Raw genomic sequence first — 288,358 nt, 5'->3', positions numbered from 1 at the left:
CCAAGGCCATCTGTCTTTGGCCACATGTTAGTTCTTTTCCAATTTACAGTTACCACCTAACAGAAATTTCCAGGCTAAGGGGTTGACTCATAACTGCAGCTGCCCACCTATCCCACAGCCACAGTAACACCAAATCCGAGCCACATCTGTGATGTATATTGCAACTTGCAGCAAGGCCTGGGATCGAACCCATATCCTCAAGGACACTATATGTCAGCTTAACCTCCTGAGCCACCTGCCTCCTGCCTCCGTTTTGTTTGTTTGTTTGTTTGTTTGTCTTTTTGCTCTTTCTTGGGCCGATTCCTCGGCACATGGAGGTTCCCAGGCTAGGGGTCTAATCAGAGCTGTAGCCGCCGGCTTATGCCAGAGCCACAGCAACGCAGGATCCGAGCCGCGTCTGCAACCTACACCACAGCTCACGGCAACGCCGGATTGTTAACCCACTGAGCAAGGGCAGGGACCGAACCCGCAACCTCATGGTTCCTAGTCGGATTCGTTAACCACTGCGCCACGACGGGAACTCCCTGCCTCTGTTTTATAAGGACACTTGTGATTACATGGAGGGCCACCCACATAACCCAAGATAGTTCTTGCCATCTCAAGATTCCTAACTTAATGGTATCTGCAAAGACTCTGTAGGCCACAGAAGCTCATGTTTGGGAGTTTCCAGTGTGGCTCAGTGGTGACGAACCCCACTAATGTCCAAGAGGATGCGGGTTTGATCCCTGGCCTCCCTCAGTGAGTTGGGGATCCGCCGTTGCCATGAGCTGTGCTGTAGGTCACAGACACAGCATCTGGTGTGGTGTAGGGTGGCAGCTGCAGCTCTGATCAGACCCCTAGCCTGAGAACTTGCATATACCTTAGGTGCGGCCTTAAAAAAAAAAAAAAAAAAAAAGGAGTTCCCATCATGGCGCAGCAGAAACAAATCCAACTAGGAACCATGAGTTTGCAGGTTCACTCCCTGGCCTCGCTCAGTGGGTTGGGGATTTGGCGTTGCTGTGAGCTGTGGTGTAGGTCACAGATCTGGTGTGGCTGTGGCTGTGGTGTAGGCAGCAGCTATAGCTCTGATTAGACCCCTAGACTGGGAACCTTCATATGCCACAGGTGCGGCCCTGAAAAAGACAAAAGCCAAAAAAAAAAACCAAAAAACCCTCACATGCACAGTTTCCAGGCCTTTGGACGTGGCTATCTCAGGAGGTCTGTTATTCCATCTCCTATGAGTGTCATGTGCCGAGCACCACTGTAGCAGCTGGGGACGCACGTGTGGGGCGAGCTGACAGAGGTCCCTGCCCTCTGGAACTCATACATCTTAGGGGGAGAGAAGGACACAGAAATAATCCATGTGAGAAATGGGTACATTTAAGGGCAGGTCAGAAGATGAGAAGTGCTATGGAAAGCAGTGTAGAGAGGGGCTGGTAGTTGGTTGCGGGGGGAGGCAGAAAGAACCCGGGTCAGTGTTAGGGGGTCAGTAGGGACCTGCGTGCAAGGGTGTTATCTGAATAGCTTGAGGGAGTCATTCATGCAGACATATCTGGGAGAAGAACGTTCTGGGCAGAGGAAAAGTCAGAGGTAATGAAGCTGTTTCTTTCTGTTTGTGTGTTTCCTTCTAAAATGAGTTTATTTACAATGGAATAGTATTCAGCCATAAAAAGGAATATATATATATATATATATATATATATTCTACAACAGGGATAAGCCTCAAAACCATGATGCTGGAGGAGTTCCTGTCGTGGCGCAGTGGTTAAAGAATCCAACTAAGAACCATGAGGTTGCGGGTTCGATCCCTGCCCTTGCTCAATAGGTTAACGATCCGGCGTTGCTGTGAGCTGTGGTGTAGGTCGCAGACGTGGCTCAGACCCCGCATTGCTGTGGCTCTGGCATAGGCCGGTGGCTACAGCTCCCATTAGACCCCAGCCTGGGAACCTCCATATGTCGCGGGATCGGCCCAAGAAATGGCAAAAAGGCAAAACAAAACAAAACAAACAAACAAACCAAAACCACGATGCTGGAATTCCCTGATGGCCAAGCAATTAAGGATCTGGTGTTGTCACTGCTGTGTCATGGGTTCCATCCCTGGCCTGAGAACTTCCATATGCTGCTGGTGCAGCACAATAAACAACCCACGATGCTAAGTGAAAGAAGCCAGACACAAAGGTCTTGTATTGTGTGATTGCATTTATATGAAATACTCAGAATAAATAAATCCATAGCAACAGAGTAGGTTAGTACGGAATTCCCCTTGTGGCTCAACAGTAACAAACCCGACAAGTATCTATGAGGACAAGGGTTCGATCCCTGGCCTCGCTCAGTGGGGTAAAGGATCCAGCATTGCCGTGGGCTGCGGTGTAGGTTGCAGACCCGGCTAGGATCTGGTGTTGGTGTGGCTGTGGCGTAGGCAGGTGGCTACAGCTCTGATTCATCCCCTAGCCTGGGAACCTCCATATGCCACGGGTGTGGCCCTAAAATAAAAATATTTAGACATGGAGAGATAAGGATGGCAAGAGGAGATCAAATAATAAGAGCTAAAAAAAATTTTTTTAAGTAGGTTAAAAAAAAAAGTAGTTGCTGGGGGGAGGGCAGGAGCAAGTAGAGAGCTCCATGGGTACAGGGTCTCCTGTGGGGGTCCTGAAAACGCTTTGGAACTAGACAGAGGTGAATGTACTGTCACCAAACTGTACACTTTATTTTTATGTATTTATTTTTTTTGGCCACACCTGCAGCATACGGAAGTTCCAGGCCGGGGATTGAACCTGTGCCTCTGCAGCGACCAGAGCTGCTATGGTCAGCTCTTTCCCCCACAGCACCACAGCAGGAACTCCCAAACTGTACACTTTAAAATGATGCATTCTGTTATGTGAATTTTAGCTTAAGGTAAAAAATTTTTTTAAAAAATAAAGGTATTTGAATTAAAAGAGTAAATTGACTTAAAAATGGGAAGTGAACCTGTAAAGAATAGCACGATGCTGAAGTGCCCGTCGTGGCTCAGTGGTTAACAAATCCAACTAAGAACCATGAGATTGCAGGTTTGATCCCTGGCTTTGCTCAGTGGGTTGAGGATCCGGCGTTGCCGTGAGCTGTGGTGTGGGTTGCAGACGTGGCTCGGATCCCACATTGCTGTGGCTCTGGTGCAGGCTGGTGGCTGTGGCTCCGATTTGGACCCCTAGCCTGGGAATCACCATGTGCCGCAGGAGTGGCCCTAGAAAAGGCAAAAAGACAAAAAAAAAAAAAAAGGAATAGCAAGATGCACTGACCCCAGAGGTCAGGATAAGAGAAATTTCAGGGGTGGGGGGCAGTGGGAATGGAGGTGGTCAGAGGTCTATGGAGCCTGGGAAGACCCGTCTGGCAGTGATCTGTTTCTCATGTTCAGTGGAATGCCAGCCTTGGTGTTTGCTCTCCTGTTTTGTTTTGTTTTTTAATTTTTTTAATCATTTATTTATATATAGATTTTTTTTCTACTGTACAGCATGGTGACCCAGTTATACATACATGTATACATTCTTTTTTCTCACATTATGTGTTCCATCATAAGTGACTAGACAGAGTTCCCAGTGCTACATATATATATGCAATGGAATACTACTCAGCCATAAAAAAGAACAAAATAATGCCACTTGCAGCACCATGGATGGAACTAGAGACTCTCATCCTGAGTGAAGTAAGTCAGAAAGAGAAAGACAAATACCACATGATATCACTTATATCTGGAATCTAATATGCGGCACAAAGGAACCTTCCCACAGATGAGAAAATCATGGACTTGGAGAATAGACTTGTGGTTTCCTATTTATTTGTTTGTTTGTTGGGGGTTTTGTTTTGTCTTTTAAGGGCCGAACCCATGCATATGGAAGTTCCCGGGCTAGGGGTCAAATCAGAGCTACAACTGCCAGCCTACACCACAGCCACAGCAATGCGGGATCCTCAACCCACTGAGTGGGACCAGGGATTGAACCTGCCTCCTCATGGATACGAGTCAGGTTCGTTACCACTGTGCCACAATAAGAACTCTGCTCTCCTGTTTCTAAAAACCACGGTTTTCTATGAATACCCCCATAGTGCATGATTTTGTACAATTTAAAAAAAATCTCAGAAAACAAAGAGAATGTTGACTGGGTGGTAACATAGGTATTGCATGGACGTTAGCAGTATCCTAAAAGCAACATGGTGTTCAGGAAATGGCCTCAAGGGCCACATATCTCTCTGTTTCGGTCCTCTCCCTCCTCCACAGAGGCAGCCCCAGGGCTGGACGGTGAGGCAACCCCCTAGGGCAGGTGCCTGGGAAGATCACCAGCAGGCCCAGCTCTGGCCCACACAGCAGCCACCACCTCCCAGCAAGCCGAGGAACTCTTCCAGCTCCTTCTTTCCATGGGCAGGATCAGCCAGGGCAGAGAAAGGGCCTATATCTGCAGGATCCCTGAGACATGGGTTCTAATTGCAGACTGCAGACTAAAGGCGCCTCATTGTGCCCCGATGGAGCTGGAAGGAGCAGGAGGAGGAGGTGGGGCAGAGCTGATTGTTTATAAGCTCCTTCTCTTCCTCCAGGAACATTCCTGGAGCAATCTTCCCAGTTGCGTCTGCTCACATGTCTGGCCAGATGTGTAGGTGTTTGTTTGACCAACCAAGTATACTTGGGAAATGGACAGTTGTCTTTTGTTCTTTTTTTCCCTTTTTTCTTATTTTATTTTAATTTTTGTCTTTTTAGGACCATACCTGCGGCATATGGAGGTTCCCAGGCTAGGGGATGAATCAGAGCTGTAGCCACCTGCCTGTGCCACAGCCACAGCCATGCTGAATCTGAGCCGCATCTGCAACCTACACCACAGCTCACAGCAATGCCAGATCCTTAACCCACTGCGTGAGGCCAGGGACTGAACCTGCCTCCTCATGGATGCTAGTCAGATTCATTTCCGCTGAGCCGATACAAGAACTCCATCTGTTGTTCATTTTAATTAACATTATTAAAAACACAAATTTGTATTCGTATGAAAGTAATAATTATTGTGTTAAGAATCTTATCACAAGGACCGAAAAGCTAACTCACATTGAATTAAGGAAAATTTGACTCACATAACGGGAAATGTGTCTCTGAGCTTCAGGTATGGTTGGATCCAGGAACTTGAAGTGATGAGGTCAGTACTCTCACGTCCCACGTCTCCTCTATGCTTTCCTTCATGTTAGCTCCATTCTCAGACACATTCCTTGTGCAGAGTGGAAGCCCCAGACATGTGTCCCAAACTTTCACACCCCCAAAAGATAGAGAGCTTCTTCTTTACAATTATTCCAAAAAGACCAAAATTATTTAATGGTCTTGCATTGGACATAGTTGAGTTTAGTGTTTTTTCTTGAACGAATCCCTGTGGCCAAAGAGATGAAACACTGAGATTGTCCAGGTCTGTCTTATGTACTTATTTCTGTATTAGGGGAGCAGCCTCCCCACCAAAAAAAAAAAAAAAAAAAAAAAAAAAAAAAAAAAAAAAAAAAACCAAAACAAAACAAAAAACAAAAACTACAGTGAAAGAGAGTAGGGTAAGGGGTGATTGTTCAAGAACCACAAGAGCTGCTGCGCGAAGAAGGAAGAATGGTCAACACAATCGATAGAAACCCACTATGTGGAAGTTCCTGCATGGTACAGGGGGTTAAGTATCTGACTTCAGCAGCTCAGGTCCCTGCGGATGGGTGGGTTCCATCCCTGGCCCGGGGCAGTAGGTTAAGGATTTGGTATTGCTGCAGCGGATTCAATCCCTGGCCCAGGAATTTCTATATGCCGAAGGTGCGGCCACAAAAGAAAAGAAATTAAATTTAAAAGTTTTTTTTTAATTAAAAAAAGGAGGAGTTCCCCTTGTGGCTCAGTGGTTAACGAATCTGACTAGGAACCATGAGGTTGCAGGTTCGATCCCTGGACTTGCTCAGTGGGTTGAGGATCTGGTGTTGCCGTGAGCTGTGGTGTAGGTTGCAGAGAGGCTCAGATCCCGAGTTGCTGTGGCTCTGGCATAGGCTGGTGGCTACAGGTCTGATTCAACCCCTAGCCTGGGAACCTCCACATGCCGTGGGAGCGGCCCTAGAAAAGGCAAAAAGACAAAAAAAAAAAAAGGGAAAAGAACCCCACTACATATTGTAGATCATTGGAAAGCTTCCAAAAAGCACAGGGAAGAGTATAGAGACCAGTCGTTATTCCACCAGGAGAGTCTTCCTCGACAGATCTTCTGGATTATTTTTTCGTGCAGAAGGGAACATAGTCAAGGGCAGAGGGTTCCCGAGCCAGTAACATGACAGTGACACAAACAAGAACATGAGAAAGAGAACACCAAAGAGGGTTTGGTGAGACAGTGAGGCTGGCTGTCCGTGGTTTCCTGACAGCCTCCTACAGCCTGTTGGTCCCCAGGTCCCCACAAAGCTCAGAGCAAATTTCTGCCTCCTCCATCATCTCCGATCACCCATCCGTCCATTGTCAACTCATTCATTCATCCCTGTATTCCCAGATCCAGCTAGCCATCATATCACACACGTATCCATTAATTTTTTTTTCTTTTTTGGTCTTTTCTTTTTTTCTTTAGGGCTGCACCCACCAAATATGGAGGTTCCCAGGCTAGGGGTCCAATCAGAGCTGTAGCTTCTGGTCTACACCGCAGCCACAGCAACGTCAGATCTGAGCCGCATCTTCGACTACACTGCAGCTCATGGCAATGCCGGATCCTCGAGCCATTGAGCAAGGCCAGGGATCAAACCCATGTCCTCACAGATACTAGTCAGGTTTGTTACCACTGAGCCACAACGGGAACGCCCGTTATTTATCTTTTAAGCCTTCTGCTCCTGGGACCTGGTTCAAATCCAAGCCCCAACACTTTTTTTTTTTTTTGCCTTTTCTAGGGCCACTCCCTCAGCATATTGAGGTTCCCAGGATAGGGGTCTAATCAGAGCTGCAGCCACTGGCCTACACCACAGCCACAGCAACTCAGGATCCAAGCCCCATCTGCAACCTACACCACAGCTCATGGCAACGCCGGATCCTTAACCCACTTAGCAAGGCCAGGGATCAAACCCACAACCTCATGGTTCCTAGTTGGATTCATTAACCACTGAGCCACGACGGGAACTCCGCCCCAACAGTTTTTAGAGGTGTGATTGTAGGCCAGTTACTTAATCAATTTGTGCCTCAGTTTCCACATCTGTAAATGAGGGCTAGTAACAGTTTCTACTGCACAAGAATGATGTGGAGGATAAAATGAGATAAGGCAGATACTAAGTGCTTGGCTGGGGGCCTGGCTCACAAAAAAATCCTCATCAGAGTTTCCCACTGTTGGTTTTTTTCTTTTTGTTTTATAACATTAAGTATTGACTACAACCAGACACTAGCCAGGCCGCCTATGGGTAATTGATGGAGCTCAGCTTGGATAAGCACTGCCAAGTACAGCTTCCCCCTATTTGCTGCCTTGAGGCAGATTCTGGCCACAAAGAGCTTTGAGGACACAAGGAGTGGAGAAGAATGTACAGAAGATGTATTAAACCCCAAACTTCTTGATTGTTTAGGGGGAGCTTTTATAGGCAGAATTTGGGGAGAGCCTACACCCCGGCTTCTTGATCCAATTCAATGCTCCGGACCCCTTCAGCCTCCCCTAGATTCCCAGCTTATCAACACACTATTTTTTTTTTTTTTGGTCTTTTTGCCTTTTCTAGGGCCGCTCCCGTGGCATATGAAGGTTCCCAGGCTAGGGGTCCAATCAGAGCTGTAGCCGCCAGCCTACACAAGAGCCACAGCAACACGGGATCCAAGCCACGTCTGCAACCTACACCACAGCTCACAGCAACGCCGGATCCTTAACCCACTGAGCAAGTGCAGGGACCGAACCCGCAACCTCATGGTTCCTAGTCGGATTCGTTAACCACTCTGCCACGACGGGAACTCCTCAACCCTCTTCTTTATCTTCCTTCCATCCTAGACCCCATGTTCACACATCGCCACCACCATCTTCCACTGTCACCCTCACAACCCTGCTCAGTCTACATGGGAGTTTCTCTCTTCCTACTAGTGGACCCACCAGAGGGGACAGTTGTACACGTTTATGACAACAGTGGCTATCCAGCCTGCTAAGCACTTCTCAAACTTTGATGTGCATGTGATTCACTCGGGGATCAACTTTAAAATGCTGATTTCTCAGGTCCGGAGTGAGGTGCGCAATTCTAACCAGCTCCCAGGTGGAGCTGACACTACTGGAGCCACTTGGCACCCACTTGGAGCAGCCAGAGCTTAGCAATCCTTTCCTTCAATGTCTCTCCCACGTCTCGCCAGGGAAGAACCACCTGGGGGCACTTGTCCAAGTCTTCCCTGGTCTGGGTTGGAAGCATGGGGACTCTGATGTTAAAACATTCCAGGTGATTCTTATCTCCCAGATGCTTGGGAAATACGGCCGGGGCACAGTCATTGGGTGGCGTGACGCATTTTGGCTGCCAGACCGTCTTTGTCATCCACAAGCGCCACGCTTTCCCCATCCCTGTCATCTTCAGCAGGTGAGCTGGCCACTAGCTCCCCACTAAACCCACCTCCCCCAGGTGGGTTGGTGTAAGTTCTCCTGCCAAGAAATCTTAGTTACCTGCCCTCTTGTTTTTGTTCCTTTCCCTCTGCCATGGCCCAACCCACCTGCCTTTCTCAGCCACCTTGTTCAATTACAGCTCCTGATCCGCTGGGTCCCCCCACCTGCCTGTGACAACTCTCCTGTCGTAAATCCTGCTCTACTGATCTTCTTCCTTTCACCACTGAGCTTTGTTTTTCGGTCTTGTCTGTCAATATTCTACAATGCTATTATATAAAAAGTGATTTTTTTAGGTCAGTAAACTTTTTTTTTTTTTTGCTTTTTGCTTTTCAGGGCTGCACCTCTGGCATAGGGAAGCTCCCAGGCCAGGAGTCGAATCGGAGCTGCAGCTGCTGGCCTACATCACAGCCACAGCAATGCGAAATCCGAGCTGCATCTGTGACCTACAGCAGAGCTCACAGCAACCCTGGATCCTTAACCCACTGAGCAAGGCCAGGGATGGAACCTGGGTCCTCGAGGGTACTAGTTGGGTTCATTACAGCTGAGCCACCACGGGAACTTCAGTAAACTTGTTTTTAAACTTTTAAAAAGCTTGCTTTATTTTCAAATCATTTTAAATTTACAAGCGAGCCACAAAAATAGTCAAGAGAGTTCTTGCCTTCATCTAGCTTCCACCAATGTTAACATCTTAAAGAACCATGACACATGGGTCGAAACAAGGAAATTGATGTAGGTACAATACTTTAAGGTAAAATATAAACTGTACTTTATTTCACCAGATTTTCCACTAATGTGTATACTTTTAATTATACGAGGCCTACAACTCATCACTCTTAAAAATTAGAAAGTGGGAGTTCCCATCGTGGCTCAGTGGTTAACGAATCCGACAAGGAACCAGGAGTTTGCAGGTTCGATCCCTGGCCTTGCTCAGTGGGTTGAGGATCCGGCGTTGCCGTGAGCTGTGGTGTAGGTCACAGACATGGCTCGGATCCTGAGTTGCTGTGACTCTGGTGTAGGCTGGCGGCTACAGCTCCAATGAGACCCCTGGCCTGGGAACTTCCATATGCCGAGGGAGCGGCCCAAGAAATGGCAAAAAGACAATAAATAAATAAATACATAATATAAAAATTAGAAAGTAGAAGTATAAAAAGAGAAAAAAATTCACGGTCACCAAAACCACCACCCAGACACAATTGCAGCAAATATTTTGTTGTTCTCCTGTGATGCTTTACTCATAGAAATCCATTTTTTTAAAATAAAGCTATGTTCACCCTGACCTGCAATGTGCTTTTCTCACCAGACACTATATTGTAATGGCCTTTCACATTTAGTCATTGTAGCTCCACCTCATAATTTTTATTTTATTAACATTTTTATTTTAATTTTTGTGCAGGCAATATCGCCACAAGGGTCCAAATTCAAACGGTAGAAGAGTATTTTGCAAAAATATGACTCTCCTGCAACTAGAGAGTCTCATACTAAAGGAAGTCAGAAAGAGAAAGATAAATACCATATGATATTACTTCTATGCGGAATCTAAAATCAGGCACAAATGAACCTATCTACAGAACAGAAACAGACTCGCAGACAGAGAGAAGAGATGTGTGGTTGCCAGGGGCAGGGGGCATGGAGTCGGAGTGGAGGTTAGTAGCTAAAAACTATTCTATTCAGATTGGATAAATGATGAGGTCCTGCTGTATAGCACGGGGAACTGTATCCAATCTCCTGGAATTTACCAGGATGGAAAAGAGTATAAAAAGAATATGTATTTTATATATGTATATTTGTATATATATGGAGAATGTATTATATATATTTGTATAAGTGAGTCACTTTGCTATACAGCAGAAATTGGCACAACATCGTAAAACAACGATACTTGAACGAAAAAGTCTTTTTATGGCATTCCCACTGTGGCTCAGAGGGTTAAGGACCCAACGGAGTCTCTGTGAGGATGCAGGTTTGATTCCTGGCCCCGCTCAGTAGGTTAAGGATCTGACATTGCCACAAGCTGTCACATAGGTCGAAGATGCCGTGGCTGTGGCATAGGCCTTAGCTGCAGCTTCCATTGGACCCCTAGCCCAGGAACTTCCATATGCCACAGCTGTGGCCATTAAAAGAAAAGGAAAAAAAAAAGAAAAGAAAAAAGAAAAAAATTGTTTTAAATAACAACAAATATATACATTTGTGTATATAGGCCATCCCCATTTCCTGCTCGCCCAATTCTTTCCTCTCCAAATTATTATTATTTTTATTTGGTCTTTTTTGTCTTTTTAGGGCCACACCTGAAGCATATGGAGGTTCCCAGGCTAGGGGTCCAATCAGAGCTGTTGCCACCGGCCTATGCCAGAGCCACCGCCACGCCAGATCCGAGCCACGTCTGTGTCCCACATCACAGCTCACGGCAATGCCGGATCCTTAACCCACTGAGCAAGGCCAGGGATTGAACCCGCAACCTCATGGTTCCTAGTCGGATTCATTTCCGCTGAGCCACGACAGGAACTCCAGTTCATTCTTTTTTACTCCATTTTATGGATAGACCGCAGTTTGTTGATCCATTGTCAAGCTGATGGACTTTGGGAGTCTCTATTTCAGGGCTCTTTTGAATAAAATTGCTAGGAACACTCAAGGACAACTCTCTTTGGAAATAAAAATTGTCATATTTCTTTAGTAAATCCCTTAAAGTAGAATTCTGAGTCACTGCGAAAGTGTATGTTTATAAGAAACTGCCCATCCATTTTCCATAGCTGTATCATTTTACATTCCCACCAGCAGCATTTGAAAGTTTCAGCAGCTACACATCTTCACCAACACAAGGTGATTCACAGCCCCACTGTGATTGGGTCAGAGCTAGACATGTGACCCAGGCAGGACCAATCAGAATCCCTTGGTGAGTTTGATGTCTGCAAGCTGGGGAAAGATCTCATCTTCTTTGACATGAATGAGCTGTCAAAAAAATATGGACTTGGGGTGGTGAACTTGGTATCGTTCGTCTTTATAATTCCGGCTATATGACTAGGTTTGAATTGGTATCTCACTGTGGGTTTTTTTTTCTTGTTGTCGTTGTTGTTATTTTGTCTTTTTAGGGCCGCATCTGCAGCATATGGAGGTTCCCAGGCTAGGGAACTAATCTGAGATACAGCTGCCAGCCTACACCACAGCCACAGCAATGCCATATCCCAGCTGCATCTGCAACCTGCATCACAGCTCACGGCACCGTCAGATCCTCAACCCACTGAGCGAGGCCAGGAATCGAACCCTCAACCTCATGGTTCCTAATCGGATTCCTTTCCGCTGCGCCACGATGGGAACTCCCTCACTGTGGTTTAAACGGCATTTCCCTAACACTAATGAGTTGTATATCTTTTCCACATGCTTATTTGCTACTCATCTATCTTCTTTGCTACTCATATATTTACTACTCATATATCTTCTTTGTTTAAAGTTTTTAGTTAAACGAAAATGAGGATCACACGTGCAGCAATTCAAAAAGTACCAGAGGAGGAAGTAAATCTCCTTCATATGCTGATAAACTTGTGAAGGTGACAGATGAGGAAAACGAAACACAGGTAGCTTTCCCTGGCTACATAGCGACACAGTGGTGGGCCAGGGAGTTAAACCAAGGCAATCTGGCTCCAAAGCCACCCTTATCCACTTTTACACAAATGAGAGCACCTCCTGATCTATTCTGCCTCCGATCTTTTTCACTTCGCTTATCTTAGATATTGCTCCAGATTAGGACTTACTCTTCTCCCGTATTTGTTTTGCAAACCCCATATATCCCACTGAAATGATATGCCATTATTTATTTGGCAAGTCCTTTATGGATGGATGTTTAGGTTATTTGCAACCTTTGGCTACAACAAATAATGCTGCAGTGAGTATCTTTGTACAAATCTCTCCGTACCCATGTACAAGCGTATCTGTCCAGTGGATTCCTAGAAATGGAATTCCCAGGCCAAAAGGGATTACTATTCTGGAGGGCCTTCTTCCCCACATCCTCTCCAACATTGGGTTAAAATTTCCTTTCTTTCCAATTTGGTAGATTTTTATTAATGCTGCCTCTTCATTATTTTATTGTGCATGTCTTCATTAAGAATGAGGTAGAGCGTATTTTCGTGTCTTTAAAATTCAGCTGCCTTTCCTGTGAATTAAAATTCTCCTCAGGGTTCCCATTGCGGCTCAGCAGGTTAATGTCCATGAGGATAAGGGTGAGATCCCTGGCCTCGCTCGGTGGGTTAAGGATCCAGCATTGGTGCAAGCTTTTGTACCTTCCAAACACCTCAAAAGCCTCTATGGTCAAAACTAGACCTGTTCTCTATGTTCTGTGAGTCTGCTTCTGTTTTGAACATAGGTTCATTTGTGCCATATTTGGGGGGAGAAGGGAAGGAATGGGGTGGATGGGGAATTTGGGGTTGGTAAATGCAAATGATGATATTGAGAATGGATAAGCCATGAGGTCCTACTGTACAGCACAGGAAACTATACCCAGTCTCTTGGGATAGAACAGGATGGAAGATAATATAAGAAAGGGAACGTGTGTATATGGATGACTGGGTCACTTTGCTGTCCAGCAGAAATTGGCTCAACACTATGAATCAACAATCCTCCAAAAATGAGAAATAAAACTGGACTTGGTCTCTTCTCTCCCCAGATCTGTTCACCTCCCCCAAATGTCTACTAGCGGCACCTCCGTCTATGCAGTCCGTCAGGTGAAAACACTTGGAGGTCATTCCACCTTCACTCTCAGATCCAGCAGTCAACACACCCTCAATGTTGGGCAGGCTTAGGAAGAGAGTCCCTGGAGTTCCCATTGTGGCTCACTGGTAACAAACCCGACTGGTATCCATGAGGACACGGGTTCGATCCCTGGCTCTGCTCAGTGGGTTAAGGATCTGGCATTGCCGTACACTGTGGTGTAGGTCGCAGACGCAGCTCAGATCTTGCATTGCTGTGGCTGTGCTGTAGGCCGGCAGCTACAGCTCCGATTCAGTCCCTCATCTGGGAACCTCCATAAACTGCGGGTGTGGCCCTAAAAAGACAAAAGAAAAACAAAAAAGAGAGAGAGAGATTCGCTCCCATGCATTGGACCAGAGCCATAACGCAGACATCAAAATTGTGATAACATAAGGCTTTGTCTATGGTTCTCTCAAACCGCTCTTTGGCCTACATTCTTTGCCACTTGATCCCATGATAACTCTTTTATTGCTAAATCTAGCTGTTTTTGAAGTAACTCCTTTTATCTTTGGATTTTTTTTTTTCCCCTGTGGTGAGGGATGGTGAGTGAGTGACTTTTCTCGAGGCAGCCTTAGGCCTCATTTACAGATGCAGCCTGTCAGGGAAGACCCAGCTGCTCTGCCCTATATCCCAGCCCCAGGAAAGTCTGGGTAAGCACAGGTCCACGCAGGGGCTTTTCAGTTGCTACTGGCTGATTATAACTGGAGCTCGAAGAGAGAGGGAAGGAGCTACCTCCAAACGGGGATGCATGTTTGGCTCCTCCTCTTCCCCCAGATGTGCTGAAAATACAAAAAGCAAGCTTAGGTAACAACAACCATAAAAAAAATTATATTTACATGTTAACTAAATTTACCATGGTGATTATATCACCATATATACAGATATCAAATCATTGTGCTGTAGACCTGAAAATGTCATATGTCAATTATACCTCAACAAACAAATTTTAAACTTTAAATTAAAAAAAAAACAATAACTGTTAAGACTGACGAAACTTACTATCAGTCAAGATCCTATCCCACTGTGTTACACATGTGATCTCATTGAATGCTTTCAATGGTGAGATCCTGTTGCAGCTCAGGGGTAACAAACCTGACTAGTATCCATGAGGACGTGGGTTCGATCCCTGTCCTCACTCACTGGGTTGGGGATCTGGCGCTGCCGTGAGCTGTGGTGTATGTAGGTCACAGACGTGGCTTGGATCTCGTGTTGCTGAGGCTGTGGTGCAGGCCAGCACCTGGAGCTCTGATTCAACTCCTGGCCTGGGAACCTCCATATGCCTTGGGTGCAGCCCTAAAAAGAAAAAGAAAAAGAAAAAAAAAAAAACCCTTGCAATGGCCTACAAAATGGGTACTAGTCGTATTCCCATTTTACAGAAATGAGAACTGAAGTAAATTTCTGGAGTTCCCATCATGGCGCAGTGGAAATGAATCCGACTAGGAACCATGAGGTTGCGGGTTCGATCCCTGGCCTCGCTCAGTGGGTTGAGGATCTGGCGTTACCGTGAGCTGTGGTGTAGGTCACAGATGTGGCACAGATCCCTCTTTGCCATAGCTGTGGTGTAGGCCAGCAGCTGTAGCTCCAATTGGACCCCTAGCCTGGGAACCTCCATATGCCACAGGTGCAGCCCTCAAAAAGACAAAATTTCTTTGACTGCAAAGACCATGGGCTTAAAGGCTTCACCACATAGGGGTTCATTGGCGCAGAACTCTGGCCGTGGAGAAATCAGCCACAGACACACTGAAGTGGCTTAACCCAGCCCTGAAGGGTCTGCCTAGGTCCCAGCCCCGGCTGGCTCCGCGCCTGAGCCTCCCAGGACAAATTCCTGTTGGCAGAAGCTTCCCGCAGCAGGCTGACCTGGGGGCACCAGACCCAGTTAGGAATTTACCTTTACCCTGGGACTTTACCCTGGGACTTCCTTTGCTCCCTGGAGCTGTGACAAAGCCCCACCCACCAGGGTTCCAACATCCTTTCCCATCACCCGCCACCATCTCAGGCCTGCTTCCTTGAATTCTTTCAGTGAATATTAAATAATTTGTGACAGGCACTGAGCAGGAGACAACAGTGTCTCGCAGTGTGCTGCATATATACTTGGCAATCCTTTTTTTTTTTTTTTTTGTCTTTCTGTCTTTTAAAGCCTGCACCCGAGGCATATGGGGAGGATCCCAGGCTAGGGGTTGAATCGGAGCTGTAGCCACCGGCCACAGCCACAGCCACAGCAACACGGATCCGAGCTGCGTCTGCAACCTTACACCACAGCTCACGGCAACGCAGGATCCTTAACCCACTGAGCGAGGCCAGGGATCGAACCCGCAACCTCATGGTTCCTAGTTGGATTCTTTAACCACTGAGCCATGACGGGAACTCCCCATAAATATTTTTTTAAATGAATGAATAGTCCCCGCCCAGTGCTCTCTGGACAACAGTCTATAGGGAGAGACTGATTAGTAAACAGAGGCAGAATCTCATTAAGTGTGAGTTTTTTAACAGGCAGAATAGGAGAATTTCTTCTTCTTTCCTTCTTTTTATAATGTATGAAGACAACAGAACTCTGCACACGTAGTTCAACATGGCTTATCCTCTAGTGTTAAAACAGATTGCTGCTGCTTTTCTGAGCCCTTAAGGGATGGTTGGTATGTGTTCATTTATTTATTTATTCATCTTTTTAGGGCTATAACCACAGCATATGGACATTCTCAGGCTAGGGGTCTAATCGGAGCTACTGCTGCCAGCTTATGCCACAGCCACAGCAACGCCAGATCCGAGCCACCTCTGCAGCCTACACAACAGCTCCCGGCAATGCCAGATCCCCAACCCACTGAGCGAGGCCAGGGATCGAACCCGCGTCCTCATGGATCCTAGTTGGGTTCATTACTCCCGAGTCACAAGGGAAACTCCAGAGTAGGAGGATGTCTAAGACCCCAGGGTGGGGTACCTTGAAGGAACTTCCTGGAACACTTTCTAGAGGAAGTGGGACTTAAGCCAAGGCCTGAGACATGGCTTGGTTAGGGAGGCAGAGGGAGAAGGAGAATAAGAGGAAAAACTACTCACAGAAGGAAAATAGGGAAGGGTGCCTCTTCGAGCAAGCCAGAAGCATTAAGGAATGTCTGCAAGATACACTGGGCTTAAACCAGATTGAGGGTGGGGATGGCCAAGCCATGACTCATTCCAGGCAAGAGAAAAGCCCATTCAAGGGGGAGGTGGAAGGGACAAAATGTCCTCACCATCCCTGCGGGCTCTGAGCACATGGTTGTGGACAACTGTGGACAGCAGGTGGGATGTGTTGCGGGGGTGGAGGAGCAGGTGGTGAGGGGGATGGGGGGGATAGGGAGGAGGAGGTGGGGGGGGAGCAAAACTTGATTCTGCTAAAGTATCCACCAAGCGATGTGCTAGATTAAACAGAGTTGCCCCCAAGCAAAGGTGGGGGCCATCAGGAGATGTGCTAAAGCGTCCACCGCCAGGAGATGTGCTAAAGTGTCCACTGCCAGGAGATGTGCTAAAGTGTCCACCACCAGGCAATGTGCTAGATTAAACAGAGTTACCCCCAAGCAAATGTGGGGGCCACTAGGACATGTGCTAAAGTGTCCACTGCCAGGAGATGTGCTAAAGTGTCCACCACCAGGCGATGTGCTAGATTAAACAGAGTTACCCCCAAGCAAAGGTGGGGGCCACTAGGACATGTGCTAAAGTGTCCACTGCCAGGAGATGTGCTAAAGTGTCCACCACCAGGCGATGTGCTAGATTAAACAGAGTTACCCCCAAGCAAAGGTGGGGGCCACTAGGACATGTGCTAAAGTGTCCACTGCCAGGAGATGTGCTAAAGTGTCCACCACCAGGCGATGTGCTAGATTAAACAGAGTTACCCCCAAGCAAAGGTGGGGGCCACTAGGACATGTGCTAAAGTGTCCACTGCCAGGAGATGTGCTAAAGTGTCCACCACCAGGCGATGTGCTAGATTAAACAGAGTTACCCCCAAGCAAAGGTGGGGGCCACTAGGAAATGTGCTAAAGTGTCCACTGCCAGGAGATGTGCTAGATTAAGCAGAGTAGCCTCCAAGCAAATCCTCTTGTGCCTCTGCCCTGGGCTAAAGCTCCCTCCCCATCGTCACATGTTGCTGACTCTTCAACAGGACAAAGTAAATGTACAGTAAATATAAACTTTCCCCTCCTCTCTTTATCTGGACCAAAAATAGTTAAAGAGATTGTTTCATTCATCTGAACACCCAGTGCTGAAGAAATACACACCTCCTTCTGTAAGAAAGAGCAAATAGAGCATAATGGCTGGACGTATACAGAGATTCAGCAGGTCAAATGGATAGTGGTATGAGGAATTAGAGCAAATGCCCCTAATAAATCACTGTGGCATCCCAGAAGGCAAAATTTAAAGGGAAAAGTTGCTAATTTGTAGACTTACCAACCTTAGAGGCTACTGAATTTCTAAAACAATTCTTATTAAGAAAATAATCCGGAGTTCCCGTCGTGGCGCAGTGGTTAACGAATCCGACTAGGAACCATGAGGTTGCGGGTTCGATCCCTGCCCTTGCTCAGTGGGTTAAGGATCCGGCGTTGCCATGAGCTGTGGTGTAGGTTGCAGACGCGGCTCGGATCCCGCGTTGCTGTGGCTCTGGCATAGGCTGGCAGCCACAGCTCCGATTCGACCCCTAGCCTGGGAACCTCCATATGCTGCGGGAGCGGCCCTAGAAATGGCAAAAAGACAAAAATAAATAAATAAATAAATAAATAAATAAATAAATAAAAAGTGTGAAAAGCCTAAGATAAATTGGAAAAAAAAAAAAAAAAGAAAATAATCCTGGTGGAGTTCCCGTTGTGGCTCAGTGGGTTAAGAACCCGACATAGTGTCCGTGAGGATTCAGGTTTGATCCCTGGCTTTGCTCAGTGGGTTAAGGATCTGGCACTACCAAAAGCTGGAGCAGTAGGTCGCAGATGTGACTTGGATCCAGTGTTGCCGCTGCAGCTCCAGCTCTGATTAGACCCCCAGCCCAGGAACTTCCATAGGCTTCGGGTACAGCCATAAAAAGAAAAAAAAGAAAAAGGAAAAAAATAATCCTGGAACATAAATCTGTTTTGGAGATGAAAACCATATGTATTGAGTTTTAAAAGCCCACGGAGGTGGCGGGGCCTGGGAGATAAGGATTCAGCAATGTCACTGCCATGGCTCTGGTTCCATCCCTGGCCTGGGAACTTCTACATGCCACCAGCGCAGCACCCCCCACCCCCAACCCTCAAAAGGCCACAGGACAGAACAGAAGATTAGATGGTCCATCACATCAAGTCAGCAGATCCAAAGAATACATTGAAAGGTTCTAAAACTGAGAGAGAAAAGATGCAGGAGAAAAAGATAAGCAGATTGGAGAAGAGAGTCAAAGAATAAATATGCATCTAATTGGATCCCCAGAAGAACAGAAAAGAGAAGCGTCAAAGGAATAACAGAAGAAATTATCACGGCATAGGGGAACTATGTGAATTCACAAAGTAAAATAATTCCTTGGTTATCTGGCAAAAATTAATATTTATTTATTTATTGCTTTTTAGGGCTACACCTGCAACATATGGAGGTTCCCAGGCTAGGGGTCTAAGCATAGCTATAGCTGCCGGCCTACACCGCAGCCACAGCAACGCAGGATCCAAGCAGCGTCTGCAACCTGCATACACCACACCTCAGGGTACCAGTGGATCCTTAACCCACTGAGCAAGGCTAGGGATCGAACCCGCATCCTCACGATTCGTTACCACTGTGCCGCAAGGGGAAATCCCTAGTGAAATTTTTTTAACGTTGAACTTCTAGAAAAAGTCCTATAAGAACACAGGCAGCAAAACTAGATTATATACAAGTTAGGTTGCCAGCATATCTCTAAGATCTGGACATTGCAGTAATGCCAGAGAAACGTGTCAGATTGTTGGTGGGAAAGGTTGGGATCCATTTGTATGCAAGGGAAACAGAAAAAGAATCTGGCATGCAAAAGTTTAGACAACCCCACGTACTTTTCCAAAACAAAATTTATTAAGAATGTCTCTAGCCTAAGAAATAATTCCAAATAAAGATCTCAGGGGAAGGAATGGCAAGAAATAAAAACCCTAGGAAAAAAAGAGGTAGGTGATCTGGAGTTTCCATCATGGCTCAGCGGAAATGAATCTGACTCGTAGCCCTGAGGGTGCAGGTTCGATCCCTGGCCTCACCCTGTGATTGAAAGATCCAGTGTTGCCGTGAGCTGTGGTGTAGGTCAGAGATGCGGCTTGGATCCTGCGTGGCTGTGGCTGTGGCTGTGCCATAGGCTGGCAGCTGTAGCTCTGTTTCAACCCCTAACCTGGGAACCTCCACAGCCACAGGTGTGGCCCTAAGAAGACAAAAAAAAAAAAAAAAAAAAAAAAAAGAGGTAAGTGATTTGGATCTAAACCTCTCAGATCCTTTTGATAATAGCAATAATGATTCTAAAACTTTCTTAGTTATCTATTGCCACATACCAAATTACCCCCAAACCGGTGGCATGGTAGCGTTTTTGAATGGGTAGAATGAGTAAAGCAGATTGCCCTCCTCAATGTGGGTGGGCCTCATCTAATCAGGTGAGGAGCTGCCCCAAACAAAAAGGGGTAAGAAGGGAGTGTGTGATTCACTCAAACTATGAAGAGAATAAATATGTATCGTTGTTTAAAGCCATGAAGTTTGGGGATAATTTGCCATATGACAAGAGAAAACTAATACACACATCGTCTTGCATCCTGGGTTCACTCAGGATTGTATTTCTAGCTCTAGCTTCATTGACACATGTAGATAATATTATTTATTTTCAGGGCCACAATCACATGGCAGGCATTCATTCCCTCATTGCGAGGCTTTCTAAGTTGTTTCTGGTTTGTTTGTTTTTTGGGGTTTTGTTTGTTTGTTTGTTCTGTTTGTTTGTTTGCAATTACAGACCATAGCATGATGGGTAAACTTGTCCATACTTCCTTGTATAAAGGCTTTGCAGGCAACAAACCCTAAAATTTTTCTGGAGAGTGTTAATTTGTGCTCCAAAGTAAATATCCCCAGATGGTCTCCCACTTGCAGGGTTTGAGAGTACCACACCCCTGATGCCGCTGAGGGTTTCGCTCTGAAGAACGGAAGGAGTCTTCTTATTCTAATGTTCATTTCCCTGATAACCAGCGACTGTGCCCCGTGGGAGCCTCCAGCTATCTGGCCATCCTCTCCAAGGACCCAAGAAGCAACGTTGAGGCCAAAGTTCTCAGCAATACTGGCCATACCGCTCACCAGATTATTCCTGGGGCTGTTCCTCTCCCAAGGAATTTCCCATAATCCTCCAGGCCCTGAGCAAATTCTTTTCTTTGTCACTGGCCTGATGCAATACCTGAAAACACCTCAGGCGGCCAGCCATTTCCAGGAAGGATGCAGGCTTCAGATCGGGGTCTGGACTAACCCAGTTCCAGGCCTGGGGAGCCCAGCTCCACGGGCCACCTTCCCCTCAGGAAGTGTGACAGCAAGGGGCAGAAGCCAGACAGGCCCTGAGCCAGAGAACAGAGTCTTCCATAATAAGTGCCCAAGAATTCTGCCCTCTGGCGGATGGCCCAATAGGGCACAGGGTGAAAGGGAAGGAGGAGATACCAGCAAGCTTCCCGAGAGAGCTTCAGGGACCTGTCTGAGCCCAGGTACCCCTGCTTATGCCCTGAGGACCTGGCCAGGGGAAACAGGTTCATGGCCTGGGATTAACCTCAGAGTCGGCTGTGCTCACAGCCCCCCGAGGACCAGCCCAGGTCTCAAGCACAGTCTGTCTGCTCTCATGCTTCTCTAGCTACCAAGACGGCCATCCACCATGCTGAGCTGCTTCCCGCAGTGTCAGGGACCCTGCCGGACCACTGTAGGATGGTGCCTGTTTATCAGAATCCATCACTTGCAAAGCACCTGCACAGTTTTCATCACATCCATATGCCACTGCATGATTATTCAACATCTATCCACTACTCTCACTGTAAACACATTGATTATAAAAGAAAACTCTATATCCCTACCTGGCATAAGTTCAAAAAGAGAAGTCAACCAGTACCTCCTACCCTGTGGGTGGAAATGTAAGTTGGTACAACCACTATAGACAACAGTATGGAGGGTCCTCAGAAAACTAAATATAGAACTATCATGTGACCCAGCAATCCCACTCCTGGCCATATCTCCAGGCAAAACTTTCCTTGAAAAAGATACATGCACCCCTATGTTCATTGCAGTGCTATTCACAATAGCCAAGACATGGAAACAACCTAAATGTCCATCAACAGATGAATGGATTAAGAAGATGTGGTATATGTATGCAATGGAATATTACTCAGCCTTAAAAAAGCCAATGCCATTTGCAGCAACATGGATGGAACTAGCGATTCTCAGAGAAGTGGGCCAGAAAGAAAAAGACAAATACCATATGATATCACTTATTTGTAGAATCTAAAATACGGAACAGGAGTTCCCGTCGTGGCACAGTGGTTAACGAATCTGACTAGGAACCATGAGGTTGCGGGTTCGGTCCCTGCCCTTGCTCAGTGGGTTAACGATCCGGCGTTGCCGTGAGCTGTGGTGTAGGTTGCAGACGCGGCTCGGATCCCGCATTGCTGTGGCTCTGGCGTAGGCCGGTGGCTACGGCTCCGATTCAACCCCTAGCCTGGGAACCTCCATATGCCGTGGGAGCGGCCCAAGAAATAGCTAGAAAGACAACAACAACAACAAATAAAATAAAATAAAATAAAATACGGAACAGACGATTCCAGCAAAAAAAAAAAAAAAAAAAAGGGAGTTCCCATTATGACGCAGCAGAAAAAAATCCGACTAGGAACCGTGAAGTTTTGGGTTCAATCCCTGACCATGCTTAGTGGGTTAAGGATCCAGCATTGCCATGAGCGGTGGTGTAGGTCACAGACATGGCTTGGATCCCATGTTGCTATGGCTGTGGTGTAGGCCGGTGGCTACAACTCCGATTGGACCCCTAGCCTGGAAACCTCCATATGCTGCGGGTGCGGCCCTAAAAAGGAAACAAAACAAATTAAAAAAAAAAAAAACAGAAACCGATCATGACCAAGGAGAACAGACTTGGGGTTCCCAGAGGGGAAGGGAGAGGGTGTGGGGTGGACAGGCATTTGGGGGGTTTGGGATGCAAACTGTCATATTTGGAATGGATGGGCAATGGGGCCCTACTGTACAGCACAGAAAACTATGTGGGATTGGCCCACTTTGCTGCACAACAGAAACTGAAGAAACATTATAAGCCAACTAGACTTTAAAAAGAGCAAGAGAGAAGTCAACCACAGAATATAACAAAGATAAATTGTTAGTAAGCTCTATTAAACCCCATCATCTTCATTTTTTGTTAGTTTTTTTCCGCTTCTTCGTTTAAAAAGAGGCTAGCATGGATGACCTAGCTCATACTAAGTGAACTAAGTCAGACAGAATAAGACAAAAATAGGATAGCATTTACAAGTGGAATCTAAAATATGACACAAACGGGATTCCTGTCGTGGCTCAGCGGAAATGAATCTGACTAGTATCCATGAAGATGCAGGTTCCATCCCTGGCCTCACTCAGTGGATTAAAGATCCAGCGTTGCCGTGAGCTGTGGTGGAGGTTGCAGAGGTGGCTCGGATACCCCGTTTCTGCGGCTGTGGCTGTGGCTGTGGTGTAGGCCAGCAGCTACAGCTCCCATTCAACCCCTAGCCTGGGAACCTCCATATGCTGCAGGTGTGGCCCTAAAAAAAAACAAAAAAATAATAAAATTAAATTAAAATAAAACAAAATGAAATAAATTATGACACGAATGAACTTATATACAAAACAGACTCACAGACATAGAAAACAAACTTACCAAAGGCGAAAGGGGGAGTGGGGATGGATAAATTAGGAGTTTGGATTAGCAGATGCAAACTACCATACATAAAATAAACAAACGAGGCCCTACCATAGCACAGGGAACTATATTCAATACCTTGTAATAAACTATAATGGAAAAGAATGTGAAAAAGTATATATACTTATACGAATTTTTCTCAGCAATGCAATATTATTTGATATCTCTAAGCCACTTTGTAAGAGACCAAAAGATTTTTTTCATCAAAATTCATTTTTATCTTCCATCGAAATTGGGTAGTGGCTGTACCAGGCTGTCCCCTTGTGGTCTAATGTGTCTAATCCTTCTAGATAGAAGGCGAGTGGCTGTCACTTTGGAGGACTTCTGAGACTGTAGGGACCCCCTCCATGCTCTTTCTGCTTCCAGCTCACTGAGCTAGTGAAGCCACATGTTGATGGTGACAGAGTCACCATGAGAAGGATGGCATGGAAGAGCAGCTCCACCTCCGAACAGAAATGCAGGAGCAAGAAATGCATTTTTATTTCATTTGTACCATTGCATGTCTGGGTCTTTTTGTTACAGCCACTTAGCCCACTGCAACATTCACCAAAACCTACAACTTTTGCTCTTCATGACATTTCTTTCATGAAGGGAAGAGGTGTATTGCAATAATCAAAGGTTGGATGTGAGATACATCTGGGTTCAAGCTCTGGCCCTACCGCTTACGAGATGCATAAACTCAGGATATTTAGTTAACCTCACCGGGCCTCATACTGTGAAATGGACCAAAACCATACCCAGTGCATAAAGCTTTTGTAAGAATTAAACAAGAGGGAGTTCCCGTGGTGGCGCAGTGGTTAACAAATCTGACTAAGAACCATGAGGTTGCAGGTTCGATCCCTGGCCTTGCTCAGTGGGTTAAGGATACGGCATTGCCGTGAGCTGTGGTGTAGATCACAGATGTGGCTTGGATCCCGAGTTGCTGTGGCTTTGGTGTAGGCCGGTGGCTACAGCTCCAATTTGACCCCTAGCCTGGGAACCTCCATATGCTGCAGAGAGTGGCCCTAGAAAAGGCAAAAAGACCAAAAAAAAAAAGAATTAAACAAGAAACTGTCTCATATTTACTTCATTTCTCAAGCATCCTTTGGTTGTTTTGCATTGTAATGATTCTGAAATCTACGTGTGTCTTTTAATAGATAAATACATTGAATATGGTACTGTCCCCCGCCCCCCCGCGCCTTTTTTTTCAGTCTTCATTTCCTGGAAAGCTGTTGTCATATGAATGGTGTGGGTGGCATCTTAGAAGCAAGGACAAACAGTGGGTAAAGGTCCCAATAAGTTCCCAATAAAAAGTAGCTGTTGTTTTTATTATTATAGCTCCAGCAGATTTCCGGAGTGATTCATGCAACCATTAAACCAGAGGTTGCAAACAGGAGGTCCATTGGCCAAATCTAGCCCAGAGGCACAATGTGATGGGCCCATCGCATCTGAAGGAATTGGCAAAATGTGAAAGCTGAATTCCAAGACTTTCTTTTGGGGGGGGGGGGCTTTTTGCCATTTCTTAGGCCGCTCCCGCAGCATATGGAAGCTCCCAGGCTAGGGGTTGAATTGGAGCTGTAGCCACCGGTCTACGCCAGAGCCACAGCCACAGCCACACGGGATCCGAGCCAAATCTGCAACCTACACCACATCTCAGGGCAACGCCAGATCCTTGACCCTCTGAGCAAGGCCAGGGATCAAACCCGAAACCTCATGGTTCCTAGTCGGATTTGTTAACCACTGCGCCATGACGGGAACTCCCCCAAGACTCTCTTTTTTTACTCTCATACTTGGTGTGGCAGTCACTAGAAAAATATTATGATTATGATTATGATTATTTTTATTATTAACGTGTAACCTACACCCAGAAAAAGAAAAAGCTCACATAGCATAAGTATAAAACATGATGAGGCGTTCCCGTCGTGGCGCAGCAGAAACGAATCTGATTAGGAACCATGAGGTTGAGGGTTCGATCCCTGGCCTCGCTCAGTGGGTGAAGGATCCAGCGTTGCCATGATCTGTGGTGTAGGTCGCAGACGTGGCTCAGATCTGGTGTTGCTGTGGCTCTGGTGTAGGCTGGCAGGTGCAGCTCTGATTCGACCCCTCGCCTGGGAACCTCCATATGCCGCGGGTGCGGCCCTAGAAAAGACAAAAAAATAAAATAAAATAAAACATGATGACTTGTCACAAGCTGCTCGCCACTGTAGGACCTCCACCCGGCATCAGAAAGACAACATCCGCAGAACCCCCTGGTTGTCACAAACACCACCCCCTCCTCCTCGCCCTTCCCCCACCAGGAGGAACCACTCTCTCAACTTTAAACAGCACAGACTGGTTTCTCCTGTTTCTGCATTTTATTTAAATGTAAACACACAGTATATCCTGCATGGCTTCTTTTGCTCCACATTAGGTTGAAAATTCACATAGGTTGTTGTGTGTATTTTTAGGGAGTTCATTAGCATGGCTGATAATACTTCCATGTATGAAGAGACCACAATTTATTTATCTGTTCTACTGCTGCTAGGTACTTGGCAACTTCCAGTTTGGCATTATTGAAAATAGTACCGCTATGAATATTCTAGTACATGTCTCTTTTTTAAATTTTATTTATTTATTTTTGTCTTCTCTAGGGCCGCACCCGCGGTAGATGGAGGTTCCCAGGCGAGGGGTCCAATCGGAGCTGGAGCCACCAGCCTACGCCACAGCCACAGCCATGCCAGATCCGAGCTGTGTTTGCGACCCACACCACAGCTCAACGCAATGCCAGATCCTGAACCCACTGAGCGAGGCCAGGGATCGAACCCGACTCCTCACGGTTCCTAGTCGGATCTGCTAACCACTGAGCCAGGACAGGAACTCCCCCGTGTCTCTTGTTAAATAAATAAATAACCAACCACACACATATGTTTATATGTATATTATTTCTTTTGCTGGGTGTTTGTGCGGAAGGTGGAATTCCTGGGTCTTAGAGTATGCACCAGTCCATCTTTAGAGACCTGAAGCACTTTCCAAAGGGATCGCACCAACTTTCACTCCTACCGATGAGAGTTCCGGTTGCCCCACAGCCTCATCAACACTTGTTAATTGCCATCTTTCCTGTTAGCCATCCAGGCAGAGGTATAATGGGTAACTCATCATGGTTTTAATGGATATTCTCCTGTTGGGACCAATGATGGTGAGTACATTATAAAATGTTTATAGACCATTTGGAGACTCTTTTGTGAAGTTACTGTTTTTCAATGGCTTTTTTCTTCTTTAATGGATTATCTTTCTCTTGTTGATGTGTACATTTTTGTATAGTCTGCATTTATTTTCTTTTCAGCATCTTTTTTCCCCAGTGCTGTTTGTCTTTTCACTCTCTTCATGGAGTTATTTGATGAAATGACAGAAGATTTTTGTGTTTGTGTTTTTGTTTTGTGGTTACTTTTGCTTTTTAGGGCCACACCTGGGGTATATGGAGGTTCCCAGGCTAGGGGTCTAATCGGAGCTGTAGCCGCCGGCCTATACCACAGCCACAGCAACTCGGGATCTGAGCTGCGTCTGTGACCCACACCACAGCTCATGGCAATGCTGCATCTGTAACCCACTGAGTGAGGCCAGGGATCAAACCCACAACCTCTCGTTCCTCGTTGGATTCGCTTCCACTGCGCCATGATGGCAACTCCATTCTGCATTTATTTTCTTTTCAGCATCTTTTTTCCCCAGTGCTGTTTGCCTTTTCACTCTCTTTATGGAGTTATTTGATGAACTGACAGAAGATTTTTGTGTTTTTGTTTTTGTTTTGTTTTTTAGGGGCGTACCTGCGGCATATGGAAGTAACCAGGCTAGAGGTCAAATCAGAGCTGCAGCTGCCAGCCTATGCCACAGCCACAGTAACGAAGGATCTAAGCCAAGTCTGTGACCTACACCACAGTTCACAACAACGCCAGATCCTTAATGTGCTGAGCGCAGCCAGGGATTGGCCCCACATCCTCAGGGATACTAGTCTGATGCGTTTCCACTGAGCCACACAGGAAACTCCCAACAGAGGTTTTTAGTTTTAATAGAGTCCAATTTATCATGTGTGTGTGGTATTTTTTTTATTCTGGCGGATGGTTGCAGTTGTCTGTAAATACCTCTTCCTCATCTTTCCTTTGAAATGTACCTGTCTGAATAATATGCCTTCCCAGACTCCCTTGCAGATAGCATGGCCATACTGAAGCCATGCCCCATAGGGTTAATAGAAGCTGGAGTCTTAACAGAAGACCTTGAGTGTGCCTTACAGAGCAGCAGATAAGGACACAACTTGTTAGAAACGCCTCCGATTGTAACCTGCCTTTACTGATTAAGCCTGCTTTGTTGTGGGTTTTTTTTTTCTTCCCTTTCCCTAATTGCATACCCTCCAAGCTCCAAGTTTCACGTAGCCTAGGTAATATATCACTAGCTTCTTAACCACCCCTATAGATAATGCTTCTGACATGTGGGTCACTATAGAAATAGGGGCTTAAGTTGTTGTCCAGAAATTTAGAGTCCCCTTCTGCCTAATTCAGACTGGCTAAGCCTAGTGGGACCACTGACTCTAAAACTGAGCCTGCATAGAGCACTGACTGTCTCACCCCTTCCTTCCCTCCAGTTTCCCTACTCTTAAGACCACCTGGCTTCTCTATCCCATCAATATCTCAAGCCTAGTGCTTTCCAGGAGGCAGATCTGAGATTTGTTCTCCCATCTCCTCCCTTGGCTCCCTCGTGTATAAATCCTTTCTCTGCTTCAGACTTCGGTGTCTCAGGGTTTGTATGTCAGGCAAGCAAACCTGGAAAAGTTCTGGGGAGTTTTTGCATCCCTCATAAAATGAGTCAGCTGTGACGATCTCTCCCCTACCCTTCATCTTATGCACTGAATGTAAATAGGATGTATGGCGCTGCAGCAGCCATCTTGCAACCATGAGGGAAAGGCCAAAAAAGCATAACAGCATCATTGCCATATCAATGAGCTGCTAAAGCAAAATAAATAATACGCACACACGTACATATATTTATTGATATTTATTTTTCCTTTGCTCTTCTGGATGTCTTGTATATGATATAAATGAACCTGTATTCACTGCTTTCTGTGACTTGTAGCCACATTCATTCCTAACTGATAACAAACCCATCCTCCATCTCCCCCTCGCCTCTGGCAGGCTAATCCCTCTAAAATCCAGCTATTTGCAAGCACTCCCTCGGATCAGATGCCTTCCTTGCATCGTATCCTGGCTTTCAAGGGCATCCGTGGTCAGAGCCTCCATTGCCAGCTCTGTCTTGCATTCATTTCTGGTTCACACAATTCCCTCTGGTCCTCGCTCCCCTTACTCCGTCCTGCTTTTCCTCTCTCCATCCGGAATGCTGAAAGCAACGTCAACAGAGTACTGAGTTCCATATCCAGTTGGGAGGTTGTTCATGGGTAAAGAGACCCCAGAGACATCCCCAGATACGGAAGAACTCAAATATTAAAGTATGACGTACTCATTTGGGAAGAATTGCCCTGAGGATGCAAGGCAGCCAACTGGAAGATGAACCAAGACTAAGAACAAATGCATGGAGCTGGCCTAATATGAAGGTAGTGGTGGTGACTGCTGCATCCCAATGATCAGAGAACTCCATCAAGAGAGAATTAAGGTAACGACCTCATAACCGGAGCTACCAAAAATCAGGTGCAATCATTGTTATGAATATTGAAAGAACCGTCCTTTTAATAACTTTTAAATGACATTCGCCTGGGAATGCCACGTACAGGAGACATCAAAAAATAAACGCTGTTGTCTATCGCCAAAGAGTTCTTACGAAGCCGTAAGAAAAGAATAAACACATTTCTCTGGCCATTCCAGAAGAAGTAAAAAATGACTAAAAAATATGCCCAAGATGTTCAACCTTACTAATGATTAAATACATGCAAGTTAATCATTTTTGTTCTATTTTACCTAATTGGTTGGCAAAGAATACAATTTGGTAATACCAGTGTTTGAGAAGATACTATAAATAGTTCTATAAATGACACAGTATTTTTTTTTCTTTTTTTTTTAAGGGTTGCAACTGCAGCCAGTGGAAATTCCCAGGCTAGGAGCTGAATCCGAGCTGCCGCCACCGGCCATAGTCGCAGCCGCAGCCACAGCCAGATCTGAGCCACGTCTGCACCCTACACCACAGCTCATGGCAACGCCGGATCCTTTAACCCACGGAGTGAGGCCAGGATTCCCTGCATCCTCGTGGATACTCTCGGGTTCTTAACCTGCTGAGTCATTAAGGGAACTCCATACACAGAGCAATCTTTGTGGACCGCTCCTTCACCAGCCCATGCCTACTCAACAGGATTGCATTTTGAAAATGGTCATCACAACCCCCAGCTTTCCCAGAGAGCAGAAAGTGTAGGCTTTCCCACCCCCATTCTTGGCTCTCCAAGGAACCCTTAGACGTTCCATCCCCATGTCACTTGTCACCTGGCTTTGAGTTGCTGCGGCTCAGGACTTTGCCATTCCTTTGGAACCCTCTGTTTTGTGGTCCCCATACCTTTCCAAACACAGATACAGGCTTAACTTTAATCCTGACCTTACCTCCCTTTCAAAGCACAATGAAAGTTGACCCCAACTTAATCGGATGATTGAAGAAAATCAGAAGTTGCCTGACACTGGTCCTCCAAGAAATTGTTCCTGGGAATCTTAAGCCCAACCCGCCCCCTGGGGATTTTCTTCCTTCCTATTCAAGCTCTCCAGTCCTTCTGTTGAATAGAAGACATTTCTCTCTTTTTTTGTCTTTTTAGGGCCACACCCACGGCATATGGAAGTTGCCAGGCTAGAGGTTAAATCAGAGCTGTAGTCACTGGTCTAGGCCACAGTCACAGCAACGCAGGAACCGAGCCGCATCTGTGACCTACACCACAGCTCAGGGCAATGCCAGATCCTCAACCTACTGAGCGAGGCCGAGGATCGAACCTGTGTCTTCATGGATACTAGTTAGATTCGTTTCCACTGAGCCATGATGGGAACTCCCTCTTTTTGAATGATAGTTTTGTCTGAATATACACCCAAGAGTGGGATTGCTGGATCATGTGGCAAGTCTATTTTTAGTTTTTTAAGGAAGCTCCATACTGTTTTTCATCGTGGCTGCACCAACATACATTCCCACCAACAGTGTAGGAGGGCTCCTTTTCTTCACACTTTCCCCATCATTTGTTGTGTGTAGACTTTTAAATGATGGCCATCTGACTGGTGTGAGGTAGAACCTCACTATAGGGTTGTTTTTTTTGTTTGTTTTTTTGGGGTTTTTTTGACCATGCAGCACGTGGAAGTTCCCAGGCCAGGGATCAAATCCGAGCCACAGCAGGGACAAGGGCAAATCCTTTAACCCCTAAGCCCCTGGGGAACTCCACTTCATTATAGTTTTGATTTGCATTTCTCTAGCAGCCAGCAATAATGAGCATCTTTTCATGTGCCTATTGGCCATCTGCATATCTATTTAGATATATCTACTTAGAAATATATAGAGAAATATCTATTTAGTTCGTCTGCCCTATGCTCATACCAGCACTATTCACAATAGCCAAAACATGGAAACAACCTAAATATCCATAAACAGATGAATGGATAAAGATGAAATGGTACATATATACGATGGAATATTATTCAGCCTTTAAAAAGAATGAAATAATGCCATTCGCGAAGACATGGATGGACCTAGAGAGAGAGTCTCATACTAAGTGAAATAAGTCACAAAGAGAAAGACAAATACCATATGATATCATTTATATGTGGAGTCTAAAATAGGACACAAACAAACCTATCTATGAAACAGATAAAGATTCACAGACATAGAGGACAGAATTGTGGTTGCCAAGAGGGACGGGGGTGGGGGCGGCAGGGACTGGGAGTTTGGGGTTAGTAGATGCAGACTATTATATACGGAAGAGATAGACAGCAAAATCTTACCGTATAGCACAGGGGAACTACATTCAGTGTTTTGAGATAAACCACAATTGAAAAGAATATTTAAAAGAATGAGAGATATATATGTAAAACTGAATCACTTTTCTGTACAGTAGAAATGAACATGACATTATACAGCAGCTATACGTTGATAAAAAATGATAGCATAACTAAAATAAAATCAGCAAGGCCAAAAAAAAGAAGGCATTTCTTTTCCTGCTCTGTACAGTTCTCCAAATGTTGGAATTTTTATGAGGATAATGTGTCACTTTATAATCAGAAGAAACACATACCCACATGATAAAACTACGTAAGAAAAAAAAAATCTATCCAGGAATTATAGGTGGATCCAACTAACACCTATAGACAAGATTCTGGTGGCCAGAACAAGGAGTTCAGTGAAGCAAACACCCCTCCTAGAGTACAGCTTGTTCCAGTCTGGGCGTGCCACACTCAATAAATGTTTGTTGAATGAATAAATTAATGTTGATCCCCCCATTTACCTTAGGAGATAAAGTCCAAACTCATTTGAATGGATTCCAGATCTTCATGCCCTGGGCTTAAACGGTCGTCATGTCACTCTAATCACTCGGCTGTATTCCCAGGGCCTTTGCCTGTACCCGCTTGTCCTCACGTCAAGGCTCCCACATCTGAGCAGCCGCTGACATCCCTGTGTTCATAACGCCCCCCTCCTTCCTTGAGCATGAAACCTGCTTACTCTTCATCACACTTCATTTTATGTATTTGTTCTTTTTTTTTTTTTTGTCTTTCTGCCTTTTCTAGGGCCGATCCCGTGGCATATGGAGGTTCCCAGGCAAGGGGTTCAATCGGAGCTGTAGCCACTGGCCTACACCACAGCCACAGCAACCCGGGATCTGAGCCGAGTCTGTGACCTACACCACAGCTCAGGGCAACGCTGGATCCTTCACCCACGAAGCGAGGACAGGGATCGAACGCGCAACCTCATGATCCTTAGTCGGATTCGTTAACCACTGCGCCATGACGGGAACTCCTTTTTCTTTTTATGGATGCGCCTGTGGCCCATGGAGGGGCCCAGGCTAGGGGTTGAATCAGAGCCCCAGCTGAGGCCTATGTCACAGCCACCGCATTGCCAGATCAGAGCCGCATCTGTGACCTATTCCACAGCTTGCAACAATGCCAGATCCTTAACCCACTGAGCGAGGCCAGAGATGGATCCCACATCCTCACAGACACAATGTCAGGTTCTTAATCCGGTCCAGCCACAATGGTAACTCTGTGTCTGTTCTCCTACACATGTAAATCCTGTCTCCCTAAGAAGATAAATCCCAGAAATGGGGGAGGTTCCTCTCCTCCTCCTTCCTGTTTATTCCCTGTAGTCAGAGGTCGATGATGAATAGCTGTCAATTTCTTTTGTTAAGGGCCGCACCCACAGCATATGGACGTTCCCAGGCTAGGGGTCGAATCAGAGCTACAGCCGCCAGCCTATATCACAGCCATAGCAATGCCAGATCCAAGTCTCATCTGTCACCTACACCACCACTCACAGCAATGCCAGGTCCTTAACCCACTGAGTGAGGCCAGGGATCCAACTGGCATACTCATGAATTCGAGTCAAGTTCTTAACTGCTGAGCCACAGTGGGAACTCCCAGCTGTCGATTTCTGAATTCATTATTCCTCTCCTTCTGTTCACTGAGGCATCAACTCTGTCTTAGGCTAGGTTCTCTAGAAGCAGATTGGGGGCCCCCAAGACCAGGATCCATGAGAAAGTGGCTTATTAGGAAGTGTTCCAGGAAAACAGGGTGAGGAAGCAGAGTGGGGAGAGGAAGAAGGTCTGACACAAGGACGGGTCATCGAGCAAAGTCACACAGAGGGTAACGGTGGCTCCAGGCTCCAGGGAGCTCAGAGGACAAGGTGAGACCCCCCCCCCCCCCAGAGTTGTCCCATTAGGACAAAGGCGCTGGACCATTCATCCCTCCCCTCCCCCCACACTTAGTCACTGATTTGAGCTGCCCCCAGGGCATGAAAACTTTTAGGCAGTTCTGACTCTGTAGACTAGAGGGGTGGGGCAGGGAGCAGAAGCAGGTTCTGGCAAGAAACTACTGGCTGCGGGATTGAAAACAGACAGGAGCCTACAGTACACAAAGAGGGTCAAATAAGCAGCCCGTGGGCGGAGCCATCTGCACGTTCCTTTAACAGACATGTACTGAGTATCTATTGCACAGCAGACACTGTGGGGTAATCGTGGAGGGAGAGCCTTAGCCCTAAGGAGGGTCTGGTCCTGAGGTCTTTTTGTTGTTGTTTTGTTTTTTGTCTTTTTAGGGCCACGCCCCCGGCATATGGAGGTTCTCAGGCTAGGGGTCGAATCGGAGCTGTAGCTGCCGACCTACACCACAGCCACAGCAACACAGGATCCGAGCCGCATCTGAGACCTAGACGGCAGCTCACATCAACGCCGGATCCTTAATCCACTGATCGAGGCCGGGGATGGAACCCGCAGTCCTCATGGATACTAGTCGGGTTCTTAACCCACAGAGCCACAATGGGAACTCCACAGTTGCGGCGTCTTAAAGGGGCCAGAGTCACACAGGATTCAGTCCTGTGCAAGTCCAGGAAGAGCAGAGCAGGACTAGATGCAGGTAGGAGCCCAGGAGGGAGATGGATAAATTGCCCAGCTGATTTGCAGGCATGGCTTAGGCTCTTGAAGAATGAGTAAAGGGGAGTTGCCACTGTGGCTCAGCAGAAACAAATTCAACTAGTATCCATGAGGACACAGGTTCAATGCTAGGCCTTGCTCAGTGGGTTAAGGATCTGGCATTGCTGTGAGCTGTGGTGTAGGTCGCAGATGCGGCTCAGATCTGGCATTGCTGTGGCTGTGGCGTAGGCCGGCGGCTACAGCTCCGATTAGACCCCTAGCCTGGGAACTTTCATATGCTGTGGGAGCAGCCCTAAAAAGACAGAAAAAAAAAAAGTTGAATGAGTAAGGGGAAGAGGGTATTCCTAGCAAAAGGAACAGCATGTACAAAGGCAGAGACACAACAGTACGTGTTTGTTTGGCAATGGGGAGTAGTTTGCTGTGGTTGGAACACAGGGTGTGGGAGAAAGGAAGCTAGCTGGAACTGGGGCTGTAAAGAAAGCTAGGTGGGGAAGTCTTTCCACCCTATTAAGGAAACAGTAAAATTTTAAGACAATTCTGGCCTTAATTTCAGAGAGGCGTTTTAAGAAGAGGGCGGTCATATAAACCATATGCTGGACACCAGCTGTTTCATCAGCCCAGCATCCGTGACCTTGACCAGAGCCTCTGTTTCTCTAGCCACCGGGACTGCCCAGGGAGAGACTCATGGCCAATCAGATGAGTGAGCCCGATCTGGAGCTGCACAGGCGGTAGAGGGAGACCTGGGGCAGGTGGAGACCAACACACAGGAAAGAGCCAGGAGAGGGAGACGGAGAGAAGGGTTTCTGAGGGCATTAGCTCAGGACCTCATCCCGCAGGACACATGCCTATCTGCATTCTCTCTGAAGGTGGCTATCAATTCATTTCTATTGGTACCCTTTTTCTAGCTTGAGCCGGTTTGAATCGGGCTTTTGTCGCATTAAGAGGCCCCATTAAGGAGTTCCCTGGTTGGCACAGTGATTTAAGGATGATCTGGCATTGTCACTGCTATGGCGGGGGTTTGATCCCTGGCCTGGGGGAACGTCTGCAGGTCACAGGCATGGCCCAAAAAAAAAAAAAAAAAGGTGCCATTAATACAGAATGTATGTTTCAAAAAACAAACAAATACTAAAAAAAAAAAAAAAACCTTCTGGATATGCAGGGGAAAAAAACTACAGAATAGAGGGAAAAAACTGCATTGTAGCACAAAACTCTAAAACATACTGGACAGTTTGGACTAAGTTGAAAGGAATGCCTGATACAACACATATGCCCTACTCCCGAGCTCCGTATAAAGTGGAATCATTCCCAAAGGGCCCGCCACATCCCTGGGCTTACTGGGAAGAGGGACACACAGAGATGCTTGGGAAAAACAGGAAATGTGCCATTTGATATCTGTTCCTACAACTTTCATGGATAGTATTTGGATGAGAAGAGCAGGTTCCAGCAAAGCTGTTCCGTGTCCCCCAATCTTCCTGGAGGAGGGAGAGTGTAACACACTAGGGGACTTCAGGGGAACGATGCAGCCTGCAGCGTCCTCAGTGCCCCCGGAATTCACGTGGCACAGATCGTTGGGTGCAACTGAATCGGTGGCATCTCTGGAGCATGAGGATGCAGGCCCGATCCTTGGCACAGTGGATTAAGGATGCAGCATTGCCATGGCTAATCCCTGGCCCAGGAACTCCATAGACTGTGGGGTGAATGAAAAAACGGACACTTTGCCATCCAGGTGCCCATGCAGCCATCAACAGCTTTGGAGAATGCTTCCAAGTTGGTATTCAGAGGAAAACATCTAGCCTTAAAAGCTTGTATTAACAAATAAGCTGGTTTAAAAAAAAATGAATCCAACTAGGAACCATGAGGTTGCAGGTTTGATTCCTGGCCTTGCTAGTGGGTTATGGATCCGCCGTTGCTGTGAGCTGTGGTGTAGGTCACAGATCTGGTATTGCTGTGGCTGTGGTGTAGGCTCACAGCTGTAGCTCCGATTCAACTCCTAGCCTGGGAACTTCCATAGGCCAAGAATGCAGCCCTGAAAAGACAAAAGACCAAAAAAAAAAAAAAAACCCAAAACAAAACAAAACAACCCATGCAATTCTAAAATAAATAAACTGTGCATTCAACTCAAGAAATTAAGAAAAATGGAGTTCTCGTGTCGCAGTGGTTTAAAGATCTGACATTGTCACTGCAGAGGCACAGGTTTGATCCCTGGCCTGGGAATGCCCACGTGCTACAGGTGTAGACAAAAAAAAAGGAAACAAAAGAAATTAGGAAAAGTGAAACAAAATAAGTCCAAAGAAATCAGGAGAAAAATGTACAAAACTATAAATGCAGGTTGGGGAAGGGGAAGGAAAAAAAAAGGTAGAATTGGTAAAACCAAGAGCTGCTTATTTGAAAGGACTTGACACTAAAATTATGTGAGTGTGGCTGTTTGTGTGTGTGTCATTATGTTCACAAACTCCCTCTTTCTTTCTTTTTTAGGGCCGCACCCATGGCATATGGAGGTTCCCAGGCTAGGGGGTTAATTGGAGCTGTAGCCACCGGCCTACACCATAGCTCGTGGCAACACCAGATCCTTAACCCACTGAGCAAGGCCAGGAATCGAACCTGCATCCTCATGGATACTAATCGGATTCTTTTCCACTGACCCATGACGAGAACTCCTCCCTCTTTCTTTCTGACCCACTTTTTAAAATCCTGTGTTTTCGTGATTCCCATCTAGTTCTTTCCTCTCCCCATTGTAAGTATACAATGTAATAGGACAATCAAGATAATTATTATTGTAATCAATCTAATTCTGAAATGCTGAAAGGCTGGGAATGGAGGATTACCAGCCTAATGGAATAGAAGTGAAGGCTGAGCAGTTCCCATTGTGACACAGCAGAAACAAATCCAACTAGCATCCATGAGGACCCAAGTTCGATCCCTGGCCTCGCTCAGTGGGTTAAGGATCTGGCGCTGCCGTGAGCTGTGGCGTAGGTCGCAGATGCGGATCAGATCTGGGCGTTGCTGTGGCTGTGGTGTGGGTTGGTGGCTACAGCTCTGACTAGACCGCTAGCCTGGGAACCTCCATATGCCGCGAGTGTGGCCCTAAAAAGAAAAAGAAAAAAGAAGTGAAGACCGAGCTTGGAGGGGTCATTGGAGCCCCTTGAGGTAGCAGTGGATACCTTAGACTTAACATTATGAAAACCTCCTTCCTGCCTCATCAGGATGCTTCAAAAGATGCAGGGAGAGAGGCATAGTGTTTCCAAATGACTGTACCCTGACACAATACACCTCTCAAGCTGGAAGCTCCTCTACGACCAGCCACACGGGCCTCTGGGAATAGTGAGTTTTACAGTGAATGCAGACGAAAATCCAGAAACCACACACACAGCTTTTGGAAAGAGAAAAGGAACATGAACAGTGAAAGGGAGGCGATTAACCCAATTTTTTTAAATTTCACATATTTGGGGCCATTAATGTGAAAGAATTGATGAAAAAGATGAAAATCAATTAGGAGGTCCCGCTGTGGCTCAGCGGGTTAAGAACCAAACTAGTATCCGGGAGGATGCAGGTTCGATCCCTGGCCTCGCTCAGTGGGTTAAGGTGTGGCTGCAAATTGTACTGTAGTTGTGGTATAGGTCACAGACGCGGCTCTGATCCGGTGTTGGCTGTGGCTGCAGCTCCAATTCAAACCCTAGCCTGGGAACTTCCATATGCTGCAGGTGAGGCCCAAAAAGAAAAAAAAAAAAATGAAGGGGAAAAAAAAAAGAAAGAAAACCAGTTAAAGCTACAAAACAGCTCCATTAATTTGGAGGGAAGAGCCATCTTTTCCATGTAGAGTCTTCAGAGCCAGGAACATGTCTTTTCCTGCATCAGAGGTTTTCTTTAGACCCTTCTGTCTAGAGTTACAGTTTTCTTTCTTTCTTTTTTTTTTTTTTTGGTCTTTTTGCCTTTTCTAGGGCCACTCCTGCGGCATATGGAGGTTCTCAGGATAGGGGTCCAATTGGAGCTATAGCCACCAGTCTACACCACAGCCACAGCAAAGCGGGATCCGAGCCATGTCTGCAATCTACACCACAGCTCACGGCAACGCTGGATCCTTAACCCACTCAGCAAGGCCAGGGACCGAACCCGCAACTTCATGGTTCCCAGTCGGAGTCATTAACCACTGGGCCACCATGGGAATTCCTAGAGTTACAGTTTTCTTCAGAAGGGTCTTCCCCAGTTTTTAAGTTTGTTCTGGGATATCTGAGTTTGGATAGTTGAGTGGTGGAAAGGCTCACTCACAGTCACAATTAAAGTCACAAAAGGCCTAGGAATTAGGACTCTAGAAGAGCTAAGACACTTTTGGAAAACAGAATGGGCGCACCGGTTGGCAGGTAGGACACTTACCAACCAGATGTCAAAATCATTATAAAGCTGCAGTTCTCAAAAGTCTGGTATTGCAGCTCTGGAAGGGCCAGCCGTGCAAGGGAACCCTCAAGGACAACAGAGACTACACTACTGATTCAGGCAACCACTGGGGTGAATTGCAAAGACAACATGCTGAGTGATTAAATCCAACCTCAAAAGGTGACTGACTGCAGGATGCCATTTATATGACAAAAGGCAATACCTCTTTGATAGAGAACAGATCAGTTGCCACGTGATGGGTGGGAAGGAGGTGATTATGAAGGGGAGACAAGAAGGCGTGAGTTTTTAAGGGGGATGGAAGTGTACCCCAATTTTGTGCCTCGGTTGTGGTGACGGTTACACAAATATACACGTACGTTAAAATTCCTAGAACTGTACAGCCCCAAAAGGGTAATTTTACTATGTGATGATTTTAAAAATAAAATAAGAGTTCTCTTGTGGTATAGTTTAAAGATTTGGCATTGCCATGGCAGCAACTGGGGTCACTGCTGTGGCTTGGGTTCGATCCCTGACCCAGGAATTTCCACCTGCTATGGGAGCAGCCAAAAATAAATAAAATTGAAAATTAAATTCAAACCCACAATTTATTTATTTTTATTTATTTATTTATTTATTTTTATTTTCCCACTGTACAGCAAGGGGATCAATTTATCCTTACATGTATACATTACAATTACATTTTTTCCCCCATACTTTGTTCTGTTGCAACATGAGTATCTAGACAAAGTTCTATATGCTACTCAGCAGGATCTCCTTGTATATCTGTTCTAAGTTGTGTCTGATAAGCCCAAGCTCCCGATCCCTCCCACTCCCTCCTCCTCCCATCAGGCAGCCACAAGTCTCTTCTCCAAGTCCATGATTTTCTTTTCTGAGGAGATGTTCATTTGTGCTGGATATTAGATTCCAGTTATAAGTGATATCATATGGTATTTGTCTTTGTCTTTCTGGCTCATTTCACTCAGGATGAGAGTCTCTAGTTCCATCCATGTTGCTGCAAATGGCATTATGTCATTCTTTTTTATGGCTGAGTAGTATTCCATTGTGTATATATACCACATCTTCCAAATCCAATCATCTGTCAATGGACATTTGGGTTGTTTCCATGTCCTCAAACCCACAATTTAAAAAGATACATGCACCCCTGTGGTCTTCCCAGCACTATTCGCAGCAGCCAAGAGATGAAAACGACCTAAATGTCCATCAGCAGATGAATGGATTAAGATGATGTGGTACATACGTAAATAGAATTCTACTCAGCCACAAAAAAGAATGAAATAATGGCATTTGCAACAACGTGGATGCAACTAGAGATTCTCATACTAAGCAAAGTAATTCAGAAAGAGAAGAAATTCCTGTTGTGGCTCAGCGGGTTATGAACCTGACTAGTATCCATGAAGATTCAGGTTCAATCCCTGGCCTTGCTTAGTGGGTTAAGGATCTGAGGTTGCCATGAGCTGTGGTGTAGGTCGCAGACTGGGCTCAGATCCCGCATTGCTGTGGCTGTGGTGTAGGCTGGTAGCTGCAACTCCAATTTGACCCCTGGCCTGGGGATTTCCATATGCCGAAGATGCAGCTCAATATGCAAATGAAGGAAGGAAGGAGAAAGAAAGGGATAAATAAATACCGTATGATGTCACTGAGACATGTGGAGTCTAAAATATGTCACAGAGGAACCTATCTACAAAACGGGGACATGGAGGACAGATTTGTGGTTGCCAAGGGGGAGGAGGGAAGGGAGTGGGAGGGATGGGGAGTTTGGGGTTCGTAGATGCAAACTATTCTATTTAGAATGGATAAGCAGTGAGGTCTTCCTGTATAGCACAGGGAACTATACCCAGTGTTTTGGGATAGACCGTGATGGAAGATAATATAAGGTAGGGAATGTATATATAGGTATGACTGGGTCACTTTGCCGTATAGCAGAAATTGGCACAACATTGTAAATCCACTACACGCTCATAAAAAAAAATTTAATAAAAAAATAAAATGAAATGGTGAAGACGATAAATTTTAAGCTATGGGTATCTTACCACAAATTTTTTTAAATTGATAACTGCTCCACATTGATAACCACTGTAAATGGGAGCTAGGTATCTGGGGGAGGGGGGGTCATTAGAGCATTATACGCCTTGTGTAATTTGACATTTTCCACAATAAAACTTTTTTTTTTGTCTTTTTGCTATTTCTTGGGCCGCTCCCACGGCATATGGAGGTTCCCAGGCTAGGGGTCGAATCAGAGCTGTAGCCTCTGGCCTACACCAGAGCCACAGCAACTCCGGATCCAAGCCACGTCGTCTGCAACCTACACCACAGCTCACGGCAACGCCGGATGGTCAACCCACTGAGCGAGGGCAGGGACCGAACCCGCAACCTCATGGTTCCTAGTCAGATTCTTTAACCACTGCGCCATGACGGGAACTTCCCTAAAACATTTTTTAAGTGGTTTTTCAAATCAGTAGCAAAACACGAATAAAAGCATGGAGACATGTGACCTCTTGCTTAAAAAAAAATTAGATCTTACCCATATTTTAAAAGGTCAGTTCGATTTGATGTTTGATGTAAGAAACATAAAAAGATGTAAGTACCAGGGGAAAGTCAGAAGGGTGAGCTCATGACTCGGGCAGGAGGAAAGTCTTGTAAAACATCAAAGGAAGCTCAGACAATGTAAAGGAGGAAAGAGTGGCAAATTTGGTGATATCAACATTCACACTTAGGTGTGGTTAAAAAAAAAAAAGGCAAACCAAACCAAACAAAAAAAACCCATAAAGTTACTAGAAGTGAAACTGTGAACTGGGGGAAATGATTTGTCACAGAAACCCTGAGGCCCCTTCACCCAATTAAGGAAACTGTCTGGCCTAGGAGGACTTTGGGTTTGTTTCCTGTGGTCTAAGGCTTATTTCAAGTCTCTCTCTTTGCTTTTCAAGCTTCCAGTTTAAGAGATAGAACAATTCATGACAGGGATTTTAAAAGAACTCAAAAAAAAAAAAAAAAAGAGTATGGAGTTCCCATCTTGGCGCAGTGGTTAACGAATCTGACTAGGAACCATGAGGTTACGGGTTCCGTCCCTGGCCTAGCTCAGTGGGTTAAAGATCCAGCGTTGCCGTGAGCTGTGGTATAGGTGGCAGATGCGGCTTGGATCTGGCATTGCTGTGGCTGTGGCGTAGGCCGGTGGCTACAGCTCCAATTAGACCCCTATCCTGGGAACCTCCATATGCCTCGGGAGCGGCTCAAGAAAAGGCAAAAAGACAAAAAAAAAAAAACTCAGAGGTAGTGTATAGACAGCAAAGAGAGACACCCTGTTGTCTGTTAATGAAAATGGCCTTGGGTCCAGAAGGACCAAAATGCACATGAGCTGGGGCTTCCCCACTCCACCATCCTGAGCCCCAATTTATCCATCTGTTAATGGGGTACGCAATGGAACCTCCCCATCAGAGGGCTTATTCTTGTGGCTAGCAACATGGTAAGAACTCAGGAAATGGTAGTTATGCCTTAGGTTGTGTGGCAGGTTTCTGGATGGTCTGATGGGAGTTTTTTTCCTTCCACGTGCACATTTGTGTTTCCAAGCATTAGACACTGATAAGGTGTTACTGTGATAATCGAGAAGTTATTGACATTGCGCCTTTTTTTTTGAAGAGGTGACTCAGACGTTTACCTAATCTCTGGAGGAGAGATGAAAGAAGGAAGAAATTGGGATGTTTGGACAAGTCCTCAATCTTTAGGAGGGATGGTCCCTTCCCACATCCTTTTTTCCCTCCACTTTTTACAGCCGAATTTTCGATACGTGATATTTCCCAGGCTAGCGGTCAAATCAGGGTGGCAGCTGTCAGCCTACACCACAGCCACAACAACAGCAACACCAGATCCAAGCCACATCTGTGACCTACGCCACAGCTCACAGCAATGCCAGAAGCTTAGCCCACTGAGCCAGGCCTGGGATCAAAGCCACAACCTCATGGAGACGAGTCAGGGTCTTAACAGGCTGAGCCACCGTGGGAACTCCCCCTTCCCAAATTCTTAAACCCAAATGGATCAGAGGATGATTCTGCGAGGTTGGCTCTGTGTGGGACAAGGACAGATGGACAGGAGATGTCATACAGTGCAGGCTGATACAAGTCAGGATACAGTGGGTACAGAAAGAAGAGACAGTAGATGCAAACGATGACCTGGGTAGCTGCAGAAAGCCTTCCAGAGGTGACATTTGAGTCTGATCTTGAAGAGCGAGGAGGTGTTCCCCAACCGTAGGGGTCGAGGGACCTGGAGAGGAACACATATGAAAATGCACACAGGCACAGAAAGGCATGACTAAGTTGGGGTGAAGCCAGACACCGAAATGATTTTTCCAGGAGTCGGGGAGCTGGCAAGGCTGGAATGGTGGACTGAGGGTTATGAAGGTTTTGAAGGAGTTTTGACTCGTCCTCTCACCAAAGGGACTAGATTAGAGGCGGATGGGCAGAGAGATGATGAGATCAGATGCTCATTTTAGAAAGACAACAACAAAAGAGAGCAAGGATTGGAGCGGAGTACATTTTCACTCATTCAATTGCGTGTATATTTAAGGAGAGCCCCCTGCATTCATTCCTATTGCTCCTATAATGAACTATCACAAAATCAGTGGCTTCGAACAACAGAGATAACTATTTGACAGTTCCGGACATCGGAATTTTGAAATAGGTCTCCAATGGGTCTTAAATGGCAAGAATCAGAGTGTTGGCAGGATGTATTCCTTCTGGTGGGGCTCGAGGAGAATCCACTTCCTTGCCTTTCCAGCATCTAGAGGCTCCAGGCCCCTTCCTCCTGCTTCAAAGCCAGCAGCATCGAGCTGGGTTCTTCTCTTTGCCTCTCCCTCTCTCTCTCTGCCTCTCTCTCCTCCACGAAAGGACCCTTGAAACTACAGTGTGTCCATCCAGAAAAACCAGAAAAACCTCCCCATCTCAAGATCAGCTGATGGGTAGACTTAATTCCACCTGAAACTTGATTTCCCCTTTGCCTTGTAACCTAACATAGGCACAGATTCTGGGGGTTGGGATACAGATGTTTGGGGGAAGGGCTTTTTCTGCCTACCATACTGTCTCTGTATTAGGGGTTTGTTAGGTTCTGGGGTCACAGACAAGGAAGGTGCCTGAACTCATGAAGCTTACATTTGTCTGAAGGAGGGAGACCATTTAGAAATAAGCAAGTACATGTGTGTTTCAAAGATAATTGCAGAGCGCGGTATGTGCTCCGTGTGCACTAACACAGAAACATGAAAAAATGATGATCAGAAAAGGCTCCTTTAGGTGGCATTTAACCTGAGACCTGATGAAAAAGTGCCACTCAGGGGAAGATCCAATTGGACTGTTCCCAGCAAGTGGGAACTGCAAACACAATGACCTTGAGGCACGAGAGGACTGTTGCAGTGGTTCAACAGCCGTCACAGCTGGAGTGATCCCTGAGAAATAGAGTCTGTAGGACTTAGTACCTGGTGAAACATTGACGTTTGGGTTGGAACCCTCTCATATTAGGTATCTAGTCTTACATAACAAATTATCCCAAATCTTAGTGGCTAAAACAACAGGACTTGTTATCTCACACTTGTGGAGGGAGGCGGGGGGGAACACACCTGCAGCACATGGAAGTTCCCAGGCTAGGGGTTGAAACGGAGCTGTACCTGCTGACCTGCACCACAGCCACAGTAACATGGGATCAGAGCCATGTCTGCAAACTACACCATAGCTCACGGCAACGCCAGATCCTTTCAGAGTGTGTTATGTGCTCTGTGTGAACTGAACAGAAATATGAAAAAGGATGACCACAAAGAGCTCCTCTAGGTGACATTGAATCTGAGACCTGGTGAGAAAGTACCCCCTATGGGAAGATCTAATTGGACTGTGCAGGGCCAAGGATCGAACCTGCATCCTCATGGGATACTAGTCGATTTGTTCCTACTGAGCCACAACAGGAAATCCTCTTGCACTTTCTGAGGAACAGGAATCCGGGAGCACCTGCTCTCGTCGGGTGGTGGTGGGGGGCCTCTGGCTCAGGGTCTCTCATGGATGTGGCAGTCAAACTGGTGGCCAGGGCTGCCATCTCTGAAGGCTCGACTGGGGCTGGAGGACCCGTCTCTAAGCTCATTCACCTGGAAGTTGGCAGGAGACTTTGGTTCTTGCCATGTGGTCCTCTCTATAGGTCTGTTCACAGCATGGCTCACTTCAGAGCAAATGATGAGAACAAAAGAGACCGAAAGTGAAAGGAAGCCCTCAAAACAGAAGCCTGGGTCCTTTTAAGCCTATCTCAGCAATGATGTGAGGTTACATTCTGCCCAAGGCAACTAGCCACATGACTGTGTTAGGTTCCTATTGCTCCTGTAACGAGCTGCCATAGCAAGTTCCCCTTGTGGCTCAGCAGTAACAAGCCCAACTAGTATCCATGAGGATGTGGGTTGGATCCCTGGCCTCACTCATTGGGTTAAGGATCTGGCATTGCCAAGACATGGAAACAACAGAGGAGGGGATCAAGAAGATGTTGTATATACACACAATGGAATATTACTCAGCCGTTAAAAGGAACAAAATAACAGCATTTGTAGCAACATGGACGGACCTAGAAATTATCATGCTAAGTGAAGTCAGTCAGACAACAAGACACCAACATCAAATGCCATCACTTACATGTGGAATCTAAAAAAAGGACACAATGAACTTTGCAGAACAGATACTTACGCCCAGACTTTGAAAAACTTACGGTTTCCAAATGAGACAGGTTGGGGGGTAGGGGATGCTCTGGGGGTTTGGGATGGAAATGCTGTACAATTTGGTTATGATGATGATTGTTGTACACCTATAAATGTAATAAAATTCATTATTTAAAAAAAAAAAGGATCTGGCATTGCCATGAGCTGTGGTGTAGGTCGCAGACATGGCTTGGATCCCATGTTTCTGTGGCTGTGGCTTAGGCCGGTGGCTACAGCTCCAATTCGACCCCTAGCTTGGGAACTTCCATGAGCCATGGGTGCAGCCCTAAAAAAAAAAAAAAAAAAAAAAAAAGACAAAAAAATTATTATATACAGTAAGCATCACTTGCAGATGAGTCACTTATTCTAAGAAACCAAATGACATCTATTTTAACAAAAGCAAGTTATATAGTCATTAAGATTTTTGCATTGAAATAGGTGGCAAAAGGATTAAAAAAAAAAAAAAAGACATGGAATCTGCAGAGGCCATTAATCTGCCTACTACACAGGCCAATCCCCATCCATGCAGGAGGCAACCAAGGACAGGAGCGCCAGGAGGCATGGACAACTGGGGGCTTTCCACGACCCCCTGGATTTCCAGCTCGAGCACATCGGTTGAAGAAATGAGAAAGACTATAGCCTGGCCTCAGACACCATTGGAAATTAAAGTTCAACTTGGGGAGTTCCTGTCGTGGCTCAGTGGTTAACGAATCTGATAAGGAACGATGAGGTTTCGGATTCAATCCCTGGCTTCGATCAGTGGATTAAGGATCCAGCATTGTTGTGAGCTGTGGTGTAGGTTGCAGACATGGCTCAGATCCTGCGTGGCTGTGCCTGTGGTGTAGGCTGCTACAGCTCTGATCGGACACTTAGCCTGGGAGTCTCCGTGTGCTGTGGGTGCGGCCCTAGAAAAGACCAAAAAAAAAAAAAAAAAAAAGCTCAACTCAGTTTTCTAGTCATTGGTACCGTCAAGTCACAATGATGTGGCCCCATCTTCTTGTTCGCAGCTGGATCAAGGTCCCCTTTCGGAGGCGGATTTTCATGATGCTGGGAACAGGGGTTGGGAAGTTTCTGTTTTATCAGTTTTCACCACCACCTTGTGATCCTCTTGTGACACCTGGCTTCTTAAAACCAAGGACAACGGGGCAAGCCCTGGTGTGACTTGGCTCTTCCTATTTCCTCTTAATCCCCCCTCTTCTGCCAGAGCAGGTCAATCCGCCCTTTGTCCCAAACAGTGGACAAAACAGAGTATGACGCAGCAAGCAAGTGGGAATTTGAGGCATATCCGATGTTTGGACAACCAGCATGTGAGGGTCAAGGGGACAGGCTCTGGGTGTCTGATTTCTCAACTTCATACCATCCCTGATTTCAAGGAAGAGATCCGCCCACTTGCTAAGAGCCCAAAGCAGTGTTTTCCATGGTTACCCTCCACTGTACTGTAGCGACCAGCTGTATTTTCAGCAGGAGGTTTCTGATTATGCAATAAGCATCCTAGGATGTGAAAACAGGTCAGGCATCAGGCAAGGTCATCTTAAGGTCATTTTCATCGTTAAACTGGTTGCAGACAACTTCTGGGCTGTTTGGTCCACCTCAGGGCCCCTCAGCTATCAAAAAAAAAAAAAAAGTGGTTTTTTTTTTGGTTTTATGTTTTGGTTTTGTTTTTGGCTTTTTAGGGCCACACCCTCAGCATAAGGTAGTTGCCAGGCAAGGGGTTGAATCGGAGCTGTAGCTGCTGGCCCACACCACCGCCACAGCAAAATCTGATCCGAGCCACATATGCGACCTCTACGGCAGCTCATAGCAACGCCAGATCCTTAAGCCAATGAGCGAGGCCAGGGATCAAACCCACATCGTCATGGATCCTAGTCAGGTTGTTACCACTGAGCCACAGCAGGAACTCCCCCGACCCCAAAACTTTAAAAAAAAAAATTAAAGTTTTTTGGGATTTCCTGTGGTGTCTCAGTGGGTTAAGAACCTGAGGGAGTGTTCATGAGGATTCGGGTTCAATTCCTGGCCTCGTTGCCACAAACTGCAGCTAAGATCCAGTGTTATTGTGTGCAGTAGGCCAGCAGCTGCGGTTCCAATTCAACCCCTAGCCCAGGATTTTCCATATGCTGCATGTGGGGCAGTAAAAAGGCAAAAAGAAAAAAAAAAATTCCAGGATTCCTGGAGTGAGAATGGCTTTATATCTCCTTTCTTTCTTTTTTCTCTTTTGTCTTTTTAGGGCCACACCCGCAGCACATGGAGGTTTCCAGGCTAGGCATCTAATCAGAGCTGTAGCCACCGGCCTACACCAGAGCCACAGCAACGTGGGATCTGAGCCACATCTGTGACCTACACCACAGCTCATGGCAACACCGTATCCTTAACCCACTGAGCAAGGCCAGGGATCGAACCCCCAACCTCATGGTTCCTAGTTGGATTCGTTTCCACTGTGCCACGACGGGAACTCCTATATCTCCTTTCAATACCACCCTATGGATCCCAGATTGATAACCAAGACCTGCTGCTTCAGTTTCCTGAACTGCCTCAGAGTCTGTCTTCTCTCCATCCTCCCTGTTACTATCCTGTCCCAAAGGCCACCATCTTGCGCCCCCCTCCCCTGGACTCCAGCAAGACCCTCCAGCTCGTGGCTCCACATCATCTTTGCCCCTTTCCAGGACAATTTTCTCATCGAAGCCTAAAGATCTTTTGAAAACACAAATCTGGTCATTATGCCTCGCCTTAGCCCTCCCCCCAAATGATATAATGCCTTTGCATTCTTCTTTCTCTCTCTCTCTCTCTTTTTTTTTTTTTTTTTTTTGCTTTTTAGGGTTGCACCTTCGGCATATGGAACCTCCCAGACTAGGGGTCAGATTGGAGCTACAGCCTTCAGCCTACATCACAGGCACAGCAACACCAGATCCGAGCCGTGTCTGCGACCTACTCCACAGCTCATGGCAACGCTGGATCCTTAACCCACTGAGCGAGGCCAGAGATCGAACCCGCATCCTCACGGATGCTAGTTGGATTCTTAACCCTCTGAGCCACAATGGGAACTCCATATCTATCTATCTATCTATCATCTACATCTATCCATCTGTGTTATCTGTCACCTCTCTCTCATTCATCTTCTATAGGCTCTATTTCTCTGGAGACATCCAATGGGTTTGAGAATAACCCCTTTATGGGCTGCCTTCCTTTCCCTGTCTCATCTCTCCATTTCCCGCCTCCTCCCCTTCCCAAATAAACTACTTGCACATGGAACCTCTTTTCACACTCGCCTTCTGAAGGCACTCACTCTAAGAACCTTCTTCAATTTCTTAAAGGTTCTACATAGGGTGACCAGGGCGTCCCAGTTCGCCCAGAATCTCCCAGCATTAGCACCAAAAATTCTGTATCCCAGGCAACCACCACCGCCAAACCCTGGTGAACAGTTTCTCCAAGACTGTCCCAGTTTGGGGGTTTTTTAAGCGGCGCCTGTGGCACGTGGAAGTTCCTAGGCTGGAGATCCCACCGGAACTACAGCAGTGACAATGCCGGATCCTTAACCACTAGACAATCAGCGCCCCAATCTTAAAACTGAAAATCTGGTGCCCAGGACCCACCCCGCCCACTCAGTCTTGGGCAGGGGCGGACGGCGTGTCACCACACACGCGGACTCCAGGGGTACATCCTTCGTATGCACTCTTCCCTCTGCCTGGGAACTTTCCTCTGCTTCCCTGGTTAATTTCTGCTGCTCACCTTTTCAGATCTCTCCCATATATCATTTCCTTAAGGAGACCCTCTCGGACCCCGAAAGCCTGGGTCACCTCTCCCTGTCAAATACTCTGAGCACCATGAACCTCTTCCTCGTAGAATTTTTACACTCCCGGGTATAACATGAATGTCTATTTCGTACACTGGGGCAGGCACTCCGGTGGAGGAAGCGGTTCTCAATTCTTTTACACGACGGCCAGTCTGGTGCAGCCACAAGAGGAAACACAGGAGAAGCTTAAGAAAACACAGTTTATTCTATGATGACTCCTAGCACAGGGCCATGTGAGGAAGCTCAGTATGATGGGCAGGCAGAAAGCAGGAGTGACGATAGAGCCTGGCTAGGATATGCTAGCTTCAATAATTTCAGCAGGTGCTTAGCTATGGGGGTGGTCCCTGGCATCTGGCCCTGGGGTGATTAAGACAAGAAATATTGCTTCCTGGGGTGTGGGGGCCAGATAGAACAGAGAGGGCTCTGGATTGGTTAGTTTGCATATCAAAGGCTGAGCCCTTTGCTATCTCTAATTGGCTAGCCCCAGGAAGGGCAGTCTCTTCCCAGCTAGGGTCTTTTTTTTTCCTTTTTAGTCCCCCCCCCTCCCCGGCCCCCATGGCATATGGAAGTTCCCAGGCTAGGGGTTGAATCAGAGCTACAGCTGCCGGCCTACACCACAGCCACAGCAACGCTGGATCCCAACATCTGCAGGCTAAACCACAGCTCACTGGCAATGCCGAATCCCAGCCCACTGAGCAAGGCCAAGGATCGAACCTGCACCCTCATGGATACTAGTCTGATTCGTTTCCATTGCACCACAACAGGAACTCCCCCCAGCTAGATTCTTTTCAAGATGTCAAAGGAGTTCCCACTGTGGCACAGTGTTAAGGACCTAGCATTGTCTCTGCAGAGGCACAGGTTCGATCCTTGGCCCGGGAACTTCCATATGCCTTGGGTTTAGCAAAAAAAAAAAAAAAAAGATGTCAAACATTATAATATACAGAAAATGAAAGATAATAGACAAAGCCTTCTCTATAGCCCAAGGAACTTTATCTGATCACTTGTGCTAGAACACAATGGAAGATAATGTGAAAAAAAGAATGTATATATATATATAACTGGGTCACTTTGCCGCACAACAGAAATTGACAGAATATTGTAAAGCAACTATAATTTAAATTTTTTAAAAAAGAAAATAGACAATGATCTCTGCATTGCATTGGGGGTTATCCACCATGGATTCCTGGCCCACAGTAGGCATGTCAAAGAAATTTATTGAATGAATGAATTTCCAGGACAGCGAAGGTCCATCTCACACACCTTCTTGCCCTTGGCTGTCCGGAGGAGGGTGTCTGTGATCTGGAGGGAGAAACAGAGCAGAACAGAAAACACAGGAAAGATCTCAGGAGGCAGAGGGGAGTTAACTCAGACGCCACTAAAGGAAGAATCATTTTTTCCATGTTTGTTGTTATACAGGTAATACGTTAAAATCAACAAAAGAGTGACTATTAAAATTGCCTGTCATTAAAATACTGGTGAGGAGGTCCCCTCGTGGCGCAGTGGAAATGAATCTGACGTGGATCCATGAGGACGGAAATGAATCTGACGAGGATCCATGAGGATGCAGGTTCGATCCCTGGCCTTGCTCAGTGGGTTAAGGATTCGGTGTTGCCGTGAGCTGTGGCGTAGATCGCAGATGCGGCTCGGATTTGGTGTTGCTGTGGCTGTGGTGTAGGCTGGGAACTTCCAATTCGACCCCTAGCCTGGGAACTTCCATATGACGCAGGTGGGGCCCTAAAAAAGCAAAAAAACAAAACTGGTGAAATCTGAGTCATGCCTGTACCTGAGTTGATGTATTATCATATTATCATTGTAGGTAAGATATTATGGGGGAAGCTGGTCGAAGGGTACATGGGATCTGCCTGTATGAGTCTTAAACTGCTCCAAAATAAAAAGATGTAATTAAAAATTGCTTGGAGTTCCCCTTGTGGCTCAGTGGTTAACAAACCCGACTGGTATCTATGAAGATGCAGGTTCAATCCCTGGCCTTGCTGAGGTGTAGGTTGAAGACGCGGCTCGGATCCTGTGTGGCTGTGGCTGTGGCTGTGGCCTAGGCCAGCAGCTGTAGCTCTGATTCAACCCCCAGCCTGGGACTTCCCATATACTGCTGGTGTAGGGGCGTGGCCTAAAAAGTAAATAAATAAATAAATATTGCTGGTGATACTACCACCCAAAGATAACTGCTATTGACATTTTGTCAGAGCTCCAGTCGTGGCACAATGGAAATAAATCTGACTAGCATCCATGAGGATGCAGGTTCGATCCCTGGCCTTGCTCAGTGGGTTAAGGATCCGGCATTGCTGTGAGCTGTGGTGTAGGTCACAGATGCAGCTTGGCTTTGGCATGACTGTGGCTGTGGTGTAGGCCAGCAGCTACAGCTCCGATTCAACCCCTAGTCTGGGAATCTCTATATGCCATTGCTGTGGCCCTAAAAAGACCCTCCCCCCAAAAAATCGTCATTTTTCCTTCCAGACTCTTTATGCCTATGCATTTATGTTTTGTAAAATCAGCTTCCCGCCTGGCAGAGTCTTCTGAAGTTGATGTGTTTAATATTCAACGTTGTTAATTTTACTTCGTGGAAGGAATAGACAAAAGAACTTCACGCGATCTTTCTGGCAGTAAGTCACCGGTATCTTTTTAAAGTTTACCAGGTGACTGTCACGTATGCCTGGACTGAAGAATCATTGTGTATCTTCCTCCCCTTGGTTGTCCTGCCAAGATCACTGTGATTAAAGGGGTGGGAGGGGTGGGAAGAGTCAATGAGCTCACTCCAGGGAGAGGGGAAAGGGGAGGAGAGAAAGCTTGGAGTTCCCGTTGTGGCTCAACAGGTTAAGGACCCAACGTTGTTTCTGTGAAGATGTGGGTTCGATCCCTGGCCTCACTCAGAGGGTCAAGGATCCAGCATTGCCACAAGCTGCGGCATAGGTCACAGATGCGGCTCAGATCCAGTGTCGCCATGGCTGTGGCGGAGACCTGTAGCTGCAGCTCCGATTTGACCCCTAGCCTGGGAACTTCCATGTGCCATGGGTATGGCTGTAAAAAAGAAGGAAAGAATGAAAGAATGAAAAGAAGAAAGAAAGAAGGAATGAACGAACGAGTGAAAGAAGGAACGAAGGAAAGAAGGAAGGAAGGAAAAAAAGGAAGAAAGAAAGAAAGAATAAAGAAAAGAAAGGGAAGGAAGGAGGGAGGGAGGGAAGAGCGAGCTTGGTTCATCCATGTGAAATGCCAGCATTTAAGGGGTGTGCAGAGGAAAGGGAGCTCACACAGGCATCTGAGAAGACACAGGTACACAGGGACAAAAGAAAAGGAACTCGTGGCCTCATGAAATGCAAGAACAGAAACAAAGACATGAAGGCGTGCGTGGTCCACAGGGTAAAACCTGCAGAGGGGTAAAGAAAATGAAGGATTGAAAACCCTCGAATGTTCTAGAAGGAGCATGAGTACAAAGGGCCTGAGGTAGGAGAGAGATGGTCATGGGCCTTGACAGCACGGATTCGGGCCCAAGTGGCCAGACAACACCAAACAAGGGGACGATGGCAGAGGTGAGGTGGCAGGAGGCTGGGATAGGTGGGGACTTCATCACAGTGTATGAAATGAGGGCAGGGGCGCAGGAGAGTTTTGATCAGAGAAGGGATGTGATATGACTTGGGTTTTAACCGAATCGCTCTGGATTCTGTGCAGAGAAAAGACTGGAGCAGAAAGCGAGGGGTCTGGGGATACGAAGGACAGAAAGAAAAGGCAGTCATCCGGGTGAGAGATGACGGAGAGTGTGACCAGGAGGTGCCGTAGAGATGGTGAATTTTCTAGAAATATATATATGTGTGTATATCTTGTCTTTTGAGGGCCGCACCCACGGCATATGGAGGTTCCCAGGCTGGGGGGGGGTGAATCGGAGGTGCAGCCACTGGCCTACACCAGAGCCACAGCCACACCAGATCCGAGCCGCGTCTGTGACCACAGCTCTCAGCAATACCGGATCCTTAACCCACTGAGCAAGGCCAGGGATCGAACACGCAATCTCATGGTTCCTGGTCAGATTCATTTCCGCTGCACCATGATGGGAACTCCTCTAGAAATATTTTGAGGGTAGTGGTCCACTGGATTAGTTGGGAGGTTGGTGGTGAGGGTAAGACAGAGGAGCAAGACTGTCTCTAGAATATTCTTCAGCCACAAAAAGGAATGAAGTAGTGATGCCTCCTACAACAGGCATGGACCTCAAAACATTTTGTTAGTGAAAGAAATCAGACACAAATGTCCACTTAGGTATGATTTCATTTGTATAAAATACTCAGGATAGGGAGTTCCCTGGTGGCCTAGTGATTAAAGATCATTGTCATTGCCAGGGCTCTGGTCCCTGCTATGGTGCAAAATAGATCCCAAGCCCAGGAAATTTTGCATGCTGCAGGAATAGCCAAGAAAATGAAATAACAGAATAGGTAAATCCAAAGAGACAGAAAGTAGATTAGTAGTTGCCCGGGGTTAGAGGAAGCTGGAGAAAGGGGAGTAAAACAGGTGTGAGTTTTCTTATAGGGTGTTAAAAATATTTTGGGATTTCTCGTTAGCACCGCAGAAACAAATCCGACTAGGAACCATGAGGTTGCAGGTTCGATTCCTGGGTGGGTTAAGGATCCGGCATTGCCATGAGCTGTGGTGTAGGTCTCAGATGTCGCTCGGATCTGGCATTGCTGTGGCATAGGTCAGCAGCTGTAGCTCCAATTAGACCCCTAGCTTGGGAACCTCCATATGCCACCGGTGAGGCCCTAAAAAAAAAAAAAAAAAAGTTGGAATTAGATAAAGATGTTGGTTCCTTGACACTGTGAATGTACTAAATACCACTGAATTGTTCATTCTGAAATGGTTAATTTCCTTTTTTTTTTTTTTAAACTGTACCTGCGGCATATGGAAGTTCCCAGGCTAGGGGTGGACTCAGAGCTGCAGCTGCCAGCCTACACCACAGCCACGGTGACACTGGATCTGAGCCAGATCTTCAACCTATACCGCAGCTTGTGGCAATGCCAGATCCTCGACACTGAGCGAGGCCAGGGATGGAACCCACATCCTCATGGAGACAATGTCAGGTCCTTAGCGCAGCAGAAACTCCTAAAATGGTTAATTTCACATGTGAATTTCACCTCAGTACAAAAAGTTTGAAAAAATGACTCCCATGTCTGAAAACTTGAAAAATGGTGTTGCCCTCCCTGAGATGGTGAGGATTTAGGAGGAGGAGTGTTCAAATTTTGAATGATTATTAATTTGGAGATGCCTTCGAGGATCCAAGAGAGTCTGTCAAGTAGACAGACAGATGTGTGATTGAATTCAGGGAAGATGCTGAAGCTATGTGGGACTCTTCAGCATAGAACTCATCTTTAGACTTGGAATTGGCTGATACCAAGTTCCTGTTTGCTAAAGAAGAAGCCAGAAATAGGAAGTACACTCTTACAGAAAAGTAAACAATTTTATGTACCACGCATCCAAGTTTGTGGCATGAAATTCATATCTTCTGCATTAGAATGGGTTATAGCTCTTTAAACCCATCCAAGCATGACTGATCTGGAGCCAGGCAGGGCTGGGCTCTCTGGCCGGACGGAGGAAGGCTACAGAGATTCAGGCTCTCTTCACGACTTCTATGCAGCACCTGGAAAATAACAGCTGACTTTCTATCTTCAATGACGATTTGTTTGTCATGCCTACTGGCATTGTTTTCATCCTGCTGAGACTTGTCAGTTGCAAAGCCAGAAAGAACACATCTGGTTTGTTAGACCAGCAAAACTTTGCCAAACTAAGGGATGTAGTCTTTAGAGCAACAATCTTCCATTGTTGATGGTTACAGGCAATTAACAACCAATATCTACAAATAAGAGTAACAATGGATAATTAAGCCTGTCTTGTGTGTGTACTCTGCTACGACCTTTGCATTCATCATCTCATTCTGCCTGAGCATTAAGCACTTGAGGTAGGTATCATTATTCTTGTTGTTATGAGCCCCAGTTTTACGTGTACAAACAAGCACAGAGAGGTTAAGTGATTTGCATGAGGTCACACAGCAAGTAAATCATGAAGCAAGAGGAAAACTCAAATACACCCAATTCTAAAGCATTGTGCTTTCAGAGGAATAAAAACAGGAAATGTTAGAATCCTCCCATTCCACCACTCTGCACTCAGTGGCTAGAGATGATATACAGGTCTGGGTCTCCCAAGCCACCATGAGCCTCCTCATCAGACTTAGCACAGGGATGGGCACATAACTGAGGCCCAGAGTTTGCTGAGTAACTGAAGGATTGAATGAATAAACACACAAAAGAATGATTAACATAGGAGTTCCCCCCTGGTAGCTCACTGGGTTAAGGATCTGGCATTGTCTTTGCAGTGGCTCTGGTTACTGCTTTGACAGGGACAGAAGGCAAAAAAAAATTTGATTAGCATGTATCACACTGCATGGTGTGTAGTGATGAATGAACCTGTCTCTCAAGCTAGACTTTGAGCTTCTTGAAGGGACAGCCTCTTTTTCACCTGTGTGGCAATCGAGTGTGGCTGATTGAGGACAATTACAGTGCAGGTTAAAGGCCATGGGCTCCAGGCACGTGTAGGTTTTAAACAATGAATTTGAAAATATGGATAGGGTGAATGAATTTTTAAAAAAATACAAATAAATTTTATACGTGCCTATGGATAATTCAGGAACAGGAAAAAGGAGATCCCGCCATTTGAAACGACATGGATGGACTACAGGATGATATGCAACAGAAAAATAAGCCAGATAGAGAAAAATAAATACTGCATGATCTCACTTTGATGTGGAATCTAAATTAAAAAGAAAAGGTTGACGTTGCAGAAAGAGAGAGTAGAATGGTGGTTACAAGAGAATGAAGGTGTAGGGAAAATGGGAGATGCTGGTCAAAGTACACAGGTTGCAGTTACGTAGGATGCATAAGGCTAGAGACCTATTGTACAGGTATGGTGACTACACTTAACAATATTGTATTGAACCATGGAAATAGGCTGAGAGAGTGGGTTTCAGGTGCATGCCCCACATGGAAGAATGATACGAGAGGTGATAATATGTTGATTAGCTTGATAAGACTTTTTACTATAAAATACGATGCCCGTAAACCTGGTCTTACTGTGATGCTCATTTCAGAGTGTATAAAAATATCCAGGAGTTCCTGCTGTGGTGCAATGGGATCAGTGGCATCTTGGGAACCCTGGGATGCAGGTTCAAGCCCCCGTCCGGCACAGTGATTGAGGATCTGGTGTTGCTGCAGCTGCGGTGGCTCAGATCTGATCCCTGCCTCAGGACCTCCATAGGCTGCTGGGCAGCCAAAAAAGAAAAAAAAAATCCAATCCCTGCTGTACATGAGAAGCAGATATAATACCATATGTTAACTATAACCAAATAAAATGTATCAATGATCTACAAAAACAAAATAAAAGGGCATAGGCTCCAGAGGCAGCTCACCCAGAGGCTCATCAGGCTTCTTCTTCTATGAGACCTTAAACAAGTTATTCACCCTCCCTGTGCTTTGATCTCCTCATCTGGAAAATGGGGAGAATCATAATATCTACACCTTAGAAATATTTATCAATATTAAATAAGCTAAGACTTTGGAAATAATAGGTCCTCAATAAACTCTAGTTATGTGTCTATGGAGCCCCAGAGGAAGAAGTCCCTGGCTGTCCCCTACTGGGGGACAGTTTGTACCCTGAAGCCTAGAATAATAGGTAGACTTTCGGAACATTTATTAGGTTCCAGAGACCTTATAGGCAGTACTGGATTTAATTCTCCCAACAATAATAGGAGTACCATTATCATCCTATTTTCCTGATAGGAAGACTTAAGAAATTAAGTAATATGCCAAGAATCACAAAGCAAGTAAATGCAAATAAAGAAAAGAGTTCCCACTGCAGCTCAGCAGAAATGCATCTGACTAGTATCCATGAGAATGCAGGTTGGATCCCTGGGCCTCCATCTGTGGGGCTCAGTGGTTAAGGATCCGGCACTGCCGTGCGCTCTGGTGTAGGTCACAGATGTGGCTTGGATCCTGCGTTGCTGTGGCTGAGGCATTGCTGTTGCTGTGGTATAGGCTGGTGGTTACAGCTCTAATTAGACCCCTAGCCTGGGGAACTTCCATATGGCACGGGTGTGACCCTAAAAAGACCAAAAAGAAAGAAAGAAAAGGAACCACGGGACTCCCCTGGTGGCTCAGTGGGTTAAAGAGCCAGTGCTGGAGTTCCCATTGTGGCTCACTGGTAACAAACACGGCTAGTATCCATGAGGATTCGGGTTCAATCCCTGCCCCTGCTCAGTGAGTTAAGGATCCAGAGTTGCTGTGAGCTGCAGACATGGCTTGGATCTGGCATTGCTGTGGCTGTGGCATAGCCAGCAGCTGTGGCTCCAATTCAACCCCTAGCCGGGGAACTTCCATGTGCCTTGGGTGCGGCCCTAAAAAAAAAAAAATCTGGTGTTATCACTGCTGGAGCTTGGCTTGTTGCTGTGGTGCAGTTTCAATCCCTGGCCCAGAACTTCTGCATGATGCAGGTACAGCCAAAAAAAAAAAAAAACTGCATTTACAATGCATTACCATTAACTACACTTCGGTAACATTTTAAAGAATGAAGACTTAAAAGAAAGGAACAAGAAAAGGAACCAGTACATGCCCTCTGGTCAGGAGCCAGATCTGTTGGATGAGAAAAACAGAAACCATTCTAGATATTTCCAACAGAGAGTGTTTCATACAAGGAACTGATTACACAAATGAGCCAACAGTTGAGAAGCCAAACAGGAGATGGTGAAGCCACCTTGGCTGAGCCACAGCAGAAGGCTGCTATCACCGCCAGGGCACGGGGAGGAGGTGGTGTCCCTCTCGAGGGCCACGCAGGAGGAGCTAGAACCACAGCAGGAGCTGCCTCGGCCTCTCCAAGAGACACTCTCTGAAGCTGGGAAGAAACCCTGGCCCCTCCCTTTGTCCCGCCATCCAATCGCATGCCAGGGGCTCTCCTACGCCCAGCTTAGGCGGAAACCTGCCAGCCAATGGCAGTGGCAGCTGGGAAATGTAGTTCGCAGAAGAAGGTTGAGGGATGGATCCAAGATCAAATAAGCCAAAGACATGCATGTTTATTTCTTCTGCCTTTGGAACCCCAGCATCTCCGAGTTCTCTTGCGGTGCAGCAGGATAAGGATCTGGTGTTGTCACTGCAGGAGCTCGGGTCGCTGCTGTGGTGCAGGTTTGATCCCTGGCCAGGGAATCTTCCACATGCGTTGGGCATGGCCCCCCCGCAAGAAAAAGAACGAAAAGAAAATGAGACCAGGTCTCCTGGATCCTTAAAAAAAAAAAAAGGAGGAGGAGGAGTCGAAGGAGTCGAAGGAGCAGGAGAGGAAGATGAAGAAGAACAACAACCACCCCAGTATCTATATCATGCTTAGTGCATAGAAGCCGCTTCATAAATAGGAAGGAAAGATGAGAGGGAGGAGAGAGGGCAGGCAGACACCAAAATCCGTGCTCTTAACACAGAGGGAGCCCTCACATGCTGCAGAAGCCAGGCAGCTAATGCAAACGGCTGTCCTGGGGAGCCGTGGGGCTTGGGTCAAGCTGAAGGGTGCACACCCTAACTGAGTAGCCCTACTAAGCTGCAGCCAGTGTCTGCCAGGCAGAAATGCGAGTTCAGTGTTGCCAGATCTGCTGACTTTGGGGGGAAAAAAAACCCTGAAAATCCTGATTTTCACATTAAATCTACCACTTTTTAAATGTTGGCAAAAGAATCAAATCCAGATGCACTTAGGACATCTTGTTGGGCCTGAAAGGAGCTTATCAAAGGCTAGTTACAGCCAAGGTCATGTCAAGAGGACATGGACCCAGCCTCACTGGGCTCCCATTAACCTAAGTTGCATCTTTTTTATTTTATTTCATTTTATTTTATTTTTTGTCTTTTTTGCCATTTTCTTGGGCCGCTCCCGCAGCATATGGAGGTTCCCAGGCTAAGGGTCGAATCGGAGCTGTAGCCACTGGCCTACGCCACAGCCACAGCCACAGCAACTCGGGATCTGAGCCGCGTCTGCAACCTACACCACAGCTCATGGCAACGCCAGATCTTTAACCCACTGAGCAAGGTCAGGGATGAAACCCGCAACATCTTGATTCCTAGTCAGATTTGTTAACCACTGAGCCATGACAGGAATTCCCATCTTTTTTATTTTTTATTTTTGGCCGTGTCCATGGAGTACGGAACTTCTGGGACAGGGATCAAACCCACACCATGGCTGTATCCAGAGCCACAGCAGTGACAACGAGGGATCCTTAACCCGTGGAGCCATGAGGGAACTCCTTTTTTTCTTTTCTTTCCTTTTTTTTAATGTTAGGTCATTTTCAAGCATCAAAAAGAAAGAATGCATGTGTGCTCCTAGGCTGAATCCTGAAACAGAGAAGGGACATTCACGGAAAAACTAGTAAAATCTAAATAAAGTCTGAAGTTAACAGTCATATGTCAATGTTGGTTTCTCACTTGTGCCAAAGGAATCATAGAAATGAAACACATTATCATTACATCCATTATATTACATTACAGGCAAAGTGGATCTTTGCAACTGTCTTTGTACATTTTCTGGAAACCTAAAATGATTCCAAAAAAATTTTTTTAAATAATAAATGCACTTGAATGAAACCCCTCAACTCTATTTTCAACGGTCAGTGAGATCATAATGATACTCAAATAAGAAATAAAAACCAGAGAGAGAAGGAAAAAAAAAAACAGAAAAAAAGATATAGTTTGTCACAATGAGAGGCAGCTATTACACCAACTCCTTACCCTATAAAAGTAATACTTAGAGGGAAATAATTTATTCTGCCCCAGTCAACAAGGGAAAGAAGCTCTTTTTTACAAAAGCGTGCCAGCTCATAGACGTGGAAGGAGGGATGGCATTTGATTTTGCAACCCTGAACGAAATAATTGACTCAGGCAATGATCAGCAATGGATGCTGAAACCACGGTGAAAGATTCAAGGAAGACTGAATGAATATTCGCACGGTGCCAAATCCTCAGCCCACACAGCTGGTTCGATGAGAAGAAATAACTCCACCAATGGAAGTATCGGGTTGTCACCGCCTGAATCAATGGGTCAGACTTCGCTTCACTCATGAGACATCCTGGCATGAGCCTTTTGGTGTGATGCAACACAGGACACTCACACCACCACCTGGGAAGAATGATGGCCAAAACTGGTTCGCTAAAATCCAATCAGACATTTCGATCTTCTAGTTTACAGCAAATGCAGGAGATCAAGGGTGGGTTCAACACACCACAAGGAAGCAATCAGACAAAAGCCAAGAATGTAGGGCATCTCACCAACCAGACCATAAACCTGGTTTCTTCAGTGACCTGGAAAAAAAGGAAAGAGAGGCAGGAGATAGGTAATTCGAGACTTTAGAGACCTCTGAGGTGTGATCAAATGCAACGTGGGGATCTTGACTGGGTTCTGGTTTGAAGCAAATGTGAAAGACACTTTGAGGGTGACTGGGGAAATGTGGACATGGGGGAATTGGATGGCACTATGGATTCATTTTGCTGGATATTATAATGATATTGTGGCAAAGAAACATTTCTTTTTTTTAAAAAGATGCCTACTGGAGAGTTTACGGATGAAATGTCATGCTGACTACAAATATTTTAAAATATTTTTATTTTTTTATTTTTTAGATTTTTATTTTTCTATTATAGTTGATTTACATTGTTCTGTCAATAATTGATACAGCAAAGTGACCTAGTCATCTACATATGTATACAAACACACACACACACATTCTTTTTCTCACATTATCCTCCATCATGTTCCATCACAAGTGACTAGAGAGAGTTCCCTGCGCAATACAGCAGGATCTCATTGCTTATCCGCTCCAAAGGCAATAGTTTGCATCTGTTAACCCCAAACTCCCAGTCCATCCCACACCCTCGCCTTCCCCCTCAGCAACCACAGTCTGTTCTCCAAGTCTGTGTGCTTGTTCCTTTTCTGTAGAAGGTTCATTTGTGCTGTATATTAGATTCCAGATATAAGTGATAGCATATGGTATTTGTCTTTCTCTTTCTGACATAATTCACTTAGTATGAGAGTCTCTAATTCCATCCATGTTGCTGCAAATGGCATTATTTTCTTCTTTTTCATGGCTGAGTAGTATTCCATTGTGTATATATCTTCTTAATCCATTCATCTGTTGATGGACATTTAGGTTGTTTCCATGTCTTGGCTATTGTGAATAGTGCTGTAATTAACATATATTTGCATGTATATTTTTCATTGAAAATTTTGTCCAGATAGATGCCCAGCAGTGGGATTGCTGAGTCATATGGTACTCCTGTATTTAGTTTTCTGAGGTACCACCATACTGTTTTCCATTGTGGTTGTACCAACTTACATTCCCACCAACAGTATAGGAGGGTGCCTGTTTCTCCACACCCTCTCCAGCATCTGTTATTTGTTGACTTGTTCATGACGGCCATTCTGACCTGTGTGAGGTGGTACCTCATTGTAGTTTTGATTTGCATTACTCTGGTAATTAGTGATGTTGAACATTTCTTCATGGGCCTTCATGTTGGCCATCTGTATATCTTTGGAGAAATGGCTATTCAAGTCTTCTGCCCATTTTTCAATTGGGTTGTTGGGTTTTTTTGGTGTTGAGTTGTATAACCTGTATATTTTAGAGATTAAGCCCTTGTCAGTTGCATCATTTGAAACTCTTTTCTCCCATTCTGTAGGTTGTCTTTTCTTTATGGTTTCCTTTGCTGTGCAAAAGATTTTAAGTTTGATTAAAACTTACAGGTCCCATTGGTTTATTTTTGTTTTTATTTCTGTTGCCTTGGGAGACTGACCTAGAAAACGTTATTCAGTTGATGTCAGAGAATGTTTTGCCTATGTTTTCTTCTAGGAGTTTGATGGTGTCTTATCTTATGTTTAAGTCTTTATGCCATGTTGAGTTTATTGTTGTGATGGTGTGAGGGTGTATTATAGTTTCATCGATGTCCATGTGGCTGCCAGTTTTCCCAGCACCACTTACTAAAAAGACCATCCTTTTCCCTTTTTATATTTTTCCCTCCTTTGTCAAAGATTAATTGACCATAGGTGTCACGGTTTATACCTGGGTCCTCTATTCTTTAAAATATTTCAGGAGTTCCCGTCATGGCTCAGTGGTTAACAAATCCGACAAGGAACCGTGAGGTGGCGGGTTCAATCCCTGGCCTTGCTCAGTGGGTTAAGGATCCGGCATTGCCATGAGCTGTGGTGTAGGTTGCAGATGTGGCTCAGATCCCTCATTGCTGTGGCTCTGGTGTAGGCTGGTGGCTACAGCGCCAATTAGACCCCTAGCCTGGGAACTTCCATATGCCGCGGGAGCAGCCCTGGAAATGGCAAAAAGACCAAAAAAATTTAAAAATAAAATATTTCAGCCACAAAAAAAAAAAAAAACAGAGATGAAACAGAAAGGGCCAAGTTCACAACTGTTATATGTAGGAGATGTTCATTATATGATTCTCTCTACTTTTCTGTATGTTTGAAAATATTCTGGGGTTCCCATTGTGGCTCAGCATGTTAAGGACCTGATATAGTCTCCATGAGGATGCAAGTTCGATTCCTGGTCTCGCTCAGTGGGTTAAGGATCCAGTGTTGCCAAAAGCTGCAGCATAGATCTCAGAGGCAGCTTGGATCTGGCATTGCTGTGGCTGTGGCATAGGCCTCAGCTGCCACTCCAATTCGACACCAGACCTGGGAACTTCCATATGCCATAGGTGCAGCCATAAAAAGAAAAAAAAGAGAAAATATTCATAATAAAGAAAAAAAGATATGTAGGTTAAACAAACATTCAGTAATTCCATAAATATTTATTGAGCATCTACTATGTGCCAAGCACTGATCGAGGCATTGGTGCTCTAATCATTGGTTTTTTTTGTTTAAGTCCTTGCCCTCTGGGATGTACATCCAGTTGGAGAAAGAAGACAATCAATGAACCAAACGGGAAAAGTGTAATGTATGACAAGTGCCACAGCGATAAAAAGAGCAAGAAAATGAGGACAAGAAGAATATCTATGTGTGGTAGATTTTGATATTTTGGGGGGGGGGAATGATCAAGAAAGACCTCTCTGAGGGGTTGATGTTTAAGCCAAAACTTAAAGAGAAGTGAGAAAAACAACCCCTGGGATCACTGGTAAAGGAGTGGGAGTTTAAAACAGAGGAAATGGCAAGTGCAAAGGCCTTGAGGTAGGAGCATGTGGGGGTGGGGGTGGGGGTGGGGATTCAAGAAGCATCAAGGAGGTCAGTGTGGGTCACGTGAGGGATCAAGGGGGAGAAAAGTAGGAGATGAGCTCAGAGAGGTAGGAAAAGGGATGGAGAGTTGCAGATGATGGGGAAACTTACAGGCCATTTCAGCTCTTATTCTGAGTGAGATGGAAAGCATTAGATTTTACTCTGTTTTTTAAAAGTGACTGTAATAGGAGTTCCCATCGTGGCACGGTGGAAACGAATCCCATTAGGAACCATGGGGATGTGGGTTCGATCCCTGGCCTCGCTCAGTGGGTTAAGGATCTGATGTTGCCGTGAGCTGTGGTGTAGGTCGCAGAAGCGGCTTGGATCACCCATTGCTGTGGCTGTGATGTAGGCCGGCAGCTACGGCTCCGATTTGACCCCTAGCCTGGGAACCTCCATATGCAGCAGGTGCGGCCCTAAAAGGACAAAAAAAAAAAAAAAAAAAAAAAAAGAGGGTCCTAGTATCTGCCTCACTGGACTATTGTGAGTTAGTTCAGGTAACATATTTAGAGCGGTGGCTGGCATTGGAAGGGCTGCATAAGTGGTGGCTGCTGCTATATTATTGTTGTTGAAATGATTATTGCTACTTGTGTGATTACACTTTAATTTTTGCTGACTCCTCTAAGGCTGCCTGGCCAGTCCTAGGCTTCGGGCCCATGCCAGCTGGTAAGGTTTTCTCTTTTAGCAGATGGAGCCAAATGAAAGTCTCTATTTTCCTTCCCAGCATGAAAGGGTGATTCAGGCCCCTTCAGTAGTAATTACATGAATCCAAAAGTGAATCTGACTCATTAACCACCCAATTGGCTGGGAGAACTTGGTCTTAATTAAATCAAGCCCCTGCTATTCTTTTTTAAAGTGTAGGAGTGCCTGGGAGTTCCCGTTGTGGCTCGGTGGTAATGAACCCAACTAGTATTCATGAGGATGTAGGTTTGAGCCCTGGCTCTGCTCAGTGGGTTAAGGATCTGGGGTTGCCATGAGCTGCGGTGTAGGTCACAGATGTAGTTTCCATCTGGCGTTGCTGTGGCTGTGGTGTAGGCCAGCAGCTGAAGCTCCAATTCAACCTCTAGCCTGGGAACTTTCATATGCTGTAGGGGCAGCCCTAAAAAGACAAAGAAAAAAAATTTAAGTAAATAAATAAATAAAGTGTAGAGGTTCCCTTGTGGCTCCTAACGAACCTGACTAGTATCCATGAGGATGCAGGTACGATCCCTGGCTTTGATCAGTGGGTTAAGGATTCAGCATTGCCCTGACTGTGGTGTAGGTCACAGACAAGGCTCAGATCCTCACAGCGTTGCTGTGGCTGTGGCGTAGGCCGGCAGCTGCATCTCTCATTCTACCCTGAGCCTGGGAACTTCCAGATGTTACACATGTGGCCCTTAAAAGCAAAATACATGCATACATATACATACATGTAATAAAGGCTTTTTAAAGTTTTTAATTACATAAGTGATATATGAATACACTGCTTGAAAAAATCTTTTTAAGATTTTTAAAAAGATTTTTTTAAGTTTTTTTTGTTTGTTTGTTTGTTTTTGTCTTTTTACCTTTTCTAGGTCCGCTTCCACGGCATATGGAGGTTCCCAGGCTAGGGGCCTAATCAGAGCTATAGCCACCAGCCTACGCCAGAGCCACAGCAACACAGGATCCAAACCGCGTCTACAACCTACACCACAGCTCACAGCAACACCAGATCCTTAATCCACGGAGCACGGCCAGGGATCGAACCTGCAACCTCATGGTTCCTCATCGGATTTGTTAACCACTGTGCCACAACGAGAACTCCTGAAGATTTTTTTTTTAAAGATTCCCCTTGACCATCGTCACCTCTGCTTCCTCCTTTTCATTCTAGAGGTAACCACGGTTTACAGTTTGAGAGGCGTCCTTCTAGGACTCACTCACATTAACTTGTATGTGCTCATTAAAATATAGCCTATGGTTTTACGTAGTTTTTATGTACCTAACATTACTTTGCAGGCATTAGCCTGCAACTTGCTTAAATAGCTTCAAAATCCATAATCGCCGGGTGGTCTGAGAAGACTGAGTCCTAAATTCTCTCACACCCCACATCCGATCCCCTAGTTTTCGGAGGATGAAGCCCCTGAAGGAGCCCGCCCCCAACAACAGCAACCACATGTCCTTTGTGGTCCATTGTCAACTAGGCAAGGAGATCAAACACATTTGCAGCAACTGCAGTCGGGGAGAGGATGCCCAGGACGCTGAGGACGTGGAGATGCTGGCAGTGATGCGTTCTGACTCCCTTGTCCCAGGGACACCCCCCCCCCCCCCCCCGCCAATCCGGAGAAGGAGTAAGTTTGCCAACCTGGGAAGGATTTTCAAGCTTGGAAGTGAAGGAAGAAGAAAAGCAAAATGTTCAAACACACGTCTGCAGGCTTGTAGGTGATGATGTCTAGAAGGAACTATCCTGGGAATAAACTCTTTGGATCAGAAGCCAGAAATGGTGTCTGTGAAAACTCCATCCCCTTACATCCTCTTGGAGGACAATAAACAAGGACCCAAGAAGGAAGATCTCCAAAGAAAATCTGGTGGAACCAAGGATAAAGAAGCGTCAGAGATCAGGTGGTGGAGGAATATGAAGACTGTCCCCACCTAGATTTTGTGTCCTCTTGGGTTAAAACATTTTGTCAAAGCAAAAAGGTTTTGATGGCGAGCTTGCCTGGCGAATAGAAAACCGGGGGATTTTTTCACGCTGAGCTAACAATGAGAATATTTTTAGAAAGATACAGCAAGCACTGGGAGGACAGCACAATGTGTTAACATCAGCATTAAAGCAGACTGTGTTGGGTTGCAACGGAAAAAAAAAAAATTTTTTTTTGAAACACACATCCAGAATCTAACCACGTCTCGCCACCTCCAGGGCTCTCACCCTTGTCCCTGCTTCAGCCCTTGCCAACCCAAGGTCCATTCTCAACAATTCATATAAAGTCTTTTTTTTTTCTTTTTTTCTTTTTACAGCCGCACCTGTGGCACATGGAAGTTCCCAGGCTTGGGGTCAAATCAGAGCTGCAGCTACCAGTCTACACCACAGCCTGGGCATCACCAGATCCAAGCCGCATCTGTGAACTACACCACAGCTTGTGGCAACATCAGATCCTGAACTCACTGAGAAAGACTGCAGATGGAACCTGCATCCTCACAGAGACAGTGTCGGGTCCTTAACCCAGTGAACCACAATGGGAACGCCTAAAGTGAGTCTTTTCAATTTTCAGTCAGATATACCCCAAAGAATGGAAATCAGGAACTTGAACAGATATTTGTATATCCATAAGCCCTGTAGCATTATTTACAATAGCCAAAAGGCAGAAATAACCCAAATGTCTCCCAGTGGATAAATGGATAAAAAATATATATACATACTTATATTGGAATATTATTCAGCCTTAAAAAAAGGAAGGAAATTCTGTTGATCAAATGCTATAATATGTATGAGTCTTTCTTTTTTTTTTTTTTCTCCCAACCTAAGCAATTCCTGGGCCGGGGATCAGATCCCAGCCTCAGTTGCCATCTATGCCTTGGTGTGGCAACACCAGATCCTTTAACCCACTGTGCCAGGCCAGGGATTGAAACTGCATCCTGGAGCTGCAGAAATGCCACCTACCCTGTTGTGCCACAGAAGGAACACCCTGAATGAGTCTTGACGACATACAATAAGCCAGACACAAAAGGGCAAATATCGTATGATCTCTCTTAAATGAGGAAGCTAGAGTAAATTCATAGATAGAGACAGACAGTGAATATTGATTACCTGGGGCTTGGAGGCAAGGAGACTAGATCGATCTTTTAAAATTTCTATTTTATTTTATTTTTTTTGTCTTTTTTAGAGCTGCACCCACAGCATATGGAGGTTCCCAGGCCAGGGGTTGAATCAGAGCTACAGCTGCTGGCCTGCACCACAGTCACAGCAACGTCAGATTCAAGCCACATCTGCAACCCTCACCACAACTCACGACAAAGCCAGATCCTTAGCCCACTGAGTGAGGCCAGGGATGGAGCCTATGTCCTGCTGGATGCTCGTCAGACTCAGTTCTGCGGAGCCACAGTGGGAACTCCTAGGCAGTTCAATAAGTACAGAATTTCAGTTTGGGAAGATGAGAAAGTTCTGGAGATGGGTGATGGCACTGGTGTGAATATCTGTAATGTCACAGAACTGTGCACTTTAAAATGGTCAGGACTTCCCGCTGTGGCACAGTGGATTAATGATCTGGATTGTCTCTGTGGAGGCGCCGGTTCGATCCCTGGCCCAGCACAGTGGGTTAAGCATTCAGCGTTGCAGCAGCTGTGGCACAGGTCACAGCTCCAGCTTGGCTCAGATTCAGTCCCTGGCCTGGGAACTTCCATATGCTGCAGGTGCAGCCAGAAAAGGAAAAAATTTAAAAAATAAGCAAAAAAATGAAATGAAATGGTCAAAATGATACCTATTATTATGCATATCTTACAACAATTTTAAAAATATGTTAAAAATTTTTGGTCAGGTTATATCACCCCAGCCCTTAGGAGGTCAAGACCAAAGTCCCTCTACTGGCCTACAAGGCCCTGCCCTGTGTTTTGTGCCCTTTCTGAGCCCCCCTCTTATCCTCCTCTTGTTCACTTCCACTCCAGACACAGACACCCTTACTGCCCTTCAGATATGCCAGGAACGTTCTGCCTCAGGGCCTTTGCACTTGCTGTCTCTCTGTTTGGTACATTCTTCTCCCAGGTATCCTGACATCCTCACCTCTTCTTTTTTTTTTTTTTTTTTTGGTCTTTTTAAGGCTGTGGAAGTTCCCAGGCTAGGGGTCAAATCAGAGCTGTAGGTGCCAGCCTACACCACAGGCATAGCAACTCAGGAACTGAGCCACATCTTCAACTTACACGGCAGCTCACAGCAATGCCGGACCTTAACCCACTGAGCAAGGCCAGAGCTCAAACCCGCAACTTCGTGGATCCTGGTGGGGTTCGTAACCCACTGAGCCTCTCCTTCTTTAGACTGACTCTGCTTTTTTTTTTCTTTTTAAGGGGTGCACTTGCAGAATATGGAGGTTCCAAGCTGCCAGCTGACACCATAGCCACAGCAACTCGGGATCCGATCCACATCTGTGACCTCCACCACAGCTCACGGCAACCCTGGATCCTTAACCCACTGAGCGAGGCCAGGGATCGAACCCGCAACCTCATGGTTCCTAGTCAGATTCATTTCTGCTGCGCCACGACAGGAACTCCTAGACTGACCCTCCTCTGTAAAGTTCAACCTCCACCCCAACCCCTTTGGCCAGCATTCCTTTTCTCCACAGCAGTTATACCATCGAAAAGCGTCTTTGTCTTGTTTATTGTCTGTCTTCTCTCACTAGAATGTAAGCATGTTAGATGCTTTAAGGTGTCCCAGCTGCAAACTGACCCTTCTCATTGTTCCTGGATGAAAATGAAAACCTCAATAGCAAAGGTATGAAGTTTGTTCCCAGATCTTCCTTTTCCTCAGGTCAAAGCCCCAGGAGCTGATTAAATTTTCCCTCTAGGGCAGGAAGGAGAGAAAAATGAAAAGGTATGTGCACCGAGTGCCCGGGTGAGCCCTGAGCGCCAGCCTGGCTGTGCCCTGTGTGATCTGGGCTCTGCGGTTGGATTTCTGGGAACAGAGTGAAAACTGCCAGGCTTGGCAGTGGCTGGAGGCTTTTGTGGCAGACTGGCCAGGTAGAGGGAACAGCTGGGCGTGCTGGGAGCAGAAGCTCCACATTCAAATGTCCGTGGGCATCAACAGGCCGGCAGGCTGGCAGTGGGGCCAAGGGGACCGATGGGACTGGGAAACCACCAGGAACCCGGTGCCACTCAGCTTCAGGTGATAAGACCGAACAGGAATGGAAGCCCTGGTGTCACCATACCTCCTGACTGCTTATTTTCCAGAGAATCAGGAAGTTGATTTTTATGAGCTGTTTTCTCACTTTTAAACATTGGTTCAAACATTTTTTAAATACCACGTGATTTTTACAAAACACATTTGAAAACTGGGTCTCCCCCAGACCTCTACACCCCACTCCAGGGTTCTGTTTACAACTCTGTGGTTTAGCAAAACATTTAAGATCATGGACTTGGGCGGGGGGGGGGGTGGAGGTGGCAGGGGGGCCTTACCTGGTGGTTCAGTGGGTTAAGGATCCAGCATTGTCACTGCTCCGGCTCCAGTCACTGCTGTGGCGTGGGTTCAATCCCTGACCCTGGACCTGCCACATGCCACAGGTGCAGCCAAAAACAAACAAAAGGAGTTCCCACTGTGGCACAATGGATTAAGAATCCAGCATTGCCAGAGCTGCCTGTGGCATAGATCACAGCTTCGGCTCAGATTCCATCTCTGGCCCAGGTGAATGGCTTCAGGTGCCATCAAACAAACAAACAAACAAAGAACAAAGAACATGGACTTTGGTGACAGAGAGACCTGGCTTTGCTGCTATTGGCAGCCAAACCCTCTACCCCTGAGCTCTACCCCCCTGCTTTGCTGCTATTTGGGTGAAATTCCTGGACATCGGCACATCTGTATCTTTCTCTGTAAATGGGAACAAAAATAGAAGCTACCCCATAAGGTTGGAAGAATAAAAGAGACTTCGCAAAGTGCCTGGCAAATAGTGTCACCGTTCAGCAGTAGTTGTAATGGGGGGAGGGGGAGCCAAGGGGGACTGCTAGGGAGAAAGAGGAAGAGCAAAAAAAGGTGTGCGTGGTGTCAGCTGGTGTGTTGTGGTCAGTGACAAAGGAACCCTCGAGCTTGCTGTGGCCTGGGGGAATGAGACTGAAGATCGGGGGACCCACCTTGATCAACGGACCTAGATAAGGATTCAAATTCAACCAACCCAGCCAACCTCCCAGCCGGCATCTAAGGCCTCCAGACCTGCAGGTGGCGCTGTATCTCTAAGATACTCTCTATCTCAAGGGGTGGCATAGATCCCAAGCCGGGGCTTCCCGTTGTGCCCAGAATTGGCCTCTTTGAGGTTAGCTGTAGGACTTTACATCTGGGCTTGTGGTAATTTATCTTCGTTTGGGACCTGATATTCCAGAGGTGGAGATTCTCTAACTGCCTCCTGACTTCTTCCTTTTGTTGGTTGCATTCAATTTTCACCCGCATCATTTAGGAGGCTTTGGTTGCAAGCAACAGCGGCTCCAACTTAAGATAGCTTAGTAGAAAGGAACTGCACAGCCTCGTGTCCAGGGGTAGGAGTAGCTTCACGTATGGCTTCATGTGGGTCAGATGATGAAACTGGGGCCTGTTTCCTCTCTGCCATCTCTCTGGATGGCATTCATTCTTACGCTGCCTGTTCCCATCAGGCAGGACTCCCTAGGAGCTCAAAGAAAAAGTCCTTGTGTAGAGTTTCATTGACTATGGTCAATTGGAGTTGGGTCACGGTCCCTCCTTTGAACCAATCAATATCCCAAGAGGAATATTATGTGTGATTTCTAGGCCAAAGCCCTATCAACCCTCAGTGGGGTGGTGATACTTGAAATCAGCATCCCCAGGATCAAAATATGGACTCGGGGTAAGGAAGCGGGGGTTGACCCCAGAGCTAAATCACCTACAGTTATCTGAAGTTGAATGAAATGGATGCTCAGTGACCCCCCGCAAGGGAAAAAATAATAATAATCACCTTATTGCTTATGAATGTGTTGTTTAAATTGGGATTGTCAAGCACAGCATCCAACACGCTGCCGATCCCTGGGGTGGCTTGGCTGCTCTTGGATCCCTTTTAATAACCCATCATCTCCTAGAATTGCACTAACTTTTTTTTTAATAATGATTTTTATTTTTTCCATTATAGCTGGTTTACAGTGTTCTGTCACTTTTCTACCATATAGCAAGGTGACCCAGTCACGCATACATACATACATTTTTTTTCTCACATTATCATGCTCCATCATAAGACTAGATGTAGTTCTAACTAACATGATAAAAGAAAGCAGGAGTACTGTTCTTCCACAGTAGTCTATAAAAGCCCATTAGACTAGGCTAAATATAATTACAAGAGTCCTTATAAGGAGTTCCTGATGTGGCACAGTGGTTAAAGAACCCGATTAGGAACCATGAGTTTGAGGGTTCGATCCCTGGCCTCACTCAGTGGGTTCAGGATCCAGGGTTGCCATAAGCTGTGGTGTGGGTCGCAGACTCAGCTCGGATCTGGCGTTGCTGTGGCTGTGGCATAGGCCGGCGGCTATAGCTCTGATTAGACCCCTAGCCTGGGAACCTCCATATGCCAAAGGTGCGGCCCTAGAAAAGACAAAAAAAAAAAAAAAAGAGCCCTTATAAGTGGGAGAGGGAGGCAGAAGAGAGAGAATGACGGATGTGGTGTACACAAAAGACTTGGCCCAACATTGCTGGCTTTTAACATAGAGGGAGGGGCCACAAGCCAAGAAATGCAGGCAGTATTTTTTCCTTCTTTTGAAGGCTGCACCTGCGCATATGGAGTTTCCCAGGGTAGGGACTGAATTGGAGCTGCAGCTGCTGGCCCACACCACAGCCACAGCAACTCAGGATCCAGGCCGCATCTGCAATCTACACCGCAGCTTGTAGCCATGCCAGATCCTTCATCCACTGAGTGAGGCCAGGGATCGAACCCGCATTGTCACGGACACTATGTCAGGTTCTTAACCCACTGAGCCACATAGGGAACTCCAAAGGCAGCATGTAGAAACTGGAAAAGACAAGAAGATAGATTTAACTCTAGAGCCTCCGGGAAGAACACAGACCTACCATTTCTTGATTTCAGTGATATGGGATTTCTCACCACCAGAACTGTAAGATAATGCATTTGTGTGTATGAAGCTAGTACCTTTGTGGTAATTTGTTACAGTAGCAAGAGAAAAGGAAAAGTCCCCTATGGATGAGGGGAATGAGAGGTCATTCGGGGGGGTGACAACAGCAAAGGGATGAGAAAAGAGAAGGGATGCCTTTGGGGGTTGCCCTGTGAAATGAAGGTATTGAAATCATAGTCCTTGGGAAGAGGGAAAAAAAGTGAGGATCCGAAAAAGAGGGCCTGGCCATGCCCTGAGGCCGAAGCACAGGTGTCCTGGGTGTCCCCGGGAGGAAGCCGGAGGTCCCAACCGCCAGGTAAGCCCTTTGAATTTCTCATCAGAGATGGGGAGGTCAGAGGATCTGGGAATGACCTTGGAGGAGGTGGCTGAGGTCTAGGGAAGGAGGAGGTCACTGAGAAAGCAAAGATGAGGGTGATAGAATTCAGAGGTCTGGGGAGGGGCAGGGGACTCGGTGGCAGAAGCCTGTTCCTGTGCAAACTCCCCGAAGGCTTCCCCACGCCCAGAGGTCAGTCTGTGCCTGCGGGTGGTGTGGATGTGATGGGCGTGGTTGTACAGGTGTGCACGAGGGGACCAGGTACATCTGGGGGCAGGATGGAGTGTCGAACGTGGCACGTAGGGTCTGGGGGGGGGGAGTTGGCGCCTGTGGGGACAGTGATCTGTCTGGGGAACGCAAGGTTGAGGGGGGGGGGGGTCTGTGTGTACAAATGTGTGGACGTGCAAAGCGATGTGCAAAGGGACGCGCGAGGGGCCCGGGTGGGGGTGCTCGTAGACTTACTTGGATGTGGACGTGGGTACGAGGGAGCGTGCGGGAGCCGAGTTCGTTTCCCAGGAGAGTGAGAAAGAGAGGCCGTGGGGAGCCCGGGCGGGTGCAGTGACCCCGCCGTCGGCGCCGCCAAGCCCCGCCCGCGGCGCTCCCGGGCTTCCCCGCCCCGGCGCCCGCTCCCTCCCCGTCCCTGTCGCCGGGCGCTGGCGGCCCCACGGCCACAGCCTCCTAGCCGCCGCCGCCTCCAGATCGCCGCCGCCGCCGCCGCCACCACCGCCCAGCCGCGCGCATCCCGAGCCGCCCTGGGAAGCAGGTACAACAGCGACGCGGGGCTCGGCGCCTTCCCCCGCCACCTGCCGGCCGCCCCGCCTCAGGTTCCCACCCGAGGGCGCTCGGCGGTGGCGCTGGCGGCGCTGAGGGGACCCGGCTACGGGCGCTGGGGGACCACGGAGGAGGAGGGAAGGGAAGCCCCCCAGGATGCGAGCGAAGGGCCGGGGCGAGGGCGTCGGGGGTCTGAGGCTGCAGAGGGGGCGGCAGCGTCCTGGGCACGGATGGGAGGGGTGAAATGTCGTTCGGGAGGGTGACAACAGCGACACCTGAGAGCGCCGGCTACGGCTAGGCATCGGGACGCACAAGGCTTTGCTGGAATTAGGGCCTTCTTGGTGTTCCCATTTTACGGAGGGGGACAACTGAGGGTCACAGGCCGGAGAAGCTTCTCTAGGCGCCAGGGATGAGTTGCTGAGCCCAGATTTGAACCCCAGGCGTCTGATCCAGAGCCCATCGCTTAGCCTCCCCTCCCAGTACGCCTCTGCGGAACTGGGGGCCCGGGCGGGGGGCGGGGGGTCGCCTATCCACCGACGGTGCCTCTTGCTGGGGTGGAAGCCAGATGCGAAGGCCCTGCTGTCGAACCTCCAGAGCTGTGAATGTCGGCGACAGGGGCCGCTGTGTGCTGGGCAGGGGTGGGACCAGGAATTGCGAGCAGAGCAGAACGTGTGCAGCTGGGGCGGGGCGGTCCCCTCTCCTCCGGGGGGGGGGGGGGGGGCGGAGAGAACCAGAGTTCGTGGGAGGTTTAGGGAGGAGGCAGCAGAGCTTCTGGCACCCACCAGAGGCACACAGCTCCCCCAGGGAGTGAGGGCAGCACAGATGAGGCTGGTGTTTGTCCCCAGCTGCCAAGCCCTCTGAGTCCACGCGGAGCCTGTGTGAACCCATCCTCAGGCTTAAGCATCCTTGTGGCTCCCGCGCATGACCTCTGCCCGGAACCGACCTACCTGCCCACTGAACTGTGTGATTCCAGGAGAAAAACACCAGATCCATCCTCCTTTGTCTATTGCCTTCCAGCCCCTGCCCTCCCTGCCCCCCAGAAGCAACTGCCTTCATCATTTGGGGTGTTTCTCCCCTACTTTTTCCTACACCCGTTCCGTCATATGCATGCGTACCCATAGAAAGTATGTGAGTTTCCTCTTAATTTTGTGGGAGGATAGAAATAATAGAAATGGTATAATCCGCCTACATCATTCTGCAACCGGCTGCCCCCTCCACCCAGGTATCATTTCCTTGAAAGTGACCCGTGTGGCTGCATGTAAATCTAGCTTATTTAATTTGCTACATTGTTTTTCACCAGGGATTTGCCAAGGGCTGGGCATTTAGGTCATAAAAATTAAAGGACAGTTTTCTGTGTCAGCTTCTTCTGTAAACTGACATCTCTGGCTTAAGTAAGATTTCTTCGTGCTTTGTCCTTAACTAACTGCACGGGATCTGAATTTGGGGAAAAGGCCCCTGGTTCTCCATTGCACACGTACACGTGTGCACACCTGCACAAGGCACGCACACTTGCACGGGGGCACGTGTGCACACTTCTATCCCATCTGTCAGGGGACAAGGACAAACACACCCCTCCATCTGTGGTCTCCGCTGAGCCCACAGGCCTGGGATTGAGCCAGGCCACAAGCTTTGCCTGTCCAGGCCCCAGTGGGCAGAATTCCCATAAGGGACCAAGTCCAGGGTTTCCCTCTAGATACCCTGAGAGGACAGAGAAGGAGTTAGGAACTAAGCCTGATGGACTAAAGTTTTGGGGATCCTATGTGTGTACTCCCAAATTTTTGCTGGTCCAAGCTGTGCCGTGAGAGTGTGCTTACCTTAGAATGTGAGCCAAGGAGTTCCCGTTGTGGCTCAGCAGAAATGAACCTGACCAGTATCCATGGGGACCCAAGTTCGATTCCTGGCCTCGCTCAGTGGGTTAAGGATCCAGCGTTGCCATGAGCTGTGGTGTAGGTCACACATGCAGCTTGGATTTGGCATTGCTGTGGCGTAGGCTGGCAGCTACAGCTCTGATTCAACCCCTAGCCCGGGGAATCTCCATATGCCTAAAAAGACCAAAAACAAAAAGAATGTGATCCAAGACCATCAAGAGTTTGGAGGAAGCCTGATAAGAGTCTGTTGGGGGAAATCTGCAAGCAGAGCCGCCTGCGTTGCAATCCCAGCTCCGCCTCTTCCTAGCTTGGGCAATAGTTCCCTTCCCCATCTGAGCCAGAGTTTCACATCGTAACACAGGGATGATGGTAATAGCAACCTCCCAAAACTGTTGAGTGGATCCGTGGGTGATGAAACCAAATGCATACAGCATTGCCAGCACCCGGGAAGCAGGAAGTCTTGCATCCCGGGACAGAGGAGACCCAGAGATGGTTCCTGGGAGGCGGTGCCCCTCAGAGTCACCATCTGAGACCTTGTCCACCTCTCAAGTGCAGGTCACAGAAGCCTGGTGCTGAGTGGGACCAAGCTTGCGATTTCTGCTTGCGAGAGCCAAGCCCAGATCACAGCGGGTCCGGAAGTGTCATGGCACCTACAAAGGACCTACTGGGCTCCTGGCCCTGCGCTAAGATCCAGGAACAAACTGGGCTGAGGTCCCCACCTTTGAGTCACAGGAGACAGCAGAAGTCACAACTCGGATCTGTGTGTAAGCTTCGTGGGGCTTATGCTCCCTGTTAAATATTAGCTTACTCCCCAGATTTTTAAAAGTGAGAGATGTCACTTCATACTTCCTTTCCTTTTTTTTTTTTTTTTTGCTTTGCTTTTTAGGATCCGTACCCATGGCATATAGAAGTGCCCAGGCTAGGGGTCAAATCAGAGCTGTAGCCACCGGCCTACACCACAACCACAGCAAAAGGGATCTGAGCCACGTCTGTGACCTACACCACAGCTCACAGCAGCACCGGATCCTTAACCCACTGAGCGAGGCCAGGGATCAAACCTGCATCTTCATGGATACTGGTCAGGTTCATTTCTGCTAAGCAACAGTGGGAACTCCTGAACTTCGTATTTCCAGATCCTCCTGAGAAAAGAGGATCAGGAGTTCCCATTGTGGCTCAGTGGTTTAAGAACCCGACATAGTGTCCACAAGAATGCGGGTTTGATCCCTGGCCTCTCAGTGGCTTAAGGATCCAGCGTTGCCACAAGCTGCAGGTTAGGTCACAAGGGCAGCTTGGATCAGGTGTGGGCTTGGCTGTGGCGTTCCCTTGGCAGCTGCAGCTCCGATTCGACCCCTAGCCTGGGAACTTCGACATGCCATAGGTGTAGCCAGAAAAAGAAGAGGATCCCAAAAGCCAACCACTCTGGCCCCGACTTTCGACTATCCCCTGGGATGGGGCAGACACCCTCCAGGGTGGCACAGTCCCCACCTGGCCCCCCATGATTCAGAAAGAGCAGCTTAATATAAAAGTTAATAACGCAGATTCCACGGCCAGTTTCTGCATCCTAGCTCAGGCATGGCTTAGTTGTACGGTCTAAAGCAAATCATTTAACATTTTTGTGATTCAAAAATAGGGACAATAAGTAGCACTTCCCTCAAGGGGCCTTTTTAGGCATTAAATGAACCAACAAACCTAAAACTCTTACAGCAGTGCCTGGTGTTTGGAATACACTAAGGGTTGGTGTCACTGATGTTAATGGCAGTGTAAGCTGCCTGGTCTCTGTAACCAAGCTGTACTTGGAGTTGGACGCTTTGTAATATGCTATGGAGGAGTTCCCTGATGGCTCATTAGGTTAAGGAGCTGGCATTGTCACTGCTGCGGTTCGGGTCACTGTGTAGTATGGGTTCAATCAATCCTTGGCCCAGGAACTTCTGCATGGCCAAAAAAAAAAAAAAAAAAAAAAGCTCAGAGTTCCTTTCGTGGCGCAGGGGAAATGAATCCAATTAGGAGGCATGAGGTTGCAGGTTCAATCCCTGGCCTCGCTCAGGGGGTTAAGGATCCTACATTGCTGTGAGCTGTGGTATAGGTCGAAGACATGGCTTGGATCCCGTGTTGCTGTGGCTGTGGCATAGGCCAGCAGCTGTAGCTTCGATTCCACCCCTAGCCTGAGAACCTCCATATGCCGCAGGTGCAGCCCTAAAAAGCAAAAAAAAAAACCCAAAAACCAAAAACCGAAACAAAACAAAAAACATACTGTAGAAACAGAAGTGAAAGAGGAAAGAAGGAAGGAAAGTAACGTCTTCAGCCCCTTCTTCAAAGAAGATGCTGCAGTCCTGGATATTTTTTTCTGCCCAAGGGCAGGAAGAGGACAGGCTTTCAAGGAAAGCAACAAAAAGGAGGGGACTTCTCGAGTGAGTTTCAAAGGGTGAAGAGGAGTTTCTCTGGAGCGATAGAATGAGAAAGGCATTTCCACACGGAAGAAACAGCCTTTCCAAAGCTCTGGGAGCATGACCAGGGGAGGCATATTTAGGAAGTGACAGTAGTCCAGTGTGACTTCAAATACAGGAAGAGGCAGGAAGCCTGGGGAGACAGAAAGGGACCTTGCGATCATGAAGGGGCTCGTGGCAGGAAAGGGGATGGAAGTTTCTTGTGCTCCATCGTGTGCAGGTGCTCTTACAGTCATCATCCCTGTTGTGCCCATAATGTCCCGGGAATCAGGTTTTGTGGTCCCCACTTACCGATGCGTTAGATACAGGCTCAGAGAGGCCACTTGCTCCGGAGCTCCCCTGGGGGCTCAGTGGCAGAGCTGGAATCAGAGCTCAGATCTGTCTGATTCGAAAGCCCATGTACCCTCTCCAAGCCTCCGTTTTCGCCTCGTAAAGTGGAGATAGAGCCAGTGAGACCTACTCCATGGGCTCCACGGGACAATGAGGTGAGGATAAACTCGCAGCCCTCAGCATAGTCCCTGGCACAGGGCAGTTGCTGTTGGCATTTTGATTGAATGAAGCCTATGTTCCCCCAGGCCTCTCACCCTAACTCCCACCCCTGCCGCGCCTGAGATGGGGTCCCCGGAGCGTGAATGTCCTGGGCCAGTGGGTCTCAAGCTGTGGTCCCTGGACCAGAAGCATCAGCACCACCCAGAGCTTTTATCCAAATGCAGATTCTCAGACCCAACCCAGACCTATTCAATCAGAGACTCTGGAGGTGAGCCCAGCAACCTGTCATTGAACAAGCCCTCCAGGAGTTCCCATCGCGGCTCGGCAGTAACAACCCCGACTAGCATCCATGGGGACTTAGGTTCGATCCCTGGCCTTGCCCAGGGCGTTACAGGATTTGTCGTTGCCGTGAGCTGTGGTGTAGGTTGCAGATGTGGCTTAGAGCCCACGTTGCTGTGGCTGTAGGCATAGGCCGGCAGCTGCAGTTCTTATTCAACCTCTAGCCTGGGAATTTCTTTTTTTTTTTTCTTGTTTTATTATTTTAATTTTTTCTCCCTGTACAGCATGGGGACCAAGTTATTCTTACATGTATACATTTTTCCCCCACCCTTTGTTCTGTTGCAATATAAGTATCTAGACATAGTTCTCGATGCTACTCAGCAGGATCTCTTTGTAAATCCATTCCAAGTTGTATCCAATAACCCCAAGCTCCCGATCCCTCCCACTCCCTCCCTCTCTCCCCGGGCAGCCACAAGTCTATTCTCCAAGTCCATGATTTTCTTTTCTGTGGAGATGTTCATTTGTGTTGGATATTAGATTCCAGATATCAGTGATATCATATGGTATTTGTCTTTGTCTTTCTAACTGATTTCACTCAGTATGAGAATCTCTAGTTCCGTCCATATTGCTGCAAATGGCATTATGTCATTCTTTTTTATGGCTGAGTAGTATTCCATCATGTATATATACCACATCTTCCAAATCCAATCCTCTGTTGATGGACATTTGGGCTGTTTCCATGTCCTGGCTATTGTGAATAGTGCTGCAATGAACATGTGGGGGTGCATGTGTCTCTTTTAAGTAGAGTTTTGTCCGGATATATGCCCAAGAGTGGGATTGCGGGGTCATATGGAAGTTCTATGTATAGATTTCTAAGGTATCTCCAAACTGTTCTCCATAGTTAGCCGGGGGGTTTCTACATGCCGTGGGTGCAGCCCTAAACAGACAAAATGACAAAAAACAAAACAAACAAACCAAAAAAGCCCTCCAGGTGGAAGAATGGGTAGATGGTGAGAATTCTGACTAAAGCCAAAGGGGATGTCCTAAAATAAAGGCATATCCCCTTCAGCCTGGGAGGCTGGAAAAAACCACTTCCTTACAGATTAGGAAAATTGCAGAGGGGCCTAGTGTGTTTTTCATTCCTTTTTTTTTTTTTTTGGTCTTTTTACCTTTTCTAGGGCCGCTTCCACGGATATGGAGGTTCCCAGGCGAGGGGTCCAATCAGAGCTGTGGCCGCCAGCCTACTCCAGAGCCACAGCAACTCAGGATCCAAGCCATGTCTGCAACCTACACGACAGCTCACAGCAATGCCAGATCCTTCACCCATGGAGCAAGGCCAGGGATCGTACCCGCAACCTCGTGGTTCCTAGTGGGATTTGTTAACCACTGCACCACAAGGGGAACTCCCTTTTTTTTTTTTTTCCTAATGGCTGCACAGGCAGCATGTGGAAGTTCCCAGGCCAGGGACTTGGATCCGAGCCACAGCTGTGACCTACATCACAGCCCCGGCAACGCCAGATCCTTTAACCCACTGTGCCGGGCCAGGGATCGAACCTACACCTCTGCAGCGACCAAAACCACTGCAGTCAGATTCTTACTGCACTCCAGGGTTTTGATTGTTTATTTATTTATTTATTTATTTATTTATTTATTTTTTGTCTTTTTGTTGTTGTTGTTGCTATTTCTTGGGCCGCTCCCGCGGCATATGGAGGTTCCCAGGCTAGGGGTTGAATCAGAGCTGTAGCCACCGGCCTACGCCAGAGCCACAGCAATGCGGGATCCGAGCCCCGTCTGCAACCTACACCACAGCTCAGGGCAACGCCAGATCGTTAACCCACTGAGCAAGGCCAGGGACCGAACCCGCAACCCCATGGTTCCTAGTCGGATTCGTCAACCACTGCGCCACGACGGGAACTCCTTCCATTTTATTTATTTATTTATTTATTTAGTCTTTTTGTTGTTGTTGTTGTTGTTGTTTGATTGTTTAGAATTCACTCCCCTGCCTAGTTGCACAGCCTCCAGTGGGCCCACCTTGAGGGCCTGGTGCAAGATTTGACCTTTTGGGGAGCTGTTTCCTAGTGCGGGATGCCCTGGGCTGCTGAGGACCCCCCCCCCCCATAAAAGTCTGTGATTGGAGATCCTCTACGCCTGCGTGGCTTTGCAGGCAGCATCTTCTCCCTCAGGGCCTTGAGAACCAGGTTCAAGTCCAGGTTGGGGACAGTCACATTTTGCAAAGTGGGCCCACTCCATATGTCTTCTTCAAAGCACTGATCAGGACTGGGGCTGCAGCCTAATGAGTACAAGCACGGGCCTTGCCTTAAATATCAAAGTTGCTAAGTCTGCCTGCATGAAAATTAATTTTTCCTGGAATCCCCGGATGGCTCAGTGGGTTAAGGATCCCATGCTGCCACGGCTATGGCTCTGGTTGCTGCTGTGGCTCAGGGTTCGATCCCTGGCCTGGGAACTTCTGAATGCCGTAGGAACTATTTTCTGTAGGCCAAAAACAAAGAAGCAAACAGACAAACAAAAATCCACAAGCCCCAGGAGGTCCCGTAGTGGCTCAGCAGAAACAAACCCGACTAATATCGAAGAGGCTATGGGTTCGATCCCTGGCCTTGCCCAGTGGGTTAAGGAGCCGGCATTGCCATGAGCTGTGGTGTAGGTCACAGAAGTGGCTTGGATCCCGTGTTGCTGTGGCTGTGGTGTAGGCTGGCCACTGCAGCTCTGATTGGACCCCTAGCCTGGGAACTTCTACATGCCCCTCACTTTCAGTCCTAAAAACAAACAAAAATCCATAAGCCCAGACATGTCAAACTCGTAAAAATATTCATCACTTTAATGACAGAGAGTTCATTTCATAGAGAGCTTTTAAAGACTTTATAAATTAAAGATCAAATACCAGATCCAAAAAAGGGGTAGAGAATAAAGGATATAGTTTACTGTTTGCATAAAAAGAAATACGAACTGAATTCAGATGAAAAGATGCTCAAGTCTGAAAACAAAAATGCGCAATGAATCCACACCGATTCTGTTTTCCACCTGCCAGCTCACTGGGTAACTCTCCACGTTGGTAGAGACACCAGGATTCTCGAACTCCACCTCTGGGAGCTCGAATTGGGGCACCTTCGGGGGCAGTTAGGAAAATGGTCAGTTTTTAAGACGTCCATCCTCTAGGTCTCTGCCACTTCACCTCTAGGAATGTGTCCAGTGGATAACCTTGCCTTGGGCACCTGACGTTAGAACCAAGGTTGTCAGTGTTGTGTAAGAGCCAAGGATAGCTTACAATAGCCAAGACATGGAAACAACCTAAATGTCCATCGGCAGAGGAGTGGATCCAGAAGATGTGGTACAGAGACACAATGGAATATTACTCAGCCATTAAAAAGAGCGAAATACCAGCATTTTTTGCAGCATGGATGGACCTAGAAACTATCATGCTAAGTGAGGTCAGCCATACAATGGGACACCAACATCCAATGCTTTCACTGACATGTGGAATCTGAAAAAAGGACAGACGGACCTTCTCTGCAGAACAGATGCTGACTCACAGACATTGAAAAACTTACGGTCTCTGGACGAGACAGTTTGGGGGATGGGGGGATGCGCTTGGGCTGTGGGATGAAAATCCTGTGAAATCAGATTGTTATGATCATTATACAACTACAGATGTGATAAATTCATTTGAGTATAATAATAAAAAAAAAAAAGAGCCAAGGATAGCAAATTAGCTAAACATCCATCAGAAGGGGTCTAAGGACTGTGCCTGTCTCAACAGCCACACAGGAGAATACGACGCAGCCACTCAAAAGAAAGCAGCAGCTCTGCATGAATAAATGTGAACCTGGGAGTTCCAGTCCTGGCTCAGTGGTAACAAACCCAACTAGCACCCATGAGAACATGGGTTTGATTCGTGGCCTTGCTCAGTGGGTTAAGGATCTGGCGTTGCCGTGAGCTGTGGTGTAGGTTGCAGATGCAGCTCGGATCCCATGCTGCTGTGGCTGTGGCATAGGCTGGTGGCTACAGCTCTAATTCGACCCCTAGCCTAGCAATTTCCATATGCCGCGGGTATGGCCCTAAAAAGAAAAAAAAAAGTGAATGCGAGATATAAAAGAAGTATATATTTTTCTACTACTTGTGTGTGCTCTTTAACAAGGGACTTGGGAGGGAGTGGGATGGGTGGGGAATTTGGGGTTGGTAGATGCAAACTATTACATTTAGAATAGATATAAGCACAGGGAACTATATCCAGTCTCTTAGGATAGACCATGATGGAAGATAATATGAGAAAAGGAATATATATATATATATATATATATATATATATATAGCACATATATAGCATATATATAGCACGTATATAGCATATATATATATGACTGTCACTTTGATGTACAGAAGAAATTGACAGAACATTGTAAATCAGCTACAATTTAATTTTTAAAATTATTTTTAAAAGGTACTCGGAGTTCCTATTGTGGCTCAGCAGCAACAAACCAGACTAGGATCCATGAGGATGCATGTTGGATCCCTGGCCTCACTCAGTGGGTTAAGGATCCAGCGTTGCCGGGAGCTGCGGTGTAGGTTGCAGACGCGTCTCAGATCTGGCGTGGCTGTGGCTGTGGCGCAGGCCAGAGGCTACATCTCTGATTGGACCCCTCGCCTGGGAACCTCCATATGCCGCAAGCGCGGCAAAGGGACTCAGTGATCCTATATACGTATATATTTGCATACACACATTAGAATCTGGAGGGCGCACTGGCAATCCAGGCTGACTTTGGGGAGGGAAATTGGCAGGGGAGGCTCACTTTTCCTTGCATACACTTTGGGGCTCGTTAGATTTTTTTTTTTTTTTCCCTCGTGCAGTTGTTACATTACAGTCATAAAATCTAGCCACGCTTATCTTCTTTCTCCTTATTTAAAACAAGTGTGACACTAGAGATAAGGTTAATTCCCCAGTGATTGCTACCCAAATGATATGTCTTCCAATAAACAATGAATTCGTTGTGCTGAGTAGCACCTTTATCACAGAAGAATAAATACGGCGTGACTGCACTTGCATGGGGTGTCTAGAACAGGCAAATTCAGAGAGAGAAAGTAGGAGAGGCTACCGGGGACTGGGCGGGGGAACGGGTGATTAGTGTTTAATGGGTACAGAGTTTCATCCTGTTTGAGATGCTGAAAAAGTTCTGGGAGTTCCCGCTGTGGCTTAGTGGTAACAAACCCGACTAGTATCCATGAGGATGCAGGTTTGATCCCTGGCCTCGCTCAGTGGGTGAAGGATCCTGCGTTGCTGTGGCTGTGCCATAGACTGGCTATTGCTCCAGTTTGACCTTTAGCCTGGGAACTTCTCTATGCCTCAGGTGTGGCCCTAAAAGGACAAAAAGAAAAAAAAAAAGAAAAAGTTCCGAAAATGGATAGTAGTGATGGCTACGCAGCCATGTGAATGTCCTGGGTGCCGCGGAAATGTACGCTTAAAAATGGTTGAAATAGGGAGTTCCCGTCGTGGCGCAGTGGGTAACGAGTCCGACTAGGAACACTGAGGTTGCAGGTTTGGTTCCTGCCCTTGCTCAGTGGGTTAAGGATCCGGCGTTGCCTTGAGCTGTGGTGTAGGTGGCAGACACGGCTCAGATCCTGTGTGGCTGTGGCTCTGGCATAGGCCGGCGGCTATAGCTCTGATTCGACTCCTAGCCTGGGAACCTCCACATGCTGCGGGAGTGGCCCTAGAAAAGGCAAAAAGACAAAAAAAAAAGTTGAAATAGCATCCCTTTTGTTCGAGTCTGTTATGGGGGAATTTGCACAGACCCCGTATTAGCAAGTTAGTTTTACAACAATTAGCTGGGTGGGGAAAATGAAAGTGTCATTGCTGGGACGCCAAGACTACTTCAATTTTTGTTTGGGGGAACAGATATTACTCCTTTGATATAAGAAAGAGGCAGGAAAGACTGGGCAGGGGCTGGTGTGGCACCTTGTGAGTCCAGTTATGACATTTCAGGTTCCAGTATTTGTAAGACAACTAGGTTTTAATCAATAAGTCCTAAACAAATGTTAAATTGAAAATATCCTTACCCCCCAAAAGGTTAAAATGGTAATTTTTATAGTGTATATTTTGCCACAATGAAAATATTTAAGGATAGGGAGTTCCCATCATGGCTCAGTGGTTAAGGAATCTGACTAGTATCCACGAGGATGTGGGTTCGATCCCTGGCCTCGATCAGTGGGTTAAGGATCCAGTGTTGCCATGAGCTGCAATGTAGGTCACAGATGGGGCTCGGATCTGGCATGGCTGTGACTGTGGCTGTGGCGTAGGCTGGCAACTGAAGCTCTAATTGGACCCCTACCCTAGGAACCTTCACGTGCCACGGATGCAGCCCTAAAAAAAACAAACAAAAAAAAAATTTAAGGATGACTCAAAAAAAAAAAGTATGGGCTTTGATTTCAGGTTGCTTGGGTTCTAGTCCTTGATTCCTCCACTTCTTAGCTATGTGTGCTTAATCAAGGGTGTGTCCTTTTTTAAAACCTCAGTTTTCCTGCCTGCAAAATGGGGTTGTCACAGAGCGCCTGGCTCACCAGAATCCTGCAAGGATTAAGTGACTTTATCCATACAAAGTGTTCATTCTGCATTTCTGGAAATAGTCTAGGTGGTCAGGTTTAGGAAGATAGGGAGGCTAGGCCACACGACTAGACCAAATTTTCAGACCAGCAGATTCAGGTGGAGTGAATTTATAAATAAGGAGCTTATAAAAGCACCATCTCTATTTTTATATCACTTTGTATTTGCAAAAAAATAATGTATTTCCATAATGTCAAATTACCGAATGCAGAGTTTGACAAAATCCTCTTGGCTGGCGGGACTCTGCCAAAGATGCAGCAGTTCTAAACCTCTGGCCTCTTTACCTACAGAGATTCAAATGCTGGCTCTGTCACTTATTAGCTGTGTGACCTCAAGCAAGTTACTTAACCTCTCTGTGTTTCTGTTTTCTCATCTATAAACTGGAGGTGATAATAATTCTCACCCCATTAGGGATGTTTTGAAGATTAATGTCAAGGGCTTAGAGCAATGCTTGGCCCACAGTAAGTCTCAAGCAAATGTTTTTTGGGGTTTTTTTAAATTAATTAATTATTTTATTTTGCTGTTTTTTTAGGACCGCACCTGCGGCATATGGAGGTTCCCAAGCTAGGGGTTCAAATCAGAGCTGCAGCTGCCAGTCTGTCACAGCCACAGCCACAGCAACACAGGACCTGAGCCGTGTCTATGACCCACACCACAGCTCATGGCAGCGCCGGATCCTTAACCCACTGAGCGAGGCCCGGGATTGAACCCACCACCTCATGGTTCCTAGTCACATTCATTTCCACTGCGCCACGACAGGAACTCCGAGTGCCAAGCAAATGTTAAGAAAATAAATAAACCTGAAATAACCCTGAACATCTTAGCATTTTTGTTTTTAAAAGAGGAACTTGGTTTTTTTACACTAAAGAAATGGCATTAGAGCAGAGATAGAAGTTAGGGAGCCGAGCTGACTCTGGAGGGCTTCTCTAGGGTGGGCTGCAGAGGCCAAGATAAACCCAGCTGAGGGGGGGACAATATGATATGCTCCAAGGAGTTCAGGGATTTTCCCAAGAGGCCCCACGGTGGGAAGCACAGAACCTAGATCCAGCCCCAACTTTCTCCTCCTCCCCGGTGCCTCTCTGATAGGGAGTGTCTTGAGAATCCGGTGGCTGGGGAGTCTGGGGCCCTACGAGAAACAAAGCTCTGGGACAATCCAGGCAGCCTTGCTTCCTCCTGATGTGCCGGGGAGCTCATTCTCATGCCAAGGTCTGGAAGGAGGGCTCGGACCTGGGAAACCCGGCCCACAGTCCTTCAGGAGCCACACCTGAACTGGCTCCATCAAGGATCTTAAGCAAGGGCTAGATGGCAGCCTCCTGCAGATAAGCTGATTCCTGAAATTCCACTGTCACCTCTGTCCCTCCCCCCCCAGGAGGGTCACCTTTGTCTTTTTTTTTTTTTTTTTGCCATTTCTTGGGACGCTCCCGCGGCATGTGGAGGTTCCCAGGCTAGGGGTCGAATCGGAGCTGTAGCCACTGGCAACGCAACTCCAGATCCTTAACCCACTGAGCAAGGCCTGGGATCGAACCCGCAACCTCATGGTTCTTAGTCGGATTCGTTAACACTGAGCCACGACAGGAACTCCACCTTTGTCCTTTATCAGTGGTTTACACCACGGTGAAAAGGAGTCAGATAGAGGCTTTGGTGGGTCTGAGGCTGTGGACCCGAAGGCAGCCTTTAATGGCCTGTTTCAGAGACTGGAGGGATCAGAAAACACTTAGGTGCGCTTGGCCCATGCGAGGTGGTCCTAATAGAATAAGGAGCCATTCACTCAGCCTGAGGAGTGCTGGAGACAGAGCTGCTATGCTCAGAGTATAGCCGCCAAGGTTTAAGTGTTAAAATCCCCCCAGACGCCTTAATTCCTTTATCTGGACGCTTTATGTAACAGTTAAGAGTTTCCGAGTTAGGAGTTCCCGCTGTGGCTCAGCGGAGATGAACCTGACTCATGTCCATGAAATCGCATGTTCGACCCGTGGGCTACACACCATGGGTTAAGGATCAGGCGTTGCCATGAGCTGTGCTGTAGGTCGCAGACGCAGCTCGGATCCGGCGTTGCTGTGGCTGCAGTGTAGGCCTGCAGCTGTAGCTCTGATTCGACCCCTGGCCTGGGAACTTCCATATGCATGGGTGTAGAAGCAAAAAAAAAAAAAAAAGAGTTTGGGCATTAAAGGAGCTGCCATTGATTGGAATTTAGCTCTGTGGGACCCCATGTAAGATACTTAACCTCTGAACCCAAACCGTGGCCTGTGGGGACAGTGGTACCTCCTGCAGGGCCCTAGGTAAGCAGGCACAGCACCTTAGCTCAGTGGCAGGTAATTGACTCCTGTTGACGGACCCCACCCTTCTTACTGCTCTGATTAACTCCAGAAATGCTATTCCAGCCTAGCAAGGGAGGAGGGTGGGGCGGAGGGAGGAGAGTCCTGGACTGAGAAAAACTGAAACCCCTGGAGAATTCAGGGAGAGGTGAAAGATCAGAATCGGCCTGGGTGTGTGTGTCGAGGGAGGGGTGATGCCCAAGTCAGGGTGGACTGGTTGGTTGCAACTTGCTGGCCGGTGGAGCAGGAGCCGGTCTGGGTCTCACGCCTCCCTGACCTCTCTGACACCAGAGGGTAGCCTGGCCACGGGGTGACCCACCCATGGGGCAGAACTTCCCCAGAGAAGAGGAGGAGCGTCTGCAACCTGCACCACACACAGCTTGTGGCAACGCCAGATCCTTAACCCACTGAGAGAGATCAGGGATCGAACCTGCATCCTCATGGACACTGTGAGAGGTTCTTAACCTGCTGAGCCACAGTGGGAACTCCAGCATTGGGGAATATTGAGGGAGTGTTCCCTCAAGGCTGCAACACTAGTTCGGAGGGATTTAAACTTCTAGGGGCCGGGTTTTGCCTGTTTTGTGTACCGCTTCTCTGCTGCAGCCCCAGCTCCCAGGAGATGCTCAATGAGCTTTGGTTGAGTGAGTGAATGACAGATGGTTGGATGGGTGCCAGCGATGGGCTGGACCCTGGAGACACAGAGGTGAGCAAGCCACAACTCTCAATCCCTAGGAGACTCCTCAATGCCCTCCCACCCAACCCTGAGACCCTCACTCCCCCCCGCTTTTTTTTCTCTTTTTCTTTTCAGGACCACATTCACGGCATATGGAGGTTCCCAGGCTAGGGGTCGAATCAGAGCTACGGCTCCCGGCCTACACCACAGCCACAGCAGCGCAGGATCCTTAACCCACTGAGCAAGGCCAGGGATCGAACCTGCCTCCTCATGGTTACATGTTGGGTTCGTTTCCACTGTGCCACGACAGGAAATTCCCTCACTTCCACTCTTGAACTCCCACTGTAGCCCATTGATGGCTGGGCCTGAGATGGGTGTGGCTGTTGGATCTTAGGATCTGGGTGGATTAAAACCCCTGAAACCCCTCCCTGTGGTCAGTTCCAAAAAGCCTCTGTCACTGGAGGAGGTGTGGCCGCTCTGTGTGGGAACGATGCTGTTTTGTTTGACCCATGCATGGGATGCACTGATTTAGTTTCTTTCCACACCAGGTAGGGTTTGTCTGATAAGTGTTGCTGGGGCCCATGTGGGCTTCTTCTCTACAGTCATAATAATAATAATAATAATAACACTAATAGGCAGCATCTGAAAATATACGCCACCTGCCTAACACAGGTCTTACATCATAGAATTCCTTCCTCAACCGTGAAGGTTCCGTCAGACACCCTTCCTCGCTTGACCCTTGGAGAGATTGAGCTCCCTCACTGCGTGATCTCACTGTGTCCCTCCACCAATCCAGTGAAACAGGCGATGTCATGGTCTGCATGTTGGCATATAAGGAAACAGGCTCAGAGAGGTTAAGGAACGTGCCCAAGGTCACACAGAGCTAGCACATAGTGGGGCTGGGATTCGAACTCCAGCAGTCTGACCACAGAGCTCACTTTGCTCTCCCCGCCCTGCCTCTCCTCAGCTCCCAGATGTCATCTGAGAGGTAGGTGTGGAGAAAGGGAAAGTTTTACTCCATTGGAGTTCCCATCGTGGCTCAGTGGTTCATGAATCTGACTAGGAACCACAGGTGGTGGGTTCGATCCCTGGCCTCGCTCAGTGGGTTAAGGATCCAGGGTTGCCATGAGCTATGGTGTAGGTTGCAGACGCAGCTCGGATCCTGCGTGGCTGAGGTGTAGGCCGGCAGTTGTAGCTCCAATTCGACCCCTAGCCTGGGAACCTCCATATGCCGCGGGTGCGGCCCTAGAAAAAGGCAAAAAAAAAAAAAATTTTTACTCTGGGACAATGGCTCTCAAAGCCCTTGGTTCACCAGCAGCCGGGTATTAGTTTGCAGCTGGTCACCCTCCTGGGACCACTCCTGTGTGCCTCTGCGGGTGACATTTCTAATCTCCCCCAGCAGAAGGGGGGCACCCGGAACCCAGCTTGCCTGAGACTGAGATTCTTGGGGCAGTAGCCCCTTCCTGGGCACCAGATTCTCAGCCTCCACCTCTCCCTGAAGCCCTGGGGGATGGCCACCTGGGGGCCCAGGAAGCCCACCGAGGCCAGGTCTCCCGCCCAGGGTCTCCGTTCCAAACCCTGGGCCCAAGGTCCAGGAAAGCCAAGCTGGATTTCAGAGGTTGACAGGAAACAGGAGGGCCCGACAGAGAAAAATGTTCCCCTTTCCTCCCTTTCTTGTCTCTGATTGATGCCTTGCATCTAGTGGTTGAGGAGGGTGTTTCTTTAACAAACTCCAGTGCCGTGGAACCAACTCTAGCCGTCTAGCGCACAGAGACCGCACCTGACACAACACTTCCAGGTGCTTGCTGCAGAACAGGTAAGGTGAGCAGTGTCTTACCTGAACTACCCCATTTGCTCTGCACAATAAGCCCATCAAGTCGGTACTTCATGGGCACCACCATCACCAGCATCCTTCTCATCATTACTCCTCTCATCCTCACCTTCATCTTCATCATCATCACCTCCTGCTCCATCATGACCCTCCCCCCCATCGTCACCACTCTCACCATCCTCATCGCCATCATCATCACCTCCTCCTCCCCATCATCTCCACCACCTCCTCCTCACCACCATTATCCCCACTATCGTCACCATCTCCTTCATCACCGTCCTCACCAACAGCGACATCATGGTCACCCAGGTGGCTTCCCAGACCCAAGACCCAACCTGCAGATAGGGAAACAGACCCAGAGGACGTGACCCATTCATCCCCTAGCAAGATAAGAAGAGCTGGGCTCGAAAGTCTAAAGGAGGCACATCTGACGCCTAGCTCCGACGCTTGAACTGCGTGCCTTTGGACCAGCGAGCTCATCTCTCTCCGCCTCTCCAAGCTCTTGTCCGTAAAAGGGGAAATAATCACACTTCCTGCCTCATATGGTCTTGAGGAGGGTCACATGTAAAGTGCTGGCACAGGGCCTGGCTCAAACCGTAAAAGCAAAACTAACACAGGGGAACACCTGGCAGGGACACAGTAGTTCAGAGGAAAGCCGGGGCATTGGGATGGGAGTTCCCAGCAGCCCTGGATGGCGAGGGGGCAGGTGTTGCCTGGCGTGGGAACGGACACAGGGCAGCCTTGGGAGCAGGACTGGAGAGAGCCCTCGAGGGCCCTTCTATCTTCCCAAGGAGGCAGGGCGTGGAGGGCTGAGGAGCGGCGCTTTCACCTGGAGCAGGGCCAAGGGTTCAGAGCTGAAGCTGCGGTCAGTCCAGTCTGAGAGAGATCAGAGGGTAGGATCCTTTTCCACGCTGGATGCAGGAGGTCCCAGGAAGAGCCAGCCACTCCCTGCTTCGAACCCAAAGCTTCCCCAAAGCTTCCAGCCTAGACCCCCACCATCTATGGAAGTATTGCCTTCTGGGCCTCCTCCCTGTTTGATGAATTATTTCTAAGCAGCCGTAATTGTGGGCACCCAAGGCCAATCCTATGCCAGGCAACCGAGAGCATCTCACCTCTAGCTTCCAGCTCCACAAGCCCAGGGGTGCCATTCACACAGACTACATCATGACTCATGCCCCCCTAAGTTGCGCAGTGCACAACCTGGACAGTCATACAGGGCAGCTCTCCTAGCCTCCTTCTTCCTGGAGTAGGTACCAAATCTATCTTGGGTGCCCCAGGTCTGGCTGCAGCTCAAGGCAGAGACAGTTGCGTGGTGTCTGGATGCCAGTTGAGATGCAGAGAGGCCAGGTTTGCGGCCCCAGGCTTGTCCTTGAGAAGGTTGTATCTGGGCATTGTCTTGACTGGTGATGGTGATGGTGGTGGATTATTGAGAGGCAACATAGCAAAGTGTTGATGAGAGCCGCCTCTGGATTCAGGCAGACATGGGTTCAATTCTGTTCTATTCCTCTCACTCTGTGATTTTAGGAAGATCACCTGACCTTTCTGTGCCTCTGTTTCCTCATCTTTTTGTGGGCTTGTGTGTGTGTGTGTGTGTGTGTGTGTGTGTGTGTCTTTTTAGTGCTGCACCCACAGCATATGGAGGTTCCCAGGCTACGGGTCAAATCGGAGCTGTAGTCGCTAGCCTATGCCATAGCCATAGCAACACAGGATCCAAGCTCATGGCCACACCAGATCCCTCACCCACTGAGCAAGGCCAGGGATCGAACCTGCGTCCTCATGGATGCTAGTCAGATTCGTTTCCACTGAGCCATGATGGGAACTCCTGTTTCCTCATCTTAAACTGGGTATATAATAATACGCATGGGCATACACTAGTCCACTTTCTTTTGGGAAGTAAGAAGGCAATGAGATGATGAAGTAGCTCTAAGCACTGTGCCTACCACCTAGTGAAATGGTCACTGCATCTCAAGGGTCAGTGATATGCCAGCCAGGGAGGGAGGGCTTGGAGCCGGCTGCCCAAAACCTTGCCAGGGTGATGAAGGATCCAGGGTCTCATCTGAGGTCTTTGGCCCATAGCCAGGCCAAGCCAATATTTGATCAGCCCTGGTCAACAAAATTATTGCATAATCAAGTGATGCTAAGGTTTCAGAGGTTGTCAAGGGGAGGTTGTGCAGGTAAATACGAGGAAAAAGAAGGCCTGCAATCCAGGTCTCCATGCCCTCAGCTCATTCCTCCAGCCCAGGAAGTTGACAAACTGTGACCCAAGGGCCGCCTTCGACCCACCACCTGTTTTTGTACCGTTCATAGTGAAGAATGATTTTTTCCGTGGTTGAAAAAAAAAAATCAAGAGAAAAATCATCTTCTGTGACGCATGCAAATGACATAAAGTTCAAAAGTCAGTGTTCATAAAGGAACGATTATCGGGAATGCCCCGGTGGCTCCATGGGTTAAGGATCTGGCTTTGTCACTGCCGTGGCGTGAGTTCGATCCCTGGCCCAGGGAACTTCTGCATGCTGTGGGACAAGGCCAAAAAAAAAAGAGGAGTTCCTGCTGTGGCGCAGTGGGTTAAGGATCTGGTTTCTCTCTGTGAGGCACCAGTTTGCTTCCCAGCTTGGTGCAGTGAGTTAAGGATCTGGTGTTGCTGCAGCTGTGGCATAGGCTGCAGCTGTGGCTCAGATTCCAGCCCTGGCTCAGGAACTTCCCAATGTCACAGGTACAGGACAAAAAAAAAAAATTTTTATTTCATTTTGGTGGGTTTTTTTTGTTTTTTTGTTTTTGTTTTTGTTTTTGTTTTTTTGCTTTTCTAGGGCCGCACCCACGGCATATGGAGGTTCCCAGGCTAGGGGTCAAATCAGAGCTACGGCTGCCAGCCTACACCACAGCCACAGCAACTCAGGATCCGAGCCTCATCCGCGGCCTATACCACAGCTCACAGCAACCCCAGATCCTTAACCCACCGAGTGAGGCCAGGGACTGAACCCGGGTCCTCATGGATACTACCTGGATTTGTTTCCGCTGCACCACCATGGGCACTCCAAAAAAGTTTAAAAAAAAAAAGAAATTATTGAAACACAGCCAAGCTCCATCATCGAAGATTCTCTATGCTGCTCTTAGCCTTCATGGCATCACTGAGTAGCTGCCACAGAGACCTGAAAATCCTCAAGTATCCCCATCTGGTCCTCTCCTGAGAATGTTTGCTGACCCCTTCTCTATCCAGCCTACGGTTCCCAAACTCTGCCGCACATTGGAATTCCCTGGGGGGGAACGTTTTAAAACCTAGCTGCTTGGGTTATGCCCCAGACTACGTAAATCAGACTGGCCGGGAACAGGAGCCAGGTATCGGTATTTTAAAGATCCCCAGGAGGGGAGTTCCCGTCGTGGCACAGTGGTTAACGAATCCGACGAGGAACCATGAAGTTGCGGGTTCAATCCCTGCCCTTGCTCCGTGGATTAAGGATCCAGCGTTGCTGTGAGCTGTAGTATAGGTCACAGACGTGGCTCAGAACCCACGTTGCTGTGGCTGTGGTATAGGCCGGCAGCTGCAGCTCCGATTGGACCCCAAGCCTGGGAACCTCCATGTGCCACAGGTGTGGCCCTAAAAAGCCAAAAAACAGAAAAGTTCTGTAGGAGATTCCATTATGCAACCAAGCTTGGGAACTTCTGTCTCCACCCATCCTTCTTGAGTCCCTACTGTGTGCCTCTTGCCACACCTGAGAGGGCTGCCCCAAGCTCAGAAATCTTGCCCAGAGATGAGGCACCTTTCCTGCCCCAAGGCTCCTATTGCTGGTGCCCCATAGGCCTGATTCTGTGTCACCTGCATGGTAATTTTTAAATCAGGAAATTTCTCTTTGGCATCTGGGTTTCCAGATTCTCTTGAAAAATTAGAAGACCTGGCTAAACTGGGCTCATATTTCTAAATGTCAATAATCAGCAGAGCTGACCTGGCTTCATTTTTTTTTTTTTTAATGGCCGGACCCACTGCATATGGAAATTCCCAGGCCAGGGATTGCATCCGAGCAATGAATCCTTTAAACCACTTCACTGGGCCAGGGATCGAACCTGCTCCTCCATAGTGACCTGAGCTGCTGCAGTCAGATTCTTATCCCACTGCACCACAGCAGGAACTCGCTGGCTCTGTTTTTTTAACATCCCCTACCTAACCCCTGGAAGCATTTGAGTTTGAGACCCCTGATTTAATGGTAAGGAACTCTAGGCCAGCGTGTCCCAAATTTTGACACACACAGGAGTCCCTGGGGTCTTGGTAAATGCAGATTTACCAAGTCAAGCAGGGCCTGAGTATTATGTCTCTGATAAGCTGCTAGATGATGCTGGAACTTGAGTAATAAGGCTATAGGCTGCTGGCCTTGGTTCTCAAACTTAAGCATGGCCTAGAAGAATCTACTGTGTGGCTGTGAAAACCCAGATTTCTTTCTTTCCTTTTTTTTTTTTTTTGGTCTTTTTTTGGCAGTGGGGAAGAGGGCACACATCAGAGGCATATGGAAATTCCTAGGCTAGGGGTTGAAACAGAGCTATAATCACCATCCTACACCACAGGCACAGCCACGTCAGATCCAAGCCTCATCTGTGATCCAAGCAACGCTGGATCCTTAAACCCCTGAGAGAGGCCAAGGATCGAACCTGCATGGATACCAGTCGGGTTCGTTACCACTGAGCCCCAACAGGAACTCCCTACCCAGAGTTTCTGATCCAGGAGGTCTGGCGTGGGGCCTGAGGATTTGCCTTCTTGACAAGTTCCCAGGTGATGTAGCTGGTCTGGAACCAGACTTGAGAATCATTGCTCTAGGCTCTGCGTTTGTTGATTGACCAATTGACTCACAACTAGAGAGGGGGCTCCGAGAGCCCTGGCAGGGAGCAATCTTTATTCCCTCTGAGTTCAGATTCCTTGACACAAGCTGTCACCAAGGAAACCAAGTTTTTATTGGCATCTTCAGTCATTGCCTTTTTGACCAGACCCAAGCAGTTCCCTCAAATTCACACCGACAGTTTAAAGACGTAATTGGGGGAGTTCCGTCGTGGCTGAGCGGTTAATGAACCTGACCAGCATCCATGAGGATTCAGGTTCAATCCCTGGCCTCCATCGGTGGGTTAAGGATCCGGCATTGCCATGAGCTGTGGTGTAGGTCGCAGATGCGGCTCTGATCCCACGTTGCTGTGGCTGTGGCGTAAGCTGGCAGTTGTACCTCCCATTGGACCCCTAGCCGGGGAAACTCCATATGCCATGGATGTGGCCCTAAAAGACAAAAAGATAAAGTCATAATTGGAGCCCAGAAGTGGGAGGGTGTTCTGTCCAGACATTGCGGATCTCCCCCGTTTTCAGAGTGTTCTGATCTGTGTACATCTCAGGATCAAAGACTCCCTCCAAAAAGGTCTCATCTTAGATACCACAGGGAGCCCTGCTCCAGCAGATCTGAGCCCCAGAGATGGGCTCTTGCGTGGGTCCAGGCCTACCGCTCCAGGCCTGAAGCCACAGGGCAGAAGGGGAGAGGCCACACCCACACGTCCTCCAGCTGCTACAGCTTCAGGAACAGGGGCAGGGCCCTCTGGAGAGTCAGGCTGGGCCCTGCGCCATCCGCCACAACTGCCTTGAGCAAGAATGACCCGCCCCGGGCCAGGACCAGTTCCCTGCAGTCCTTGAAATTGAGCGGCCCGGCAGCTAGATCTTGATGGGTGCACTGGAGGAGATGAGAGATTACAGATGGCTCCATTCTCTTGCTGGACCCTGCAGGCAGGGACTCGCTGTCTCATGGGGGCTCTCCATTGGCCAGAAGCCAGAAGTCCCTGCTTGCTGTCCATCCCAGGAAGGGCCTTCAAGGCCCATGTGGCAGGATGGCACATGAGGTTTGGCCGTGGGATCCGGCAGGTGTGCTGGAGAGATGGGGCCAGCCCTTTAAGGACTCCAGCTGTCCCCTGCCCTGCTGGGGGACCTTGGGCAGTGAGTCCTTACAGGACTGACTCTAGAATGAAATGAGAAGATGTGGGCAACGGGATGTGACCGTTCCTGGCCCACCGTAAGGGGCTCAACTCACTGCCGCTGCTCTGATCAGCATACTGACAGCCATTGGAGTTCCCATTGTGGCACAGTGGTTAACGGTTGTGGGTTCGATCCCTGGCCTCACTCAGTGGGTGAAGGATCCGGCATTGCCGTGAGCTGTGGTGTAGGTCACAGAATCGGCTTAGATCCCATGTTGCTGTGGCTGTGGTGTAAGCTGGTGGCCACAGCTCCGATTCGACCCCTAGCCTGGGAACCTCCATATGCCGCGGGAGCAGCTCAAGAAAAGGCAAAAAGACAAAAAAAAAAAGCATACTGACAGACAGTAATTATTCATTATGCTGATTTGGTTATGTAAATGCGTCTCCGTAGCCTCCCTCCAGTCTCTTGCAGCCTGGCCAACAGAAGAGCTTGCTTGTGCTCAAAAAAGCACCTCTTGGGCAGCAACTGTTTTCATTACAGTAGTCCATTTATACTTAAGCGCCTACTGGATGCCACCCCTGACTCGAGGTCAGCAATGTCCCATATAAATATAACACACGTCACACATCTGAACTACAGAAGCAGCGTCAAGTTTTCTAATAGCCCCATTTAAAAAAAGTACAAAGAAAAAAGAAACGGGTGAAATTAACTTGAGAATATATTTTATTGAACCCCTCTATTCAAAACGTTGTCACTTGAACAGGGAGTCGGCATTAAAAGCTATCGGTGAGCTTTTTGATGTCAGCATGCCTTTTGACAGTTTTTAATGGTGGCGAAACACGCCTAACAGAACACTGAACATTTTAACCACTTCTAAGTGCACAGAGCAAGAGCGCCAAGTACCTGCACGCTGTTGCCCAATTCATCTCCAGGACGCTTTCCTCTTGCAAAATATTCATATGGTGTGCCTCTCCTTTTCGTACGATTTCTTTGAAATCCGGGTAGCCTCTCGTGCAGAAAGCACAGCTCTGTTCAATGGTGTTTGCATCGCCCAGTGGTTACTGCAGGTGGCTTGCGGCTCCTGCGCTGGGCAGAGAAGCTCTGCCGTGGGGTGAAGCTGGGAAGAGAGGCCCACGGCGGATGCCCATGGGGAGGTTCCCACCCCCGTGGAGGGAGACAGACAGGACACAAAGAGACCACGTGGTTTCTGAGGGTGCTGGACGTTGTAGAGAGAAGACACAAGGCAGTAGGCTGGAGTGCTCTGGAGAGGGGGCTGCTGGGGGGTCAGAGTGGGCGTCTCTGAGGGGTGGCAGTGGAGCTGAGGCCCACTGGACAAGGAACTCTATGAAGATCTAAGGTGATGGGCCCCACCCCTGACTGTGCATGAGACTTTATGAAGGGGGAAGAATATATAGATACCTCGACCTGGGAAGTCAGAGCTACTGTGCATGAGGCCCTGGTGTGTGTTGGGGTGTTTTGTTTGTTTGTTTTGTTTGTTTGTTTTTAAGAGTTCCGAGTTCCCGTCGTGGCTCAATGGGTAACGAAGCCGACTAGGAACCACGAGGTTGAGGGTTTGATCCCGGGGCCTTGCTCAGTGGGTTAAGGATCCGGCATTGCCGTGAGCTGTGGTGTGTGGGTCACAGACTAGGCTCAGATCCTGCATGGCTGTGGCTGTGATGTAGGCTGCAAGCTGCAGCTCCAATTCGACTCTTAGCCTGGGAACCTCCATATGCCACAGGTGCAGCCCCAGAAAAGAAAAAGCTCACTGAGTGATCCTGATGCCGGGGCAGGAGGGGCTGTGGAAGCTGCTGGAGATGGGTGATTCTGCAGGAGGAGCAGGTGCAAAGGACCTGAGGCAGCATGATCTTGGCAAATTGGAGGAGCAGAAGTGAGAAAGGGAGAGAGGGGAAAGAGATGCCTTTGGAAGGGTGAGCCAGGCCTCCTTGGTTCTCCAGGCCGTGGTCAGGAATTCTGGTTTTATTCTCAGTTGGAAGCTGCCTAAGAAAGCCACCTGAGATGGCTTCTAAAGAATCCATCATTGGGCTCATTGCAGGAAAACCACAAGGTCTTTTTGCCAAAAGCTTCAACATTCACTCTTTGTCTCTGCCTAAGTTAAACATAAACAAACAAAAATTTTAGAGTGCCACTTAACCCCTGGTAGCAAGGAAGGACTTGCGAAAAGCAGGCGGTTAAATATGAGTGTGTTTCCACAGATGGTTATGGCAGCCTTCCTTAGGGGAGAAAAGAATAGAGTTACCTCCGAGCAGAAATCATCCCTGCAGTTCCCGTCGTGGCTCAGCGGTAATGAACCCAAGTGGACGTGGGTTCCATCCCTGGCCTCTCTCAGTGGGTTAAGGATCTGGCGTTGCGGTGAGCTGTGGTGTAGGTCACAGACGTGGTTCGGATCTGGTGTTGCTGTGACTGTGGTGTAGACCGGCAGGTGTAGCTCTGATTGGACCCCTAGCCTGGGAACCTCCATATGCTGTGGGTGTGGCCTTAAAAGGCCAAAAAAAAAAAGAGAGAGAGAGAGAGAAAGGAAGGAAGGAAGGAGAGAAAGAAAGAAAGAAGGAAAGAAAGAGGAAGGAAGAAATCATCCCTACTTGGGGGCAGGGGGTCGGACCATCGTCCCCATCCTAGACTTAGGCAAAGTCCTCCCTCCCAGCCTCCTCTCTCCTCACCCTCTACTCACTTATGTTTACTGGTTCCTTCTGCCTTTACAGCTTTTATTAGTCTGCCAGGGCTGCTAGAACAACCACCACAAACTGGGTGGTTTGTACAACAGAAATTTATTTTGGAGGCTGCATGTCCAAAATCGAGGTATTGCCAAGCTGGTTTCCCAGAAGCCTCTTTCCTTGACTGGCAGATGGCCGCCTTCTCACTTTTCTCTCCGTCTGCCCATCTCGGGTGTCTCTTTGTGTGTACACAGTCCTTTTCTGGAGTTTCCACTGTGGCACTGTGGAAGTGAACCCGACTAGTATCCATGAGGACGAGGGTTTGATCCCTGGCCTTGCTCAGCGGGTTCAGGATCTGGCATGGCTGTGAGCTGTGGTGAAGGTTGCAGATGCAGCTCGGATCCCGAGTGGCTGTGGCTGGCAGTTACAGCTCCGATTCAACCTGGGAACTTCCACATGCCGCAGGTGTGGCCCTAAAAAGCAGAAAGAAAAAACAAAATTCCTCTTGTTGTAAGGATGCCAGTCAGATTGGGTTTGGCCACCCTGTGGGCTTCATTTTTCACTTAATCACCTCTTTAAAGACCCTGTCTCCAGGAGTTCGCCTTGTGGTTCAGTAGGTTAAGACCCTGATTAGTATCCATGAGGATGTGGGTTCGATCCCTGGCCTTGATCAGCGGGTTAAGGATCTGGCATTGCCGTGAACTGTGGCATAGGTTGCAGATGCGGCTCGGATCGGGTGTTGCTGTGACTGTAGGCTGGCAGCTGCAGCTCTGATTCCATCTCTAGCCTGGGAACTCCCATATGCTGCAGGTGCAGCCCTAAAAACTAAAAACTAAAAAAAAAAAAAAAAATCCTGTCTCCAAACACAGTCGTATTCGGAGGCACTGCCCTTATTGCTTCAATACACAAATTTAGGGGGATGCAACCCAGAACATAGCTCAGAGTGGCAGGTGGATGAAGGGGAGCCACCTGCCACCCCCTCCTGTCCTGCATCCTTCCCTCTACACACAGAAGCAGCGGTGATGACTAGACTGCTTAGGTGAAAAGTGTCTTTTAGTTAGGAAGGGTTCCAGCCAGAAACAACTCTTGCAGCCACCCCAGGGTGTCGGAGCTGAATGTCAAACGTTGCCCCCGCGCCCCAGCTCTGATGTCCAGATGTATTTACAGAGCAACTACCCTGTGCAAAGTTCCAAGCTTAAGCATCAGGAAATCTGACCAGGGCCCTCTTCACCCAATAGGGTAGATCAGAAAGGGCTCTAAATAGCCAGGGGATGAGGCAGATGAGAACAATTGAAATGGGAGCAGTTATGGGGCTAAGGAGGAGGAGAGATGACTCCCATTCAGTGAAGCCTGGGAGACTTCTTGGAAGAGGTGGCATTGGAGCTGCGGCCAGAGGAAAGGCCCTGCAGGAGAGAAAGCAGGAGCACAAGCCAGCTGGGGGGAAGGTCCAGAGCATCCCTGGGCTCCAGCGAGTGGTCCACTGGACCCAGTACAAGAAGCACCCAGATGTTCCTCCAGCCACTGATCCTTGCCTGTGTGCCAAATAGCCTGCTGGAGGCTTCACATTTACAAGTGAACCTTCACACCAGGGCTCAGAGAGGGCAAGTCAATTCCAGAGAGTTGCACAGTGAATAAGGGACAGAGCTGGGATTCAAACCCAGGTTCTTCTTCTTCTTCTTCTTCTTCTTCTTCTTCTCCTCCTCCTCCTCCTCCTCCTCCTCCCCCTCCCCCTCCTTCTTCTTCTTCTTTAATGGTTCCATCCTTAGTATATGGACGTCCCTGGGCCAGGGATCGAAGTCATGCCTCCGCAGGGATCTGAGCCTCTGTCGTCGGAATCTTAACCCACTGCATCACAGTGGCAACTCCTGAACTATCCCATTTTGAGGGGAAGCGAGGGGGACATGAGGAGGCGTGGAGGTTGGGGCCATTCTGTAAAGCCTTTATTCTGCAGACGCCAGGAGCTGTTGCAAGTTTCTAAGAGCAGGGGACATAGGGACAGCTGAGCCTCCGGGACGTGCCACCCCAAACCCAAAGTCATTGATTTTTGGAGCTGGGAAACTCGCCTTCCAGCACCTGCCCTTTCTAAAGCAGCATTGCAAGTAAGTACGTAAACTCAGCGGCCACCTACGTGTTACCTTTCTTTCCCCAATAGCGTAATAATGGCCAATATTTGTTCAACACCCTGCCAAGTGCTTTATACATTATCTCATTTTAATCCTCACCGGGGGGGGGGGGGGGGGGGGGGAGTCCCAGGAGGGATGTGCTATTGCTCCACTTACAGATCATGCAGCTGAGGCTCAGAGAGATGTGATGAGTCCAAGACTCCACCCAAGTCTGTCTGACTCCAAGGCTTGCCCGCTCTCTTCTTTTGGGCCACATATGCAGCATGCAGAATGTCCCAGGCCAGGGATCGACCCTGCACCCCAGCAGTGACCTGAGCCACAGGAGTGTCGACACTGGATCCTTAACCTGCTGAGCCACCAGGGAACTCCCAAAAGCTCTCTCTCCTTTTTTTTTTTTTTTTGTCTTTTGTCTTTTTAGGGCCACACCCTCGGCATATGGAGGTTCCCAGGCTAGGGGTCGAATCAGAGCTACAGCTGCCAGCCTGCAGCACAGCCACCGCAATGGTGGATCCGAGCTGCATCTGTGACCCACACCACAGCTCACGGCAACGCCGGATCCTTAACCCACAGAACGAGGCCAGGGATCGACCCCGCAACCTCATGGTTCCTAGTCAGATTCATTTCCACTGCACCACGACGGGAACTCCAAAGCTCTCGTTTTTAATAATAGAATTTGTTTCCCAACAGAGAAGCGGAGTCTCCTATGCGAACCTCAAAATATCAGCAGGTTGACCCGACTTTTCTGACTCTAGTCAGGGTGCAATAGTCCCAGTTTTATTATTGATTATCATTTATCTATTTATTATTCATTTTACTCCCAGGGCAGCAATAATAATACCTTGCATCTCCGCCTCTATCCCCCGCACCCCCAGCCTCTTCCAAGGCTCAGCAAACACTTTCCACCACAAGTCGCCTCCAGCCTTGGCAGGAAGAGAAGTCTGGGGCAAATGAAACTGAGCACATTCTTTTCTGCCAGCTGTCCACACACACCACCCACCCTGGGCAAGCGGCCACTTGCAGGGCCGGGTAGGAGCAGAGCCTGTGGGCCGGTGTGCTCGCCGTGGGCACCCCCAAGTCCATCAGGACGCGATGACGCTGCTCCTGGCACTGGGCCTGGTGGGTGAGGTGTTTTCCCATGTAGTTGTGATTGTACAGGATAAAGCCTGGTGTAACCGAGTCCTCGGCAATAAGGAAGCAAACACAGAATTAAGACTCTGTCAACAGCGGTTTGGAAGACTGGAGCCATCCAGGAAATACAAGTTCTGATGCTGCCACCTCCTCTGCAATCCATCTTGGGCTCACCCCATCCGCAAGAGGAAAAGAAAAGTCCTCCTGCCTAAATTGTGGAAAGAATTTGCCCAGCTCCTGGAGACCGCAGCAGATGTATCCCAGTTGATTGGATACCCTTCCCTTTGGTTTAGTTGGGTTTTTATTTTTTTTTTAATTTCTTTTTTTCTTTTCTTTTTTTTTTTTTTAACTCTTGGGAGTTCCCTGGTGGTCTAGTTGTGAGGATTTGGCGCTTTTCCCTGCGGAGGCCCAGGTTCAGTCCTTGGTCTGGGAACTGAGATCAGTCCAACAACAAGCTGCTAGCCAAAAACAAACAAACGAACAAAAGACTATAGGAGTTCCTGTCGTGGCTCAGTGGACACAAATCTGACTGTCATCCATGAGGACTCAGGTTCGATCCCTGGCCTCTCTCAGTGAGTTAAGGATCCGGTGTCACCGTGAGCTCTGGTGTATGTCGCAGATATGGCTCGGATCCGGCGTTGCTGTGGCTGTGGTATAGGCCAGCAGCTGCAGCTCTGATTTGACCTCTAGCCTGGGAAACTCCATATGCCACGTGCGGCCCTAAGATTAAAAAAAAAAAAAAAACTATAGAAGTAACAGAAAATTTTGGAAAATATTTACAGATATGAGAATACAGGGTGAAATATACATCCAGGTGAATTTCTCTAACAAGTCCCGATTCTGCCAAATAGTAGACACCAATCCCAACCAATCCAGCATCCTCCCTCCCCCTTTCCCCAGAATTTCCCCTAAATTCTAGGAAGCCTACATTAAAAAAAAAAAAAACTTCTATAATTCACAGTGCCTTAACCTATTTCCTGACAATTGATTTTTCCATAAAGCTATAATTTCACTTCTCTCAAGTAACACTCTGCCACAAGCTTTTTTCTATGTTGCTCTACAAGTCATTTTCTCATTTATAATTTTTTATGAGACAAGCAATATATGTAAGAATGTTCCAAAACACAGAGAAACTAAAAACAATTTGTAATAAATAACCCAAGGTCCTTCCACCCAAACATAATCGATATAAACACTCTGGTTAATTTCATCCATTTTGTTCCCCTATGCACATCGATGCCTAGAAAGTCATAGTTTAGAAAAAAAATAAGCATCCTTCCCCAGTATTCCATCACGTGCCTGTTCTCACTGTATCCTCCTTCTGCCCCTGTCATACATTTATATTTTCTTGCCATGAGCTTCTGTGTTCATGCAGGGAAGCCAGACAGCAAGGGTTTGATTGCCACAAGGTGTGGTCACCTTTCCAACTCACCTGTGGTACGTGGTCACCCGATGGATGAGGAAATGACAAACCAGAAGTACTCTGGCCTCATGACAAGATGGGTCCTCCAGGGTTCAGCATATTGGCCAAAGCCCAAAGCATTTCTTCTTGAAAAATCATACCCCAAAATGTGTTTTTTTGCCGGCCGTGGCCCCATCAGATGCCTTGGACTTTGGGGTCTACTGGCTGGGGTTGCAGGATATGTGTCAGGTTTCTCCTGGGATAGAGGCTGATATAATCCTAGACCCAGGAGCTGAGAAACCTACAGAACCAGTTTTGCAAGAACCCCGGAGGTGCACAGCCGCTGGGGGCCAAGGGGTCAGTACAGCCGGCCAGCGGCTCGTCTTTGAGTTGCAAGAATCCCGGTATTTTATCTCATCCGGTGAGGTGATGAGACAAGGGGAGATGTTTGCTGACTCTATCTCCCTGGGTAGCAGGGTGTGTGGAGATGGTCTTAGATGGTGCCCAGACCGATGTCTCTCATCTCATTAGTAATTATTTATGTTGAGGTGTATGAGAAAACACAGGTAATTAGTACATCAAGCCTGTGATTTTGTGAACGAAGCTAAAGTCAGTGCTTAAGTGAAGACAAGAATGAGTCAATGTAAAGAAAAATGTGAAGTCGATGCGAGTGTAATTGGTACCCATATGCAGCCCAGATCATGGGGGCAAAACCCAGGTTGGTGCTTGTGTATCAGGCAGTTAGTCTCAGAGACCAGAAAGACACCTTCAGCTCTGGTCCTTGAACCGCCTTTGCTGCAAGAGGCCTCTGTCTTCGGAGGCAGCAGCTTGGAGCTTCTTTATCCTTCAAGGATGAGCTGGATTAAAAACCCAGAAGGTGGAGTTCCTGTCGTGGACGAATCTGACTAGGAACCATGAGGTTGCGGGTTCGATCCCTGCCCTTGCTCAGTGCGTTAAGGATCCAGTGCTGCCTCGAGCTGTGGTGTAGGCCGGTGGCTACAGTTCCAATTAGACCCCTATGCCATGGGTGTGGCCCTAGAAAAGACAAATAAAAAAAAAAAAATCCAGAAGGTAGAGTTCCCGCTGTGGCACAACAGGATTGGTGGTGTCCTGAGAGCCTTGGGAGGCAGGTTCTGTGCCCCGCCCGGCACAGTGTTAAGGATCCGGTGTTGCCACAGCTGCAGCCTAGGTCACAACTAGCTCCATATGGCATGGGGTGGCCAAAAGGAAAGTGGAAAAAAAAAAAAACAGAAAGCTTTCTTACAAGCAGTCAGCTTTCTTACAAGCAGATCCACCATCTGAGTTCCTAAAACCTGGAAGCTGGTCTGGTCTGGTCACTTTTGAGCATAGACGTTCTGTCCTGCAAGATTGTGGTAAATGCCTCTGCACTGTGGGTGGGGTCTCTGGTTTCACCATCCCTCACGTGACTTGGAGCATTTATTTTTGAAGTGAGAGTTTCCCAAACATCTGTGTACTGAGATTTTCTTTAGACATTAGATTATCATGTTGGCACATGAAGGGGTCCCTGGCATCTCCCAGCAATTGTGTGAGTCTTTAAAAAATAAAATAGGAGTTCCCACTGTGGCTTAGTGGGTTAAGATCTGTGTTGTCTCTGGGAGGATGTGGGTTCGATCCCTGGTCTGGCTCCATGGATTAAGGATCAGCATGGCCGAAAGCTGCATCGTAGGTCACAGATGCAGTTCAGACCTGGTGTTACCTCAGCTGTGGCAGAGGCCTCAGCTTTGGCTCCCAACCCCTGGCCCAGGAACTTTCATATGCTGCAGGTGCAGTCATAAAAATGTATACGTATGAATTCCCGTAGTGGTACAGCGTAAACGAACCCGACTAGGAACCATGAGGTTGCGGATTCGATCCCTGGCCTCACTCAGTGGGTTGAGGATCCGACATTGCCGTGAGCTGTGGTGTAGTTTGCAGATTCGGCTCAGATCTTGCGTTGCTGAGGCTGTGGTGTAGGCGGGCAGCTGTAGCTCCGACTAGACCCCTAGCCTGGGAACCTCCATATGCTGCAGGTGCGGCCCTAAAAAGACAAAAAAAAAAGTATACATAATATAATTATCATATAAATGATGGTAGGCGTTTGACTCTAAGCTCTTGGTTGGGGCTGGTAAAAGTGACTCTTAGGAAGTGGGCGATGCATCATCACCAGGAAAGGGGTTCCCTGGTCTGTGCTCTCGGGATGTACCAACGTTCCAGGAAAGGGGCAGACCCAGGGTTCTCATCCTTGTATCATGATCTTTATTTCTTTTACTATCAAAAAAAAAAAATGAGTTCCCATATTGCACATCACGACCTAATACTTCAATGGTATTTGTCTGGTTGGTATCCATCCATCTGCAAACATGTATTTAACTGTTCTATTCATTTTGTTTATTTGGTTCTGGTTTTGGTTTTCTTTTTTTGTTGTTGCTAAAGCATGGTTAATTTACAATATCGTGTTAGTTTCAGGTGCATAGCACAGCAATTCAGTTACACACACACACATATTCTTTTTCAGCTTCTTCTTCTTTTTTTTTTGTCTTTTTTGTCTTTTCTAGGGCCACACCCGCGGCATATGGAGGTTCCCAGGCTGAGGGTCTAATCGGAGCTGCAGCCACCGGCCTACACACAGCCACAGCAACTCGGGATCAGAGCCTTATCTGCAACCTATGCTAGATCCTTAACCCACTGAGCAAGGGCAGGGATCGAACCCGCAACCTCATGGTTCCTAGTCGGATTCATTAACCACTGTGCCACAACAGGAACTCCATGAAAACTCAATCTTGATTGGATTTTTTTTTTTTTTTTCCTGTATTGAGGGGAAATCCACTCCCACATTCCAGCCAGGGCATAGGAGACTCTCCTTTTGAAAATATGGCCCAGGAGTTCCTGTTGTGGTTCAGCTTAGCCCGACCTTGTCTCTGTGAGGACACAGGTTTGATCCCTGGCATTGCTCAGTGGGGTTAGGATCTGGCGTTGCTCTAAGCTGCCGTGTAGGTCGCGGATGCGACTCAGATCCAGTTGCTATGGCGGTGACATAGGTGCCGATTCGACCCCTGGCCTGGGAACTTCCACAGACCACAGGTGCAGCTGGAAAAAGGGAAAAAAAGGAAAGCATGGCTCAGCTCAGTCAAATATTGGTGACCGTGGTCTCCAGGCAGAAGCTGATGCTTGGCAGGACGCCCCTGCTGGCCCATATGATGCCACAGAGCAAATTAGAAAAAGGTACCCCTCTGTGTGGCTGCAGCCCACAGCTGAGCACACAGAGCAGCCCAGCCTGTACAACAATTGGGGAGAAAAGCAGGTGTAAGCAGCCATTCTTGGGGCCATAGATGCCTTATTAGCAGCAAGAGCACCAGTCCACCAGGAAGCGCTGACAAAACCTTTCCCCCCAAATGTCTTGGCTCCTGCATCCTGCTTTGCATGTGGTCCCTGAGCAGCTAGGGCGGATAGTGTCCTGAGCTCTGGGCAGTGGGGTCTCCGTTGCTCCAGTCCACCAGGGAGCTGGCCAGAAGGAGAAGGACTGCAGTCTTGGCTTCATATCTGGAGACCAGATCAGCTTGTCTACCTGGTCCCTGGTCCCTGTTCCCTGCAAGGCGTGGCCCGCGTTCTTCACCAGCTTTCAGCGCTTGTCCTGATGTGATTACTCATCTTTTATCCCAGGACCGGCCAGACTGGCACAGCAGGGCTGCTTCAAGCCAGCAGGCGGGCACGAGGGAGCCTGGAGTGGGGTTGGGGATAGAGATGATGTCAGCCTTTGCCCCCGCGCTGGCTCTGTCAGGGTCACTGCTCTGTCCCCACTCCTCCTGGGCTTTTTTTCCCTACACCCCAGATTGCAAAGTGTCTGTCCTGATTGGCCTTTTCTGAAAAGATGCTTTTCTTTAGCTTGGGGACAAAGGGAGTGTGCGGGCACCTTAGTCACCCCAAAATGTGGAGGCAGGGACCCCAAAGGACGCCTCCTCACAGTGCGGGAGTAGGGTCGCTGCCTCAGCACAGCAGAGAGGGAGGACAGTGACCCATCTGTGACCCCGCCCGAGAGGGCTCAGATATGACATCGGCATGACAGTGCCATAAATTCTTAGCATTTGGGGGCTGGAACGAACCAGTTCCTTCCAGAATCTCACGTCATGGAAGCTAGAGAATGAACCTGTTTGTATCAAGCACTAAGGTAAAGGCGCAAGGCGGCTTGTGCCTGACGGTGGGGGAGGCAGGTGCTCTGGCTGCCTCAGCCCGGACCATCCCCCCCCAAAAGCCATGCGCATCAATGCCTCAGCTCCCTGAAAGCACTCATCCAGGCTGCACGTGCACTGCTCTAGTCCAGGCTTTTTCTGCCACCAGATCTCACCAGAAGCTTGTTCTTCCTTGCTTTGCTCGCACAGTTCTTGTGGGGAGTGGTTGGCACCCATCCATCCCACCCCCACCCCCAGTAGCCTTTGCACTCTGGGCGGTCAGGTTGTTTCCAGTTTGAGGGTGTTACAGGGTTGCAGTCGCCATGCTCCCTGCATGCCTGTGAGTGCGTGTGCACACGTACACGCTTGCGCACCCACGCATCCATGCATGCCAGCACATATAGAAACACGCACAGGAAGTGTTCCTGGCTGTCACCTTTTAAATGCAATCGAGTCTGCCAAACTGTTCTCCAATGACTGTACCAAGTTCAACCCCTCAGGCAGGTAAAGGTGTGTTTGGCCAATCCTTGGTGTGACAAAATGTTTGGATCTTTGTGAATCTGATGGTTCCCATGGAGATTTTCCTACTGTACTCCAATCAGCGTAGATTTTAAAATTGCTTTTTTAAATATTCTTTTCTATCTCCTGGGAGCATGTAGGCTACGCAAAGGCGGGGATTTCTTCCTTTCTCTCTCTTTCTTTCTTTGTTTCTTTCTTCCTTTCTTTTCGATATATATATATTTTTTTTGTCTTTTTAGGGGTTCACTCGCAGCATATGGAGGTTCCCAGGCTAGGGGTCTAATCAGAGCTGCTGCTACCGGACTACGCCACAGCCACAACAACGCCACATCCGAGCCACATCTGCAACCTACACCACAGCTCATGGCAACGCCAGATCCTTACCCCACTGAGCAAGGCCAGGGGTCAAACCTAGGCCTCATGGTTCCTAGTTGGATTCGTTTCCACTGCGCCAGGATGGAACTCCATCTTTTTGTGATTTTTGGCCAAAACTATCTGTGGCATGCAGAAGTTCCCAGTCCAGGAATTCAACCAGCACCACGGCAGTGTCTAGGCTGGGTCCTTAACCCAGTGAGCCACCAGGGAGCTCCAGGGATTTCTTTCTCCACTGTTTGTTTATTGATAGATGTTGAGTGCCTAGAACAGTGCTGAGCACTGTGCTTAATAAATATTTCCTGACTGAATAAATGATTAGATTAAAAATTGACACGGTCCAAAATACAAAAAGTTACAGAAGGGGTAACTCATTTTTATTTATTTATTTATTTATTTTTTGTCTTTCTGTTGTTGTTGTTGTTATTGTTGCTATCTCTTGGGCCGCTCCCGCAGCATATGGAGGTTCCCAGGCCAGGGGCTGAATCGGAGCTGTAGCCACCGGCCTACGCCAGAGCCACAGCAACGCAGGATCCGAGCCGCGTCTGCAACCTACACCACAGCTCACAGCAACACCGGATCGTTAACCCACTGAGCAAGGGCAGGGACCGAACCCGCAACCTCATGGTTCCTAATCGGATTCATTAACCACTGCGCCACGACGGGAACTCCCGGGTAACTCATTTTTAAAATTCTTCTTCCCTGCTTGTACCTGCAACCACCACCCATTCTCCCTTTTTTTTTTTTTTTTTTTTTGCTTTTTAGGGTCACACCCGTGGTATATGAAGGTCCTCAGGCTAGGGGTCGAATCAGAGCTATAGCTGCCGGCCTACGCCACAGCCACAGCAACCCAGGATTCGAGCCACATCTGCGACCTATACCACAGCTCACGGCAACACTGGATCTTTAACCCACTGAGCAAGGCCAGGGATCAAACCCCCAACCTCAAGGTTACTAGTTGGGTTCGTTAACCACTGAGCCACTGCGGGAACTCCCCCAATCCCCTTTCTCAAAGGCAACTTATATTATCACTTTCTTTTATAGCCACCTGGAGAAGAACTATGCACACACAGCTAAGTATCTCTAGACTCTTTCTCTCTCTCTCTCTCTTTTTTTTTTACACAAATGCATGCTGGCTTTGTGTTCTAATCTTCCCTTTCTTATCTCTCCCTTAATGATCCCTTAATGATGGCAGCATTCTCTCTCTCTGAGCAGCTCAAATAAGACCTTTGCGTCTCCTCTCTTGAAGGACAGGAAGAAGCCACTGTAAAAAAAAAAAAATGAAATATAGTTGACTTGCATTACGAAATTAGGTTCAGGTGTATGGCATAGTGATTCGATATTTTTATAAGTACACTCCATATAAAGTTATTCTAGGATACTGGCTGTATGACATCCTTATAGCTCACCTATTTTATTTATACCTAGTCGTTGGTAACTTTTCATCTCCTTCCCCTGTTTTGCCCCACCCCCATCCCCCCAAGAGCCATCTTTTTTTTATTATTATTATCTTATCAGTCCCACTGCCTCTGGCTTTATAGGAGGACCCCTAGAGGTCTGTGGAACCGCAGCCTTGGGCAAAGCAGGTGCATATGTGCACATACAAGGCTATTGCCACACTGCAGATTTACTCAGCACTCCCTAGAGCCGGGAGCAGGAGGGCAGGTATCGCAGGAAGCATGTCGGTGAGAGGTGGCTGGAAGTCAGTGACCTAGTTTCTATTTCCAGATCTGTCTAACTCACTGTGACCGTGAGTCTCTCCATGCTCTGGTTACCCTCTCTCTGAAATGGGCATGAGAATGGCTGTCCCGATGTGTTGGAAAGGCTGATATGAAGACAGAGGAGGAAATGCTTGCTAGAGGGTGTATGTTTCCACTGGGAGAAGACAAATGAACAGAGACTTTCCTCAAGGGGCACAAGGAAGATAATTTTAATGTCCTCTTGTATTTTTTTTGTCTTCTTTTTTTAATGCCTTTTGGGAGCCACACCCGCAGCATATGGCGATTCCCAGGCTAGGGGTCTAATCGGAGCTGTAGCCTCTGGCCACAGCCACGCCAGGTCCGAGCTGCATCTGCCACCTAAAACCACAGCTCACGGCAATGCTGGATCCTTAACCCACTGAGCGAGGCCAGGGATCAAACCCGTAACCTCATGGTTCCTAGTTGGATTCGTTTCCGCGGCGCCATGGCAGGAACTCTTAATTTTCTCTTTTAAGAGGAACCGTTTTTTAAACTGAAATTATTTGGATCTGTCTTAAGAAAAAAATGGCTTAGCCTATCAAACTTATTCACAGGTGTAGTGTTGCGTAAGGTGGAGGAGAATTTTTTTTTTTTTTTTTTTGTCTTTTGCCTTTTCTAGGGCTGCACCCACGGCATATGGAGGTTCCCAGGCTAGGTCCAATCCAAGCTGTTGCTGCCGGCCTGCACCAGAGCCACAGCAATGCCAGATCCAAGTCGCGTCTGCAACCTTCACCACAGCTCAGGGCAACGCCGGATCCTTAACCCGCTGTGCAAGGCCAGGGATCGAACCCGCAACCCCATGGTTCCTTGTTGGATTCATTTCCACTGTGCCATGACAAGAACTCCAAGGTGGGGGAGAATTTTCTTAAAGCAAAAATGGTGAGTTCAGGAGTTCCTGTTGTAGCTCAGTGCAAAAAAATCTGTCTAGTATCCACGAGGACTCAGATTCGATTCCTGGCCTCACTCAGTGGGTTAAGGATCTGGCCTTGCCATGGGCTGTGGTGTAGGTCACAGACACCGCTCAGATTTGGCGTTGCTGTGGCTGTGGTGCAGGCTGGTTGCTCTAGCTCCAATTCGACCCCTAGCCTGGGAAACTCCATATGCCGAGGGTGCAGCCCTAAAAAGACAAAAAAAAAAAAAAGGTGAATTCAGATGATGTTATATATTAAGTGAATATGAGTGCTATAGGGATTTAGCAAAAAATTAAGTGGTTTGCAAATGATTGATGTTTGGGAAACATTGAATGAGCAGGTATTTGAGGGGCGAATAATGAAATCAAAGTTATAAATATTTATATGAAAACCCATTTTAGGGACTTCTTATTTAATGCAAACCTATAGGACACAGTATATCAGGTTTTGACAAATTTTTCTGTTGTCTTGTGCACCACAAACACCACATCTTTTTTTTTTTTTTAACAACTCTTTGAAAACATAAAAACCATTCTTAGCCTGGGGGCCATACAAAAACAGGCTGGATCTTCAAATTTCCAGACTCTTGCGGTAAATTAATAAGTTTATTGATAACAACTGCTAGCGCCCCCAAATCCACGTACGACAACCTGAATGGGACCCATTTAGTAATGACACATATTAATTAATAACATTCATGTTCTACTTATTCCCCCCATTTTCAGTAGTGTTATAAGCGTGTGGATTTTTATGCATTTAATATGTCTCAATTAAGTGCATGCTTTTTTAAAACTGATGCCCAGCCCAGGGAACTGTATCTAGTCACTTATGGTGGAACGTGATGGAGGATAATGTGAGAAAAATAATGTGTGTGTGTATGTGAGTGTGTGTGTGTGTGTGTGTGTGTGTGACTGGGTCACTTTGCTGTGCAGTAGAAAATTGACAAAACCTTGTAAACCAACTATAATGGAAAAAAATCACAATCATTTAAAAAAAAAAACGGTGCTCAAATTGTCCCATCTTTGCCAGTAAGAGTCCTTTTAACTGACCCAAGTAGACTCTGATAGATTTCTTTGCTTTATGGTTTGATAAGATATGTCAGGCTTCTTTTGTACATTTGCTGCAACCAAACTGGCATCATCCATTTTTCTAAGAAGCCCTGGTTCCCTTTAGGCAAGGATGGTGTTTAGGGACCAAAACCTGGGTGCCTGGAATACACTTTTTTTTTTTTTTTCCTAAGGCCACACCTGAGGCACATGGAAGTTCCCAGGCTACAGGTCGAATCAGAGCTGTAGCTTCCAGTCTACACCACAGCTACAGCCACGCAGGATCCAGGTTGCATCTGCGACCTATACCACAGCTTGCAGCAATGCTAGATCTTTAACCCACTGAGCAAGGCCAGGGATTGAACCCACAGCCTCAGGATAGTAGTTGGGTTCTTGACCCACTGAGCCACAGCAGGAACTCCCTGAAATGCATATATTTGTGCTTATGAATAGCAACGGGGTCCCAGGAGTGTCCAGATGCTGACTCCCCACCCACCACCCCCCAAACTCTCCTTTACCATCTCTAGGCTGATACAGCAGTGGCTCTGACCCCGCCAAGTTCTCAACAACAAAGAGCCAGTCATGAGCTAGAGCTAGAGAGGCTGAAGCGGGAATGACTTTTCAATAACCAGAGTCCAATCCGTTTTTGGTTTAACCTTCAATTAACGCTAAAATCCAGCTTCTCAGAACTTTGATTCCCTGATAAACTTGGATAATTGAGGTTTTCCTGCAAAAAAAAAAAAATAAGTACAGGGGATTTTAATGAAAGCATCTGAGCTACAATTTACAGGGGTCACAAAGTCAGATGTCCACCTAAGCCAAAGCAGGGAATTAAAAAATGACTGAAGTGGGCTGAGTATGAGAAAACAGGGGATGGGGAGAATTGGGGCGAACTGGGGAGCCCAGGGCTCCATCCTATGCGGGCAGCACTGGTCAGTTCTAGCAGAAGCTGCCGGATGGGGATGGTTATCAGATCTTTCTTTTTTTCTTTTTTTCTTTCTTTTTTTTTTTCCTTTTTACGACTGCACCCTCGGCATATGGAGGTTCCCAGGCTAGGGCTTGAATCGGAGCTGCAGCTGTCAGCCTATGCCACAGCCACAGCAATACTGGATCCAAGCTGCATCTGTGATCTACGCCACAGCTTGTGGCAAAACCTAGGATCCTTAATCCACTGATCGAGGCCAGGGATCAAACCCACATCCTCACGGATACTAACTATGTCAGTTTCTCTCGCTCGCTCTCTCTCTTTTTTCTTTTTTCTTTTTTTTTTTTTTTTTTTTTTTTTTTTTGCTTTTTAGGGCCACACTCGTGCCATATAGAAGTTCCCAGGCTAGGGGTCTAATTGGAGCTACAGCTGCTGGCCTACACCACAGCCATAGCAATGCCCGATCCAAGCCACATCTGCGACCTACACCACAGCTCATGACAACGCCAGATCCTTAACCCACTGAGCAAGGCCAGGGATCGAACCCACAACCTCATGGTTCCTAGTCGGATTTGTTTCCACTGCACCACGATGGGAACTCCTATGTCAAGTTAACCTGACCACTTAACCCGCTGAGCCACAATATGAACTCCACCCAGGTCTTTCTGGTTTTTCAAAAGTTGAAGAAAATCTGGATTTTTGTTTTAGATGTGAACTCACACAATTGTGAGATGGCAGTGGATTGAATTTTTTTGTTAAAGCTTTATTTAGATATAATTTATAGACAATAAAATACCTCCATTTTAAGTATAGCATTTGATGCATTTTTACATTTAATCAGTTAATACATTTCACTCAAGATACAGAATATTGGAGTTCCCGTCGTGGTGCAGCGGAAACAAATCCAACTAGTATTCCTGAGGATGCGGGTTCAATCCCTGCCCTCCATCAGTGGGTCAGGGAGCCGGGGTTGCCGTGAGCTGTGATGTAGGTCACAGACACAGCTTGGATCCCTTGTTGCTGTGGCTGTGCTGTAGACTGGCAGCTGTAGTTCTGATTCGACCCCTAGCCTGGGAACTTCCATATGCCACAGGTGCGCCCCCCACACACAAAAAAATTTGCATCACCTCCGAAAAGACTCCTGGTCTACCTTTCCAGTCAGTCCTCTGTTCTCATCAGGCCCCAGGAATCACTGGTCTGCTTTCTGTCACTGTAGATTAGTTAGATCTCTCCCAGGGCTTCATATAAATGGAATCCTCTTGTGTGTATTTTTCCGTGTCTGGCTTTTTTTACTCAGCCTAGTGGCTTAAAAAAAAAAATATTCCATCCGTGCTGTTGTATGTATCAATAGCTGGTTCCCGGAGTTCCCGCTGTGATGTAACAGGATCAGCAGCATCTCTGGAGCACCGGGTCACAGATCCGATGCCCAGCCTGGCACAGTGGGTTAAGGATCTGGCGTCACAGTGGGTCACAACTGCCTCTCAGATCAGAACCCTGGCCTGGGAACTCCGTGTGCCACAAAGCGACCCCCAAAAAATATATATAGTTGTTTCCTTTTATTGCTGAATAGTATTGCACTGTATGGGTATGTTTCGATTGACTTAGGCACCTGTTGGGGGACATTTGGCTTGTTTCCACTTTGAGATCATTAATGAATAAGCCTGCTGTGAAGATATACGTACACGTCTTGGTGGGAACATATGTTTTCAGGCCTCTTGGATAAATAAAAAGGGAGCTGACGGGTCATATGATGTGTCCATTTAGCTTTATGAGAAACTGCCAAACTGTTTTCCAAAGTGCATTCCAATCAGTCGTGCGTGTTTGCATTCCAATCAGTCGGGCAGGAGCGTTCTGATTTCTCCATGGTCCTTGTTAACACCAGCTTCTGTCAGTCCTTCTAGTGGGTGGAAAATGGTACCTCATGGTTTTGATTTGCATTTCCCCAGTGACTAATGATGAAGGGTTTTTTTGTTTGTTTTTGCCTTTTCTAGGGCCGCGCCCTCGGCATAGGGAGGTTCCCAGGCTAGGGGTCGAATCAGAGCTATAGCCACCAGCCTACACCACAGCCACAGCAACACCAGACCCGAGCCACGTCTGTGACCTACACCACAGCTCATGACAATGCTGGATCCTTAACCTACTGAGCGAGGCCAGGGGTTGAACCCTCAACCTCATGGTTCCTAGTCAGATTCACTAACCATGGAGCCACAACAGGAATTCCTGAAGTTTTTAAAAATCTTTTGCCCTCTTTTTTTTTTTTTTTTTTGGTTGGGTTGTTTGTCATATTATTGCATTATAAGGATTCTTGTTTTTGTGGGTGTTTGTCTTTTTAGGGCCACACTTGCAGCATATGGAAGTTCCCAGGCTAGGGGTCGAATCCGAGCTGCAGCTGCCAGCCTATGTCACAGCCACAGCAATGCGGGATTCGAGCCACATCTGCGACCAATGCCACAGATTGTGGCAACGCCAGGTCCTTAACCCACTGAACGAGGCCAGGGATGGAACCCACATCTTCATGGATACTAGTTGGATCCTTAACCCACGGAACCACAAAGGCAACTTCTGAGTTGTAAGCATTCTTTATATATTCTGCATACAAATGCTTTGTCAGACGTATTACTACAAGTGTTATCTCCCAGTGACTTGCTCTTTCAAATTCTTTTTTTTTTAAAGATTTATTTATTTGTTTTGTTTTTTGCCGTTTCTAGGGCCACCCCCGAGGCATATGGAGGTTCCCAGGATAGGGGTCCAATCGGAGATGTAGCCACTGGCTTACACCAGAACCACAGCAACTTGGGATCCAAGCCGCGTCTGCAACCTACACCACAGCTCACAGCAATGCTGGATCGTTAACCCACTGAGCAAGGCCAGGGATCAAACCCGCAACCTCATGGTTCCTAGTCGGATTCGTTAACCACTGTGCCACAACGGGAACTCCTTGCTCTTTCAAATTCTTAACAGTGTTTTGAAGCGAAGAAGATTTAATTTAATAAAGTCAAATGTATTGTTTTCCTTTTATTATTCATGATTTTAGTGATCTATCTAAAAGGTCTCTGCCTACAACAGAATGGCACATACTTTCTTCTGGTACAGTTTTAGCTCTAAGGTCTCAGATCCATTTCAAGGTAATTTTTGTATCTAGTGTGGGTTGACATTGTTCCGGTGTGCTTTTTTTTTTTTTTTTTTTTTTTTGACTATCCATTCTGGAGTTCCCGTCGTGGCTCAGTCGTTAATGAATCTGACTAGGAACCATGGGGTTGTGGGTTGGATCCCTGCCCTTGCTCAGTGGGTTAAGGATCTGGCGTTGCCGTGAGCGGTGGTGTAAGTTGCAGATGCGGCTCAGATCCTGCATTGCTGTGGCTCTGGCATAGGCCGGCGGCTACAGCTCCGATTCATCCCCTAGCCTGGGAACCTCCAAATGCTGTGGGAGCGGCCCTAGATTTGTCTAGGAACCTCATGGACACTAGTCAGATTCGTTTCCGCTGAGCCAGGACGGGAACTCCACTGCGCATTTTTGATGGATTATTTGGTCTCAGCACTGACAACTGGTGATAATGGTCGCTATCATACTGACCACTTCGTCTCTGCTGAACATTCGGGACTTTTTATGCATCCCCTAAATTCACCCTCCCAGCCCTCCTGTAACAATTAGATACAATGGTCCTCATTTTGCACATGGAAGTGAGGAGTTGAGAGTTTAAGTAATTTGTTCCACTAAGCCGGCAATTCCCAGGGGGAAGACGTCGTGTCCCTTTTGCGCATTTGGGTCCCGAGGGATGACTTCCGGGCCTGGCATCCAGTAGGCATTCCATAAATGCTTTTGGCTTGGTTGGAAGGATAGAGGATAGCTGGCAGGAAGGGTGGGAGGGAGGCAGGGCTGGACGGAGGGCCCGTCTGCCTGGCTCCAGGGCCCAGCCTCTGGCCACGACTGGGACATCCTCGGATGCGGGGCAGGTGCCATGGGTGACGCGGCTTCCCTGGGTGTCTCCGCAGGAGCCACCATGCACGTGAAGAAGTACTTGCTAAAGTGCCTGCACCGGCTGCAGAAGGGCCCGGGTTACACCTACAAGGAGCTGCTGGTGTGGTACTGTGACAACACCAACACCCACGGCCCCAAGCGCATCATCCGCGAGGGGCCCAAGAAGAAGGCCATGTGGTTCGTGCTCACGCTGCTCTTCACCTCCCTCGTCTGCTGGCAGTGGGGCGTCTTCATCAGGACCTACCTGAGCTGGGAGGTCAGCGTCTCCCTCTCCATGGGCTTCAAGACCATGGACTTCCCTGCCGTCACCATCTGCAATGCCAGCCCCTTCCAGTAGGTGGTCCCGAGAGCACAGCTGGTCTCAGTGGGGCTGCTCGCTTGCTTGCTTTTTTTAAAAGCCCTTCCTTCCAGCTTTCCTTCTTTCTTCTCCTCTCTCTCTCTTATTTTTATTTTTACGGCCGCGCCTGGGGCATATGGAAGTTTCCAGGCTAGGGGTCCAATCCGAACTGCAGCTGCCACCCTACGCCACAGCCACAGCAATGCTGGATCCAAGCTCCATCCTTGCAACGATGCCAGATCCTGAACCCACTGAGCGAGGCCAGGGATCGGACCTCATCCTCGCAGACACTATGTCATGTTCTTAATCCACGAAACCACAACAGGAAGCCCTCTCTCTCTCCTTCTTTGCTTTCCTCCCTTGGAAATAAGTAAAATTCAAAATTCATAAACCTCCCAGGCTTAAAAAGAACCTCAAAAAATACCTGGTAGTCCCTGCCTTTAAGCACGCCAGTGTCTATTGATGCAATGTGTATTTATTGAGCACCTGCTATTGCCAGGCACTGCTCTAGGCACCAGGAATACACCAGTAATGAAAACAAAGTGCCAGAGTTTTGGTTGTGGCTCAGGGGTTAATGGATCCAACTAGGAACTGAGAGGTTGTGGGTTCGATCCCTGGCCTTGCTCAGTGGGTTAAGGATCCGGCATTGCCGTGAGCTGTGGTGTAGGTTGCAGATGTGGCTCGGATCCCACGTTGCTGTGGCTATGGTGTAGGCCGGTGGCTAGAGCTCCGATGAGACCCCTAGCCTGGGAACCTCCATATGCCACGGGAAGCAGCCCTAGAAAAGGCAAAAAAAAAAAGAAAAAGAAAAAAGAAAACAAAGTGCCTGCCTTTGTCACAGCCTATCAGAGAAAACAATCTTTTTTTCATAAATATTGAATTCTTTATAATTGTGAGGATTGATATGTACATAATACATATATATCAACCATATAGATGATTTATATAATATATATTATAACATACATCATATATATCAACCATAATTGAGTGCTTATGAAATGCCAGGCAGCATGTTGAGTGTTCTTTGGGTAATTCATGTCATTCTAATCCACACAGCCCCCCTAGGGGGTGGGCACTAGTGCAGTAGCCCCCATTCACACGTCAGGAAATGGAGATTCTGAGAAGTGAGGGGACTTGCCCAGACACACACAGGGAGCAACTGTGGGATTTGAACGCAGACCAGATCTGAGCAGGCCACTGTTTAACCCCTTGATGGCATGGCTTATGAAGGGAATGCCCAAGGGGACCCAACCTGGTCAGGATTGGGGAAAGTCAGGGAGGGTCAGAGAAAAACACCCCCAGGAATGAGTAGAAGTTGGCCAGAGTGGAGAGAATGCCCCAAGTGGAGGACACAGCACATACAAAGGTCCTGGGGTGAGACAGAGCTTGGTGCTCTGCTCTCAAGGAATCCGAAGAGGGGCCAGCGCGTCTGAGTCACAGGAGACGTTCTTGTCCAAAAGAAAGTCACAGAGGGGAATTCATACTTCCTGATTACATTTCCAGTTATCAAACCATCACTCCTTTCTCCTAAGAGGGTTCCTCCTTGTTTGGGTGAATCCTTGAAGCTACTCAAGAAAACTTTTTTTCTTTTCTTTTCTTTCATAGGGCTGCATCTGTGGCATGTGGAAGTTCCCAGGCTAGGGGTCAAATTGTAGCTGCCCCTGCCATCCTACACCACAGCCACAGCAATGGGCAGGGTCTGAGCTGCATCTGTGACCTATACCACAGCTCACCGCAACGCCAGATCCTTACCTCACTGAGTGGGGCCAGGGATCAAATCTGCATCCTCATGGATACCAGCCGGGTTCGTTATCTCTGAGCCACAATGGGAACTCCTAGAAAATTCTTTTTTGTTTTTGGGGGGTTTTTTTTTTTTTTTGGTTTGTTTGTTTGTTTTTGTCTTTTTGCCTTTTCTAAGGCCACACCTGCGGCATATGGAGGTTCCCAGGCTAGGGGTCTCATCGCAGCTTCAGCTGACAGTCTATATACCACAGCTCACGGCAACGCCGGATCCTTAACCCACTGAGCAAGGCCAGGGAACGAACCCACAACCTCTCAGTTCCTAGTTGGATTCGTTAACCCCTGAGCCACGACAAAACCTCTGGCACTTTGTTTTCATTACTGGTGTATTCCTGGTGCCTAGAGCAGTGCCTGGCAATAGCAGGTGCTTGATAAATACACATCACATCAATAGACACTGGCGTGCTTAAAGGCAGGGACTACCAGATATTTTTTGAGGTTCTTTTTAAGCCCCTCATTTGGTAGATGAGAGAACAGAGCCTCAGAGAGGTTAACTTGCCCAAGGTCAAGTTAAGTGGCTGGAGGATTTCGAACCCAGAGCCCATGAATTCACACCTAGAACTTACCAAGCTCAAGAGCAGCTGTGATTCTCTAGGCTGTAATAGCAGCCCCCAACCCCACAGCCCACAACCTTCCCAATGCGTGCATGTGAGTGGCTAGTCTGATGGTCAGGGGACAGGTGGTGTCAGCGTCTGCAGCTGATGTCCGCTCTGCCTGCTGTCCACCTTTGTACTGGCATTTGGCCCTGTTTTTAGGGTTTAGGACTCTCTCCTACAGGAAGTCCTCCAGCCAGAGCTGACAAACATCGCCCCATAGACCAGACTCTGGAGCAGGGTCTTGGGTGAATTGGGATGGAGTGACCGGGGTGTTGAGGGGGGACTGAGGACACTGGCTGGAGTGGATCCTTTTCTGCCACACGGACTGGTCACCATTTCCAATATGGGAGCCTTGGGGGGGAGAGAAAGCCCAGGAGCCCAGCCCCATTGTCACATCTGCCGTCTTCCTCCTGAAACTGGCTCCTGTTCCCCAAATTGCTGCTGGAGAATTCAGACCTCAGGATCACAGACCTGCCCCTCCGGCGTCACTTTCTATCCCTCCTGGGAGGCAGATGTCAGAACCCCGTGTGCACACAGCCCACCTACTGGAGCCCACCACACCCGGGTTCCAATCCCAGCTCTGCCCCTCGTCAGTGAGGGAAGCTCAGGAAATCACAGCAACTCGCAGAGTTTCTTTATCCACACGTATAGGATTGTGGCAAAGATTAAATAAGACACGTGAAGCCCTTAGCACCTGGCAGATAGTAAGGGATCCACAGCCATGTGTTCTTAGGACTCTTTCTCACTGGAATGTGAATTTCATAAGGAAAGAGACCCAGGTGTTCCCGTTATGGCTCAGCAGTAACGAACCCAACTAGCATCCATGAGGACGCAGGTTCGATCCCTGGCCTCGTTCGGTGGGTTGAGGATCTGGCGTTGCCATGAGCTGTGGTGTAGGTCGCAGGCGTGGCTCAGATCTGGCGACACTGTGCCTGTGGCGTAGGCTGGTTGTTACAGCTCCAATAGACCCCTCTCTTGAGGACTTCCCTATGCTGAGGGTGCAGCCCTAAAAAGACCAAATAAGAAAAAGAATAAGGAAAGCGACCCGATCTGTCTTGTCTGCTATAAAATACCCTCTGTGCCTTGCACAGTGTCTGGCACATAGTAGGTGCTCACCAAATACTGGGTGAATGAGTGAGGAGGTGGGCAGAGGATGCATGGATGTATGGGTGGGGGGATAGAGAAGCGGGTGCTTGGCGGGGGAAGTAGAAGGGGGCATTCTTCTCACACGTAGTGGCTGCCACACTGGAATAGGAGGGGATCCCAGACTGGGGCCGCTCTGCCCCTTGCCCTCTGACTGGCCCTCTCCCCCACCCAGGTATTCCAAAGTCCAGCATCTGCTGAAGGACCTGGATGAGCTGATGGAGGCAGTACTGCAGAGGATTCTGGCTCCCGAGCTCAGCCATGTCAATGCCACCGAGATCCTGAACTTCACCATCTGGAACCATACGCCCTTGGTCTTCATTAATGAGCAGAATCCCCAACACCCGGTGGTTCTTAACCTCTTTGAAGACAACTACAATGGCTCAGCAAGCAGCGGCCCGGCACCCGAAAGGACCTGCAGGGCCCCGGGATGCAAAATAGCCATGAAACTAGTAAGTGGGCCACGGGCACAGGTCAAGCAATGGGCCCTATCCAGTGAGGCCAAAGGATGTTTCCTCCCTTAAATAATCTGGGAGTTGCCGGAGGAAAGATTGGCTGGAACCAGTGCCTATTTTCTATGTTTACAGTGCTTTTTTTTTTTTTTTTTGCTATTTCTTGGGCCGCTCCCGCGGCACATGGAGGTTCCCAGGCTAGGGGTCCAATCGGAGCTGTAGCCACTGGCCTACACCAGAGCCACAGCAACGCAGGATCCAAGCCACATCTGCAACCTACCCCACAGCTCACGGCAACGCCGGATCGTTAACCCACTGAGCAAGGGCAGGGACCGAACCCGCAACCTCATGGTTCCTAGTCAGATTCGTTAACCACTGCGCCACGATGGGAACTCCTGCAGTGCTTTTTTAAAAATAGAAAGAGCTGGTGTGTTAGTTGAGACACTTTTGGATGCCAGTGATCCAGTTCAAACTATCTTAAGCAAAACAGGAAATTCTTTGGTTCACATACTGAGAAGTCCAGGGGTATATTGGGTTCAGGTGTGGCTGGATCCAGGCATTCAAATGCTGTCATCAGGACTCCATCTCTCTCCACATTATTTAGGTTTTCTCTTGGTTGACTTTGCTCTCTGGCAGACTCTCTCCACACGGAGGGCCCTGGCAATGCCAGGCGTACATCCCACCAGCTTAGCACTCTTAGAGCTCTTTTTTTCCCAATGGCTCCAGCCCAACTCTGGGACTGGTCATCAGGTCACATGCTCATCCTTAAACCAATCACTATAGGCTGAAGGACGGGCTGTCATGATTGGCCAGTCCTGAGTCATGTGCCCCAGAGCTGGGGGTAATGTCATCTTCTATCAGACCACATGGCCTGAGCAAGGGGGAAAGGGTGGCTCCCTGAAGGAGGAATTATCAAAAGACAGAGACATAAATATTGGGCAGGTGAAAAACCACAGCCATGCAGTATAGTCATTGCCAAAGCATAACTGGGGTGCTGGGATGCCCACAAGCCTGCAAGCGGGAAGAAAGTTCTCTGTCTATGCCTTGGGATTCTCTGGGAGCTAGCTCCATAACTACACAAACCCCTGAGCCCTCCTGGGAATCTGAACTGACAGTTCTGGGACCAGACCCAGGAATCTGTCTTGTTAATAGGCTCTCTGGTGATGCGGGTGATCCGCCTTGGTTGGGGACCCAGGCTGGGACCATACACACCCCAGAGGGGGGCCACTGCCTCCCATGCCCCCCACGTGGTCAGGGCTTCTGCAGCCCAGGCCCCGCCTCTCCACCCAAATCAGCAAACAGCACGAAGCTCCAGAGGCCCAGAGCTGGCACTGACCCAACACCATACTAATTTTGGATGCATTTACCCAGCTTCCTGTGTCTGTTTCCTCGTCTGTAAAGCAGGCGTGTCCCTGTTGGCTGCACCAGCTCTCGGGATCAGGTGTGTGTGTGTGTGTGTGTGTGTGTGTGTGTGTGTGTGTGTGTGTGCGTGCGCGCATGCGCGCGCGCGCGCGGGCCCATAAGTCGTGTGAGTGTGCATGTGGCCTGGGGGTCTGCTGTCATCAAGCCTGATGGAACCTCTCTGGGCCTCAGTGTCTCCATGGTGATGGGGTAGGGCTGCTGTGAGAACAGATGGGTTAAATAGACCTAAAGTCCTGAGAACAGAACCCGGGCCAGAGTCAGCCTTAAATATTATTCCCACCTCCTGCAGGGGAGACGAATACCCCCCCCGCCCCAAGGCTGGCCCGAGGTGGGCTGTCCCAGGACTGAGCAGAAACTTCCCCCTCAGGACTCCCGGGGTCCCAGCATGAAGAGTCAGAGTGGCCGAGGCCAGAGTCCCAGGGCCTCTCAGTCCTGGGCATGCAGGGGACCTGGGCTTGGTGGCGGAGGGGCCCTACTCGCCCCTGCAGGCTCAGGCTGACAAGGCTGGTCCTTCCCCAGCTGAGGGGGAGGCAGAACCTGGAGTCTTGAGTCCTTCAAGGTCCACACAGCCTCCAAGGAGCTGCCTCTGGATGTGTCAGGAGGGGGCTGGGAAGAGAGGGGAGGGAATTCCTATTGTGGCTCAGCGGGTTAAGAACCTGACTAGTATCTATGAGGTTGCGGGTTCGATCCCTGGTCCTGCTCAGTTGGGTTAAGGATCTGGCGTTGCCGGGAGCTGTGGTGTAGGTCGCAGACGTGGTTCAGATCCTGCATTGCTCTGCCTGTGGTGTAGACCAGCAGCTGTGGCTCCGATTGGACCCCTAGCCTAGGAACCTCCATATGCCGCAGCTGTGGCCCTAAAAAAAAGAAAAAAATATATATTTTTTAAAAAAGGGTCAGGGGAGTGGAGGGTCTAAGTGTGTCTGTTGTCTGTGTGCCCGCATGAGCACAAGTGTGGTGCCACTCATGTGAATCTAGGTATGTGGACGTGTGTGTGTGTGTGTAGTTGTGAGTCCAGGACACACATAGCTGCTGATGTTAGAAACCAGGATTTGTGTGACCATGTGTGCGTGTTCGCTCTGCCTGAGTCTATATTATATGGGGGTGGCTGGCACTGTGTGTGTGCGTCCTTGCCACCTTGCAGCTGTGTGCGAGGGCACAGCCCAAGGCTTATGACCCTGGGTGCAAGCGCAGTCCCCAGCAGCCCAGGGCAGGTGGCCCAAGGAAGGGCAGCTGGCAGTGCCCGCCCTGCCCCGGCCCTTTAGCGGCCCCCCACCCACAGGAACCCCCTCTGCTCCCGCAGTGCAGCCACAACGGGACCACATGCACCTTCCGGAGCTTCAGCAGCGCCACCCGGGCCGTGACGGAGTGGTACACCCTGCAGGCCACCAACATCTTCTCGCAGGTTCCAAACAAGGAGCTGGTGGCCATGGGCTACCCCGCTGAGCGAATGATCCTGGCTTGTCTGTTCGGGGCGGAGCCCTGCAACTACAGGTGAGAGCTGCCCGGGTTCCCCTGGCCGCCAGGGGCGCATCCCGGCCCCGCCACTCCATCTGCACCGGTCCATCTGTCCCCCAGTCTGTCTGTCCCGTGGGGTTTCCTGGAGGCAGAGGCTGAGACAGGACAGCATCGAAGCCCATGAGGTGCTGTGGGAATCGCTTTAGGAAACGTCTGTACAGAAAGCAGGACGGCTGGGCCTGGCCCGCTGCATGGGGCAGTCTGGAGCAGAACCGGAACTTCAGCCCTGAAACGGGGCCCAGCTGATGTACCTCCAGCCGTCACTCACTGGCTGTGTGCCACCCCCGGGGGATGGGGCAGGGTCTCCCAACTTCCCAAGCCAGGGGACAGGAGAAGGGGCAGGTATGAGCACGTGCAGCAAGGGATCTGGGTGGGGTCTCCCGGGATCCGGGTACCCCCCCCCCGGCATCTATTGTCCTCCGTTTTCTCTTCCCTAAAATGGGGACAATAGCCATGTCCACCTGCTAGAGTTCTCGTGAAGCGTGAATGAATTGGCTCACGTCAGCACTTAGAACAGGGCCCTGGAAGATTCACTGTAAATGGGTTTTCCAAGCCGCCCCAGGTGTTGAGAGGATGGCAGGATCCGAGTCATGGTAACCCCGAAAGTCTGGGTCCTCTTGCAAATGGTCCACGGATCCCCACCTCCTCCTTCTCCCCAGCTTCTGCCCATCCAGACCCTGGGCCTGAGAGCCAAGCTCTGTCCCCAACTCTGGGGCAGCCATCGGAGGGCTGCAGGCTCCACTGGTGCATCACGTGGGAAAGGAAGCTGTGTCCCGGCAGAACTGCTGAGGCCCCAGGGCGCCCTCCTGGCTCCATGGCCAAGCCTCCAGGTCCGGGGTGGGGCACACCACTGTCCCCCCCACACACACTGGCTTCAGCCAGGCCTCTTTCCCAGAGGTGTTGGTGTCCTGGTCTGAGGCGTCAAATCCCCAAAGCTGGCTTCTGGGGAAAAGAGCGTTTTACTGGGTCTTGCTGCTTTGGAAGAATGATAGACAACTGGTTTCACCCTCCCGGGGTCTGTGGCCTCAGCCCAACTCAGCCAACTCAGGACCCTTCAGGAACCTTTGTTGGGGATCTGCTGACAGCTGTGGACACTCTGTCCCCCAAAATGCAGAGATGATCATGGGTGGGCCTTTTGTAGGCAGTGTCAAGGAACCAGGCAGAGCTGCAGACCTGGTCCCTTGTGTGAATCGGAAAAGGATGGCCCAGAGTTCCCATTGTGGCGCCGTGGAAACAAATCCAACCAGGAACCAGGATCAAGGCTGTGCGTTCGATCCCTGGCCTCGCCCAGTGGGTTAAGGATCTGGCGTTGCCGTGAGCTGTGGTGTAGGTCACAGAGGCGGCTCAGATCCCGTATTGCTGTGGCTGTGGTGTAGGTTGGTGGCCTCAGCTTCAGTTTGACCCCTAGCCTGGGAACCTCCATATGCCACAGGTGCAGCCCTAAAAAGACAAAAAAAAAAGAAAGAAAAGAAAAGAAAGAAAGAAAAAAGAGAAGGATGGCTCTATGGGTGCAAGAGCTGCAAGATGGCACCAGGCTGATGGCACAGGTTCTGCCTTGTGGGTGATGGGAAAGGCCCTGCCGTGTGGGTGACTGCCTGACTGGCTGGCTGCTGGCTGGATTCCGACCCCCCCCTGTGTGGTTCCGAGCACACCAGCCCAACCATTCCCGGCAGCAATGCCTTTGTGTACCCAGTGGACTAGTGCTGGGCCCAAGAGTTCATTTTCACTTTCTCAGCTAAAAGAGAAACATGTAAAACTTGAGAGAGAGAAGATTTAAAATGATATGGCCCATCTGCTCCGTCGGAATCCCCCCCTAAAGTGCGAGTGAGTTGGGCAAGCGGGATCCGCTAGGATCCGCTGGGATCTGCTGTCAGGCCCCTGGTGCCTAAAGTGTGAGCATCTCCCATTGAGCAGGATCCCAGGGCTCGAAGGTGTGTGTTCTGCACACAGCATGGCCCCTAAACTGAGCTGCTACTTCCTGATCCAGGGCCAGAGGAAACCCGGGGGTGGTCTGCTTGTTGCCAAGGTGGCACCCTCCAAAGTGAGCCCCATTTGGGTCACGTCCCCCAAAGAGAAGATGGTTGATGGGCAGGCAACCTCAAGTGTTTGCCACATAAGTTCTTTTTTTTTTCAGGGCAGCACCTGCAGCATATGGAGGTTCCCAGGCTAGGGGTCGAATCAGAGCTGCAGCTGCCAGCCTACACCACAGCCACAGCAACACCAGATCCGAGCCACATGTGTGACCTACACTACAGTTCACGGCAACGCTAGATCCTTAACTGACGGAGCGAGGCCAGGGATCGAACCCGCGTCCTCGTGGATCTTAGTCGGGTTCGTTAACTGCTGAGCCACGAAGGGAACTCCCTTGCCCCGTAAATTCTGTGGTGTGGCTGTGGCTGGGGAGTAAGTAGCGTAAAGCTTGGACTCTGCAGTTAGACCACTGGGTTCAAATCCTCGCCCTCTCTTACAAGCTGTGTGACCTTGAACAAGGGGGTTTTTTAAATGGATTTTTTTTTTACATTTTTTAAAAGTATAGTTGATTTACAATGTTGTGCCAATTTCTGCTGTACAACAAAGTGACCCAGTCATACATATATATGCATTTTCTTGTATTATCTTCCATCATGTTCTATCCCGAGAGATTGCATATAGTTACATAAAACCTCATAGCTTATCCATTCTAAATGGAATAGTTTGCATCTCCCAGTCTTTCCCCCTCCCTCTCCTTTCCCCCTTTGCAGCCACAAATCTGTTCTTCATGTCTTTGAGTTTGTGTTGTTTTTTTTTCCTGTAGATAAGTTCATTTGTGCCGTATTTTAGACGCCACATATAAGTGATATCATATGGTATTTGTCTTTCTTTTTTTGACTTACTTCACTTAGTATGAGAATCTCTAGTTCCATCCATGTTGCTGTAAATGGCATTATTTCATTCTTTTTCATGGCTTAATAATATTCCATTGTGTATATGTACCACATCTTCTTAATCTATTCATCTGTTGATGGGCATTATGGTTGTTTCCATGTCTTTGCTATTGTGAATAGTGCTGCAATGAACATGTATCTTTCTGAATTATAGTTTTGACTGGATAGACGCCCAGGAGTGGGATTGCTGGATCATATGGTGGTTCTAAATTTAGTTTTCCGAGGAACCTCCATATTTTTTTCCATAGTGAGTGTACTGAACAAGTTTCTTAACCTTGATATGCGTTCCTTTTCCTCATCCATAAAATAGGTAATAACAGCGCCTACTCTACAGGATTTGTTGGGGTTTTTTTTTGCTTTTGGGGGCTGCACCCACAGCATATGGAAGTTCCCAGACTAGAGGTCATATCAACACAGGATCTGAGCCGCATCTGCAACCTGCACCACAGCTGATGGCAACGCTTAACCCACTAAGCGAGGACAGGGATCAAACCTGCATCCTCATTGGTGCTAGTCAGATTCCTTAACTGCTGAGCCACAACAGGAACTCCCTACAGGGTTATTGTGAATATTAAATGAGTTAATGTGCATGACAGGCTGACAAGGGCTAGACTCAGCATTACTCTCATTAAACTCACAGTTGACAAGGCACATTCTGCAATAAGGATGCTAACATTTATTGAGCCCTTCTGATGTGGCTGTGGCTGTGGCACGGAAGGCACTATTCTTAGCACTTTACGTGTATAAGATCAGTTTAACCCTGGCAGCAAGCGCGTGAGAAAGGTACTCTTATTTCTCCACATTTTATATGATGCAACCACGGCCCAGAGAGGTTAAGCAACATCTCTGAGGTCACGCAGCTGGTGAGTGGCAGAGGTGGCAGTGTAGGCCAGGGCCACCCTGCGTCACTTCACCACCTCATCAGAAATCAAAACCATCATCTTTCCTCCCCACCCCACCCCTCCTGCCCCTCCCAAGCCTATTTTTCCAGGCACTTGGCACGGAAATCCTAGTCTACCGGTCTCCATGCTCCTTCTCACTCTCACAGCCAACTGGTCACATGCCTCTCTGAATCAGCCTCAGATTCAGTGCCGGAGGACACGGGCCTCCCTCTGCCTTCCCCGTGCTGGGCTCCAGGCACTACAGCTTCCTCACTCTGTTCCCAACTCCATCCACTCCCCTTCGTGTAGAGCCAATGCTCAAGACACAGCCGCTGCAGTTTTAGGAACACATGAGCCCCATTTGGACCCTAACACCACACGGCCTGGATTTGAATGCCAGCTCTGTGTGTTGTTGGGCATGCTACTAGCCTCTCTATGCCTCAGTTTTTTCATCTGAAAATGGGGCTAGTGAAACGCCCTCATAGGGCTATTATGGGGATTACATGTGTTAACAGAGTTAACGTGTTTCAAATAATACTTAACACCTGGCAAGAACTATATGAGCATTTTAAAAATAAACTTTGTTTTTTTTTTTTTTTTTTTTGCTTTTTAGAGCTGCACTTGAGGCATATGGAGGTTCCCAGGTTAGGAGTTGAATCGGAGCTATAGCTGCCAGCCTACACCACAGCCACAGCAACCTGGGATCTGAGCCGTGTCTTCAACCTACACCACAGCTCACGGCAATGCTGGATCCTTAACCCACTGAGCAAGGCCAGGGATCGAACCCGCAACCTCATGGTTCCTAGTCGCATTCATTAACCATTGCACCTGATGGGAACTCCTATTGCGAATGCTTTTATAGAAAAGTTGCAAAGATAGTACACAGAGCTCCTTCCTCAATAGCTCCCCCTAGCATTCATATTTTGCATTGCCGTCATAATTTGTCAAAACTAAGAAACCAACATGGGAGTTCCCATTGTGGCTCAGTGGGTTAAGAACCCAGCATAACACCTCTGTGAGGATATGGGTTTGATCCCTGGCTTCACTCATTGGGTTAGGGATCTGGCGTTGCCACAGGCTGCCACATAAGTCGCAGATGTGGCTCAGATCTGGTGTTGCTGTGGCTGTGGGTAGGCCGGCAGCTGCAGCTCCAATTCAACCCCTAGCCTGGGAACCTCCATATGCCACAGGTGCGGCCATTAAAACAAAAAAAACAGGAGTTCCCATGGTGGTGTGGTGGTAATAAACCTGCCTAGTATCCATGAGGACGCAGGTTCAATCCCTGGCTTCCCTCAGTGGGTCCAGATCCGGCGTTGCTGTGAGCTCTGGTGTAGGTCTCAGATGCGGCTGAGATCCCACATTGCTGTGGTTGTGTTACAGACCAGCGACTACAGCTCCAATTCGACCCCTAGCCTGGGAACTTCCATATGCCACAGGTGCAGCCCTAAAAAAAAAAAAGAAAAGAAAAAAGAAACTCACGTGGGCGCATCCCCTTAAATAAACAACGCTTTGTTTGCATTTGGTCAGTTTTTCCTGGTGACTTTTCCTGTTCAGGATTCCATCCGGGAGACCACATTGCTGTTAGTTATCATGTCCCCTTAGGCTCCTCTGGCTGTGACACTTTCTCCTTGGTGTTGGATGAGCTTGACCGTTTCAGAGCACTGGTCGGGTGTTTTAGAGAAAGCCCTTGCTTTGGGCTTATAACGTGGGATGGATGTGGGGGACGAGGACAGAGGTAAGCCGCCCTCTTCATTGCATCCTACTGGGGGTATGTGTTGGCCTCACGTCCCCGGCCATGACATTGACCTTCCTCCCTTGGTTAAGGTCTGGCGTGTCGGGCTCCTCTGCTGCAAGGTAACCACTTTCCCCACCCAGGCTTCCTATGATGGAAGCACGTCCCTAAAGTTCAGCCTATACTCGGGGTGGGTTGGGGGGGACCGGGGTGTGGGAGTTGGGGTGGTGCGTGGGGAAAGGAGGGATACATTCCATCTCTCCTGGAGAGGGAAACATAGGCGATTTGAAATTCTTCTGGAAGGCAGATTCATCTCTTCTCCGTGTGTTTATTTATTCAATCATTTATTCACACCACTGTGGGCTCATGTGTGTTTGGGTTGTAATCCAATACCACACCGTTTTTGTTTTTTTTTTTTTTTCTTTTTATAGCCGCACCTGCAGCATATGGAAGTTCCCGGACTCGGGGTCAAATGGAAGCTGCACCTGCCAGCCTACATCACAGCCCGGGCAACACCAGATCCGAGCTGCATCTGCAACCTTTGCTGCCGCTTGCGGCAACACCAAATCCTTAACGCACGGAGCGAGGCCAGGGAACAAACCCACCTCCTCGTGGACACTAGTCGGATTCTTAACCTGTGGAGCCACAACAGGAACTCCAATTTTCTTCCTCAAATTCTTCCAGCTTTGGCCAATGAGGGCTCCTTCAGTTGGCTCCCGCGTCCCTTTGACATGGCCCCGTCCCTTTATTTTTTATTTATTACTTATTTATTTTTTGCCTTTTAGGGCTGCACCTGTGGCATATATACATCTAGAAGTTCCCAGGCTAGGGCTCGAATTGGAGCTACAGCTGCTGACCTACGCCACAGCCAGAGCAACTCAGGATCCGAGCCGCATCTGCAACCTACACCACAGCTCACAGCAACCCTGCATCCTTAACCCACAGAGTGAGGCCAGGGATCGGACCCGCACCCTCACGGATGCCAGTCTGGTTCGTTACCACTGAGCTATGAAGGGAACTCCATTTATTTCTTTTTTAAGAAGTTACCCTTAACTTTCTGGCATCATAAGATGCTCCACTCCCAACATCAGTCATTGCTCCAAGGGGCCCCATTCCCTTTGCTTGGCGAATGGTATTTATAAACCAAGATCTAGCCGTTTATTTATTGGTGGTGGTGTAGCTTCAGGAATTGGCTAGCTTGGTTCTGCCCTGGGAAGCCTTCCCCCAGCCCTACCACACAGTACCACTGTTGTTATACTGCTTCCTGCTAGGATGCTGTATTTCCCAGTCCTTTCTGGAGGCTTGCTGGTCTCTGTCTCCATGCCGAGCAGGAAGGTTTTTGGAGGAAAATGCCCAGCTCTGGAGCCGGCGGTGGCCAGTGTTGGAAGCACCCTCTCCAAGTAAAGAATATTATCAACAAGCAAATAGTTGGCAAGGCTCAGCGTGCAGCTCAGGACAGGAGGGGAGCTGGCCTCGCCCTCCTGGGCTGTCCATGTCCCCACTGTTCCTTAAGCACACTGTGTCCCCACACCCCTGGGGCGGGGTCTCTCCCTCCAGAGCAGGGCCTGCCCGGCTAGAGCTGGTCTGGCCTGCTCCACGCCTTCGCTGTGGCCACAGCCCTCATCCCACACAGGACAGACGCTCCATCGGGCGCCCAAAGCTGCTTCTTCCCCCAAGTGCCCGTTCTCCTTCCATCCCCGGAGGCTCGGCTTGCTTATCGTTCAAGTCTCAGCTCAGGTCTCATCTCCTCCCAGAACCCTTCCCTGGCCCACTCCCCACCCCTCCACCCCCACTTCTCCAGCTGATCGCTGTTGACTCTTACCGCATATTATAATTTATCCAACAAATATTTACTGAGTGTCTGTCTAGCGAGGGCCAAAGGGGTGAGTTTGTTCAGTATTTAGTGTGCTCGGCTTCCAACCCTCAGCCCTTTCGGGTGGGTGCTGTTATTACCCTGGGGTTACAGGCGAGGAGACGAGGCACAGAGAGGTGAAGTAACTTTCTTGAGCTCACCGGCTTGTCCGGGACGGAGCTAGAATTCAAATTCAGGCAGCCTGGCTCCCAGGCCTGAGCTCGTGGCCTCAGAGATCTTTCTCCTTCCAGACAGACCACTACCCTCCCTGAGATGATGCTCTAAAGCAAGAGGCAGCTGATAAGCCAGCAAATAAATCAAGAAGATGGCGTTCCCGCTGTGGCTCAGTGGTAGTGGATCTGACTAATATCCCTGAGGACACGGGTTGGATCCCTGGCCCCGTGCAGTGGGTGAAGGATCCGGCATTGCCGCGAGCTGTGGTGTGGGTCACAGACACAGCTTGGATCTGGTGTTGCTGTGGCTGTGGCATAGGCCGGCAACTGCAGCTCTAATTGGACCCCTAGCCTAGAAGCTTCCATAAGCTGTGGGTGCGGCCCTCAAAAAATAAATCAAGAAGATGATTTCAGCTTTTGATGCATGCCATCAAGGGAATAAGCAGGTAGAAAGGATAAAGTATCTAACGGGGTAGTGACTTTGCCCTGGGACGGCAGGCATCGTCCCAGAGCAACAAAACCTGAAGGATGAGGAAAAATTCAGTAACACAAAAAGCAGCTCGGAGTATATTCCAGGCATGAGGAGCCGCAGGCCTGGCATTTGGCAACAGCATGGAATGTCTCTGGAGGATAAACAAACAAGGGGGAGACAACCAGATGGGGCCTTTGCACTTCATTCTGGAAGCAGCAAGAAGCTTCTGGAAGGTTCTGGCAGGGACATGCCATGGGCTGATTCACGATTTAAGCGATCGCCCTGTGCAGGAGGATGATTGTAAGGGAGCAAGAGGGGAGGCCGAGGCGCCTGCAGGAATCCGGGTGGGAGGTGCTGGTGGCCCCCGACCGGGCTGGGAGCTTTAGTGACAGAGGAAGGCAGGCAGAGGCCAGAGACATGTTTTGGAAAAAGAATTAATGCAACACGGCTCCGTGTCATCCCTCCACGCCGTGAGCTTCTGAGCTTCGAGGGCAGGACAGTCTGGTGGGCCTCGGGGGCTCCACCCACATGCCCACCGCCGTCAGTGTTTGTCAGGCGGATAAAGGCGGTTTCGTCCAGATTTCCTTCCCAGTGTGGAGGACCCTGAAGCCCAGAGGTGGAGGAAGCAGCCCACACGTGCTGGGCAGGGTCAGCTCCCAGTTCGGGTTTCACAGCCTGCCCTTGGGCCCACACAGACAGTGAGACCAAAGTTAGAGGGGGCGGCCTCCTGATCTGAGCACATGGGGACAGACGGCAGCTGACCTCCTGGGGTCATGTGAGGATGACAGGTGGGAGCGTATATATACAGACGTCTTCAGTCCGAGCCTGGCCGGTGACCATTGCTCAGGGCACAGAGTGGAACAGAAAGCTTAGAAAGAAGCACGTTTGCGGGGTGGGGGGGGAAGGTCTGCAGTCTTTGCTGCATGGAGTCCCGTTTCCTTTTTGTTTTTAATAAAATAAGAGAAACAATATAAAAACATCAAAAGACCCTAAAAAGCAAAAAAAAAAGTTCCCGTCATGGCGCTGTAGAAACAAATCCGACTAGGAGCCATGAGGTTGCGGGTTCCATCCCTGGCCTCGCTCAGTGGGTTAAGGATCCGGCGTTGCCGTGAGCTGTGGTGTAGGTTGCAGATGTGGCTCAGATCTGGCGTGGCTGTAGCTGTGGCATAGGCGGGCAGCTGTAACTCCAATTAGAGCCCTAGCCTAGGAACCTCCATATGCCCCAGGTGTGCCCCTAAAAAACAAAAAACAAACAAACAAAAAAATCAAAAGACATCTTTTTTATGGCTGCACCCCCAGCCTACGGAAGTTCTCAGGCCAGAGATTGAATCCAAGCCGCGGCTTCGACCTATGCCACAGGTGCAGAAACTGCACTGGGCTGGGGATCAAACCTGCACCTCTGCAGCAACCCAAGCCACTGCAGTTGGATTTTTTCTAGGGGGGAGCCGCACCCAAGGCATATGGAGGTTCCCAGGCTAGGGGCAAATCAGAGCTACAGCCGCAGGCCTACACCACAGCTCACAGCAAGGCCGGATCCTCAAACCACTGAGCAAGGCCAGGGATCAAACCCACAAACTCATGGTTCCTAATTGGATTCATTTCCACTAAGCCACCACAGGAACTCCTGCAGTCGGATTCTTAACCCACTTTGACACAGCGGGAACTCCTCGAAAGACATTTTAAATGCTATTTCTTATGAAGACTTTAGAAAGAAACACATAAGCAGAACAGGGCATGACAAACTCACATGGACCCACCATCTGGTCCAACAAGCACGGTTTATGTCGTGTCTTGTGCTGTTTCTTTTCTTTTTTTTTTCTTTCTTTTTTTTTTTTGTCTTTTTGCCACTTCTAGGGCCGCTTCTGCAGCACATGGAGGTTACCAGGCTAGGGGTCCAATGGGAGCTGTAGCCGCCGGCCTATGCCAGAGCCACAGCCACGCAGGATCTGAGCCACGTCTGCAACCTACACCACAGCTCATGGCAACGCCAGATCCCTAACCCACTGCGAGAGGCCAGGGATCAAACCCACAACCTCATGGTTCCTCGTTGGATTCGTGAACCACTGCGCCACAACGGGAACTCCTTGTGCTGTTTCTTTTACAGTAAATCACAGACATCATATTCCTGCATGCATCTGTAGTGTGTTCAGAATGTATCTGTAAAAAAGAAAGACTTTTAGCAGAAACGCAATACCATTATCCCCCCCGAGAAAACAATGAACAATAATTCCTCAATACTGTCAATTATCCAGTCATGGTCAAACTCTTCAATGTCCTTCAATGTCATGTTCAGATGTCTTAGTTTGCTTCTTTGAATCAGGATCAAATTAAAGCCTCAATGTAGCGGTTATAACCAAGTTTTTGAAATGTCTTATAATCTACAGAGTGCCTCCCCCTCTTTCTCGCACGATTCATTTTGGAAGAAACCGCGTTATTTACCCTGTGGCGTCCGGATTTTGCCGACTGACTCTCTGTGGTGTCCGTGAACTTGTTCCACGTTCTCTAGTACCCGTGCTGTCAATAGTAGTTAGAGACAGATGCTCAAACCTGTTCAGGGCTGGGATTTGGGGATTGGGGAGGGATGGGTTGGTTTGGGTTTTTTGGCCGTGGCCAGAATTTCCCAGGCCAGGGATTGAACCTGCGCCACACAAGTGACAATGCCGGATCCTTAATCACTTGTTGTTGTTTGGTTGGTTGGTTGGTTGGTTAGTTGGCAAAGCTACTTCCTGGGCAGCCTGTGCTCTTCCATCGGGACCCATACATCATTGGTTCCTCCGGTCCACCAATGCCCAGCCCCCCAAAACTTGGGGGTGGGGGGGTTGCAAGATGATGATCCTCTAATTGTACCACTCCCTCTTCAATTGTTAGCTGGATGAAACCGGAACCCTTTTTTTTTTTCTTTTTAGGGCCACACTTATGGCATATGGAGGTTCCCAGGCTAGGAGTTCAATCAGAGCTATAGCTGCCAGCCTACACCACAGCCACAGCCACACGGGATCCTAGCCGCATCTTCAACCTACACCGCAGCTTACGGCAACACCAGATCCCCGGCCCACTGATCGAGGCCAGGGATCGAGCCCTCGTTTTCATGGATGCTAGTCGGGTTCATTAACCACTGAGCCACACGGGAGCTCCTTAACGCACACCTTCTGACCTTCCATCTCTAGCCACTTCCCTTTTCACCTGAGTTCCCAAGGTTCCCAGACAAGCCCAGCTGTCTGGATTCTGCCAGATCCTTGGAACAAACACAGCCTAGAGCTGCCCTCGTATTCCTATAATCTGTATTAGCTTCTTGCCGCTGCTGTAATAAATGACCACAACTGGGTGGCTTAACACAACAGAAATTTATTCTTTCACAGAGGAGGCTAGAAGTCAGAAATGAAGGTATTCGCAGGACCAGGCTCCCTCCAAAAGCTCCAAGGGAGAAGCCTTTCTTGCCCCTTCTAGCATCTGGTGGGCTCAGGTGTCCCTTGGCTTCTGTCTGTGTATCTCCAGTCTCTGCTTCCATCTTCACATGGCCGTCTCCTCTGCATTTGTGTCTCCTCTTCTGTCTTTTGTAAGAACATTTGTGGTTGGATTGAGGATCCACGTGGATAATCTAGGCTGATCTCAAGATCCTTAATTACCTCTGGAAAGACCCCTTTTCCAAATAAGGTCCCTGGGGTGTGGACATGGACACGGCTTTTGGAGGATGGGTGTCATTCAACTTATCCCATGAGTTAGAAGACCTTGTAGGTGAGACAGATGAAAACATCAAAGAAACCTCTTTTCCTAATTCATGGCTAAGCCAGAGAGCCTGGCTCCACCCCAGAGAGACTCCCTTCAACCCTCTTGCCCAAGTGAGTCAGGGAATCTCCTCTCGGGGGAGGCAGGGGGATTGGGGAGGGATGGGTTGGATGATCTGCGGCTCACCCCTGTCCTCCCAAGCCTCTCTGAGCGGTTATCTACCAGCTCCCCTCTGCCAGGAGCCCTGGGGCTGCATCAGCTGGGGTGGGGCTGGGTCCTGCCCTCCAGCCAATGGTGTTTCTTTCAGGAACTTCACCCCCATCTTCCACCCGGATTATGGCAACTGTTACATCTTCAACTGGGGCATGAAGGAGAAGGCCCTCCCTTCAGCCAACCCTGGAGCTGAGTTTGGTAAATTTTGGTTAATCCTGGGATCAGAGCCCTGAGGCTTTAAATCCTCATGGCAGGGTGGGCTCTGTGTGTGTGTGGAGTGGTGTGTGTGTGTGTGTGTGTGTGTGTGCTGGGTCAGCCCCCTTGTCAGCATCCCCTCACCCCCAGCACTCATAAATCCCTTGGGTAGCGACGGATGCGCCCATTTTATTGATGAGCAAAGCGAGGAAGCCATCAGCTTGGTGCCCAAGGAAGCCCTCAGCCTCAACTTGGATCCCACATCGCTGTGGCTGTTGTGTAGGCTGGCACCTGCAGCTCCGATTCCACCCCTAGTCTGGGAACTTCCATGTGCCGCAGGTGCAGCCCTAGAAAGAAAAATAAATGCAAAGAAAAGGAGACTCTCAAGAGTGAGGCAGATACTTCAAAGGCAAATTCCAGAGCGTATAACCCAGATCCCAAGACCCTGCGGAGGTAGTCAGGGAAGGCTTCTGGAGGAAGTGACACTTGGGCTGAGACCTGAAGGAAGAGCAGGAGCTTCTAGGTGAAAGGTGAGGGTGGAGGAGCATTCCAGAAGGAAGGAGGAGCCTCCCAAAGGCCCCGCTGCAGGAAGGAGCCAGAGCAGCTAAGGGGGTGAGTGGAAAGAATGAGCACCCGTGGGGTGTAAGGCGTGGCTGCCTGCGCTGTGCCCACCGGATCTGGCTGCCATATGGAAAGGAGACCATGGGGGGTAGGGAAGGGGCAAAAGGAACCCAGCGAGGAGATCCATGGTGATGTGGCCTAGGATGGGGGCCTTAGAGAAGGCAAGACATCTGGATTTTCCCGAAGCCGAGCCAGCATCCTGTGCAAACCCCAGGAGGTGCCCTTGGCGGGAGGAAGCTTGGACAGGTGGGTGGTGGGTCTCCCCTCAGCCTGGGGGAGCGAGCTCAGACGGCTCTCTCGGCCCCACCTTGCCCTCAGGCCTGAAGTTGATCCTGGACATGGGCCAGAAAGACTACGTGCCCTTCCTCACGTCCACGGGCGGCGTCCGGCTGATGCTGCATGAGCAGAGGTCCTTCCCCTTCATCAAAGACGAGGGCATCTACGCCATGTCGGGGACGGAGACGTCCATCGGGGTGCTGGTGGTACGGTCGCAGCCCAAGGGCAGCTCCCCTACCTAGTACTGACCTCAGGGGAGGGGGTCTGGGCCTCCCCAAACCCTGAACAACCTCACCCCCGACTCCTGCCTGGCCTCCGGGCTAGAACCCTGCTCGGGAGCCATGCCTGGAGGGAAGATGAGCGCCGCCCCCTCTGGCACCTGCTGGGAACGCGACCCTCCATCCCCTCGCAGCATCAGTCTCCCCTAGACCTGCGTGCTTGATGGGAGGGGGGAACAGAGGGGGCTTCCTAGAGGCAACCAGGGGCCCCACCAATAATCTCTCTGAACATAGGACAAGCTGGAGCGGAAGGGCGAGCCCTACAGCCAGTGCACCATGAATGGCTCCGACGTCCCCATTCAAAACCTCTACAGCAACTACGGCGACTACAACACCACCTACTCCATCCAGGTGGGAAGCCCAGGCATCCTTATGACCCTGGAGCCCCGTCCACATCTACCTGGCCCAACCCCTGAGGCTGGCTCTGCTGGATCTCTGTGACCACAGGGTGCACGCATGCGCGTGTGTGTGTGTGTGTGTGTGTGTGTGTGTGTGTGGTTTATAAGGATTATGTCATTTGATCCTTTCGATACCCCCATGAGGCAATAATATACTAACAATAATTATTCATTATTGTTAGTATTTATTAATACGCTAATGATAGCATTTATTATCTATTTGTTATAAGCATTTATTAATATACTATTAATAACAGGCTTAGGGGCTGGGCAGGCAGTATTTCAAGTGCTTTATGTATATATATTAAGTCGTTTCATCCTCACGACAACCCTAAGATACAGATACTATTATTAGAAATGATGAAATTGGGGTCCACAGACCCCCATCCAAATGCCTCATCGATGTACCTGAGAAGTCCCTTTGTATCTGGCCTCGATCCCTCTTGCTGCAGCAGAATGAGAGGGACTGCCCTCTTGTCCTGATCTCCAAGGTCAGCCCCAGAGGCCTGGCCCCAGTGGAGAAGACAGACTGAATCTTGCAAAGGTGACTGCAGTGACCACTGGCATGTTTTCTGCCCAGCCCGGTCTGCCTTCGCAGCCAAGGAAACTGAGGCATAACCAGGGCAGCCCAGTGCCTGGCTCTGTGTCTGAGCACCCCACCGAGCAGCGTGTGGTTTCCCCCTTTGCCTGAATCATGGAAACCCACTTTCCCCCATGCCCACCCGCCTGCCCACTCTGTCCAGCGGACCCCATGCACCCCACACTCAGACCCTCTTGGGATGGAGAACTGGGGGAATCCTCAGAGCCTCTTCAGGGACAGATAGATAGACAAGGCAGCACAGGGACATGGGGAGCACACCCCACAGTGAAGGGGGCCCAGAAGACTTCATTCCAGAAAGACCTCAGTTCTCTGGCCGGAGACCTTGGCAAAGACCCATGTCCCGGTCAGGTGCTCTGCCCACCTGCTCCCCCACCTCCCATCACGTCCACCCTAGGCTCCATCGGGCCCTGGAAAGAACTCCTACTTTCCAAATGAGACAGGAGTTCCTGTCGTGGCTCAGTGGTTAACGAATCCGACTAGGAACCATGAGGGTGCGGGTTCGATCCCTGCCCTTGCTCAGTGGGTGAAGGATCCGGCATTGCCGTGAGCTGTGGGGTAGATTGCAGACGCGGCTTGGATCTGATTTGCTGTGGCTGTGGTGTAGGCTGGTGGCTACAACTCCGATTGGACCCCTAGCCTGGGAACCTCCATATGCCGCGGGAGCAGCCCAAGAAAGGGCAAAAAGACAAAAAAAAAAAAAAGATGAGAGCCAGCAAGGTTTGCCCAAAGTCAGTGCTCCCTGTTGCCCGCGGCCTTACCCTGGACCGGCTCCTCCCGGCTGTGCCCACCAGGAGCTCTGCCAGGGAGAGCGAAGGGCAGGATGCGCCAGCCTGGGAAGCCGCAGGCAGGCGGAGTGGGGGGAAAGATGCGGGCACCTGCCCTGAGGGTGAGGCAGCCCAGAGAGGGGTGGAGGGAGCCAGCAAGGGTGAGAGTCGTCCAGGGGCCGGACTGGGGAAACCAGGCAGCAGAGACAGGAGCAAGCGCTGGCTGAGCGCCCTGCGCTAAGCTGAGCTCCCACCTCAGCCGACAGGAGCCACAGGAGTAAATGGAGGGGCAGAGCCTAAGGGCTGGCCCCAGGCCCCTTTCTTTTTCTTTCTTTCTTTCTTTTTTTTAAAGAATTTTATTTATTTTTATTCTTTTCTTTTCTTTTCCTTTTTTTTTTTTTTTTTTTTTTTTTTGCCACCCCATAGCATATGGAGTTCCCCATAGCATATGGGATCAGATCCAAGCCCCAGTTTCAACTTATGCCACAGCTGCGGCAACACGGGATCCTTAACCCACTGTGCCGGGCCAGGGATCGAACCCGTGTCCCAGCACTGCAGAGACGCTGCTGATCCCATTGCACCACGGCGGGAATGGCCACACATAGCTCCTTTCTGAGTGGACTGAAACCAGGTCGGGGTGACCCGAAACCTCAGTACCAGTAGACTCACCACATCTAAGCCCAGGAGGGCCTGAGTCCACTCTTCCCCCTCCCCCCACCCCCACCCAGGGGACATTCTGTAGAATGTCACTTCCTCCTTCATGCTCTCTGAGCAACTCAGCCATCACCCTTCCCACCTTCCCTCTGCATTTCCCTCCAGGAAGAGGGAGCAATGGGCCAGCCTGTCTTACCTTAAGAGTCTTTCCACGTGGCAAGAGCCATCTCAGAGTTAAAACTTTCGGGTTGGAACCAGCACCCCCTTCCCCATGTCATTGGTGGGGCCCCAGCCTCTGAGAGCTGGGGTCTGGCCCGAGTCCCTCTGCAGGGGCCAGGAACAGGGAAGAACAGCTCGGGCACCTCGGGACCACTTCTCTGCAGGAGGAGCCCCTCTCCCAGCGCCCCCAGCCCCCCTGGCCTGGGCATCAAGCTCCCTGGGCGCCCTTCCCGGGGGGTGGGGGCTGGTGTGGGGACATCACCCGTCACGTCTGGTTCTCTCTGCACCACCCCCCACCCTCAGGCCTGTATTCGATCCTGCTTCCAAGAGCACATGATCCGGCACTGCAGCTGCGGCCACTACCTGTACCCGCTGCCCCCCGGGGAGAAATACTGCAACAGCCAGGAGTTCCCGGACTGGGGTGAGTGAGGCATCCCCGGGGATGGGCCCCCTAGACAGCAGAGCCAAGGCCCACGAAGGCTCTGGGCACAAGGGCGGGGCAGGCCATGCGCTCCAGTCCACAGCCCTTCTCACCCCGGCTCCCACACCCAGGGGAACCCAGCTCCCCTCTATTCCTCGACTCCATGAAGGGTACCTTTGAAGCATGTGTGTTCGGGAGAGACTCGATCCTTGAGACCTGAAGCCTCAAAGAGCCCCGCTGGGCTCACAACAAGCTGAGGTTCAGGCCCAGAGTCCAAACCCCCGTGGATGTTGTCAGCAGCAGAGAAAGTCACACCACCTCTTAAGACAGAAAATGTATGGGAGTTCCCGTTGTGGCTCAGCAGTTACAAACCCGACTAGTATCCATGAGGAGGCAGGTTCGATCCTTGGCCCCGCTCAGTGAGTTAAGGATCCGGTGTTGCGGTGAGCTGTGGTGTAGGCCACAGACACGGCTCGGATCTGGCGTTGCTGTGGCTGCGGTGTAGACCAGCGGCTACAGCTCCGATTAGACCCCTAGCCTGGGATCCTCCATATGCCACAGGTACGGCCCTAAAAAGACAGAAAGAAAGACATAAAGAGACAGACAGAAAGAAAGAAAGAAGAAAATGTGGGGATAAGAGGGAACACTTTATCCCTTCCAACCACCCCTCTGTTCCCCCGTGACCCTGTCACCTGGGCCTCCTGGCCAGGATCAGGGTGACAAGCCGAGGGAAAGCTGCTCTGACCCTGCTGAGCTGCGGTAGTGATGTCTGGGTCAAAAAGACTAGAGATGGGGGTCCGGGGGGTGGCCTGAGGCTCAACGCAGAAAACCCGGTTGAGAGTCTCTCGCACCCACCCGCCTCCGGTTCAGCCTATTGCTACTCAGACCTGCGCATGAGCCTGGCACAGAGGGAGACCTGCATTGACGTCTGCAAGGAGTCCTGCAAGTGAGTCCAGCCTGGAGCCTCGGGTGCTGGGGGGGGCGCGACGTGGAGGGCGGGGCAGGCAGGGACAGCGACAGGCTGCCTTCTCTCTTCCAGTGACACCCAGTACAAGATGACCATCTCCATGGCCGACTGGCCTTCTGAGTCCTCCGAGGTGAGTGGGGGGAGTGGCCCCCTCCTGGCTGGACCCCCTTACATCTGGGCGTGGGTCTGCAGGCAGTTTGGAACCTTAGAAAAGAGTTCCTGGAAGAGTTCCCGTTGTGGCTCAGCGGTTAACGAACCTGACTAGGAAGCACGAGGTTGTGGGTTCCTTCCCCTGGCCTCGCTCAGTGGGTTAAGGATCCGGTGTTGCCGTGAGCTGTGGTGTAGGTCGCAGATGAAGCTTGGTTCCCAAGTTGCTGTGGCTGTGGTGTAGGCCGGCAGGTACAGCTCCAATTGGAAATTGGACCCCTAGCCTGGGAACCTCCATGTGCTGCAGGTGGCCTTAAAAAGACAAAAAAACAACAACAACAACAAAAGAAAAGAGTTCCTAGAGTTCCCGTTGTGGCACAGCACAAACGAATCAGACTACAATCCATGAGCATTTGGGTTGGATCCCTGGCCTCGCTCAGTGGGTTAAGCATCTGGTGTTGCCGTGAGCTGTGGTGTAGGTCTAAGATGCGGTTCAGATCCGGTGTTGCTACAGCTGTGGTGTAGGCCAGCAGCTGTAGCTCCAATTCAACCCCTAGCCTGGGAACTTCCATACACTGCAGATGTGGCCCTAAAAAGCAAAAAAAAAAAAAAGAGAGAGAGAGAGAGAGAAAGGAGTTCCTTCCTCCCTCCCCTCCCTCCCCACTTCCTTCCACCAGTGTCCCCCCAGGCACTGTGCTGAGCACACAGCATGAATAAGACAGACGTCTTTTGCCCTTACGAAGCTTACGTTCTGGGTGGAGACAGACAATATTTGGAAATAAGATCATTTCAAGTAGCTGCCTAGGAAGTAAAGCGGGTGATGAGAGGGTGCCTGGGGCAATCCACGCTAGCTCAGGTAGTCAGGGAAGACCTCCCTAAAAAGGTGACATTGGAGTCAACACTAGAGGATGGGGCTGAGCCAGCCTGGGAGGGGCTGGGTAGGAGGATCCAGCCAGTGCCAGGGCCCGAGGAAGGAAAGAGCAGATGCAGGGTGGCTGGGTCTACTGGGGAGAGTCTGAAGACCCAAGTGGCTTCTCCCCCAGAGGGCAGCCACCGCCTGTCCTGTCACTGTCCCCTTTCTCCCTGTGCCAACACATGGTCCCCAGGGGGGCTTCAGGAAGATAGAGGGCTGTGGTCTGCCTCCCCCTGATGGCAGAGCCCAGGACTGGGAGGGGATGCTGCAGTCACGGGGTTTTGGGGGGCACCTGTCTTTTCGCATTCCAGGACTGGATTTTCCATGTCTTGTCTGAGGAGCGGGACCAAAGCACCAACATCACCTTGAGCAGGTGAGCTTAGAGTCTGGCAAGGCCAAGGACGGCGGAAAAGAGGAGGAACCAGGGCTTTCGGGGAGGGGCGTGGATAGAGGGAAGCTACTCAGACACCTCACACTGGCCGGATCCAGAAGCAAGCCTAAAAGAGGGAGCACTGGGCGCGAGATGCCAGCCGAGGCGGCTCAGCGCCTGGCACTTCCGAGAGGGCAACCTATGCTTCCATCTGTTGTCCCCTGTTCATCTACCCATCCCCGCCTCCAGTCCTTGCGCATGTACCCATCCAGCCATTTATCCATCATCCATCCCTCCCGCCCGTCCATCGTCCATTCTTCCCATTCATCTAACCCACTCACCCATTCATCCTGCCCCGCATTCATCCCGCCATTGTCCCTCCTTCCATTCATCCATCTTTCCATCCATTAGACACAACGTGCATTGAGCACAAGACAGACACAAGGTTCATACAATCAGGAAGTTTGAGGCTAGAGGACAGAGATAGGCAAACGGGGCTCAGGCTGCTGGGGGGTCTGCACAGGACCCTCCCTATGAGAGCCCAGCCAGGAAGGGGGGCTCCTTCTGCCTGAGAGATAAGGGAGGGCTCTGCAGGGAGGTGACCCTTGAGCTCATCCTCTGGGAAGGAGGAGGAACTATTTCAAACAAATGAGAAGAGGCAGTGGGAGTTTCCTGGCGGCTCGGCGGGTTAAGGACCGGGCATTGTCACTGCTGTGGTTTGGGGTTGCTGCTAGGGTGCAGGTTCAGTCCCTGGTCCAGGAACTTCCACATGTCATGGGCATGGCAAGAAAGAAAGAAGGAAAGGAAGGAAGAGAGAGAGAGAGAAAGAAGGAAAGAAAGACAAGGAGTTCCTTCCCATTGTGACTCAGAAGTAATGAACCCAACTCATGGATTCCATTCATGAGGGCGTGGGTTCAATCCTGGGCCTCGTTCAGTGGGTGGCCATGAGCTGTTGTATATGTTGCAGATGCATCTCGCATCTGGTGTTGCTGTGGCTGTGGCGTAGGCCAGCAGCTGCAGCTCTGATTTGACCGCTAACCTGGGTACGTCCACATGCCTCGAGTGCAGCCCCCACCCCCCAAAAAGATGCGGCCAGATGTCCTGGCAGGAGCCTGGAGGTGTGAGCAAGCATAGCCTATCTGAGGACCATCAGGTGTAGGCGGGAGGCCTCTCCAGCTACTCACCCCTGTCCTAGACCCCCTGCAGAGGGCCAGGGCTTAGGACTCTGCCGAGTCGACTGTGCACGGGGTGGAAGTGGAAGAGGGGAGCCCTGAGCCCATCCTCAGGCCTGTCTTGGACTCCAGGGTCCTTTGGGCAGAGATGCCCTTCCTGGCTCTCATTTGGACCAAACCACTCCTGGGAGTGGGCACGTGAGAAGCTTGAGCCAGGGGGATGCTGGGGGCGGGGGGCTTGCTGTCTTTCGTGTGTGTGTGTGTGTGTGCACACACACGTGTGTTTATGTGTGTGTATGTGTCTCGGGAAGAGGGTACCAGCCCCCTTGCTGCCTCCCACAGGCAGGGAATTGTCAAGCTCAACATCTACTTCCAAGAATTCAACTACCGCACCATTGAGGAGTCAGCAGCCAATAACGTGAGTCTGGGGGCTCCTGACACCTCCGCCCTGGCTGCAGCCCCCTCACCCCGCACCCTGAGGGTGGGGAGGGTCCCGAGCCCAACCGAGGAACTCGGAAGGTCCCTTAAGCAGCCCCAGCTTACCTCCCTGGGCTGAGATGCTCACCCTTTCCAACCCTTTCTCGGTCAAACAACCCAACTCAGGGGCATCTGCCAGGCTGGGCTTGAGGTAGGAATTAGTGGCCCGAGCTCCACCCCCGACCCAGGACTCCTGACCCCTGACCCCAGCCAGGCCCTCAGCCCCCTGTTCCCCACAGATCGTCTGGCTGCTGTCAAACCTGGGCGGCCAGTTTGGCTTCTGGATGGGGGGCTCGGTGCTGTGCCTCATTGAGTTCGCGGAGATCATCATTGACTTCGTGTGGATCACAATTATCAAGCTGGTGGCCCTCGCCAAGAGCCTGCGGCAGAGGCGGGCCCAGGCTCGCTACGTCGGCCCGCCGCCCACCGTGGCCGAGCTGGTGGAGGCCCACACCAACTTCAGCTTCCAGCCCGACACGCCCGCGCCCGGCCCCGACCCTGGGCCCTACGTCCAAGAGCAGGCGCCGCCCATCCCCGGCACCCCACCCCCCAACTACGACTCCCTGCGCCTGCAGCCCCTGGACGTCATTGAGTCTGATGGCGAGGGCGATGCCGTCTAGACCCTGCGCTGCCCATCCCGGGCAGCCCAAGACTTCCGACCCGAGCAGCTGAGATCACTGGCCAATTTTGTGATGCCCTCCCCCGGGGGCTGGGATGTTGGGTGCCCGAGGCCGGAGTCCCGGTCCCCCTACGGAAAGGCCAGCAGCTCCTGGCCAGTCCCAGGCCGAGGGTTCTGTGGGGTCACAGGGCTGGTCCAGATGTGGGAATTGTGTTCCTGTCCATACCCACAGCCTGACCCTCCTCCTCGGCCTGGGATGCCCCCGGCCAGGCTCCAAGACCGCTCCAGTCACCATCTGCCCAGATATGAACAAGCGGTGAGGCCATGCCTTCTGTCCCCAGAATCAGCATTCTTTTCCTTCCTGGCCTCTGCTGACTAGGGTTTATTCAGGGCAGCAGTGGTGGGGAGCAGGGAGAACACCAGGCATCGGAGGCCCTGCCAGGTGGCACACGTTTTGTTCTAGAAAATAAAGGTAGAAAACACAGAGTCTAGCTTTGTTCTTTGTCCACCTGGGCAGCCCTGATGCATCTCTGCAAGTGAAAGGGCGTCTGTACTGACTTGAGAGCCGGGGCCTGGCCAAGGAAAGGCCCCAGCTGGTGACTTCTAAAGTCTCTTTCAAGTTGTCCCTGAAACAGTGGCTTTATGACCTTTTTCAGTGTCATCCAGCTAATTTCTTGGGTTGCAAGAACAGAGAGAAGGAGGTAGAGTAGGAGAAATAAACTGGTTTAAGCAAAACCATCCCCAGCAGCTCATATGAAGTCTTGTCACTCTCTGCCTTACCCAGCAGCCCCTCCTTACATTGCAGCAGCAAAGGGCCACCTGCAACTCCAACCTCACCTCTCTAGCTTAGCAAACCCAGCTACCTGAGAGCACCTCTTTTCCAGTTGTCTCAGCAAGTTCCCAGGCTGACTCTCATTGGCTACTGAGTGGGTCACATGCCTGTCTCTGAACCAATCAGTGTGCCCGACTGGTAGCCTACTAGGATTGGTCAGACTCTGCCCACACCTGAGGCCACTTGGCCCTCCCAAGGAATCACAGGGTCTGAGGGTGGTGGGGACAAGGTTCCTAGGGGTGGCCAGTAAAATACAAGCCACCAAGTTATATTTAAATTTTAGATAAATTAATTTTTCAGTAGACACACATACATTGTAATATGATACTAAAAAAAATCAGGAGTTCCCATCGTGGCGCAGTGGTTAACGAATCCGACTAGGAACCACGAGGTTGTGGGTTCAATCCCTGGCCTTGCTCAGTGGGTTGAGGATCCGGTGTTGTCAAGAGCTGTGGTGTAGGTTGCAGATGTATCTCGGATCCTGCGTTGCTCTGGCTCTGGCATAGGCTGGCAGCTACAGATCCGATTAGACCCCTAGCCTGGGAACCCCCATATGCTGCGGGAGCGGCCAAAGAAATGACAAAAAGACCAAAAAATTAAAAAATTTTAAAAATTAAAATAAAAATTTTAAAAAGCATTGTTTTTCTGAAATAAAAATTTAACTGAACTTCCTGTATTATTAATTGCCAAATATGGCAACCCTAATGGCTTCCCAAAGGAGACTGGAGAGCCATTATCAAAGAAGGAGGAGTTTCCACTGTGGTGCAATGGGATCTTTGAGTCTCCGCAGTGTTCAGATGCAGGTTCCATCCCTGGCCAGCACAGTGGGTTAAGGACCTGACATTGCCACAGCTGTAGTGTAGGTGGCAACTGTCGCTCAGATCTGATCCTAGAACTCTATATGCCGGGCAGGGTGGGCAAAAAAGAAAAAAAAAAAAAAGAATGGGGTCTGGCAGCTGCAAGCAGTTAACCCCTGCAGGTCTGCTGTCACCTGCCAGCCCTGGTGGTGACGGAGCTGTGGCTTCAGAGCCTGGGTGTCTGCAGACCCAGCCCTGCTGGTCTATTGGAACACCTGGCCTGAAAGACAAACAGGCTGTCCTCCCATTAATTGCCCACGATGGCACCTATGGAAGAAGGAGGTGCCACAGGCTTGATGCCACTCCAACCAAAGGCAGCATTGCTAGGGACCGAGTGGGGAGAGTCTGGGCCAGCTCAGGCCCCTACGGTCTGCAGGCTGGAATCAATAGTGCCTAGTTATCAATAGCCAGGAGTGATCACACTTACTGCTCTGACTAGGATTTTATTATTAATGGTGGACATTGCTGTCACCACGCTATTATCATGTGTTGTTCTGAAACAATGGCTACATTGTATCAAATACTTACCACATGCCAGGCACCAGGCCAAGTACTTCCTAAGTCTTATTTCATTGAATTCTCATAACCACTGAGAAATATGATTCTCCCATTTTACGAGTAAATACATTGAGGCTTGGCGAGGTAAAGTAAGGTAGTAGACTAGATTGTTACCCTAGGAAGTGACACAGGCGAGTCTCCAGCCTCACCCTCTTGCTGCCAGGGGTCATAAGAATACCAGTCCCTTGGCGGAGGCCAGGGCTGTCACACTTACTATCTTACTATGAGGCATACAGAGCAATGATTATTACCTAGCTCCATTTACCAGCATTTCGGTCACAAGGCAATTTGAACTGACTTGTGCTAAAAAGGGAATTCATTGGGTCTTGTGATTATAAAGTCCAGGGATTTCAGTCATGGCTGTATCCAGGGGTTCACCTAGATCTAGGGGCTTCTCCAGCTCCTGGCTTTGTTTTCTTCTGGGTTGCCATCCCTCTCAGCTTCTCTCCTTGTGCTACTTTCCCCCTCATTGTCCCAGACTCCATTCCCTCAGATCAGTAGGAAGAAAGCTATTTCCTCGCAGCATCCCAGCAAAAGCCTGGAGAAGGAGGCGCATTTGTATCAGCCTGGGCCACGTGCTTCTTCTGAAACCATCACTGTGACAGCATGGGAGATGCTTCCTGGCCAGGCCTGGGAGATCTATGACGGGCAGCCCCTTACATGTCCCATGAAGCATTTTGCTCAAAGACATGTTGAAGCAGGAGCCAGAAGGAGCTTCCGGTGCCCAGAACTGCTTTCGGACGTGAGACAGGGACCAGGCTGACAGGGCAATCTGTTGTCACCTCCCTAGGGGAGTATTGAGGGCTGGGGTGAAGATGGATGTTGGTCCCCTCTCTGAAAGCAGGCTTTGCATCAGGCAGCCAGGCCATCCTGTCACCTCTGGATCTAGAGAAGGGCTGTCCTATTCCTGCCCTGGAGCCCCATCAGAGACTGAAAAAATTAGGCCAGCAGGGCCCAAACTGCCCCCAAAATGGCATTCTGTAATTCCCGCCTCTACCCACGAAAGGAAGGTAGGTTACAGATCCTGGGGGGGCTATGAACTTAGCATATAATGTAGACTTACCACCTGCCATTTTCTCGCCCCCCCCCACACTGTGTTTCAGTGGTTTTTCTTTTTTTTTTCTTTTTTCTTTTTTTTTCGTCTTTTTGCCTTTTCTAGGGCTGCTCCCACGGCATATGGAGTTCCCAGGCTAGGGGTCAAATCGGAGCTATAGCTGCCGGCCTACACCAGAGCCATAGCAACACAGGATCCCAGCAGCATCTGCAACCTACACCACAGCTCACAACACCGGATCCTTAACCCACTGAGCAAGGCCAGGAATCAAACCCACAACCTCATGGTTCCCAGTCGGGTTCGTTAACCACTGAGCCACGACAGTAACTCCTCAATGGTTTTTCCTTATGAGTTAGGTACCATCACGACCTCTGTTTTTCAAATTAGGAAATGAGGCTCAGAGAGGCCAACAACTTTCCCAAGGTCACACAGCTAGAAGGTCGTGTAGCTGGGAATCATGCCCAAGTCTGTCCCCTCAAAGCCCAGTGGCTCTCAGCGACGCTGGCACAGAGGACACGGCAAAGAAGTTTCCACTTCAAGGCAGCGTTTTTCACCTTCCAGGTTGCCAGCTCCCTGCTCAAGGCAGGAGCCAGGCTGCCAGACCCCTGCCAGGGACAGTCTGTGATCCACCACATGAGAAACCAAAATATTTTTCTTTTTTTTTTTTTTGCTTTTGAGGGCTGCCCAAAATATTTTTCTTGGTGTGGGTTTGGCAGCTGCGGCTCTTTCGGGGCCAGCCAAACTGGTTCCAAAGATGCGGGGACAGAATGTGTGGGAATCCCTGGACAACAGACCCAGAGAGATACGGCCCTGGCAGCCTGGTGGGGCTGGTTCAGAGAGACCTCAGTTGTGGCAGCGCCCCTCGGGAAGGTGGCAGGAGCAGACTGACCCAGCTGGGGTTGGGCGGAGCCGGTGTCATTGGGCTCGCCGGTGACTCTGCACAGGCCCTGCAGGCCTCTCCAGACCTCAGCTCCTTTGTGTGGGAAATGGGGGTCAAATTCACAGCCTCCAAGGCTGTAGGGAGGGCGGGGGTGGGGGGCTGGGGGGCAGGGGGGTGGGGGAAAAAGCCACCCAAGCCCAGAACACAGCTTGCCTTCAATTCCAGCAAAGGACCCCCGAGAGACTCAGCTGCCTCCCCCACTTCTAGTTTGTACAGGCGGCAAGAAACCCCCCATGGTCTAAGCCAGGGTTTCTCTACCGGAGGTGATGTGGCCTCTGGGGCCAGGTCTGAAGACATTTGTAGTTGTCACAACTTGGGTACCAGCCCTGGCATCCAGTGGGTGGAGGCCAGAGACACTGCTAAACATCCCTTGGCGTAGAAGATGCCCCATGACAGCTGTCCAGCCCAGGTGTCAGTGGTGCGGTGGCAGTCGCACTCCCAGCCTCACGTGCAGGTTAGGGAGATCTGGCAACCCCACATGGCCAGCAAGGCCTCAGAGGGAGTCAGCAGGGAGCTTGGGGAAGGACTTCACCTCCCCAGTAGAAGGGACAGAAGTGTCACTCGGTCTGGCCCTCTCTGCTTCCTTCCTCCCTGAATACAGACGCCATACCTGCAGCTGCGGAAGTCACTGGGCAAGGATGAGGCACCAGACCACAGGGCAAGGTCACAACCACAGAAGCTGCATGGTCCCATCGTGGCTCAGTGGTAACAAACCCGACTAGTATCATGAGGATGCAGGTTCGATCCCTGACCTCGCTCAGTGGGTTAAGGATCCGGCATTGCTGTGAGCTGTGGTATAGGTCACAGGTGAGGTTCGGATCTGGTGTTGCTGTGGCTGTAGTGTAGGCTGGTGGCTACAGCTCTGATTGAACCCCTAGCCTGGGAACTTTCATATGCCACAGAAGTGGCCCCAAAAAAGACCAAAAAAAAAAAAGATCATAGGAGCTGGTCCTGGTCCTGGTCCTGACTCAATCCAACCTGAAATCAGTGCCCACAGCCACCACCATCTGCCTTTTTGTTACTGAGAAAAATCAATTCCTATTGGTTTAAATCACTCAAATTATGTTATTCTGTTATTTATAGGCAGGTACCATCTTAACAGATACAGAAGCTACTGACAAAAAAACAAAAACAAAAACAAAAACTGCTAAACTGGAGTTCCCATTGTGGCGCAGTGGAAACAAATCCAATGAGGAACCATGAGGTGGTGGGTTCGATCCCTGGCCTCGCTCAGTGGGTGAAGGATCTGGCGTTGCCATGAGCTGTGGCGTAAATCACAGGCGCAGCTCAGATTCCACATTGCGTGGCTCTGATGTAGGCTGGCGGCTACAGCTCTGATTGAACCCCTAGCCTGGGAACCTCCATATGCCGTGGGTGTGGCCCTAAAAAGATAAAAAAAAAAAATATATATATATATATATCCCTTTTCCTGCCCACAGCACAGGGGGAGTACCCAAATATTCATGGAGGAAACAAGGGGGAAAAAACCAGCTTTCTTTCATTTTACCATATTTATTCCCTGCATTTTTAAAGATCGGATCATTAAAAAAAAATCATCTGAAAATTCCTAATAATACACCAATAATATAATTCCTTGATTATACAAGTAAACCAGGTCTTTCTGAAGGAAATCCTGCCTCATCCCAGGCAGACAGATGTTTCGGAGCGCATCCATTCTGGAGAGGGCGGTGGCCCCGACCCTCTGCTCAGCCAGGTGCCAGAGGGTCAGTAGTCCACACCGCGCATGGCAGCCACGGTGGCCGCGAGGCGGCGGGGCAGGCCTTTGCTGACTTGCCTGTAATCCTCGGGTTTCGTCTTCAAGAGCATCACGATGCCCTGCAGGTTGCGAGACGGCTGCAGGCCCAGGGCGTCCATCACGTTGATCAGGTAGTCTGCGGAGCAGGAGCAGACGGACAGAGTTCGACAGACGCAGCAGCATCGAGGGGACAGGCCCCACAAGGCCCGCCCCGCCCTGTCCCCCCCCAGGAAGAAACAAGACACCCCCACCCCCGCCCCAGGTCCCCAGATGCTGGCTGCCAGATCCACCCTCAGCCCACGGGCCTTCAGGCTGAGGGTTTTCCTAAGGAGGTCAAACCTGACTGTGAGCTCAGCCCAAATCCAGGAATTCTAATTGTTTGTTTGTTTGTTTTAATGATTTTTATTTTCTCCATTAGCATTGGTTTACAGTGTTCTGCCAATTTTCTACTGTCCAGCAAAGTGACCCAGTCATACACATACGTCCATTCTTTTTCTCGAATTCTCCTCCATCAGGCTCCATCGTTAGTGACTAGATACGGTTCCCTGGGCGATGCTGCAGCATCTCTTTGCTTATCCTTCCCAAAGGCAATAGTTGGCAGCTAGGAACTCCAGGAATTCTAATTTAATAAAGGGGTGGCCCGCATCACCCCATCCCCACCCCCCGCCACCAAACACTCAGCTCTCCAGCCCCACCAGCTGACTCCTCACCCAAAACACTGCACTGGGGACTCCTAGCTGGGTTCCCAGCCCTGCTCCCCAGAGGACCCCACTGACCACGGAGAAAACCCCAGGAGTCATAAGACACTAAGCTCCCGAGGACCCCCCAGCAGCGCCCCTACAGTGGGGACGAGGATGGCGCTGGGCACCCCCTGGTGTAATGCAGCTTCCTGCGCCTCCCAGATAACCTCCAGGGTGCAAGTGGACACAGATTCCTGAGTCCGCGCCCCCCCGATGAGTGGATGAGAAGCTCCAAGACAGGGTCTGAGGATCTGGTCCTTCTGAAAAGCAGCCCTCATACTAACTAGCAGGCAAGCTTGGGCAGCCCCGGCTGAGAGCAGGAGAAATCCAGGTTGTTTTTTTCCAAGGTCGCGGTGACCTCTGTGACTCCTGTGACCTCTCGAGCCTCTATTTGGACCCCGGATGCAGGTACTACCCATGAGGCAGTGATGCCACGGGGATGAAGTGGGACAAAGACCAGGAACGCTGGAAATGACGCAGGTGAGGGATAAACGGGGGGCCTCGCCTTCCCTTCCTCCTTCCTGGGCGCCACCCGAGGCGGGGGAGGCGCTGGTTCTGGGGCCCCTCCCTCTTCCTGATCCGATGGACTGGGAGCCCCAGCACCGGGGCGCTCCTTACTTTCGGATCACCACCCGTGTTAATCTCCTAGGCTGGAGCCCCAGGCATGGCTCCCTCGTCCCTGAGTCTCCCGGCTCAGGGCAGCACCGTAGGAGGTGCCTACTCAGCCCTGGCTGGCTGACTCACCACCTGCTGGGCGAGCCGCTTCCCTGGACGGCGCCACCAACCAGTCAGGCACCTGCTTCGGACACAAGGTCACCCAGAACTGTGAGCTCCCCTTGACTGTGAGCTCCCCTTGACTGTGAGCCTGGACCATGACCTACCATGACATCTTTTGTTTAGCCAGCAAGAGTGTTGGGGGGTTTGGGATTTTTTTTTTCTTTCTTTCTTTTTTTTTTTTTGTCTTTTTGTCTTTTTAGGGCCGCACCTGCGGCATATGGAGGTTCCCAGGCTAGGGGTCGAATTGGAGCTGTAGCCGCCGGACTACACCACAGCCACAGCCACAGCCACACCAGTTCCGAGCTGCGTCTTCGACCTACACCACAGCTCATGGCAATGCCAGATCCTTAACCCACTGAGCGAGGCCAGGGATCAAACCCACAACCTCATGGTTCCTAGTCGGATTTGTTTCTGCTGTCCCACGACAGGAATTCCAGTTTCAATGCTTTTTTTTTTTTTTGGCCGTGCCTGTGGCATTCGTAAGTTCCTAGGTCAGGGATCAAAACCACACCTCAACAGTGACAATGCCAGATCCTTAACCTGTTGGATCACAAGGGAACTCGTCTTCATGCTTAATTTGAGTGTCTTTAAGATGGGCACATGTTGGAGTTCCCATCATGGTGCAGTGGTTAACGAATCTGATGAGGAACCATGAGGTTGCAGGTTCGATCCCTGGCCTGGCTCAGCGGGTTAAGGATCCGGCATTGCCGTGACCTGTGGTGGAGGTCAAAGACGCAGCTCGGATCTGGCGTTGCTGTGGCTGTGGCAGAGGCCAGCGGCTACAGCTCCAATGAGACCCCTCGCCTGGGAACCTCCATATGCCGTAGGTGCGGCCCTAGAAAAGATGAAAAGACCAAAAAAAAAAAAATGATGGGCCCATGTTGCCACAGACCTCACCATTCTCTATTGTGTCACCACCAGGCAGCTGCCTGGCCCCTAACCGCACGGCTGTACGGCATAAGCTCAGTGAGCCCAGGAACCGTCTAATCCTCTCTTGTTCCATTCCACCTCCTAACAGATGCTCCGTCAATGCTGAGAGAATAGATGGATCTGGACGGGGAGTTTTCAGGGAAGGAGACACGGTGTGGACAAGTGAACGCTGGGGGCCATCCCCAACCTCACTCCCTAGTTCCGGCTGGTTCTCTCCTCGGTACTCCTGCTTATACCAACAGAGAGCACCAACAAACACTTGAACTTCATGTCTTCCACTGCTCTGTATGCTGACCGAGGACCAGGAATCACAGCACAGGGCGTCGGGACAGCTGGCTTCCAGGCCTGGCTCCACCCCTCCCTGCTCTGGGACCCGGGGAAAGCGCCTCCCTTCTACTGCTTCTTTTGCAAAACAAGAGGCTGGCTTGGCCCTGTGGTCTCCCAGGTCAAAGCCCTGGCTGGGTGTCCCCAGGGGGCTGATCTTGGAGGCTCCCACCACCCTCTTCCTTGGCTGCTCCAAGCACCGCCTCGGGCTACAGAACAGGCGAGTCAGTGGAACGATACCAAGAAGCTGGGGAGACTCCCTGACCTGACGTCAGAGCACCCCTGACCTCAGAGCACCCCGGGCGACATCACCTCCAGAGAGGTGCGCCAGCGGGAGCAGGAGGGCACACGCCCCTCTGACCTTGGCTAGGGGGCCTTGTGAGGCAACTGCTCTGTGGCCCTGTTTCCTTATCAGTATGCAGGCAGGAGCGCCGACCTCACCGGGGAGTTTTGAAGGTTTCGGAAGACAATGGGTGCGAGGGCTTAGCTCAGCACCTGGCATGCCTGGTGTGTACTAAGAGCTTAATCAGAGTCCGTTTGCATGCTGATTATATCAAGGAGCGCAAGGCAAGGCAGGGCGAGCCAGCATCACACGAGCCTGCCTCCCTCCCTCCAACCCACCTCACCCAAGCTCCCCTCCTGGCTCTCAGCCTCAGCAATGTCAGAATCCCCTGGGACATCTATCAAAATACAGATGTTGAGGCTTTCATCCAGGCTTATTATGTCAGGATCTCGGGGGGCAGGGGGGGGCTGGAGAATCCACATTTTTTTGGCCACGCCCACAGACGTTCCCAGGCCAGGGATTGAACTCACACCACAGCAGTTGACAAGGCTAGATCCTTAACCAGCTGAGCCACCAGGGAACTCCAGCTCTGCATTTTTAACAATGCCTTTTTTTTTGTCTTTTTTTTTTGTCTTTTTTGCCATTTCTTGGGCGGCTCCCGCAGCATATGGAGATTCCTAGGCTAGGGATCGAATCGGAGCTGTAGCCGCCGGCCTACACTACAGGCACAGCAACGCGGGATCCAAGCTGTGTCTGCCACCTACACCACAGCTCACAACAACGCCGGATCCCTAACCCACAGAGCAAGGCCAGGGATCGAACCCGCAACCTCATGGTTCCTAGTCGGATTTGTTAACCACTGAGCAACGACGGGAACTCCCAGCTCTGCATTTTTAACAACGTGTCACAGACACACCAGGGCTGAAGTTAAAAGGAGACGAGAGACGACCTTCCTGGAGGGCAAGGGGCCTGAGAGATGCAACCGGCCAGAGCCGGCCGTCCCAAGGGAACTCACCGATGTCGGTGGCCAGCTGCTTGGTGGAGTGCGGGGTGAGCTCGGGGATCTGGAGGATTGCGTCGCAGTAGGTCTGCATCGTGGCCCTGGCGATGGAGCCCAGCCAGTTGTCAGCCATGTTGTCCAGCTCAGGCAACTCATCCCCTGGGAAGGGAGACAGGGTCACCCAAGACACAGAACCTGGGAGTTCCCATTGTGGTGCAGTGGTTAACGAATCTGACGAGGAACCATGAGGTGGCCTGGCTCAGCGGGTTAAGGATCCGGCATTGCCGTGACCTGTGGTGGAGGTCAAAGACGCAGCTCGGATCTGGCGTTGCTGTGGCTGTGGCACAGGCCGGCGGCTACAGCCCCGATGAGACCCCTCGCCTGGGAACCTCCGTATGCCATGGGTGTGGCCCAAGAAATGGCAAAAAGACAAAAGAAAGAAAGAAAGAGAACCTGGTCAGGTAAATCCTGCCACCAACAGCATTTACAGTGCTCTTCAGGGCGACCGGGCCCACGATGGGTGCCACCTGTGCCCTCAAAGCCACAGTCTCGATGGGAAACACTGGTACAGAGGACAGTTACATCTTAGGTCAACCTGTAGTGACTCAGAACGATGAGGAGTCAGAAAAGGAAGCGATCTCTCAAGGTGTGGGGGCCGAATGCAGCCACAAGGGCCAGGAGTCCTGCAGAGAGAGAGTGGACAGCAGGGGAGCTGCCCCAGCCCCACAGGAGGAGACGGGTGGCCATGGTCGAGACACAGGCAGCAAACAGACCGGAGACCTGGGTTCAAGACCAGCTCTGCCACTGATGAGCTGGGTGCTGCCCGACCTCTCAGAGACTGTCATCTCCACCGGTGACAAGGGGATAACATCAGCCCTGGCTTTTCCGGGCTGCTGGGGGAGTGGCACGAGGGCCTTGGCATGGGACTTCCATGTGCTTAGTGTCACGGGCACGGGAGCTGTTAGTGTCAGGGTGATGATGGGAAGAGAGGAGAGTATGCATGGAGAGCAGCGGAAACGGGTTAGCGGGAGAGGGCGGGGGCACAGAGGGCCCCCCGAGAAGCACATGTACAGAGTGGAAAACAGGCAGCGACTGCAGGTTCCCGGCAAGGCCTGGTGTGGGGAGAGCCCGCCAGGCCGGGGCAGTGAAGGAGGGAGAGGGAGTGGCCATCCAGGCAGGAGAGAGACCAGGGTGTGGGGGGAGCCTGGTCCCCGAGGGAAAGGGGGACACCGACAGCAAACGTGGGATGAAGGAGAAAAGGGGGAAAGAATATTAGCAGGAAAGTAATTAAAAAAAAAAAAAAAAAAGACAGGGAGTTCCCGTTGTGGGTCAGTGGTTAACGAATCTGACTAGGAACCATGAGGTTGCAGGTTCGAACCCTGCCCTTGCTCAGTGGGTTGACGATCCGGCGTTGCCGTGAGCTGTGGTGTAGGTTGCAGACACGGCTCGGATCCCGAGTTGCTGTGGCTCTGGCGTAGGCCGGTGGCTACAGCTCCGATTCAACCCCTAGCCTGGGAACCTCCATATGCCGCGGGAGCGGCCCAAGAAATAGCAACAACAACAACAACAAAAAAAAGACAAAAAGACCAAAAAAAAAAAAAAAGAATAGAGAACCCAGAAGAAATAAACCCAGACACCTACAGTCAATTAATCTTCGACAAAGGAGCCAAGAATATAAAATGGGAAAAAGACAGTCTTTTCAGCAACTGTTGCTGGGAAAACTGGACAGCCACATGTAAATCAATGAAATTGGGACACACCCTCACAATGGCTTAAAGACTTAAATGTAAGACAAGACACCATCAAACTCCTAGTAGAGAACATAGGCAAAACATTCTCTGACATTAGCCTTACAAATATTTTCTCAGGTCAGTCTCCCAAGGCAACAGAAATAAAAGCAAAAATAAACCAATGAGACCTAATCAAACTGACAAGCTTTTGCACAGCAAAGGAAACCATAAAAAAAAAAAAAAGACAGCTTATAGGAGTTTCCATCGTGGCTCAGTGGTTAATGAATACGACCAGGAACTTTGAGGTTGCAGGTTCGATCCCTGGCCTCGCTCAGTGGGTTAAGGATCTGGTGTTGCCATGAGCTGTGGTGTAGGTCGCAGACACGGCTCAGATCTGGCGTTGCTGTGGCTCTGGTGTAGGCCGGCAGCTATAGCTCCGATTAGATCCTTAGTCTGGGAATCTCCATATGCTGTGGGTGCGGCCCTAGAAAAGACAAAAAAAAAAAAGACAACTTACAGAATGGGAGAAAATAGTTTCAAACGATGCAGCTGACAAGGGCTTAATCTCTAAAACATACAAGCAACTTACACAACTCAACAGCAAAAAAGACCTGAATAGACATTTCTCCAAAGAAGATATACAGATGGACAGCAAACAGATGGACAGCAAGCACATGAAAAAAATGCTCAACATCACTGATTATTAGAGAAATGCAAATCAAAACTACTATGAGGTACCACCTCATACCAGTTAGAATAACCATCATTAATAAATCCACAAATAACAAATGCTGAAGAGGGTGTGAAGAAAAGGGAATCCTCCTGCACTGTTGGTGGGAATGTAAATTGGTACAACCACTATGGGAAAACAGTATGGAGGTACCTTAGCAAACTATACATAGAACTACCTTATGACCCAGCAATCCCACTCTTGGGCATATATCCAGACAAAACTTTCCTTGAAAAAGACACATGCACCCACATGTTCACTGCAGCACTATTCACAATAGCCAAGGCATGGAAACAACCTAAATGACCATTGACAGATGAATGGATTAAGAAGATGTGGTGTATATATATAATGGAATATTACTCAGCCATAAAAAAGAAATGCCATTTGCAGCAACATGGATGGAACCAGAGACTCTCATACTAAGTGAAGTAAGTCAGAAGGAGAAAGACAAATACCATATGATATCGCTTATATCTGGAATCTAATATATGGCACAAATGAACATTTCCACAGAAAAGTGTGGACATGGAGAACAGACTTGTGGTGGCCAAGGGGGAGGGGGAGGGAGTGGGATGGATCAGGAATTGGGAGTTAATAGATGTAAACTGTTGCCTTTGGAATGGATAAGCAATGAGATCCTACTGTATAGCGCTGGGAACTATATCTAATCATTTATGATGGAGCATGATAATGTGAGAAAAAAGAATGTATACATGTATGTGTAACTGGTCACTTTTCTATACAGTAGAAAAATTGAAAGAACATTGTAAATCAGCTATAATGGAAAAAATAAAAATCATTATAAAAAATAACATGTTAGACTAGTAGACTTAACATATATGGAAATATATGTATAGCTATTATATATACATATAATATTCCAGCCAAAATCAGCAGAATACACACTCTCCTCAGGTGTACATGGAACATCTTCTAGGGCAGCTCACATGTTAGGACACAAAACAAGTCAATAAATCTAAGAAGACTGAGGAATTCCCTCATGACTCAGGAAGTTAAGGATCTGGCATTGTCACTGCTGTGCCTCTGGTTACAGCTGTGACGCAAGTTTGATCCCTAGCTCAGGAAGGTCTGCATGTCATGGACACAGCCAAAAAAAAAATTTTTAATTACAAAACCTGAAATGATATCAAGCATCTTTTTTATAATCATAATGGTATGACATTAGAAATCAATTACAAGAAGAAAACTGAAAAAATCACATATGGAGATCAAACAACATACTAATGAACAAGAAATGGGTCAATAAAAAAATTACATGGGAAATCAAAAATACCTTGAAACAAATGAAAATAGAAATACAATCACCCCAATCTATAGGATGCAGTAAAAGCAGTTCTAAGCAAGAAGTTCAGAGTGCCACAGACCTACCTCAAGAAATAGAAAAGTTTCAAATACATACTCTAACTTAATACCTAAAAGAGCTAAAAAAAAAAAAGAAGGGTAATTTAAGCCCAAAGTTAGCAGAAGGAAGTAAACAAAAAAGATCAGAGTAGAAATAAGTAGAGACAAAAAAAAAAAAACAGAAGAGATCAATGCAACTAAGAGCTGGCTCTTTGAAAGGATAAATAAAATTGGCGAACCTTTAGATAAACTCACCAAGAAAAAAAGAAGGCTCGGGAGTTCCCACTGTGGCACAGTGGGATAATAACCTGACTGCAGCAGCTCGGGTCACTGTAAAGGCATGGGTTTGACCCCCAGCCTAGCACAGTGGGTTAAAGGATCCAGCATTGCAGCTGTGGTGTAGGTCACAGCTGCAGCTCAGATTCAATCCCTGGCCAGAGAACCTTTATACACCTCAGGAGTGGCCATTAAAAAAAAAAGAAAGAAAGAAAAGAAAAGAGAGAGATAAGGCTCAAATAAATAAAATCAGAAATGAAAGAGAGGACTAATACCACAGATATACAAAAGATCATAGGAGACTACTATGAACAAGTATACACCAAAAAACTGGACAACACAGAAGAAATGGATAACTTCCTAGAAACGTACAATCTTCTAAGACTGACTCATGAAGAAAGAGAAAATCTGAATAGGCCAATTCCTAGTAAAGAGATTAAATCAGCAATCAAAAAACCTCCCAACAAACAGAAGTCGAGGACAACCCAGTTTCACTGGTGAATTCTACCAAACAGCCAAAGAAGATTGGATACATACCCATCTCAAACTCTTCCAAAAAAGTGAAAAAGAGGGAACGCTTCCTCTTAATTTAACAAACGTAATTTTAGGATCCTTAATAACAAAGATAGTACTACTCTGATACCAAAATCAGAAAAGATACCACCAAAAATAAAATTACAGACCCATATTCCTGATGAATAGAAATATAAAATTTTTCAACAAAATATTAGCAAACAAAATTCAACAATACTAATCTAATGTGCTATGTTTTATATACCATGATCAAGTGGGATTTATCCCAGGGGTACGACATCCACAAATCAATGTGATACATCACATTAACAAAATGAAGGGTAAAAATCATATGATCATCTCAGTAGATGCTGAGGATGTATGTATGTCATTAAATAATTTTATAACATCATTTTAATGGCTACATAGCATTTAACTACATAGATTTACCAAAAAATTTTAACAAAAATGTCTACAATTTTACATTTGTATTTCTTTTTAATGTTTTGCTTTTTTTTGGGGGGGGGCACACTTGAGGCATGTGTAAGTTCCTGGCCTAAGGACTGAACCTGAGCCACAGCAGTAACCCAAGCCACAGCAGTGATAATGCTGAGTCCCTAACCACTAGGCCCCCAGGAACTCTTACTGTTTTGCTTTTATGAACAATGTTGGAATTTACATTCATAGAATGATACTCATGGTTATTTTATTAGCATAATTACCTAGGAGTATAAGTTCTGATCTAAAAGGTATGCACATCTCTAAGGTTTTGAATCTTATGTCAAATAGTTCTTAAGAAATTCAAAGTGTACAATTTAAACTATTTTCCTCCATCTTGCACAAACACTTAAAACATCTGCATGTATATGTGGTCAATTTGACAGGTTAGAAAAAGATAAATCCCACTTGAACCTGCCGCTCTTTGAGGATTACCAAAGTTTCACATTTCTGTTATGTTTTAGCTTATTTGAACGCCTTCATGTTGTTTCATTTTTCTGCTTCATTGGCAGAAACCTTGAATAGACATTGAATAGACTTTGACATTGAATAGACCTGAATAGACATATACAGACATAGATATAGATATATGGATGGCTGGGTCACTTGGCTGTACAGCAGAAATTGACAGAACATTGTTAATCAACTATAATAAAAATCTTAAAGAAAAATTATATGAGTACCCTTAATATTTATAAACCTATGAAACCTATGGAGATTTTACTTGTGTTACTTTTGTAAACAATTTATGGAAATATGACACAATGTCCAGCATTTGGCATTAAGCTTGACATATTATCTCAAGTGTGCTGGTTACACTGGATGATTCTTTTCTCCTTGTTAATTTTCCTTTTTGATCTGTCAAAGCCTAGATGAAAAGTGCAAGATTTTCTCGGTACTAACGTGGTTTTGTTACTACATGTCTGATAGCTTCCTCTTTATATATTTCAGTGCCGTGTCACTGGACAAATAAGGGTGTCTATTACAGGTTCACTGGGGCATCCACGCCAACATAAAGAATCCTTTAGTCCCATTTATTATCTTTCATTTGATTCAACCTCAAATGAAAGTGATGCAGCTGTCTTGTCTTCAGCTTGCATGTACATGAGATGCCTTGTAGCAGCCATTTTTAACCTTTCAATGTGAGTTTAACTTTCAGTGTGGCACCTTCTCTTGAGCTGCTGGATCCTTTATATACCAAGCGACTGTTTTCTGTCTGCTCAGCCTGACTCAGAAGGCCTGAAATGCCCAGTATTAGGGATGAGATGATTTTTGATCAGAGAGTATGTGATCCCTGTTCAAATCTGTCAGCCCCAGATAATGAGAAAAAGGAAAGATTTTAATTTACTGTATTTTCTACCTTGTGGGTTTCAAGACCCAAGAGCCTTGGGGAGTTTGGAGCTCATGACAGACAGAGGCATCTGGACAGAAAATGTTAACCTCTATGCTGGAGAGTTTGTTTTTGTCCTGACAAGAAAAACTGTTTTGTTTTGTTGTTTTTGCTTTTTAGGGCCTCACTCTCGGCATACACAAGTTTCCAGGCTAGGGGTCGAATCAGAGCTGTAGCCGCCAGCCTCCACCACAGCCACCGCAACATGGGATCTGCCACATTTGTGACCCACACCATAGCTCACAGCAACGCCGGATCCTTAACCCACTGAGCGAGGCTAGGGATTGAACCTGCATCCTCATGGATGCTAGTTGGGTTCATTGCTGCTGAGCCACAAAGGGAACTCCCAGAAAAGCTGTTTTTATGAGGTGCCACTTTACTTGGCACCTGGCCCGCAGAGAGAGCAAGGAAGCACCTGGCAGGCCCCCTGCCCTCACCTCCCAGCTGAGGGCACCGGTGGAGCTCACCCAGGACACTGTGCACACAGTGAGACAGAGTTAGGATGGCTCCTGGCCTAATCCCCTCTGTCCTGCAGGAGTTCTTCAGAGGGTACAGTAAGAAAACCCAATCTTTCTCAGTCACCGTGTGCCCTGTGACAGCTACTTTAGTTTGAGTGTGGACGTGAGCACTGAGGGCAGGGTGCTATCACGAGCGTGTGCCATCACTTCCAAGCCCACTGCTCCCTCTCCCGCAGGCCTCTCTCACCTTGCTCGGGAGGAAACGGCAGCTTTCCGGCATGCAAGGCCAGCTCTAAGGCAGAGTCCTCCTGAGTGACGAATGGTTCAAGGTTCAGGGGGAGGGACATGATATACTGCCCGATCTGGAACACAAGAAAGCACGGTCAGCCTAGCGTTGATGCCTACGGGGGCTTATTTCATGCCGTGCGTTTGTGCGAAGGCAAATGGTAGCCAGACAAAACTGCGTGGCTAGCAGCAGCCCCGGAGTCTGATTTTTCCAGCGTGTGGTAAGATCGGCGAAGCGATGCCTGAAAAGAACAACCACAGGACTTTGCATGTAGATCACAGAGGCATCCTTCTCACGAATGGGCTCCATATTTTTGGAATGCATTTGGTGCAAGTTCTCCTTCAAGTGAGTGATGGCGGAGTTCCTGCTGTGGCACAGTGGGTTAAGACTCCAAGTGCAGTGGCTCAGGTCACTGCAGGGGTGCGGGTTCCAATTCTGGCCGGGGCATGGTAAGTGAAAGGATCCAGCTGCCAATCCCTGGCCTGGGAACTTCCAACTTCCATATGCTACAGGTGCAGCCACAGAAAAAAAAAAAAAAAAAGGAGTAATGGATACCAAAGTGTGCTTTGTAAAATTTAAATAAGTTACTATTATCATTCACAGATGAAAAACCAGTAAGATGCTAATGTCAAATGCATGGTCAGGCAAGAATTCCAACCCTGTCTTTTGGATTTGGATCCGCATCTCTCCCTTCTAGCTGATTTAACCAAGAGAAAGAAGGAATTTTGTTGGGGGAAACATAGCAGTGAATAATTGGAAATTAATTTGGAGGGGAAACTATATTGTTTTCACAACTCTAGAAACTAAACCTCCTTGGCTGGTGAGGAATCGCAAAGGTAGGGCTACAGGACATGTGGGATGAACCCACGAGTTATGCAGCGTTTGTCACGTGTTTGTCAGAAACATGTGACTGTTGGAGTTCCCGTCATAGCTCAGTGGTTAACAAATCTGACCAGGAATCATGAGGTTGTGGGTTCAATCCCTGGCCTTGTTCAGCGTGTGAAGAATCCGGTGTTGCCGTGAGCTGTGGTGTAGGTAGCAGATGCAGCTTGGATCCCGAGTTGCTGTGGCTGTAGTGTAGGCCAGCAGCTGTAGCTCTGATTCGACCCTAGCCTGGGAACCTCCATATGCCACGGGAGCGGCCCACGAAATGGCAAAAAGACAAAAAAAAAAAGAAAGAAAGAAAGAAAATAAAAGAAACATGTGACTGCCATCATGGTACATTGTAGACAGCTATTTCTATTACAGCTCATAACTGTTCAGTATTTTAAGATAAGGTATATATTTTGTTTCAAAATGAGGTTGATTTTTGGGTTATGACAATGTATAACCAGGTTATGACAAAAATATATACATATATATTGGAGTTCCTGCTGTGGCTCAGTGGAAACGAATCTGAGTGGCATCCATGAGGACAAAGGTTCAATCCCTGGCCTCCCTCAGTGGGTTAAGGATCCAGCGTTGCTATAAGCTGTGGTGTAGTTTGCAGATGTGGCTCGGATCCTACGTTGCTGTGGCTGTGGTGTAGGCCAGCAGATGTAGCTCTGAAATGACCCCTAGCCTGGGAACTTCCATATGCCACGGGTGCGGCCCTAAAAAGACCAAAAAAAAAAAAATTACTAGTTTGGTCTCCTTTTAAAAGAGGTAACACAGCTGGTAAAAATAAATTAAATCAGCACTTTCGCCTTTCATTTATTTGCACAATCTTTCACTCAAACTAGACAGTCACCTACCTCATGAATAACCACAACCACTGTACATTTCAGCTTGAAATAGCAACAAACTCATCACTTTTCCCCACGGCTGGAGGAAGAGAAGGACGCTGACTTCTAGGGTTAGAATGTCTCCACTCTAATTCCACCCAGCAAGTACTTCCTGAATACCTACTACGTGCAGGGACCACAGACACACCCCTGCATGTGGCACCCCTTTCACCCACGGCCATGACCTCTTGGCTAAATCCACAGACCCAGTTTTCCTGGAAATAAAGAAGCACTCTCATTCCGCCTTGCATCTATGCTGATTTGTTTTTTCCAAAGCATTTTCTCCCACTCTATCCCCTTCTAGTGCTCACCCGTTTCTGTGTGGGCCAGGCATGCACCAGCAAGGCAAAGTGTCAGGCGCCAACCTGCAATAATCTGACACCTCAAACTTCAACCCATTGGCCTTAGATTGTGTGGACTGCTGCGCTTCCGAAAGAGATTCCACAACATCGGGTTTCTCGCAAGAGTTCTGTTTCTTGGAAATCGACGTGGGAAGGGTGCTTACTATCACACCTGCAGATGCTTGCCTCTTATTCTCACCTTTTCAATAAACACTCCTAGACATCCTGTTTGGTAAATGCAGTGACTCAGGAAAATGAAAAGACCTGTGATCAGAAGGACCTGGGTTTGAGTTCTGGCTCTACCACTGGGTGACAGTGGGCAATGGACTCCATCTGTCAGGGCCCTGGTGTCATCATCTCTGAAAGAAGGATGATCTCATGCTGACTTCAAAGGGCTGTGGCAAGGATGAAATTAATACTTTGTGAGACACACATCAAGCGCCTGGCATCCTAACAGAGCAGCCCCGCCCCACTCTCATCCCCCAGATCCTTGGGGCTTTTGACTGAGACAAGGCTGCCGCCAACTGGCTCACAAAGTTGTTCTCGCGATAAAATTCTATCGAGGCTGCGTGCTATCTCGAGGCACCACCAATAAGAGCCTAGCACTGTCCCTGCACGCAGTGCGGGTTTGATGGAAGGTCACTCCCTGAGTTCCGGTCATCAGCCCCCAGGTACAACATCTGTCTGGGAGCTGACGAGTCCTGGCAGGTGGGAAAGGCTTGGACACTCATCCTCACCCTCCCTAACTCCTCCCCACCTCATCTTCTTCAACTTTTTTTTTTTTTTTGTCTTTTTAGGGCCGCACCTGCGGCATATGGGCGTTCCCAGGCTAGGGGTCGAATTGGAGCTGCACCTGCCAGCCTACACCACAGCCACACCAACACCAGACTCGAGCCGCATCTGCAACCTACACCACAGCTTGTGGCAACGCTGGATCCTTAACCCACTGAGTGAGGCCAAGGATGGAATACACATCTTCACAGACACTATGTGGAAGTCTTAACCCATTGAGCCACTCCAGCTTCTTCAACTTTAAAGTCAATTTGATAACCTCTGGAGTCCCTTTGAGTAATGTCTTTTCTGGAACCCACTGAAACGGTAATGCACACTGACTCAATTCTAACCATGAGATTAGTCCCATTGGTTGGAAAGACCAACTCATACTTTCAGTTCCATCCGTCCAGGATACTGGGCAACGCCCTGGAAAAGAGAAGGAAAACAACTGTCGTTTTGGACTTGACACTGTTAACAGTGAACAGAAAGCGGGAGGCCGTCCTTCCTGTTCCCACCAGTGGGACCCCACACACTTCTTCTAACTCTACAATACTGATTTTCAAAAGGTCCTTTGTGGGAGTTCCCGTCATGGCTCAGTGGTTAACGAATCCGAGTAGGAACCATGAGGTGGCAGGTTCGATCCCTGGCCTTGCTCAGAGGGTTAAGGATCTGGCGTTGCCGTGAGCTGTGGCTCGGATCTGGCGTGGATGTGGCTGTGGCGTAGGCCGGCGGCTACAGCTCCGATGAGACCCCTAGCCTGGGAACCTCCATGTGCCGCAGGGGGAACAACCCCAGAAAAGGCAAAAAGTCCAAAAAAAAAAGTCCTTTGTATCTATTGCAATGGTCATAACTTACATAGGGGTGGGTTCCAAAGTGAGAGCTTAAGGCAGAAATCACCTCTTTCAAAAGGACCCCTGGATTTCCCGTCATGGCTCAGTGGTAATGAACCCGACTCATATCCATGAGGATGCAGGTTCAATCCCTGGCTTCGCTCAGTGGGTTAAGGATCCAGTGCTGCTGCGAGCTGTGGTGTAGGTCGCAGATGCAGCTTGGATCTGGCGTGGCTGTGGCTGTGGTGTAGGCCAGCAGCTGTAGTAGCTCTGATTGGACCCCTAAGCCTGGGAACCTCCATATGCCGCAGATGCAGCCCTAAAAAAGGAAAAAAATAAATAAAAAGCCCCCCTGAAAATTGCAGAACCCTCCCGCAGTGTGAGGAAGACACAGTTGGGGTGTATTCCTCCTGTAGAGTATTTCTCATGCACACTGACATTTCAGAGCAAGGGAGCCAGGCTGCAGGAAGGAATGAAAGTTAAGGCCAGGTACAGATGTCTGGGTGATAGTCAACTCCCAGGGGTGAAAGGTGAGGGGGGGGGAAGGGCTCCGAGGGCCCTTGCTCCCCTGCAGGGCTATTCTGTTCTTTGTTAATATAGTCAGCCTCTATAACTACAATTCTTGTGAAGAGATTTACTTGCTTCTGTGCAACTGAACATGAGAGCACTCAGCACAGGCCTGGCACATAGGAGGTTCTATCTGTTTTGTCAGTTTGAACTCAGGACCACAGACACACGGTTCTTCCAAAAAGACACAGTCACCTGCTTCCCGTCTTCCCAAGTCAGCACCTCCAAGGGACCACACGCTGATGCCCTTGGGTACTGGCCGCACCGGCGACCGAGAGGGCTGGGGGAGGAGCAGGAATGGGCTGCGTTCTGAGATCCGCCTGGGGTTCATCAGCTGACCAAGGGACATCAGCTACAAGGCCTGGATGTGGACGGAGACCATCCAAAAGCAAAAGGCACAGACAGCACCGAGGCATCAAGGACCCCTTTACCCGGCAGGGCCAGAACCTAAAGGAGAGGTCCCGGTGCTGGGACCAGCCCGGAGCAAGGTGCCCAGAGGCGCTTACGTTGCTGATGTACTCGAGGGGGGTGAGACTGAAGGTGGGCAGGTCATCGGTCAGGGTCTCTCCAATGCCAGCTGTGTTCCAGCTCTAGGGGAGGAAGGGGAAGAAGCGGTCAGTGACACAGCAACCAGGCAGCACGGGCCAGCGCCACGTGCTGGAAAACACGGAGCGCGGCCCCTCCCATGGGTGCTGTCTTTGCTCAGAGCTGGCCTTTGGGGTCAGCACCATGGAGCAGACCCGGGGCTTCTCTTCTTTAAGTCATCACCTTGCAGCCCACCATGGAGAAAGTCATTCAGATCCATAAAACAGGAAATCCTGTCTTCTCAACTCAGCTATTCCATGGAACTGACCCTTCCATTCGCCTTCCTTGGAATGGGAATGGAAGAGTTGGAAATTCTCTCTTTTTTTGTCTTTTTAGGGGCCACACCCTTGGCATATGGAGGTTCCCAGGCTAGGGGTCAAATTGGAGCCACAGCTGCCAGCCTAAGACACAGCCACAGCAACGCAGGATCCAAGCAGCATCTGCAACCTACACCACAGCTCATGGCAACGCTGGATCCTTAACCCACTGAGTGAGGCCAGTGTGTCCTCAAGGATACGAGTCGGGTTCATTACCGCTATGCCACAACAGGAACTCCAGGAGTTGGAATTTTTTGCTTTTTAGGGCCACACCTGCCACATATGGAGGTTCCCAGGTTAGGGGTCTAATCGGAGCTGCAGCTGCCGGCAACACCAGATCCAAGCCACATCTTCGGCCTACACCACAGCTCATGGCAACACCGGATTCTTAATCCACAGAGCAAGGCTAGGGACTGAACTTGCGTCCTCACGGTTGCTAGTCAGATTCATTAACCACTGAGCCATGACAGAAACTCCGGAAATTCTTGTTCTGAGTTAGTTACTCTAGTGGGCGGGGCAACAGGTCCAGAAGCTGCTGGCCCAGGTAGCCTCACTACCTCCTGGGCTGTCAGCACCCCGGAGAGACTGGGACCCCCTAAAATCCTCCCCAGAAACCATGTGTGAATTCCATATCCAGGGCTGGGGGCTGGGAAGCTCTGTCTGGTGGCAGGAATACCCAAACCACATTCACCCCTGCTACCGCACTAAGTTAAAGCTGCTGCTTTGCTATATACCTGCTTCCTGTCTCTAGGTTTCAACTGATTCCAGACTTACAGGGAAATGGATGAGAAGGTGCCTCCAAACCCCACCAGCTGCCGCCCCCCCATCCTCTTCATGACCCTGTTCCGGAGACCCATAGCCCTGACACGTCTCCTTTTGTCATTTCATGGGACTCTGACATCACTGCGGGAGCCGACCCGGCCCCCTCTCCAGGGTTAGGCCAATTACGGGCACACACGTGGTTACAGAGTTCAATGGGCACAGCTTTACACAGAAATCGAGTTTCTTGGGAGTTCCTGTCGTGGCGCAGTGGTTGACGAATCCGACTAGGAACCATGAGGTTGCGGGTTCGGTCCCTGCCCTTGCTTCAGTGGGTTAACGATCCGGCGTTGCCGTGGGCTGTGGTGTAGGTTGCAGACGTGGCTCGGATCCCACGTTGCTGTGGCTCTGGTGTAGGCTGGTGGCTACAGCTCCGATTGGACTCCTAGCCTGGGAACCTCCATGTGCCCCAAGAAATAGCAAAAAGACAAAAAAAAAAAAAAAAAAGAAAGAAAGAAATCGAGTTTCTTAATTCCAACCTGAGTCACCCTAAAGTCAGCCTGGAAAACAAGGCCTTTTTCTGGCTGGACTCCTGAGGTCATGTTGCAGCAGCTCTCTGCAGCTACCTGATGCCCGATGTGGTTGCTTGAGACTTTAAGTGGCTTTCCGGGAATGTCATGACCAGGTCCACCCTTGGGCTCCCAGCCCAGGCTAAGCCGCGGCCGCCCTCCCCACGTGTTCCAGCACTAGCACAATTCTAAAATTTTCCTGCTCTAGACAAATTCTTTTCTTCCCCACCCCTTCCCCTAGAGTTTTCTAAACTCCTTGTGCTTTCTTGAGATTTCTCCTTCATTTCAAAACATCCTTTTTTTTTTTTTTAAGGTACTGCCACCCCACAGAGATGGAACACGTGGCTCACCCACATGCACTGAGCGCCCATGCTGTGCAGTGCCCTGTGCCAGGCTTTGTGAGAGGAGACAAAGAAATGAAAGCCTTAGCTCTGTTCTCTTTGGGAAACCAAGAGCCCCGGACACACACACACCCTACGCCCCCTACGTCTACACACACACACACACACACACACACACACACACACACAGAGGCTTTCACCTCCACAGTTGTCAGCGGCAGGTGGCAGGTTTTATATAGTAAGAGCTCAGAGAAGCAAGAGCTCAGGGTGGTGAGAGAAGGGGCCGCCCACAGGAGGCATGAGGTGCAGAGAGGGAAGGCTGGCAGGAGAATGCACAGCTTTGAACACCAGGCTAAGAAAAGCCTTTGCCTTTGACAAATAAAATGCAAGGGAGCGTGAGAGAGAAGAGAGATGGAAAGGTAACCTGTAGTTCAGATGGCCAGCAAACACATGAAAAAATGCTCAACATCGCTGATTATAAGAGAAATGCAAATCAAAACTACCATGAGATACCACCTCCCACCAGTCAGAATGGCCATCATCAATAAGTCCACAAATAACAAGTGCTGGAGGGAGTGTGGAGAAAAGGGAGCCCTCCTGCACTGTTGGTGGGAATGTAAACTGGTACAGCCACTATGGAGAACAGTTTGGAGATACCTTAAAAATCTATACATAGAACTTCCTTATGACCCCGCAATCCCACTCTTGGGCATATATCCAGACAAAACTCTACTTAAAAGAGACACATGCATCCGAATGTTCATTGCAGCACTATTCACAATAGCCAGGACATGGAAACAACCCAAATGTCCATCGACAGAGGATTGGATTAGGAAGATGTGGTATATATACACAATGGAATACTACTCAGCCATAAAAAAGAATGACATAATGCCATTTGCAGCAACATGGATGGAACTAGAGACTCTCATCCTGAGTGAAATAAGTCAGAAAGACAAAGACAAATACCATATGATATCACTGATATCTGGAATCTAATATCCAGCACAAATGAACCTTTCCACAGAAAAGAAAATCATGAACTTGGAGAATAGACTTGTGGCTGCCGGGATGGGAGAGGGAGGGAGTGGGAGGGATCAGGAGCTTGGGCTTATCAGACACAGCTTAGAATAGATTTACAAGGAGATCCTGCTGAGTAGCATTGAGAACTATGTCTAGATACTCATGTTGCAACAGAACAAAGAGTGGGGGGAAAAAATGTATACATGTAAGAATAACTTGGTCCCCATGCTGTACAGTGGGAAAAAAATAATAATAATAATAATAAAAGGTAACCTGTATTTCAAAAGAGAAATAGGAGTTCCCATCGTGGCTCAGCAGTAAGGAACCTGACTAGTATCCGTGAGGACACAGGTTCCGATCCTTGACCTCGGTCAGTGGGTTAAGGATCCGGCGTTGCTGGGAGCTGTGGTGTAGGTCACAGGTGAGTCTCAGATCCCGAATTGCTGCGGCTGTGGTGTAGGCCAGCAGCTGTAGCTCCGATTCAACCCCTAGCCTGGAAACTTCCATATGCCGCAGGTGCAGCCCTAAAAAGAAAAAAAAAAAAAAGAGAGAGAGAGAGAGAGAGAGATGGAGAAGACACATCAACCGATCCCAGTGTGCAAAACTAACTTGGATCCTGATTCAAACAGTGAAATCATGACATTGATAAGACAATTGGGAGTCCCCATTGTGGCTCAGAAGAAGCAAATCCCCCTAGCATGCATGAGGACGCGGGTTCGATTCCTGGTCTCGCTCAGTGGGTCAAGGATCCAGTGTGGCCATGAGCTGTGGTAAAGGTTGCAGACACGACTCAGATCCCACACTGCTGTGGCTGTGGCACAGGCTGACAGCTGTAGCTCCGACTGGACCCCTAGCCTGGGAATTTCCATATGTTGCGGGTGAGGCCCTAAAAAGCAAAAAAAAAAAAAAAAAAGACAATTGGAAATTTGAACACTGATTGATGGCATTAGGGAATTATTTTTAATTTTCTTCTCCAGGGGTGCTCATGGTCTTACGATTATTTTCAGAGTTCTCGTTTTAGATAAAGGGGTCTACCTGAAACAGGTTGGCTAGCAGGTGACTATGGTGGAAGCAGGGTGATGAGCGCCTGGAGGTCATTGTACTCTTCCCTCTCCCTTGCGCATGTATGAAAATTTCCATAATGAAGTGTTTTTAAAAAAAATAGACTATCACAGGCGTTCCCTGGTGCTCTAGTGGTTAGGACTGGGCACTTGCACCACTGCAGCCCCGGATTCGATCCCTGGTCTGGGACTGAGATCTCACATGAAGCTGCTGCAGGCCACAGCCAAAAAAAAGGACGACCATACCGACTGAGTGGGGGGAGCCAGGTAAGGGCTTTGAATGGGGAGGGACAAAATCAGAGCGATGTTTCATAGAGATGAATGAGGCAGCTCTGAGAAGGACTGTGGGTAGAAAGGTAGATAAAAAGCTCAAGAAACAATTCGGAGATGATGAGAACCCAAAGCAGGGCAGTGGCCATGGAAAGCGATGGAGACAGACTCTCTGTCTTTGTTTTTTAAGGGTTTTTGTTTTTGCTTTGTTTTTGAACATGGGATCTCAGTTCCCAGAGCAGGAATTGAACCTGGGCTGCAGAGGGGAAGGTGCTGAGGCCAAACCACTAGACCATCGGGAAGCTCCCGAGACAGATTTTTTTTTGTCTTTTGTCTTTTTTGTTGTTGTTGTTGCGATTTCTTGGGCCACTCCCACGGCATATGGAGGTTCCCAGGCTAGGGGTCTAATTGGAGCTGTAGCCATCGGCCTACGCCAGAGCCACAGCAACTCGGGAACCGAGCCGTGTCTGCAACCTACACCACAGCTCACGGCAACGCCGGATCCTGAACCCACTGAGCAAGGGCAGGGACCGAACCCGCAACCTCATGGTTCCTAGTCGGATTCGTTAACCACTGAGCCATGACGGGAACTCCCCAAGACAGATTTTAAGAGGAGGAGCAGGACAACACGATGATAAAAGTCTTGGCCAAGAGGGGCAAAGCGAGGGAGCAGAGGCGATGAAGGCCAGGGCGACAGAGGAGGGGGCCCAGGAGCGAGGGCTGAGCTGTGGGGAGAGGCGAGCAGCTCCAGAGGGCGGAGGGCAGAGGGCATCGAAAGGACAAGCAGCAGGAGCCGAGGGCCCTGGGACAGGCCTCCCGGAGAAGGGAGGCACATCATGGGACAGGGATCAGGCAGAGGGCAGAGGGAAAGCAGGGCCAGCGTGGAACAGTCCTTTGGAATTAGGGCGAGACAGGGCGGACTGGCAGGGAGCGCCTTCCCCAGCAGGCAGAGAGGGCGGACCTGAAGAGGTCTGCTGGGAAAGGGTGCAGATTATTTTTCAATTGTCCAAAATGTATTTAAAATTCCCTTTCCAGGGGCTTTCCTCTCCATCCGTCGCCAGGTGCTGCAGGGAAACTGCAAGAGCCTCTTTCGAAATGGAATATCGTGTTGGTTTATATTCTTGCAAAGGACGAGGGCAATACAGTTGATGAGCAAACATGCCAAACAAACACTGAAGCACCGGGGTTTAGTTTTCAAATACGCAAGGCCAAAGTGTTTGCCTTTGGATTGTGTGCTCTCTGGCTGGGGCTCGGGGAGCACCGCTCGTGACCTCCAAAGCAGCCTGCGTCCATTCCCAGTGCCCCAGCCCGCTGTGCTGAGGCCTGAATGAGAAGGTGACATGGGGGTGACAGGGAGACAAGGGGTGTGGAATGTAGAAGCAGGGGGAGAGACCAGATGGGGAGCCCCCAGTCCGGCTCCATGGAGAACCAAGACTCAATCGATGGGGGAACGAAGGTTTCAGAACAGAAGGTCCAGGTTTTAACCTCAGACAAAATAAAAAGAATAAAAGCGACCGAATCTGGCAGGTTGGGGAAGGGAGAGGAGAGATGGGAGGAATGCTAATCTCCCCAGCTTTCAGGGCAGGGGAATCAAGGTCAGTGTCTGTCTGAAAGGGAAATGTGATAGATAAAGAGCCATGACTCCAATCTGTCAGTAGTTTTCATAATCTTATTTTCTTAATCACGGAGCCATCTCCAGCAAACTAATACCATCCTGGTGAAGAAACTAGCATCTTGAGTTCAAACCATTCCCTTGGTTTCATTTGTCTTCTTTCTCTTTTATTTTTTTCTTTCTACGGCCGCACCTGCGGCATATGGAAGTTCCCGAATCAGAGCTGCAGCTGCCCGCCTGCCCCACAGCCACAGCCACGCAGGATCCGAGCCACATCGACGACCCATAGGCAATGCTGGATCCTTAACCCACTGGGCGAGGCCAGGGATCAGACCCGCACCCTCGTGGACATTATGTCCGGTTCTTAACCCACTGAGCCACAATGGGAACTCCTATCTTCTTTTTCTAGTTATATTCAAATAAAATTTATATTGTACACATTGTTTTCTTTAAATAAAAAAAAAAACAGTATGCATACTATAATTCCTTCCTATGGATCAGTCTATCCACAAATGCCTGTCCAGCCTTCTACGTGTAAGTGGGCAGGAAGAGATATCTGGCTTGATGATTTCTGGATGGTGGGATTCTGAAGAGGTTTACTGCTTTTCTTTTTCTTTGCACTTTCGAGTTTACTTGAATTTCTGAAAATGAATATATATCATCTTTATTTATGTATGTCTGATAGGCAAGAAATAGATTTATTACGATAGACCCTTGTGAGATATGCAAGCGGGCAGGCAAGGAGGCGCTCTACATCATCTTTCTTTTCTTTTCGTCTCTTTTGAGGGCCACACTCGCGGCACATGGAGGTTCCCAGGCTAGGGGTCGAATGGGAGCTGTAGCCCCCAGCCTAAGCCAGAGCCACAGCAACGCTGGATCCGAGCCTCATCTGCGAGCTACACCACAGCTCACGGCAACGAAGGATCCTTAACCCACTGAGCGAGACCAGGGATCGAACCCGCAACCTCGTGGTTCCTAGTCGGATTCGTTAACCACTGCGCCATGACAGGAACTCCATTTTCAAAAACTGTCATTACGCTTAAAAAAATGAGAATCACGGAAAGGAAGAAAACCACCACCTATTAAGGGTACAGTCTGGAACAGGGCTGTGCCAAATTCTATCATATCCAAAAATCCCAATCCTCACATATCTCTACAGAGAGAATTGCTGTATCCCCGTTTTAAAGATAAGGTGACGAATGGGGTTCCCGTTGTGGCTCAGTGGCTAACAAATCCGACTAGGAACCATGAGGTTGCAGGTTCGATCCCTGGCCTCGCTCAGTGGGTTAAGGATCTGGCGTTGCCATGAGCTATGGTGTAGGTCGAAGACCTGGCTCAGATCCCGTGTTGTTGTGGCTGTGGCGTAGGCCGGCGGCTATAGCTCCGATGAGACCCCTAGCCTGGGAACCTCCATGGGCCGCAGGTGCGGCCCTAGAAAAGGCAAAAATAAATAAAGATAAGGTGATGAGGCTCCCAGAGGAAATAACAGCCTTGGCCATGTGATCTGATGCGACCACGTAAGGGTGGAGCCCAGGTCCAGCTACCAGTCATCTATGTCACTTCCGCTGGGCTGTGACAGCAGTGGCTACCTCACCACTGCCCAACACACACCCCCACCCCACCACGCTAGAAATGCAAAAATCTGGTGAGAAGAGATCTCGCAGCATTTTGCAGGAGGCTTGACCAGATCACACAGTGAATAAGTCAGCGGCCCTCAGCTCCCAGCCTAGTGTGCTTTCCAGAGGGCAGCAGAAAGCAAAGGACTTCCTAAAAGGATCTCTTATTAGTAAAGGGCCATAACTGGAGCTTTCCCAAAAGATTATCTTTATTAAAAAAAAAAAAAAAAGCCAAAGCCAGATAGACTTGAGGAGTCAGTGAGAAAAATTAATCAGAAACCAGAAAAGAAAGGCATGTGATCTGGACCCCAGGGAAGTCAGAGCTGGGAGAGAAAATATATAATATACTGGTAGGCAATTCCTTGAAAAGGAATCAGGACAATCAGAAAAGAGAAGAGGTTGCAAGGCGAGGAAAGTCAGACATTCTAGGAACAGCCAAACAGAGTACCACGGAGGAGCTCCCGCTGTGGCATAGCAGGTTAAGGACCCGTCGTTGCCTCTGAGGCAGCACAGGTTCGATCCCCAGCCCAGCGCAGTCAGTTAAGGATCCGGCGTTGCCGCAACTGTGGCACAGGTCACAGCTGCAGCCCAGATTCAATCCCTGGCTTGCGAACTTCCAGATGCCGTGGATGTGGCCAAAGAAAAACTTTTTCTTTGTAAAGAAAGAAAGTACAAGGATAGAAAAGGGCAGAACCCCTCAAGCACCCTTCACAACCAGCAGATCAAATCTGGTAAGGCACGCTCCCGAATGACATTCCAGAACAAGTCTCCACAGAATGTTTGGCATGAAAACAATTCACCCTCATCAGACAATTAGCTTCTCTGACCGGCCCCAATGTAGCTGGTGGCACATAATCTCCCTAACTCCTTTCCGAGAAGGCACAGCTATGCTGTTCCAAATGGTTTACGTTAATTAAGGCTTCCCATCATGGCTCAGCAGTAATGAACCCAACTAGTATCCATGAGGACTCAGGTTTGATCCCTGGCCTCGATCAGTGGGTAAGGAGCTGGTGTTGCCGCGAGCTATGGGGTAGGTCCCAGATGCAGCTCAGATCCCACGTGGCTGTGGCTGTGGTGCAGGCTGGCAGCTGTAGCTCCGATTCGAAACCCAGCGTGAGAGCTTCCACATGCCATAGGTGCAGCTCTAAAAAGACAAAAGGAAAAAAAAGTTAATTAAGCAACTAATAATCCCAGGAAGGAGTCTAAAACACAGCATCACAGGAACTACAATTAAGATAAGACATTCTTGGAGATCCTGTCGTGGCTCAGTGGTTAACAAATCCAACTAGGAACCACGAGGTTGAGGGTTCAATCCCTGGCCTCCCTCAGTGGGTTAAGGATCCGGCGTTGCCATGAGCTGTGGTGTAGGTAGCAGAAGCGGCTCGGATCTGGCGTGGCTGTGGTTGTGGCACAGGCCGGCAGCTGTAGCTCCGATTGTACCCTTAGCCTGGGAACCTCCATAGGCCGAGGGTGTGGCCCTGGAAAAGACTAGCAAGAGAACAGGGAGTCCATACAGAAGCGGGACTTCTGGAAGAGTCTGAGAGGGCACCTGCTGCAGCTCAGGGAGGGGGTACTGAGCCCAGGGGGGGTGGGGGTAGGGAGAGGCAGGCTGTCCCATTAGTAGGAAACTCACGTCCATCTTGGAAATGAGGAGCAGCTGCTGTTTGATGCGCAGGAAGACAGAATCGAAAGCCAGCTGATGGGCCTGCTGGTTAAGCCGAGTCAGGGCCGCTCGAGATGCCGACAGCAGGTTGTGGTTACTCGACCCTTTTTCCTAAGACAAGAAAACGCAGAAGGAGGGTTGTCAGGCCCTGAATCCAACCAAGGTATGAGCTAAACATTTGTGTGTGTGTCTTTTTAGGGCCAAACCCGCAGCATGGAAGTTCCCAGGCTAGGGGTCAAATCGGAGCTGTAGCTGCCGGCCTACACCACAGCCACAGCCACGCCAGATCTGAGCTGCATCTGTGACCTACACCACAGCTCACGGCAACGCCAGGTCCTGAACCCCACTGAGCAAGGTCAGGGATCGAACCCGAGTCCTCATGGATACCGGTCGGGTTCGTTAACCATTGAGCCACAACGGGAACTTCTAGCTAAACATTTTGAAAAGCCACTGAGAGGAAAACAGTAAGAGGGTTCTCTGCAATAATGGTTTCCAAACCTGGCTGTGCCCCAGGAACCCCCAGGGAACACACGGAGTCCCAGACCCCTAGCTCCATGACAGAACTGCTCAATGTGAATCCAGTGGGGTTCTGGAGCCCAGAAAACTATGTTTCCAGTTCACTTTCCCAGGGGATTCTGAAGCATTTAAGCCAACATGAGCTTGGAATTCCCGTCGCAGCTCAGTGGTTAATGAATCCGACTAGGAACGATGAGGTTGTGGGATCGATCCCTGGCCTTGCTCAGTGGGTTAAGGATCCGGCGTTGCTGTGAGCTGTGGTGTAGGGTGCAGACGCAGCTCAGATCCCATGTTGCTGTGGCTCTGGCGTAGGTCGGCGGCTACAGCTCTGATTCGACCCCTAGCCTGGGAACCTCCATATGCCACGGGTGTGGCCCTAGAAAATACAAAAAAAAAAAAAGATAAACCAACATGAGCTTGTGGGTTGGCAGTTTAGGAAAAATTAACCTGAGCCTGTCCCTCAGGGATAGAGGAAGAAGGAAAAAATGACCCAAAGTGTCATGTATAGACAAAAGAGGGTTGGACAGAGCCCTGATTCCCAGTGAGGTCAGGTCGATTATACTCGGCTATGCACTGGAATATACACAACTTGCATGAGCTCCAGGGAACTCCCAACAGCCTGAGAAAACACAGAGATGGAAAATGTAAGCTCAGTTTGGCTATTATAAATGAACCGATTACAACAAACAGACATAAATCAGATCAGCAATAAAGATAAACAGAGTTGCTTTAACCTAATCAAGAAGCATGGATGAATGAACTTGCAGAATGGCTTCAAGAAGTGTTTGTCAAGCTCAAACGCAGCCATTTGGTGGGTCAAGGTGCAGAGGGACGGCGGGGAGACCCTGGGAGAGCAAGGCGGAGGCACACTCCATGGTCACCTCCGGACCCAGAGGCCCAGCAGGATGATTTCAGATTGAATTCGGTGCTATGGGAACAGCGGTGTCTCTTCCGCTTATCACCAAGAGAGTGAGGTTCAAATCAGACTGTGGAGGGGGGAGGGTTCTGGAAAGGATGCTATGGCCCTCTAAGAAGCCTGAGGCCATTCCCAGGGTGCATGTGGCTCATTCCACTGGTTGGGCGATTATCCTTTCCCAGACCCCAGGGGGCCCAAAGCTCCAAGTCAAGGGCAGTTTTATGGGAGACAAACCAAGAGTCTGCACCAGAGGAACAGCCCAAGGGAGGACTTATTCCCATGTTCCTGGGTGGCCTCGTGGAGGAACCCACATCAGAGATGCTCTGGCTTCTCCCCACCCTCCCTCCTCCCCCGGCTGCTGGGTTGGGGTCCACCTTCCCAGCTGCTGCCCACCAGCAGGCAGTATGCATTCTGGTCTCCTCTCTGCCACTCAGCAAGGGGGACTGTTCCTGCTGCCTGGGGGACTGGGGAGGTCCAGCTCCGCCTGCCCTGCTGACACATCTAACCCTGAGGGGAGCAACAGCAAGCCCATTTGGCCGCAGGTCTTAATCCACATCCTCCAAACCCACCTTTTGTGGGTAGTGAAGCTCCGTTTATTCAACACCTACAGCTGAGTTTCAGCTGGTTCCACCCCTGTTCAGCTGAGTACCTTCTTAAAACACTAAGAGAAGACGAGGCGGCACAGCCTGGGGCCCACACTCCCACGGGGGCAGAAAGCCTGGGGCGGGGAAAGAGTGAGAAGGGACGGGTTTTCATTTGCAAGAATGCCATCTGGCCGGTCTCCTACCTTGAGGGTATAAAGTATTTCCATTAAACTGCCATATTCAGCAGGGCTGTCCTTCTGGAGGTAATTATATTCTTGCCATGGGTTCTTGGCAGAGCTCTTCTTGTCTGTCAAAATGCTATCCTGAAAACCCGTCAGGCTCCGAGGGCTGTAGGAATCCGAGAGATACTTCCCAGCCGTGGACAAAATCCTGTAATGAAAGTGATGACATTAGGCCCCCGAGCTATCTGTATGGAACTCTTTCTTCTCAGAGCATTTATGCGGCTCCTTCCTCAATCCCAGGATATCCTCATGAGGCAGATGGATTTAGGGTTCCTTTTATAAGGATTTACGGTCCCTTTTATAAGGAAACGGAGAGGTCCTTCAGCCTTTCGGAGGGAGCTGGACCTCAGGAGCCCAATGCACATCAGGTCTTTTGGTTTTTTTTGTTTTTGTCTTTTTGCCCTTTCTAGGGCCGCTCCTGCGGCATATGGAGGTTCCCAGGCTAGGGGGCCAATTGGAGCTGTAGCTGCCGGTCTACGCCAGAGACACAGCAACACGGGATCCGAGCTGTATCTGCAACCCACACCACAGCTCACACTAACGCCGGATCCTTCACCCGCCAAGCAAGGCCAGGGATTGAACCCGCAACCTCATCGTTCCTAGTCGGATTCGTTAACCACTGTGCCACGACAGGAACTCCCCACACCAGGTATTTTTGATTTCCTATTTAATACTCTCTCTAACTGCGTACGCTGTCTTCCTAATATGACGCACAGCCTAGAGGCCAGCTGTCAATCCACCACAAGGGGCCCAAAGCTCAAGGTCAAGGACAGCTTTAGGGTAGACAGACTAAGAGGCTGAACCAGACTCCCTGCTAGATGAGCATCACTGTTGGGAAAAGTCAAAGCCACGTGCACCACGAGGACCACGGTCCCAGAGGCGCTGGACACGGCAGCAGGACGGCTGGTCCCTGGAGAGCAGCGACGGCTGCTCACTTCTACCCACGGGACTCGCACTCTTGCACACGCGGGGCTCGCGTGGTGTCTGTGCACAAAGTAAGGTTTACTTCTGCGGTTTACAGAGACCCACTGAGAGACGCTGGTGCTTTCCTGGGAATGAAAAAAAAAAAATGCCCCAAGGAGGTTCTATGGGATGATCAACCACAGAGCTGCTGGGAGAATCTCTGTCTCCGACAAGGAGGACCTCCTCCCCTGACAGATGCTGGGAACCCTGATTCTCCTCAGCCCAAGGTCACCACGCGGCCCACACATTTAAAGGAGGACGGGATGGCATGAGCTGATGCAGCCAGGACACTAGGCGCTGCAGGACATCCCCAAGTCCGTCCTTGACCATCATTTCTCATGAAAAAAACCATCTCTCTGAACATGGCAGCTTTTTGGCACTCACTGTTTTTCCATTTTTTGTCTTTTTGCCTTTTCTAGGGCCGCTCCTGTGGCATGTGGAGGTTCCCAGGCTAGGGGTCCAATCAGAGCTGTAGCCACCGGCCTACGCCAGAGAAACAGCAACGCAGGATCCGAGCCGTGTCTGCGACCTACACCACAGCTCACGGCAATGCCGGATCCTTAACCCACCGAGCAAGACCAGGGATCGAACCCGAAACCTCATTGTTCCTAGTCAGATTTGTTAACCACTGCACCACGACGGGAACTCCGGCACTCACTTTTTCAAAAACAAATCCCCTGAGTTTGTCAAGGACTAGCCGTACTTGCAAACACACCCTGGGGACAGGACCTGCCTCAGGAACCACTGCTGACACAGGCAGCCACCTGCCTCTGCCATTAAAGGTCAAGTTACAGTTGTCCCTGTGGCTTAATGCCTACAGGTAATTTTGCTGGGTCTTTTATCTGTGCATCCGTGGCCTGTCCCTTCTTGACCTTCAGCTCTTGACTATTTCTTGTCCGGCTCGCAGCAGTCTTTCCCTCCTCTGGTCCTTCCACGCCTCACCTGTTCTCCTGACCGGTACCGGAATGACCTTTCCAAGTGGCAAATCTGATTTTTGTCTTTTTCCCAAAGATGCTCCAGTGCCCCTCAAGACAGAACTAAAACTGCCTGGGCGTGGCACCCAGGGCCCTCCATTGCTGGAGGCCTCCGCCCCCCCATAACCTTACAAGCATTCCTGCTACCATGCCAACCACCCCCATACCACGCTCCCTACTCCCACATATCTCGCTTGCATACTCCTTTGATCCGAAATGCTCTCCCTTCCTATCCTTCATCCAGGACCTGTCCCAAGGGCGTGTCCTCTGCCTAATCTTCCCCCTGCTCTGATCTCAGCCCTCTGACCTCACCAGCCTCTCCCCTCCCTCATGCATTTGTCACATGTTGTTCTGTTTCTCTCCCACTAGATGGAGAGGCTAGAACTCGGAATGTTCTTCCTCTCTGAACTCCCAGCACCAAGTACGGTGCCTGGTACAGGGCAGGCACTCCATAATGATTCTCTAAATGACCGGCGACCCTGGGTTTGGTGAGCAGGAAGTTGAGAGCTGAGCTTTCATCTCTGCCCGCCAGGAAGTCAGCTCTCCTTCTCGGGGTTCCTGCAAACGTGACGGCCTCGGGCAGCCAGGGAAAAAGTGGCATCGGTCTGTCATCCAAGTCGAAGAAGAACCGTTATGCTGGGAATGTTTTGAGTATTGAAGGTTACAGTTAAAAAATGTCAGGAGAAAAAAAAAAAAGAAAAAGGTCAGGAGAGGAGTTCCCACAGCAGCTCAGCGGATTAAGAACTTAACTAGTATCCGTGAGGATGTGGGTTCCATCTCTGGCCTCGCTCAGCAGGTTAAGATCTGGCGTTGCCGTGAGCTCTGGTGTAGGTGGCAGATGAGGCCCAGATCTGGCGTTGTTGTGGCTGTGGTGTAGGCTGGCAGCTGCAGCTCCGATTTGACCCCTAGCCAGGGAACCTCCACATGGTATGGCCCTAAAAAGCAAAAAAATGGAGTTCCCGTCGTGGCGCAGTGGTTAACGAATCCGACTAGGAACCATGAGGTTGCAGGTTTGGTCCCTGTCCTTGCTCAGTGGGTTAACGATCCGGCATTGCCGTGAGCTGTGGTGTAGGTTGCAGACGCGGCTCGGATCCCGCGTTGCTGTGGCTCTGGCGTAGGCCGGTGGCTACAGCTCCGATTCAACCCCTAGCCTGGGAACCTCCATATGCCGCGGGAGCGGCCCAAGAAATAGCAACAACAACAACAACAACAACAACAAAGACAAAAGACAAAAAAAAAATTAAAAAAGCAAAAAAATAATAATAATGAAAAAATAAAAAATAAAATAAATGCCGGAATAAATATAGCTCCAACCCCAAAGAACTAATGGCATTTTCCCCTGGTCTCGTCATCCAGACACCATCAGATGATCTAATTACTCAAATTTTATTTCCTGTTATATGTCTTTCCTAGTATTGTGGACTAAATCATGCCAAAATGAACCTCTGACGTCCTCATTCAAGGAGAAACATCTCATGGATGCTATAACGGGCCCTAGGCTAGGTCTGGGGGATATCAGAGGATTAAAGGCAGCAGTTGCCCTCGAGAAGCTCAGACATCAACAGGAGCCCGCCTGTGCCCGTGCTGTGACCTGCGGTGCCAGGAGGAAGCAGTGAGAACACACAGAGGAGGGAGGGTCCGACATACCAGCGCCCTCGACTTCCTCAACGCATCTCCTTCCCTTGAAAAACTGGTGCCCCCTCCTCAGCCATGGAAATGTGTGCGTTCATTCTGGATCCCCCGAATCGGAATGGCCCACTGAATTACCCCATGAAGACCTCGTCCTAGTGAAAATACCACTGTTTCAAAGTAAGTGGGGGGCACCATACGAGTACCAAGGAACCTAGGCCAGCTCGCCTGGCTTGCCCCGTGCACGAGAGGTCAGTCCCTCAGATAACGCCCAGCTCGACCGCGCTTTCCTCAGCCCATAAATCACAAAATGATCCCTATCTGCAAGCAGGTGATCTTAAAAAGCCCTGTAGCCAATGCCACTCTTGTCGCTGAAGTAATCTGGAGTGTTCTGAGCTATTGCCTCCGCGACCTGGAGGGGAGTGGTCCTTATTTGCAGCCTAGGTTGTGCAGATGAAATTGACAGGAAGATAAGATAAGCTTTATAGGCGGCAGCCACAGGCATGGGGCTCCCGGATGGGAACACAGATGGTGACTGTTAGGCTTTCCTGTCCCAGGCTCAGTGCTTCCAGAATGATGTCACCTCTTTAAAAGGCTCCTGTGGATACACCCAATCTGTTCTCATCTCGCGCCAAAGCTAGGGCCTGGCTCTCAGCCTCTCTGAGCTGCAAAATGCAGTTACAGAGGCTCAGCCTTTGTCTATCACGTGCCTGTGCATTCTCTTAACCAGATCCTTCCTCAGCCTTTAGAATGTAATAGCCACCTTCATTAAAAGGTTGACACGAGGAGTTCCCATCGAGGCTCAGCAGAAACGAATCTGACTCGCATCCATGAGGACAGGGGTTCAATCCCTGGCCTGGCTCAGTGGGTTAAGGACCTGGCATTGCCGTGAGCTGTGGTGTAGGTCGCAGACGCGGCTTAGATCTGGCGTGGCTGTGGCTCTGGCGTAGGCGGGCAGCTACAGCTCCGATTCAACCCCTAGCCTGGGAACCTCCATGTGCCACGGTACGGCCCTAAACAGACAAAAACAAACAAACTAAAACAAACCCAGTCTGAGGACAGTGTGGGGATGACACCCACACACTCTGGATGACTCAGCTGATGTCCAAGTTCAAATCACTACCTCTTCGCTGTATCACCCCAGCCACGGCTATTTCCATAGATCATTTCCTTTACCTGAAAAGTTATTACCTGTGCCAGATTCTAGGTCTCAATGTCTCTTCATGTGCAAAAATAGAGGTAAGAATAGTACCCATCTTTCTGAATCCCTGAGAGGTTTAGTGAGTGAATCCATGTAAAGTCCTCAATATCTGGGCTCAATACATGTGATGGGGGGTGGGGGGCTGTTGATGTTTCTTCTGAAGAATTTCAAGGCTGAGCAGATTTTCAATTGTTACTTAGGGTACTTGTGAATTCTTTTATTTATTTATTTATTTGTCCTTTTGCCATTTCTTGGGGCGCTCCAGCGGCATATGGAGGTTCCCAGGCTAGGGGTTGAATCGGAGCTGTAGCCGCCGGCCTACGCCAGAGCCACAGCCACGCAGGATCCAAGCCGCGTCTGCAACCTACACCACAGGTCACGGCAACGCCAGATCGTTAACCCACTGAGCAAGGGCAGGGACCGAACCCGCAACCTCATGGTTCCTAGTCGGATTCGTTAACCACTGAGCCATGACGGGAACTCCCTGAGTTCTTTTAATTTTTGCCATAAGCTGGACCCACAGAGTCATGACTGCTATAATTAAGGAAACAATATGCTACGGGTCTTTCTTTTAAATTTGTAAAATGTCAAATGTTCGCCTTTATTTAGGGGCTTTTGTGAACCCAGACCTACTCCCCCCGTACCACAGGCTCCACTCACCACACACACTCATGCGTGACTGTGTGAGGGTGTGTGTGTGTGTTGCGTGTGATACGGGGGTGAGTGGGTGGGGGCGTGGGGAGGGCGGAAGGGGGTGTCTCCTTCATCATATATATTATTTACACATACTCCGCTGTATGCCTGTGGTTCCTGGGGTTTATTCCTTCCAAGAAGTCACAGAACCTCTGTGCTGGGCTGTTGGGGAGTTGCCAACAGCAGGGGCCGTCCCTTCCGATTGCTGCCGGATGTCCCCCACGGTGAGAACCCTCATGAAAAATCGTGGCACTTGAAGGTAATCCGCAGGCGCAGAAATGAAAGAAGACAGAGAGTGGAGAGAAGAAACGACCACCTCGGAGCCCTGGCTGACCTCCGTTCCCAGCAGCTCAGCCCGACTGCCCACGGCCCACCGGTCCGGGGGGGCCCCCCGCCTGCTTTTCATTTTGTACCCCTGCCAGAAATTCCCTCCTGCAGAGATGCCTTTAGGACAACAAAGAATGATCTCAGAAAGAGCTGAGGGGACTGCTGCGAAGCCCTCGCCCCAACATAGGAAGAGACTTCTTCCCCAACCTCCTACAGAACAGGAAAATCAGCTGCACCAGGGCCACGAGAGAGATTCAGCTGAAAGAAGGAAGGAAGGACGTGTGGGAGGCTGGAGCCCTTGGAGGGGAAAACTGGTCTGTGTGGGCTCACGCTGAGGCCACGTAAAAGCCCTGGCCGGTAAGCAAGGAGGTCCTGCTGTACAGCACAGGGAGCTGTATCTACTCACTTGTGATGGAACAGGATGGAGGATAATGGGGAAAAAACGAACGTATGTTAATGTGTAACTGGGTCACTTTGCTGTACAGCAGAAATTGACAGACCACTGTAAACCAACTATAATTTAAAAAAAAAAAACAACACTTTTTTAAAAAGCCCTGGGGCCATGGAGTTCCCGTCATGGCGCAGTGGTTAGCAAATCCAATCAGGAACCATGAGGTTGCAGGTTCGATCCCTGGCCTCGCTTGGTGGGTTAAGTGGGAACCCAGCCCACCCATCACCTGGAGACAACAAACACGTCCTGTTCCCTCGCTTCCACTGAAACTTCCGTATCTAACCAAGATGGCGTGACAGGTGCCAAGTAGGTCAGAGTCTTGTTCCTTTTAGGCGCTCCGTAAATGCTGAATGATGACCACAGGGACACCTCATATCCTAGGTACAGGGAGTCCTTGAGCTCCCTGTATTGTGTTCTCTATCAAGTTCTTCCCCACCCACCCAGAGCCCCACCAGCCGCCCACAGCCCTCTCCTACCTGTTCGCTAGCTGTTGCTCAAAGTCCCCACACTGCCGCAAGAGCTCTCCACAGGTGGCTATTATCCTAAACAAAACAAAAAGCGCTTCAAGTTCAAGTATCTGGAATGCTGACATTTGCAGGACAAACATTATCTCATTCATAAAAATTCCAACTATTCACCCGCTTTTGGGGGTGTGCTGGGTTCTGGGAAAGCGGTTAACCATTTGATGGCCTCCCTGAAATGCTACCTACCTTAGGAACTCCTGTAAAAGGCAAATACAGCTCCCTTCTAATATCCTCCTATCAAGGGTCTTGGTCATGAATCATATGATCTCAAATAATTTCACACGTCCAAAAGCACTGCGGTTGCTTTGGGGCTCTGGCCCTGAGAAAATGGGTTGGGGATGCAAACCATTGCTCTTGGGATGGATGTACAATGAGATCCTGCTGTGCGGCACTGAGAACTGTGTCTAGATACTTATGTCGCAACACGACAATGGGAGGAAAAATTATATACACATGTATGTGTAACGTGGTCCCCATGCTGTAGAGTGGAAAAATAAATAAATAAATTTTTTTTAAAAAAAGAAAATGGGTTGGGAATGCTTTGTATCTAAAATTCAAAAAGCAGGAGCTCCCGCTGTGGCACAACAGGACCATCAGCCGTCTTGGGAGCGCTGCGACACGGGTTCGATCCCTGACCCGGCACAGGGGGTAAGGATTCGGCGTGGCTGCAGCTGCCTCTTGGTTCGAAGCTGTGGCTCGGATCTGATCCCTGGCCCGGAAGCTCCACACACCTCAGAGCGGCCATAAAAATAAATAAAATTTAAAAATCAAAATGCATTATTTAACACCCGTAGGATATAAGATGCTTGCTTGGCCAGGCAGAGGAGGAAACTGTTGGGATATTAGAATTATGTTTCTCTCTGACCCCATGAAAAGCGGATGAAGATGAATCTCTTTGTTCCTCAGAGATAAGCCTGCATGAGCATCATATCTGTATCCTTTCATTTCCAAGTAATTTCATGGTAGGCCTCAAACTCCAGCTACTCAGTCCTGCAACAGCCAACCGTAATGTCAGGACAAATCCAAGGATTAAAAACATCTTAGGTCTAGTTAACTTTTAACTTTCTCTAAAAACGCCGAGCATCACCAGGATATCTAGGCATTCCATCATCAGACAGGTTTATGAGAAAGCGAAATACTCTACTCATATCAGGTACGGCAGAATAGCCTTATGCTTAATATTCTCGGGTGAACCAGGCCACCACAGCTGATAAGGGACATTAGCATCTGGAACATTACATTTCATCACAAAAAAATAAAAGTCCTAGAGTTCCCACCGGGGCTCGGCAGTTAACGAATCCGATGAGTAGCCAGGAGGACGCAGGTTTGATCCCTGGCCTCGCTCAGTGGGTTAAGGATCCGGCGTTGCCATGAGCCACGGTGTAGGTCGCAGACGCGGCTTGGATCCCACACGGCTGTGGCTATGGCTGGCAGCTGTAGTTCTGATTCACCCCCCAGCCTGGGAACCTCCATAGGCTGCGGGTGTGGCCCTACAAAGACAAAAGACAAAAAAATAAAGTCCAGATCAGAGCCCAGGAGGGGTTATTCCAAAGCGTCCTGGGAGGCCCCTATTTATCCGGATCAGGACAGCCCTAGGAGGGTCTGGGATCTGCTTAGGCTGTGGACCACCACACTGGTGGGCTCCCCGTACACCCCACGTCTGCCAGGGGCCAGGCAAGAAACCTAAGTGGGAGAAGAGCAGCTTGCCTTTTCAGAATGCATGTCAATGAAGAATGGCTGTAAGGAAAAGAAATTCTAGACTGTTTTTTTTTTTTTTGGCCCATTTGTTTCTTTTATTGTTCATTCCCTGGATGCTCAGGCCTTGATGGCAAACTTCCGGAGTGGGTACACCTGCTCCTTCCACTGCTGCTTCTTGGTCTTCAGGTTCCCCTCGTGCTTGTGGAGCCGGCGGCACAGGGCACATATTTTCTTGGGCCGTAGATCCAGAGGCTTGTACTTCTGACCCTTATAGAATTTCCTGAGGTTCTCTTTCTGGGTCTGGTTAATGACAGTGAGAACACCGGCAATGGATCTGCGAACACTTCAGATCCGGGAGAGTGTGGAAGCCGCCTCGTCTGTCCCTTTCTCGACGCACAGTTGGGACAGCTCCACCTTCAGGTCCTCCAGTTGTTTCGGCAGCTCCTCCTTGCCTCGAAGGTCTGGAGCCTTAATCTTGGCCATGACGCTACAAGCTGCCACGGCCGCCTTCTCAGAGAGAAAGAGAGCTAGACCGCTTTTTATCTCAGGTGGATCCTACAGTGGTTAGACCACAGGGGAGAGGGAGCACCATGAACCACAGCGCAACAGAGAACACGCACCTGGTCAACCCGGGGCTTTAGCTACCAGCCCTGGGGCGGGGGCCATGACCTTGGGACGATGCAGGCCCCGTGCTTCCGGAACTTCTGATTCATGCATGATGTTAGAACACTGGATTATGTTAAATCCGGTTTTACATGTTGGCATCCAATCCAAAACTTTTTTTTTTTTTTTTGCCTTTCCTAGGGCCGCACACGCAGCATATGGAGATTCCCAGGCTAGGGATCTAATCGGAGCTGTAGCCGCCGGTCTACACCAGAGCCACACCAACGCAGGATCCGAGCCACGTCTGCAACCTACACCATAGCTCATGGCAACACCGGATCCTTAATCCACGGAGCAAGGCCAGGGATTGAACCCGCAACCTCATGGTTCCTAGTCGGATTCGTTAACCACTGCACCACTACGGGAACTCCCAAAACTTTTTAAAATGCTGTGATCAATCAAAACTTGTCCACATGCCAGATCCAGCCACAGGCTGGCAGTCTGCACTCTCTGGCTGAACTTAGCAAGGGCCAAACTCCTCAGGCCACTGCCAATCACACTCCCACCAGACCTCAGGACTTAGGGTAATAGGGTGCCCACCTGGTAGCCCACAGGTCACACAGGCTACTCTGGAATCTGTCTGTCAACAACCACTTGGGAGGGTCACCTCCAGGCCTTGCACGAAGTCTTACATGGCTCTTTGCAGGCCAAACAGTATTGCCTTACACTTCAGTGCGGTGGGCACAAAGATCCAGAAATAGGATCCAATCAGTTGTGCGCTTTCTAAAATAAAAGCATTAACCTATTTTAGGCTAAGGGGAGAAAAAAAAAAAAAAATCTCAAACTAAATATAAAAAACGTAAGTCACCAAAGGAGATGAGTCCATAAAGAACTTTTCAAAACATGTTAAGAGCAAGAGGGGTGTTTTTGGTGTTGGTTTGGTTTGGTTTGGTTTTTTGTTTTTGGCTTATTTTCAGAGCCTAGAGTATTTGCTTAAAAAAAGAGTTCCCATTGTGGCTCAGCAGCAATGAATCCAACTAGTATCCACGAGGATGTGGGTTTGATCCCTGGCCCTGCTCAGTGGGTTAAGGATCTGGCATTGCCATGAGCTGTGGTGTAGTCACAGACATGGCTCGGATCCCACGTTGCTGTGGCTCTGGCGTAGGCTGGAGGGTACAGCTCTGATGTGACCCGTAGCCTGGGGACCTCCATATGCCGTGGATACGGCCCTAAAAAGCAAAATAATAATAATGATGATGATGATAAATAGGCAGTAAAAGGGGGGGGGAGAGCCCCTTACAACATATTATCATGTTTATATACCAGATTCAGCATGTTTTCCCCACAGTTTACCTAATGGAGTTCTGAAAAGCTGTCCAATCTTCTTGAAAAAGGGAGTTGGTGGGAATATCATCCAGCTTGCACTTCTTTCGTATTGAGTGGAGAGTACAAGTGAAATCAGACACATACCTATGGGGACAGAAGAGCATGACAGCAGTGTCACCATAAACTCCTCAGACCTAAGGACACCTGGAATTATACAGCTTGGGACACACGGCAAATGATGCTGGTAAATTACTCCTTCATCCTGATAGAGGTGTTTCTCTGGGAGACAATCCAAAGAACCACTTTTTTTTTTTTTTTTTGTCTTTTTGCCATTTCTGGGGCCGCTCCCGTGGTATATGGAGGTTCCCAGGCTAGGGGTTGAATCGGAGCTGCAGCCACTGGCCTACACCAGAGCCACCGCAACGCAGGATCCGAGCCTCGTCTGCAACCTACACCACAGCTCACGGCAACGCCTGATCGTCAACCCACTGAGCAAGGGCAGGGACCGAACCCGCAACCTCATGGTTTCTAGTCAGATTCGTTAACCACTCTGCCACGACGGGAACTCCCCAAAGAACCATTTTAAAGTATCATGGTCCCACTAAAATGCCTGCCTCTGAAGCTCTGACCACAAAAAGGCCTTCTCTGGGTGGCAAGACTGTCTCTTGCACCTGGCAGAGCAGCTTTAAGAGATGCTCAGGATGAGGGCGAAGGGGACAGCCACTCAGACCAGGACTCTGTGACCAACCAGGTGAGAGATGAGGCTGGTAAATTACTCCCTCATCCTAACGGAGGCATCTCTTTGGGAAGATGAGCCAAAGAACCGTTTTAAAGCACAATGCCTGCCTGTCACCATAAGGCTGTTCACAGATTTGTGAGGTATTTCTGCCGCATTCAAATCCCTGAGTTTAAACAGCCAAGCTCCATGGCAGGCAGAGTCTGACTTTAATGGCATAGGAACATGAAACTGGATTCAAAACCGAAAACTGGAGTTCCCATCATGGCGCAGGGGTTAACACCTCCAACTAGGAACCATGAGGTTGCAGGTTCGATCCCTGGCCCTGCTCAGTGGGTTAAGGATCCAGCACTGCCGTGAACTGTGGTGTAGGTTGCAGACGTGGCTCAGATCCTGCATTGCTGTGGCTCTGGTGTAGGCCAGCAGCTACAGCTCTGATTAGACCCCTAGCCTGGGAACCTCCATATGTTGAGTGTTCGGCCCTCGAAAAGACAAAAAAAAAAAAAAAAACAGGAGTTCCCGTCGTGGTGCAGTGGTTAACGAATCCGACTAGGAACCATGAGGTTGCGGGTTCGGTCCCTGCCCTTGCTCAGTGGGTTAACGATCCGGCGTTGCCGTGAGCTGTGGTGTAGGTTGCAGACGCGGCTCGGATCCTGCGTTGCTGTGGCTCTGGCGTAGGCCGGTGGCTACAGCTCCGATTCAACCCCTAGCCTGGGAACCTCCATATGCCGAGGGAGCGGCCCAAGAAATAGCAACAACAACAACAACAACAAAAGACAAAAAAAAAAAACTGAAAACCCTCCCTCCCAGACTGTGCTGTTTGCTCCCACCTATACCACACCCTTTCCTCCACAGCACCTAATACAAGCAGAATTACACAGTTCACTTAATGTATGCGTTTAATGTTGACTGTCACTAGACTAGAAGCTCTGGGAGAACAGAGACGATCTTTCAGTAGCTCGTAATTGTAACCTCAGGAATTATCACAGGGCTGGGCATAAAGGAGACATTGAGAAATAGGTCCTGGAGTTCCTGTCGTGGCGCAGCAGAAACAAATCCGACTAGGAACCATGAGGTTGAGGGTTCAATCCCTGGCCTTGCTCAGTGGGTTCAGGATCTGGTGTTGCCGTGAGCTGTGGTGTAGGTCATAGACCCGGCTCGGATCTGGCGTTGCTGTGGCTGTGGTGTAGGCCAGTGCCTACTGCTCCGATTAGACCCCTAGCCTGGGAACTTCCACATGTGACAGGTGCGGCCCTAAAAGAACAAAAGACAAAAAAGAAAAAAAAAACAGAAATAGGTCCTGAACAAACAAAAGACTGGTACTACAGTCTTTGGCAATACACAGGTGTCTCTGTGCCTCAGTTTCCTCATCTTTAAAATGGACTTGATGATGTCTTCTCTGCTGACTTGAAGAGTTGTGATGACAAAATACAATAAATGAAATGAATTTATATATACAACAGTTCCCTAAAAAGTATAAAATGAAAGTTCTTGTGCTGTGGTATTGTTTTTAAGGATGTAGAAGACTCCCTTGGTATCCGTGAGGGACTGATTTTAGGATTCCCTCCCCACCCAAGATACCAAAATCCATGGGTGCTCAAGTCTTTGACAAAAAATGGCACAGTATTTGCGTATACTTTTTTTTTTTTAGGGCCACACCCACAGCAAACACAAGTTCCCAGGCTAGAGGTCAAATGGGAGCTGTAGCTGCCACCTACACCACAGCCACAGCAATGCTGGATCCTTAACCCACTGAGCGAGGCCAGGGATGGAACCCACATCCTCATGGATCCTAGTCGGGTTCGTTAACCACTGAGCCACAAAGGGAACTCCTTTTTTTGTTTTCTTTTTATGGCTGTACCTGTGGCATATGGATGTTCCCAAGCCAGAGACTGAATCCAAGCCAGATCCTTTAACCCACTTCACCAGGCTGAAGATTGAACCTGCACCTCCACACAGAGACCCAAGCTACTGCAGTTGGATTCTTAACCCAATGAACCTCAGCGGGAACTCCTCCCCCATGTACTTTTTTTTTTTTAAGATTTTTATTTTTTCCATTATAGCGATGTACAATGTTCTATCTATTTCTTTTTTTTTTGTCTTTTGTCTTTTTTGTTGTTGTTGTTGTTGTTGTTGGTATTTCTTGGGCCGCTCCCGCGGCATATGGAGGTTCCCAGGCTAGGGGTTGAATCGGAGCTGTAGCCACCGGCCTATGCCAGAGCCACAGCAACGCAGGATCCGAGCCGCGTCTGCAACCTACACCACAGCTCACGGCAACGTCGGATCGTCAACCCACTGAGCAAGGGCAGGGACCGAACCCGCAACCTCATGGTTCCTAGTCGGATTCGTTAACCACTGCGCCACGACAGGAACTCCTGTTCTATCTATTTCTACTTCAAGTGACCCAGTCATACATACATACATACGTATATTCTTTTTCTCACAATATCCTCCATCATGTTCCAGCACAAATACTTTATTTTTTTCATTTATTTTAAATTTTTATTGAAGTATAGTTGATTTATAATGTTGGGTTAGTTTCAGGTTACAGCAAAATGATCCATATATATATAGAAAAGAATATATATTATTTTTCAGATGCGTTTATATAGGTTATTACAAAAGGCTGACTATAGCCTCCCTGTGCTATACAGTAGGTCCTTGCTGTTTTCTCTATTTTATATATACTAATGTGAATATTCATCACAAATATTTTAAACGATCTCTAGATTATTTAAAATACCTAATACCATGTAACAGAGTTATGTAAATAGTTGTAAACAAAATGCAAATGTTATAAAAATAGCTGTCAGCATGCGGCAAATTCGAGTTTTGCTTTTTTGGCGCTTTCTGGAATTTTTTTTCCCCAAATATACAGCTCCACGTTGGTTGACTCTGCAAGTGAGGAAGGCTGGATACAGGGGACCAACTGTACAGTCCTTGAACATGGACACGGAGGCGCATGTCCTTGGGAGGGTGAGGCAGGCAGGACAGAGGGGGATGGTCATGTGCTCTGGACGCCAAGACGCTCCCTTAAACCTATGACGTCTGTGTACATCACACCGGACCCTTAACCCACTGTGCCACAAGGGAACTCCTATAAAAATCATTAATGAGCAACAAAAAAAAAGAACTTAGGAGTTCCCATGGTAACCCGACTAGTATCCATGAAGACACGGGTTTGATCCCTGGCCTCACTTAGTGGGTCAAGGGTCTGGCATTGCCATGAGCTGTGGTGTAGGTCACAGACATGGCTTGGATCCCGAGTTGCTCTGGCTGTGGCGTAGGCCAGCGGGTACAGCTCCGATTCGATCCCTAGCCTGGGAACCTCCATATGTCGTGGGTGTGGCTCTCAAAAGACAAAAGCCAAAAAAAAAAAGAAAAAAGAAAGGTCATTGGCCCAACATGACAACAGTGTTGAGGCTGCCTTGGACTGCACGCTCTGATGCGACAGATCTTGGCTATCTTGTCCACTGTATTCCCTATTTCCGGATGTCTCCTTCATGCCCAGCCCTGTGCTAATTCTGGGGATACAATTATGACACGGCTCAGATCTGGCATCGTTGTAGCTGTGGCACAGGCTGGCACCTGCAATTCCAATTCACCCCCTAGGCCGGGGAACGTCCATATGCCATGGGTGCAGCCCTAAAAAGAGGACAAAAAATTATTAATGAGCTGTTTTATACTTTGTGTGTGTGTTGAGTCTGAGATTTAGTACATAGCTTACACACACAGAGCACATTTCACTTTTTACTGGCCATAGTTTAAATGCTTAATAGCCATACAAAAAAAAAATCTTTTTTTTTTTTTTTTTTTTTTTGCCATTTCTAGGGCTGCACCTGTGGCATATGAAGGTTCCCAGGCTAGGGGTCTAATTGGAGCTGTAGCCACCGGCCTATGCCAGAGCCACAGCAACGCAGGATCCGAGACGTGTCTGCGACCTACACCACAGCTCACGGCAACGCCGGATCGAACCCACAACCTCATGGTTCCTAGTCGGATTCGTTAACCACTTAGTCACGACAGGAACTCCAAAAAAAAATCTTTAAAGTCTGGAGAGAACAATGAGAAGACTAAAAGTAAAATGTTTAAAACTGGTGACTCCTCAGGAGATGGACTAAAGGATGGACACAAAGGGAGGAAGCCTTTCCCTTTCATGTACCTTTTTGAATTTAGAAAATATATACTTCTATTTATTCATTTATTATTTTGGCATTTTTTAGGGCCGCACCTGTGGCATATGGAGGCTCCCAGGCTAGGGGTTGAATTGGAGCTGTAGCTATGGGCCTCGTCTGTGACCCACGCCACAGCTCATGGCAACGCCAGATCCTTAACCCACTGAGTGAGGCCAGGGATCGAATCCATGTCCTTATGGATACTAGTCGGGTTCGTTAACTGCTGAGCCATGACAGGAACTCCCCTAAAAATACAAAGATTCTAAAAGCATTACTTTCATTATTGTATAACAAAATTTTAGATCTCAAAAAATGTAGTTAAGTCCACAAAATCCTGATTGGTGGCAGAGAGAGAAAAAGGGAAATTTTACTTGATTAAACGTGTTGCTTTTGGAGTTCCTGTCGTGGCGCAGTGGTTAACGAATCCGACTAGGAACCATGAGGTGGCAGGTTCAATCCCTGGCCTTGCTCAGTGGGGTAAGGATCTGGCATTGCCGTGAGCTGTGGGGCAGCTTGGCCTTGCTGTGGCTCTGGCATAGGCCGGCGGCTACAGCTCCGATGAGACCCCTAGCCTGGGAACCTCCATATGCCACAGGTGCAGCCCTAGAAATGGCAAAAAAAAAAAAAAAAAAGTGTTGCTTTTGTTTCTCTTTCTGTGGGAACATGACTGGGCTCATCTAGCCACCCCCCGCCCCCCACCTGAAAACTATGCATGTGCCTCCAGTAGCCCTCACTGTCTTCCTGTGAGCTGCCCTCAAAGGTGCAGGCTGCCCATGGCCGTGACCCACAGCCCCAGGTTCAAGGACCCTTGGCGCTCACGGGGGCATGCTCAGCATTTCTGGAATGACAAGAGCTCCCTTACCTTACAGCAGCAAAGGAGCATTCGGTTTAACACTAGGAATTTCTTGAGACGTAGGGCAACTTTATCCTAGCAAAAGATCTTTTAGAGAGCCTAAGAATGCATCTGTCTATACAATGGAGACTAAAGCATATAACTCCCCCAGGGCCCCTCCACCTTAATTAAACAGGTCAGAGAATCCAGCCTTCTGCTGATTTCTTTTTCTTTTTTCTAAGTAAACTTAATTTTGGTTTCCCCTTCTTTCTTTCTTTCAACAGCTTTGTTGCAATGTAATTCACACACCACACAATTCAAAGCTTTTTAGTGTAGTCACAGAGTTACACCACCATCACTACCCAACAACTTTCAAATAATTTTCTTCATCCCAAAAAGAAACCCCATGACTTCTGGCAGGCATCCTCCATCTCCTCCCAATGCTTCCCTCTTCCCAGCCCCAGGAGCCTCTCGTCTATGCTCTGTCTCAACAGATTTGCCTGTTCTGGATACTTCACATAAATGGAATCACATAACATGTGGTCTTTTGTGACTGGCTTCTTTCATTTAGCATGTTTCCACATTTTTTTTTATTTCATATTTTTAACTGCACAAGAAATATGTGAATTTAGGCTCCTTTTTAAAAAATCAGCCACCTGGAGTTTCCGTCGTGGCTTAGCAGTTACGAATCTGACTAGCATCCATGAGGATGCAGGTTCAATCCCTGGCCTTCACTCAGTGGGTTACGGATCCGGTGTTGCCGTGACCTGTGGTGTAGGTCAAAGACACGGCTCAGATCCCGCATTGCTGTGGCTATGGTATGGGCTGGCAGCTACAGCTCCAATTCGATCCCTAGGCTGGGAACCTCCATGGGCTGAAGGTACAGCCCTAAAAAGACCAAAAAAAAAAAAAATCAGCCACCAGATCCATGGGGGGCAGCACCTCCTTGCCTGCCCGCTTGCATCTCTCAGAAGCATCCTGTCTTAAATCTATTTCATGCCTAATAAATAACTAAATAAAAATTAAAAATCAGAAAATAATAAATAAGCCTAAATCTCCTAGGACCATCACCTTACTCCTCTCCCAACTCCTCAAAGACAACCAGTGTTCGAGACTGTTGCCTGACCTGCCACATCAGGGCTCCGGAAACATCTTCAGCAAAGGCCCCGGCTTTGAGAGTCACACGGTCTCTGTCCAAACTAAGCAACCCTAAGGTCACAGTGAGGATGCACAGGCCACAGGGAAGTGAAGTGGCATGGCTGTGTCCCAGTAACACCTGCACAAATACTCATGTGGCTCATGACCTCAGCACGGCTCCTGACCCCTCTTCTGTGGGAATACATTTCCAAGTCTCCAAAAAGAGCCCACAACAGAGACTGGCACTCCTGGTTTTTTGAAAGTAAAGTTGTACTAGACTCCAGCCATATCCATGCACGTTTGTGTTGTTTCTGGCGGCTCTTGTGCTGCTAAGGCAGTACCCGGCCAAAGTCTCCACCGACTATAAGGCCCACAGAGCCTACAACACGTAGCACCTGGCCCTCGGCAGAAAAAGTTTGCTGCACCCTGCTACAGAAAATACACCCAACTTGGTAAACCAGCGATAAATGGGAAAAGATAGAAATCACTTAAAAAAAAAAGAAAATACACCCATTTTTTTTCTATGTCCTTTTCAGACACTGTAGGAGATTCTGCATATTATCCTGCAATGTTTTATTCACTCAGCAGTATGTCTTGAGATCGATCCAGGATCTACACTATGCAGATCTAGTTAACACCTTAACTGCCACGGAGAGGACTCCCCTCCGATGAATATGCCGTATCTCATTTAGCCATTTCCAAACGGACGGACATTTGACTTGCTTCAAATGCACCACCGTTACAAACGTGCTGCACGTTCTTCACACTCTTAAGAACGCTCCCTTGGAGTTCCCGTCCTGGCGCAGTGGTTAACGAATCCGACTGGGAACCATGAGGTTGCGGGTTCGATCCCTGGCCTCGCTCCATGGGTGAAGGATCCGGCGTTGCCGTGAGCTGTGGTGTAGGTGGCAGACGATGCTCGGATCCTGCATTGCTGTGGCTGGTGTAGGCTGGTGGCTACAGCTCTGATTCGACCGCTAGCCTGGGAAGCTCCACATGCTGCAAGTGTGGCCCAAGAAATAGCAAAAAAAGACCAAAAAAAAAAAAAAAGAACGCTCCCTTGGGCTCAAGGTGCAAGTGCCTCTCCAGGGTGCAGAGCAGAAATACAGGACACATTTTTTTTTTCCTTTTTAGGGCCATACCTACAGCATACAGAAGTTCCTGGGCAAGGGGCTGAATCGGAGCTGCAGCTGCCGGCCTACACCACAGCCACAGGCACACTGTATCCTTCACCCACTGAGCAAGGCCAGGGATCCAACCTCCATCCTCCTGGATACTAGTTGGATTCTTCACCTGCTGAACCACAACGGGAACCTCCAGGACATGTGTTATAACCGGAAGAAACATCGCTCTTGAGTGAGGTCAAGCCCTGCCCCCACCTCCCCAGGCTTACTTGGCAAAGAGGGACTTCAGGGCTGCCAGCAGGCCACAGGTCCCCAGGCCATTGGTGAATTTGATGCATCTGTCAACGGCTGCAGACGCCAGGCCGAAGAGCTTGTTCACAGAGTGGCTCAGCTCCTGCACACAGTCAATGACTTCTCCGTGTTCCTGGTCAGCAAATAGAGACCAAAAGAGCTGCCTCAGACTGGGGAACAAATGAACAGACCACACTAAGATGGAAAGACCTCCAAGCCTCCGTGGTCAGGGTGAGATCTCTTAACGGGGCCATCAGACATGCAGTCCCAAAGTGTAACAGCTCTGGAAGAGCCAGACCTAGGGAAGAACAGTCTGAGTGGCCAGTGACATGCCAATAACTTACTCCTGGCCAAAAAAGCATGATCAAATCCTTATCTTCATCCTTAAAGTTTCCATCTCTTTTCTCTTTTTCTGAGATTAAGATGGCAACGCTCATCCATGAAGACGCAGGTTCAATCCCTGGCCTCGCTCAGTGGGTTAAGGATTCAGCATTGCTGTGAGCTGTGGTATGGGTCGCAGAGGCAGCCTACACCACAACCCGTAGCCTGGGAACTTCCATATGCCCCGAATGTGGCCCTTAAAAAAAAAAAAAGAAAGAAAGAAAGATGGCACCTCTCCCTCTGGCTCTCCAGTGAGAATCTCACTTCTCCATCTCACAGACTCCAAAAGAATGTAGTGAGAGGAAAGTGCTTCCTTCGGGGGCAAGAAGATAACTGAAGCAGAGCACACTTTCTAGATACATCCCTAGAAAATGGGAAAATGGCAGGAGGCAGCAGATCTTAACTACTGCAAAAAAATATTCTTTTTTTTCCCCATCCCCCCACTCCCTGTGGCATGCAGAAGCTCCTGGGGAAGGGATCAGACCCAGAGCCAGAGCAGTGACAAACGCTGGATACCCAACTCGTCGAGCCATGAGAGAACTCCTGTAAGATGCATTCTTCTCCTTTTTTTCTTTTTTCTTTAGGGCCGCACTCACGGCATAGGGAAGTTCCCAGGCTAGGGGTCAAATCGGAGCTGTAGCTGCCACCCTATGCCACAGCCACAGCAATGCCAAGATCCAAGCCATGTCTTCGACCTACACCACAGCTCACGGCAATGCCAGATCCTTAACCTGCTGAGCGAGACCAGGGATTGAATCCGCATCCTTATGGATACTAGTTGGATTCGTTTCCACTGAGCCACGACGGGAACTCCTGTAGGATCCATTCTTAAATGTCAACTCACGTCATGCTAGACAACCTTAATATATGCAATGGCAATGACCCTGTAGTGCCTACCTAGTGAGCCTGGCTCTAGAGTGCTATCCATGAATGCTCACCTCCTGTGTCCTTTTGCACATCTGCCTTAAACAAAAGATTGCATGATAAGGAGTTCCCTGATGATTGAGAAGGTTAAGGATCCAGTGTCGTCACTGCTATGGCATGGGTTCAATCCTGGCCTGGGAACTTGTGCATGCCATGGGCATAGCCAAAAAATAAAAAGGATTACATAATTTTTAAATGACTGAATCAGGGAGTTAATGAACTAACTCTCAAGAAGATGTAAGCCTCCAGTTTTACAAACCCTTTATTGGGGACTTTATATTTATTTATTTACTTATTTATTTAAATTTTCTGTCTTTTTTTTTTTAGGGCCACACCCATGGCATACGGAAGTTCCCAGGGGTCAAATCGGAGCAACAGCTGCCAGGCTACCCCCCAGCCACAGCCACATGGGATCTGAGCCACATCTGCGACCTACACCACAGTTCATGGCAACACTGGATTCTTAACCCACTGAGCAAGGCCAGGGATTGAACTCATATCCTCATGGATACTAGGCGGGTTTGCTACTGTTGCGCCCCAATAGGAATGTCACCTGGGGGTGTTAAATAGAAAACTGGTAGCCTATCTGAGGTCTGGTCTTACATCTGGATTGCAAGAGCCCAAGAAGCACATGAAGTCCATTTCTTGCCCACCTGGTCCCCCTCTTTGCATGCCAGATGCCAGCTCACACCTTCTCCGGCATATCTCACCCCCCGACCCCATGCCTGGCAAACAGAACAAGTGCTAAGTGACCACTGCCAGTACGAAGACGTTACCAGGGAGTTCCTGTCGTGGCTCAGTGGTTAACAAATCTGACTAGGAACCACGAGGTGCGGGTTCGATCCCTGGCCTTGTTCAGTGGGTTAAGGATCTGTGTTGCCATGAGCTGTGATGTTAGGTCACAGATGTGGCTCGGATCCCGCGTTGCTGTGGCTCTGGCTTAGGCTGGCAGCTACAGCTCCGATTAGACCCCTAGCCTGGGAACCTCCATATGCCGCGGGAGTGGTGCTAGAAAAGACAAAAAAAAAAAAAAGAGAGAAGAAGAAGACGTTACCAGAGGCACCGCACTGATCTGGATGAGAAGGTTCTTCTCTTCCATGTCGCCGTACTTCAGCTGGTAGGGTTTGTATGGTCCATACACAGCATCCACCAACTCTGTGACTTTCACCAGGTTGTGCTCCTCTTTGGGGCATCAGAGGGGAAAAGCAGTAATGAACAAAGAAGTGGAAATGAGCTGCTGAAAAACAACAGGGGAAAGGAACTCTACCAGCAAGTTTCATCTTCGGGGTGACTACATTCTGTAAACCTGCTTTTACCATTCATGGGCGCTGCGACAGTCATGGCAGTAAATATTTTGAAACACTGGGAGCTTTGGCCTAAAGCACGATTCAAGATACTGGTCACCTTCATCCTAGAACCTATCACCGTCTAGACTCTCTTACTGGCATTCCTGTCATGGCGCAGTGGTTCACGAATCCGACGAGGAACCATGAAGTTGTGGGTTCGATCCCTGGCCTTGCTCGGTGGGTTCAGGATCTGACGTTGCCGTGAGCTGCGGTGGAGGTCACAGACACGGCTCGGATCTGGCGTTGCTGTGGCTGTGGTGTGGGCTGGCAGCTGTGGCTCCCCTTGGACCCCTAGCCTGGGAACCTCCATACACCACGGGTGCAGCCCTAAAAAGCAAAAAAAAAAAAAAAACTGCATATCCCACGGCACAGCAATTCAACTTCTAAGAATTCTCTCTTGGTAGGAATCCAAAATCTTCTCCATGGCCGAGAAGGTTCTGCATTGCCTGACCTCAGGAGGTGAAAGAGTGGACATTAAGGGTGAAGGCTCTTCTACTGAAGCTCTACTGCTTTCTACTTAGGTGACTGTGGGCAAATGCCTTAACTTTTCAATGACTATAAAATGAGGTTAACCACGGCATCATTTTTACAAGGCTCAACAAGAGATGACACAAAACGGGAGTTCCCGTAGTGGCGCAGTGGTTAACGAATCCGACTAGGAACCATGAGGTTGCGGGTTCAATCCCTGCCCTTGTTCAGTGGGTTCAGGATCCGGTGTTGCCGTGAGCTGTGGTGTAGGCTGCAGACGCGGCTCGGATCCCGCGTTGCTGTGGCTCTGGTGTAGGCTGGTGGCTACAGCTCCGATTCAACCCCTAGCCTGGGAACCTTCATATGCCGCAGGAGCGGCCCAAGAAATAGCAAAAAGACAAAAAAAAAAATGACACAAAACAGTATGTTGTCTAGCATACGGCGAGCACTTAATAAAAGCCAGCTCTGGAGTTCCCGTCACAGCTCAGCGGTTAACAAACCCAATGAGCATCCATGAGGACACGGGTTCGATCCCTGGCCTCTCTCCATGGGTTAAGGATCTGGCGTTGCTATGAGCTGTGGTGTAGGTCGCAGACGTGGCTCAGATCCCACGTTGCTGTGGCTGTGGTGTAGGCCGGTGACTACAGCTCCGATTGGACCCCTAGCCTGGGAACCTCCATATACTGTGGGTGCGGCCCTAAAAGCCAAAAAAAAAAAAAAAACCATAGAAAAGAAAATGTAAAGGCCAGCTCTTTTTATTATTACTTCTGGAGCCTCATCCTCCATCACAACTCCCCCAGCCTCCAGCCTTCTCTCAGTTCCTCGAAAACTCCCTCTGGTCACCTGCTGCTACTTCTGTCTGCAGACCCTTGCTCTTCCCCTGGTTTATGTGCCTTCTTCCTTCAAGACTTACTCAGCTCAGGCCTGCAGGTTTCCATCATCTTTGCTGGCTCTGAACCATTTTACTTTTCTCCTAGAACCACTCTGCTGTTCTTCACAGTAAGTGACTCGCTTTGTAATTAAACACACATTCATGTGACTCTCTGACAACGTCCCACCAGAACACACATTGCATGGGAGCGGGAACTGTCTGGTTTTGCTCGGCAGAGCATCCTCAACGCCAGTCCATTTGCAGTGGAATAAATAAATACCTTTTGCCCTATCCACGGTAAGGTCACGAAAAATAACTGCATATACATCACACACACACACTCACACACACTCACACACACACACACACACACACACATACACACACTGCTGATGAGAACCAGAATTCTCACTGTAGAAGGAAAGAGACATAACCGAGAAAGGCAAGAGGTCAAAATCTACTGGTGTTGGATTTGATTTGGAAGTATCAGTATAAGCCAGTAATTTTTAAAAATACATATTTCCTGGAGTTCCCGTCATTGCTCAGTGATTAACAAATCCAACTAGGAACCATGAGGTCGCAGGGTTCGATCCCTGGCCTTGCTCAGTGGGTTGAGGATCCGGTGTTGCCGTGAGCTGTGGTGTAGATTGCAGATGCGGCTTGGATCCTGTGTTGCTGTGGCTCTGGCGTAGGCCAGCGGCTACAGCTCCGATTAGACCCCTATCCTGGGAACCTCCATATGCCGTGGGTGTGGCCCTAGAAAAGGCAAAAAGACCAAAAAAAAAATTCCTAGCTCTGTCCACTAAGGGCCTAGGAAGTAACAGTAGCCCAGCAGTAATAAGCAACCCTGGCGCCAAATCTTGGTTTCCAAATACCATTTCCCACTAGAGGAACCCAGGATCCTTGAGAACATGGCTGATTCCAGGTCTGAGTCAGAGAAAGTACAAAATGTTCCTAGAACAGTTTGTGCTGAAAAGCAATAAAGCGCTCAAAGACTGATAAGGACATATGTAAACAATACAGACCTCAGACTGAAGGGGAGGGCAATCACTGACCCAATCTGAAACAATTTGAGCATCAAAATGAACAATGAAGGGAGTTCTCATCATGGCTCAGCGGTAACAAACCTGACTTGTATCCATGAGGACATGGGTTTGATCCCCAGGCTCGCTCAGTGGGTTAAGGATCTGGCATTGCTGTGAGCTGTGGTGTAGGTCGCAGACCCAGCTTGGATGTGTGGCTGTGGTGCAGGCTGGCAGCCGCAGCTTCGATTCGACCTCTAGCCTGGGAATTTCCATGTGCCACATGAGTGGCCCTAAAAAGCAAAAAAAAGAAATAAAAGAAAAAGATAATGGATCACAATACAATGAATTTAAAAAAAAAAAAAAAGAACTCCTGGAGTTCCCGTCGTGGCTCAGTGGTTAACGAACCCAACTAGGAACCATGAGGTTGCAGGTTCGATCCCTGGCCTTGCTCAGTCGGTTAAGGATCCGGCATTGCCGTGAGCTGTGCTGTAGGTCACAAATGAGGCTCGGATCCCGTGTTGCTGTGGCTCTGGCGTAGGCCGGCAGCTACAGCTCCAATTCAACCCCTAGCCTGGGAACCTCCATGTGCTGCAGGTGTGGCCCTCAAAAGACAAAAGACAAAACAAAACAAAAAAAGAATTCATGAGTTCATAGTGATATTAATGAGAGAAAGAAAAAAATCTCCTCTTTACAAAAGAATGCCAGCAAACACATGCAAAAGGAATGGGAAGATTAAGAAATCACCATCTGATCATTAACAATGTAAATTATTCAGATGTGAATTTCCAAAGGATGCTTAAGTCACCAGGTAAATGTTTCCTAAGGAATGGTATATTTCTATGGGCTCCAAACATCACCCCACAGATGCTTAATTACCAAGAGGAAAAGGCAATGTTACAGTGGAGCTATCTACCTGGCAGAGGCGTCTACCAAGTGGCTAATCCAACTCACTGCCAGTAACTGGACATTACGTGTCGCCAGATGTGATGCCACAGGAAGCACCCATCATCACCAACAGCAGTATTTTCACCAAACATGTTTAATCTAAATCTAATTACCAGGAGACAATTAGATCATTCCAGAATATTGAGCATTCCACAATAAAACCACCCTGTGGTCTCCAACAAGTTGATGTCATGAATGACGATTTTCAGACGAAAAAAGATTAAAGAGACAGGACAGCCAAAGACAAGGTACACTGATTGGATTGTAATGGGACGAGGAGGGAAGCTGACATAACAGACTTTTGCGGAGTAACTGGGAAAATCTCTGTATATTAGATGGTGAAACTGAATCAATAGTAAATTCAGGAGGTTTATGATGATAATACTCTATTAAAAACACAAGTACGCACACACACACACACACACAACACACATACACACACACACACAAAATCTGCATGTATATATAATCCAAAATCCTGTTTCTGTTGGTTTTGGTTTTGGGGTTTTTTGGGCTGCACCCACAGTATGTAGAAGTTCCCAGGCCAGGGATCGAACCCGCACCACAGCAGCGACCCAAGCCGTTGCAGTGACAATGCCAGATCCTTAACCTGCTGTGCCATAAGAAAACTCCCCAAAATATGGTTTATGGATGGTTGGTTGACAATGAGCTTTTTCCTTCCTTGTATTTTCGGGGGTTTTCTATATGGAATAATATTGCTTGTTAATTGTTAAGTCGACAAATGATTTAAACTTCTGAATGTCTTTTGTATAATCTTTTATATATTTTGAATTATACTATGGATACATATTATTAAAACAGAAAAGTGTTAAAGGCAAAAAGAAAAATGCCTGCAACATATCTGACAAGGAGAAAAAATCCTTATTATATGAGGACCTTTGGGGAATATACACCAAATTTTTAACAGTGGTTATTTCTAACAAGTAGGCTTATAGGAGATTTTCATTTTGTGTTATAGACAGCTGTATCATGAATTTCTGTGGCCACACCGGCAGCATGGGGAAATTCACAGACCAGGGACTGAACCTGAGCCACAGCAGTGACCTGAGTCACAGCAGTGACAATGCCAGGTCCTCAATCACTAGGCTACCAGGGAACTCCCCAAAGTATTTTATTTTATTTTATTTTATTTTTACAGCCACACCTGTGGCATATGGAAGTTCTCTGGCCAAGGGTCAAATCAGAGCTGCAGCTGAGGCCTAGACCACAGCCAAAGCAACATGGGATCCCATTGGCATCTGCAAACTACACCACAGCTCGCAGCAACACTGGACCCTTAACCCACGAGTGAGGCCGGGGGTGGAACCCACATCCTCACAGAGACTAAGTCAGGCCCCTAACCTGCTGAGCCACAACAGGAACTGCAGTATTTTTAAATTTAAAAATATATATACTCGGAGTTCCCGTTGTAGCGCAGCGGTTAACGAATCCGACTAGGAACCATGAGGTTGCGGGTTCGGTCCCTGCCCTTGTTCAGTGGGTTAACGATCCAGCGTTGCCGTGAGCTGTGGTGTAGGTTGCAGACGTGGCTCAGATCTGGCGTTGCTGTGGCTCTGGCGTAGGCGGGTGGCAACAGCTCTGATTCGACCCCTAGCCTGGGAACCTCCATATGCCAAGGGTGTGGCCCTCAAAAGACAAAAGACAAAAAATATACATATATATACTTTTTTGAAAACCTCAATAGGAATCATGAAAAAACGAAACTTCCTTGGCTGACTAACAAAGCATTTTCTATATCCAGTTCTTCAGAGGGTGGTTCTTCAGCAACGTCCATCACCAGTGGGAGGAAGGTAACCAGGTCCTGGCCCTACCTTCATTCCACTCCCGCGGGATGCTCAGCCTAAGCCTCTTTGGCCACCAGGACCAGAGCATCCAGGCGCCCCGAAAGCTACCCACATCCATCACGCCTCTCCCACAACCAAGGCCTGACCAGTGAGGGTGCCAAAAATACCTATGAATCATCAGGAACTCCAACAATAAACCTGCTCCCTGGAATGTACAAGGTAATTATCCGTGAATGTAATTAGAGAGAATAACTATTAAATACACCAAGTTAGTGACACACACAACAACCAAACGGCAGAAGCAGACCTTCCTGAAGTGATTTCCTGATCTGACAGCAGCATTCATCACGAGGTCTGGTCTGCATGACCTAAAAGTTAATGACGCCTTTTTTTTTTTTTTGTCTTTTTAGGGCCATGGCCACGGCATACGGAAGTTCCCAGGCTAGGGATTGAGTTGGAGCTGAAGCCGCCAGCCTACACCATGGCCAGAGCAATGCAGGATCCGAGCCGTGTCTTTGACCTACACCACAGGCTCGCGGCAATGCCGGATCCTTCATCCAGTGAGCGAAGCCAGGGATCGAACCTGCGTCCTCATGGACGCTGGTCAGCTTCATTGTCGCTACGCCACGACGGAAACTCCTATGATACTTAAAACATAGACGGGGAAGCAGCTGGGGAAATGTCACACACCACGGCACCACTTGCCCCAATGGGAACAAGGCGCACTTTGCTCTCAGATTAGCCACTCTTAACTCCTAGTACTGCACCCCTGCCTTAAAAACTTGCTGTGGTCCTATCAAAAAACTCCTCTAACCCATTTGTTCTCTTAAACCTACTTTTTTTTTTTTGGTCTTTTTGCCTTTTCTTGGGCCACTCCCACGGCATATGGAGGTTCCCAGGCTAGGGGTCGAATCGGTGCTGTAGCCACCAGGCTACACCAGAGCCACAGCAACGCGGGATACGAGCCACGTCTGCAACCTATACCACAGCTCACGGCAATTCCGGATCCTTAACCCACTGAGCAAGGCCAGGGATCGAACCCGCCACCTCATAGTTCCTAGTCGGATTCCTTAACCACTGCGCCACAATGGGAACTTCTTAAACCTATTTTTTAGGTTGAATTGTCTGAGGTTCTCTGATGCCTTGAAAAGGAAAGGATGGGCTACACGCCATGTCACTCGATGCCAACTCGCTGCCACTCATGCACTCATGTCTATCTATCTTTTTGAGATTCTCTGCCCCTACAGAAGCGTCCATCAGCCCCAGGCCAAAGTGTGTAAGGCACCTAGGCAGCCCTGGACCTAGGCAAGTATCTTCAGCAATAATTATTTCCATAGTGGCAAAGTTTTCATGGAAAAGCTTGCCATAGCTGTTGCGAAGGAAAACACCCATCCCGTCCATTTCTGCAAAATCAGTCACCTGAAAAGGCAAACAAACCCGGGCCCCTGATGCTTCAAAAAAGAACGAGTAGAGACACGTTGGGGAGCTGGGAGGAGGAATGCTTACGTGGGTGGGGGAGCAGTGCCATCTCCAGCCCCTTGGCAAAGTGGGCGGTGGCGCCGTAGAACTCCAGCAGCTTGACCAGCTCCAGCTCAGGCCCTGCCCTCTCCACACCGGAGCTGAGGCAGATGGGCAGAGAGGGCACCAGGGCCCCCAGGGTCTGAATCAGCAACACAGTCACCACCTCGTGGGGGTTCCTGAAAACCTGCAGCGGGGGAGACAGGTATGTGCTTTAGCACACGGGAGCACACCCTCCAAGGAAGCCAACTCTGGGATCGCCTGGAGGAATCCCTCTAAGAGCTGGAAGGCCGACTCATTCGAGAGCTATGAGCCCCGAGCATTCCTCACCAGCAGTGTGCTCAGAAAGCCAAGTCAGCTGGCAAGACTGGCACCTTGTCCGGGACAACGGACCACCTGGGGTCCATCACGGGCTCTGAGTGGCGATTTTCAGATCTGTCTCATGCAGTTATTTAGTTGGTCCCCCCAGAGTGGCTGAGAGTGGGCTGTGAAGATGAAATGCAGAAACTGGGAGAGGGTGGGTGGCAGGGAACAAACAGAACGAAAAAAGAGCAAGTCAGGGAGTTCCCGTCGTGGCGCAGTGGTTAATGAATCCAACTAGGAACCATGAGGTTGAGGGTTCAATCCCTGCCCTTGCTCAGTGGGTTAACGATCCGGCGTTGCCGTGAGATGTGGTGTAGGTTGCAGACGCGGCTCGGATCCCGCGTTGCTGTGGCTCTGGCATAGGCCGGTGGCTACAGCTCCGATTGGACCCCTAGCCTGGGAACCTCCATATGCCGAGGGAGCGGCCCCAGAAATGGCAAAAAGACCAAAAAAAAAAAAAAAAGAGAGAGAAAAAGAGCAAGTCACTGAATCGGCTGGAGCCCCTTTAGGCACATTTGCAGACCAGCCTGAAGCCTCCTCTCTCCTTGACACGGATCTTCAGTAAGATGGATTTATCTCCTATTTTAAGGACCACCAGGAATAGTGTATCCAGAGCCTTTCAGAGTAAGATTCACATAGTCAGTAAGAAACTTTTCCTTTTTTTTTTTTTTTTGGAGGGGAGCCATTCCTGTGGCAGGTAGAAGTTCCTGGGCCAGGGGCAAAACCCCCACCAGAGCAGGGACCCTACGGTGCTGCATTGACAATGCTGAATCCTTAACCCACTACACCACAAGGAAACTCTAAGAGACTTTCTTTCGTTCTACATACTATAGATCTCTTGGACCAAATGTGATGAACTTACATGATACATTTAGAGTGGGGTTCTCACAGACCCCCAGTGTTGAGTAAATGCTTTTTTATCATAATATAACTAACACATGTACAAACATGAAACAAGACGTAGTACTGTTCTCATGCAATACTAAAGCCAAAAGAAGTGTAAGTTAAAAAACTATAAAATCAATAAATTCACATTTTTATTAGAAAGTACCTTGAGATAATGATGAAAACCAAAACTCATGGGATTCAACAAAAGCAGTGCAAAGGGGGGGTAAATTTAGAGATGCAAAAGCATACATTAAAAAAGCAGAAATAGGGAGTTCCTGTTGTAGCTCAGCAGGTGACAAACCCAACTAGTATCCATGAGCATTTGGTTCGATCCCTGGCCTCACTCAGTGGGATAAGGATCCAATGTTACCATGAGCTGTGGTGCAGGCAGATGCAGCTCCGATTCAACCCCTGGCTGGGAGCTTCCATATGCCACAGGCATGGCCCTAAAAAGCCACAACAAAAAAAAAATTAATTTTTAAAAAAGCGGAAAAATCTCAAATCAATAACCTAACTGTACACATGAAGGAACCAGAAAAAGAAGGGGAAAAAAGCTACCACACAAAAGGCTATAATAAAGGATCAGAGCAAGAGTAAATGAAATATAGAATAGAAAAATAAACAAGGAAAATCAAAACTAGAAGCTGGTTCTTTTCAAAGATTAACAAAATTAACAAACCTTTTATTTGGACTGACTGGAAAAAAAAGAGATTAGACTCAAATTACTAAGGTTTGGTATGAAGGTGGGGGACATTTACTACCGATTTTACAGATTCTAAGAGAATGTTATGAACCAGTTGTATGCTAACCAACTGGATAACCTAGAGGAAAGGGGCAAAAAATCCTGGAAATAAAACTTACCAAAACTGACTCCAGAAGAAAGAGAAAAACTGAATAAACCTATGAGTAATCAAAAACCTCCTCATAAAGGAAAACCAAGAATCAGAGGAGAGAGTAATTACCTTTCTCAGAGCTATACAGCTGCAAATCAGCAGAGCTTGTATTTAAAAATTGGTAACTGGAGTTCCCGTCATGGCGCAGTGCTTAATGAATCTGACTAGGAACCATGAGGTTGCCGGTTTGATCCCTGTCCTTGCTCAGTGGGTAAAGGATCCAGTGTTGCCGTGAGCTGTGGTGTAGGTTGCAGACCCTGCTCGGATCCCACATTGCTGTGGCTCTGGTGTAGGCTGGTGGCTACAGCTCTGATTAGACCCCTAGCCTGGGAACCTCCATATGCCACAGGTGTGGCTCTAGAAAAAGGCAAAAAGACAAAATAAATAAATAAACATTGATAACTGTAATTGCTGAGTGTATCCTATCATTTGGATTTACCATAACTTAACTGACTGCTTAACTTTAGGGTTTTTAGTTTTGTTTTGTCATTGTTGTTGTCTTTTTAGGGCTGCACCTATGGCGCATGGAAGTTCCCAGGCGAGGAGACCAATTGGAGCTGTGGCCGAAGGCCTAGCCACAGCAATGCCAGATCTGAGCCTTGTCTGCAACCTACACCACAGCTCACAGTAATGTCAGATTCTTAACCCACTGAGTGGGACCAGGGATCAAACTTGAGTCGTCATGGATACTAGTTAGGTGCGTGTATTACTGCTGAGCCATGATGGGAACTCCCCAAATTTCATATACTGAAGTCCAAACCCCGGCCCCCCAGGACCTCACGATGTGATTATATTTGGACATAGGGCCTTTTAAAGAGGTAATTACGGTACAATGAGGTCATCTGGGTGGACTGTAATCCAATCTGCTGGTGTCCTTATAAGAAGAGGAGATTAAAACACAGACACACATAAAGGAAAGACACAGGGGAAAGACTGCCAGCTGCAAGCCAAGCAGAGAAGCCCCAGAAGGAATCAACCTGCCAAAACCTTGACCTTGGACTGCTAGACTCCAGAACCATGAGAAAACGAATTTCTACTGTTTAAACCACCTAGTCTGAGGTATTGCGATATAGCAGCCTTAACAAACTACTATAGAACAGTCCCTAATTGGCTCTACGAGAGCATCATTAAACTGATACCGAAGCCAAACAAATACTAAAAGAAAATTACAAACCAGTATCTTTTATAAATACACATACAAAAACACTCAACGAAAAGCTAGAAACCAAATTCAGCAGCACATTTAAAGGATTACATGGAGTTCCCGTCATGGCACAGTGGTTAAGGAATTCGACTAGGAACCATGAGGTGGCGGGTTCGATCCCTGGCCTTACTTAGTGGGTTAAGGATCTAGTGTTGCCATGAGCTGTGGTGCAGGTCGCAGACGTGGCTCAGATCCCTCGTTGCTGTGGCTCTGATGTAGGTCAGCAGCAACAGCTCTGATTAGACCCCTAACCTGGGAACCTCCATATGCTGCAGGTGCGGCCCTAGAAAAGGCAAAAAAAAAAAAAGGATTATACACTATGACCAAGCAAGACTGATCTCCAGAATGAATGCTTCAACATAACCAATTAGTCAATGTAATAGTCTATATTAATAGAATGAAGAGGAAAAAAGAAAACACATGACCATTTCAATTCATGCAAAAAAAGCATCTGACAAAATTCAACACCCTTTCGTAACTGAAAAAAAAATCAATAAACTGGGAATAGAAAGGAACATCCTCAACATGATCAAAGCCATGTCAGAAAAACACTATATTCAGTGGAGAAAGACTGAAAGCTTTTCCCCTAAGACCAGGAACAAGACAAGGGTGCCTGCTTTCGCCACTTTTTTCGACATAATACAGGAATTTCAGCCAGAACAATTGGACAAGAAAAAGTAATAAAAGACATCTAAATCGGAAAGGAAAAAGTAATCTTCATTCCACAAATGACGCAATCTTATATGTAGAAAACCCTAACAAATTTACACACACATGTACAAAAACACACCCTCTGTTACTAAACAAATTCAGTTCATTAACAAATTGAGTTAATAAACAAATTCAGTTGGAGTTCCCATGGTGGCGCAGCAGAAATGAATCCGACTAGGAACCATGAGGGTGCGGGTTCAATCCCTGGCCTTGCTCAGCAGGTTAAGGATCCGGCGTTGCCGTGAGCTGTGGTGTAGACTTGGCTCGGATCTGGCATTGCTGTGTCTGTGGCATAGGCCAGCAGCGGTAGCTCCGATTAGACCCTTAGCCTGGGAACCTTCATATGCCTCGGGTGTGGCCCTAAAAAGACAAAACAAAACAAAACAAAAACCAAATTCAGTAAAGTTGCAAGATATAAAATCAACAAGCAAAAATCACTTACATTTTGGAGTTCCCTCATGGCTCGGCAGGTTAAGGATCTAACTTAAGGATCATTGCTGTGGCTCTGGTTACACCTCTGGCAAGGGTTTGATCCATGGCCAGGGAATTGCCACATGCTGTGGGCATGGCCAAAAACAATAACTTGCATTTCTATACCAGCAATCCTATTCTAATCATCTGAGGAGGAAATTAAGAAAAGTATTCCATTTATAACAGCATCAAAGAATAAAAGAACTTAGAAATAAATGCAATAACTAAGGAACTGAAAGACGTGTACCCCCAAAACAAGAAAACACTGCTGAAAGAAATTAAAGAAGACACACACAAAAAATGGAAAGACACCCCATGTTCAGAGACTGGAAGACAATATTGTTAAGATGGTAATACCACCCAAAGCATCTACAGATTCATTGCAATCTCCATCAAAATCCCAAAGGTGTTTTCTGGAGAAACAGGAAAGCGCATCCTCAAATTCGTATGGGATTTCAGGGAACCCCAAATAGCAAAAACAAATATTGAAAAAAAAAAACAAACACTACTGGCTAACTCCACTTTCCAATCTCAAAACTTACTACAAAGCTGTAAGAGTCAAAATAGTGCAGTACCTGCATCCAGATAGACATATAGCTCAATGGAAGAGAACAGAGAGACCAGAATACACATACACAGCCAAACAATTCTCAACAGGGTGCCAGACTCATTCAATGGGGAAAGTTTTTTCAACAAATGGTACTCAGAAAACTGGATACCCACATGCAAAAAAAAAAAAAAAAAGTTGGACCCTGACTTTACACCCTATAGCAAAATTAACTCAAAATTAATCAGACATAAATGCTAAGAGTAAACTAAAAATTCTTACTAGAAAACATAGGGCAGGAGTTCCCGTGATGGCTCAGTGGTTAATAAACCTGACCAGCATCCATGAGGACGCAGGTTCAATTCCTGGCCTTGATCAACAGGTTAAGGATCTGGCGTTGCTGTGAGCTGTGGTGTAGGTTGCAGACACGGCTCGGATCCCACGTTGCTGTGGCTGTGGGGTAGGCCGGCAGCTACAGCTCTGAATTGACCTCTAGCCTGGGAACTTCCATATGCACGGATGTAACCCTAAAAAAGCAAAAAAAAAAGAAAAAGAAAAAAAGAAAAGAAAAAGAAAAGAAAACATAGGGCAAAATCCTCATGACCTTGGATTTAGCAATACTGGGCCCTCCATATGTGCAAGTTCTGCATTCACAGATTCAACCAAGCACAGATCACAAATACAGAGGAGGAAAAAAAAAACTTCCAGAAGTTCCAAAAAGCAAAACTTGAATTTGCTGTGTACCAGCAACTATGTACACAGTATTTACATTGTATTAGGTGTTATAAGTAATCCAGAGATAAAATATATAGGAGGATGTGCATAGGTTGTACGCAAATATTATATATATCACTCTATTTTTACTTATTTATTTTTTGTCTTTTTAGGGCCGCACCCATGGCATATGGAAGTTCCCAGGCTAGGGGTGGAATTGGAGCTGCAGCTGCCGGCCTACACCACAGCCACAGCCGTGCAGGACCTGAGCAGCAACTGCGACCTACACCCCAGCTCATGGCAACAGGGGATCCTTAACCCACTGATCAAGGCCAGGGATTGAAGCTGCCTCCTCATGGATACTAGTTGGATTCATCACTGCTGAGCCACAGTGGGAACTCCCTATACCACTTTATATAAGGGACTCGAGCATTCATGGCGTATCGGTAAGGGACCAATCTCTTGAGGATACCAAGGGACATTTTTTTTTTTTTCTTTTGGCCATAGCTGCAGCATGAGGAAGTTCCAGGGCCAGGGAGCAAAACCACATCACAGCAGCAACCTGAGCCACAGCAGTGACAACACCAAATCTTTTTTTTTTTTTTTTGTCTTTTTGCCTTTTCCAGGGCTGCACCTGCAGAATATGGAGGTTCCCAGGCCAGGGGTCTAATTGGAGCTGTAGCTGCTGGTTTATGCCACAGCCACAGCCACACCAGCTCTGAGCTGTCTGAGACCATCACCACTGCTCGCAGCAGCACTGGATCAACCTACACCACAGCTCAAGGCAACACTGAGCGAGGCCAGGGATCGAAGCCACATCCTCATGGATGTGGGTCAGATTCATTTCTGCTGCACCATAATGGGGACCCCTATCCTCTTTCCCTTAAAATGATCTGGTAAAAAGGATGCTTTGGCCATTGGCCAAAGATCAGTCAAAGAGTTCGCAGACTTAACAACGTAGGGCCATAGAATTAACCTCAGTAGCCCACGCCAAAAACCATCTGACCCTATCTTACCCTACATGCAAAAATTGATTCACGATGGACCAGAGAACTAAACCTAAAAGCTAAACAAGCCTCTAGAGGAAAACACAGAAGAGTACCTTTGCAACCTGGGGGCGGGTGATGGTTTCTTAGGACAAAGAAAGCAATAACCATCAAAGGAAAAAACTGATAAAATCAGGCTTCGTCAAAATAAATTCTTCTGCTCAAGCCACAGACTGGAAGGAAATATCTACAAAATATATCAGATAAAGGACTTATATCCAGAATATATAAAGAACGCCTACACTTCAATAATAAAAAAGCAAATAACCCAATTTTCTTTAAAGGGGCAGACAAGTGGAAGAGCCACTTCTCCAAGGAAGAGAGACGAATGGCCAGGAAGCATGAGAAAAGGTTTTCAACATCCTTAGTCATTAGGGAAATGCGAATTAAAACCACAGGGAGCTACGCCACACATCCACCCGAGTGGCTAAGGTAAAAAAGACGAGCCACCTCGCCTTGGCAAGGATATGGAGCAATCAGAACGCTCACCATTTTGTTGCCAGAGTGTAACAGGCACAAGCCCTTTGGAACAGTGCCAGTTTCCTATAAATCTAAATATAGACCTACCCTATAACCCTGCCATTCCACTCCCATGTCTGTACCCAAGAGATATGAACAGGTGTTAACCAAAAAAAAAAAAAAAACTTCTAGAACAATGCTGGAGCAGCTTTATTTACTATTGCCCCAAACTGGAAACGGCCCAAGTGTCCATCAGTAAACGACTGAGTAAACAAAACTGTGGTACATTCATACCACGCAGAGTGTTCACCAATAAAAAAGGAAGACACGACTGATAGATGCCACACGAACCAACTTCCAAAAACATGCTGAGTGACAGAAGCCTCACCAAAGAACCCACACGCTGTATGATTCCACTTAACATGAAATTCTGCAACAGCCTCAACGAAATGATGGTGGAAAAAAAAAATCAGAAAGCGGCCGTCTTCAAAGATGCTGGTCCAGAGATTGACTGGGAAGGCACAGAGAACTTTCTAGGGTGATAGTCATGCTCTGTGTCTTGGGAGGGGATTAGGTTTCACAGCATTTGTCACGATTAATCAAATGGCCTATTTGAAACCATTGCATTTCACAATTTTATCCGAAAGATCCCCCCCCACCGCCAGTAAATTAACCCTGGACTTGAGTTAGAGATGTGGATGCTCTGAAGAGAGCGTGTGCCACCTACTTGAAAGTGAATCAAAAAATCAGACGCACTGGAGTTCCAGCCGTGGCTCAGCGGCAACGAATCTGACGAGCAACCATGAGGACACAGGTTCAATCCCTGGCCTCGCTCAGTGGGTTAAGGATCCGGCGTTGCTGTGAACTGTGGTGTAGGCAGCAGACGTGGCTTGGATCCCGCGTTGCTGTGGCTCTGGTGTAGGCTGGCAGCTGTAGCTCTGATGAGACCCCTAGCCTGGGAATCTCCATATATCACGGGTGCCGCCCTAAAAAGATAAAATTAAAAGAAAAAAAAAGACCCATGGAGAGATGGAGAGATTTGTGAAAAAGCAAACACAGCAAACTGTAGAAGAGAGGAGGTGGCTACATGGGGTTCACTATACAATTCTGTCACATTTTTTCTCTGTTGGAACTTTTTCATATTAAAACACTGGGGGGGGGTCTTTAGCGACGCATTCACCCTGGCGCCTTGGGTTTTCTTCTGCTCTCTAGTGAGCATCAGAAGCTGACAGTCACCTATCATGCTGACATTCTGGAAAGAAAATGAGGAGTTCCCGTCATGGCTCAGTGGTTAACGAATCCGACTAGGAACGATGAGGTTGCGGGTTCGGTCCCTGGCCTTGCTCAGTGGGTGAAGGATCCGGTGTTGCCGTGAGCTGTGGCGCAGGTCGCAGACGCGGCTCGGATCCCGCGTTGCTGTGGCTCTGGCACAGGCCGGCGGCTATAGCTCCGATTGGACCCCTAGCCTGGGAACCTCCATATGCCACGGGAGCATCCCTTGAAAAGGCAGGAAAAAAAAAAGAAAAAGAAGATGAGCCATGGGGCAAGAGTGTACACTAGCATTAAACTCATGCCTTACAAAAATTTGCGAGGAGCCCCAAACAGAAGCATGAGACGTCTAAATCCTTTGTCTGTGAGGCCAGAGGCCTCTGTACACATGGACCTGACCTGCCTTCATCCTCATCATGATACGAGCAGCACACGAGGCAAGGACACCAACCCCAGTGCAGATGGGCAGGGTCATCGGAAATTGATGACGACATAAAAACTGTGGAACTCTAATGGGAAGTTGCTTTTCAGTTTGTCTGTTTTGTTTTTACCTCTGAATGAGGCTGGTTCAAGGAGAGAGAGAACCCAGGACGGAGAAGAGGGCTTCGACCACCTTGAACGACATGACCCAGGGCAAGGAATCCTCTCCAGCTACAGCCGGGTTCATTCCAGCAAGTGACTGACAAACATTGGAAGGGTGATTCATAACTGATTTTGAAAAAATATAATAAGCCGTGCACCATAAACAGGCCCAGTCAGTCATTACTCAGACAAAAGACAGCCTTGCCCCCTTTTGAAAAGAAGATCTAGGGCACCTCCTGGCATCAAGACGAGGGAACGGTGGTTCATACACGTCACGGCTGAAAATGCCTAGAAACTTTGGGAAAGTAAGTAACGGAAAGTTCCCAAAAGTAAATGAAATGAAGTTCCTCTCTCACCTCTCCCCGAAGTCAGAGGGGACCTTTAAAAGTACATTCTTCCTGGAGTTCCCATCATGGCTCAGTGGTTAACGAATCCAACTAGGAACCATGAGGTTGCGGGTTCGATCCCTGCCCTTGCTCAGTGGGTTAAGGATCCGGTGTTGCTGTGAGCTGTGGTGTAGGTTGCAGACGCGGCTCGGATCCCGCGTTGCTGTGGCTCTGGCGTAGGCTGGTGGCTACAGCTCCGATTGGACCCCTAGCCTGGGAACCTCCATATGCCGCGGGAGCGGCCCAAAGAAATAGCAAAAAAAAAAAAAAAAGAAAAGAGTTCCCGTCGCGGCGCAGTGGTTGGTGAATCCGACTAGGAACCATGAGGTTGCGGGTTCGGTCCCTGCCCTTGCTCAGTGGGTTGACGATCCGGCGTTGCTGTGAGCTGTGGTGTGGGTTGCAGATGCGGCTCGGATCCCGAGTTGCTGTGGCTCTGGCGTGGACCGGTGGCTGCAGCTCTGATTCGACCCCTAGCCTGGGAACCTCCATATGCCACAGGAACGGCCCAAGAAATGGCAACAACAACAACAACAACAACAAAGAAAAAGACAAAAAGACAAAAAAAAAAAAGAACAAACTAATGCCATTTGCAGCAACATGGATAGAACCAGAGACTCTCATACTAAGTGACGTAAGTCAGAAAGAAAAAGACAGATACCATACGGTATCACTACAGCACAAATGAACCTTTCCACAGAAAAGAAATTCATGGACTTGGAGAACAGACTTGTGGTTGCCAAGGGGGGGGGAGGGAGTGGGATGGATTGGGAATTGGGGGTTAATAGATGTAAACTATTGCCTTTGCAATGGATAAGCAATGAGATCCTGCTGTACAGCACTGGGAACTATGTCTAGTCATAAGACTTATGATAGAGTATAATAATGTGAGAAAAAAGAATATACATGTATGTGTGACTGGGTCACCTTGCTGTACAGTATAAAATTGACAGAACACCATAAACCAGCTACAATGGAAAAAATAAAAATCATTATAAATGAAAAAAAAAAAAAAAGTACACCCTTCCAGAGTTCCCATTGTAGCTCAGTGGAAACGAATCCAACTAGTAACCATGAGGCTGTGGGTTCGATGCCTGGCCTCACTCAGTGGGTTAAGGAACTCATGTTGCTGTGAGCTGTGGTGTGGGTCACAGACACGGCTCAGATTCTATGTTGCTATGGCTGTGGTGTAGGCCAGCAGTTGTAGCTCCGATTCGACCCCTAGCCTGGGAATTTCCATATGCTGTGGGTGTGGCCCTAAAATAAATAAAATAAATAAATAAATAAATAAATAAAAGTACACCCTTCCTTGGAGTTCCCACTGTGGCTCAGTGGGTTAAGAAACCAACCAGTATCCATGACGTGGGTTCAATCCTTGGCCTTGCTCAGTAGGTTAGGGCTCCATGTTGCCATTAGCTATGGGTAGGTCCCAGATTTGGTTCAGACCCACGTTGCTGTGGCTGTGGCGTAGGCCAGCAGCTGTAGCTCCGATTCGACCCCTAGCCTGGGAATGTCCATATGCCGAGGATGTGGCGCTAAAAGAAAAAAAAAACGAAGTACACCCTTCCTCTAACTCATGGCACAGTGTGCATATTGTGAGAATGAAGGAAACTAACTTTAAGCCAGGTAAATTTTACCCAAAGTTAAGATAAAAACAGTCTTGTTCACTCAAGCAACACCAGACTAAGGGCCTCCTGCTTTCAGATCAAGAGATAATGGCCTCCAGGAATTCCACAGGCTCCCTTGCAGAGCAACAAGCAACAATGTCACATTAGATTCTATTTAAGATACAGATAAGAGCGATAAGAAGAATCGAGATCTAAAGATTTTCCTGCCTTGGGTCTCAAAGCTTATCTTTTAACCTAGTTAGTGACGACAGCAGATGGGGAGGTTCTTCGAGCGGGTGCTGCGCTGTCGAGAGGACCCCCATCCCTCGGCACCACAGGCTGTGCTCTCCCTAGAACCCACGTGAACTGTTACCTGCGAAGCCCACTGGATTTGCGTGTGCCAGGCCCCAAGCAAGGCGTCGTAGAGTCCAGTGAGCTGCCGCTCCAGGGGTAGGTCAGTCTGGCACAGCTCCTGCCAGGCTGCTAGAAGCTGCACCTGCAGAGGCAGAGTAAAGGGGGCCTTACGGGGTCGGGCAAGACCCACCCTCCCACCATGGCAAGCCACGTGCTGCTGCCCACTCTCCTGGGCAAGCTGGTGCCCACGGATGACCAACACGCGCTTCCAAAAAGGCGGAAAAAAAATGTACAGTCGCCTGCTCCGACCACCATCCAGAGCTCGAGTCTGTCACCCTCTAATGATCCTTTCTCCTTATAATTGGCCCCCAAAGCTTGTCAATGTCCTTCCACTCAACATACTACCATTCTTCTGAGCAGGCCTCTGAGGTGGGTGTGAATATGTATTTTAGCTTCATGTCCTAACACCACTGCTCAAAAGACACACGAGCACTGGACTTGAAGGCATTAAGTCAGCCCAGGAAGGGGTCAATATTTTCAGTAGCCGCTAACTTCACCAAACCCAGCCAACTGACAAAATTCTTATGGCTTGAGGAAGGCATAAGAAACCTCACTGACCTCTCCCTTAAAAGACAAAAATGAGAACAATTAAAACAACTCTTCAATCTGTAAAGGAAATCCAGCTAGAAATACAGAAGAGGCTGAAAACTGAGGCCTCTCTTTCTGACTTGCAATGAAATGCATTCTCAGACTGGACCACGAGCGCCCCCTACTGGCTAAGGAAAAGAAAATGGCCGGAGGGCACGGAGGCAAATAGGTTTACCTTTGAGTGTGAAACTGGGACTCTGCAGCCCAGTTCCACAAGCATTCCACAATCGTACCCACTCCGAACTTCTCACCTTGTGGCACTTGTAGTAGTATGCAAGCAGTTGGGGCATCCGGTCAATTTCAGTAAAAACCTTGACAAACACTTTGGACTGATCTAAAGGAAAACAGTGCAAAATACATACTTCCTGTTAACAGGCTTTCTGTTGCAGGCAAGACAAGGTTCATGCAGCAGGATAAAGGCGGATCATATGTGAGCTAGTATTCAGAGGTTCCTACCTGGACATGAACTAACGCACGTGTGGAGATCATGACCATGAAAAGCAAAAGGCAGAACATGTGACTCCATCAGACCCCACAAGCCCTGGCTTGCTGAGAATAATGCATCAAAAACTAGCCTGATGTAGGAGTTCCCGTCGTGGCTCAGCGGAAACGAATCCGACGAGGAACCAGGAGGTGGCGGATTTGATCCCTGGCCTCGCTCAGTGGGTTAAGGATCCGGCGTTGACGTGAGCTGTGGTGTAGGTGGCAGACGCAGCTTGGATCCCGAGTTGCTGGTGGCTATGGCATAGGCTGCAGCTCCAATTCGACCCCTAGACTGGGAACTTCCATATGCCCCAGGTGTGGCCCTAAAAAGCAAACAAACCAACAAAAATGACCATCACTGATATAGCAAACGTTATTCATTAGCAAAGTAAATTCTTGTGTGTGAAGAGAAAAAATGAGTTAGAGCAGGGCTGAGACTGGGGGTTGGGGGCTGGGCTGCAAAAAACGGACGAGGTTCTCACTCTCGGGGTTGTGCGAGGGCAGGACAAGCACCTCCTTCAATTGTTTTCTTCTGGCAGCTCACCTGCCTCACCTCATCCCGGCCCTGACGAGAGTCATAAAATGCCAGTGACAGAAAAGCATCGAAAATAACCATCAATCAACCCCATCATCCAGGTGAGCAAACTGCAGCCCAGAGAGCTTCGGTCACTTGCAGGTCAAGAGCAGGACTGCTAAAACTGTGGTACAGGTTAAACGCTGCTGCTGCTACCCAACCATTCCTGACCCACAAAAATAGCACTATCATATGACTCAATATAGAATTTATGTGAACTATAAAATACGGACACAAGCAGACCCTCTGTGCCGTGCCCCAGGGCCTTTGCACCTACTCTGCCCGGGATGATCTTCCTGCTCTCTCTATGGCTCTCACCTCATCAGAAGGGCCTCTCACCACCAGCCAACCTAAATTAGGTTCCTCCAGCTCTTCCCTGTCATATCTTCCCCTTCATGGAACTAATCATAATCCGTATTATTCTACTTTCTCACCCTTGGAAATAGAAGGTCCACGAGGGCCATGACCTCTCCTGTCTTGTCTCCCTGTTCCAGAAATCAGCACAGCAAGGGACGGGCACCCCCCAAAATGCAGTATATTAATGACTGGGGTTTTTTTCACCATACCGGAGGCATGCAGAGATTCCTGGGCCAGGAATCAAACCCGAGCAGCAGCAACCCAAGCTACCGCAGTGACAACATCGGATGCTTAACCAGTGGAGCCACCTGGGAACTTATTAATGATGGTGTTTGTTTGTTTGTTTTTGGCCACAGCTGCAGCATGTGGAAGCTCCTGGACAGGGATCAAACCCAAACCACAGTGGTGACTCAAGCTGCTGCAGTGACAGCTCCTGATCCTTAACCCGCTACGCCAAAAGAGAATTCCCAATGATTGTTTGTTTGTCTTTTGGCCACACCCACAGCACTGGGAAGTTGCCAGGCCAGTGGTAGAATCAGAGCCGCCACCGCGACCTACCCACAGCCGTGGCAATGCCAGATCTGTAACACACTGCCCAACAGCCGGAATTCCCAATGATTATTATTTAAATTTTTTTTTTTTTTTTGGTCTCTGCTTTTTCTAAGGCTGCTCCCACAGCACATGGAGGTTCCCAGGCTAGGGATCGAATCAGAGCTGTAGCCACCGGCCTATGCCACAGCCAGAGCAACGTGGGATCCGAGCCGCGTCTGTGATCTACCCCACAGCTCACAGCAACACTGGATCCTTAACCCACTGAGCAAGGCCAGGGATCGAACCTACAACCTCATGGTTCCTAGTCAGATTCATTAACCACTGCCCTACGACGGGAACTTCTATACTTTAATTTTTAAAAGTTAAAAACATTAAATAGACAAATTTATAAAACTGAGGGAAATTCCTGATTTGAACAACAGAAAGAAATAGGAAACCTACTTTGGCAACCACAGAAAGACTTCTAGGCTCTTGCCAAAATAATCAAATCAGGTGCTCAAAAATACTGGTGAGCACCTGCCAGTACAGGACTTGCTGCGGGTACAGGGTCTCATGGTGGACTTGTTACTCTTTTTTGTTGTTGTCTTTTTTTTGCCATTTCTTGGGCTGCTCCCTCAGCATATGGAGGTTCCCAGGCTAGGGGTCCAATCGGAGCTGTAGCCTCTGGCCTACACCACAGCCACAGCAATGTGGGGATCCTAGCTGCGTCTGCAACCTACACCACAGCTCACGGCAACACAGGATCCCTAACCCACTGGCAAGGCCAGGGATCGAACCTGCAACCTTATGCTTCCTAGTCGGATTTGTTAACCACTGTGCCACAATGGGAACTCCCAGAGCTACAAGTCTTGAATGGGAGGTCCTAGAGAAAGGCAGCAGTGTTCACTGAACGCCTCCTCTGGATCAGGAGCAACGCCCCTGTCTCGTTTAGTCCTCCCAAAAATCACACAGTGTGTAGTCTATACTCATTTTACTAAGCAGGAAGTGGACTCTGCTGACATGCAGCAGCCCCAAGATTTAAAGCCAGGTCTGCCCAACTCCACAGTCAACAGTCCTTCCACTCTGCCACATTCCTCAGGAGGCAGACTAATAAATTAGCAATGACGAAATCATTCCCTGAATGGCAACTCCTTAATCTGTTCAAGGCCAGCTATGCTCTGTCCTCATCTTCCTTTCCAGCCTCACCTTTGACCCTTTCCCAACATACATTCCACTAAAATGGGTTTAATTATTATTGCCCAAACGGTCCCTGAGCTTTCTCATGTCTGTACCATTCAAATATATGTTATTCCTTCTGCCCTAAATGCTTTTCCTCACCTATCAAAGTCTTACCTCCATGAGAAAATGCTCATGCTATACTGTTAACGAGAAGCAAAAAGGATACAAAATTGCGGAGTTCCCATTACGGCCAGGCAAGTTACCAGTGACAAACCTGACTAGTATCCATGAGGTTGCGGGTTCGATTCCTGGCCTCGCTCAGTGGATTAAGGATCTTGTGTTGCCGTGAGCTGTGGTGTAGGTAACAAACACAGCTCAGTCCCGTGTTGCTGTGGCTGTGACGTAGGCCGGCAGCTGCCGCTCTGATTCGACCCTTAGGCTGGGAACTTCCACATGCTGCAGGTGCCACGCTAAAAAGCAAAACAAACAAGAATGCAAAATTTCATATCCTCAATGTACATACTTTCCTTAAAAGATATATGTACACCAAGGGGAAAAAAAAAACGGAAAGAAATACTAACCCAGTCATCTCTGGGTGGTGAGTTTACTGATAAATCATTTTGTGCACATTTTCCTCCCTCTTATGAATTTTTAATAACCTGTATATGTATCGTTTTATAATCAGAAACAATTTCAAAAATTTAATTGCCTCTCTTTCAGGGTCCTGTGCATATACCAGCTCTTTCCTGAAAGCTTCCTCGATTTTCCTTCACATCCTGGAGAGTCCTAAGGCAGCTTTCACATTCCGTCTTGTACTAAAATTATTTAGTATGCTTGTTTTCTCCTGGTGGTGCCCTCAACCCAAGTGTAAGGTCCTCGAGGGATAGCGCTCTTATCATTTTTCATTTTTGTTATTCCCTGCCATCCTTCACATAATTAATACGTTTAAATGGTATTTACAAGGTAGGGACCCAGTTGAAAATTCCTCCTTGGATTATACTAGATGGGAATTACCAAAAAAAGCAAGCCAACTATATACTCACACATTTGATGGTTTAAGGAGTTAAGAAAATTATTTGGTAAACATCAGCATTCAACACAGAGCAGTAGACTCCGTGGGTCTAAAATCAAGGACTTTCTGATGTATTTCCCTCAGGGCAGAGGAAATGCCTAAACAAAGCACTTGCTTCCAGGCTTACTGAGGAATAGACAAAGACCCAAGTTCAATAGTCTCCCAATACACTGCAGCACCACCACTGCCCCCTTCTGGCCAAAACAGAGATGCCACAGTCTTAGTATTATTTAAAAGAAGGAAAGGAAGAAAAAAAAAAAAAGCTGAAGCAACAGGTGTCCAGCCTTTTTATATCTGCTTTATTCCCCTTCATTTCGGGGAAACCCGACAAGCTTCCAAGAAGGAAAAGCTGCAAGAGCAACTGCTATGGAGATATCCCATAAACTTCAGAGATCCGCCAGTAGTATCCATGAAGATGCAAGTTCGATCCCTGGCTTTGCTCAGTGGGTCAAGGATCCAGTGTTGTCGCAAGCTGTGGCATAGGCTGAAGATGCGGCTCGGATCTGGTGCTGTTGTGGCTGTGACACAGGCCAGCGGCTACAGCTCTGATTAGACCCTAACCTGGGAACATCCACAGGCCGCAGGTGCAGCCCTAAAAAGACAAAGCATTTTTTATTATTTTAATTTAAAAAAAAAACTATACCAGATGATCCAGCAATCATACTCCTATGCATCTAGCTGGAGAAAAACATAATTCGAAAAGATACACGTACCCCAATGTTCACTGCAACACGGGTATATAATAGCCAAGACATGGGAGCAACCTCAATGTCCATCAACAGAGGACTGGATAAAGATGTGGCACATATATACAATGGAGTAGTACTCAGCCATAAAAAACAAAATAATGCCATTTGCAGCAACGTGAATGATAATGGAGATTACCATACTAAATGACGTCAAAGACAAATATCATATGATATCACTTATATGTGGAACCTAATAACAAAACAATACAAAAGAACTAACTTCTAAAACAGAAACAGGAGTTCCCGTCATGGCTCAGTGGTTAACGAATCCGACTAGGAACCATGAGGTTGCAGGTTCAATCCCTGCCCTTGCTCAGTCGGTTAAGGATCTGGTGTTGCCGTGAGCTGTGTGGTGTAGGTCGCAGACCTGGCTCGGATCCTGCATTACTGTGGCTCTGGCATAGGCCGGTGGCTACAGGTCCGATTCGACCCTTAGCCTGGAACCTCCATATGCTGTGGGAGCAGCACTAGAAAAGGCCAAAAAGACAAAAAAATTAAAAATAAAAAAAAATAGGGAGTTCCCCATGGCTCAGTGGTTAACGAATCCGACTAGGAACCATGAGGTTGCGGGTTCGATCCCTGGCTTCACTCAGTGGGTTAAGGATCCAGCATTACCGTGAGCTGTGGTGTAGGTTGCCGAGGCAGCTCAGATCCCGCGTTGCTGTGGCTCTGGCGTAGGCCGGTGGCTACAGCTCTGATTCAATCCCTAGCCTGGGAACCTCCATGTGCCACGGGAATGGCCCAAGAAAGAGCAAAAAGACAAAAATAAATAAATAAATAAAAATAAAAAATAAAATAAAATAAAACTTTAAAAAATAAAAAAACTTTTAATTTAAAAATAGAAATAAATAAAACATAACACAAATGACCATTACAAGACAGAAACAGACTCAACAGACGCACAGACATAGAGAACAGACTTAAGGTTGCCAAGGTGGGAGGGGGAGGGATGGACTGGGAGTTTGGGGTTAGCAGATGCCAACTCACATATATAGGATGGATAAACAACAAGGCCCCACTGCATGGCACAGGGAATGACATTCAATATCCTGTGATAAACCACATGGAAAAGAATATGAGGAGTTCCCATCGTGGCGCAGTGGTTAATGAATCCGACTAGGAACCATGAGGTGGCGGGTTCGATCCCTGCCCTTGCTCAGTGGGTTAAGGATCCAGCGCTGCCGTGAGCTGTGGTGTAGGTTGCAGACGTGGCTCGGATCCCGAGTTGCTGTGGCTGTGGCGTAGGCCGGTGGCTACAGCTCCAATTGGACCCCTTGCCTGGGAACCTCCGCATGCCGCGGGAGTAGCCCAAGAAATGGCAAAAAAAAAAAGAAGAATAGAAAATATATCAATATATGCATAACTGAATGACTTTGCTGTAGAGCAGAAATTAACACAATACTGTATATCAACTACAATAAAATAAGTTAAAAAACAAAACAATAAGACATTCTAAAGACGCACGATGTGGAACGCCTTATCTGTGTCAAGAGGTGTACACAGAGGGGAGAGGCGGCCAGCACTCACCTACGGACTGCGAGGTGAAAGCGGCCACGATCTGGGGGCTGGCCAAGGCCTCCAGCCTGTTCTTCAACGCCTCCAAGTGGACGCATTTTTCTGAGTAGTCTGGGGTATCAACGAGCATCGTTAAGCTGTTCTGCATACCAGTTAGCTTGGCAGAAATCACAGCTATGTCCTGTGAAAAGACCAAATAGAGGATATATTTATTTTCATACGCCCCGGCCACTTCACGTAAGAGTGGATAAAATAGGGAGTTCCCGTCATGGCGATGAATCCATGGAAAGGAATCCAACGAGGAACCCTGAGGGTGCGGGTTCGACCCCTGGCCTCGCTCAGTGGGTTAACGATCAAATGTTGCCGTGAGCTGTGGTGTGGGTCGCAGACGTGGCTCGGATCTGGCATTGCTGTGGCTGTGGCGTAGGCCAGTGGCTACAGCTCTGATTCGACCCCTAGCCTGGGAACCTCCATATGCCGCGGGAGCGACCCTAAAAAGACAAAAAACAGGAAAGAAATCTGTCTAAATTTATATTCTTTCTGGAGGGCAATTTAGCAATATGTACCAACAGCCTTAAAAATATTCACATCCTTGGAGTTCCCGTCGTGGCGCAGCAGAAACGAATCCAACTAGGAACCATGAGGTTGCAGGTTCGATCCCTGGCCTCACTCAGTGGGTCAAGGATCCGGCATTGCCGTGAGCTGTGGTGTAGGTTGCAGACGTGGGCTCAGATCTGGAGTTGCTGTGGCTGTGGCGGAGGCCGGCAGCTGTAGCTCCGACTGGACCCCTAGCCTGGCAACTTCCATACGACCCTAAAAAAACAAAAGACAAAAGAAAGAGAGAAAGAATGGGAGTTGCTGCTGTGCACAGTGTATTAACGATCTTGCGTGTCTCTGTGGAGGTGCCGGTTCCATCCCCAGCCCAGTGCAGTGTCTTAAAGATCTGGTGTTGCTGCAGCTGTGCAGCTCCAGCTCAAGGCGATCCCTGGCCCTGAAACCTCCATAAGCTGCAGGAGTGGCCAGGAAAAAAAAAAAAAAGAATGAAAGGAGTAATAAGTAACTGTATTTCATGTCAGCATTTAACAGGTCTCTATGATGTACCAGACACCGTCTGTTTGAGACACAAAGACAAAGAAGGTCACAGTGTCTGCGATGTTTTTGCAAAGCCCCAAGAGTTTGCAATGTATTGGCAGCAAAAAGATTACAACACAATTTCAGAGGAGCACACGAGGGTTACAGGTGAGGGAGCCATTGATTCTGCCTGTGAGAGGTGAGGAGCCAGCAAGGAGGGCTGTGAAAGGAGGGGACACTTCAGCGGGGCCTTGAGGGTCAGGCAGATCCCTACTCCACTGTAAGGGCAGGGAAAGGGGACAGCGAGTTATCCGTCTGGAGCAGGCAGAGGAGGAAATCACAGGGAAGGAGTGGCCAGAGACAGGGCTGAAAACACAATCCTGTGGGGAAGAGGCTATGGCTTATGAGTGGGCTTAGAAACTCTCCAGGAGAAAATTGGGGGAGTTCCCGTCGTGGCTCAGTGGTTAACAAATCCGACTAGGAACCATGAGGTTGCGGGTTCGGTCCCTGGCCTTGCTCAGTGGGTGAAGGATCCGGCATTGCCGTGAGCTGTGGTGTAGGTTGCAGACGTGGCTCAGATCTGGTGCTGCTGTGACTGTGGTGCAGGCTGGCGGCTACAGCTCTGCTTAGACCCCTAGCCTGGGAACCTCCCTACGCCGAGGGAGAGGTCCTAGAAAAGGCAAAAAGATTAAAAAAAAAAAAAGAGGAGTTCCCGTCGTGGCGCAGTGGTTAACGAATCCGACTAGGAACCATGAGGTTGCGGGTTCAGTCCCTGCCCTTGCTCAGTGGGTTAAGGATCCGGCGTTGCCGTGAGCTGTGGTGTAGGTTGCAGACACGGCTCGGATCCCGCGTTGCTGTGGCTCTGGCGTAGGCCGGTGGCTACAGCTCCGATTCAGCCCCTAGCCTGGGAACCTCCATATGCCGTGGGAGCGGCCCAAGAAATAGCAACAACAACAACAACAACAACAAAGACAAAAAAAGACAAAAAAAAAGAAAGAAAGAAAAGAAAAAAGAAAATTGGGGATCGTTAGAGGTTAACATGGGGGAGGGGGGCGTAAGGGGTGGCAAGATGCCACATGCTATCTATGCTTTAGAAGATGCCCCTGGAGTTCCCTGGTGGCTCAGCCAGTTAAGGACCTGGCTTCGTCACTGCTGTGGCTCGGGCCACGGCTGTGGTGTCCGTTCCATCCCTAGCCTGGGAACTTCCACATGCCATGGGTGCAGCCAAAGAAAAAACTGTTTGATCCCTAGCCTGGGAACTTCCACATGCCACGGAAAAGAAAAACAAAGAAAAACAAAGAAAAACAAAGCGGGCCTTGGAAGCAACGAGGCCAATGAATGGCTGCTGCAATGGTCCAGGAGCAAAGTGATTGGAAAGCCGACTAGGGTGGTGGCAGAGGGACAGGAAGAATGGATGACTGAAGAGAAAGGGGAGGAGGGAGCAGTTAAGGACTGCTGAGGTTTCCAGCTAGGTACCTGCATGGAAAATGATGCATTACGCAAGAGAGGGAGGCCAGAGGAGCACGTGGGGAGTGGCTGGGACGGAAATAACGAATTCCATTGCCGAAAACCCTGGGGAGTCCAGCGGGATGCAGTTGGTCTTTCGGGGAGTTGCTTCGGAATATCAAGAGTTGGGAGGAGAAGATATTGAAAAACTTATGGTCTCCAGAGGAAACAGTTTGGGGGGGTGGGGGGATGTGCCTGGGTTGTGGGAGGGAAATCCTGTGAAATTGAATTGTGATGATCATTATACAACTACAGATGTGGTAAATTCGTTTGAGTAATAAAAAAAATAAAAATAAATAAATTGTTGGGAGGAGAAAAATAAGACTTATAGCTTTTACCTAAAAATATGTTACTTCTATTAAAATCAGAGACCCTAGGAGTTCCTGTCTTGGCTCAGAGGTAATGAACCTCACTAGTAACCATGAGGATGCGGGTTCACTCCCGGGCCTTGCTCACTGGGTTAAGGAACCAGCATTGTCATGAACTACAGTATAGGTTGCAGATGTGGCTCGGATTCCACATGGCTGTGGCTGTGGTGTAGGCCGGTAGCTGCAGCTCTGATGTGATCTCTAGCCTGGGAACTTCCATATGCCTCAGGTGTAGCCCTAAAGAGATTTAAAAAAAAAAAAAAAAATCAGAGAGCCTATTTAACTCTCTCTCATGCACATGCGCCAGGAATTCAGAAAGGTTTGCAACTTGCATCTATGAAGCCTGGGTCAATTAAATATGCCAAATGCCTTGCGGGGCTCTGAAATAGATGGGAAGGAGGAAGGCTCTACTTGTTGTTCTTAAAGATAATGATAATTAATACAGTAATGTAACTAATAGAGAAGATAGCTAATATCTATAGAACTATAGATAACTACTTTTCAGATTTTGGACTGAAAAAAGTGCAAAGCAGTGTTTACAATGTACTACTATTTGTGCAGGGAAAGGGGCAGGGAACACATGCGTGTGTGCGTTTACCTGGAAAGAAAGGCACAAAGCTGACAAGAGGGTTTGCATGTAGAGGGGAAATTACGGGATTGGGATGGTCAGAGTTACCAGAAAGATTTATTTTTCACGGTTTATTCCTATTTATTCAATTTTTCCCATGTGCATTTAGAACTTTTAAAAAACTTTCACCTTATTTTTTTAAATAGCAAAAGAGGAGTTCCCTGGTGGCTCAATGGGTTAAGGCCCCAATGCTGTCACTACTGCGGCTCAGGTCACTGCCAGGGTGCGAGTTCCTGACCAAGGAACTTCCACATGTCATAGGAGTAGACAAACATAAAAATAAAAGAAATAACAAAAGAGAAGATAAATAATTCATTTTGCTTTACAACTGAAAAAAGAGTTTTTCTTTTTTTTTTCTTTTTTATGGCCATAGCTGAGGCATATGGAAGTTCCCCCACTAGGGGTCAAATCAGAGCTGCAGCTGCCGGCCTACACCACAGCTACTGCAAGCCCCATCTGCAACCTATGCTGCAGCTTGCAGCGAGGCCAGATCCTTAACCCACTGAGCAAAGCCAGGGATAGAACCCACATCCTCATGGACACTATGTTGGGCTCTTAACCTGCTAAGCCACAATGGACACTCCTGAAAAAAAGAACTTTTCATAAGACATGACCTTGCTTCATCCTTATAACCAGGTATCAAAAGTATCACTATTTTCCACACTTGTTGCCCAAGAAGGATAAAGTAATTTGCCATGGCCCCACCGTAAGCCCCTCGGCGCAAGTTCCACACTCTCATTTACTCCATTTTCTGTCTTTTCTTTTTTTTTTTTTTTTTTTGTCTTTCGAGGGCTGCACCTGTGGCATATGGAGGTTCCCAGGCTAGGGGTCCAATCGGATCTGTAGCTGCCAGCCACAGCCACAGCCACAGCCACTCCAGATCCCGAGCCGCATCTATGACCTACAGCACAGCTCATGGCAATGCTGGATCCTTCACCCACTGAGCGAGGCCAGGGATCGAACCCGCAACCTCCTGGTTCCTAGTCAGATTTGTTTCCGCTACACCACAACAGGAGCTCCCCTCTCTTTTTAATTGAAGCTTCTCCTGCCCTCCGTCTTGTGACTTCCATCAAGCAGCGGGCACACACTAAAGGGGGTAGACATACTCAGTGCAGACTAGCTCCTCCCCAGCCTGTGCCTGTGTGTTTCCATACCTGGCTGTTTGCCCTCCATCCAGACTGTAAGGGGAAGAGCTCTCTCACCTGTTTATCCAAACCTGGAGTTCCTGCCTAAAAAGACCTCACAGGAGTTCCTGTTGTGACTCAGCAGCAGCAAACCTACCTAGTAACCATGAGGACACGGGTTTGATCCCTGCCCTTGCTCAGTGGGTTAAGGATCCGGTGTTGCCGTGAGCCATGGTGTAGGTCACAGACGTGGCTCGGATCGCGAGTTGCTGTGGCTGTGGTGTAGGCCAGTGGCTACAGCTCCGATTGGACCCCCAGCCTGGAAACCTCCATATACAACAGGAGCGGCCCAAGAAAAGGCAGAAAGACTAAAAAAAAAATAAAATAACCAAAAAAAAATAAAAAGTAAAAACAGAGAGAGGGAGAAACTTCACAACATCTCCTAACCAAGAAACCTACTTGCGTCTTAAACGTCTCCTCGATGTCAGCACTCAGCGTGCTCCACTTGTCTGCCTCTTGCAGCGATTCCGCAGCGAGCTGCATCCTGGACTTCACCTGGTCAATTTCAACCAACACCTACAAGACAAATGAGGGCTCAGACCCTGGGGAAGTGGTGCTTCCATCCTCTCCACCTTCCACCAGCAACTCAAAACACAAGCTCCGTGGCACACGGCAGCCTCCACGGAGCCTCGGGACCCTGAACAACACGCATCACAGGGCTCAACTGTGGAGGGGTGCAAGGAGCGATGAGAAAGAACCGAACAGAAGAGCAGAGAGAGCCCCACGGGACGACTCTGAGTTAAGGCTGGCCTCCCACCGGGAAAGTGGACGCCCTCCAGCAACAAGTGTCAACCCTGAGGACAGGAGCCAAAATACCTGCATCGACTGTGACGTGTCCTGTTCGAATTTTTTAATGTCCTCCTTGACAAGAATCATTTGTTCTTTCAGAAAAGACGCCTCCTGCTTAAGGGCTTCGACATCTCGGAGCACTTTGGGCATGTTCTGAAGGGCCTGATGGCTTGTTTCTGCGGCAAGAACCCAAGAACCCACGGTGAGCACTGGACCACTCGCTAGAGCACGACATGAATACATCGGGTAAGAGGAAGCAGAGCTCCCTAAGGCACCAGCAGCCACGCAGTTTTCCCGGGGGGGTGAGGGAGGGGTGGTGGGGGGCGAGCTGGCCTCCGCCGGGACCCTGTCCTCCCCAGAGTGACAGTGAGAGCCCTGGGGTTCGACGAGGAGGGACCCATCAACCTGACCCAACAGCAGAGGCCGTCCACCACTGAGTGTAACTGCAACTCCCTTTTTGAGGAAGGAGAACAGAAGAATTTGATGCTGGTGCCAGAAGCCTTATATACAGTCCATCATTTGATGCCCAAGGCAATCATTAGCAGCCACCTCTTTTTTTTTTTTTTTGTCTTTTTGCCATTTCTTGGGCCGCTCCCACAGCATATGGAGGTTCCCAGGCTAGGGGTCCAATCAGAGCTGTAGCCACCAGCCTATGCCAGAGCCACAGAGATGCCAGATCCGAGCCACATCTGCAACCTACACCACAGCTCACAGCCAACACCGGATCCTTAACCCATTGAGCAAGGCCAGGGATTGCAACCTCAAGGTTCCTAGTCGGATTCATTAACCACTGAGCCACGACGGGAACTCCAGCAGCCGCCTCTTACAGACAAGAAAACGAAGGCTCAGAGAGGTTAAGTAACTTGCCCGAGATTTCAGAACTGAAACCAAGCCTTACGTGAAACCAACATCTGCTTTCTGTGGTCTTTTCAAAATGTAGGCCACAGACCACCAGCATCAGCTGGAATGCAGTTAAAAGGTAGGTCCCTGGGCAGCACGGGGTTCAATCCCTAGCCCAGCTCAGGGGGTTAAGGATCTGGCATTGCTGCAACTGTGGCATAGGTCACAGCCACAGCTGGAATGTGATCCCTGGCCTGGGAACTCCTATATGCTAGAATCATTCAGGCCAGGAATAAAACCCATGCCACAGCAGCAACCCAGGCCACAGCAGTGGCGACACCAGATCCTTAACCTGTTGCACCACCAGGAAACACCAAGAGATTCTTATTTAGTAATCCTTGCTGGAGATCAAGTGAGATCAAGGAACCTGTATTTTTTAATAGACATCCCACGTGTAGAATAAAATTTGAAAATCGTGGAGCTCCCACTGTGGCACAATGGGATTGGCAGAGTCTTGGGAGCCCTGGGATGTGAGTTCAATCCCCAGCCCAGCACAGTGGGTTAAAGATCACCGTTGCTGCAGGTGCAGCTTAGTTTGAGACTACAGTTCGGATCCGATTCCTAGCCCTGGAGCTCCAGCTCCATATGCTGCTGGGCAGCCAAAAATGACCAAAAAAAAAAAAAAATTTGAAAAACCTCTGCACCCCATAATGTGTGATCTTCAAATGGGAGGGTTCACAGCATAACCCTCAAACCCTCAGAACAATTCACTGGGGAAATCAACCCACAACATCCAGAGTCTTCTGCTCCACCAGTGCACTGAATGGAACCTTAGCATCTTTGTGTGTGTGTGTGTGTGTGTGTGTGTGTGTGTGTGTGTGTGTGTGTTTAGGGCCACATCTGTGGCATATGGAAGTTCCCAGGCTAGGGGGTGAATCGGACCTACAACTGCCAGCCTACACAACTATAGCAACATCAGATCTGAGTTGCGTCTGCGCCCTACACCACAGCCCACAGCAATGCCGGATCCTTAACCCACTGAGCGAGGCCAGGGATCGAACCTGCATCCTCATAGATACTTAGCATCCAGAAAACACACTTCAGGAACCTGTTCACCCAGCTCTGCCATAAAATAACACTCTGTCTCCAGCACTGACCCGAGGTAAAGTTCTGAGACTAAGAAGACAAAAGCAGAACACACAAAGATTTCTTCAAAGCACGGAGACTTCACTGACTTTTCTTTTTTTTGCTTTTTTTTTTTTTTTGCTTTTTAGGGCCACACCCGCAGCATATGGAAGTTCCCAGGCTAGGGGTCGAATCAGAGCTGCAGCCGCCGGCTTACGTCACAGCCTCAGCAACGCCTGATCTGAGCCCATCTGCAACCTACCTGCAGGTGCGGCAATGCAGGATCCTTAACACACTGAGCAAGGCCAGGGATGGAACCCACATCCTCATGGATACCAGCTGGGCTCTTAACCTGCTAAACCACAATGGGAACTCCAAAGTGAAATGTTTAGGGGTGAAGTGTACTGATTCTGCAACTTATTTGGTTTTCGTTTTGTTTTGTTTTGTTTTTGTCTTTCTGCCATTTCTTGAGCCGCTCCCGGGGCATATGGAGGTTCCCAGGCTAGGAATCAGAGCTGTAGCCGCCGGCCTACACCACAGCCACAGCAACACCAGATCGGAGCCACATCTTCGACCTACACCACAGCTCACGGCAACGCCAGATGCCCAACCCACTCAGCAAGGCCAGGGATCAAACCTGCGACTTCATGGTTCCTAGTCAGATTCACTTCCACTGCACCACAATGGGAACTCCCAAACCCAAACTCTTTAATATGACATTAAAATCCCTGCGTGATCTGGTCCCTGCCAACCTCTCCAATAAGAATGGATCTTGTTGAACAGTTTATCTCTGGACCCTGGAAGAAGTTTGTGCCCAACAAATACTGGTCGCCTGAATGAACAAATCAATCCTCCTATTAGGTGCTCTCAACAGCTTCTGTGCGACCCCTGCAATAACTTCCCTTCACTGCAGACTTGGGCCCTTGCCTCACCTGCCTTAAAAATAAAGCTTTAGGGAGTTCCCATTGTGGCGCAGTGGTTCACGAATCCGACTAGGAACCATGAGGTTGCGGGTTCGGTCCCTGCCCTTGCTCAGTGAGTTAACGATCCGGCGTTGCCCTGAGCTGTGGTGTAGGTTGCAAACGCGGCTCGGATCCTGCGTTGCTGTGGCTCTGGCGTAGGCCGGGGGCTACAGCTCCGATTTGACCCCTAGCCTGGGAACCTCCATATGCCACGGAAGCGGCCCAAAGAAATAGCAAAAAGACAAAAAAAAATAAAGCTTTAGGAGTTCCCATCGTGGCGCAGTGGTTAACGAATCTGACTAGGAACCATGAGGTTGAGGGTTCGATCCCTGCCCTTGCTCAGTGGGTTAAGGATCCGGCGTTGCTGTGAGCCCTGGTGTAGGTCGCAGACGCTGCTCGGATCCTGTGTTGCTGTGGCTCTGGCGTAGGCTGGCAGCTACAGCTCCGATTCGACCCCTAGCCTGGGAAACTCCATATGCCGCAGGAGCGGCCCAAAGAAATGGCAAAAAGACAAAAATAAATAAATAAATAAATAAAGCTTTAGACCTCCGAAGTCTTCTCACTGTGCACGGGATGAAATTCACATCTTTACGATGGCCAAAAAGGCCTTTCATAGTTTGATCCTAAACTTTTTCTCCCTTATGTCCAGCAGAAGTTTCCCCCATAAAACTCCAATCCTCCAGTAATAATAATAATGACTAATACTTATTGATGTTATTCAAGCTCTGTTTGAACTTCCCGCCTTTCTCTGGACTGGCTAGGCTTTTTTATTTTTATTTTTTATTTTTTATTATTTTTATTTTTGCTTTTTTTTGGGGGGGGAACCCCTTGGCATATGGAGGTTCCCAGGCTAAGGGCAGAATCAGATCTGTGGCTGCTGGCCTGTGCCACAGCCACGGCAACACCAGATCTGAGCCGAGTCTGTGACCCGCACCACAGCTCATGGCAATGCCAGAGCCTTAACCCACTGAGCGAGGCCAGGGATTGAACCTGCGTCCTCATGGATACTAGGTCAGGTACATTTCGGCTGAGCCACAATAGGAACTCCCAGGTTTTTTTATATCCACCCACCTCTGAGTGTGCTCCCTCTCCCTTTAAAAGTAGTAGTAATTACGGAGTTCCTGTTGTGGCTCAGTGGTTAACGAATCCTACTAGGAACCATGAGATTGCAGGTTCGATCCCTGACCTTGCTCAGTGGGTTAAGGATCCAGCATTGCCGTGAGCTGTGGTATAGGTTACAGATGCAGCTCAGATCCCACGTTGCTATGGCTGTGGTGGAGGCCAGTGGCTACAGCTCTGATTAGACCTCTAGCCTGGGAACCTCCATATGCCGAAGGTGCGGCCCTAAAAAGAACAAAAGACAAAAGAAAAAAAAAGACCAAAAATAAAAGAGAAATAAATTAAATTAGAATGTGAAAAGCAGGGGTACTTTTGCCATTTTGGCCAGGACACTTCTTCCTTGGGCAGGACTGTCCCAGGCACGGCAGGACATTAAGTATTACTCGGTCATTTCCACTAAAGGTCCAGCACTGTGACATTCACCACCATTGCAACAACTCAAAAATTCCTACCACTTCCAAATATGGGTGGGAGGTCCAGCACTGTGACATTCACCACCATTGCAACAACTCAAAAATTCCTACCACTTCCAAATATGGGTGGGAGGGTGGCATTACCACCCATGTTGAGAACTGTTAGTTAACACACATAACGCACTTAAAACAGTGCCTGACACATACCAAGGATGAGGATATTTGCTATTATTATCAATGCTCTTTGCCCTGTGAAGTCTTCCCTCAAGGCCTATCACAGGGAAAACCCTTTATGATTCTCTCAGAATCATAAGAGGTAATTGCTTCCCTCATCCTGCTCTCACGGCTTCCGGTTCAGCCACACTTCATTGCAATTAAACTGTTCACATATCTTCCCCACAAGGCAGCAAGATCCAGAAAGGTAAATTTTTCATCCCCAGTGCTTATTTCGTGTGTGTGTGTGTGTGTGTGTGTCTTTTTAGGGCAGCACCTGCAGCATATGGAGGTTCACAGGCTAGGGGCTGAATTGGAGCTGTAGCTACCGGCCTACACCACAGCCACACCAGATCCAAGCCACATCTGTGACCTACACCACAGCTCATGGCAATACCGGATCCTCAACCCAGGGAGGCCAGGGATCAAACCTGCAACCTCACGGTTCATAGATTAGTTTTCACTGCACCACGACAGGAACTCCCCTGGTGCTCATTTCTTGACAGGTGAATAGGAGATGCTGTGTAATTACTAAAAGATGCAAAGTACCATAAAGAATCTGCAGTGTTCCCCATCCCCACCTTTTCTTGTTTTTGTTTTCTTCTTTAGGGCCACACCTCCAGCATATGGAAGCTCCCAGGCTAGGGGTTGAATTGGAGCTGTAGCTGCCAGCCTACACCACAGTCACAGCAACACGGGATCCATGTCGGGTCTGCGACCTACCCCACAGCTCATGGCTAAGCCAGATCCCCAACCTACTGAGTGAGGCCAGGGATTGAACCCACATCTTCATGGATACTAGTCAGATTCATTTCCCCTGCCCCACAACGGGAACTCCTCCACCTGTTCTTAAACACTGGACACATCTATAAAACAAAGTTCTATTTATTGGACTAAACGTAAGTTCCCAATTTGGGCCGACGGAGACAAGAGCCAAGCAGAAGGCTGGCTTAAATTCTGAAATTTGACTCTTTTAAGTTTTAAAAGGAAACGTGATAGCACCGCCAGAGGTGGAAAACTAAGAGCCCAAGTCAGCGAGGGTTGCAGACAGACCCCAGAAGGATAAGCAGCGGGACCCCCTAAGGAGAGCGGGAGAACCGCACCAGCGCTCAGGCTTCCTCCACGCGAGGCGCTGACACTTATGCCCGCTACGTGCACCCCCAGGACCCCGGGCCAGTCTGGGAGCTCTGCCTGGCCGCTCACCCTCCACGGCGTGGTTCACTTCTTGGATGAACAGCTGCAGCTTCATCACCAGGGTGGCTGCGTGGCTGTCTGCCTTCCCCGCCGCAGCCTCCTTGGGGCCAGCTCTGAAGGCCGCATTGATCCATTCCTTCACGTCGAAGTCTTCTGCCAGGAACTTGGAGAAGTCCATGGCCGCGCCACCGCGGCCCGGCGTCCAGGCCTGAAGAGCTGGCTCCGGACGGCCAAGAGGCTGCAGAAGCCGGCAGCCCTGAGAGAGTACCTAGGCCGGCCTGAAGGGCTGGAGGCCGGAGTGGACAGCACAGGCAACTGGCCTCTCCACCACCCCTCAGCCGACTCGCTTGCTGAGGTGTACGGCTGGGATTGACCCTCGCTGCGCGCCGTACTTATTCCGGAAGTAGATGGTCGTTACCATAGTGACGCTCGCGTTCCAGGAAGTGCCGAGCGTCCTGCTGCTTCTGGTAATCAAAGTGCCTGTTGAGCACTTAAAATGTGCTTATTATGATTTTTTTTTTTTTTTAGGGTTGCACCCGCGATATATGGAAGTTCCCAGGTTAGGGGTTGAATTGGAGCTACAGCTGCCGGGTACACCACGGTAACACCGGATCCGAGCCAGGTCTGCGACCTGCACCACAGCTCATGGCAACTCCATATCCTTAACCCACTGGAGCAAGGCCATGGATACTAGTTGGATTTGTTTCCACTGCGCGCCACAACGGGAACTCCCATATGTGCTTATTTCAAAGCCATTACTTATATTATATTAGCGCACTTAGTCCTCATAGTTAGATGAATACTATTATTCTCCCCCACTTAAAGAGGAACAACTGAGGCAGTGAAGCGAGTGGGCCACTGTCACATACCTAGAAAGTGATACTGTGGGGATCTGAAGTCAGGCAAGCCTGCTGCTGGAGCCTGAACTCCTTAAGATACTTTACGGCCCTCCCAAAAAGGGCACGAATCTGTAAGACCTGGCATCTGCCCATTGTGCTTCCGGATCCTCTCGTTGCTCTAGCCATGCTGGCCTGAAACACACCACTCTAGAATTCATCAGTCTGCAGTTACTGTTTCCTGCAGCTTAAAGCAATGTGATATCTCAGAAAAGATGGATTCTTTTTTTTTTTTTTTGTCTTTTTGCTATTTTTTGGGCCGCTCCTGCGGCATATGGAGGTTCCCAGGCTAGGGGTCGAATCGGAGCTGTAGCCACTGGCCTACGCCAGAGCCACAGCAACTTGGGATCCGAGCCGCGTCTGAAACCTACACCACAGCTCACGGCAACGCCGGATCGTTTCACCCACTGAGCAAGGGCAGGGACCGAACCCGCAACCTCATGGTTCCTAGTCGGATTGTTAACCACTGCGCCACGACGGGAACTCCCCAGAAAAGATGGATTCTAAAGCAAAGCATGGCGGAAAGATTATCCAGACTTATTATGGCCTGGAGCCCCATCTCTTTTTGACCCAGAGGGGTCTTTCTGCGCATGTGTAGTTGGGATCTCCCTGACCTAGCCCCCCCCCACCCCCCACCAAGGGTGGGAAGTACCTAACCTCTTGGTTTTTTGCCCAAGCAGGGATAAGCCCCTCTTTTGATCCTATCATTACCATTAACAAGTTCGCAAAAAGACAAGTAACAATTATTTGCCTTGTGCCTATTTTTATTTCTATCTTGGAGTATGGATAGGTGGCTGGTTGTAAATGTTTATCCCAGAGCCCACCTCTCTCCTGCCTCAGGAAGTGTAAACTAGAGGCTCTTTGTAAATGTCTATCCTGGAGCCCATCTATCTCCTGCCTCACTAGCTCCCTCCTAGCCTCCCTGGAGCAGTTTTCTCAGGGTTACATGAGACACTGCCTCCCAGACTTTAGTCCTCAGTTTTGTCCACAGGAGGAAACATCTCTCAGCTTTGAGGTTGTGCATGTTTTTTAGTTGACAAGTCCCATCGCAGCCTCAGAAGCCTTAGGTGCCTCTCCAATATGCCCCCTCTCTTTGGAGGGGAATGGGGGCAGGCGTGCAGCACGTGGAACTTCCTGGGACAGAGATCAAACCTGTGCTACAGCAGTGACAATGCCAGAGCCTTAGCCCTTTAGGCCACCAGGGAACTCCAGGGATTAAGAAACAAGACGTAATAGTCAATCTATGAATCATTTACAGGACATAAAATTCACTCATTTCCAGTGCAATTCAATGATTCTTAGTGAAATTAGAAAGGAGTGCTATCTCAAGAACATTTCCATCAGCCAAAAAATTCCTTTCTGCCCATCTGCATTTGATCACTGCTCCCACCACCAGCCCTGGGAAACCCAGAAATCTACTGTCTCTAAAAATCTACCTGGGTCTTTGTTTTCCTTTGGTCAATTTTCTTGTTTTGTCTTTCACACCCGAGCAGATCCAGGGGCCTCCCCGATCTGTGTGCACATCTTTTGGTCAAGATGGATTCTAAATTTTTCTTATATTTAGGTTAAAGATCCACTTTGAATTCATTTTGCGTGTGTGTGTGTGTGTGTGTGTGTGTGTGTGTGTGTATAATGTGAGATAAAGATCTAAGTTCTTTTTTCTTTTTCTTCTTTTTCGTTTTGCAGGTATTCCAGGACAATTTGTTGTGTAGATTTTTCTTTCTCTAACTGCATTGCCTTTAGATATCCATCAAAAAGAAAGCGACAGGGCGTGCCTACTGAGATAATTATGTGGTTTTGTCCTTCATTCATATGATATATTAGTATACAGTAACTGATTTTTGGATGGTAAACCAATTTTGCTTTCCTGGATAAATTACACTTGGGCATGGGCTACAAAATTTTTATGTTACCAGATTGGCTTTGCTAATATTTTGTTGAGATATTTGTATCTACGTTCATGGGGAAAATTGGTCTGTAATATCATTTTGTGACCTTTTTGTAATTTTGCTGTAAGTGTTAATACTGGTCTCATAGAATGATCTGGAAAGTGATCCTTCCTCCCCTATTTTCTGAGTTTGTAAAGGATTGCAATGTCTCTGCTTTAAATATTTAACAATTCAAAGTGAACCCATCCAGCATATTTCTTTGTAGGAAGACTTTTTTTTTTTTTTTTGCTTTCTTAGGGCCATACCCACAGCATATGGAGGTTCCAGGGCTAGGGGCTGAATCAGAGGTACAGCTGCCAGCCTACACCATAGCCACAGCAACGCAGGATCGGAGCCACATCTGCGACCTACACCACAGCTCAAGGCAATGCTGGATTCTGAAGCCACTGATGGAGGCCAGGGATAAAACCCTCATCCGCATGTGTACCAGTCAGATTCATTTCCACTGTGCAACAGGAACTCCCAGGAAAGACTATTTTTTATTTTTATCTTTTTGGCCATGCTCTGGGCATGGAGAAGTGCCCACACTAGCAATCAAACCTGAGCAACAGCAGTGAGCCGAACTGCTGCAGTGACAACAATGGATATTTAACCCACTGCACCACAAGAGAACTCCAAGATTTTAAGTTATTAATTCAACTTGACTTGTTATAGACCTATGAAGATATTATTTCTTCTTAGACTATTTGGTATTTTGGGAATTTCTATAAATTTGTCCATTTCACCTAAGTAGTGAAATTTGTTAACATAAAATTATTCATAATATTCCCTTATGACCTTTTTTTTTTTTTTGCTTTTTAGGGCTGCACCCGCAGCATATGGAGATTCCCAGGCTAGGGGTTCAATCGGAGCTACAGCTGCTGGCCACAGCCACAGTCACAACAACGCAGGATCTGAGCTGCATCTGTGACATACACATGCCTTGGGCATGGCCACAAAAATAGTTTGTTAATTTTATTGAAGAACCAACTTTTGACATTTTTCTTTTTTTTTTTTTTTGGCCATGTTCATGGTATACAGAATTTCCTGGGCCAGGGGTGAAACTCACACCCTGGCAGTGGCCTGAGCCACAAGAGCAACAATGACAGGTCTTTAACCCACTGAGCAAGAGAGGAACTCCTATTTTTTGTTTTCTGTTATTGATTTCTCACTCATCAGTTTCCTTCCTTCTGCTTGTTTTCAGTTTAGTTTGCTCTTCTGTTTATTAGCATATTAAGGTGGAATCTTAACAGTTCTTTTCTAACATAGGAATTTGAAACTGTAAATTTCTCCGTAAGCACTGCTTTAGCTGCATCCCATAAACTCTGATGATTTCATTGTCTTCCAATACATCTGAGTCTTTGATTTGTTTTTTTTTTTTTTTTGGTCTTTTTGCCTTTTCTAGCACCACACCGGAGGCATGTGGAGGTTCCCAGGCTAGGGGTCGAATCGGAGCTATAGCAGCCGGCCTTCACCACAGCCAGAGCCACACCAGATCCGAGACGCATCTGCGACCTACTCCGCAGTTCACGGCAACGCTGGATCCTTAACCCACTGATCGAGGCCAGGGATCGAACCCGCAACCTCATGGTTCCTAATCGAGTTCCTTAACCACTGTGCCACAATGGGATCTCCCTAAGTGTCATTTGTAGACAGATATCTGGACTGCTTTTTAATCCAGCCTGATAATTTCTGACTTTTGATTGGGTGTCTAGATTATTCAGATTTAATACAATTATCGATATAGGTAAATTTGCATTTCACTGTTTTCTATGTCTCCTTTTTAGTCCCTCTTTTCTTCCTTTACTCTCTCCTTTTGCATTAAATCAGTTTTTTTTCCGGTCACACCTGTGGCTTATGGAAGTTCCCAGGCCAGGGATCAAGTCGAAGCTGGAGCTATGAACTTTGCCACAACTGCAGCGATGCTGGATCCTTAACCAGAGCTATGAATGGTTGTTTCTCAGGCTCCAGTCTTCAGTAAATCTGCCAACTAAAACATAATTCTCAACTTTTAGGTTGAGCATTTTTTTCAATCAACACCACAAAATAGTTCTGGACTATTTCTGGCCTTCTGTGGTATTTTTGTTGTTTTTTGGCCATGCCCTGGGGCATGTGGAAGTTCCCGGGCCAAGGATCCATCCTGCATCACAGCTGCAGGCTGCGCCACAGCCGAGGCAATGCCAGATCCTCAACCTGCTGTATGTCCCACAAGGGAACTTCCCTATTCCTGGACTTTTAAATGAGAAAATAAAACGTTGTGTTTCGGGAGTTTGCGTCGTGGCTCAGTGGTTAACAAATCCGACTAGGAACCATAAGGTTGCGGGTTTGATCCCTGGCCTCGCTCAGTGGGTTAAGGATCCTGCGTTGCCATGAGCTATGGTGTGGGTTGCAGATGTGGCTCAGATCCCGCATTGCTATGGCTCTGGCATAGGCCTGCAGCTACAGCTCCAATTGGACTCCTAGCCTGGGAACCTCCACATGCCACGGTAGTGGCCCTAGAAAAGGCAAAAATACAAAAAAATAAAAATTAATTAATTAATTAATTTAAAAAAAAAACACATTGTGTTTCGGTCACTGTATTATTTCCTTACTAGACATGATGCTTGTTGTTTGATTGTATCAGGAAGAAACAGTGAATGAGAGAAAATACCTTTTCTACATCTACTGAGTTCATCAAATAGTCCATGTGTGCTATTAATGTGGCTAAGACATTCCCAGAAGAAGCCTTGCAGTGTATTCTTTCAATATGCCGCTAGCTTTAACGCTAGTAATTTGCATATGCCTTCAAAAACAAGAGACTACATGGAGTTCCCTGGTGGCTCAGCAGGCACAGCCAAAAAAAAAAAAAGCAAAAACAAAAACAGATGGAAAGTTATCTGCTTCAGATTTTGGTGACAGGATTAGGCACTTTAGAATTACACAGCCTTGTTTACAAAATTTACCTGAATGTGTTATAGAAACCGTGTTCATGAGTTGTTTTTTTTTTGTCTTTTTGCGATTTCTTTGGGCCACTCCCGCGGCACATGGAGGTTCCCAGGCTAGGGGTCGAATCGGAACTGTAGCCACCAGCCTACACCAGAGCCACAGCAACGCAGGATCCGAGCCTCGTCTGCAACCTACACCACAGCTCACAGCAACGCCGGATCGTTAACCCACTGAGCAAGGGCAGGGACCGAACCCGCAACCTCATGGTTCCTAATCGGATTCGTTAACCACTGTGCCACGACGGGAACTCCGTGAGTTTCTAATTATATTGTTATAGATTTCTGCCTTTGACTAGATTTAGATGTTTAGTCTCCAATTTCTCTATCCTTGATATTTACTACATCTCAGTATTAATTTGAACCTTGCCAAAATTTTAAATATTTGCTTTTATTTCATGAGGTAAACTTCAAACAGTTATGGGTAAGTAATGCCTGTTCATGAAAGCCAGGCGGACAAGCAGATAGTAACTGAAATAGGAGTCGCAGCTAAGTGGTCTGCAGTACTGGAGTCTCTTCACGTATATTAACTCACTTAAATTCTCAAAACACTCCCGTTACCCATTTTAGGGGAGGAAGCTGAAGAGGATAAGTTCTTGTCTCCGGTCATATGGCCAGAGGCAGAGCTGTGAAGCTAAAGAATGGAATTACAGGACTTCCCGTCGTGGCGCAGTGCTTAACGAATCCGACTAGGAACCATGAGGTTGCGGGTTTGATCCCTGGCCTTGCTCAGTGGATGAAGGATCTGGTGTTGCCATGAGCTGTGGTATAGGTCGCAGACGTGGCTCGGATCCCACATTGCTGTGGCTCTGGTGTAGGCTGGTGGCTACGGCTCCGATGAGACCCCTAGCCTGGGAACCTCCATATGCCACGGGAGCGGCCCTAGAAAAGGCAAGAAGACAAAAAAAAAAAAAAAAAAAGCCTATCATCTCCAAAGGCAACAGGCTTTGTGTCTCCTACCACCCCAAACTCCACAAAGTATATGTGTTACACAGGTATTTATTCAAAGACATTCTGTATTTAGTCACCACTTACATCATTGCTAAACTCTCTTTAGATCTTATTGGCGTCACAGTTCTTCATCGTGGATTGTGAAGTCACAGGCCAGAGCCAGCCCATCAAGGTTTATAATGACCGGCGTGGTGTCACAATCAAAGAGCTCTGGGTCAGTGCTCGTGGAGATGCGGATGGAGATGAGGGTCCCGAGGAAGGCTCCAGACAGGCTGCCCAACCCATGGGATTGCTGGGATCTGGGATCTGGGATCTGCTTGCCCCTCTGCCCTGAGGGTCCACCTGCCCTGGGGGAGTCTAAGGCACAGCGGTGAAGCACATGATTGGCCCACCAGGCGTGGTCCTCTGGTCTAACGGCAGCCCCTCGCCTAGGAAACGGTGGCACGCGCATCCCGTTTAGAAGAGCCTCCCGAACACGTGCAAGCAGCATTCTCTCATGGAAATGGAGACAAGGTCTCTCTTGGAAGAGTATCCTAGAAGACACCCTCTGCCCCAAGACCAACCAGGTCCCTTGTAAGGTCCCTGAGAACAGCAGCCTGGGTGCAACCAAGACTTTCAAAGGCTGACAAGGCACAGAGTGGATGAATGAAAAGATAATAATACATGGAAAACGACAACACCTTTGGCTTCAAAAACCTCCAGTCCCAAGGCCGGGAGAGACTTCGGTGTTCACCAACACACAAAACCAGGCTAGGATCGTGGCGGATGGGGATTAGAAATGCTTAGCATTTCCCACCCTGCCCGCGTCCCAAGCCCTGCGTCCCCTCCCGTCCTCAACTCCCCTGCAACACACACACACACACACACACAAACACACAATTATCTGCAGAATAAGTCAGAGGTCGGCATCCAGAGCCTGACGTCAGGATAGACCGCTTGGCACTTGGCACTAATCGCTGTGATTAGTCCTATCTAGACAGCAACAGGAATGCGGGCCTAAGCTTGCATGACAGGGCCTGTCCTGTGAGAACTTAGGTGGCACCCAAGACGGCCAGATCTGGAAAGTCTTTCACTTCTCCTACTTCACTGAAAGGCTGTCCGCCTTGGTTGAAAGTCAGCTTATACCGTAACCGGATGGGCTCCTGGGCAGAGAGAAAAGATGTTAAATTAGTGGGGACTGACACAGACGCCGGCCCAGAGGAAAAGCCTTTACCCCACCCAGTAGGCACCAAGCAAAAACACACATAACTCCACCCAAGCGAGGGCTTCAAACCACTGAAAGACAGGAATCCCCTGGCCTAGATCCTTGGGCAACAAACAGAAGGGAGGTCACCCTGGGCGGCCTCCCACATTTTTTGCAGTCCTAAGGGGGAGATCAGCTGAGGAAGACAGACTGGCCTCACCCTTTCAGAGGATGCTATGGTAGGAGGGGGAGCGTGTAGCACTCCCTCGGTCCCCAGCTACGACAATCCGGTCACACATCTTTCAGTGGGCCCCAAAGGAAAACAGACTCTAGCAAGGGATCTTCCTCCACCATCCCAGCCAAAGCAGAGCCTTGAGAGCAAGACCTCCACAGACCTCCCTCCACCTACCAAACGGCCTCCCTAGACTTTGGGGGCCCCCATTTTCCTGTTACCATAGATACCAGAACCTACTTTGTGTGGATTGTCCAGCAGCAGCATCTGGGAGATCACAGCTGGAGGCATCAGAGGACTGAAAGCAGGAAGCCTGGAGCTGGATGCTGGCTGCAGTTTCACTCTCATTGACTATCGGGGGAAGAAATCCACAGTGTAACTCACTCCTAAAGACTACAGCTTCAGTGAGGGAGAGCAGATGAACAGGAGAGCCTGGCGTCCACCCCAGCAACTGAGGAAAGGATGCAAAAGACCCTTCCCTCCGTACACAGGATCTGAAACTGTGTGGTCAACGGCTGGCCTCTGAGAGGCAGCATGAAGAGTGAGGGCACATTTTGGTTTGAATTCTAACTCTGCCTCTTACTAGCTGTGCTTTTGGGCAAAACACGTAACCTTTTATTTATTTGTTTATTTGTTTGTTTTGGTCGTTTTAAGGCGGGATCCATGGCATGTGGAGGTTCCCAGGGGTTGAACTGGAGCTGCAGCTGCCAGACCACAGCACAGCCACAGCCATACCAGATCCGAGATGCATCTGTGACCTACACCGCAGCTCATGGCAATATCAGATCCTTAACCCACGGAGTGAGGTCAGGGATGGAACCTGCATCCTCATAGATACTTACTGGTCAGGTTTGCTACCGCTGAGCCACAACGGGGACGCCCCTTGCTGAACCTTGGACTGATCATTTATAAGATAGAGATATGAACAGTACATGCTCTATAGAATGTCCATGGGTGTCAAAAAACACCTAGTTGATTTTCACCTGCCTTGAGTCCTTCCTTTCAGGACATGCCTGTGCCCATTTCTTGTTATTCGGGAACAGGCTGTTAATCTGTGGGGACCTGCTTCCCTTGAAAAGGGGACATAATATCCAACTTGGCCAGAGTACCTCTTATCCCTTAACACAAGTTTCTGGTCCAAGGTATGAAGTAACACCAGCAAGGCCAATCCCAGCCCTTGCTTGGGTAATCAACATGCATGCCCGAGTTCCCGCTGTGGCTCAGTGGAAAAGAATCTGACCAGTACCCATGATGATGCAGGTTCGATCCCCAGCTTCGCTCAGTGGGTTAAGGATCTGGCGTTGCCATGAGCTGTGGTGTAGGTCGCAGACACAGCTCAGATCCCCACTTGGCTGTGGCTCTGGCGTAGGCCAGCGGCTACAGCTCTGATTCAACCCCTAGTCTGGGAATCTCCATATGCTGTGGGTGCACCCCTAAAAAAAATAGCAAAAAAAAAAACCCCACAAAACTTGCATGCCTCGTGCCAGGGGAGTTTCTTCCAGAGATACAAAGGGGCTAAGGACCACGTAACTCAGAGCTGCTGCTAGCCACTTTCCTGCTTTGAGGAGAGACACTGTGAGTGAACAGGCTCCAAAGAGGAAAAGCCAAGTCAAGAGATGGAAAACTGGAGTTCCCGTTGTGGCGAAACAGGTTAAGAACCTGGCACTGCTGCAGCTATGGCGCAGATTGCAGCGCAGCTCGAATTCAATCCCTGGCCCAGGAACTTCCATATGCTTCGAGTATGGTCCCCCCCCCAAAAAAAAGAGAGAGATGGGAAAGTGACAAAGTCTTAAGGAACTGGTTAAGAACCTACCTGAATCCAGCCATATCTGAAGTCAGACATTCAGGAATCCCCAGTTCAATGAGCCAACAAAATTCCCATTTTTATCCTATGCTATTCTGGGTGAAGATTCTGACCCTTACGCTTCATACACAATGTCCCAGCAAAAGACTTTGGTGCCCCAAAACGACAGCCTTTATCGAAACGTTCCAAGGAGCTGGCCAGCAGCCGACTCACCTTGGGCACGGCCACTTGAAACATGATGTCCCAGACGGGCTGGGTGGCGGTGCTCATCATGGTCAGCAGGAGCACCTGCACCTCTGGGTGGCCAGGGGCCCCGGTCTGGGAAAAGTGGAGCAGAATTCTGAATCCATTCCGGTCATACACGATAACAGGAGGCAGGCTGCCTGGTAGAGGAGGACGCAACCGAAGAATTAGCTCCCCTGACAGTCATGCTTAAGACAGATGTGCTCATGGAGTTCCTGTCGTGGCGCAGTGGTTAACAAATCCGACTAGGAACCATGAGGTTGCGGGTTCGATCCCTGGCCTCGAACAGTGGGTTAAGGATCCAGCGTTGCCGTGAGCTGTGGTGTAGGTTGCAGAGCGGCTCGGATCCCTCATTGCTGTGGCTGTGGTGTAGACCCGCAGCTACAGCTCTGATTCAACCCCTAGCCTGGGAACCTCCATATGCCGAGGGAGTGGGGGAGTGGCCCCAGAAAAGGCAAAAAGACAAAAAAAAAAGACAGACGTGCTCCTATCATGGCAGCTCTTGAACATAACCCTTCCTTTCCTCTAGCTGGACTCCTGTGACACTCCAAACTGATCTCTCCCCACCACACAACCCTCCTAAGCACATGAGCAGTCTAAAGAAACATTCTTTTTTGAGCACGAAATGATGGTGGTTAAAATAATGGAGGAATACAAGAGAATATACAGGATATCATAAAGAATGAAATAAAAAGTATTGGAATTCCTGTCGTGGCTCAGTGGTTAACGAATCCGACTAGGACCCATGAGATTGTGGGTTCGATCCCTGGCCTGGCTCAGTGGGTTAAGGATCCAGCGTTGCCGTGAGCCGTGGTGTAGGTCGCAGACTCCGCTTGGATCTGGCGTTGCTGTGGCTCTGGCGTAGGCCGGTGGCTACAGCTCCGATTCAACCCCTAGCCTGGGAACCTCCATATGCCGCGGCTGCGGCCCCTAGAAAAGACAAAAAGACAAAAAAAAAAAAGAAAGAAAGAAAAAGCATCCTTAACCCTACTCAAAAAGAGACATTGAGTCTATATCCTCCTGGTCTCTTTTGTATGGCAACATACACATACACGCCTCTTGTATTTAATCTTAAAACACTGTAAAGACATTTTAGAAATACTAAAGGGACTGTTCTAATTGAGCTAAGAAATGATTCTCAAGTTAATTTTCGGAAAAAAGATACATAAGACTAACCATTAAAAAGGGAGGAGAGGGAGTTCCCATTGCGGCTCCGCAGAAAAGAACCCGACTAGCATCCATGAGGATGCGGGTTCCATCCCTGGCCTCGCTTGGTGGGTTAAAGGATCTGGTGTTGCCTTGAGCTGTGGGGTAGGTCACAGATGCGGCCAGGATCCAGCACTGCTGTGGCCATGGCATAGGCTGGCAGCTATAACTCTGCTTCAACCCCTAGCCCGGGAACTTTCATATGCCACAGGGGCAGCCTAAAAAGAAAAAAAGAAAAAAAAGGAAAGCAAAAAAGGAGGTGGGGGGATAGTAGGGTTATTTGAATTAACAAATACTCAGATATGTACAAACCATAATTCAAGCAAAGCAGGATAAAACACAGCATTCAGAACAGACCCAAATATGAGAATTTTGAAGTATATGCTGTTACACATGTTAGGAGTATATATTTCAAAATCATTGGCTAAGTCAATAAATGGCACTAGCTAAGCATGTGGAATTTTTTACTTTTTAGGTCCACACCCGTGCCACATGGAGGTTCCCAGGGTAGGGGTCGAATTGGAGCTGCAGGTGCTAGCCCGCACCACAGCTCACGGCAACATCGGATCCTGAACCCACTGAGCGAGGCCAGGGATCAAACCCACAACCTCATGGTTCCTAGTCAGATTTGCTTCCACTGTGCCGTAACGGGAACTCCAGGAACAAATTTTTAATGGAGATCCTTATCTCATGCCAAACATCACTTATCAAAATGCATGTTATAAAAAGAGAGCTGAACAATGAAACGGTCAAAGATGAAAAGAACTGAAAACACTCACGAGGTATGGGGGTGAGGTTACGGGAGGAAAAGACAACTTTTCTAAAAGGGAACCTGGTAACCAAGATCCCAAATTTTAAATGTCTACACCCAGCATTTCCACTTTTAAGTATATATCTTAAGGAAATAATCAGAAAAGTTTTAAAAAATGGCTCTTTCTAGAGTTCCTATTGTGGCTCAGAGGAAACCAACCCGACTCGTATCCATGAGGACACAGGTTCAATCCCTGGTCTCCATCACTGAGTTAAGGATCCAGTGTTGCCGTGAGCTGTGGTGTAGGTCCCAGACACAGCTTGGATCCCGCGTTGCTGTGGCTGCGGCGGAGGCCGGCAGCTGCAGCTCTGATTCAACCCCTAACCTGGGAACTTCCATATGCTACAGGGGTATGTGACCTTCAAAAGAAGAAAAAAAGAAAAAAGAAAAAGCTGGGCATCTAATAGAAAATGGAGTGGTGTGGGGGTGGGTTTAAAACTGTACTCACTTGGCTTAACAGACTCCAAAGGGACAAACACGTGAGCCAGAGGTGTATTCTGGGACGATGGGGAAGAAGCCAACGGACCAGCCTCCCAGGACCAACCTGGAGAGGACTTAGTCCCTGGTGGCACTTCGTTGGGGATACTTTTTTGTGGAATATAATTCCTGCAAAGAAATCATAAAGATCAAGACCGGCAAAAATTGTAGAGAATTCCAGGAATCTGTGATCAGGCTTTCCGAAGAACGGGGGGGGAGGGGGGGGCAACTAAATATATATGCAGGTGTCTCTGTGTGTATGTATACACTTTAGGGGTATATGACTTGAGGCAAGTCATATAACCCATGCCTCAGCTTCCTCATTGGTACAATGGGAATAATTTAGTATCTACCCTCTTTGGGTTGCTCTAAGAATTAAATGAGAACGTGCAGGAGAAGCACTGAGCGGAATGTGTGCACAACAATAAGGGACCTGATATATAAGGCTTTCTTTATAAATTTCAGTTGCATAATATACACAATTTTAATATAATGCTAATTTTTAAAGAAAATTTGAAATGTAATAAAGAATACTAAATAGTAAAGATGAAAGCCATACAAAATGGGATAAAGTATAGAATAAATTTCATATTTGTCTCAGCATGTTTTCCATTCCACTTCTCCAGAGGGAGTCACTTCATCTGTTTCTTAAGATCCATGACATAATAATCCATGTGAATATAATTGTGTTTAAATATACGCATTTTATTTTGTAAAACAAAAAACAATAAGGGACCAGATAAACTAATAAATGTTGTGGTTGTCAGGCCGTCTCTGACAAGCAGCTCAGTTTCCTGTATGTGACCGCCAGGGTGATGGAAGCAGGGAAGATGACAGCAAAAAAATCACCCTGACCGTTTCATTCATACTTCATGATTTTGGCCGTTTGGAATACAAATCAAATACATTTTTGGAAAACTGAAGTCCAGACAGAAGCCATCCACCCAAATGAGACTAATGACTGGCCCCATGTCAAGCAGTTAGAAAGAGTAAAAGTTAGAAGAGAATCCCCTATGAGTACACGCTAGAAGGACTTCCCTGCTCACAGCCATTTCCACCCGAGCCCTATGGTCTCCACCAGGGACACAGGCTGCCAGGCCATGTGAGGGAAGCCAAAATGCTCCAGCCTTGCCAGAGGCAAAGGGACAAGATACATAAAAATGGAGAGTTCCCACTGTGCCTCAGCAGTAATGAACCTGACTACCATCCATGAGGATGTGGGTTCGATCCCTGGCCTTGCTCAGTGGGTTAAGGATCCGGTGTCGCCGTGAGCTGTGGTATAGGTCACAGATGTGGCTCAGATCCCGCGTTGCTGTGGCTGTGGCGTAGACGGCGGCTATAGCTCCAATTCGACCCCTAGCCTGGGAACCTCCACATGCCGTGGGAGTGGCTCTAGAAAAGGCAAAAAGACAAAAAAAAAAAAGTATATGAATTATTGTACAACTATTAGAATGAGGCAAATTTATATAAAGTGATATGAAAATGTATCAAAGACACGTGACAATAAAAAACCCACACTGGAGTAGCGTTTATAAATTATAATCTCATTTGTATAAAAATAAGCCACAGTAACACATTACCGCATGTGTAGAAAAAAAGCAAAGAAGGAGAGTTCCCATCGTGGAGCAGTGGGAATGAATCCGACTAGGAACCATGAGGTTGCAGGTTCAATCCCTGGCCTTGCTCAGTGGGTTAAGGATCTGGTGTTGCCGGGAGCTGTGGTGTAGGCCAGCAGCTGTAGCTCCGATTCGACCCCTAGCCTGGGAACCTCCATGTGCTGCTGGTGCACCCTTAAATAGATAAAAAAAAGAAAGAAAAAAAGCAAAGAAGGAACATTCAACCTTGTCTTTAGTGAGTGATATCTGGGACTTTCTATAGTGTCTATTTCTCTAGTGATCAAATGCTGCTTAACTTCGAATTACACTGCAGTCAGGAAAACAAAAAACCAACCCCCAAAACCAAAAACATCATTGCCATCTACTGCTGTTACTCTGCATGCCCCTTTGCGGAGGTCCTGGCCAAAGCGTCCATTCTCTGGACTCCGGATCGGGAGGCAGAGGAGAGGCACCTATTGAACTTGAGGAGGAAGGAAGCAGCCCCTTCCAGGAAAGCGGCGGGCCTGGGCCCTCCCACGTGGGCTATCCTGCAGGGAGCGCCAACTGTACCGATAAACCACGCTTCCACTCCTTGCCCGAGGGACTCACAGAGGACCCGGAGACGGCTGTGGGGAGAGGAGATCCAGCAGGTTCCTTTCTGCAGAAGGGCTTGGAACAGCACCACCTGGCGGTGCACTGGCGGTGGGGGTCTTCTCTTCCTGACAGCAGTGCTGCCCGGCAGCCTGTGAAATCAGCAATAGGTCAAGGAAGGCCTATGAATGATGTGAGCCATGGTGACACCATAGTGGAACGATCCTGACCCCAAAGCCACGGCAGCCCAGGCTCACCACATCCCCTGGGGCAGGAGGAGAAAGGGCAAGAGAACAGGGCTCCTGAGCAGACCTTTAGGAAGCAGGAGCCTGGATACAACCGAGGGGGCCGGGGTGGCAAAGAGCAGAAAGATGTCTCCTTCCACGGGTTCTAGCCACACAGCACAAGGGAGGGAGAGGCCGGCCCCCCGCGTCCGCACTGGAGTCCCCCTGCCTCCCCCTGGTAGCGCTGCCCTCCCAAGGTAGGGGTGAGGGGCGTCCCCTCTCCTCTCTCGCCCCCAGAAGAGCTTCCTTACCTTGTTGGTTACTGGGGCATCACTGATTCCTGTGAAGGAAGGGACAGAGTGAGATGCTCACCACTAACTCCTCCTGATACCCTGATACCCAGGAGAACGATCCCTTGCCCCCCTTTCAAGAATGTTGAGAAAGTCTGGACAAAAAAACAAATCACCCAGGGTCGTTCAACGCATCCATGGCAGACGTGAGCCTAAGTGCAAGGAGGACGCCTCTGAACTTCCTGCTCTGCCCAATTCCTTCTACGAAGAGGCATCCTCTCCCTGGGGGGGAATCAGCTGCTCTCCCCCCCGAGAGTCAGGACCATTCAGTGCCTGCTCCCCCCAAAACAGCCCCCTCACCTAAGGCTGCCAGGTCCTGGTGCAGTAAAGACGGTGCGACGACCCCACCCTGGGCAGACCCACTGTCCCCCTCCAGGTCAATCAGGGGACAGTTCTTCGTGCAGCCTGTTGGATTCGGAAAGATGAGAGATCAGACAATTAGCAAAATGAGGCAGTCAGAAAAAGAGCAAAGTCTCCACTTACAGGCTATCAGCTTCCCTCAGGCCTCCTCCCAAGCAAAAAATGTCACCCCACCCCACCCTCAGCACACCCCAGAAGCACCTTCCCCTCAGCTGATTGGCCTTACAGCCTGGAGTGGCGTCTGAAATACAGAGTAGCCAGAGGAACTGCCTCCCCCACTCCCCCCAACCCCAGCAATCACAGGATCCGGGGCCGGTCCATTCAGCCTGGACAGTGGCAGAGCTGACTGCTCCAGCTCAGAGGCTTTTTGAGGTTCCGACCACAGCTCATATCGGTATCACCTCAAGTGCTTGATAAAAATGCAATTAGTGGGAGTTCCCGTCGCAGCTCAGTGATTAACGAATTCAACTAGGAACCAAGAGGTTGCGGGTTCGATTCCTGGCCTGGATCGGTGGGTTAAGGATCCAGCATTGCCATGAGCTGTGGTGTGGGTCACAGACTCAGCTTGGATCCTGAGTTGCTGTGGCTGTGGTGTAGGCCGGCAGCTACAGCTCCGATTCGACCCCTAGCCTGGGAACCTCCATGTGCTGCAGGAGTGGCCCTAGAAAAGGCAAAAAGACAAAAAAAAAAAAAAGCAATGAGTCTTGATTCAGAAGGTCTAAGAATTCAGCTCCAATTAGTGTGAATTCAGAAGGTCCAAGAGTCTGCACTTTAACCAATAATCCAGGTGATTCTGATTTAGCCAGCCTGGCCCTAGGAACCAACCACTGGCGATCATTTTCTCTCGTGTCTACCTCCTGTAAGGAAGCACTCCTGAGAGGAGGAATCCAAACTTGGGCACAGCATAGCCGCCTGCTTCTGTTCATAGCCAAAGCTGGGGTGCAGCCTGGCAGTCAGTGCATGCTGGCGCATGGGGCAGAGGCTGGCTACATTAAAACCACAGGAAACAGAGAAAAGGGCACGTTCTCTCTCTTCTACACCATAAGCCAGAAGGTTCTGAAAATCCACTGCTTTCCTGGGATCTGCAGGCTGCCCCAGGGCAGGGGGCGGGGCGGGGCTCTCTGCATGCACCTCTGGAGACAGGTGTGTCTTCCACAGAGCTGACCGCGGTGCTCCCAAAGGTGACACGGCCCTCCACCACCTGTTTGTACAGCAGGACTCCCTGGGTGAGGAGGTCATTTGCCTGGAGAATCTCCGCTGCAGAATGAGAAGAAAAAACAGAACCCCCTGGTGTAGCCCCCCATCTCCGTCTCTTTAAAGTCATTCTACAAAACAGCTCTACCAGGTTCAGATCATCCATGCCTCAGATCATGACATCAGGCCCTCAGCAGACCCAGTCACTCCATCCCTGGACTCCAACACTTTCTTCTTGGGATGTAGGGGGAACCAAACTTCCGCACTTTCTTTTCTTTTTTTTTGTCTTTCTGTCTTTTCAGGGCCACACCCGCAGCATATGGAGGTTCCCAGGCGAGGGGTCTAATCAGAGCTGTATCCGCCAGCCGATGTCACAGCCACAGCAGCGCCAGATCTGAGCCGCGTCTGCAACCTACACCACAGCTCACGGCAACACCGGATCCTTAACCCACTGAGCGAGGCCAGGGATAGAACCCACATCCTCATGGATGCCAGTCAGGTTTGTTAATCGATGAGCCACGACGGGAACTCTGAAACTTCCTCGCTCTCTTTGTTATATGATGGCCAACATTTGAACTACGGCTCTGTCAATTGAGAAACTAAAACCATTTAATTTACAATTAAACTTAGGAGTTCCCAGGTGGCTCAGAGGGCTAAAGATCCGGCGTTGTCACTGCTGTGGCTCGGGTCACTGCTGTCCCCTGCAGGTTTGATCCCTGGCTTAGAAACTTCCACATGCTGTGGGCATGGCCAAAAAATAAATAAACAAACCAAAAACTTAAAGCTATCTTGTCAATGTGGAGGCAAGTACTAAAAGGCATTTTTTGGTACTTCATTCAGTTTATTAGAAAGCTTTACGTGTGGAGGGAACGACTTGGTACCCAATCTACTTTTTCATCAATAAATTTCATAAAATATAAAATAAAAGTATTCCTTTTTTTTTTTTTTTTTTGGCCACATCCTCGGCAAGACGTTCCCAGGCCAGGGATTGGACCTGTTCCACAGCAGCACACTGAGGCACAGCAGGGACACCACCAGATCCTTAACCCGCTGAGCCATGAGAGAACTCCGAGATAAGTGTTCCTGATGAGAATTTGCCATCCAAATCAAAACATCCTGTAGGTATAAAACCTCAGTGGATTTAAAAAATGTCAAGAGTATCTCATGGTCTGGTTCACTTGCAAAAAAAACTCTCTCCCAGGAGAGGGGCTATGTATAACTCTGAGGTCAGTGCTAGAAGAGGCCTCCAAGAGCAACCAGCCATTCACTTTCTGCCAATTTTTAAACCGGATAGATGGTGCAAACTAATGTAAGGTTGAATTCACCTGGCAAAATGTTTTATTTGGCATGAGCTTAAAAACTTAAATTTCAGGAGTTCCCATCGTGGCGCAGTGGTTAACGAATCCGACTAGGAACCATGAGGTTGCGGGTTCAATCCGTGGCCTCGTTCAGTGGGTTAAGGATCCGGCGTTGCCGTGAGCTGTGGTGTAGGTTGCAGATGCGGCTCGGATCCCGTGTTGCTCTGGCTCCGGCGTAGGCCAGCGGCTAGAGCTCCGAATGGACCCCTAGCCTGGGAACCTCCATATGCTGTGGGAATCGGCCCTGGAAAAGGCAAAAAGACAAAAACAAAAACAAAAAAAACAAAACTTAAATTTCATTACCTTTGACCTCATTGCAACCAGAGAAAATAATAGGTTTAGACAATAATTGCGTCACACACACAAAAAGGAAACCAGATACCACTGAGCCTAACACCACCTATGAAGTGTTTTTGCTCCCCTACACCCCCTGTCCTCCGCCATGGAACTGAAATCTGTACAAGCCTCCTGATCCTGTTTGTAAAAAATCAGGAATTTCAGATACATCAGGAACAGAGAAACATTAAATACCATGAGACATGCCATCGGAAAATTAAGACCATTGAAGATGTGACTCGGATCCTGCGTTGCTGTGGCTGCCGCGTAGGCCGGTGGCTACAGCTCTGATTGGACCCCCAGCCTGGGAACCTCCGTGTGCCACAGGTGCGGCCCTAAAAAAAAAAAAAAAAAAAAAAAAAAACAAAAAAAGAAAATTGAGAACAAGAGAAACTCTTACAAGAACATGTTTTTCCCAGGGGCGTGGCACAGGGGGCGGGGCATCCATTTAAAGCCACTTAAATATGGAGTTCCCACTGTGGCAGGGCAGAAACGAATCCGACTAGGAACCATGAGGTTGCAGTTCGATCCCTGTGAGCTGTGGTGTAGGTCACAGACACAGCTCGGATCCTGCGTTGCTGTGGCTCTGGCGTAGGACAGCAGCTGTAGCTCTGATTCGACCCCTAGCCTAGGAGCCTCCATATGCCTATGCCCCAGGTGGGGCCCTAAAATGCAAAAAAAAAAAAGAAAGAGAAAGACTTAAATATCAACCAACTACAAAGCATGTTCTTTTTTTTTTTTCTTTTTGGTTCTGATTTAGAACAAACTTAAGAAAGGAGAGGGGGCAGGATCAGCAAGAGATGATTAAAGAGAGAAATGCCCAGGACAATCTCAACACTGACCAATTACTTTGAAATGTTCGGAATTTGCTTAAAGATAGAATTGCGGTGTGAGGGGGAGTACAGAGGGAGCCCATAGTACAGATAAGACAAGATCAAAAGACTGGCCCGGCGTTGGTAATTATTAACAAAAGGTGAAGAGTACCTGGGAACAGAGTAAATCCCTGTTATGTGTTTTCCGATTCCCCCTAAGTTTTAAATGTTTCAACACCTGTGCAGGTAGGTACTACGGGTGTCTACCCTCCCTCTCACTGGCATCGGCTCTCGCAGGCTCCCCACGCAGGCCCTGGAGGCAGTCGAGTGTGCCCCTCTCGGCTGATTCTAGGCCCCCTGCCTTACTCCAGGCCCTCCGTGCTATCTGCTCCTTTTTCTATCCCCCTCGTGCCCAGTCTACACGCTAAGTTTCCACCCCTTCCTATGTTTTCAGACCTGCGGCAGATTTCTTGCTCACGTCTAGATTCTTCCAGAAATCAGAAGAATCAGCTCAGGCCACGCCCTCCCAAGCCCAACCACCATAAAGCCCAGAGGGCCCTGTCTTGCACAGATAGCGGGAGGCCCCGTGTCTGGCACTCTGGGGTGCTGTCTACACCAGAGACTAAGACAGTTACCGAGTGCGTCGTCATCGTCGGTGGTGTCACTTGCCAGCCGGAACAGGGTGGGCCGAAGCTTTTCACACCTCTCATACACGACCTAGAAAACAGAGCTTGTGGGAGTTCCTGTCATGGCTCAGTGGTTTACCAACCCGACTAGCATTCATGAGGACGAGAGAGTTCGATCCCCAGCCTCGTTCAGTGGGTTAAGGATCCAGCGTTGCCATGAGCTCTGGTGTAGGTCGAAGACATGGCTTGGATCTTGCGTTGCTGTGGCTGCGGCTGCAGCGTAGGCCGGCAGCTGTAGCTCCGATTCGACCCCTAACCTGGGAACCTCCACATGTCTTGAATGCAGCCCTAAAAAAGAAAAGAACCAAAAAAAAAAAAAAAAAAACAAAACAGAGCTTGTTCACCACACACACCCAGGCCCCGCAGCAGGGCCAGACTGCCTCCAACAAGTAGGCAGCAGAGTCTGGACATGCAGGAGTTCTCCTTGTCCTGTCCCAAATTTATGACTGCAGGTGTCAAGAAAGAGAGCAGTTACAGTTTCAGAGGTATGTGCTACAAGCATGATTTTTTTTTTTTTTTTTTTTTTGCTGTGCCCATAGCATACGAATTTCCCAGGCCAGGACTGTATCCAAACCACAGTTGTGACCTCTACCACGGCTGTGGCAATGCCAGATCCTTAACCTGCTAGACCACAGCAGGAACTCCCTACAATTATGATTTTTAAAAAACAGTTTAAAGGAGTTCCCTGGTGGCTTAGCAGTTTAAGGACCTGGTGGTGTCACTGCTGTGGCTCTCAGGTTGCAGCCCTGGCCTGGGAATTTTCACAAGCCATGCGTGCAGCCAAAAAAATTTTTTATTTTATTTATTTATTTTTTATTTTGCTTTTTAGGGTCACGCCCGCAGCATATGGAGGTTCCCAGACTAGGGGTCTAATTGGAGCTCCAAGTGCCGGCCTACACCACAGCCACAGCAACGTGGGATCTGAGCCACATCTGCAACCTACACCCCAGCTCACAGCAATGCCGGATCCTTCACCCACTGAGCGAGGCCAGGGATCAAACCTGCAACCTCATGGTTCCTAGTCGGATTTGTTTCCACTGCGCCACAGCGGGAACTCTCCCCCCCCCCAAAAAAAAACTTTAAATAAATTTAAAACAGTTTAAAAGGTGACAAAAGACCTTAGTTCAGAAAATAATCCAGCGTCTCACTCTTCAAGCTCCTTTCTCTTTAAAGCCTGCCATGCCACCAGTGCTCTAACAAAGGGAGGCTCTGCAGCAACCGTCCTGCTGGAGGACTAACAGCCAAACTTCCCACCCAGCTCTTGTCTGGTGCCAGCACTCCCTTTACAAGACTCCCACGATGCCTACACGGGTTCCCCAGAGCTCAACCTCATCCTGCAGGAGCCCCTGGGAAAGCTCACGCTCCGCACAAGTTCACCCACCACATACTGTTGGGGAAGGGATTCCGAGTCTTGGGCTTCCTGCCTTGCAAGGAAGCTCAATGAAGTGATTTCACACTGCAGGCCTCCCTCGGACGGTAGCCCCCGTCCCCAGGACTGGTGAGATGTCACATCTGACTGGTGAGTCTGGGAGAGGCAGCAGGAAGGAACCGCTTCCTCCTGCTTTGCTCTTGAGAGCTACCTGCTCAGGGAGAGAGAGGCCCACCTTCAGCTCTGCTCTCACCTGCGTGAAGGTGTGAAGAAGGACGCCCCTGGCCGGGAGAACGTGGTGCACGACCATCAAGGTGGCCAGTGAACCCGCCTGATGCCAGGGTCCAGGATTAGGAAGCCACTTGCCGACACCCATCTACCCACAGTTTCCACAGTCAGCTCTACCCACTATAAAGATCAAGTTGTGGCGTTCCCATTGTGGCTTAGTGGGGAACAAACCCGATTAGCATCCAAGAGGATGAAGGTTCGATCCCTGGCCCTGCTCGGTGGGCTGGGGATCCGGCGTTGCCGTGAGCTGTGGTGTAGGTCAGACACGGCTCGAATCCGAGTCGCTGTGGCTGTGGTGGATGCCGGCAGCAGTAGCTCCAATGTGACCCCTAGCCTGGGAATTTCCATATGCCGCAGATGTGGCCCTAAAAAGCAAAACAACAACAACAAAAAAAGATGGAGTTTTGTTTCTTGTCCTACCTCTCCTGCCTCGGAACTGGTTATCATAGGCAGGGGGGAGCCATGCTGTTGAAGGCCCTACACCCCAAGCTTCCTGAGGGGCTCTGGTGCAAGCTCACCTCAGGGATGAGCTTCGCTCTGTCTGCCTGCCCCGAGCCTGGCAACCCTGCTGAGCGCTGTCTGCCACCTCCAGCCCCAGGAGGCCGGCCACCAACCCCAGTCACAGCCGACTGACAGAGGAGGGAGACACAGGAGGCAAAGCAAATAGAGCTTTCTCTCAGGAAGTGGGCAAGGCGCCGGGTCATTTCTGATAACCTTGGGACATGGAAGGACAGAGAAACGAAGGAGCTATGCGAAGGTCACCTTTCCCAGGCAGAGAGGTCTAAGCAACTGAAATGCAGAGAGAGAGAATGAACAGAGCTGTGGAGGGGGCAGGAGCGCGGAACGCCGAGACTGAGCGTGGAACGCAGGCCTCCGAGATGGTGGTGCTGCTACTGCCTGTCTACACCGCGGGCTGCGCTCTCAGCCATGGCGCCGAAAGCAGAAGCACAAAGAAAAAGGGTAACAGGAACTTCAAAATGTTAACCTTTGGCTTCAAAAGACACTGTCGAGACAGTCAAAAGACAACCCAGGGAGTTCCCGTCATGGCGTGGCGGAAGTGAATCCAACTAGGAACCATGAGGTTACGGGTTCCATCCCCGGCCTTGCTCAGTGGGTGAAGGATCCAGCGTTGCCATGAGCTGTGATATAGGTTGCAAACTTGGCTCGGATCTGGTGTTGCTGTGGCTATGGTGTACGCCAGCAGCTGTAGCTCCAATTAGACCCCTAGCCTGAGATCTAAGAGGGTGCAGCCCTGAAAAGCAAAAAAAAAAAAAAAAAAAAAAAAAAAAGACAACCCAGGAAACAGGGAAAAACTGTCTGATAAGGGACTGGTGTCCAGGATATGCAAAGAACTCTGAAAATGTTCTAGTTAGGGAGTTCCCGTCATGGCTCAGCAGTAACGAATGCGCCGAGGATCCCTGGGCTCCATCCCTGGCCTCACTCAGTGGGTTAAGGATCCAGCGTGGCTGTGAGCTGTGGTGTAGGTCACAGAGGCAGCTCAGATCCTGCGTGGCTGTGGCTGTGGTGTAGGCTGGCAACTGGAGCTCCAATGCGACCCCTAGCCCAGGAACTTCCATATGCCGCAAGTGCGGCCCTAAAAACCAAAAACCAAAACAAAACAAAAGTTCGAGTTAGACAGTAGTGATGGTGGGGTCTCCTCGTGGTGCAGCAGGTTAAGCATCTGGCGATGTCACTGCAGCAGCTCAGGTTGCTGCTGTGGCACAGGCTTAATCCCTGGCCCTGGAACTTCTACATGCCGCTGGTGTGGCCAAAAAAAAAAAGGTGATAGTTGCTTTTATGTCATATAAATTCTCACTATGTATGTTAGGAAAAAAGGAAAAATCTCAAGATGTGTATATATGGACAAATGAGAACCCTCTACCCTGCTGTCAGAAACATGAAATGATGCGATCCCTTCGGAAAATAGGTTGGGGCAGCTTCTGAGAAAGCTAACAGCACACAGACCCTGTGACGCAGCAATCTTGCATGGAGGCATTTACCCAAGAGAAGGGAAGAGGTGCATTCACACAAAATCCTGCACGTCATTGTTTATCGCAGCTTAATTCACAGTCACCCAGAGCTGGAAACAACCCACATTTCCATCAAGAGATGAATGGGTACACATAATGTGGTGCACACACACCACAGGTTACCACTCAGCAATACAAAGGAGCAAACTCCTGATACGCAGCACGAATGGAGCTCAAATAATTTTGCCAAGGGGGAGACGCTGGACCAAAGAAAAAGAGAGTAACACTGCGTGATCCCATTTATAGAAGAATCTAGGGAGTATAAACTGACCAGCACGGAAGACAAACCAGCCGCTGCTTGGGGATGGAGAGAAAGGCAGGGACAGAAACAGGGAGGCCCGGAGGGAAGGAGGAAGCTCTGGGGGATGAGGGACATGTCTACACTTCGACGGTGTGGTGGCGTCTCGTTAAACCATCAGACACACTTTGGACACGCACGGACTTCTGGTGTGTCGGTGACACTCGGTGCTGCTGAACTTATCTTTAAGAAGCGCACCTGGGAGTTCCCGTCGTGGCTCAGTGGTTAGCGAATCCGACTGGGAACCATGAGGCTGCGGGTTCGATCCCTGGCCTTGCTCCGTGGGTGAAGGATCCGGCGTCGCCGTGAGCTGTGGTGTAGGTTACAGATGCGGCTCGGATCTGGCGCTGCTGTGGCTGTGGCATAGGCTGGCGGCTACAGCTCCGATTGGACCCCTAGCCTGGGAACCTCTGCAGGTGCGGCCCTAGAAATGGCAAAAAGACCAAAAAAAAAAAAGAAGAAGAAGAAGAAGAAGCGCACCTGCAAGGCCTCCTGGTCGGGCGGGGCCTGGCCTGGCCTGCGGTACCTGCTCAGCATTTCCTGCAGCACCTTCACGTGACTCCGTACTTCCTCCACGGCGCTCACCCTCTTGGACACCTTCTCTGATTTCTCCTGTTCCTTTTGGGAGACAGAGGATGGAGGTGAGGGAGCAAACACCCTGGATAGAGCCTCCACTAGAGTCGGGAAGGGGGCACTGCACGGTAGAAGGCTCAGGGAGGCCCCCCCAAACTCCGAGCAGATGCCGTGCTCCCTCAGTGGGGGAAGACAATGCTCAAAGCCTGGAATTCCTGGGACAGACAAGGCCATCTGGGGACCTGGGATCCACTCCTCTGTTCCACCAAGGCACAGATTCCCAAACCGGGATGCTGTCTACACCATACCGGTCACTGGGACAGAAACTGGTGTCAGCGGAATGCCTTGAGCTCCCAGACAGAGGACATGGGACGCGCACAGCAGCACGGCCACCACCTTGCCACTCTTCGGGGAGTCCCAGGCTGGGCCTGATTCAGGGCTAGGGGGCCGTCCCTTCTCCCAGCCGACGGTGCACCCACACCCTCGAGCACACCCACAGACGCCGTCCAGTGCTGTCAAATGCTGTCCCCTGTCAAATGCCAGTTCTGCAGAACCCCCTGGAAAATACCCACCTCCCTGACCAAATTCTTGATCAGCCGGTTTGCAGCCTGAAGATCCTCAGGGTGGTTGCTCTTCAGAAGCCTTGTCAGAAGCTGAACAGGGAACAAGACTTGGTGAAACCACCTCCCTCTGGGTCAAATGGCCCAAGGTGACAGCACCAGCAACAGTGGAACGGACACTACAAACAGCTCTCACGTTTCATATGAGTTACCTTGACAAACCCTCACAATAACCTAGGTATTGTGACCATCCCCAGAGACCACCAGTTTTCAATGAGGGCATCTGGCAAAGTCCCACGGATATTTTTGGTTGTCACCACGCAGGGGGCAGGGTTGGGGGAGTAGGTGCTACTGGCATCTAGTGGGCGGAGGCTAGGAGTAACCGTAATCCTACAATGCAGAACATCCCCCCAGTAAGAAAGGTCACTGGGGAGTTCCCGTCGTGGCTCAGTGGTGAAGGAACTCCACTAATATCCATGAGGACGCAGGTTCGATCCCTGGCCTCACTCAGTGGGTTAAGGAGCCGGTGTTGCCATGAGCTGTGGTGTAGGTTGCAGATGCAGCTCGGATCCCACGTTGCTGTGGCTCTGGTGTAGGCTTGGCAGCTACAGCTCCGATTCGACCCCTAGCCTGGGAACCTCCATGTGCCGCGGGAGCGGACCAAGAAATAGCTAAAAAGACAAAAAAAAAAAAGAAAGAAAGAAAGAAAGTTCACTGGCCCAACACGTCAATAGCGCTGAGGCTGTCTTGGACTGCACACTCGGACACGACAGACCTTGGCAATCTCGTCCACTCTATTCCCAATGCCAGAATGCCTGGCACACAGGAGTCGCTCCATCTTTGTTGGATGATGTCAGGAAAGATGGAGACACGGAGCCTCAGGGTCTAAGCAGCCACCCGAGAAGACCCAAGACTTTCTGTCTCAGAAGTCACGCCACATCCCCTCCCCAACTCCCCACCCTGCCCCCACAGGGGTCAGGCACCCCTAGGAGAGGAGCCAGAGGGAAGGGCTGCCCAGAACCTAGCCCAACCCTGCTGGTTCTGCCCATAGCCAGCACCTGGATCTCAGGGAAGGGTACAGCTGGAAGGGATGGCTGAAGGGCACAGGGGACCAAAGGAGATGCATGCTCGGACTGGATTCTTCCTGGTACCACTCATCTGACTCTGTGAGAGACCAAAGGCTGCAACGATCAGGAGCACTGCCACCTCTCAGCGGCACCCCAGCATTATCCCGGGGTCTTGGTAGGTTCAGACCACTTTGTTTTTTCTTTCTTTCTTTTTTTTTTTTGTCTTTTTAGGGCTGCATCCGCAGCATATGGAAGTTCCTGGGTTACGGGTCGAACTGGAGCTACAGCTGCTGGCCTGCACCACAGCTGTAGCAATGTGGGATCATGGCAATGCTGGATCCTTAACCTACAGAGTGAGGCCAGGGATCGAACCTGCGTCCTCATGGATACTAGTCGAGCTCATTACCGCTGAGCCACGACGGGAACTCCCCACCTTGCTTTTTCCCTTCCCTCTTCTTATTGGTGTCTGAAAAGCAAGGATTCGAGGAGGCAGTCATGGAAGGAAAACGGGTGAGATCAGGTTCACTGACACTAAAAAGATCTGAGCCAACACAACGAGCAATTCTTTGCTCCCCGTTATTCTCCCCCATCGCCACACGCTGTGACCGACCACCCAACCCACATTGCCCACCTGCGTTACCCCTTCGTACCTTCTTCCCCTCAGACATTCAACAGAGAACGTGGAAGATACAAAGAACGGGGCCCTTACGACTCGGCCTTCGCAGGAAGAAAGCATCCAGACCTTACACCCCCTCACTCGTGAGAGCCTGCTCCAGAGAGGACGCACAACCCCCATCCCCACACCCTCCCAAACTTTGGTGTGGGGACCAGGGGAGTCCCTAAAAGAAGGGCTCTGGTCAGACTCCAGGTCAGCCACTAAGGGCAGTGAGAAAGAAGCATCTCACCTTGGACTTTTCTTCGTCAGCATCAAAGATGGAACTCTTGGGCCAGGGAGAAGGTGGGGGCAAGATCTTATCCACTGGTAGTTTAGGGTCTTGCTTTATGATTCCTAAAACATCCAATTCATGAAGTTAACATACTGATGTAGGTTCCACTGTAAAGTGGATTCAGCAGGATCCACTCTAAAGTCCCTGGATCCCAAGGTCCCTCCTGGAAAACACTGTCAACAACCTTCAAGGGACACACCCAGAATATGATCAAGGCTCTGCATCCTCCCTCGGGAGAATCCGCAGAATTGGCACAAAGAGCAGGAGGTCAGAGCCACCTAAATCGGGGCAGAAGCAGACCCTAAGGCTAGCGGTCTGAGGGCCTTAACGCCATAAAAATACGGATCATTTTCTGCAGGTGCATAACCTCCCAGGGCCCAGAAATTACTATAGGATCCCTGATGATTCTAAAAATGTTACAAGAGTGCATGCGACAGGGGAAGAAAATAGTTCATCCTGAATCCAGGTTACTCCAAAAGGAATGTGGGCTCCCAGCTTCCATCCAGGACACAGTTTGGGGCGCCCACCAACACCAGAGGACTCGGCTCATCCTCCAAGGGCCTTACAAAAAGAGAGCGGGAAAGGTCGGATGTCCCACTGAGATCCTCTCCCCAGAAGGGACGCCTCACGCTGCTGGGGAAAGGACCCACAAAATGGTTATCCTCAGAGCAGTGGTGAAACCCTACTACTGCTAGAAAAAAAGAACAGGCAAGAAAAGCCTCCGTCTCTGGGGGAAGGGGCAGGGACATGAACTGGGCCCAGAGCTGAGCTGGGGTGGGGCAGGATTACAGAAGATCTCCAGCTCTCACCTCCCCCCCAAATGCCAAAGCGTACAATAAAGCAAGAAGGACCAGCTACTGTGAGAAAGGAATGTGACGTGGGTCACAGTAGCCGGACCTTGCTTCTTCAGCATCTGATAAGCATCCCGAATCTTGATGTCTTCGGGAAACCAGACGGTCCAACTGTAGAGTATTTCAATGATTCTTCCTTTAACTTTTTCTGTGGTCCAGGAGCCCAGGTACTGAAGACAGAAAGGAAAGAATTGTAGCACTGGAAGGGACTAGGAGACGGCCCAGCCCACACTTATCACTATAGAGATGGCTGCGGAGGCCCAGGGAAGTGAGCTGCCCAAGGCTGGGTGGGCACTGAGGCACCACGAGAGGCCCAACAACGTGGCACCCAGTCCCGGCACTCTTTCTGGGTTTCAAGGAGTCGACCTCCAAAGCCAGTGAAATTAAATCCCACCATTTACTCCCCTGTGTTAGAACCACTGGGAACACTCATTTTTTGACTCGAGCAAGTGTAGAATCGAAGAACATGTTGGGAATGAAAATAAGGTGCAGTGAAAGGAATGACTGAAACTCAAATATTCTGAATCATTTCCTTTTTATGGTAGGGCTACACCTGCAGCATATGGAGGTTCCCAGGCAAGGGGTCAGATCGGAGCTGTACCCAGCAGCTGGCCTACACCACAGCCACAGCAGCTCGGGATCTGAGCCGCATCTGTGACCTACACCACAGCTCATGGCATCAGGGATCCTTAACCCACTGAGCGATTGCCAGGGATTGAACCTGCATCCCCATGGATACTAGTTGGATTCCTTTCCACTGGGCCACGACAGGAACTCCTGAATCATTATTTCTTTAAGATCCTTAAGATTAAATAAAAAGATTATGAAAAAAATTTTAGAGACCATATATTTGATCTTTGTCCTCAGTTCCTGACCCAAAATTTCAAAGACCTTGGGAACTGCCTGAGTGACAGCAACATCTTTTGTCATTCACAGGGAGTCCCCATGGACCATAGCAGAGTTTACACTAACCACTCCTGCTGGGCATTCAGTTTCAAGGGAGGGGCTGACCACATGATTAGAGGGGTGGAACTTTTATTCTCATCCCAATGCCTCCAAGAGAAGAGGGAGGCTAGACACTACGTTCAAGCACATGGCCGGAGATTAAACCAATCGTGCCCACATAATTCCCAATAAAAACGCTAGAACAGTGAGGTCCAGGGAGTTCTTGCTGCAGTTCAGCAGATTAAGCAGATTCAGCAGTTCGTGGATACCCAATTAGTATCCACGAGGATGTGGCTTCAATCCCTGGCCTTGCTCAGTGGGTTAAGGATCTGTGAGCTATGGTATAGGTCTTGAAAGCGGCTCAGATCTGCTGTGGCTGTGGTGTCCGCCGGCAGCTGCAGCTCCAATTCGATCCCTAGCCTGGGAATTTCCATATGCTGAAAATGCCGCTCTGAAAAGCAAACAAAAACCAAAAAACCCAAAAACAAACAAACAGGAGCTCTCGTTGTGGCAAAGAGGAAACGAATCTACTATCCATGAGGATTTGGGTTCCATCCCTGGCCTCACCCTGTGAGTTAAGGATCTAGTGTTGCCGTGAGCTGTGGTGTAAGTCACAGATGAGGCTCAGATCTGGCATGGCTGTGGCTGTGGTGTAGGCCCCTGATTCAGCCCCTAGCCTGGGAACTTCCATATGCCGCAGCCCTAAAAAAAAAAAAAAAAAAAGATACAGTGCTTTCCTGTTCTCTGTGACTCTTTGTAGTGAACTAAGGAATCTGGCACAGGGTGTCAGAGAAAAGGCTCGACTTGTAGCTGATTCGGCAGATGTGCAAACAGCATGGCCGTATCCAAAGCTCGAGGCTGATGTCTGAAGTAGACATAGTTTAGTTAGGACTGAGCTCTTAACTGTGGGGGTCTGTCCTAACTTTGGGGTAGTTATTGTCAGAAATGAATTAAAACAGAGGCCACAAAGGAGCTTCCTGGTGGCTTAGTGGCTTAAGGATCTGGCATTGTCACTGCCATGGCTCTGGTTACTGCTGTGGCATAGGTTCGATCACTTACCCAGGGACTTCCATGTGCCATGAGGGTGGCCAAAAAAAAAGGGACAGACAGTTGGTGTCAGAGAATTGCTGGGAAGTAGTGAAGGAAGATCCCATTAACATCGGTCACTCAAGAATGATGCCACTGTGACAGGAGCCAGGAGGAAAGGTACAGAGGACAAGGAAGGAAGGAAACTGAAAGCTACACCCGACATCTCCTGCTGTCTCTTCAAGGAAACCTGTGCCCACCAGCTAGAGTGCCTCATCCCCTCCAGGCCACCCATTTACAAGGCTATTTTCATTTTTTATTGATTTACTATGTTTTCAATTTTGGGGGGTCTGTGTTTTGGAGAGGAAAGAATGCACCTCTCAGCTCTCACACACCTGCGACAGGCGGGCAGCTTCTGCCCCAAGCAGACCCGTCTCTGGATCAAGAAGGGAGACGGGAGCCTGGAAGCTGGCGGGCGAGCGGCGCGGGGAACAGGGCCGGCCCCGGGCACTCACCTTCGGGGACAACACTTTGATGAGCTCATTCAGGAAGCGGAATTTGGCCACCTCGCTATGGAACTTCTCCCCACAGTGGTTCACACACATCTCCAGGACCTGCAGAGACACAGGACCCCCCGCCCATGACACATGGAAACCACTGGCTCCAGGGCTCATCTCAACTCTGGTAAGTATTTACTGGAACCATGGCTTAAGATTATGAGGACACTAAAGTTTGGAAGAAAGGGTGACACTTTCAGATTAAGAGTGCTTATTGGCTCTTGTGGTACCTGACAGGTTTGCGCCCAGCGAACAGCCGAGTGGGGTACTCAAGGTCAGCCCACTTTTTTTTTTTTTTTTTGTCTTTTTAGGCCCATACCCATGGCATATGGAGGTTCCCAGGCTAAGGCTCGAACTGGAGATGTAGCCTCTGGCCTATGCCACAGCCACAGTAACACCAGATCCGAGCCGCATCTGTGACCTACACCACAGCTCATGGCAACACCAGATCCTTAACCCACTGAGCAAGGCCAGGGATCGAACCCGAGTCCTCATGGATACTAGTCGGGTTCGTTAACCGCTGAGCCACAATGGTCACTCCAGATGGTCACTCCATCATCCCATCTCTTAAGACAATCCTTTGGGCAGGCGAATCTGGTCAAAGAATCACTTCCTCCTTTCTCCTTGGAGGCAGAAATCAGACATGTAATACCCAAGAACTGTTAAACCACGGGTTACCTGCTGGCACTCAAGTGACAAGGGGCCTATAAGGTCCCAAGTTTGGTCCACATTATTGTTTAACATTTCAAATTAGGGTTCCCATTGTGGCTCAGTGGTAACAAATCCGACAAGCATCCCTGAGGATGGGAGTTTGATCCTTGGCCTCGCTCAGTGGGTTAAGAATCTGGTGTTGAAGTTCCCATCATAATACAGAGGAAACGAATCCAACCAGGAACCACGAGGTTGCGGGTTCAATCCCTGGCCTTGTTCAGCGGGTCAAGGATCCAGCGCTGCTGTGAGCTGTGGTGTAGGTCGCAGATGCGACTTGGATATGGCATTGCTGTGGCTTTGGTGTAGGCCGGCAGCTGCAGCTCCAATTTGGCCCCAAGCCCGGGAACTTCCATATGCCACACATGCAGCCCTAAAAAGCAAAACAAAACAGAACAAAAAAAAAACACCATTTCAAATTAGTCACTGACACCGAAAAATTTGGAGAATTTATATGAAAGTCTAGATTTCTGGTTTCTCTTAAACAACAGGATATTCTAGCATCACTGGGCCCAAACTCACACTGGCAAGAGCCAGCTGGTCCTGCACTGCAGTTGCCCTCTTGACACTGGGCCCAGGCTCTCCAGGTCTTTGGTCCCCACCCAGCAACTCACTCACTTCTGTTACCCGTCTGGCCCTGTGGGCACCTGACCTTGCCAGCCCTGTCTAAAAAGCCTTCCTTTCCTTCTCACCAAGAGGGCCCAATGCTACTCTCTAGAAACAGATCTAGGAAGCAGGCAATCTGTGCCCAGAACTCCCCCAGCCTGCTGTCCTCAAGGGCAGTGAAGGTGAACCTCTCGGAGGCTCCCCTGCAGGGACACGAGAACTCAGGCAACACAGCAAGCCACACTCACCGTTAAGGCATAAAGAGCTTCTTTCTCTTGTGGAGACTGGATCTTGTGGGCCAGCAGCCAGGGCGTGTGGGTTGGGCTGAGGGAAGACAAAGACACCTGGGCTCAGGGCCGAGAGGAACACATCAGCGGGTCCGCCGTCGAAGACCGCTCTCCTCCGGGAGCCCGGCTCCCAGAGCGGCGGGGAGAAGTGACTGCACGTGGCCATGAAGGAGGCGGCTCCCAGCCACATCTTCCGGAGCTACCAGTTGCAGGGCACGCTGTCCTCTCCCCAGCCAACCCGGCCCCACCACCCCCAGCCCTGCATGTGACCAGGTTGCCAGCCTGTCATATAACCCAGTCAACGCTGGAGCGGAAGATGTCATTGCACTTCTCGCTCATGTCAAAAGGCCCAACATCTGCCTGGGGTGTGGGATGGAACTCCTGTGAAAGTGGATTGTGATGATCATTGCACAACTACGGGTGTGATAAATTCATTGGGTAATAAAACAAAACAACAACAAAAAAATGCCAACATCCAGCAACATGCAGCTAGAACAGCTGGATGAGTATCTCATTTCTGAAGTTCCTATCCAGATACTTGGGAAACCAAATTCAACAAAATCTTACCCCTTTTCGGCTTTCTCTTAAGAAAAATCACATTTAGGGAGTTCCCATCGTGGCGCAGTGGTTAACGGAATCTGATGAGGAGCCCTGACGTTGGGGGTTCGATCCCTGGCCCCACTCAGTGGGTGAAGGATCCAGCGTTGCCATGAGCTGCGGTGTAGGTCACAGATGAGGCTCAGATCCCAAGTTGTGGTGGCTGTGGTGTAGGCTGGCGGCTGCAGCTCTGATTCGACCCCTAGCCTGGGAACCTCCATGTGCTGCAGGAGTGGCCCCAGAAATGGCAAAAAAAAAAAAAAAAGAAAGAAAACTCACATGTAAGTTATGGAGAACACACTGATCTTCCACACTGCTGCCACATCCTACCCCTAACATTCACAGGTCTCCTCAGGAGTCATGTTTCCGAACACTATTTTATTTTATTTCATTATTTTTTTTTTGTCTTTTTGTCTCACGGCAACGCCGGATCCTTAACCTGCTGAGCAAGGGCAGGGATCGAACCCGCAACCTCATGGTTCCTAGTCGGATTCGCCAACCATTGCGCCACGACAGGAACTCCTGGAACACTATTTTATTTTATTTTATTTTATTTTTTTATTTTTTTTGTCTTTTTGCCATTTCTTTGGGCCACTCCCGCGGCATATGGAGGTTCCCAGGCTAGGGGTCGAATCGGAGCTGTAGCCACTGGCCTATGCCAGAGCCACAGCAACGCGGGATCCGAGCCGCGTCTGCAACCTACACCACAGCTCACGGCAATGCCGGATCGTTAACCCACTGAGCAAGGGCAGGGACCGAACCCGCAACCTCATGGTTCCAAGTTGGATTCGTTAACCACTGCGCCACGACGGGAACTCCAGGAACACTATTTTAAATGCTTCAAATAACTGCCTGTTACAAACTGACCAGTATGGAGTGTTTTAGAAAACCGCATGACTTTTCTTTCTTTTTTTTTTATTACTTAATGCATTTTATATGAATTTTCTATTTCTACAAAAATAATGTTCTCGGGGAGTTCCCATCGTGGCACAGTGATTAACGAATCTGACGAGGAACCATGAGGTTGTGGGTTTGATCCCTGGCCTCGCTCAGTGGGTTAAGGATCCAGCGTTGCCGTGAGCTGTGGTGTAGGTTGCAGACGTGGCTCAGATCCTGCGTGGCTGTGGCTCTGGGTTAGGCCGGTAGCTACGGCTCCGATGAGACCTCTAGCCTGGGAACCTCCATATGCCGCAGAATCGGCCCTAGAAATGGCAAAAAGACAAAAATAAAATAAAAAATAGAAAAATAAAAAAAGAATGTTCTCGGTAGATCATGAGAAGGGAAAAAAAGGAGGTAACAAAGCCTGGCCATGTAAAACAATCCGGAGAAACAAAGGTACACACAGTCTGAGGTGTCCCCAGAGTCGAGCGTGTGTGCAGTCACCTTACCCATTAGGGTCGGTGTTCACTTGGTCACAGAAGTTCTGGATAGCTGACCAATCCTGTTCCGACATGCTTGGGTCTGTGGCTTTATCTGTCAGAGAAATTTAAAATTTGAATTAGAGAAAGTATAGGCGGAATTCCCATCATGGCACAGCAGAAAAGAATCCGACTAGGAACCATGAGGTTGGGGGTTCGATCTTTGGCCTCACTCAGTGGGTTAAGGATCCGGCATTGCTGTGCGCTAGGTTGTAGGTCATAGATTTGGCTTGGATCTAGTATTGGTGCACCTGTGGCGGAGGCTGGCAACTATAGCTCCAATTCAAGCCCTAGCCTGGGAACCACCATATGCCATGGCAGCCCTAAAAAAAAAAACCAAAAAAAGAAAGTATAGGAGTTCCCATTGTGGTTCAGCGGGTTTAACCTAACGTTGTCTCTGTGAGGTTGCAGATTTGATCCTTAGCCTTGTTCAGTGGGGTTAAGGATGGGCATTGCAGCAAGCTGTGGCTCAGATCTGGTACAGCCGTGGCTGTGGCATAGGCCTCAGCTGTAGCTCCAATTCAACCCCTGGCCTCGGGAACTTCTATGTATCGCAGGTGAAGCTGTACAAAGTAAAAGAAAAAAAGTACAAAGTATAATAAAGAGGAACACACACCTCTCTCCCCAACCCACTCCCCCACCCCCACCCCTGCCACCCAAAAATAAGACAGCCAAGGGCTATGACATCGCACCTTTAGGGCATAAGACCCGGCGGGCAGATCACTGAAAGGGGCAGGGGCCTTGCTAATCACCACTGTCGTGCACAGTGCCTGGCCCAAGTTGCAGCCTCAGGGAATGTTTGCTGATCGAATGAACAAGCAAACCAGTGAACGAGCTACTGTCCTGAAAGGGGCTCCATTCCCAGCACAGGGCTGGCCAACGCGCACCTTCTCGGGACCCATGCCAGGACTCCCCCACCTTGGCCTTGCAGTGAGGATGGACACCGGCCAGCACCCCTAGGTCTCTTAGCTAGGCGACAGGAAGACTGGAGCATGCTACGAGGCCCCAGGTGGCTCTACCTGGTCATCCCACCGCATCCTCAAAGTAACAGCCTTAAATCTGAGCCTCCGCTTACTGAATCTTCTGACCATCCCATGCAAGAAGCTTCTCCACATACAGAGGTTTATCCAGTCTGACAAGAGGACTTCCTTGCCTTCGGTCCTCAAAATACCATTTCTCTCTGCTCCCTTACGGATGCTCCAGGAACCCAGATCCAGTCATGCTAAGGTTCCCCTCTCCTCAACTGGAACATTCAGATTTGGATGAAATCTGAAGACACTGAGCATGAAGGGTATCAGGGCACAGCCAGGGGCAGGAGATACCTGGAGAAAGGGGGACTATCAGAAGTCCTAATGTGAGACCATGCTCCACTGAGGGGAGGGGCAGTCCTGGACCTTCCTGGAATAAGGAGTTGTATGTCTATTTCCTGATGCTAAATGGTAGCAGATTTTTCCTCTCCTTCAACTACTGCTGCCTAGAATCCTTGTCCAGCAACCCCACAAGAATGCCCACTCCACATGCCCTGACCCCAGACTGCACCAGTCCTCATTCTCACAAAGGAGTTGCTGAGACGCTTCGTCCTGCCCTTTCATGACATTTCCCCTACTCCCCACTGTCCAGCCATGTCCCAGTCTACATGCCCCTCCAATGAAATATCTTACTGGTCCCTTAGTAGATGCAAACTATAGTATTTGGAGTGGGGAGCAATGAGATCCGGCTGTACAGCACAGGGAACTGTATCTAGTCACCTGTGATGGAACATGATGGACGATAATGTGAGAATGTGCTGGGTCACTTTGCTATAGAGCAGAAATTGACAGAACATTGTAAAGCAACTATAACAAAATTTTTTTAAAAATATCTTACTGGTCCTATCCAGAGAAAACCATGACTCGCAAAGACACAGGTACTCCGATGTTCACTGCAGCACTATGTACAATTGCCAAGACATGGAAACAACCTAAATGTCCATCGACAGAGGAGGGGATCAAGAAGGTGTGGTACATAGACACAATGGAATATTACTCAGCCATTAAAAGGAACGAAATACCGGCATTTTTAGCAACATGGATGGACCTAGAAATTATCATGCTAAGTGACATCCGTCAGACAATGAGACACCAACATCGAATGCTTTCACTGACATGTGGAATCTGAAAAAAGGACAGAATGAACTTTTTTGCAGAACAGATACTGACTCACAGAATTTAAAAAACTTATGGTCTCCAAAGGAGACAGTTTGGAGGGTGGGGGGATGTGCTGGGGTTGTGGGATGGAAATCCTATAAAATTGGATTGTGATGATCATTGTACAACTATAAATGTCATAAATTCATTGAGTAATTTTAAAAAAAGAAAAGAAAATTGTCAGAACACTGTAAACAAGCTATAATGGAAAAAAACAGGAATCATTTAAAAAATAAAACAAATTAAATAGGAGTTCCCATCATGGTTCAGTGGTTAACGAATCCGACTAGGAACCATGAGGTTGTGGGTTCGATCCCTGGCCTTGCTCAGTGGGTTAAGGATCCAGTGTTGCTGTGATCTGTGGTTATGTTGCAGACGCGGCTCGGATCACATGTTGCTATGACTGTGGTGTAGACCGGCAGCTACAGCTCTGATTAGATCCCTAGCCTGGGAACCTCCATGTGCCTCAGGAGTAGCCCCAGAAAAGGCAAAAAGGCAAAGAAAAAAAGAAAGAAAGAAAGCCACAAATTAAATTTAAAAAAAAATCTTACTGGTCCTGACAGAAAAGCTCTTTCAGGCTCTGCAAATGAGTAATTCTTAGGGCCATACCTCTGATACTATTCCTCTAAAATCGTATCCATTCTTCAAGACCATTCTGAATTTCCATCTCCTCCCCCAAACCTCCTCCCACTACTCCAGTTCCCATTAATTCTCCTCCCTTCTGATTACTTAAGACTTCACAGTCACCTAGACTAACTTCCTGCCATCAGTCACATTTATGTCACGTGGAGGTCGTGTGTCTCCCAGCTCAACCACATTCCAAGGACAGAACTCAATCCCCCACCTTCCTGCCCACCAACTCCATCCTAAGTGAAAAAAGGAAGAAGGAATCCCATCATCCATCTCCACAGGCCCCTCCTTCTTCCTCCTCAAAGCTCTTCCCCTGCGTTCCATCTCTCAAAATGCTGGTCACCCTTCCAGACCCAATTCTAATGCCCCTTCATAAACTCTTCTCTGATCTAAATTTTATCTCCCAGCCCCACAACAGAGATGCCATCTCTTTGGTCTCAGCAGGCCCGCATCCTGCCTGCCCCTCTTTTAGGATGGGGATCTCCAGCTCCTTCCCTTCTTATTACATGTCCTTGGGTTCTCCGAGCCTCAGTTTCCACAACAATAAAATAAGGAAATTGGTACCTTCCCTGTGGGATAGTTATGAGATTTTTAGAAAGTAGTGTCTGGGCAGAGCTTCCATGCCTGCTCACTTGCATCTCTCACAAACGTCCTATCTTAATAAATCTATTTTTGCCTATCAAAAAAAAAAGAAAGAAAGAAAAGAAAAGAATGTCTGAAGGAGGTAGCATGGCAGCAAAGATTAAGAAATCAATACAAGGTAGCTAATCTTATTATAACAGTCTCTGCCTTTTACTTTGAAAATAGGTATACCTGCCTTACTACACTTAAACTTCAAGAGTTTATTCCAAGTTTATTCCAAAAGGAAGGCAGCAGCTCATTTTCCTACAGTGCTTAATACAGGGCCTTACCTATAGGTACAAAATAATTACTTGTGAAATAAACAACAGAGTGGTTCTCACTGAGTCTTGTTAAAGAGATCTGATTCATCTAAAATAATTCTATTCTTTTCCATGGCTCAGCGGAAAAGAATCTGAGTAGCATCCATGAGGACACAGGTTCGATCCCTGGCCTTGCTCAGTGGGTTAAGGATCCAGTGCTGCCATGAGCTGTGGTGTAGATTGTAGATGCGGCTCAGATCCAGCGTTGCCATGGGGTGTAGGCCAGCAGCTTCAGCTCCAATTAGAACCCTAGCCTGGGAACCTCCATACGCCTCGCATGCAGCCCTAAAAAGACAAAAAAAAAAAAAAATCTATACCATTCAAATTTCATGAAGTTTCAGTTCACTACAAGGTCTAGCTTGATACCTAAAAGGTACTCAGACCTCAACAGAAGACTGAACCTAGAGGCACGCAGGACTCCAAATCACTGCGCAGAATCCAGCTCTCCCCCTCCTCCTCTGCTGCTAAGTCACTGGCTTTTCCAAAGAAAGGGAGGAAAAAACCTCCACAAGGTTAAATAACATTCTAAACCCTCAATCAAGACAAAGCAACAAAAAGATCTATAATATTTTAAGTTTTTTTATCTGCTATATCTTACAAGGATTCCCATAGCTGCTAAATAATAGCAGTAATAGTAATACTGCCCTGCTTATCTTGTTTTTAAGAACTTCCTGTGGGCCAGACACCATGCTGAGCGTTTTCCAAGCATCCCTTTCCTGTCATCCTCAGAACAGCTGAGGCTGGTACCAGATGAAGAAACCTGTTCAGCCACGGAGTTAGAAAATGATGAACAAAAATTCAATCCAGGTTTGCCTGATTCTAGGGCCCAAACAGACTTAACTTTCTTACGGCTAAGTTATCAGTTCCTTGGCAAAGGTGGGGCCTCTTTGGGGAACAAGTTTCTTCGACTTTCTAATCACTAAGGTATCAGCTCCCTGGGCAGGAAGATGTCTGTCTCACCTTCCCCAGCTCCAGCAGCTAGCAGAGTGGCAGGCATGGATATCCACTAATCAATGAAGGGTCCTTCTTTTGTTATGCAGAACTTAGCCAGTTGGCTGGACACACTGCTGACACCAGAAGTTGGGGATTCCAGTTCTGAAATAACTGGATCTCTGAGCACTTAATCCCATCCTGCCAAACTGTTCGGTGGCCTTGAGCAGCTCCAGAGAAAACCAGGCCATAGCAACCCTACAGGGCTGTTTGACCCCAACCTGCCCCCAGGAGTGGCTACGGGCCAGACAGGACCTGGCCAGGGAGACTGAAAAAAACTCCCTTCTCAACTTCCTCGATCACAGCCCCAATCGTGCACCAAGAATGGCTCTCCCAGGCATGAGGGTGTTTGATTTAGTGGCACATGGGCAGGACAAATATAGGACTATGGCCATGTAGTTGCTTAATAAAAGCAATGTCTGCATGCATTGCAAGTCAGCTACAGCGGGAGAGGGATTAAGAAAACAGCTGAGACCTCTAGCTGTGAGTGAAATGGTTCATCTAAGAGTGACTAATTCAAAAGCCAAATCGGCTCACATCAGCTGCCTACCAACAGCCCCCTGGGTCATGACCTTGAGCTGGAGCAACCAGTGCTAGTAAAGGGAGCCCTGAGGCTGCAGGGAAGCATTCACCTGGAGGAACACTTAGAACTCGATCCAGAAGTTCCCGTCCTGGTAACAAACTTGACTAGGAACCATGAGGATGCAGGTTTAAAACCTGGCCTTGCTCAGTGGATTAAGGATCCGCTCGCTGTTGCCTTGAGCTATGGTGTAGGTCGCAGATGCGGCTCAGATCCAGTGTTGCTGTGGCTCTGGCGGAGGCTGGCAGCTACAGCTCCAATCCAACCCCTAGCCTGGGAACCTCCAAATGCCGCAGGAGCGGCCCTAAGAAAACAACCAAAAAAACAAAAAAACAAAAAACCTCAATCCAGCAGTGGCACCGCATCTACAAGAGGTACCCACCCGCCCGTTCAGTCCTGCAAACACTCAACACAGCACGTGCTGAAAGCCCAAGACCCACCGCAGGAATGTCCCATGCTGGCCTCCAAGATAAAGAATGAGCTCAGCCCTAGAGAAGCTTGGAGAATATAAATAGATTGCGATCCAGACCACTCCCATCCCCCAGAGAGGCATAAAAGTGAGGCCAGAAGGAAGACAGGTCATATCACCTGGGAGGAGGTTGGGGTGGAAGAAGAAAGGACTTTACAGAGCACCCGCTTCAAGCTAATGCATCACTGGCAGCACTACCAGAGCTAGAAACCCGGAGACCAAAAGGCCCCCGTGCTGCTGTTAATAGCAAAAGACGCCCTTGGAGTTCCCGTCGTCGTGCAGTGGAAACAAATCCGACTAGGAACCATGAGGTTGCGGGTTCGATCCCTGGCCTCGCTCAGTGGGTTAAGGATCCGGTGTTGCCGTGAGCTGTAGTCTAGGTCACAGATGCGGCTCGGATCTGGCGTGGCGGTGGCTGTGGCATGGGCCGGCAGCAACAGCTCCGATTAGACCCCTAGCCTGGGAACCTCCATATGCCACAGGTGCAGCTGTAATAAGAAAAAAGAAAAAAAGAAAAAAAAAAAAAAGCACAAGACTCCCAAACAACTCAAAGTGTCCACTATACCAAAAAAAAAAAAAAAAAGTGTCCACGAACAAGGAACTGGTTAAATGGAGCATAGCGCCCCCATGCATGGGGCATATGAGGCTTTTCATTAAAAAGAAGGAGGCGGCTCTAAGTGCAGTCATGTGGATCGATGACCAAAATAAACCAAGTAGGGAAAAAAGCTGCACGACGCACAGAGGCTGCTGCTTGTATTTTTCAAGCATGAGCTTCTGGTAAAACAGCTTCTTTTTTTTCTTTTCTTTTTTTTTTTTCAACCAGATTCTTGATGTTCCTCTGCAGAACTACTCCTTTCCAATTCTGGGTCTGATATGTTTCCTTTCTTTTTCGGCAAAACAATATGAGTTAGTTCTAAATTCCCACTAAAGGATGCGCTGGGGTTGTGGGATGGAAATCCTATAAAATTGGATTGTGATGGTCATTGCACAACTATAAATGTTTTGTTTAGTTTCTTTGTCTTTTTGCCATTTCTGGGACTGCTCCCTCGGCATATGGAGGTTCCCAGGCTAGGGGTCGAATCGGAGCTGTAGCCACCGGCCTACGCCAGAGCCACAGCCATGCGGGATCCAAGCTGCGTCTGCAACCTACACCACAGGTCACAGCAACGCCGGATCCTTCACCCACTGAGCGAGGCCAGGGATCGAACCCGCGACCTCATGGTTCCTTGTCGGATTTGTTAACCACAGAGCCACGACGGGAACTCCCAACTATAAATGTTAATAAATTAAATTCATTGAGTAATAAAAAAAAAGATACCAATAAAAAAAAATTAAATTCACACTAAAAAGGCTAGTGATAATAATAGCTAACTTTACGTGCCGGGCACTATCCTCTAAGGGCTTCACATGTGTTAACTCCAGTGATCCTCACAACCCCAGAAAGGACTTGTTATTCATTCCTGGCTTGGAGACGCAGCTGCCGGGCTTGCTGAGGCAAGATCTGCGGGTAAGCTGAGCCCTGGGGTCCTTGGACCCGCCCCCGCCCAGAGGGACTTCCTTTTCCATCCAGCCGGCCTGCAGTGGTTTCCTTCCACCCCACGCCTGTCCCTGCCACGCCACCAAGCCCTCTATGTCTTGCCTTTTTCCAACCTACCACCTCCACCAGGCTCCAGCCCCCACAGTAAACTGCACTTCACTCCCGTTGCTCCAACACAAGGGCGGGGGCAGGCATGAATATCACAGAAGCAACGCATACTACAAGAGACATTTCTTTCTTTTCTTTTTTTGTCTTCTGGGGCATATGGAGGTTCCCAAGCTAGGAGTCGAATCCGAGCTGTAGCTGCAGGTCTACGCGAGAGCCACAGCACTGCAGGATCCAAGGCAGGGATTGAACCCACCACCTCATGGTTCCTCGTCGGATTTGTTAACCACTGCGCCACAACGGGAACTCCCAAGATACATTTCTGAAGTCTACTCAACACTTCAAGGCCCAAACTGAGAGGATGAGGTGTGGGTGTGTGTCCCTGTCCATGCCTCGCATGGCACATCTGGTCACATCTGGGGACATTTTTGGTGGTCAAGTGTGGGAAGGGGACGTGAGCCCTGCTTGAACAACTGGAAGAGCTCACAAGTTTGGGACCACACTAGTCTAATGCAACTGGAGCTGAACAACCCCCCTCTTGAGCAGCCACAGTTCCTTTTTCTGCTCCCCCTGAGTCAGCTGCGAGCTGGCCTCTAACCCAGCCCACTTGACTTTTGCAACTCTATTGCCTCCTAGTCAACCACCTTCTGCCCCACCATTGAACACCCGAAGAGATCTCACCAAGCTTTCAGTTGCCAGATTCCAAACACCCCCTCCTCCTTCCTCATTCGAATTCTACCTCTCAGCAGCAAAACCACCTACCAACTACACCCTCCTTGGAGATCTGTGGCTCCCCACCCTCCCAGCTCTCCTGCAGCCTGTAAGCTCAGCCTTCTGTCGCCAGGCTGCTTTTACCATCTGCTGCTTAAATGCTGAGGTTCCCCAAGCTCTCTCTGCAAACCTCTGCTCTTCCTAATGCGCACAGCCCCCCCCGCCCCCAGGCAAGCTCAGTGCCAACAAACTGAAGGCTCCCAGGCTGACTTCCAGCTCTTAGCCTCTCTGGAGCCAGACACCTGCCTAGAGAACTTCTCTTTGTGCTGCGAGCACCTCGAACTCCATTCCTCACAAGGGAGGCATCTCCCAACCAGTTACCTGAGCCTGAAACCTGGGAATCCACCCTAGATTGCTCCTGGCCTCTTGCCTCTATTCCAGTGCGTCCAGGCTGATTATACCAGCTAATTATTTCTATTCTCCATCCCAATACCTTCGTTCTTTTTCAGCCCGACACACCACCAGAAAAGCTTTTTATCTGCTCTCTCTGCCTGAGCTCTCCTATCCCTACCTAACCCATTTGGCCCTTCACAAGGCTGCAGGTGATGCCTTTAAGGGGTGTACTTGATCTCAGAATCCCAGGCTGAAAACCCCAACACCTGCCTCCCCCACCACATCATGAGATAAACTCTACACTCCTTTCTGCAGCATTCAAGACCCTTGAAGATCTCGCCCCAACTAGTGGAACCACCTTCCTCAGGCTCTGCACTCCAGCAGTATTGGCCTCCTTCTTCCCAGAATGCCTCACACGCTCGGGTTCCCCCAGCTTCTGCACAGTTTCCCATATATGAAATGTTGCCTCCATTGTCCATTCAAATGCCTTGTCTGAGACAATCCCCAGGTAAGCAAACCAACGCCCACCACCAGACATTAAACAAACGCTCTCCCTCCTAATAGGCGGTAATTTTAACAAAGTACTGTTATTGCCTGCTGGTACCCACCTAAAAATGTCTTTGTGAACAAGGACCCTTTGTTGCATCTCAGGACTCTCTCCCCCCCCCCACAAGCAGAGCCCCATACAAGAAGCATATGCTTTAACATCTTTGCATTTCAAGTTCCCACCGATAACACATCGACCCCTACTCCTAGGACTGTCATCAAGCTTCCAAGAGACAATACACATAAGAAGTCCAGCCAGAACCAACGTGCACAAAAGGTCTAAAGGGCTTGTTTTGACATGGAAGACGGCAGCCAGAGAGAGATCTTCCCCAGGAGGATGCTTATTTTTTGCACGACTAAGTCTCCGTAAACCTAAAGGGCTTCATATCCAAAACGGGGTTCATAACAAAAGCTGTCTCCTGGGGTCCTAACGAGGATTAACTGTGGCTGAAATGCTTTTAGCACAGTGCTTGGCATAAAAGCGAAGCTCAATAAACGTTAGCCATTACGTTGTTAACAATATTTACGCACCGAGATGGGGGGGAGCCCTGGGTGGACTCCTGGGGCTCCTCTCGGGGCGATCCTCCCACCAGCGCCCGACCCAGCCCCTCCTCCCCGGGCGCCCTCCTCCCCGGGCGCCCTCCTCCCCGCGGCCACCTGCCCGCCAGCCGGCCTCAGAAGAAAGGCCCAGGGAGGCGGGAAGCGAGGCCTCACGTTGGGCGCTGGGCCGGCGCCCAGGGGCGGCCCTGGCTACTCACTGAGCCACAGCTCCAGCGCCGCCGCCGGCCCCGGGGGCCCCTCGGTCGACTCAGCCCCCGCCGTGGCCCCGGCCCCTGCCGCCACCGCCGTCGCCGTTGCCGCCATGGGCCCAGCCCCACCTCCGAGCCCGCGGCCGCTCTTGCCCTTCAGCCGCCCGCCTCTGGTGGGTTCCTGGGCTGCAGACGCGGCAGGAGCTCTCGGCACGTGATGGGGCGGGGCCTTAGACCACGCCCTCCCACCCGGCCCCGCCTCTGCGCAGGCCCCGGGCGGGGGGCGCTTCCTCGCTGCTGAGACCTCCGCAGCTGGCAGGTCTGGCTCTTCGGTCCATCCAAAGCTCATCGAGCCAACCTCTCAAGGCCTGCGCCCTCTAGTCTTGCAGAAGGAAGCTTGCCAGGTAAGAGTGCGGACGCCCCGTTCAATTTGAGGATCAGATAACGAATTCTTCTAGCATTTTTATTCCAGGAGGTCTTTCCGGACCACCCCTTCTGAAAGGATAACGCCCTGCCTCCCTCCATAGTCGGCTTTACTTTCTCCAGCGTACATGACATCCTGAGCTTATCAGGCATTTTACTTATGGTGTCAAAGGATAATCGCGCCCCCCCCAAAAAGTCATGGTTCTCATACTTTATAAAATGAAGGAGTGTCACATATTTTAACTCTTTAATTAAATCAGGGGATCAAGCAGATGGTACAGTCTGTGCAAAAAAAAAAAAGAATCAAAAGGGCAAGTTTATACAGAATAAAGGAGTGTTGGAACAGATGTTCAAAGGATCACAAAACTAGCTCAGAAAACTAACTTGCCTGTTTATAGGCAGGAATTTTTCGTGTTGGTATCAGTTATGCACAAGTAACAGAGAAGTTAATGAGGCAGAATATTAACTCAAGGAGTCAGTGTAGGAGCTTGGGTTTCGGTGCATTCTATGATATGGCCATGGATTAACATGTGTGGCTTAAGGGCTCCAGGGGGTAACATCCCCACAGGCCTTGTTTACTATAGGGAGTGTATCTACACCCAGATGGACATTCATCCCTAATTCCCTGTGACTCAGTTTACAGGAGGAAAAGGGCAAAGAAACAATGAGATTTACGGGACACTTCTACCCCTGGGACCCTCTCAGACAAGGACAGATATAGGTAATTGAACAAGGCTAATGGGAGAAGGCCACGTCTCTCTGGACCCCACATTGGTACCCCCCCAAACTTTAAAGAATAAAAACCCCTATAGGACAATAGAGAAGGGGGAGCTCTTCTCCCCGCTCCCAGTAACCCTGGGAACTATCTGCTTTCCTTTAATAAAAACTTTGCGTGCTTGCTGCCTGTGTGTTCGCAGAGCTCATTTTTTGACCGCCGTGAACAAGAACCCGGATTCCGGGACCATCTTTCAGGCATCATTAAGACATCTCTGAGGGAGTTCCCATTGTGGCACAGTGGTTAATGAATTCGACTAGGAACCAGGAGGTTGCGGGTTCAATCCCTGGCCTCGCTCAGTGGGTGAAGGATCCGGCGTTGCCGTGAGCTGTGGTGTAGGTCGCAGATGTGGCTTGGATCCCACACTGCTGTGGCTCTGGCGTAGGCTGGTGGCTACAGCCCCAATTCAACCCCTAGCCTGGGAACCTCCATATGCCACGGGTGTGGCCCTAGAAAAGACCAAAAAATATATATGTGTATACATCTCTGAGACTGAAAGAAAGGCTACGAACTGGAAAGGTGTGCCCTCTAGACAATGCCTAATTTTTCTTTGAAGCATAAATTCTCTATACTCCATTACCTGCTTCACCCCAATAATATAAGTAGGAACTTTGTCTACTTTGAAGTCTCCTTGGGGTAGTGCCTGGCACACCAGTGCCAAAAAATATTTGTTTGAGTGGCCAAATGAAGAGTGGAAGCAATAAGAGGTCGCTAGGGGACTTTAGGTCCCACCCCAGTCCCCAATAAATACATAATCTAAACCCAGTCCCCAATAAATACATAACCTAAGTTTAAAAAGTACCTTTGCTGGGCTATCTCAGCTCCAAAACAAGTCTAGCCACACACACCTCCATCTGCCAGATTGCTGTCCAAAGCGCCCTTCCATATAGAAATTACCTGACTGGAGTTCCGGACGTGACTCAGGGGCAGAGAACCCGACTAGGAACCATGAGGTTGCCGGTTCGATCCCTGGCCTCTCTCCGTGGGTTAAGGATCCAGCGTTGCCAGGAGCTGTGGGGTAGGTCGCAGACGCGGCTCGGATCTGGTGTCGCTGTGCTGACAGCTACAGCTCTGATTGGACCCCTAGCCTGGGAACCTCCATATGCTGCAGGTGTGGCCCTAAAAAGACAAAAGAGAAAAAAAAAAAGAAAAGAAAAGAGAGAAAGAAATTACCTGACTAACTGCTCCCTGTGTGCATATTCTTATATGGCTGTTACATGTCTTAGTAAACTTGGGCCCTGTTAACAGACTATCACACACTGGGTGGCCTAAATGACAGATATTTATTTCTCATCGGAGGCGGGAAGTCCAAGGTCAAGGTGCTGCTGATGGGTTCCTGGTGACAACCTGCTTACAGGTTGGCAGAGGGCTGCTTTCTTACTATGTGCTCCCAGGGTAGAGAGACAGAACTTTGTCTCTTCCTGTCTTCAAGTCACTCATCGCATCATGAGGGCCCCACTCTCATGTCCACATCTAAACCGAATTGCCTCCCCAAAGCCCCCACCATCACAGCGGAATTAGAGCTTCAGCAGGGGAATTTTAAGGGGACACATCCAGTCTCTAACAGTATTCACGTTGTGGAAATTTTGTACGAAATCAATTAAAACTATGCTTTTTCTATAGCACACCCTTCTGTGTTATCTGATTTTGGTTCCTTGGGAATTATATAAACGGTGGATAACGAAAGCAATGGAAAATTGTTCTTGAGGATAGACATGCAGAGGATTCTGTCCCAGGAAGACACGACACTCACGACTCTTTCCTTGGAAAAATCAGTTTTGCCTCCATTTGCATGTTCATTTCAATATTCCTGATCTATAAATGTGTCTGTTCTTTGGTTTCTCCTTTGAACTCCTTGTAACATCTCAGCAGGTTCTTCACTCATGAGTTAAATATAATTTGTAATACATATTCATTTCTTGGGAGTTCCCGTCGTGGCTCAGTGGTTAATGAATCCGACGAGGAACCATGAGGTTGCAAGTTCGATCTCTGCCCTTGCTCAGTGGGTTAAGGATCTGGTGTTGCTGTGAGCTGTGGTGTAGGCTGAAGAGGCAGCTCGGATGCCGAATTGCTGTGGCTGTGGTGTAGGCCAGCGGCTACAGCTCCGATTAGACCCCTAGCCTGGGAACCTCCATATGCCGCGGGTGCAGCCCTAAAAGGACAAAAAGACAAAGAAAAAAATTCATCTCTTGAAAATTCTAAACATCTGGCAATATTGGTGCTGGGTTTCCTCATCATAACAAATGCCTGGAGATGACAGAGATTGTGCTGGGGGTAGGGGGTCGGGGGGGCAGGAACTCTCCATTGTGCCAAGAAATCATCCAACACTTGCAGAAGTTCCCGGGATAGGGATCAGCCACATGTCAGAGCAATGGCAATACTGGATCCTTAACCAGCTGAGCCACCAGGGAACTCACCAAATATTTCTTATTCCTGGCTTATTTATTTTAAGCATCTGCACTCTTTTAACATTCTGACATGTGATCAGTGGTTCTCAAACTAACACTTGTTAAAATAACCTGGGGGCTTGTTAAACCACGGAACAGACGTGCCATTTGTGGTGCAGCAGGTTAAGAACCCGAAATAGTGTCCTTGAGGATGTGGGTTCTATCCCTGGCTTCACTCAGTGTGTTAAGGATCTGGTGTTGCTGCATAAGTTGCAGATATGGCTCGGATCTGGTGTTGCTGTGGCTGCAGCTGCAAGCCCCGATTTGACCCCTAGCCCGGGAACTCCCATATGCTGCAGGTACAGCCATAAAAATAAAATAAATTTAATTTAAAAAACCACAGGAGTTCCCATCATGGCTCAGTGGTTCGCGAACCCAACTAGCAACCATGAGGACACAGGTTCAATCCCGGGCCTCGCTCAGTGGGTTAAGGATCTGGCGTTGCCATGAGCTGTGGTGTAGGCTGCAGATGTGGCTCAGATCCTGTGTTGCTGTGGCTGTGGTGTAGACCAGCAGCTGTAGCTCCGATTCGACCCCTAGCCTGGGAACCTCCATATGCTTCAGGTGCAGCCCTAAAAAGACAAAAAAAACCAAAAACAAAAAAAACAAAACACAGAATGCAGGACTCCACCCACTCAGTCTCTGATTCAGTAGGTCTGGGGTGAGGCCCAAGTATCTAATGTCTCCCATGAGGCAAGACTGAAAGGTTAAAGGATAAGTGGGCAGAAAGAAAGTGGCTCATGGAGTTCCTGTCGTGGCTCAGTGGTTAACGAATCTGACTAGGAACCACGAGGTTGTGGGTTCAATCCGTGGCCTCGCTCAGTGGGCTGAGGATCTGGCGTTGCCGTGAGCTGTGGTATAGGTTGCAGATGCAGCTCCGATCCCGTGTTGCTGTGGCTGTGGCTGTGTCTGTTGGCTATAGCTCCAATTAGACCCCTAGCCTTGGAACCTCCATATGCCGCCCTAGAAAAGGCAAAAAGACAAGAAAAAGAAAGAAAGAAAGAAAGAAAGTGGTTCAGGAGTTCAGTGGAGTGGTTGGGTGCACAGGCTTTGGTTTCAGACTGTACAAGATTGTCAACCCCTAAGCCCTTCCTAGGCCCCCTCTTGAGTGCTTGGGTTCCTGCTCAGGCTCCCCTCTGCGTTCCAATCTTTCCCTAGGTCCTTCGTATGGCCTGTGGTTGGTCTCTCCTTTCTGGACAATGGGCTTTCATAAGGAGGCGCCATGTCTATCTAATTCTTCGAACTTCTGGCACTTTTTTTGTTGTTGTTGTTGCCTTTTAGGGCGGCACCCTCGGCATATGGAAGTCGAATCAGAGCTACAGCTGCCGGCCTACACCACAGCCACAGCCACACAGGATCCAAGCTGCATCTGTGACCTACACCACAGCTCACTGGATCCTTAACCCACTGAGCGAGGCCAGGGATTGAACCCCCAACCTCATGGTTCCTAGTCAGATTCATTTCTGCTGCGCCACGACAGGAACTCCATGTGTTTTATTTTTAAAAGCGTAACACATGAACGAATGCACAAGAATCGTGGACTGAACTCTGACAATCAATAAGGCTTTGTCTGGAGTTCCAGACAAAGAACTCAGTGGGTTAAGGATCCAGTGTTGTCACTGCGGTGGCTCGGGTTCAGTCCCTGGCCTGGAAATTTCCACATGCTGTGGGAGTGGCCAAAAACAAATAACAAACAAAAACAAAAAACAAGGCTTTGTCTAACTCCTCACCACACCCCCCAGGCCTAAGAGGGCCCCGGCACACAGTAGGTGTTTGTCCAATGAATGAATGAAGGCATAACTGAATGAACTCGGCCAAGAGCACTTCTCCAGATGGGAGAAGGCTCCTCCTTGCGGATTGTCCTACTGCAATCAGAATTGGGTACAGGGGTGGTGGAGGGCACACAGGCCTGGAGGGAAAGGCTGCTACCCCAACATTTTGCCCAGAATGAAGGCTAAATTGAGAGATCTCCAGGGCATGAAAAAGAGCATAATGAGTGCCAGGCCAACCCTCTACTGCCTTCTCTATTGAGGAAATGTGGACTTCCCGTTGTGGTTTAGGGGTAACAAGCCTGACAGGTATCCATGAGGTCAGGGGTTCGATCCCTGGCCTTGCTCAGTGGGTTAAGGATCTGGCATTGCTGTGAGCTGTGGTGTAGGTCAAAGATGTGGCTCGGATCTAGCATTGCTACAGTGGTGATGTGGGCCATCAGCTGGAGCTCCAATTTCACCCCTAGCCTGGGAACTTCCATATGCCGGAAGTGCGGACCTAAAAAAAATGAAAAAAAGAAAAAATGCATATCCTGTAATTCACTAATGAAAACAGTACCCACAATTAATGGGAAGTTCCTGAACCCTGCTGAACAGTACCCTGACTAAACATAGTGCCTGAGCCCTTGACGGCTCATCCTGACCATCCAATCAAATCAGACATGCATCTGGAGGAGTTCCCGTCGTGCCTCAGTGGTTAAGGCATCCGACGAGGAACCATGAGGTTGCGGGTTCGATCCCTGGCCTTGCTCAGTGGGCTAAGGATCTGGCGTTGCCGTGAGCTGTGGTGTAGGTTGAAGACGCGGCTCAGATCTGGTGGCGCTGTGGCTGTGGTATAGGCTGGCAGCTACAGCTACCATTGGACCCCTAACCTGGGAACCTCCATGTGCCGTGGGTGTGGCTCTAAAAAGACAAAAGACCAAAAAAAAAAAAAAGAATATTTATTGAGCACCTACTATGTGAACAGGTGCCATTCTCAGCACTGGAGGGGGGGAGTGGTTAACAAGACAGATGAGGTCCCTGTTGTCATGGATTTTACCATTGGACACTGATAAATAACCGCAGGACTAATTACTTATACACTTATTTACACAATCGACTCTGATTGCATGTTATAATAAGGTGCTGCGGGTTAACCCAGAGGAAAGAGAGCTTCTGGGAAGAAGTCAGAGGCTTTCCTGATGAGGTGAGAATGCAGCAAAGATCTGAAGGCTAAGAGAGAGGAGACCAGGCAAAGAGGCAGGAGGGGTGTTCCCATTGTGTCTCAGTGGTCATGAACCCAACCAGTATCCATGAGGACTCAGGTTCGATCCCTGGCCTTGATCAGTGGGTTAGGGATCTGGCGTTGCCATGAGTTGTGGCGAAGGTCACCGACTCAGCTTGGATCCAGCATTGCTTCAGCTGTGGTGTAAGGTGGCAGCTGCAGCAGCTCTGATTTGCCCCTAGCCTGGTAACCTCCATATGCTGCAGTTGTGGCCCTAGAAAGACCAAAAAAAAAAAAAAGAGGCAAAAAGCAAGCAGTCAGGAGTAGTCTGGGCAATACGGCTGCACGAAGGAAGGCTTACACGGCTGGAGAAGGGGCACATGTGTGGCAGGAATGGCCAAAGTGAAGCTGGAAAGCGTGGCGTTATCGTGTTCTCCTCCTTCTTGCCTCTGGCTGGCCCTGCTCCAATCTCTCTTCAGCAAAGCTGCCAGAATGATCTTTCAAAGAAACACACACCTGTAGTTCCTGTTGTGGCTCAGTGGGTTAAAAACCCTACTGGTATCCATGACGATGCAGGTTCCATCCCTGGCCTTGCTCAGTGGGTTAAAGGATACAGTGTTGCCATGCATGGGGGTGTAGATCCCAGACGTGGCTCGGATCTGGCATTGCTGTGATTGTGGTATAGACCACATCTGCAGTTTCGACTCGACTCCTAGCCTGGGAACTTCCATATGCCGCAGGTGCCATCATAACAGGAGAGGAAAAATAAACACACATCTGGTCATGTCACTTCCCTACTTAAAGCATGTCCGTGGCTCCTCACCTTCCACTTTCAACTCGGGTCTTCACTAACTGGACCCCTACTTTGTCCAGGAACCCAGCCATGCAGCCCAGGGATGATCTGGCCAGCCCCCAGGTCTGGATCTGACCGATTTCTGCAGGGACCCACGTCCCCAGGAGGGATGGTTCAAGAATGGGGAAGTCACGTGGCAGAGGCGGCTGGAGAAGTTTCCTTGCTTTTAGGGAAATAGCCACAGAAAGCCAAACTGCCCTCTGACTAGACAGGAAGGAGGAGGTGCAGAGAGGCCCAAGGGCTTTAGGCAGCCGATTGTGAGTGGACAGAACCGACCCAAGGCTGTGGCTGGTGCCGCGGGGTCAGTAGAGCAGGGAGATGGAAAGACCCTAGGTCCTCACTGAGGGCAATGAATGCTTCATTAGCCAACCCCAGAGCCTGCCTTTCTGAACTTCCTGCTGGGGGGATACTCAATCTTGTTTAAGCTGCTTTGAATCTATATTTTTGCTTTTTTTTTTTTTTTTTTTGCTTTTTTTAAGGCTATACCCTCGGCATATGGAAGTTCCCAGGCTAGGGGTCGAATCAGAGCTACAACTGCTGGCTTACACCAGAGCCATAGCAGCTTGGGATCCAAGCCATGTCTGCAACC

At 48.8% G+C, this 288,358-nt stretch overlaps 3 protein-coding genes and 1 pseudogene across 7 annotated transcripts; 1 reads left to right on the top strand and 3 right to left on the bottom strand.

Moving 5' to 3' along the window:
* The first annotated feature begins 72,606 nt into the window (after positions 1–72,606).
* Positions 72,607–144,978, top strand: SCNN1B (sodium channel epithelial 1 subunit beta). The gene is made up of 13 exons (XM_047780316.1): positions 72,607–72,731; positions 116,174–116,492; positions 120,214–120,490; positions 123,213–123,403; positions 135,495–135,598; positions 136,535–136,698; positions 137,005–137,121; positions 139,710–139,827; positions 140,698–140,773; positions 140,867–140,924; positions 142,166–142,227; positions 143,739–143,814; positions 144,113–144,978. The coding sequence occupies exons 2-13, from the start codon at positions 116,182–116,184 to the stop codon at positions 144,491–144,493; spliced, it is 1,935 nt and encodes a 644-aa protein (XP_047636272.1). The 5' UTR covers positions 72,607–72,731; positions 116,174–116,181; the 3' UTR covers positions 144,494–144,978.
* Positions 144,979–150,330: 5,352 nt separating this feature from the next.
* On the bottom strand, positions 150,331–236,503 carry COG7 (component of oligomeric golgi complex 7). Of its 4 annotated transcripts, XM_047780312.1 has the most exons (17): positions 236,126–236,502; positions 230,278–230,426; positions 229,861–229,977; positions 224,717–224,885; positions 218,496–218,578; positions 217,616–217,738; positions 206,094–206,292; positions 199,182–199,309; positions 196,801–196,955; positions 188,555–188,671; positions 184,853–184,918; positions 178,100–178,286; positions 175,851–175,991; positions 166,571–166,654; positions 161,751–161,865; positions 154,559–154,702; positions 150,331–150,625 (listed from the first exon to the last, which is right to left on the bottom strand). In XM_047780312.1, exons 1-17 carry the CDS (start codon positions 236,292–236,294, stop codon positions 150,459–150,461), a joined length of 2,313 nt encoding a protein of 770 aa, XP_047636268.1. In that variant the 5' UTR covers positions 236,295–236,502; the 3' UTR covers positions 150,331–150,458. The 4 variants fall into 4 exon arrangements, 3 of the variants coding, with proteins under 3 accessions (XP_047636268.1, XP_047636269.1, XP_047636270.1); XM_047780313.1 differs by lacking the exons at positions 150,331–150,625; positions 154,559–154,702 and adding an exon at positions 165,018–165,093 and having other exon boundaries at positions 161,803–161,865; positions 236,126–236,503; XR_007134926.1 differs by lacking the exons at positions 150,331–150,625; positions 154,559–154,702; positions 161,751–161,865 and adding exons at positions 165,042–165,093; positions 166,260–166,425.
* Positions 186,425–187,394, bottom strand: LOC125127382 (60S ribosomal protein L35-like; annotated as a pseudogene).
* Positions 236,504–242,904: 6,401 nt separating the features above from the next.
* Positions 242,905–280,678, bottom strand: GGA2 (golgi associated, gamma adaptin ear containing, ARF binding protein 2). Of its 2 annotated transcripts, none has more exons than XM_047780311.1 (17): positions 280,428–280,678; positions 270,432–270,516; positions 268,408–268,483; positions 266,804–266,902; positions 264,364–264,487; positions 263,425–263,528; positions 261,465–261,545; positions 260,800–260,937; positions 256,284–256,365; positions 253,080–253,205; positions 251,889–251,993; positions 251,550–251,578; positions 251,033–251,166; positions 248,800–248,957; positions 246,305–246,474; positions 244,528–244,638; positions 242,905–244,014 (listed from the first exon to the last, which is right to left on the bottom strand). In XM_047780311.1, the coding sequence occupies exons 1-17, from the start codon at positions 280,645–280,647 to the stop codon at positions 243,904–243,906; spliced, it is 1,953 nt and encodes a 650-aa protein (XP_047636267.1). In that variant the 5' UTR covers positions 280,648–280,678; the 3' UTR covers positions 242,905–243,903. The 2 variants fall into 2 exon arrangements, with proteins under 2 accessions (XP_047636267.1, XP_047636266.1); XM_047780310.1 differs by having other exon boundaries at positions 280,308–280,463.
* Positions 280,679–288,358: the final 7,680 nt, after the last annotated feature.

Source organism: Phacochoerus africanus, chromosome 5 (genome assembly GCF_016906955.1).
Source record: "Phacochoerus africanus isolate WHEZ1 chromosome 5, ROS_Pafr_v1, whole genome shotgun sequence".
NCBI lineage: Eukaryota > Metazoa > Chordata > Mammalia > Artiodactyla > Suidae > Phacochoerus > Phacochoerus africanus.
This window is presented reverse-complemented; position numbering and strand designations above follow the sequence as displayed.

Coding starts and splice junctions, on each gene's coding strand:
- GGA2 (XM_047780311.1), bottom strand. CDS start 280,647: ATGAGCTTTGGATGGACCGAAGAGCCAGACCTGCCAGCTGCGGAGGTC. Junction 264,488..266,803: donor TCAAAGTGTTGTCCCCGAAG/GTGAGTGCCCGG, acceptor TTCTGTCTTCAG/TACCTGGGCTCCTGGACCAC. Junction 253,206..256,283: donor CGACGATGACGACGCACTCG/GTAACTGTCTTA, acceptor CTCATTCTGCAG/CGGAGATTCTCCAGGCAAAT.
- SCNN1B (XM_047780316.1), top strand. CDS start 116,182: ATGCACGTGAAGAAGTACTTGCTAAAGTGCCTGCACCGGCTGCAGAAG. Junction 140,774..140,866: donor GTCTGCAAGGAGTCCTGCAA/GTGAGTCCAGCC, acceptor TCTCTCTTCCAG/TGACACCCAGTACAAGATGA. Junction 142,228..143,738: donor ACCAACATCACCTTGAGCAG/GTGAGCTTAGAG, acceptor TGCCTCCCACAG/GCAGGGAATTGTCAAGCTCA.
- COG7 (XM_047780312.1), bottom strand. CDS start 236,294: ATGGACTTCTCCAAGTTCCTGGCAGAAGACTTCGACGTGAAGGAATGG. Junction 224,886..229,860: donor AGGAGACGTTTAAGACGCAA/GTAGGTTTCTTG, acceptor GTCTTTTCACAG/GACATAGCTGTGATTTCTGC. Junction 217,739..218,495: donor ACTACTACAAGTGCCACAAG/GTGAGAAGTTCG, acceptor CTGCCTCTGCAG/GTGCAGCTTCTAGCAGCCTG.